At 35.3% G+C, this 288,358-nt stretch overlaps 2 protein-coding genes and 1 pseudogene across 10 annotated transcripts in view; 2 read left to right on the forward strand and 1 right to left on the reverse strand.

Annotated features, from left to right (window-relative positions):
* LOC126753252 (uncharacterized) overlaps nt 1–15,299 on the forward strand; it is a 479,664-nt gene extending 464,365 nt beyond the window's left edge. For 3 of the 4 annotated variants that reach the window (XM_050464522.1, XM_050464521.1, XM_050464520.1), the window contains exons 5-7: nt 13,215–13,477; nt 13,541–13,673; nt 13,756–15,299. In XM_050464522.1, the coding sequence (XP_050320479.1) occupies nt 13,215–13,477; nt 13,541–13,673; nt 13,756–13,871 (512 nt within the window). In that variant the 3' untranslated portion in view covers nt 13,872–15,299. The remainder of the gene's footprint in view (nt 1–13,214; nt 13,478–13,540; nt 13,674–13,755) is intronic. The other variant, XM_050464523.1, reaches the window with a different exon arrangement.
* Nucleotides 15,300–83,148: 67,849 nt separating this feature from the next.
* On the reverse strand, nt 83,149–212,733 carry LOC126753249 (transcriptional regulator ovo). 6 transcript variants are annotated; one of them, XM_050464513.1, is made up of 7 exons: nt 212,411–212,733; nt 212,045–212,090; nt 191,875–192,007; nt 94,883–95,091; nt 90,174–90,309; nt 88,883–89,148; nt 83,149–87,624 (listed from the first exon to the last, which is right to left on the reverse strand). In XM_050464513.1, the coding sequence occupies exons 3-7, from the start codon at nt 191,918–191,920 to the stop codon at nt 86,716–86,718; spliced, it is 1,566 nt and encodes a 521-aa protein (XP_050320470.1). In that variant the 5' UTR covers nt 191,921–192,007; nt 212,045–212,090; nt 212,411–212,733; the 3' UTR covers nt 83,149–86,715. The 6 variants fall into 6 exon arrangements, with proteins under 6 accessions (XP_050320470.1, XP_050320472.1, XP_050320475.1 ...); XM_050464515.1 differs by having other exon boundaries at nt 212,041–212,090; XM_050464518.1 differs by having other exon boundaries at nt 83,149–87,425; nt 87,489–87,624; nt 212,045–212,732.
* On the forward strand, nt 116,770–117,916 carry LOC126753256 (fibrinogen C domain-containing protein 1-like; annotated as a pseudogene).
* Nucleotides 212,734–288,358: the final 75,625 nt, after the last annotated feature.

The following is a 288,358-nucleotide window of genomic DNA, read 5'->3' on the forward strand; positions in this document are numbered from 1 at the left end:
TTTAATTGATTACGATAACTTTCCTCCGGTCGGTACCTAAGTTTTAAACACTGCTTTACCTTCGCCCAGTTGCTGTTGTATGTCAGTTGTTGGATGCATCTTTCTGCATCGCCACTTAGTTTTTAATTTACTGCCTTACTCGTATACCTTTATCGTCAATAAGAATGAGCTGTTGCGACTGCTGGTTAAGTAGGTGCTGCTGGCAGTGAGTTTGAAACTCTCTTGTTGTCATTGTCTTTTTTATAATATTTTCAACTGAAAATTGATGCTAAACATGTTATTAATGTTAGCCGACCAATTTTTACCAAACCATTTTTTTGGGCAAACTCCGCTGAACATTATATTATTTTTCTAAAATCACTTTTGTCAACTGTTTTATTGATATTATATTGAGAATTTGCCCATGTTTCAGGGTTGCTTTTTTCCAATTTTGAACATTATTTTTTTAAACGCCAACTATAACCAAATAGTTTTGAGAGTTTTTTTTATGGATTACAACTATCATTAATTTTGTTACAAAAAAATGCAATTAATCTTGTTTAACGCTGCCGTTTCAATGCTATTACTTAAACTTCATCGTCAAAAGAATGAGCTGTTGCGACTGCTGGTTGACTGCGCTGCTCTTGAAACGGCTGCAACTTGAAATAGATTAATCACCTCCTCCTAATTATGATTTGGGCAAACTCCGCTGAATCCATTATGTTCTGGTTTCTATGGAATCACTTTTGTCAACTGTTTACAAGTTAACTTTGCCCATGTTTAACTTTTTTTTCCAATTTTGGACATTATTTTCTTGAACGCACTATACAAATAGTTTCACTAACTTTTTTATTCACTACAACTATCATAATTTTGTTACAAAAAAAATTATTTAATTTTGCTATAAATTGCGCTTTGTCTTAACAATTCTTTGTAAATAGAGCTTGATTTGACTATTAATTTCTTTTTAGTTAAATTAGTATTGAAATACCAGAATCTTAAGAACAACTCAGCTGAATTTTTGAACCCAAATTCTATTTTTATACAACAAAATTGTCTTGCCGTTACATACTCAAAAAGTTTGGTGCTTTCTATGAGTAGAGGGAGTTATTAGAGAATGTTGATATAGCCAACGAAACAGTAAATTTATTGAAGAAAACTTTCAGTGAGCATTACTTAGCTTCATGAGCTTTTGGCGTGAAACCTAAAATCTTCTTATTTAGAAACGCTAGTGAAGTTATGTGAAAACGCAGATACACCCAAGCAAATGGCCCCGATTTCTGCTAAAAGTGGTCGAGAATTGGACTTCTTGACTTGAATACATTTTCAAGAGAGTTTGAAGTAAAATAAGAAAACACGTTAACTTCAGTTCTCCAGGAACTACAAGTATAATATATAGGCTTTACCAATGAAAGGAACTTAATAATGATTGTTCTGTATGTATGACATGTCGACGACTTAGGCAAATGCTCAGCTCATGTAGAAACCGACGTGTGCAAAATTTCAGATTAATGTGTCAAAAAGGGTGGGACTAGTCCGGATAGACGGATAAGGCTAAATCGACTCAGCTCGTATGCTGATAATTTATATACATACTATATCACAGGATCTCCGACGTCTCACTCTGGGTGTAACAAATTTTGTACTTTGTTCAAGATATAAGCACCTAAGTTCATTTCCAATCAAATAAATTAAAAATTTCTTTTACATTAATCAGACTATTTAGCATTTGAGAAACAAGAATTTACTGTTCAGATTGAAGATCATGATGAGTACACTGATAATGTTATTTACCTAATTTTATTCAATTATTGACATTTTTAGTCCGATAATAGTATCTACCTCTCATAAAACAATATTCTAACTGCTAGCATTATCATTATTATAATTATGTATTATTATTATACTTCTTCATACTCCATTGGAAGTATAGCTTTTAAGATGCTGCAGGAAATTTTCATTATTTGCTATGAAAATTGAATACTAAAATGTTCATTTCAATCAAAAGGGTAATACTGCTGGATTCCAAAAGTTTTACAATCATTAATTATTAATTTTGCACCACCAGCTAGAAGCAAGTAACACAAAATTTGCCAAAAAAAACTCGTTGACTTACCTAACTCTTGGTTGTTTGTCGTTTCAAGCTACTTTACTGCTGCAATTGACGACTTTTGTTTCGGATAATTTTTGCCTTTGCATATTTTATGCTACAGCCTTTGCCTCCTGCATTCCCAAATAAAGAACTTTATCCTTTCGGTGAGTATATGCACGTCTACGTATGAAAGTATAAAGTGGTTTAATATCCTCGAGGCCAATCATAAAAAAGAGTAGGTTGTCTTATTTATTCACAAGTATGGGCGAGCAACCTTTGCTGGGTATATGTAAAATTCATTGTTTTGCTATTTCCATATTTTTCTAAGATAGAAAAACAAAAACTTTTTGCTTGTAATTTGTTTTTGTAAGTAAAAAAGCTGTTCCTATATTTTAGGTATTTGTCCGACTGATTTGCATATTTGTCCAATTTTCATAAGATACAAATACATAATAAAAGTGAAGGAAAAGGGTTTTGGTTTTTAATGGAATGCCACATAGAAATGATGGATATGTCCCCCAGCTCTGTCTTCGGCTTCTTCATAAATTGCTAGTCCTTTCTTCGATTGATTTTGCATGTCTAATATAAATAGCCTAAAGCTACAAATATATATGCATGATGTACTTGAAAATAAATACCTTTTACTCAACCGCCTGTCACTTGTATCCGAAAATGAGTATGTGTGCATTTGTTATTGAACCGTTATAATTCGAGGAATTTACTTGCTTCTGAGTATACTCTGCATTGCATGCTTTTAGGCGTAAAATTTGAAGTGAGTGAAAAGAATAATTTTACTTTTTATGAAAATTTCGCGGAAAGTTTCGGAAATGTAAGAAATTTTCAATTTAACTTTCTTATATTTGACAAATTTGTATGCTAATAAATATCTAATTTATTGGAAACATATAAATAATACAACTCGTTGTGTACATTCGTCAAACTTTTCATTCCAAATAATATAGAATAACCCTGCGGCATTTGCAGAAACATGTTATACCAAAAGTTTAAGTTAAAGTACTTAACTTTATTATATTAAGCTTTCGTCATATCTAGTGCCCAGTTTTACGTTTGAAAACAAAATAAACTCTTGATGGCATACTTCACCATTTCAGATCACTCTCTATTAAGGGCTGTTACTACTACAATTCGTCTTCAAATCTTTGGCGAATATATTTATATATTTTTCGGCGAGCCTTGCCAAACACTGAGAGGCTGACATATCTATTTATTAACTTTTAAACCATAATAATATCCGCTAAAGGGTAGTTCAATGTCACCACCAATAATATAACTGCACCATATCAAGCGACAAGCATGAAAACATATGTACATATTTATACTAGTAGTACTCTTATTCTCGAAAACAGTACTTTTTATTAATTTCGACCGAATCTAAAGTATCTCTTGTAGGACAGACAGTATTAACGTTTGTCTGTTGTTCTCACCGAGGATTAAGAGCTTCTTATCTTCCCATTTTGCCTTACAATATTTCAAACAATGTCATAAGTTAATCAATTGTAGGCTTCCTATCATTATAGTTCAGTTTGAAAGAACTTAGCAAGTTTACTCGTAACTTTCTTATGTTATTCACAAAGTTTATAACATCCAGAAGGAAACATCGAAGATTCTTTAATATATATATGTACATATAAATGATCGGCATGATGAGCTGAGTCAATTTAGCCATGTCGGTCCGTCAACCCGTCTATCTGTATATATGTTTTGATTTTCGCTTTAATTCCTCTAAACTCATATATTAATTTATTCTTCGAGTCGTTCTCCTCAAAGCTTAATGTCTTCAATTGACTCAAAACGGTTTCCCCGCAGCGGTCGTTTGAGTCTGCTGATTAGCCAGAAATTCCACTTAGCTAAATCAGGAGGGAATGCGGAGGTTATGGCACGATACTGGTTGAAAAATTTGGCGATAAACTTACGAAGAATCAATGCAGTATGCGACATTATCGTGGAGCAAAAACCAAAAGTTGTCGGCTGTATTTCTGGAAAAATCGTTGATTATCTTCGCTCAAATGACGCATAACACTCAAATAGTAGTCCTTGCTGACAGTTTGGCCGGTCGGAAAGACTTTGGAGTGCAACACACCTCGATAATCGATGAAAACTTTCTACATTTTTTTATTACAAACATTTTTAAGACTTTAACACTGTTTGATATCACTACATCTTCAGTTTTAAAAACTAACGAGCAGTTTAATTTGAATAACTTAAAAACAAATAATTATTAAATTCTTATAAATATGGTATATAGTTAATTCCTTTAAATTTTTGCTTCCAATTATTTTTTTCAAAATAATCGACTAGAGAGACATGTATCTGAGAGAAGATTTCTTGCCTCCTCGTTCATATGTGCATTAAGCCTTTTTTAGAGGGCATCTGCCTGACTTCTTATTTCTTCGGTGACTGTATTTACCCTTAGGTCTCGATTAATACCACCATTTTTGTAGTATCAAGGAGCATTTAAAATACCTCTTAGCACCTTGTTTTGAAAACCTTGTATGCTAATACTGCAGTCATTGTCATATACCCATATTTGCGCACCATATGACCTTTCCGGCTTGACTATTTGTTTATAAAGAAGTAATTTGTTGTGTATGGACAGGTTTGACCATCAATTAGCCATTTCATTTTCGACAATTTCAGATTAAGTTCAATCCCTCTTATTATAATTAGCTCTATCCAACGTAATCTAGCATCGAGTGTGATGCCAAGATATTTGGCTGTATTTGCATATGGTGTGCAGACATCTAAAATATTTATAGGTTGATAAGTGATGTTTTTGTTTGTAAAATTTACATGAACCGATTTGCCACCGTTTAGTTTTGTTCTCCATTTTTTAGTCCAACTTATTACAGAGTTGATTGCATGTTGCAGGTTTGGCGTAGTTTTTATACCCTGAACAGGATATACTAAGTTTATCACGAAGTTTGTATTACCCAGAAGGAAGCGTCGGAGACCCTATAAAGTATATAATGGGTTGTCAAAAAAGTCTTGCGGTATTTTCGCTAGTTGGCGCTGAAAGCGCGTAGTTCTAGTTTTATTCGTAGCATCGGGTCATGCTATACCTTTTTGGAAAGCGCATTTCACGCGCTAACACGTGTTTGATTGATTGTCGTTTCTTTTAAGTCGTTCGTGAGTTATAGCGTCGCAAACATAGAGCAAAATAAAGAGAAAATACGGCATATTTTACAATACTACTACGATAAAGGCAAAAATGCATCTCAAGCCGCCAAAAAAATTTGTGCAGTTTATGGACCCGATACAGTTTCCATTTCCACCGCACAGCGATGGTTTCAACGTTTTCGTTCTGGTGTAAAGGTCGTCGAGCATTGCGAAAAAATCGCTGAATTGGTCGAAAGAAACCGGCTTAGTAGCAGCCGTAGCATCGGTCAAGAGCTGGGAATGAGTCATCTAAAATTCATTTCAATTTCAATAAAAAAAAAAAAAAAAATTCAATAAAAATACCGCAAGACTTTTTTGACAACCCATTATATAAATGATCAGTACATATGTTGATCTGAGTCGATTTAGCAATGTCCGTCTGTTTGTCCGTCTGTATATATATGAACTAGTGCCTCACTTTTTAAGATATCGGATATCGTTTTGAAATTTTGCAAACGTCATTTTCTCTTCAAGAAGCTGCTCACTTGCCGGAACTGCCGAAATCAGACCACTATAACATATAGCCGCCATACAAACTGAACGATCGGAATCAAGTTCTTGTATGGAAAACTTTTGCATTTGACAATGTATCTTCACGAAGTTTAATGAAGATTATTTTCTAAGGCAACAGTGTAATCTCCGAAAAATTGTTCAGATCGGTTAACTATAGCATATAGCTGCCATACAAACTACAGGATCGGAATCAAATGCTTGCATGGGAAACTTCCTCATTTGACGATATATCTTCACGAAATTTGGTATGAGTTATTGTTCATAGAAATAAGGTAATATCGGAAGAAATTGTTCAGATCGGCTCACTATAGCATATAGCTGTCATACAAACCGAACGATCGGAATCAAGTTCTTGTATGGAAAACTTTCGCATTTGACGTGGTATCTTCACGAAATTTGACATGGATTACTGTTTAAGGTGTTAACATAATCTCCGAAAAAATTTTTCAGATCGGATTACTATAGCACATAGCTTCCATACAAACTGAACACATAGTTACTAAAAGAAATGCACCTGTGAATGGTATATTAGCTTCGGTGCAGCCGAAGTTAACGTTTTTTCTTGTTTTTTCGACGCATAGTATTGCGGTGTCATCAGCAATAGTGGCAGTCATACTGTTTGGCGCTAACGGTAAGTCACTTGTATGCAGAATTTATAAAAGTGGACCTAAGGTACTTCCCTGAGGAACTCCTGCTTCAATTTCTTTTAGCTTGGAGAACTCATTTTCTTGTTTTACACGGAAATATGTCACGGTGATGTAAGATTCTAGTAGAGCACAATACTCAATCCGAAGACATCATTTTAGTTTTTGCATGAGACTTTCGTGCCACACCTTGTCGAACGCTTGTGCAACCCTCCTCCAGGAATTTTTCCATTTCGGATATAATTCCATGAATGTGTTCTGTTGTTAAAAGCTTGTTTCTAAAACTGAACTGATGTGATGGGATTAACTGCATTTCGTCGATTATAGATTTTACTCTTAGATAAATTAGCTTTCCAAAAAGTTTTGAGATTTGTGGAAGTAGTGGTCTATACGACGAGACTACATGAGGATCCTTTCCTGGCTGAGGAACCATAACAACTTCAGCAACTTTTCAATGGCTTGGAAAATGTGTTAGACGGATTGCTGTAGTGAAAAGATAACTAAGCTTTAGTAAACATTTGTATGGTAACTGCTTCAACACTTCAGCTGTTATTAGATCGAATTCATCTGCTTTCTTAACTTTACGCTTTTTATTTCACTTTTAAGTTCACAAATGTTAATTGCTGGGGTTGTTGCATGATCCTGTTGAATACTACTGAAGAACGCGATTTCACTATTCTCGTTTGGATGAAAGGTTTCAGCAAGATGTTTTGCAAATGCATTAGCTTTATCACGGTTTGTTGGACGTTTCAGATAATTTGTACTTTTCCAGAATGAGTAATCATCTTTTTTTTCAGTGGATAGTTAAGATAAACATTTATTAATTGACTCATTCTTAGCATGAGCAACTACTCGTTTTAATTCCGTTGTTGCCTTATTAAGGTTGGGTTTGTAAAGTGGTGAGCATCTTTATTGCCTTTTTCGTCGTAACTTTATTTTCTTCATTAGTATAATTTTTATTTCTTTAGGGTAATTTGAACCTATAATTTTCCGCTTTATCTCCGGAGGATTATACCAAGCTGCTTGATGAATTTCTTTCATAAATGTGTCAGCTTCTAATTCTAAGTGTTCAATTGTGATGATTTTCGGATATTTTATTTTAATATGAAGTATTTGTTTGAAAGAAGTCCAGTCCGTATTTTTATTGTATAGCTTCAAACTAAGATCTCTTTTAATAACTGTTTCACTTTGCGTTAAATATTATGGGGAGTGATCAGAGCTTTCGAGATATCATCCTGGTTATAAAGAAGCCTATTACATCTACAAAAAAATGCACACCCCTATTCTTGAGCTGCCTGAATTAAGTCCCGCCCTTTAGCTGTCGTTAGGCGCGATCCCCAGTAAGCATCCTTCGCATTAAAGTCGCCCCTATAATACAATTGTGTGGGTGCATATTGAAAAGTTCTTTATATTCTTCAATGATGTTTTTTATCCTAGCGGGCAATATATTGCAGTTATTGACAAGGGTTGGTTCATTGCTTTTAATGTAATAGTTGTGGTTTGAATATTGTGCGTACTGATTTTTCTATCCCCATAATGTTTTATACTGTATTTAATAATAATAGGAGGAGGATGGAGTCATGTGTAGAAGTTCACGCAAGTGAGGAAAGTTCTCTGATCGCCATTCACTTGGGAGTGGCCAGAAGCGATTCTTTTACACATGGCTCAAGCAGCTCACTACTTCCGGTCTTTGACCAAGTATCCTCTGGGTAGCCTAAGAACATCCGTTCGAAGGCGAGCTAAAGTGAGAAGGCGAAACATCCCCTACATAGGGTTGTGCGCTGGGTTTGGGACCCGCCACTTAAAAAGCTCACCCCAATGAAAAACCAACAGCAGCCTCGGATGAGAGACCCCCCTTTTGATGACGACCATGGCAAACGAAATAAGGACTACGAATTAAAGGCATGCACCTGGAATGTCCGGTCCCTTAATTGGGAAGGTGCCGCTGCCCAGCTGGTTGATGTCCTCGTAAAAACAAAGGCTGACATCACCGCCGTCCAAGAAATGCGATGGACGGGACAAGGACAGAGACGAGTAGGTCCTTGTGACACTTACTACAGTGGCCATATAAAGGAGCGCAAGTTTGGTGTTGGATTCGCCGTCGCCGAGTACTATCATTCACTGCGGTGAATGAACGTCTAGCCACAATCCGCATCAAAGCGAGGTTTTTCAACATATCGCTGATCTGCGCCCACGCCCCGACGGAAGAGCAGAACGATGTGACCAAAGATGCCTTCTATGAGTGCTTGGAGCGCGCTTATGAAGGCTGCCCCCGCCACGATGTCAAAATCGTGCTTGGCGACCTTAACGCCAGGGTGGGCAAAGAAGGTATCTTTGGCACTACGGTCGGTAAATTCAGCCTCCACTAGGAAACATCCCCAAATGGGTTGAGGCTGATTGACTTCGCCGGGTCCTGAAATATGGTTATCTGTAGTACTAGATTCCAGCATAAAAAGATTCATCAAGCTAGCTGGCTGTCTCCGGATCGAAAAACTACCAACCAGATCGATCATGTTGTGATAGACGGAAGACACGTCTCCAGTGTGTGAGCGTGCGCTCCGAGGTTCTAACATCGACTCGGACAACTATCTTGTTGCAGCTAAGATTCGCACCCGCCTCTGTGCAACAAAAAACGCGCGCCACCAAACACAAGGAAGGTTCGACGACGAGAAGCTGCAATCACAACAGACAGCCGAACGATTTTCTACTCGGCTTGCACTCCTGCTCTCTGAGAGCACTCGTCAACAACTCGGTATAAGGGAACTCTGGGGCGGCATTTCAAACTCCTTACGTACAGCTGCAACCGAAACCATTGGTCTTCGGAAAGTGCAAAAGAACAGCTGGTACGACGAGGAGGCCGGCCGAGCTATTCAAACACGGCGGCGAAGAACTGATAAGGAGCATGCATCAGCTTCTTTGTAAAATATGGTCGGACGAAAGCATGCCCAACGATTGGAATTTAAGTGTGCTATGGTATTTGGTATCCCCGCAAAACTGATACGGCTGTGTAAGCTGACGTTGAGCAACACCAAAAGCTTCGTCAGAATCGGGAAGGAGCCATTCGATACCAAACGAGGTTACAGACAAGGCGATTCCCTATCGTGTGACTTTTTCAACCTGCTTCTTTAGAAAATAGTTCGAGCTGCAGAACGTAATAGAGAAGGTACCATCTTTTATAAGAGTGTACAGCTGCTGGCGTATGCCGATGATATTGATATCATCGGCCTTAACACCCGCGCCGTTAGTTCTGCTTTCTCCAGACTGGACAAGGAAGCAAAACAAATGGGTCTGGCAGTGAACGAGGGCAAAACGAAATATCTCCTGTCATCAAACAAACAGTCGTCTCACTCGCGACTTGGCTCTCACGTCACTATTGACAGTCATAACTTTGAAGTCGTAGATAATTTCGTCTATCTTGGAACCAGCGTAAACACCACCAACAACGTCAGCCTAGAAATCCAACGCAGGATAACTCTTGCCAACAGGTGCTATTTCGGACTGAGTAGGCAATTGAAAAGCAAAGTCCTCTCTCGACACACAAAAACCAAACTCTATAAGTCACTCATAATTCCCGTCCTGCTATATGCTGCAGAGGCTTGGACGATGTCAACAACTGATGAGTCGACGTTGCGAGTTTTCGAGAGAAAAGTTCTGCGAAAGATTTATCGTCCTTTGCGCGTTGGCCACGGCGACTATCGCATTCGATGGAACGATGAGCTGTACGAGATATATGACGACATTGACATAGTCCAGCGAATTAAAAGACAGCGGCTACGCTGGCTAGGTCATGTTGTCCGAATGGACGGAAACACTCCAGCTCTGAAAGTATTCGACGCAGTACCCGCCGGGGGAAGCAGAGGAAGAGGAAGACCTCCACTCCGTTGGAAGGACCAGGTGAAGAAGGACCTGGCTTCGCTTGGAATATCCAATTGGCGCCACGTAGCGAAAAGAAGAAACGACTGGCGCGCTGTTGTTAACTCGGCTATAATCGCGTAAGCGGTGTCTACGCCAATTAAGAAGAAGAATAATAATAATAACAATAACAGGACATACATCTATTTTCCCTTTTTCTAAGATAAGTTCAAGCTCTTATTGGTGCTTTGATAGTCCATTTGCATTCCATGTCATAACTCGGAGACTACTTTCAACATAACCTTGATTTTTAAAGTGATTTTTTTCGGTTTCGGCTTACTTTCGACTAATTGATCGTCTGTTTTCGGATCATAGGCATATATCGAAAACTAATCGCCAATAATTAAACGTTTCTTAATATCCTGGTAGTCCGAAAGCATTATTTAACAGATGTTAACGGTACGCTGTGATTTTTCTTAAACCCAAATGATCTTTTCGATATTCCAACGATGCCAATAGGATTTCTGGTCTTTAATCGACGATTCTACTGGTAACCAAAAATCTACAGATTTCTTCTATCATCTATTGTTTTTTTGCCATAAGGATTTTTATTTAAAAAAAGCAGCGATAGATATATAATTTTTATATTATTTTAGTAACCAAAGAGTACCTTAAAATGTTACGTCGATGTTTTTCGGCGATATTTTGTTTTCGGAGTATTCCTTAACAATGTCCAGCAGTAATCGGCAAGAAAACTGGCACTCCACTTGTCTTGGGACCGTTTCTCCATAGCAGAAATGTCTTGATGGAACCGCTCCCCATGTTCGTCACTTTCGGCCCCTTAATTTTCGGTGCAAAAATTTCGGATGGGAGTTCAGAAAGTGAATTTTAGGGGCATGTTGCAACCGTTTTTTTTATAGACAGTAAGTAGTTCAGTCACAAGATCTTTGTATTTGTCAGCTTATAGTTTCCAAGAAAATTTTTAACAACGATTTTAAAGGAATTCCAGTTTCATTGAGCATTTCCTCAATTGTTTTTATCTTTCATTAGTTCTCTTATTTGCGGACCCACAAATATGCCCTCCTTAATTTTTGCTTCACTGACTCTTAGAAATTTTTGTTTCAGATACAAGAACCCTCTTCCATTTCTGTTCATTGCCTTAACTAAATTCTTCATTAAACCCAATTTAAGATGCAAAGGTTTTGGGATCAACTAGAGGTTCACTAGTAACGCAGAATCGGTCTAAACCGGATAAATTCCTAATCGTATGAAAATATGAGACGATGCAATTTATGAAATTTTATGTATTGTAAAATCTAAAGCCGCAGGTTACAGAATATCTGTGGGTGATAGAAAAATTCTGTTTTCAGATTTGCCTTCAGGGTATCAAACTGCATTAGAAACATCTAAGAATTTTCAATGCACAAATTATGTGTCTATCAGTGTTCTCAATCACCAATTCAATTATTTTATTGACGTGTTGATCATCAGTGAATATTGAAGGACGTCCTGTATGTGCATTCTCGAATGCTCCTCTCTGAATAATTTGTACTAATCAAAACCAAGAAATTTGTTTCTGCACACAAAATTTTCTGGAACTTCTTTGTTAAATAATTTCACTCATCATAAAAATCGCCGAATGCACTTTATGTACTTCAGAAGAAAAGCATACACTAAACACCAATGATTATTTTGATATGACATTTGGCACAGCTTTCACTGACAGTAATACCAACTTAGAAAAAAAATAGCTCGACAAATGGGTTTTCTCGCGAAATTTAAATTAAAAAGCTTTAGTGCAGTCTATTTTATTTTTTGTAATATTCATCATATACATACGTATTATCAAAACAAACAAGAAAAAACGTTAACTTCGGTTGCATCGAAGCTAAATACCCTTCACAGGTGCATTTCTGTTAGTAACTATGTGTTCAGTACGTATTGCAGCTATATGCTATAGTTAACCGATCTGAACAATTTCTTAGAAATTACATTGTTGCCTTAAAAAATAATATATACCAAATTTCGTGAATATATCTTGTCAAATGTGAAAGTTGTGGATACAAGAACTTGAATCCGATCGTTCAGTTTGTATGGTAGCTATATGTTATAGTGGTCCGATATCGGCCGTTCAGACAAATGAGCAGCTTCTTGAAGAGAAAATGACGTTTGCAAAATTTCAAAACGATATCTTAAAAACTGAGGGATTAGTTCGTATATATACAGACAGACAGACGGACATACTGATCATTTATATATATACTTTATAGGGTCTCCGACGATTCCTTCTGGGTGTTACAAACTTCGTGACAAACTTAATATGTATACCCTGTTCAGGGTATAAAAATACATAATTAGTATACTCGTGTATGAAAATAAGTTAGCCCATTATTTAGTTCAAAAGATTATAATAATTTTATTGTTTTATATCCATAACTGATTTTATGAAATAATTTATTTGTTATTGTTACTGCTGTTGAAATTTTTGAATATTTAAATTTTAAAAACAAATGCATACCACCGCGGAGTACAATCGCTAGCAAATTATTTTTGGTCGACTGTGATATTGTTTGTTAATTTTTTCGATGTGGGGCAGTATAATTATCATACGAATGCCTTAATTATTCGCATTATTTTTCATCGATACATATTTTAATATAACTTTATCCAAAAATTCAGGTACTCATGCATAGTACGTATTTCAGTAAGACTGCTACGATCATTTATAAAAGATCTTATAGCCTTATAGTTACTTTATATTAATTTACATCCTTGTAGGGTTTTCAAACACTTTATTTAAAATTAGTTCAATGCAGGAAATCTCGCCAATTTGATATGACATGACCTCAGAAGTAGAATACTGCCCAGAAAAGTAAAATATATAAATTGTGAAAATATAAAAAATAATTCTAATGAATTCTAATTAATGCTTTTATATGAATTTGCTATAATTGCAGTGACACCCAACCATGGTCCAAAGGTCACCGGTGGTCGCCTGAGCTACCAAATAGGGGATGTTATTCGCATGAACTGCACCTCAGGACCATCCAAACCAGTCTGTCATCTCAGCTGGTTCATCAATGGTGAACCGGCAAATCGATCATATCTCAAACAATATGAAAAATATGTGGTCGGTCGTGAGGGGCTCGAAATGGCGCGGCTGGGTTTGGAATTTCGTGTGAAGGGTATCCATTTTCAAGATGGCGAAATAAAAATGAAAGTACGTATAGATAACTAAAGCAAAACGTATCATTGAGTAGTAATGTTTATTGTTATATCTTAGTGCGTGGCCAAAATCTCCTCCCTGTACTGGCAAAGCAATGAGGCAAGTGTGCAAAGTGATCGGCAGCATCGTGCACCGGCGCTAGAATCACGCGAAACAATTGCAGCCAAATCGCGTGCACATGGTAACTTCGGTGACTAGTTATTAACTCTAAACCTGTTATAAATTTTGCTATAACTTTTTCGATATTCAAACTAACATTCTGAATGTTGCAGGTTCCTCCTCGGCAAAGCCACGTTCCCACACCACATTGCAACAATTACATCTAGCAACACTACTGAGCTTATTAACGGCATTTTGTACTTCAAGCTACAGCATATCTCTAAGATAACTAATTTAAATTAATTTCTTACTACACTGTGTAGGTGACAGTAACACCTGGAAAGATATAACAACGTTGTCTTTAATAACAACGGTAAAAATAAATTAAAAAGGACACATATCCTATGCCAAATTAAAAATCCTGCATTTAGTTGTTAGACTTAGAATTATGCATAAACTGAACAAGAAATGAAAATCTTATTTGTAAATAAACAGAAACTTAAACTTAAAGAAAATTTATATATAATTAATTTAGTAATTAGTTTATGAATAGAAAATTATTTAAATAATTTTTCAAAAATAATGAAAACATTTGTTAAAGATAGATTTACGATATTTGTATACAAAAGAGAGTGTATACATTTTTTCTCATAAAAAACTTGGAAACTTATATGTAAGTACAATATATCAACTAATGTAAGGTAAAAGCACAGACCTTTACTAACAGAAACACACAGTATTGAGAGACATGAACAATTTGAAATCAAATAAAAACCAACAAAGAATCAGAATTCTACATTTTAAGTCCAATTGATAGTTCTAAACCTCAGTAGATTACTTAAGAGCAAAATAATTCAAATGTGTACGGGAAAAGAGTATACTATAAATATGTATAATATACGTATATATATTTATGTATGTGTGTGTAAGTTCAGCTAAACTGCAAAAGAAACTGGAAACAACCTTGTTGCGAAATTATAAAAAAAATTACATTTCCGGTTTTTATTAACTTAGTACTATATGTACTTATGGCAAGTGCTTAAGTTTATAGAAGTATAATACACTCTCAATCAAATCAGTTATAGGTTATCAAAATCACGCTCTAATAGAATATGTACATGGTTTTCATAGAGGTCAATTGTAAATTTGTATTAACCAAATTTGTGTTTCAATTATTTCATTATTTATACTTGATGAAAATTTGGTTGTTACTAAACGAGCAGTTCGTTTCATGAAAGTCTCAAAAATTATGAAATCCTAATAAGAGGGCGCTGATCACCATCAGAGTGTTGGGGAAGAATATGGAACGATCTAAATGGCGTTCTCTAGATCTAATAGGCACTGAGAAGTGAATTACTTTTTATGAAATTGGGTTGAACCCTGTTCAGTTATAGTCGTGGTGGATTGTGTATTTGAAAAGTTGTAAGAAATGCCAAATAATCAGAAAAAATTAACGGGTGACCACAAAATTCGATTCTGATATTAGATAAAGAAATGTAGTCTACTTGGTAAATAGCAGCTAAAATATTTCTAATTTTTTCTTAAAAAACAAGAGAATAGTGATGTTTTGGAGCGTAAGAAGGCATCAGGTCGTCCTCGAAAGTCAACTGAGAGAAACGAAAAGTTACTGCGACCGCATTAAAAATGCACTTTCTAAACCAAGTGGATCTAAGTGGCGAAACCACACGCCGACGGCTTAGAAATTTGGGTTTGTATGGAAGACGATCTGTTAAAAAGCCGCTATGGCGTTCTGAGCCTAAAAGTACCAAAATTGGGATCAAAATGATTGGCAACTGTTTAGATGGTCTGAGGAAAACAAATTTAATTTGCTAAGCTCACAAAATTTGCTTTACGTGAGCCGTTCAGGTAGTTAGCGGTTCTAGGATAATTATGTAGTAAATAATATTAAGTTTCATCAAAGACAAATTATTTGGGGTTGCTTTTCATACCATGTTTTGGGACTCTTTCACCTTGTTGATGGAATAATTAACGCAAAATATGCGACAGCGGCTAACAATCTTTTAGTACCCATAATTGAAGAGCATTATCATTAAACGGAACGCCTTATCTTCCAGCATCACTCTGGAAGGGGCTATACAACATTGGTGTATACATATGATCCTATTCAAATCGAAGTTTTATTTTTGGTTGTCTAATACATTTAACGATCTATGCATTCAACGCTTGGATAATCCTGGAAACTCTATTTGGCACTTATAGCATATAATAAAGTTTGAAGTTGCTAAATAGAAGCCAACAAATAACATACAATTGATAAAGATTTTAGACCTGGTTTGGTATGGCACCGTTCTAAAGAAATCAATGTAGGTCATAGTGAATTCCATGCTTCCAAACATCAAGGCAGTTATTGAGGCTAAAACATGAACGATTCGTTTTTAATAGAGCCTATTGTGAATTCTATATTTCTATCGCCAGTGATGCAAATAATTTAGTCGCTTTAAATTAACTTCATATTGCTTTCTTTTACTTAATCAGGACTATCATGGAATGCACACTTTTCTAATTTTGTTTAATTAATTGGTTATTCCTTATAAAAGCCATTTTGGCCATTTTTTTTTTTTTTGTGGATAACTAATTAACGCTATACGGTCAAGCAAATAAAAATGGGAATTTATAAATTAGTTGCTCATGTGATCTTATCTCAATTATATTTGGTGATGCGTAAGGCACTATGGGAGTATACCGAATTCGGAAGTCACAGCGACCAAAATTCTGAATTTTATTTTTCTGAGTTTGTTTTAGAAGAAAACCAGGCAGATTCGCAATATTTATTCGCCTGCTGCATTTTTTTACAACTGTGTACTATTTTTAGATTTCCTCGTTGACTGGTTACCGAATTAGTCCCCTTTTTTGTTTATACTATATTAGTCCGTAGTAGTACTTAGAAATTTTCTTCTGATAAGTAAGCGTTGCTTTAGAAAATAAGCCAGACGTATTTTTGAGACTCTTTGAATGAAGAAAGGTTTCCATGATTAAACTTGATTTTCGAAAAGTGACTTGGTGTGAAAAGATCGTGTGCAAAATTTTAGATCGATTTCTCAGAATAACTTGGATAAGTGACTCAGCTCAGCATGCTGATAATTTATAAACGTATCGATTTTATAAGGTCTCCGACATTTTCTTGTAGGTTTTACGAACTTCATGGCAAACTTAATATTAGAGTATATTTAAAGATATACAAGTATATTAAAAGAATATAGTAAAGATTTAAAAGAGCCAAGTTTCCCTTCGTATTTCTGAATATATTTCTAATGTTTTGACTATTTAGATTTACTAAGTTAATTAAACCATTATTTAATATATATTTTGCAAAAGATACACACCATAAATGATATGTTTTATGGGAGTAGGAATTATAACCCCTTGGCAGTATTATTAAGCATATATAATTGCACCTAATTGGGAGACTAGACTGTGCTCTTTTACAATATATTTATTCACTCAAGTTCATATTCTCCTGAGTTGTATTTGCAATCACAATTTTGACTGCACTAGCTGTCTAATAATTAGAATATCTATATAAACTGCGCATTCACAATAGGAAACGTGACCTAAAATTTATAAAAGAAAACTGGGAAGTTTTAAAAATATCGAAAAAACTTGTTTAATGACGTATCCGCGTAGTTAACTTTGTTCTAGCTTTTGCATGTACATTATTTTTTAAAAGCTACGGCTAATGGCTACATGCCGCATGAATAAAAATAATGAAATGTAGGGGGGCTAAAATACATCGTGTCAACAGACGAATAAATGAGATTTTATTCCCCTTAATTTGACAAAACTTAACAACTTACAATTGTGCAAAAATTATTTCCAGCTAGGTCGCTGAACTTTGCTAACGGGCGGTTCTGCTAATATTTTCCAGTTACTTAAATAATTGGCTAAGCGTGCTGGCGGTGATTAGCTTGTTACAAAGATAAGCAAACTAGACGAATTAATTTCAAATGGAGTCTTGCAAAAAACTGCAACAATTATAACAAACAAATTTGTACATACTACAGATATATGTATACTTACATATGTATGTACGTATAAAATATACATAAGTATATGAACACGTGGATTCGAATGAATGTGATTCAAAGGTGTCCCACAAAATGTTCGTACTTTTGGGTCACGCAACCTTTTTCGCTCGAGTTCAAATGAAATTGAAAGCAAATTTGCCCACAAACACCAATGACTCACAACCGAATTACAGTTATTATGTATAAATATTAACTTTTAAATATTACTCATACATGCAAACAATTACATGAGTCACGTGAATTACACGTGGACAATTTATGAGTGGCAAAGACATTTTTCACTGCGAAATACTCAAGAACAATTGTGTCATATTTCCTCGCATATATCCATATACACGAGTAATTCACATATTGCATGCAACTGCGAAAATTTCGCTCTGTTCGTGGCATCCGTTGTACCTTTTTGTTGTTGCTATCGAAAAAATTAGCATAAATCGCCAGCGAAATACGTGGGTCTTACGTCGGTATGAGAAAGCGGCTTGTTGTGCACTTATTTGCAGCTAATTTGCATACAAAGCGTGGCTTAAGCTGCACGAACTGCTGAAAACGCTATGCGCAACATGCAATGGGGCAAGTAAGGTAGACTGGATACGAGTGCATCTGAACCAGAGATCAACTTACTAGTCAAACTGACGAATATCGGGTTTAAAGTAATTTTAAATTCTATATAAGAACTTGACTTGATCGTAAAGTTTGTATGGCAGCTATATGCTTTAGTGGTTCGATATCGACGATTCCGACACATGAGTAGCTTCTTGAAGGACGTAATGAAAGAATAGTTCGCGTACATTGTGACAAAAAGCACCCGGACATTGTAATTAAATTCCCCGGCTAAATGTTATTTCAAAAAAGTGTGTTTTGCTAATCATTGCGAAAGTTGGGAACGGCTTACGGTGATTCAGTTTTATCAAAAACACAAACCTACGAGTGTTACAAAGCCTTCAAAGATGGACGAGAGATCGTTGAAAACAATCTTCATTCTGGACGACTTTTGACCTAAAACAATTAAAAACAAGAATTTACAACTAGTTGGCAATAATTTAGCGGCAGTCAAAGATTTTGAAAGCTCCTAAGCCAGTAATTATTATTTATTTACGGCCACACTATGTAAAAGTCCTTTTCGTAATTGACTTCTGGAAAAAGAACTGGGAGCACTTTTCCAAACAACTTTTCTGATGTTCACCAATAGAGTTGATAAAGCGCTAATCCACACCGAGTCTATGGATTGACTTAATTCATGACGGGTAACTGTATCGACATTATATAAGTTCAGATACTATTTCGGAATGTGTACGAAAGTTTTTACTGACCACTAGAACTACTTTGAACAGCTTTCCTTTTTTATATAACACATTTGTGTTAGAAAAGAGATGATACATATTACTTTTTCCGGTTTGAATCAAAAATAATTCATATTTCCCTGAGAATCCTTTCCAATCTCATCATTGTCTTTTTACTGTTTCTATGTAAGAAATTTGGCTCCGGTATAAAACAAGAATTCAAGTTCCGCACGTGCGTTTTATGTTTTCATTTGATTGTATTGCTTTTTAATTTTATTTTATTTCTTTTAAGAGAGACCGTCCGATCGAGGAAACTTTTAATGCAGTTTTGCTGAGTTTATATGCAGTACGCAATACCTAAAGGGTCAACGAGATGCTATAGTACATCCATTGTAAGAAAATTCGGTTGGTCCTGAAATGTCTAGCTAATACAAAGAGATTAAAATGCATATGTTTAAAGAGGTCAATGTTTTAAAATAAATAAATTTGTAAATATGACAATTCCGTAAACGGTTAAAACTTTTAGTATGCCATACGTATAGATATTTAAGAAAAAAGTGCATGGAAATGCATGTAAGCTATGTGCTTTAGGGATATGTACACTCAAACTCATAAATATGCATATGTGTGTATGCCATAAGACAGAGCGACAGAGCTAATCGATGTACCACATGATGGCAAGTATCAAAAAAGTCAACATTTCATGGTATACAGTGAAAGGCAAGGAAAAGTGTGTTAATTAATTTATACAAAAGTTTTATTTAGCAGTTTAGGACATTTTTTTCATCCATACCAACACAGACACGCAAATATCATTTTACACATACCTACACGAACGTGAAAGTTTTTAACACAAAATACTAAAAAGGCTATATGTAAATGTTTTTTACTCAGATTTGTTTATATATACTTGATTATTAGACAAGAAGAATTGATTAAAATAAAATCAGTATTTGAAACTATTCAACAATTTTTGATTTAACTACAAGAGCTGGATGACGTACAAGTATGTAAAAGGTTAAGCATGGAACACATTTTTTTGCTCTTTACAGGACACGTCATGGAAACGAAACTTCAACATATCAATCGACAAGAAAATTAGTGCCAAACGACGAGCAAACCAGTTCAAAAATAAATTAATCGCGATCAAGGCGCACTATAATCCAATATCTGGAATTACAAGTACTGATCTTGAGTTGTGCAACTTTCTCTCTTAGCGGTCATAGTACCCTTTTATCGATGCTTTCATGAGTAGCCCACTGTACTCATTTGTTAAAGGTTTCAACTTCTTCTTTTGGTTTGATTTCCTCCGTTACCTCTGAAAGAAGTCTTCGCATGATTCGTACTCTTGTTCAATGTCGACATTTGCATTTCGAGCTTGATTGCATTTTGATCTATCGGGACGAGTAATGTTTGGTGACATAAGCCTTGCGAAAATTTTCCCATCTTTTGCTGCCAGTTCAGCTTCATATGTTGGGTAGTCGAAAAAGTCTTTTCGTATTTGTGTCATACCATATAGTATTAGAAAGGCTTCTATTAAAAAAAATAAATAAATTCGGGGAAGTTGAAAATAGGTTACAGCTGTTCAAAAATGAGTGAAAATAATGAAGAAATTCGCTATGTTTTGAAATTTTTGTATACAAAAGGGGAGAATTCCACGCAAGCCACCAATGAAATTTCTGAAGTTTACAGAGACGATGTTGTATCAGTTTGTGTGGCACAACAATGATTCGCTGGTTTTCGTTCTGGAAATTTCGATGTGAAAGATGCATCTCGCACTGGTCGATCTAAGTTGAAAAAGTCGATGAAAAGATTGACTAAGACTGTCACAAAAGCAGTCATAATATCGCTAAGGCACTTAACATTCATCACCAAACAGTTTTGAATCATTTAAGAAAGTCTGGCTACAAAAAGAAGCTCGATGTTTGGGTAACACATGAATTGTGTGATAAAAATTCAATGGATCGAATTAACATATCCGATTCTTTGCTCAAACGAATTGAAATCGAACCATTTCTGAAGCGAATGGTAACAGAAGACGAAAAGTGAAGCTCAACAAATGGATTGACGCCTCGAAAGGTTATGCTGAGTTTTTGGTGGTATTAGAAAGGCATCAAATAATATGATCTGCTCCAGGATTGTCAAACGATTAATTTCACATTTTAGTGTCAATAACTGATGAGATTAACCCACTTTGAGACAGATATTGTGGATATTCTCAGCTAAATTCTTATTATTTTAGCGCACCATGTATGTCGTATTAAAATAAAAGGAACCAAACAACAATAGTTTTAAAAGTTTTACAAATACCCTCAATATTTTTACTGTACCTGATCAGGTACAGAGGCACCAAATGAGTTAGCCAGCAACCGAAAAAAATGGCCAGAACCGATCAATAGAAAGGGCATCGTCTTCCATCAGGACATGCAAAACTCCCTTAATGAAGTAAAGTTGGCTTCAAGAGAAGCCTGTGAAAGTTTCTTGGTGCAGTATTTCGTCGAGAAAAAATAAAAAATTTTACAGGAGAATAACTTATATTGACTGAACTTTGCACCTGTAGTGGCGTGGCCCCGTCCTCTAATAAGTTTAATGTACATATGTAAATATTAAGCTACTAAAGCTACAACAAGCGTAATAAATCAATAACTAATTACTTCAGAGACATTAAATTTTACCTCTCAGACGATCTTGGGAGAGATTTATGGCAGCTGGTGTGAAATATATGTAAAATTGCTGAGATTCCGATTCTCTGGTTGACCTTTTAAATCTTTATTTCCCCCATCATCGCTGGATGCAATTGCATGAAATATTCAAGCCCATTGAATTTGTGGAGGGAAAACTTCTTCAGCCTGCTGAACGGCAGTGAAAGTGTAACATTTGGCTATGGCGAATCCGATTCTCCAATCGATAACAATGGAAGATGTTCCATTGCCTGGCTATGATGAGGTCTGAATAGTAATTACCCGCCTGAAGAACAACAGACCAGCATAGGCCGATAGATTACCGGCCGAACCTAACCCAATCCACATAAAGAGGACATTACAATATGCGCTAATTACCGTGGGATATACCTCCTTAATATCGTTTATAAGATTTTATTGAGCGTAACGCATGAAAAACTGAAGTCCACTGTTAACAAACTTATTGAACCTTATCGGTATGACTTAAGGCCTGAAAAAAAAATTATAGACTAGATTTTCATCATGCGCCAATTCCAGGAAGAGACCCGTAAAAGAAAGATCGGCACGCACCACCTCTTCATAAAATTTTAAGCCACCTTCGATAGGACAAAAAGGAACTGCTTCTGCGGCTTTGTTTGAATTTGGTATTCCCGTAAAGATAATACGACTGTGTAAGCTGACGTTGGGCAACATCAAAAGCTCAGACCTCTCCCAGCAGTTCGATACCACGCAATATTGTTGGAGAAAATAATACGAGCTGCAGAACTAAAGCCAAAGCTAAACTAAAGAAGCTACAATCTTCCATAACCGCGCTACACTGGATAAAGAAGCGAAGCGTATGAGTCTGGTTGTAAACGAGTAATTCCTGTCATCAAACAAACAGCCATCGCATTCGCGACTTGGCTCGCACGTCACAGTTGACAGTTCAAAACTTTGAAGTCGTGGATAATTTCGTGTATCTTCTAATCAGCATCAAGACGAACAGCAATATCAGCAATGGAAGAGGAAGACCTCCACTCCGTTGGAGAGAACAGGTGAAGAAGGACCTGACTGCACTTGGCATCTCGAATTGGCGCAAATAACGAAATATACATAAATATAATTAAGTGCTTTAGTTTTGTTGATGAAAATATAAATATTACCAAAAAATTTGTATGTGTCAAAATATCTTTTGTAATATAAAACGATTTAGCTTAATAATAATCAAGCACCAATAAATGCATGGGGAAAAAACTTTGCGCAAATAGTGTCTCTGGCGTCTGCATCATCTGAAAGAAGTTCCTGGTCTTTGATTCATGCAATTTACAAATATTCGGTTACACCCGAGATTAGACTTTCTTACTTACTTTTATTTCAAGATTATCAGAAAGTATACTTTATATTATTTATTTTATAAGAATACTTAGTCTGAAGTAGAAAGGATAAACATACACTACCACACTATATAATTATATACATATACATATATTATATGCGCAATTGGTCATAATATTATGATATCTAGACACAACAAAGTTGGAAATCCATCAAAACACCTATACACCGCAATTCTGATATTTACAGGCGGTGCTTTAAGATTCTACAGAGATGATTTCGAAACTAACATCTTTGAGATTCCATTATGTACGATTTTACATTTAACAGACCAAACGCGACCTGCAGATAAACACTAAACGTCATTCATATTGGAGCTATCGTGACCATCATTGATTTCCACTCAGTGATGTATGGTAGGTATATATGTATATACATAGAAAACAAAAGCTCTAGTTTTTTGGCGCAACCATAGTTAGTTCGTTTTAAAAAAAAGGACTAAGCTAACTTTTACTTAGGCAGAACAAACTCCGATATACGTCACTTTAGTCCTGCATGCAAACAGTGACACTATCCACCCCTTTTTTATGCCCTACGAAACTAACTTATTTAATAACCTTCATCATACTCCAGCTGTTTAAACATAATTGTATTTGGATAACATATGTATGTATGTATATGTATTTTAACGCATTATGCATTTATGGTATTTCCGTTATCTTATATATTAGGTTGACATTTTATATAATATCTGACATATCAACCGATATCTGTATATAGCGATATAAGGTTTTGTATGTATAAATGATATAGGGTTATATCTGTATATATACATGATTTTGATGAAGATGTGAGTTGAAATCGGGGTATCTGTCTGCAGAACCTCCATTTTGACCACTTGTACTGAACGCAGTATAAATTATTGGCAGAAAAAATGCTCACCACAGTACCGCTGCACGGTTTATAATAAATTTACGAAAAATTAACACAAATCCTTCCAAATGTTATTACGGCAATACGGGAGTGGCTAAAGTGCCCTGGAGACGATCAAATAATTTCGTCAAACACTTTAAGTGTGTTGGTGTCGTCGGCTCTCGTCGGCTACACGTACGCTACACGGACCTGTTGTCGGCTCTGTTTGTTGTAAATCAAAAATTTTTGATATTTCTATTTGACGGACGATAATTTGAACGTCTCCACTCATGTTTGACAAGCATGAGCTCATTTGCAATGAAGATTTCAAGCTGAGAGGACATGAAATGAAGCGAATTGGAATTGAATTGACAAAGAAAAATGAAGTGAATTGAAATAAGTTTGAAATTTTAAAATAAATAAAGTAAAATCAAACAAAATATAATAAAATTAAATAAATAAATAAAATAAAATCAAATAAATAAAGTAAAATCAAATAAAATATAATAAAATTCAATAAATAAATAAAATAAAATATAATAAAATAAATAAATAAAATAACAAAAACACATGCCAATAACAGATAATCATCCGACGCTGACATGATGACCGTTCGCCACGACCGCAAAACTAAGCTGATGTTTGACGTGTTAATTTGAACGTTTGCGGGCAAAACACGATTAAACATCACTAATACATATGCACTGTTTGACGCAATTATTTGATCGTCTCCAAGGCACTTAACACTTACTGTGCCCGTGCCTAGTGTAAAGCTCTACAATATGTCAAAAAAGATGACAGGCTTGGCAACGTTATCAGGTGTAAATAAAATGGCCAAACCCTTGACAATACAAAGGTTGAGTGTAATTTTCCAAATTATGGCAAGAAAATATTTAAATAATTAATTTTTTCATAGTACTACAGATTATAATACGTTTTTAATAATTATGGCCCCTATTACAGTTTTCAACCGAATCGAATTTTGGTTGAAGTTTTGAAATTCGGTATTCTCAATACCAATTCAATCCGTCAAAAAAATGTCGGCTGAAGTGTTGTCGAATATCTACAATTTGTGGTAATGGGAAGTATAAAAATTTCAACTACTACCAAGCAAGAACACGGAAAATGGGTAATAAAAATTATAATTATTTAACTATTTTGATCAGTTATTTTGTATAAATCTTTTTGAGTGTTGATACATATGTGAAACATTTCTAGAGCTTCCGAAAATAGATAAGGCGACCCATAATTTGTAAACAGTAAAAAAGGAAATTAAGGAAGCGTGGGAAGTGCTTCCAATATAAAGAGTTGCCACAATTTTTGAAACGTTTTGGTTGTCTTCAATATTTTGTGGTTTTTAATATTCAAAACTTTCTTTACAACGATAAATATCGTAGTTTCCGTCAGCTTAAAGTTAAAATTACTTAAAATGCATTACTGATATCTACCCAGGGGCGGATCGCCGCACCATATAACGGATATATTGGGTAGCCGAAAAAGTCTTTTCGTATTTCTAATCAAACTACAACTTATTTTTTTAAAGAAACAAATATGTGCCATTTTGATCGACCACTTTTTGCCATTTTTCCGCTAGAGACATCTGTGTAAAACTTTTCATCCGTGTAAGTCAAAATTTCGAAATTTCCAGAAGGGAAGTGAGCGAACTATTGTTGTGCTGCACGAACTAATACAGCATCGTCTAAGTAAACTTCACAAATTTTATTGGTAACTTGCGTTGCATTTTTCCCTTTTTTATACATACAGAAATTTCAAAATATAGCGATATTCTTATCATTTTGAACAGCAGTAATTGTTTTTCAACTTCCTTCAATTTAATTTTTGTTTTGTTAAATCAAGCTTAAAATCCCTCCTTTCCAAAAATATATAGTGTGACACAATGTGATTGGTACCATTGGAGATATACGACTGCAACAACATCTATTGACGAAATACGAAAAGACCTTCGACTATAAATGAACCACAAGCATTACATTTCACAACCCAAATTTTAAGGAAGACATTAATAGGATCAGCCGTAAAAATTGGACAATGGTGTTATACCGCTTGGAATCCTTAACCTCAGAAATTACTTAAGCGATTTCAACTAAGTTTGGTGTGCGACATTATTCTAAGACTCATATGTTACAAAGAGAAGTCGGAATACAACCACGCCTTGCTTGCATATAAAAAATTATAAATTCAATCTGTTCTTTTAACTTTACCGAATATAAATCAACCTCCAATTGAATGGTGAGAATTAAACTTGAGCAAATACTTCTTTTGTAGCATACGACGTACATATATAATCTCCAAAAATAGTCAGATTCGGGAAATAGGTTTTCAAGTCCCCAAACACTGAACATGTGGAACTCAGTATCTATAGCTTATTTTATTTTTTATTCTCTAAAACTCTGAGTGCTATTTTGTCATTTCAGGATAATCCTCTCTTGGTAATAGTGTGCCTTTGAGTCCAAACCTGGTAAAATCGGGTCAATAGTCCCCATATGCTTAAAATAAAAATATTTGAACTTCCGATTTACTTTATATCGGTCAACCTATAAAACCGCTTTTGCGCTTGCCACTTAGACCTTGCCTACTAATTTCTACATATATTATATTTCTTCAACTGGAGTACCGCCACGGAAATACCTTAAGGTGCACAACGACAACCAGAGGTTCGCATTACAAGCAATTATATACTTATATACATATGTATGTATATATAACTCATACACTGACCGATATTTATAGCATTAGGATTGGTCTTTATTAGTGTAGACACCGCTTACGTGATTATAGCCGAGTTAACAACAGCGCGCCAGCCGTTTCTTCTTTTCGCTACGTGGCGCCAATTGGATATTCCAGTCGAAACCAGGTTCTTCTCCACTTGGTCCTTCCAGGGAGTGGAGGTCTCCCTCTTCCTCTGCTTCCCCCGGCGGGTACTGCGTCGAAAACTTTCAGAGCTGGAGTGTTTTCATCCATCCGGGCAACATGAACTAGCCAGCGAGCCGCTATCTTTTATTTCGCTGAACCATGTCAATGTCGTCGTATATCTCATACAACTCATCGTTCCATCGAATGCGATATTCGCCGTGGCCTACGCCCAAAGGACCATAAAACTTTCGCAGAACTTTTCTCTTGAAAACTCGCAACGTCGATTCATCAGTTGTTGTCATCGGCCAGGCCTCTGCACCATATAGCAGGACAGGAATTATGAGTGACTTATAGAGTTTGGCTTTTGTTCGTCGAGAGAGGACTTTGCTTCTCAATTGCCTACTCAGTCTGAAGTAACACCTGTTGGCAAGAGTTACCCTGCGTTGGATTTCTAGGCTGACATTGTTGGTGGTGTTTACCTGGGTTCAGATAGACGAAATTATCTATCAATGTTATGATTGTCAACAGTGACGACGATTGTTTCTTTGATGAAAGGAGATATTTCGTCTCGTCTTGCCCTCGTTCACTGCCAGACCCATTTTGTGTGCTTCCTTGTCCAGCCTGGAGAAAGCAGAACTAACGGCGCGGGTGTTGAGGCCGATGATATCAATATCATCGGCATACGACAGCAGCTGTACACTCTTATAAAAGATTTTACCTGCTCGACTAAGTTCTGCAGCTCGAACTATTTCTCCAGCAGCAGATTGAAGAAGTCGCACGATAGGGATTCGCCTTGTCTGAAACCTCGTTTGGTATCGTTTGGTATCGAGCGGAGAGGTCCCGATCCTAACGGAGCTTTTCGTGTTGCTCAGCGTCAGTTTACACAGCCGTATTAGTTTTGCGGGGGGACACCAAATTCAGACATCGCGGCATAAAGGCAGCTCCTTTTCGTGCTGTCGAAAGCTGCTTTGAAATCGACGAAGAGGTGGTTTGTGTCGATTCTTCTTTCACGGGTCTTTTCCAAGATTTGGCGTATGGTGAATACCTGATCGGTTGTTGATTTGCCAGGTCTAAAGCCACACTGATAAGGTCCGATCAGTTTGTTGACGGTGGGCTTTAATCTTTTTATCCCAAGGCAGTTGGCGCAGATTGAGGGGTCTCCCTTTTTGTGGATTGGGTATAGCACACTTAAATTCCAATCGTTTGGCATGCTTTCATTCGACCATATTTTAGAAAGAAGCTGATGCATGCTCATTATCAGTTCTTCGCCACCGTGTTTGAATAGCTTGGCCGGCAATCCATCGGCCCCTGCCCCTTTGTTGTTGTGCAGACGTGTAGTTACTATTCGAGCTTCTTCGTGGTCGGGCAATGAAACGTCTGCTCCATCGTCATCGATTGGGGAATCGGGTTCTCCTTCTCCTGGCGTTGTACTTTCACTGCCATTCAGCAGGCTGGAGAAGTGTTCCCTCCTGACTAGATCACCTTTGCGGGTTCTACAAAGAGTATGCTCCGGTCTTGGAACCTTCTGTAAGCCGCCGCATCTTTTCGTAAAATTTTCGAGCATTACCCTTGTCGGTCAACTTATCGAGCTCTTCATACTCACGCATTTCGGCCTCTATCTTCTTCTGTCTACAAATGCGTCTCGCTTCCCTCTTCAACTCTCGGTATCTATCCCATCCCGCACGTGTAGTGGTCGATCGTAACGTTGCGAGGTAGGCAGCCTGTTTTTTCTCCGCTGCGACACGGCACTCCTCGTCGTACCAGCTGTTCTTTTGCACTTTCCGAAAACCTATGGTTTCGGTTGCAGCTGTACGTACCGAGTTTGAAATGCCGTCCCACAGTTCCTATATACCGAGTTGTCGACGAGTGCTCTCAGAGAGCAGGAGTGCAAGCCGAGTAGTAAATCGTTCGGCTGCCTGTTGTGATTGCAGCTTCTCGACGTCGAACCTTCCTTGTGTTTGTTGTTGCGTTCTTTGCTGCACAGAGGCGGGTGCGAATCTTGGCTGCAACAAGATAGTGGTCCGAGTCGATGTTAGGACTTCGGAACGTACGCACGTATAGAACACTGGAGACGTGTCTTCCGTCTATCACAACATGATCGATCTGGTTGATGGCTTTACGAGCCGGAGACAGCCAGGTAGCTTGATAATTTTTTTTATGCTGGAATCTAGTACTACAGATAACCATATTTCAGGACCCGGCGAAGTCCATCAGCCTCAACCCATTTGGGGATGTTTCCTAGTGGAGGCTGAATTTTCCGACCGCAGTGTCAAAGATACCTTCTTTGTCCATCCTGGCGTTAAAGTCGCCAAGCACGATTTTCACATCGTGTCTAGGGCAGCTCTCATATGTGCGCTCCAAGCGCTCTTTGACATCGTCCTTCTCTTCCAACTATGTTGAAGAACTTTGATGCGGATTGTGGCTAGACGTTCATTCACCGTAGTGAATGGTAGTACTCGGCGACGGAGTCTCTTTCCCACCACGAATTCCACACCAAACTTGTGCTCCTTTATATGGCACTGTAGTAAATGCCATAAGGACCTACTCGTCTCTGTCCTAGTCCCGTCCATCGCATTTCTTGGACGGCGGTGATGTCAGCCTTTATTTTCACGAGGACATCAACCAGCTGGGCAGCGACACCTTCCCAATTAAAAGACCGGACATTCCCGGTGCATGCCATTATTTCGTAGTCCTTATTTCGTTTTCCATGGTCGTCATCAAAAGGGGGGTCTCTCATCCGAGGCTTGTTGCTTCCTTTCATTGGAGGTGTTTTTTTACGTGGCGGGTCCCAAACCCAGCGCTCAACCCTGCGGAGGGGATGTTTTTCCTTCTCACGTTAGCTCGCCTCAAACGGATGTTCTTAAGCTACCCAGAGAATACTTGGTCACAGACCGGAAGTCGTGAGCTGCTTGAGTCATTTCAGGCCACTCCCAAGTGAATGGGGATCAGAGAACTTTTCTCTCCTGCGTGAACTTCTACACATGTCTCCTTCCTCCACTTCTACACATGACTCCTTCCTTCTATTATTTTGCTCACAGTAGTATAATTGACACATTGACCAATATATTCGGTAAATGTCAACTTTAGGTACTGGGGTCCAAATATTCGGTACCAAGGGCTTGAACAGGTTTTGTTGGATTTTGACAATTTTTGGCCATATTCATGCAAAATTCATCACGTTACATTTGCTGTTTCTTGATTTGTATAGCGGTAAAGAATCAAATGAAATTTAAAATTGCGTTACATAGGAAGTAGGCGTGCTTGTATAGTATACCAATTTCGCCCATTTTTACACTGTGACATGGAAATGTTAAAGTTATGTTACATACTAACTATTGGGTTGAAATCGGTCGAGCAAGTCCCGAGATATGTGATTTTACCTAAAAGAGAGCAGTGTTAAGCCCATTGTCCAAATTCGTCCCCAGCTCTTATAATGTAGTCTAATACCGTCTCGGTGATAATTGGTGATTAATGTGTTTGCAGTTTTTGGTTATTGATTTATTGCTATTTTAGTAATTTTAACAGTACCGTTATATGGGGACAGAGTGAGATATTGAGCCGATTACGCCCAGCTACGAACTTGTTCTAAATTTTTTGCCAATGAACATATGCATATATGTATGTACAGATACCAACTTTAATTACGATATATAAATTGCACTTAAGTTACAGCTTGTGCAGATGAACGGACGGATGGGCAGACAGTCTGTCAATCTCGATGGGTTTTAGGTGATACAGACAACCGTTAGGTGAACGAAACTATTATACTCTTATGCAACAAGAAGCGCGAATAATAATTATATGTCCCTATGTATTTGTACACAACATAAACATTTTGCAACGAATTACTATTTCCGCCACCATTAAAAGCGCAGCTGTCATCATTCGTTTTCTTTACGAGAATAAGCTACCAGGATGTTTTAAGCGTATCAGTTAGCTCATTTGCCGGATATCCGTTTAGTTTTTCTCCAATTGTTTGTTTATGTCATATTTTTTCTGCGCTGTTGTTCTCCTTCGTTACGCAGTCGCACGCTTCCGCCCGAGCGACTAATTTGAATTCCAGTCGCCAGGAAGCTGTTGCAATGTGCGTTCGTCTTTAATTTCGCATTAAATACATAGCAAACTCGAAAAAAAACACAAATATATTTGCAAGTACATAAATGCAAATAAACGAATTAGAAAGTGGATAACAAGCAGGGAGTGAGGCGAGAAAAGAAACGCAACACCAAAATTGCCTGATTACAACTAAAACAACAGTTGGTGTGTACCAAGGGCAACAACAAACAATACAAAAGTTTTATAGAAGACACAACCATTCTCTAACAACACTTTTGAAAATGAAATCGAAAAATTTGCTTAATGTTGGAAAGCTCAAAAGGAAGAAGCAACAGTAGCAACATATTTTCAATGTACTTCCTACCGACCCTACTAACTGAACCATTTCTATTACGGAGTACTATGTAGTGAACGCGTTCATTCTCTCTGGTGCGAATTGTCCACATGCTGGAGCGGAAGTAGAGAAATTGTAGTAGCCAGCAGCACCCGTTCCCTGGACAAATGCGCATTGCAAATTGAGACAACAACGACTTTTTAATGCTTTCTCGTCGTCTTTAAATTGCCGGTGACATTTTGAGGCTGTGGCTGTTATTGGATTAGGGAAATTGCTCTGAAGCGGACAGCATTCACTCGACTTTTGGACTTTTGTGTTGCTCGTACCGTTGTCAATGTGTCGCTTTCTTGTTGTTGTAGTTTTTGCTGCTTTTTCTGTTGTCATCAGGACTTTTGGCATTGGTGCGTGAAATTATTTAGAAAATGTCAACTTTACTTTTCACTTGCATTAGTGTTCCTTCTTCTTTATTCTGTCACTTCCTTCTTTAATTGAGTAATTGTATTTATTTGAGCGACTTGGAATTGCTTGTTGGTAAATTAGTTAAAGGTCAAATGTGTGTAAAGTATGTAGGGTACACTTGAGTGGTAAATTTCAGCAAAAAGCTGTATTCTAAGCTAATTAGTTAAGCAAAGAACTGTAATCGAAGTTATATCACTACTTGAAAGCTATATACCTATAATTCAGTACACAGAAGTCTTAAGCCTAACATGCAAATGTCCAAAGAATAGCCATAACTCTACAATATACATGAAGATTACGAAATTTACGCAGCTTTTTGTCCATAGTGAGAGAACGCTGAAGGTCCAAAACCAAGGACAAAGGATGCAATATTCGTTAAAGGCTTGTTGTCATCTTTCTTTCTAAGTTTTGTAGAATCTTGTTGTTCAGCGTTTTCACCTTAGAAGGACCAGTGATATACCAGAACTTTGAAGTCGCTGAGCTGGAGTGTTGTCTCACGATACAAAGCTATCATGTTTTTTCAGTATTGTTTGGCATTTGGCATAGAAAGACTTGCGCCTGAACAACGTTTGCAAATTCACGTTTTGTAAAGAATGTGTTTCGCTCAAATTATGGCCAACATAATCGGCCTACTGAGCGTACTATTCGCAACTCCATCGCCCATCTTGAGCCGCAGCTGAGAGTGTACTCCAAGACCGTGGAGAGTGATTCGGTGCCGCTCGCAGCAACTCGAACTGACATATGGAATGACTTGGCGAATTTTACGTCGAGATCTTAAATTGAAGCGTACAAAATACAGCGTGTGCCAGATCTGAAGTCGCTCGATGTTCCCAACCGACATCGCTTCGGTTTATGTGCTCTTAGAAAATTCCAAAAAGATCAATCGGTATTTAGACAAGCAAAATTGCCGCATTTGGGATGAAGAGCAAACTGAAGAGATTCAAGTGCCGCAATTTCATCCAGAAAGAGCAACCGTTTGGTATGGTTTGTGGGCCGGTGGAATCATCGGTCAATATTCATTCAAAAATGATGCCGGTGCGAAGATAACCGTCAATGGTGACAGTTATCGCGCCACAATAACTGACTATTTGATGTCTAAAATTGAAGCTCGTGATCTTCACGGCATTTGGTTGGAACAAGTCGGCGCCACTTCGCATCAATCAATGGATTTATTGAGAGAACACTTCGGTAAGCAGATAATTTCAAGTTTTGGGCCGGTCCATTGGCTACCATGATCGTGTTATATTTTCTTGTGGGGATAAGTAGAGTTTGATGTATATGCGGACAATCCCGCTTCGATTCAGGCCTTGGAGCAAAACATCACGCCAGTCATTTGCCAGTTACCCGTCGAAATGCTTGAATGAGTCTTCGAAAATTGGACTCAAGAGAGGGATCATCAGAGATGTAACCGCGGTCATCATATGAAATAGATTATCTTCAAAAAATAAATACCAAATACCCCATTAATTTTGAAGCTTCTGTGCTTCTTCTCTAAAATTTTAGGGAATGAATGTCTGATATACTTAAAGTTTTGCCATTTTTATACTCCCCCAAAGTCTTGCTACAAAAGATAACAGTTTTTTCAACTAACAGTTGTTTTTATTACCTAAAATTAATTGAGATGTATACGAAGTTACTTAAATACAAATTATCAGGATGAACGAGTTGAATTCTGACTGACTGTTTTTGCCATTTTAATACAACCACACCTTCCTTCGATATAAGAAAATTTTATTTTCCATCAAATGAATGAATTACAGTATAGAAACCAAGCACCAATGAAATTATAGGAAAGCCAGTAAGGAAGGGCTAAGTTCGGGTGCAACCGAGCATTTTATACTTACATTTTAAAATTGAGCTATATAGGAAGTAGGCGAGGTTGATGACCGATTGTACATTTTGTGACATAAGAATGCCACGAACAAAATTGTATCGAAATCGGTTAGTCGGTTCCCGAGATATGGGATTTCACCAAAAAAATGGGCGCTGCGTGTTTTCACTCTTGCTCTCATAAAGATCTCTCATATCATCTCGGTGAAAATATTTAATGCCTGTGGCGGATTTAGTTATTGATTTATCGCGCTTTCAGTATGTTTAAATGTGTTCAGTCCCCTTACAACTTTACCTGAACCCAAAACACCCTAATATAAATCAATTTAATTACCACATCTTGGAACAAATCACAAAACACCATGGTCGACGACTCCACACTCGTACGCAACCCAACTCCCCATTCGTGTACACCAACCCAACAAACAAAACGAATGGGGAACAGGATAGCGAACACAATCGTTTTATATAATTTCGCTAATACTCTGTGCCGCGTCAACACCTACGTTACTTCACTTCGATCGACATCAATCCTGCACGCTACACTCAGTTCTTAATACTTAATCATCCGGATACTATCTCGTTTGCTCGCCGTGGATTTCCATCGTACATCCGCACGCGAGTACATTCACAGTTAATCAAAGCAGATTTTAACAGTACCGTTATATGGGGAGAGATCGGGGTTATATCCGATTTCATTCATTTTCACACTGTTAATAAAGCTTCCTATAAGATTTGCAGTCACCAATGTTGTATCTTAAACGGTTTAGGATATATGTAGATTAAACTTGTTAGAGAGCTGAGCCAAGCCAAGGTGAACAAAACTATAATACCCTGTAGCAACTGGTTGCAAGAGTATTAAAACTTAATACTTATGTGATAGTTCCCTTAAGATATTAAAACTAACGTCTCAAAAAAATTGAAACAGAAAAATAACTTATTAGGCCCCCAGATAGAATAAATTAAGATACAAGAATGAAATTTAGAAAACATCTTTTCTTTGCAATAAAGTAATCTTGTAATTGGATTCCAAAGCTCTGAGATACATAATAATTTTCAAAGTTCCGGTTTATCTTGTACCATACACAGGGTTTTCCAATGAGAGTGATACGATATCTTAAAAAAACACACTAATTGTTAAATTAAATTTTTTTGATTTATTGTGAAATATATATCGCTACAACTAACTTCTGAATATAACATCACTCGAGGGGCGTCCACGAATTCTTATGCAGAGACGAATTTGGCGAATCCAATTTTCGAGTACCTTTTCCACGTTCTGGCTCTTCAGCAACTCTTGCCTGAATAAATATATATTCATAGAAATATTTTCATTAATTCGAGCTGTTCTATGTCTTATTGGCACTTGAACATTATCTTAAGAAAATGTACGCTAGAGATTTTCTACAATTCGACAAATAGCGAGCACAGGTGGAGTATTGTTACGACTATCAATGGCTAAAGCTCACGAAAAGTTGCAATCGACGTAGTTCTTTCGTATACCTCCCCATGATGATATTGTAAACATTTTTAAATACGATAAAAAACATGTAAGGAAGCGCTAAGTTTGGATAAGACCGAACATCTTATGCTATTGCAACTTGCAAGTATTAAAGCGATGTAATACTTTCAGAGGTATGGTGTCATGTGTAGAAGTTCACGCAAGTAAGGAAAGTTCTCTGACCGCCATTCATTTGGAAGGGGCCAGAAATGATACTTTTACAAATGACTCAAGCTCACGACTTTCGGACTTTGACCAAGTATCCTCTGGGGAGCCTAAAAACACCCGTTGATATCCCAATAAAAAATAACAACCAGCCTCGGAGGAGAGACCCCCTTTTGATGACGACCATGGCAAACGAAATATGGACTAAGATTTGAAGGCATACACTTGGAACATCCCGTCTCTTAACTGGGAAGGTTCCGCTACCCAGCTGGTTGATGTCCTCGTCAGAGTCAAGAAATGCGATTAGGTTCTTGTGGCATTTACTACAGTGGCCATACAAAGGAGCGCAAGTTTGGTGTGGGATTCGTGGGGGGAGAGTGACTCCTTTTCCGAGTACTATCATTCACTCCGGTGGATGAACGTCTAGCCACAATCCGCATCAAAGCGAAGTTCTTCAACATATCTATGAGCGCTTGAAGCGCACATATGAGAGCTGCCCTAGACACGATGTGAAAATCGTGCTTGGCGACTTTAACGCCAGGATGGACAAAGAAGGTATCTTTGACACTGCGGTCGGAAAATTCAGCCTCCACTAGGAAACATCCCCAAAAGGGTTGAAGCTGATTGACTTCGCCGGGTCCTGAAATATGGTTATCTGTAGTACTAGATTCCAGCATAAGAAAATTCATCAAGCCGCCTGGTTGTCTCTGGATCGAAAAATCACCAAACAGATCGATGATGTTGTGATAGACGGAAGACACGTCTCCAGTGTTTTAGAAGTGCGTGAGCTTCGAGGTCCTAACATCGACTCGGGCCACCACCTTGTTGCAGACAGAAAAAGAAAGAGGCGGAAAAACGTGAGTATGAAGAGCTTGACAGGCTGGCCGACAAGGGAAATGCTCGGAAATTCTACGAAAAGATGCGGCGGCTGACTGAAGGTTTCAAAACCGGAGCATACTCTTGTAGAACCCCCAAAAGAGATCTAGTCACCGATGCCCAGGGTATACTTAAATTATGGAGGGAACACTTCTCCAGCCTGCTGAATGGCAGTGAACGTACAACGCCAGGAGAAGGCGAACCTGATTTCCCAATCGACGACGATGGAGCAGACGTTCCATTGCCCGACCATGAAGAAGTTCGAATAGCAATTACCCGCCTGAAGAAAAACAAAGCGCCGGGGGTCGATGGATTGCCGGCCGAGCTATTCAAACTCGGCGGTGAAGAAATGATAAGGAGAATGCATCAGCTTCTTTGTAAAATATGGTCAGACGAAAGCATGTCCAACGATTGGAATTTAATTGTGCTATGCCCAATCCACAAAAAGGGAGACCCCTCAATCTGCGCCAACTACCGTGGGATAGGCCTCCTCAACATCGCGTATTAGGTTCTATCGAGCGTATTGTGTGAAAGAGTAAAGCCCACCGTCAACAAACTGATTGGACCTTATCAGTGTGGCTTCAGAAATGGAAAATCAACAACCGACCAGATATTCACCATGCGCCAAATCTTGGAAAAGACCCGTGAAAGGAGAATCGACACACACCACCTCTTTGTCGATTTCAAAGCTGCTTTCGACAGCACGAAAAGGAGCTGCCTTTATGCCGCGATGTCTGAATTTGGTATCCCCGCAAAACTAATACGGCTGTGTAAACTGACCTTGAGTAACACCAAAAGGTCCGTCATGATCGGGAAGGACCTCTCCGAGCCGTTTAATACCAAACGACTCCCTATCGTGCGACTTCTTCAACCTGCTGCTGGAGAAACTAATTCGAGCTGCAGAGCTTAATCGAACAGGTAAAATCTTTTATATGAGTGTACAACTGCAGGCGTATGATGATGATAATGATATCATCGGTCTCAACACCCGCGCCGTTAGTTTTGCTCTATCCAGTCTGGACAAGGAAGCAAAGCAAATGGTCTGGTAGTGAACGAGGGCAAGACGAAATATCTCCTGTCATCAAACAAACGATCGTCGCACTCGCGACTTGGCTCTCACGTTGAAGTTGTAGATAGTTTCGTATATTTAGGAACCAGCATAAACACCTTCCACAATGCCAGCCAACAGGTGCTACTTCGGACTGAGTAGGCAATTGAGAAGTAAAGTCATTAGAGAGTCTGTTAACATAAATAAAGTTTGTATATACATATATACGTAATACTCGTATATAGGAGCAGGAGAACTTTGGTGAGTTGTTTTACATATTTTGGGAACAAAACTAGAACCGAGATTTCAAATAAGGATGATTTGGTCTCTAAGAGTCGTTTCGGTCATTTGTAATCTCCTATCGACGTTGTGAAAATGACTGAAATCGGTTGATAAGCCTACTTTCCACACAAAACAATTTGAAATTCCATTTTAAACTTCCATCTAATGACCCCAAGTATAAGTCTATAAATTTTCGCAGACCCTGGGTACCGAATATGTATACCTCAAAGCCTATAATTGGCAATAATTTTGACCGAAAATATGGGTCAATGTGTGAGATATGTACATATGTAATTGGAGAGAATTTTTTCCTGATAATGGTATCTTTGTGTATTAAAAATATACCTAATAAAAGGTGCACCGCTTACGCGATTATAGCCGAGTTAACAACAGCGCGCCAGTCGTTTCTTCTTTTCGCTACGTGGCGCCAATTGAATATTCCAAGCGAAGCCAGGTGCTTTTCCGCTTGGTCCTTCCAACGGAGTGGAGGTCTTCCTCTTCCTCTGCTTCTCCCGGCGGGTACTGCGTCGAATACTTTCAAAGCTGGAGTGTTTTCGTCCATTTGGACAACATGACCTAGCCAGCGTAGCCGCTGTCTTTTAGTTCGCTGAACTATGTCAATGTTGTCGTATATCTCATACATCTCATCGTTCCATCGAATGCGATATTCGCCGTGGCCAACGCACAAAGGACCATCCATATTTCGTAGAACTTTTCTCTCGAAAACTCGCAACGTCGACTCATCAGTTGTTGTCGTCGTCCAAGCCTCTGCACCATATAGCAGGACGCAAATTATGAGTGACTTATAGAGTTATTAAGTATTTAAATTTTCCTTTTTCTGTTCAATCTATACTTCAAAGTATATCTTATTTGAGTTAAGTAGTTTGATTTTAATAACAATATCTCGGATATAAATCAAAATACTAAAGTAATAAGGCTTAGTTTGTCTACGACCTATAACGTAAGGAAGCTAGTAAGTTCTTCCGAACTTTTTATCGAAAATATCGTTCAAACTGTAAATATATGTATTATGCAAATTCGGAGAGAACCCTTTTCTAATAATAATAAACTTGTGTGTCAAAAATAGGTTTAATAAGATCAATAATTCTCTTAGTCCTCATATCTACATATGTATATAAATAACAAGTAAGGAAGGGCTAAGTTCGGGTGTCACCGAACATTTTATACTCTCGCATGATAAAGTGATAATCGTGATTTCATTATACGTCATTTACATATTTTTCAAATACCGTATTTTTGTAAAGTTTTATTCCGCTGTCATCATTGGTTCCTAATGTACTATATATTATACAGAGAAGGCAACAGATGGAATTCAAAATAGCGTTATATTGGAAGAAGGCGTGGTTGTGAACCGATTTCACCTATATTTCGTACGTGTCATCAGGGTGTTAAGAAAATATTATATACCGAATTTCATTGAAATCGGTCTAGTAGTTCCTGAGGTATGGTTTTTGGTCCATAAGTGGGCGAGGCCACGCCCATTTTCAATTTTTAAAAAAAGCCTGGGTGCAGCTTCCTTCTGCAATTTCTTCCGTAAAATTTAGTGTTTCTGACGTTTTTTGTTAGTCCGTTAACGCACTTTTAGTGATTTTCAACATAACCTTTGTATGGGAGGTGGGCGTGGTTATTATCCGATTTCTTCCATTTTTGAACTGTATATGGAAATGCCTGAAGAAAACGACTCTGTAGAGTTTGGTTGACATAGCTATAGTAGTTTTCGAGATACGTATAAAAAACTTAGTAGGGGGCGGGGCCACGCCCAGTTTTCGAAAAACATTACGTCCAAATATGCCCCTCCCAAATGCGATCCCTTGTGCCAAATTTCACTTTAATATCTTTATTTATGGCTTAGTTATGACACTTTATATTTTTTCGGTTTCCGCCATTTTGTGGGCGTGGCAGTGGGCCGATTTTGCCCATCTTCGAACTTAACCTTCTTATGGAGCCAAGGAATACGTGTACCAAGTTTCATCATGATATCTCAATTTTTACTCAAGTTACAGCTTGCACGGACGGACGGACGGACAGACGGACGGACAGACAGACATCCGGATTTCGACTCTACTCGTCACCCTAATCACTTTGGTATATATGTATAACCCTATATCTGACTCTTTTAGTTTTAGGACTTACAAACAATAGCTGCGATGTTTGACGGTCTTTATCTTGAAGCAACCTATGGTATATATGGTGCTGTTAGATGCCGAACGTATTCTGTTGGGTACGCACACATTCTTCTTTGGATGCGGATGGTGATTACACCAGATCAAATTGATGAAATCATTTCAGCGGAAAAATTATTACTGATTCAGAGATAGATCCAGAATTATACGAAGTGGTGAAAACCAATATGGTTCATGGACTTTGGGAACCTTACAATCCCACTTTGGTTTGTATGTCTGACAATAAATGCACGAAACGCTACTCATGTGCTTTTCTTTCGGAAACGGAAATGGGAAATGATGGATATTCACTGTATCGGCGTCGCTCACCAGACGACAATGGCAGAACATTTAGCATTCAGTTTAGAGGCGTGAATATCAAAGTTAACAACGCATCGAAGTTGACTACACATGAATCGTACCATATTCGCCACTTTTGTCTAATTCACATTCAAAACTCATGTCAATGTTGAATATTATAGATTGGTGAAATCGATCAAATACGTTTGCAAGTACGTCACCAAAGAAAGCAACATAGCGGTTATTGGCCTTGAACAATATGAGATCAGCAGTATCAAATGGGTCGATATGTGAACCGCAATAAAGCGCTCTGTGTATGCCAGCAGTTGCGTTTGCTGGAACATGCTAATCACTGGAAACAGACGAAGGACAATGCAATAGTTACTTCGCATTCCACTGAAGTTCGCATAGTTTTCGCGAAGATCATTTCGACATATCAGCCTTTAAATTCGCGTTAATTATGGGATACGAAAAAATGACATTGCCGATGACATTTTGCATTGTATTCGCTAAGAATTGGAAATGGGCAAATTTCGGTTGATACTTCCAGTGGTTTGATATCAATTTCACATCCCTTTTGTCAATTCACTTCAACGGGAGATGAACTCATCACGAATGTTTATCCGCACATTGGCAAAATTATCGTAACTGCGATTGCTTGAATGCACGCGCAATTTTAGTTGCCAAAAATACCGATGTTAATGACTTAAACTGGACGATTCAAAGTCCAATTCCGGGAGGTTTGCGCTCATATAAATCAATCGGTCGTCTTGACAAGAAAGACGAAACCGTAAATTATCCAGTGGAATTTCCAAATTCTTTGGAGAGCCTTGGTATGCCCCAGCATCATTTGTGTCTCAAAGTTGGATCTGTCATTATTATGTTTCACAATCTTCATGCGCCGAAACTGTGTAATGGAACCCGACTAATTATGACGCAGTTATCGAATACAAGGGACAGCCATTTCATTTCAAACGTATTCAATTTCCAGGGAAAATTGCCCTTGCGTTGACAATCAACAGGACACAAGGAAATCGGGAAATGCTATGTTTTTCACACGGCCAGATATATGTGGTGTGTTGACGAGTTGGAAACCCATCTTCTTTGTATCGGGTGATTTTTTAAGAGCTTGATAACTTTTTTTTAAAAAAAACGCATAAAATTTGCAAAATCTCATCGGTTCTTTATTTGAAACGTTAGATTGGTTCATGACATTTACTTTTTGAAGATAATTTCATTTAAATGTTGACCGCGGCTGCGTCTTAGGTGGTCCATTCGGAAAGTCCAATTTTGGGCAACTTTTTCGAGCATTTCGGCCGGAATAGCCCGAATTTCTTCGGAAATGTTGTCTTCCAAAGCTGGAATAGTTGCTGGCTTATTTCTGTAGACTTTAGACTTGACGTAGCCCCACAAAAAATAGTCTAAAGGCGTTAAATCGCATGATCTTGGTGGCCAACTTACGGGTCCATTTCTTGAGATGAATTGTTCTCCGAAGTTTTCCCTCAAAATGGCCATAGAATCGCGAGCTGTGTGGCATGTAGCGCCATCTTGTTGAAACCACATGTCAACCAAGTTCAGTTCTTCCATTTTTGGCAACAAAAAGTTTGTTAGCATCGAACGATAGCGATCGCCATTCACCGTAACGTTGCGTCCAACAGCATCTTTGAAAAAATACGGTCCAATGATTCCACCAGCGTACAAACCACACCAAACAGTGCATTTTCGGGATGCATGGGCAGTTGGCAGATATATTTACGCACCAGAACAGAAATCAAAAAAATTATGTTTATTAAGCTGCGCTACATTAAAAAAATGTAGAAAAATCGAAAATAAATCATTTTCGACACAATACAATTTCAACTTTTTTTCATTTCAAAGCATATAATTTCACGCAGGACAACGGCTGCGGGGTCAGCTAGTATCTAATAAAAATGTTTTCGATCTTCTGGTTGACTTTATACCTCAGATATCGACGTGAGTTAACTTAATAAAATTGACTGTTAATTTCTATTAACAGTGCATTTTTCTGCTCAAAAGGGGTAAAAACCTGCACAGGACTCCGTATAACTAATATCAATATTTTCAAACATCTTCTTGGTATGTGAGTAAACTTAATAAAACTCATGAGGCCTTTTTTCTGTTGATAGTATAGTATCTATAAAATTGATTCAATCCTTGACCTATCTCCCATATGCCCAATATGACATTTTCAAACCTTCGGTTTTCTTTATATAGTATTTATTGGACAATATGTAACACATATTAGTCAAATTATCTGAACTATATAATTTTGTACTTGTAACTCAAAGTCACTTTCGTCGCGGATTGTCGCTTATGTATGATGGAAATAACATATACCTTTTAAATTTTGGATCCCCGTGGATCCGCCCCTGATTATTACTCATACACTAACAAACATTTTCGGCCTAAAGTTTGTTAGAAATAAGAAAAAAAGGTAGCTTCGGCTACTCCGAAGCTAATATACCCTTCAAAGGTGCATTTCTTTTAGTAACTATGTGTTCACTTTGTATGGAAGCTTTATGCTATAGTAATCCGATTGAACAATTTTTTCGGAGATTATATTATTACCTTAAGCAGTAATCCACGTCAAATTTCATGAAGATATCACGATGCGAAAGTTTTCCATACAAGCCCTTGATTCCGATCGTTTGGTTTGTATCGCAGCTATATGCTATAGTGAGCCGATCTAACAATTTCTTCCGATATTACATTATTTCTATGAACAATAACTCATACCAAATTTCGTGAAGATGTATAGTCAAATGAGGAAGTTTGCCATGCAAGCATTTGATTCCGATCGTTCAGTTTGTATGGCAGCTATATGTTATAGTGGTCCGATATCGGCAGTTCCGACAAACGAGCAGCTTATTGAAGAGGAAATGACGTTTGCAAAATTTCAAAACGATATCTTGAAAACTGAGGGACTAGATCGTATACATATATACAGACAGACAGACGGACATGGCTAAATTGACTCAGCTCAACATACTGATCATTTAAATACAAATATACTTCATAGGGTCTCCGACGTTTCCTTCTGGGTGTTGCAAACTTAATATACCCTGTTCAGGGTGTAAAAATCATAATGTGTAGTATATTAAAATTTGAGTAATTCGGGGACCAATTTCAAATAATTTCAGCATTAAACTATAGTAATTGTATTTCAAAATTGTTTAAAACTGTGATTTCAAGTACACCTGATATGTCGAAAATAAGTGCCCAGACCTTTTCTACAAGTTGTAAGGATATGAAATCTTCGGTTTCACTCGAACTTAGCACTTCCTTACTTGTTTTTCTTATTTTTGTGAAAAGCTGATCAAAACAATTTTGTGTTTTCATTTTCTCCTTTCGCCAAACCACTTTTTCATAAGTCACAGTGAATATAAATTTAACTGCTCTTTAGCTGTCGAAAATCGAAAAGCGTTTCATGTTCATGTTTTTCCTTTCAACTGCATTCGTCTCTCTTCATGCACAGTATTTACTTTGGCGTCAGTTGCGAAAAGTCTTCAGTTGCATTCAGTTCATTAAATATGCTGCGGTTGCCGAGTTTATCTTTTCAATATTTAATAAGCTTAAATATTGTCGATAGATGCAACATGTCAGTGAAATTATATTTACCCAACCCTTGCCAGTCACGGATTGCCCTCACAAATATGTGCGTTAATGCACATGTATGTGTGTAAACCGTTATATATGTGTATATATTTATATTTTATTCCAAACATATGTATACTTGTATATATGCACATATGTATGTATTTCTGCGAATGCTCAATAAATTGAAATATTGAGGCATTCAATCCCGAAATAAATTGAAACGTTCTAGATTTTCAATATGAGTAAAAGCAAGGTCGATCGAACTCATGAGAACCCCTATTAAAATCCTCTTTATAAATTAATTATAACTGGTTAGTTAAAAATCATGATATCGATGAGTTTTGCACTGAAAACTAATCAATTAACGAATAATAACCACATTCCTGTTAACTTAAGCGGTTTGTTACCTATGCAGCTTTCCCTACTTTAAACTCTAGACACCAATTTTGGGAAAGGCTTTAAGAACGACCATTTAAATTATGAACTGAAAACTACCTTGTCCTTTTTAAAGTAGGCCACTTACTTTCGATTTTTCAACAAACTTTTCCTATTTGAGAGCTGTTTGACCAAACTTTTACATTCACTTCTAAAGTGTCATTATTTAAAATTCCCAAAGGCCTGAAATTATAATCTTGTAAGAGAGAATTTCCACATCGTTCGACAAATTTTTCTTTATTTAATCAAGCAAAAAACAATTTCCAAATTATAATCAATACTTTTTCCAGGTAAACTTTATACTTAGTTCATGCCAATCCCGAGTTTTGAGATCCCGACCAAATGACGTTAAGTCTCCAAAACCAAATCCGGCACAAAAAGATAAGGAAAGTACATGTTTCTGCGCTCATGTGTATGTTGGACTTTATATTAAAGTTTTTATATTAACACACCGCACAGATAATGCAGGGAAATATAAATATTTCGTTTTCGATGCAAATGATGATTTTCTCTTTTTCAGGGTGACATGTGCACAAACATGTATGCCCTCCAGAAAGCTCTACTATAAAAATTTAAAATTGCAATAAGTCATTCCTGCAGGTAAAGTAGTTTTACCGACTTTATATTAAATTATGGAGAGGAAGATGCATGCGAAAGGGGTTGATGCACTTTTTGCGTAATATAAAATAGTAAAGAAAATAAATCCAAATGACTACCGAAAAATAAACTAATAACAAGAATTTATTAAATCGTTATACATTAATATATAACTCCTTTCAAATAAGAATGTTGTGTTAAGGGAAATATGAATATATGAGGTGCAGCTGGAATTCTCGAAGAACTTATATGGGTGTCAGGTGCACATATGGAGATTGCAAAATATTTTTTACTCAGAAAAATACATACATAGACAACCAATCTCCCTTCCTTTAATTTCATTCAATTCAAGAACGTAACGCACATCCCAAAGAGACTTTTAAGGGCATAAACATCATATAATACAAAATGATTTCGGACCTGCTGATAATGAAGTTCGTCTAGATAATTTAGTCTGCGGTATTTTTATTGAATTTTTTTTTTACTGAAATTGAAATGAATTTTTGATGACTCATGCCCAGCTCTTGACCGATGCTACGGCTGCTACTATGCCGGTCTCTTTCGACCAAATCAGCGATTTTATCGCAATTTTCGACGACAGGCCTTCCGGAGCGTGGCGCATCTTCCACCACCTTTACACCAGAACGAAAACGTTGAAACCATCGTTGTGCGGTGGAAATGGACACTGTATCGGGTCCATAAACTGCACAAATTTTATTGGCGGCTTGAGATGCATTTTTGCCTTTATCGTAGTAGTACTCTAAAATATGCCGTATTTTCTCTTTATTTTGCTCCATGTTTGCGACGCTATAACTCACGAACGACTTAAAAGAAACGACAATCAATCAAACACGTGTTAGCGCGTGAAATGCGCTTTCCAAAAAGGTATAGCATGACCCGATGCGACAAATAAAACTAGAACTACGCGCTTTCAACGCCAACTAGCGAAAAAACCGCAAGACTTTTTTGACAACCATTATATCGAGGAAACTTCGAAATCTCTATATAATAGAGACATTAACATAACATTTTGATAACATTTTTATAAACTTGCAGCATGATGGTACCTAATGGTCGTTTGTATCACCTAAAACTATTCTGATTGGATATAAGCTTACATATAGATACAAGGTGCTTTCCAAATTAAACAGGACTTTAAAAGAACAGAACAAATGGTTTTTTCGGCAAAATCAATTTATTTTATTCAAAATAGTATCTTTCTGCTTCAATACAGATTTTTGCTGGGTCCAAAAGCATGTCGAACGAGTGCTTTAGCCGGTATGGCCACCAGTATGCCGGTGCAAGCCTTTTCCTTTCATTGCTCTTTGTTCGAAGCTCATTTTCGCACCGATAACGGAAACATACTGACACTTAAAACGCAATAACTTCACTTCCAATCTATGAAATGTCATGAAATTCTCACTGGACAGTCGAAAAAGATAGCAGATTTTAACGTACAAGTCGAACTTGGGGCGCCACCTGGGGGCGCCAGATTCAAAAAGTCCTGTTTACTTTGAAACACAACTTGTAAATGATCATGATGACCTTACAAGGGATTGCAGTAACAGGAGGCAGCCGTAAGCTAAAATTTTGAAAAATGGCCCAGCTCTCTAATTGGTTTAATGCACATATCTCCTAAACCGCACAAATATATGAAGAACTTCTAACGACTTTGAAAAATGGGTGAAATCGGATGATAACCCCGCTCACTCCCCATATAACGGACCTTTTAAAAGCCTCTGAAAGGGCTGTATATCGATAAATTACTAATTATTATCGGGTGATTTTTTAAGAGCTTGATAACTTTTTTTAAAAAAAAAACGCATAAAATTTGCAAAATCTCATCGGTTCTTTATTTGAAACGTTAGATTGGTTCATGACATTTACTTTTTGAAGATAATTTCATTTAAATGTTGACCGCGGCTGCGTCTTAGGTGGTCCATTCGGAAAGTCCAATTTTGGGCAACTTTTTCGAGCATTTCGGCCGGAATAGCCCGAATTTCTTCGGAAATGTTGTCTTCCAAAGCTGGAATAGTTGCTGGCTTATTTCTGTAGACTTTAGACTTGACGTAGCCCCACAAAAAATAGTCTAAAGGCGTTAAATCGCATGATCTTGGTGGCCAACTTACGGGTCCATTTCTTGAGATGAATTGTTCTCCGAAGTTTTCCCTCAAAATGGCCATAGAATCGCGAGCTGTGTGGCATGTAGCGCCATCTTGTTGAAACCACATGAGTCAACATTTAAATGAAATTATCTTCAAAAAGTAAATGTCATGAACCAATCTAACGTTTCAAATAAAGAACCGATGAGATTTTGCAAATTTTATGCGTTTTTTTAAAAAAAGTTATCAAGCTCTTAAAAAATCACCCGATATAAATAATTAATATAAATACGCCAGAGACTATAAATTTTACCACCGAGATGGTATAATAGGGAATTAATGAAGCCAAGTGAAAATTAAACGATGGGCGTGGCAGCGACCTCATTTAGAAGAAAACATATATCTCGAGACCCGTTTGACCGATTTTAACCAAATTCTTCCAAATTCCTCAGAAATTTCCATGTTGCAGTTTGAAAATGGGAGAATTAGAGCTACAGCCACGCCCATATAACGCTACTTCCCATACATCACAATTTTAAATTCAATATAAATCATGAAGCAATATTTATAACGAGATACAATTTTGCATAAATAGTACGTTTGAAGTATGTAGACCACCTTATGGCCAAAAGTTATCAAAACCCAAAAAAAAACTGCTCAAGCGCTAGGTACCGAATATCTGGACACCAACACCGAAAATTATCGCCTGAAGAACAACAAAGCGGCAGGGGCCGATAGATTTCCGGCCTAGCTATTCAAATACGGCGACGAAGAACTGACAAGATGCACGCAGCAGCGTCTTTGCACGATATGGTCGAATTAAAGTAAAAAGAGGGGGATCCCACAATCTGTGCCAATTACTGTGGGATAAGCCTCCTTAAGATAATAATATAAGGTCTTATCAGAGCGGTTTTAGTCCTGAAAAACATACTACTTAATTTGGTACCACCGCAAATCTTATATGGCTGTTTAAGATGAGCTAACGTTTAGCAACACCAAAAGCTTCGCCAGGATCGAGGAGCACTTCGAGCCATTCGATATCAAACGAGGTCTCCGTCAAGGAGACTCACTATCATGTGACTTCTTCGATCTATTGCAGAAAAAATTAATACGAACGGCAGATGTAAATAGATAAAGTACAAGCTTCTATCGGGTGATTTTTTTGAGGTTAGGATTTTCATGCATTAGTATTTGACAGATCACGTGGGATTTCAGACATGGTGTCAAAGAGAAAGATGCGCAGTATGCTTTGACATTTCATCATGAATAGACTTACTAACGAGCAACGCTTGCAAATCATTGAATTTTATTACCAAAATCAGTGTTCGGTTCGAAATGTGTTTCGCGCTTTACGTCCGATTTATTTTTGTTCAGCGATGAGGCTCATTTCTGGTTGAATGGCTACGTAAATAAGCAAAATTGCCGCATTTGGGGTGAAGAGCAACCAGAAGCCGTTCAAGAACTGCCCATGCATCCCGAAAATTGCACTGTTTGGTGTGGTTTGTACGCTGGTGGAATCATTGGACCGTATTTTTTCAAAGATGCTGTTGGACGCAACGTTACGGTGAATGGCGATCGCTATCGTTCGATGCTAACAAACTTTTTGTTGCCAAAAATGGAAGAACTGAACTTGGTTGACATGTGGTTTCAACAAGATGGCGCTACATGCCACACAGCTCGCGATTCTATGGCCATTTTGAGGGAAAACTTCGGAGAACAATTCATCTCAAGAAATGGACCCGTAAGTTGGCCACCAAGATCATGCGATTTAACGCCTTTAGACTATTTTTTGTGGGGCTACGTCAAGTCTAAAGTCTACAGAAATAAGCCAGCAACTATTCCAGCTTTGGAAGACAACATTTCCGAAGAAATTCGGGCTATTCCGGCCGAAATGCTCGAAAAAGTTGCCCAAAATTGGACTTTCCGAATGGACCACCTAAGACGCAGCCGCGGTCAACATTTAAATGAAATTATCTTCAAAAAGTAAATGTCATGAACCAGTCTAACGTTTCAAATAAAGAACCGATGAGATTTTGCAAATTTTATGCGTTTTTTTTTAAAAAAAAGTTATCAAGCTCTTAAAAAATCACCCGATATAAGCGAAACCTCTACAAATACCTTAACATTCCCGTCCGGCTGTATGGTGATCAGTCGACTTTAAGATTATTCGAGAGAAAGATTTTGCATAGATTTATGGTTCTTTGTGTACAGGCAATGACGAATTTCGCATTGGGTGGAACGATGAGCTGTACGAGATAAAGGACGAAATTGACATAGGGTAGCGAATCAAGTGACAGGGTTTACGCTAGCTTGGTCATGTTGTCCAGATGAGAGAGAACACTCCTGCTTTGAAGGTTATCGATTCAATACCCGCCGGTGGAAGCAGAGGAAGAGGAAGGCCTCCATCCGTTGTAGAGATCAAATGCAGAAGGATCTTGCTGCACTTGCTATCTCGATTTGGCGCCAGATAACTAAAACAAGAAACGACTGTGGCGCTGTTGTTAATTCGGCTATAATCTAGTAAGCGGTGTTTACACCAGTAAAGAAGAAGAAGATTTCTCAATTGGTCAATGTGTCAGATTTATAATTGATTTCAGAAAATCAGTATGTCTGTGTGCTACAAATGGGTTGAACCGGGTTAATACTATCCTTAGCCACCATATACCTAATTTTCTATAAAGGTACATATTTGTGCCTAGAATGAATAACATTGTGTGAAAACTCACCCTAGACCCCATATTACTTACAAGTCTTATGTACCTGAAGGTACTTCCTGGCTTTAATCCAAGTTGCAAGAGTATAAAATGTTCAGTTACACGCTTTCTTGTTATATTTATATATTTTATATCGATAATGTTCATCAAATCAGAGTGTAACTGTGCTCTAAATTCCATTTACTATTGGAATTTACGTGACTCAATTCGAACAATTATGAATAATTTGTAAGTTGATAAAATATGTACAACCAACTACAAAATCCGTATATTTCATATAAATGAAGAATTTTTAGCATACTCTAAATTGAAATGATGAACACTACTTAAATTCATTACGAAGGCTGCTTAATCGAATTCATATGGATTTAATTGACAATTAGTGATTTAATTTGGCAAAGACGTGCCAAAATTTGCATCGCCATGAATTTGATGAGTCTATTTCGCGGTTCGCTTTGACACAATCAACTCCATTGTTTTGCATGCTCACATCAGTGTAAATCCCATAAGTTCCCAAGCAGCTATGCCACTTCGGCAGAGCTGCATGTGCGCTAACGAGGAGCGAGATTAATCGCAAATACATACTTGGATACATATGTACAGCGAGAAGTACATGTGTATATTTGTACCGTTGTTGTGATGAAACGTGACCCAGCTGCACTATTATCAAATCTACACTACTGCACTTCAGACAGCAAAAATAACCTTAGTGGGCATATACAGTTTTCGGTTTATCCACTATGTCATCCAAAGGCATGTGGCGGGGCACAACTGCAGTTAAGTATTTGCAACATGTCAGCAGTATCATAAACAATTGTTTTTCAGTTTTGTGAACGATTTTCGACTTTTGCCAATGACAGTCTTCAGAGCCGAACTGGAACATCCTCGTCGTCAGATTAATTGAAATGCTTGAATGTCGAACTTTCATTCTTCTCAATTAAGCAGATCTTAAGAAATTTAGTAAATAAAAAGGCCAGGGATTGAAGTAATTTTATACTGTGATTACAGTTGTATTAGTTTATTTGTTTCAGATCGTTAGTGTTTAAAAAATTCAATCGATAAATTTCTAAGTACCAGGCTTTATATATCATACAACAAAAATACCTAATCTTTATAGGACACTAGTGGATCCGTCGATATAAAAAGCCAAGGCATTGTGCTTGAGGTTTAATTTTGAATATGTTCATACAAACACTTCATTGCAAAAAATAATGAATTTAAAGCTGCTGCTGTACTAAGTAAACATCAACAAATTGTGGCCGGTCCAATGTGCGTGGTAAATGGAGATGTCCGCTTAATATAGTGTCCATTTATTAAAACCTTCACTGTATTTTTTATTTATGAATTGTTTTTACCATCCTATCTTCTAAGTTGGTTCGAACTGGACACAGGTTGCTAAATTTTGCTAAAATCGGTTCAGTAGTTCAGGAGTTCTTCGCGGACAAACAAAGTGGCACGAAATTTTTACATATAAATATTAAACTAAAATAATAAAAATTTAAATGCAATAATAAATTAAATAATATTTAAAGTTTATATAATATGTTGCATCATAGTACCAGCAATTTCGACTGCCAACCTCAACACATATACACATATAGATATTCGTATATTTTCGCTATATTTGGAGCATGATAAATAGTGCAAACGCTGCGGCGCATAAAATTCGAGTTGAGTATCTCTGACACTGCATAGGTCCTCACACGTTATATGTATGCGCAGTATGCTAGCGCCTAAAAGGCCACAATGAAAGGCAGGAGGGAGTCATATACATACGATTGACACAGTTCACAAGCGTGCGAAATTCTAAACTTGGCAATGGATGCATTGTACACAACAACAGCGTAGACAAGCGATGTTGTTCAAGCAACTACATATGCTTAGATTAATATGCTTATAGCCCTGACCAAGAGGCGTGGGCGTTGACAGCGATGGCATAAGAAAGTCAAAATCAACGAGGGAATGGGCAAGAGTGCAGCGCTGTCCAAATTAAGTCCAATAAACAAGCAAGTTGAACTTTTTGTATACTTTAAAATATCGGGTAAATTTATTTAAACAATTGTTCTCCAACGTATTTAATCTCCAATTACCTTGGTATTTTATGATAATACTAAACTGGCCTAGGAGGGAACAGTGCTTGGAGATACAAAATTAGTTTTCTGAAAGGTCAAATTCTTTGAATGAATACGGAATCTAGCATTATGTATCAGTATAAACCATGCAGATTAGTCTCGTGTTTTATAGCCTACACCCATTACATTTCCCACATTTGCTACTAACAGACACGAGTCCACGATTTTATATTAGCTGAGAAATTTTTAAGCTTGAGAACGCAGAAGTTGGCGCTTGAAACCAGCAATGTTTAATCCTTAAAGGTTTAAACAATGGCGTCGACAAAACTTCGAACATTTGAAGCAGGAGCAAAGCTTTTCGAAGAAAGCGAAGACTGTTCTATTGGTCACTGAAATTAAATACTTCGTTTCTAGGAATCAAAAGGTATAATCCACATTGCTAAAACGAAATAGGCAAAATGCTTACAGAGCATTATTTTGCCTAATGATATAGACCAATTTGTTGTCGAATTGCAGAAAACCAGCGTAATTTGAAGAAGAAAAAAGACTCTTCTATCTTGAACACTTGACGGCTTTCATATTCATCGTCGCCCGAGCAAATTGGTCGTATAAGGGTATGAGTTGCCGCTTCATCCACCGTGTTCTTAGGAGTTGGCGCTGTGCAACTTTTTTTTGACTTAAAAAAGTCAAACGGTTAGAAAGTGAGCGCCATTCTCTGCATTCCAGCAAATCCAGTGCAAGAATTTGCCTGAATTTTAATTTTATTATGCACCTATTGGACCAGCGACCTAAGATACTACTATGGGCAAAAAGTAGTAAGACCTTTTAGTTTAAACTTCTGCCAAAACCCAATCGTCGAAATATATTTTTTCAAGGTTGGTATGACTGTCATTGACATCTGTGCCAAATGTCACATCAAAATAATCATTAGTATTTAGTATACGCTTGTCGTACCTGAAGTACTTAAAGTACATTTGGCGATTTTTACGAGGAGAGAAATTATTCAACAAAGAAGGTCCATAAAATTCTGTCTGTGGAAACAAATATATTGTCGCAAGTCCAGGACCGCCGTCGCAACCAACTGATGATCAACACGCCAATGAAATAAAGGAAGCGGTGCTTGTGAATCGCCGATTATCAGATATTTTACTCGAATAGTTTGAATATCTGAGAGAGCTGTCAAAACCATTTTGAAAGATAAAACCTTTAGAAACCTTTTTTCCAGAAACAAAATCTATATACATACATATAAGTATATAAGAAACTCGTGTTGGTTATACCATTTATAACTAAACAACGGCTGAACCGATTGAAAATTGGTGGGAATATAGCTTAGTCCTTACCCTGGGACATACAATCGTGGCCGCAAATCTTACCACTCAAAATTTTCATGTGTTGTGCATATTTGACAACACATTGTAGCAGTATTTTTTGCGATATAGAAATTTTTTATTTAGAAATAAGTTAATGACATGTAATTTATCAAAAATACTAAAAATAAAAAACAAATCACATTCAACTATAGACAAAATCATTTGAAAGTTAGTGAGCTTTACAAAACGAGCTCGAAATGTAAGAAACTACGTGCGATGAAAAAATTACATATTTTATTTTTTTTAATTTAATTTCATTGACACTATATTTGAAATTAATGTTTAATTTTCTTTCTTGTTATTGAAACACGATGTTTTGTCGTGGTATTACTATAAAAACAATAATATCGGCCGCTTTTGTATAAGCACAGAAAACCTAGTTTGTGGTTTACTCATTAAACGTAATAAATTAAAAACGATTATTATAATTAGATAATATAATTTAGTTTACTTATGCTTACTAAAAACATATAAAAATCAAATTGAAAAAAATTCCGAACTAACGAAAAATACCGAAAAAAAGTCAGTACAATATTCTGAAGATATTTTGCATTACATTCATATTCTCTACATCTATATCTATAGGGCTTTACTCTTGATCGAAGACATGTGTTATGTCATGCGCAATTGTTTATTTGTCAGGTTGCTCTTGACTATCGGTAATAGTTGAGTACCTGTTGATGAACCGAGCGAATTGACTTAATTTCCCCGATAATTTCTGTAACTTTGTTTCATCGAAAGACGAACAAATATCATTACTAACTACAAAGGTAATAAATTGTTGAGTGAGCGAGCAATTTTAACGACAAAGAATAGAGATGTAGAGAACTTAACCTACGAGTTCTGAATGAGGGCATCGGATCAATGCATGAATTCAAATCTATTGGTTAAGTAATCAATGAAGATGAAGCCACTAACTAATCAATTGAATAATTAAACTGCTTGAATAAGACTGGCTTGCCAACGCACAATTTACGCCTAATGGCTTGCTCCATAGTAATAATTCTTCGAAACATAAACCAAATAAAACTATGTAACGGTACGCGTTTGGTGGTAAGTAACTTGATGAACGATGTGATTTGTGTTGCAATACTCAAAGGAAAATTCGAAGGTGAGGAAGTTTTGATTCGGAGTATACCGATGATTCCAACCGCTATGCTGTTATAGAACTGTAATTTGGCACAGGGGACTGCAGTAAAAAGGGGCACCAGGGGGCTTAAAACTTTGAAAAAGTGAGCACGATTCCCTTCCCTAAGAGGTTTTTTGTACATATCTCTTAAATCATTCATGCTAAAATAACAGAGTTTGCTAAAAAAAATGCCTATGAGAATTCTTGCTGACAGTCTAAAACCCTGAAATTTTAATTAAACTCCCACGGTAAATGGTATTTCAAAAAAATGTATTTTGCTAAGTTGGTAGGACAGTCCTGAATTACTATGCCACACATGAACGCGATCTATCAACCAGTTTGTTTACAACAGCCGCTTAAGACGTAACAACTCAGTAGTGCGTTGCGATTTTTACAATGGATAAAAATATTGCACAAATAATTTGTCTACAATTTTGTATTTCTATCAAAATTTCGTGTGAGGAAACGCTCGAAAGTTGATTCAGTTTTATCACCTTCAAAGAAGGTTGATAGATCGCTGAAGACATGCCTCGTTCTGAAGGTCGCCCGACTTCTTGAACTGATGAAAATATTAAAGGGTGAAAGAACAATCGTAAGGCAAGTGTTAGAGAGTTAACAAGAGAGCTCGACATCTCTTGCATATTCCTTCGGCTCATTTTGGTAGATATTTTGGATATGAAACGCATTCTTGCTCGACTCGTCCTTATTAAGTAGACTTTTTTCAAAAAGAGTACCCTAAAAAGGTTTCTTTGAACAAACTTAATCATGAGAATTCCGATCCGACAGTCATGGAGAACAATATAACTGCCGATGAGGCATGGTTTTATGAGTCTGACATGCACTCAAGTCAACAATCATCGGAATGGAACCCGTTTTCAGTCGGTCGAAGAGATAAAACAAAATTCGCTGAAGAAAAAATACTTACGAAAAGTGTTGCTTCAACTGGAAAAATCGTTGGCATAAGAGTATTAATCTAGTGGGCACTAGTTTGAAAGTGGCAAACTAAATAATCGTGAATAATTATATATTTGCGTTTCTAATTTCCGGGTACTTTTTTGTCACCATGTATATTGAAATTGGAAGAGAATCCTTTTATGATAATAGCATGTTTTAATTCCAAAAATGGAATTGAGTCAATACTTCCCTTAGCCGTCATATACCTAATATAAACATTTTTCAACTTCCGGGTGAAAACGTGAGAGCGTGAGAGGTGGTTCACAATATGGGTGTATCTTTCGGCTTAAAATCCGGCTGAGTTTACTCCATATAGATGATGATGGTATATAAGGTGCGTAGCATGAGTAATTTTATTATTATGTAGCATATTATTAGTAACTATGAGCATTAGCAAAACTAGATAAAATGGGATCGATACTACCCCCAACAAGTTTTATGCCGAAAACGTTCTTTAGTGTGTGTTATGTATCTCGAATTATTGCAATCTGCCCGTCCCTTTCTTTCCCACCGATATACTGCAAAAAATCTGGTTGGTCAAAATTTGTAATATTTTAGACAAGTTTTCTTTCAAATTATATGGTTTGGTGCCGAACTAGAATGGAATTGGCCTAAACCTTGGTCAAAACTTCATATACCTTATTTAATAAATTCCGAGCTTCTGGTTGACGTTTTCCAAATTAACTCAATATAATAAGGTCGATTTAAGATCTCGTTTCACAAGTATCTCATTTAATGATCTTTTGAATTTTAGCCAACGTGAACTAAAATATAACAATAAAACATCGACGTTTATGACCATTAATATATACTTATAATTCAAGGAATCTTTTCAAGCATCTGAAGGTATTTTCCAAGCTTTGATTCCTGTAAGTTGCAAGAATAAAAAAGGTTCGGTTACATCCGAATTTAGTACTACCTTGGTCAATTTTTTTTTTTTATCTAGTTTTGATAAAATTTGTTGTTAGTTGAATTTTACTCTCACTAGATTGGAGGCATCACGCGATGCACGATTTGCAAACGTTGATTCGGGTCGGTCTGATCATTATGAAATTAGAAACCAAACTGAGTAGTAATCTAAAAACACCTATAACTCTTAAAAAAGTATTGCCTTATTAAAAACTTACCATGTATAAAAAATCTTCCGTTATAATTTGGTAGTCAGTTCTTTTGCTCTTTTTGAAAGGAAATTCATAAATGGAAAATCGTATGATACAAGAACAAAACTAATACAAATTTGTGACTAGTACCAGAAGCTATGTAATTGTACTAGCTAATAACTTAACAGATTTTATTGAAATACTATACTTTCTCTCTCTTTGTTGAAGGTCGAGGCCTATTTAATTAACATTGGTTATAAAAATTTTACCTGAACTTCTAAACCATTTTGGTTTCATCCTACCTCTTCAATTATCTACTACCAAGTATTCATTTACATTTTCATCCCACTCCACCCCTTCAAATTGTGCAATAGCCAAATCCACAAAGTATTTTGAGCATTAAACCTCATGCTTAACTTTTCAACGAAATTTTCTAATAGTGAGTGCAATGCAATTAACTGTCAGTCCGTAAGTTCATCCACCATAATACCGTTTAGTGCAACAAAATATTCATGAACATTTTACTAATTGCTCGAACCGTAGTGTACTCGTATAACAGTTGGTCATCCTGGAAAAAAGTTTGTTAATACAAAATGGAAACAAGGTTTGGTAAAGTTTCGTAATTTTGCATCAGAGTTACAACATTAAATTAGTTGGAAGACAGAAAAGCGCAGCGTTGAAATTATGACCAGAATTTAAGGAGAAAGAGGTTAGCTTTAAATGTTTTGGGTGTGCTTCCGGAATATGGAATATTGAATGCTGACATATTGTAGAATAAAATAATTAAAATAAAAAAAGTATATGCTGAAATATAAACATTAAAAGGTATTTATATCTAATACCAAACCGCTTACCGAAAATCGTCTAAACATAAAACCTGCTAAAATTGTTCCGGTTTCGGTACGGGATCATTTCAACACAATATTTCAATTAAAACACATAAGTATGTATTTATATTTGCATTCATTTATATTATATATCATATGTATTCAAAGGATATAAGGCTGTTAACCAACCATTGAATACCAACAAATTTCTAACAATTAACCCCCTAGCAATATATAAACAGATACATCAAATGTCATTACGCTCGCATAAGATATCTTCTTATCGCAAAAATTGAAAATGTATAAAATGAAATTGTGGTTATGAAAGTTAAAAGTACACATACATCCGCTTATAGCGCAATTCAGCATTTCAATGTTTGCCTGCATTGCTGCGGGCCTTCGATAGGGTACTCCATTTCATGCAATTAATTAAAATCATAATTTACTTTACCTATATTGTCATTACTGAAAAATACATACTCGGGCAAAATTTGTACTAAAATTTGTGCGTTGATATGTTCAATATTATACGCATGTAGATGCATATGTAGAAGGTAAATGTGATATCGTGGAAATAAGTTACTCGTACAATGAATACAGACTAACGAAAATCGCATGAATTTTGTAGAGATTTCAAAATTTTTGGAAAATAATATATAAATAATTTTTATAGCCATGTTGAACCTTGAAATTATTTTAAATTCGACTAACCACGAAATGTACCAGATCATAATTAGAAATCATCTGAAATCCAACCGGACAGAACATCGATTATTTTGTTAGATTTGTTCCATAATATTTATTGATTTTTTGGTATATTTTTTGATCTGTCTAACTATCTTACAGAGGTTTTTATTAGAATTCCGATCTGTCCGCCTACCTGTGTGAATGCGTTTAATTTAAATATCGGATAGATTTGACCTCTTGGGTTTACCGACTAAAAATGTATGTCACAAATCATTATTGTTATTTTGTTTTGCGCCAGTGCGAAACAATCATAAAGGCAATCAATCGAAAACTTACAGTGTTTGTGTAAATAAGTGGAAAAAATTTAGCAAATGTAAAGTTAATTTTTTTATTTTCAGATATTTTTTGTTTTTTACTTTTTTTGTAGAATTTTTTTACAAGAATGCCGCGCGGAAACCAATTGACAGATGAAGAAAGAGGAGAAATCAGAGCATACCATGATGAAGGATTATCTCATCGCAAATCAAAAAATCTGGAAATGTCGTAAACAATTTTATTAAATTGAGTAATTGCTATAGAAAAAATAAACGATCAGGAGGGCTCTACTTATTGGTGAAAAGAGTAAACGAGAGATTAAACGCATTGCTGCCAGTGAAAAGCTAAGTTCGAAAGAGATTATTGAAAAACTGGACTTACCAGTAGGTCAACGGCGTGTTCACCAAATTTTGAAACGAGATTTAAATTTCGTCTATGAAACAAAAAGTTTCGAAATTTGCACTTTTGCCAAGGCAAAAAATAGCAAGACTCCTATTCGAGGGGAAATACAGATTTTGGGATGAAGAATGGAAAAATGTTATTTTTTCAGACGAAAAAAAGTCCAATATAAATGAACGGATGGAAATGATAAATACTGGAGATCCAAAACCCTTCCAAGGAAACTCGAAAAGACGAAACTTTGGAAATGGGTCTGTTTTTACCACTCCAATATGGACTCAGACTATTATTTGCAACTGTTGAATCAAGTTCGCAGAATACTTTGTAGATCCTGTGTTCATCTTTTAGCAGGATAACGCTGCGATTCATCGGTCGAAGAAGACTAAAGAGTTTTTGGAATCCAAAGGAATTAACACTCTCGACTGGCCAGCTCTGAGCACAGATCTGAATCCAGTGAGGAACCTTTGGTTTTTTAAAATAACAGAAAATCGTTAATAAGAACATTGCCTTTATATATAATTTATCTAATAATGAGATATAATATCAACTATACGCTTAAACCTATAAAAGGGGTGTATAACGTAATGCCGACAATCAAAATCTCGAAATTTAGAAACCCGACACTCAAAATACCGACAAATCAAAACACCGACAAATCAAAATACCGGCAAATCAAAATACCGACAAATCAAAACACCGACAAATCACAATACCGACGAATTAAGAAAAGGTGGCGTTGTACGTTCGAGGCCCTGCGGCCTTCGGCCTCCGGCCACGAACACGCTCAGGATCATAACCCTTAGTTGGCAGAATTCTCTTTCTGTGCTTCGATAGAAATAAGGGCGGATAAGATAAAACATTTTTCACATGTCGGCATTTTGGTTTGTCGGTGTTTTGATTTGTCGGTGTTTTGATTTGGCTGCATATTTAAATTTTGTCGGTTTTTTGATGTGTCGGCATTTTGAATTTCGTTATTTTGAGTGTATCCCCTATAAAAGTTAATATTTTAAGAAAGAGTTCCAATATCATTATCATACTTCAAAAAGGGTGAAGGATGAATCGAAAGATGCTCGTTAGTCGGAGCAACATTAAAAAAAATAAAACTAAATTTTTAATTATTAATTTTTTTTTATATGTATAAAACCTTAAGCAATCTGATATTTCCGATTAATTGAAAATTGTTTGATTCGACAAAATTTAATAAATATTCTATCGCTACAACACTCCCACTGTACATACACATATACACATGCAGTTATAGTTCACCACACTTCACAATGTATACGAGTATATGCAGATACGACAATTCTGGCCATATTATGAATTATCGTCAATGTTTTGTTTTAATTTTCAGGAGGCCTACATATTATCTACTTGTACATGTGTCCATTTAAAATCTGCTGCATAACATGTACATATGTATCAGCATAAAACTGCGAATATTCACGTTTATACTTGTATTTACTGGTGGTACTATATTTACATATATGTGTTTCGAAACATTTTTTAAGTATATTATTAAATTGAATTAATATTTTTTAAATTCGTATTTCTATATTTATTTCCAATATATGTATATTAGAGTGATTCAAAAAAAAAAAATTTTTTCGTTTCGTACTGAAAATTATGAGTTTCATCATTCATAATAATTTTTTTTCATTGAGTTATAAAATTCATAAGAAATAAAAAATTTTCCCAAAAATAATCAAATTTCAACCGTTAATATCTTTTAAACGGTTGGGTTTACGAAAAAATCACAGTAGACCTTTTTTGTATAGCATTCAATTTCCTACAAAATCCAAGGAACAAGATATTTTTTCAAGGAGTTGGAAGCGAGATATAATTTTTTCAATCTGATAATAAGAAAAAATAGAAAACTGTATGTAGGAGGACCTTCCCGTTACAATTAAAAACTCATGTTTGGAGAGGCTTTCTTAGAGGTGTCTAGGAACCTATTTTTCCAAGTACGAAACGAAAAAAAAAATTTTTTTTGAATCACTCTAATGTATATGTATGTATAATTGATTTAGAAACGATTTTTAAAAATATAATGGCATATTTGAATATCAGAATTTTTATAAAAAGCTCGTTAAAGTTAAAAATGTTTTCTTTGTACAAATATGATAGTTCCAGCAGTTAATATTGAAATTGGTATGTGTCTAAATTTGGTTGCCTAAATATTTGTAGGAAACCCTTTTAAGACATAATTCATTTTCGATCAAAAAAGATTGCGTAGCGTATATCGATTTCTTTTTACCTTGTGAACATAAAATGCAACGGGTGATCCGAGTAGAGATACTTTTTTCAATAGCCCTTTTTTGACGTCAGAGTCGGGTTATGCTGTCATGTTACTTTTGTTCAACGTTTATAAATTGCTCAAATTTATTAAGAAAATTCACGTTCTGTAAATGCTCGAACGAGTCATTGAAAATTGGACTCAATGGATGGACCATCTGAGACCTAGCCACGGCCAACATTTGAAAGAGATAATCTTCAAAAAATAAATGCCAAAGAATGTTCTTTCGAATGATAATAAACATTCCTCTTTAAATTTGGGGATTCTGTTTTTTTATCTTTAGGTAAGTGGGGAACTTCGAAACGGATCACCCTTTACAGCGATGGTGCTAAATGGTGCTCAACTACTAAACATTTTTTCACTAAATCCGGAAACATGGCATAAGTACACGCTTATCGACGTGTGATACTGTTTCGAAAATAGATTTCGAAAGTTCATATTAAATATGCATGTTTGTATTATAAGAGTTTAAAACCATGTACTTTCAACGCAATTCTAAAACATAGTCGGTTAAAAATATTTGCAGAATTTATTTCGCGTATGTTGAATTGTATATGCAGTTAATAGTTTTTTGTATATAATTGGATTCATATTTTTAGTATTACGTGGCATTACTTTTGCTAAAAATTCGGATATTTTTTATGTTTTCGACACCACCTGCTTATAAAATTTCACTTTCTTATTCAAAATAATTGTCGTTAAGGGCATGTTCAGGGATGTTTAAGGGGGTATTCTTGTCTAGGATTTTGAAAAAATCGATTTTTTTGCATATCTTGAAAGCTTAGACTTTCAAAATTATGACCTTAGAAGTAATTTTCAAAATTCGGTTGATTTTCGGAGATACAGCTGATTTTGTGACGTGGCGTCCGTGTTCACTAGAATTGTCTCCTAAACTTTAAACGCGTATTTCTCAAAACTGACTTTTTCGGAACGATACCCACGATTTCTCAGGATCTACTGGACAGATTTACTTGAAATTTTTATAGAGTCTTCTTTATAGGCTTGTCTATGGTTTGAACTAGCCCCATCCCTAAATTTTTATTTTTATTATTTTTAAAAAATCCGAAATAGTCAGAAAAAGTGATCCAAAAAAACTTTTTTTTCAGGCAGTCGCCATTTTGTGAAAAAAATGTTTCCCACTTTTCCGTAGTTCTGGTCATTGCGTTATTATTCTAGATTAAAAATTAGTTTTTTTTTGGTTTCAGATAACTAGGAGGGTTGAAATCATGGGAATGGTCAAGTGGACCACTTCGTCAGCTCATAATTTTTGATATTTTTTACTTTTTTTAGTATTTAAGTATTTAATTTTTTTCTAAAACTAACAAATAACTAAAAAAAATGAATAGTAAAAATGTTGATTGCCGTTTTTTACGACACTTTAAAAAGTACCTGAAATTCACGCTTCTAGACCAGAATACCCCCTTAATTTATTCAATTCCATCCAGGTAACATAATTTATTTGTTTCTTCAAAATAAGTTTCAGTATTGACGATTACTTTTTAATTGCTATTAAGTTTATTTTCAATGATTATTTACATGAGACCTCAGAACAAGAAAAAATGTTTAATCCGATGAATTCAAAGTCCGACTCGTAGAAATTCAAAATTATCTCTAATTATCAATCTTGAAAAATGGTGTTGTTATAATACTAACGCTATATAACAATAACTGGTGATGGTTAAATTAAAAACCAGTTTTCATGTCATATTTGTCAGGTGCCTTCCACATTTTAGATTTGGTTTATCATTGCAGTCCACACTAACGATTACCGATTGCAATCCAAAATACTGCTCTAAGTCGTATATTCTTTGAAGTGGTTGGTCAACTGTGAAGTTGTCCGACTTTCCCTTGAAGAGGAATTTTCATGAAGTATTTATAGTGACAACAATCTCGATCAACTAAACGTACGGTAAATTATAACACTATGTTCGGACCGACAACGAAAACATGTTTTCGTGGGAAAAACTGGTTTCCGCACGAAAACTTGTGTTTCGTCCATGTGAAATCTGTCAAACGAAAACACAGTTTTCAAAATACATTCCATTCATTATAATCAGTGCCTGCTCTAGTTTAATCGATGTTTTTGGATGACATATTTTGCCTGCCCTAAATTTGCAATTGATATTTGTTTACATTCCATATGAGCCATTCCACCAATTGGCGACATGGTTTTGTACCCGTGGTTCTACGATTTTGACTAAACTTTAGAATATCATAATATAGACCAAAAGAAGAATATCTGTTAACTTTTTGGTGGTCAAAGTTGCTCCATTGTTTTTTGGCGCGCAATTCAAATTGAGATCAAACAAAAAAATTACTATTTCATTTATTATTTAACGACCTCAAAATTGAGTGAAAAAATTTTGAAATTATCTGATTTTATTTAAAAAAATCTCAGCTTTCTGATAAAAATATTTTCAAAATCCAAAAAAAATTTCAATATTCCAAAAAAAAAAACATTTTTCTCCAAAAACCCGGTTTTTTGTGCTTTTCCCCCAACTGTTTTTCAAAATTGACTTTTCCATTCGATTCCTCGTTAAATTTTACATAAGAATCAGTGTTCAAAAGTATGGGACTCTGATCCCATGAACAGCAAAAAAAATGCAAAGTTGTCGCTATACAGCGCAGTCTGTTCGCTTAGAAGGTTGTGTGAAGGGGGTAAATAGTATGTAAATTGTATTCTTAGACTTGAATTAACGAAGAAATCAGTGTCTTCATTCATAAAAATATGCGCCGTATAGCGACAACTTTGCATGTTTTTTGCTGTTCATGGGATCAGAGTCCCATACTTTTGAACACTGATTCTTATGTAAAATTCAACGAGGAATCGAATGGGAAAGTCAATTTTGAAAAACAGTTGGGGGAAAAGCACAAAAAACCGGGTTTTTGAAAAAAAAAAATGTTTTTTTGAATATTGAGAATTTTTTTGGATTTTGAAAATATTTTTATCAGAAACCTGAGATTTTTATACTCTCGCAACAATGTTGCTAACATGAGTATTATAGTTTTGTTCACATAACGGTTGTTTGTAAGTCCTAAAACTAAAAGAGTCAGATATAGGGTTATATATACCAAAGTGATCAGGGCGACGAGTAGAGTCGAAATCCGGATGTCTGTCTGTCCGTCCGTCCGTCCGTGCAAGCTGTAACTTGAGTAAAAATTGAGATATCATGATGAAACTTGGTACACGTATTCCTTGGCTCCATAAGAAGGTTAAGTTCGAAGATGGGCAAAATCGGCCCACTGCCACGCCCACAAAATGGCGGAAACCGAAAACCTATAAAGTGTCATAACTAAGCCATAAATAAAGATATTAAAGTGAAATTTGGCACATAGGATCGCATTAGGGAGGGGCATATTTGGACGCAATTGTTTTGGAAAAGTGGGCGTGGCCCCGCCCCCTACTAAGTTTTTTGTACATATCTCGGAAACTACTACAGCTATGTCAACCAAACTCTATAGAGTCGTTTTATTCAGGTATTTCCATATACAGTTCAAAAATGGAAGAAATTGGATAATAACCACGCCCACCTCCCGTACAAAGGTTATGTTGAAAATCACTAAAAGTGCGTGAACCGACTAACAAAAAACGTCAGAAACACTAAATTTTACGGAAGAAGTGGCAGAAGGAAGCTGCACCCAGGCTTTTTTTAAAAATTGAAAATGGACGTGGCGCCGCCCACTTATGGACCAAGAGCCATATCTCAGGAGCTACTATACCGATTTCAATGAAATTCGGTATATAATATTTTCTTAACACCCTGATGACATGTACGAAATATGGGTGAAATCGGTTCGCAACCACGCCTTCTTCCAATATAAAGCTATTTTGAATTCCATCTGATGCCTTCTCTGTATAATACGAGTATAAACATTAGGAACCAATGATGATAGCGGAATAAAACTTTACAAAAATACGGTATTTGAAAAATATGTAAATGACGGATAATGAAATCTCGATTATCACTTTACCATGCGAGAGTATAAAATGTTCGGTGACACCCGAACTTAGCCCTTCCTTACTTGTTTTAAATAAAATTGGATAACAGTTAACACATATCCTTCTTTTGGTTTATATTATGATATTCTAAAGTTTAGTCAAAATCGGGGAACCACGGGTACAAAACCATGTCGCCAATTGATGGAATTAAGGGGATCCTCTGGCTCTTGCAAAACCTTGCACGGTGCAGAAATTGCAGAATTTGCGTCTTGGTGCAACGGCACAACAACAAACACAAGCAGAAAATTATTTGCAATGGCTATAAATATGTCAGACTAAAACCCACCTTTATTTTCGTGCCGTCATATATCACTAGATTCTGCAATGGGTGCTCTCTTGGCCTTGCATATTTCGGTATAGGATTTTTTCATTTTGTGTCATCGTGCAATCTTGCAAGAGCAAGAGAATGCCGCTATTGATAGTTGTCAGTAAAAACTCATCGAAAACACACATTGTCGGTCCGAACATAGTAAACCGTTTATTATACACTGAACAGGGTATATTAAGATTGTCACGAAGTTCGTAACACCCAGAAGGAAGTGTCGGAGACCCTATAAAGTATATATATATAAATGATCAGCATGTTGAGCTTAGTCGATTTAGCCATGTCCGTCTGTCCGTCTGTTTGTATACAAGTATATACTAACTAGTCCCTCAGTTTTTAAGACATCGTTTTGAAATTTTGCAAACGTCATTTTGTCTTCAAGAAGCTGCACATTTGTCGGATCTGGCGATATCGGACCACTATAACATATAGCTGCCATATAAACTGAACAATCGGAATCAAGTTCTTGTATGGAAAACTTTCACATTTGACAATGTGCTTCACAAAAGTTGCCACAGGTTATTTTCTAAGGCAAGAATGTAATTTCCGCAGACATTGTTCAGATCGGTTAATTACACTAAGCCACTCTTGTACTAACCGCGATTTATGTTTCGGGTCGTTATCTTGGTAAAATTTGAACGACTCTAAAATACCAAGTTTTTCTGCGCTACATTTTAAATTGGTTTTTAGGATATTAAGATACGACTCTTTGTTCATTATTCCATTAATAAAAACTAGTTTCCCGACCCCTTTTGCGCCCATACACCCCCACACCATAACGTGACCATTTCCATGCTTTACTGTGGGCCTCAAATTTTTCGGTTGCAGCTCTTCATTAGGTTTTCGCCAAACTTTTACACGTCCATCCGAACCAAAGACGTTGTATTTGCTCTCATCGGCAAATAAAACGTCATTCCACCAACTCTTTGGTTTAGAAATATATTCCTTGGCGAATTTTACACGTGCTTGTCGGTTTTTTGGTTGCACCAAAGGCTTTCGTCGCGCAATTCGACCATTAAAACCCTTAGCATTAAGAGTTCTTCTAATAGAAGACGACGAAACCTCTTTACCAAACTCTTCCGCAATCTCTGTGGCAATTTTTGGTGCACTTAAGAGGGGGTTTGCCTTTATTTTTCGTTCGATTGCCTTCTGCTCTCTCTCACTGAGCTTCTTAGGCTTACCCGGTTGTTTCAACAAATGTTCTCTTCCTTCATTTTTGTAACGCCGAACAATATCTCCCACTGTATTGACTTTCATATTGGTAATTTCTGCAATTTTTTTATAAGATTCTCCATTTTTATGATGAAAAATTACTAACTGGATTTGTTCCACACTAGAATTTTTTCCTTTGCATCCCATTGGAATTTTCTGTCTGAAATCAAACTATTTGAACCATTTCTAAATCAAAATTAATGTTTATTTATAATACCTTAAACAAATTTTTTCAGAAAATCACTTTTAGCTCACTTTTTACACACATAAACTCCAAGCGCGGGGAAAAACCGAATAATAATGGCGCGTCGTTTTCTAGTAAACTGTAAACATTACACGGTTGCTTTTTACAGAGTGATTCAAATACTCCAAAAATGTCATGAACAAGAAGTATGGTCATTGTTTGTTAATTGTTGAAAAAAAAAATTGACGCATTTAATACTTATATTTAAAAATGTGGAGGTATTAAGTTAAAGAAACTAAAACCGAATATTAATGACTCTGACTGTAGTTACTAAAAGAAATGCATCTGTGAAGGGTATATTAGCTTCGGTGCAGCCGATTTTAACGTTTTTTCTTGTTTTTTGATTACCACGTAATTGCCTTTTCAAACATCTACTGGAACTGATTTCGGTGATCTAATTGCCTGCATTCAACTACTTAAAAATGGCGTTACGCGAAGCCCGAATAACACTGGCCAAACATGTGTTTAAACGACTCAAATAAAACAAAGCCCTGCGCAAAAGTTGCCTCTGGGTACAAAGCTCACTTGCATGAATACTTATATCAGACTACGCTTACATACGTAATTACCTATTCATAATTAATTAAAAAGCAATATGGCGAATAATTTTAGTGCAGGCCAAACAATTTTCAGTCTCTATGACGCTTTGGCTTGCGCACTGCAGACTCATGAGTTATCCACATATACACCCAAGCCATATTATGCAGGTATCACATATGTGTATATAAATAAATATATACATACATATGAGTATTAACTAGCAAAGGCTTATTAAATTACCGTCAAAAGTCAGTGTAGCATAGCAACCACGGCAGAAAGAAAGAAAACTGCGTAATATGCGAAAATACCGCTATGTGTATAAATTTCAATTTATGTTTCACGGATTAACGGTAGTTTTACATAACCAGCGGGCTAATACACATATGATATTTTCTCGTCTGCCACTAAAATAATGGTGCTTTTTTTCAAAATTAAAAGGGCGCAAAGGGTACACATTTACAGCTGAGTTCACACATACATATAAACATTTTCGATAGTTTTCTGTGAATAATTTAAGGCTCACTTATATTTATATATTAATAATGTTCACATTTGTAGTTTAGGCAGTATATCACTTTGTTGTTTTAATACAGCAGTAACAAAACAAAGGGATCTTTCTTAACTCGGTTGTAAAAATGGAAAAAAATATTTCTATCTAGTGGAAATGCGATAATTGAAAAGAACAAATTCAATTGATGCCCAAGATGAGTTGTCTCCCATCATCGAAAAATTATTTTTCGACGAAATTGTGAATAAAGGTACAATACAATGAAGGTCATAGACTCAATTATTTTCGTAACTTTATTTTACTTCCCGTTACCGAAAATTATATTAAAATCATCCTCAAATGAGGTACATATACCTGACATTAACATAACAGAAGAGGCTAAATTTAATAAATTGAGTTGATGTGCAAAAGATCGGAATTGATTGAAATAACGAAATGAGATTAAGAACGAGGTCTTGACCAACTCCTTTCATGTATAGTAGCACTAAATCATTAATATAATAAGATTGGTTAGAATAAATAACTTTAAATATTTACAATAATTAAATTAAAAAACTTGTTTCTACACGGAAGTGCTGTTTACGGAGATCTCCTGGAAGTTGAAGTGCGGTGAGATGATTGAGTGGAGAGACTGTTTGTAACCGCTAAAAGTTTCTCAATAGTTGCAAGGAACTTAATATATTTTTTTCTTATTGGACTTTGACCAGCAAACGGGAATTTGAAAAAGTCATTTCCACATATAGCTTTATTTTTATCCAATACAAGAACCAAATTATATTAGGTTTCTTTATAGTTAATATTTGTTACCTGAACTAGATTAGCCTAAAAGTATACACCGAAACTGGTAAACGCTTAATCTGATAATTGCCACATATGTATGTATTTTTATACCCTGAACAGGGTATATTAAGTTTGCCACGAAGTTTGTAACACCCAGAAGGAAGCGTCGGAGACCCTATAAAGTATATATATAAATGATCACTATGTTGAGCTGAGTCGATTAAACCATTTCCGTCTGTCTGTCTGTCCGTCTGTTTGTATACAAGTCTCTCAGTCTTTAAGTTCTCTCAGTTTTTAAGACATCGCTTTGAAATTTTGCAAACGTCATTTTGTCTTCAAGAAACTGCTCATTTGTCGGAACTGCCGATATCGGACCACTATAACATATAGCTGTCATACAAACCGAACGATCGGAATCAAGGGCTTGTATGCAAAACTTCCGCATTTGACGTGGTATCTTAATGAAATTTGACATGGATTACTGCTTAAGGTAATAATATAATCTCTGAAAAAATTGTCAACCGAAAAAAAACTAGTTTCTGAAATATATGAGCTAGAATAAATATTGAAAGAATTAGAACAATTACAAAAAGTGAAAATCAAAAGCTTAAAGAACAAAGTAATCACCCTATTGTGCCTTATTATAGTCAATCACAATACGAAACTGATGACGAAGAATTAGTTCTGGAAACAGACTGGATTTGAAAGAAATACAAAAGTGATCATAAATGAAAATACTTTATCATCGAGTGGTGAACAACAGCTAAAAATGAAAAACCGAAGTATGAACCGCGGCCTCCACCTATTATGATTTCAAATATCTCTAATTATAAAGAACTAAATAACCTACATAATTAAAGACAATACCAAAAGTTCATTTGTATTAAAAATTAATTAAATAGCGACATTCATAAAGTAAACGTTACATCAAGTGATGACTATACAAGTAGATCGGTGACAAAAAAGTTGTCTGCGTTGGGAGCTTCTTGGTATTCCTTTAAAGGCAAACAAACGCGCCCAATAAAGGTTATGATTGAAAACCTCCATCATTCGTGTAGCATTAGTGATATTCTCGCTAATTTAAAAGAACAAGGTTTAAATGTTATAGTCGTAAATAAATTCAAGTGGAAAACTCGAGAACCTTTAAACATATTTTTAGCTACTTTTGATTCTATTGAAGAAATTAGGAAAATACATACATGAAATCAAGCACATTCTTCACACCGTTGCATAGTGTATCGTTTAATATAAGCTAAGGTGACAAAAATATTTTAGATAAAAATTTAATTATTTTGGACGTGTTGATTAATTATTTTAAGTTTCATTGAATAAATTAATATATTTTTTTAGATTTACAAATAGAAAACAAAAATTTGTGTAAAAAATATATATAATTATTTTTTTAAATTTCAGAACATACAATAACATTTACTTGAACGTATAAAATAGAGAAAATTACAATAAAAATAATAGGTGGGTTCGTAGAAAATCCCTTACTAATCATCGCGTTTTTCATTGGTTGCAATGCATAGAAATCTGTTTGTAAGTCCATTACATTTCAACTAATGAGAAATGCGTTGACTAATAAGGGATTTTTCTACGAACCTACCTATTAATAACAATAACATAAAAATAAAAATAACACACAACAACAAAATGCTTAATATACTATATTATTACTCATTAAATGACTCATCATCACTGTTAGATTCACCTGATATAGATAATTCATTTCGCCATTCATTAGTTTGGCAGTAGCATCACAGATATAACATTTTTGTGAAGAAAGTTTACCAGTCAAGCATTACATACTTTTCCGTCTGCCATTGTAAGTAAAAGATTATGTTTTACCGAAATTTGAGAACCGCGACTATCACAAAGTGTTGGAAGAAGTTGAGATACTTCTTACAAAATCTTGTTAGTTTCTGATGTAGAAAAATTAGTTGTTTCCTTTGAAAAAATCAGCTTAATTGGGCGACAATAGAGTGTGGACGAAAGTCGTGGATTTTTCCATATAATATTTTGGCTGGCATCGTCACTCAACCTCAATAGAACAATAGCAAAAACAAACAGATACTCATCAGTAGCATCGCAGCTCTCAAATTTCTGTTTATAAGCGCTATGGCCGGAGCTCCCGTCACATCCCCATTTGCTGATTAGTGTGAATGACGAATTAGAAGATATATTTTCTTTGAAAACTTCACTTTGCTCTTCAATTAAACGTTTAACGATTTTATCCAAAATGGCTTGAAGTTTAATTTCGACGCGCCTTTCTGCTACCAAGATATGCTGCAAGGGTAACACAAATTTTTAGACTTACGTAAACAAAAATATTATGGAAAAACTTAATGACCATTTTCGCGTCTGTTTATACGAGTAACTTGTGCATTTAGAATCCACATAATAAGCTAATGCCTCATCACTTGTCAATTGCCTGCCTTCGCATGTAATATTACCAGACTTCTTATTTTTGGTAGATTTCAAACTCCAAGCGATTTGTTACTTCAGGCTACGGTCAACTCGATGGCGCTCCCTCTTCAACCCTCCGTTTTTTCGTTTTAAAAGATGATTCCTCAAAAATTTTTTTAGTATACCTTGCGGTTGATTGCTTCCAGTTGATGAGGTAGGACAGGGGTTTTCCATTCGTAGGTGAAATTGTATATCTGCTCCTTCTAACCAACTGCGATTTTTGTTTAAAAAACATTCAATCATCATATTGGCTTCCATTTTTGATATATGTTAGAGCAAACTCGATCTGGAAAGAACAAAATAATTAAAAATTATTGGGGATCCATGTGATACTCGACCAAAGGTTATTGTATAGCTTAAGGTTACCGTTATACAATACTCAAAAACTAGCTTGGATACATGTGGATAAAAAAAGTTGCATACGTTAAAAACTTGAAAATACAAAGAATACAAAAATTTTTATATGAGTTTTCAAAAACGCAAGCCAAGTATTAAATTACATAAAATACACATACATACCTTCTAACGATACTGTTCCAGAATTTGAACATGCGTTCCATACCATTAGTAAGCCTCAGCCGAAATTGCGCCTTGAAAAATATCGCGGCTCTTTTCGCAAATCTCTCCAGTATCCCAAAGTCTTGCAAAACTGAGATGAGATTGGTTTGTTTGGTTTTAACTTATCGTATTGACGTCGTTATATTTGATAGCTGTCGATAAATTTCTCTTTCCAGCCGCTAATAATTTCTTTTCGATAAGTTTAAGTTGTTTGGCCATGAGTATAAAATGTTTTGTTGCACCCGAACTCAACCGATCCTTACTTGTTAATGGTACCTTTATATGGGGAGTGGGTGGGTTTATCAACCGACTTCATCCCTTTTCACGCTATCGGCAGAAGTTTTTATCGTAGTTGCGCTAGGCGAATTTGTTTGTTGTAGTTTTACTGGTTTAGGGGTTATTTACATTAAACTTGTTAGAGGCCGTAGTAACGCTCGATTTTTCGAATTTTTTTGCCCACAAGTGCCACAAGTTGTTAGTGCGAACCCCTCTAAAAGCTTTAGTTTTATATCTTAACTAGAAGACCCGTCCACGCTTTACAGGCTGGTACATAGATGGTACTACTTATACCTATATGATTTCTAGTCAGCCCTTATCTTTAAAAGATACGTATACAAATTTGGCAACTGAAGAACTATTAGTTAATGATGCTTTTTGTGTGAAGCAACTTGTATTAGTTTACAAAAAATGAACCAAAAAGCATTTCGTGCGTTAATAAAGCATTGCATTGGAGAAAAAATTCTGTTGAATTTAAGCTCTACTTCAGGGAAATCAACCGTTGAAAAGAGATTTGCTAAGTTGAAAAGAGGTGAAATGACACCAAAGACAATGAAGGCAATGAACGCCTTAAAGAGACGAAAGCTCTGTGCAAAGTGGGTGACGCGCAAGTTCATAATCTAACAAAAAAAATTAATTGCTGATTGTGAGGAGTGTTTAAGTGTTCTTTAATCGTAATAAAACCGAGTTCTTGCGTCGGTGTATGAATAGAAACATGGCTCCATCATTTTAATTTCTAGTAGAGTAGAATGCCCTGACGACGTAAATGGTAATGCCAATTTTTGTTGTGGTATTAAAAATATCTGACGGGTTCGTCCTAAAAAAAACTGCCTTCTTTAAGAGCAACAATCAGTATAACCCATGTACTATGTAAGAAGGCATGCATACGATAATTAGTGTTTGTTATTTTTTTTTTTTACTTATTTTTTTCTTTTTTTTTGAAGTAAAGAAATTTTCAAATGATTCTTACATGGATTTTGAACATGCTTCTGATTTCAAATCGATTAAGCCGTTCTTTTATATATACAAATATTATCTATTTATATTGGAGGATGGAGTCATGTGTAGAAGTTATTGCAAGTGAGGACAGTTCTCTGATTGTCATTCACTTGGAAGTGGCCAGAAACGATTCTTTTACATAAGGCTCAAGCAGCTCACGACTTCCGGTTTTTGAGCAAGTATCCTCTGGGTAGCCAGAAAACATCCCTTTGAAGGCGAGCTAAAGTGAGAAGGCGAAACATCCCCTCCACATGGTTGTGCGCTGGGATTGGAACCCGCCACGTCAAAAACACTACCAAGGAAAAATAACAAAAAGTCTCTGAAGAGAAACCCCCCCTTTGATGACGACCATGGCAGAGGAATTAAGGATAATGATTTAAAGACATGTATCTGGAATGTCCGGTCTCTTAATTAAAGCGCACCCATGAGAGCTGCTCCCGCTACGATGTCAAAATCGGGCTTGACGACTTTAACGGTAGAATGGGCAAGGAAGGTATCTTTGGCACAACAGTCAATAGATTCAGCATCCACGAGGAAACATCGCCAAATGGGTTGAGGCTGATCGACTTCGCCGGGCATAGAAAAATTTAGCAAGCTACCTGGTTGTCTCCGGATCGAAAAGCCACCAACCAGATCGAAGACACGTCTTCAGTGTTTAAGACGTACGTACGCTCCGAGGTCCTAGCATCGACTGGGACCGCTATCTTATTAAGAAAACACGCACGTCAACAAACACAAGGAAAGTTCGACGTCGAAAAGCCGCAATCACAACAAACAGCCGAACGATTTCCTACTCGGCTTGCACTCCTGCTCTCTGAGAGCACTTATCAGCAACTGGGTATAAGGGAACTGTGGAACAAGCTCCTTACGTACAGCTGCAAGCAAAACCATCGGTTTTCTGAAAATGCAAAAGCACAGCTATAAAGGGCCATATTAAGGTATTTAATAATAATGATTAATGCTGTATTGGTTAAAATCGCTTAGAAAATTAGCCATTATTTGTCATAAAAAGTAAATGACAAAAAAATGTTATTGTGGGATACCCATAGGAGATAGGCATATAGCATCCCGGAGTTTTCTGTAGACCTTTTCAATATACACAATACTTAGTACATTATTTTGATAAATCTCGTAGGGTTCAACCTGCGTTTGCAATGTAAGCGGAAAAAATTGCATTATTTACGACATCACATTAGAATCCTCAAAAATAAGAGCATTTCTACACAATTTAATGAATCTTAATATACATATAAACCTTCTTCTTCAATCACACTATCTATTAAAAAAAACGCATCAAAATCCGTTGCCTAATTTTGAAGATTTAAGCATACATAGGGATATAGGGACAGAGAAAGCGACTTTGTTTTATACATACTATGTTGTGATTTACCGCTTAGTTAAGACTCCAGGCGAAACCATTGGTTTTTGGAAAAGTAGTAAAAACAGCTGGTACGATGAGGACTGTCGTACCGCAGTGGCAAACAAAGCTAGTACGGTTTTGTCCAATACTTATATTTAGTGCTCAAGGGTAGAAACAGGTTTCAGCAATACATTCTATTATAAAAGATAGAGCACCCTGTACGTAGGTATGTTTTCAATATATTATTATATATATGATGATATATAAAATACTAAAAGCACCATTTATGATAAATAACATAATTTACTTTCAAAAGCACATACAGACATACTACATACATACATACGTACTATACATACTATGAATGTCATATCTTTGCATTACGGCTAGTGAACATATTTTACTAGGTGTGAATTCACATTTGTGAAATGCTCATTCACTCTCCGCAAAACAACTTTTGAAGACATCTAAAGCTGAAACTGTCAATTTGTTATTTTAATTGAATATCCTTGCAACATAAACTAACCACAATATACAGATAACTGAACATAAGCTTTTGTGCTAATGAGCGCTGTTGATTGAAACCCAGCAACACAACTGATGAAAACTTTTCTTAAGCTGCTCGCAGAAATGCGTCTAGCCCGAATTTCAAGATACTGGTCTGTAAATAAAAAATTTAAAAATCTATTAGGGAGTTTACAAGGTTGATTTTTTTTCGCAACACTGGTTTTGACAGCTCACCCACGATTCATGTCTTGTATCATTGTCAAGCATCTTCCAGTTTGTCTTTCGAACGAACAACGGTTGCAAATGATTAAATTTTATTTCAAATAAGCTTCTTTTATTTTATGTTCCGTTTCAAATACCTACTCAGGCGACTATTGATGTTATTGTGAACAAATTTTGGACTAAATTTACATTGTTGAACTTTAAATAAGCAATATGCCTACGTAATGTGAAAACTGAGGAAAATATCGCAGTTATATCGGCCAGTATAACTGATAACCGTGATCGATTGGCAGTCTGGAACCTTTGCGACACTTATCGCTGCTGGGAAGACCTTTAGATAAGTATATATTATATGAAATGATATGAGTGTCTGACACAATTTGTGTTCGTGGCTTGTTCCAGGGGCAGCAAACCATACCACCCTTCTAAAAGACATTGAGAAAACCGAACGGTTGACTATGAGAATAGCAAAATATCTGCTGATGCTGTTGAAATAACCAAATCATTACAACAGGGAATATAAAGCAACAACAATTTCATACTCGAGACAAAGCTGCTAGAATGGCATGTCACATAAACCCATAAGCAATGTGGTTCACATGAATTCTTATACATACGTAACGTATTATACCAGATACATATATTGGTGTGCGTGCGTGAGTTCATATGATTTCCTTTGGTCATTTATGTTCAACTACACATTAAAGCTTGCGGCATTGTCCAAACAGATGGTCAAGAATAACAGTACTACAACAATATACAACAATTGGTAATGTTTTCTGAAGCTGGCAAGCGCTGCTGCAGCTGAGGCTGACCAAGGGCAGCCTGTGCGTCGTCGTTCGGAATCTTCTCATGCTGGTGGTTTCGCAAGACTCGACACTGACACGCCGTGACATACTGCAAGGAGTTTGCAGTAATCGATGTTGTTGCTGCTATTTTTGTTGGTCAAATAAGATCACTTTGAAACAGTGAAGATACGTACAAAAACAAAATGAGCAAATAAATAATTGTTGTTTTTGCTATAGTACAAACACGCTTAAACACACAACAAGTTATGCTCAGACAAAAATTTTGGACAACGTATTCCTGTATGCACTTGTGTACTATACATACATATGTATGTATATACAACTGCGCCTACAAATTATAGCCACATTGATACACACGTATTGTTTTGGTGAAACATAAAGTTGTGTTTTTTATGTGAACATAAAAACAAAACAGCTCAAATACAAAACACGACCAATAAGAGCCAAACAAGAAAATTACGAATTTCAACCGAAAATACATGTGTACATAATAAAACTGTGCGCTCAAATAAGAGAAACAAATAAAATTTATTTATTATTGAATGGTATAAATGACCGTATGCAATGTTAAGCAAATAAACAAATATAATCGTATTTGCAATTTTTAAAGATGTACAGTCAGTATGAAAACTGTACAGAAATAGGAATGAATCTAGCGAGTAACTCAATACTATTGTCATTTAAAAAATAAGGAGAGACAGACTTCAACATGCTCGGCCTTATGTTAGCATGCTTACCCTTTATGTGATTTGGGACTTTTTATACTTATGTGGCTTCGCTCGTTAAAAGACAAACTAACCATGTACCAATGCAGAATAGGTGATAGAAATTCATAGTACGTTGAAACCCTTTGGAAACTGAAAATAATTCGGATCTGATATGAGGTCGGGAAAAGGATAAATCCATCTCGATTTCCGTTCAAAATATGAATCCTCTAGAAAATATTCTACGGCAAAAGTGAAGGTAATGAGGCTATCTACACCTTTTGTGTTTACACCTTTTTACATAACTTCAAAATTTACTTTTATAACTTACAAAAATCAAAGTCAGTGAAATCCCTGTAAATCGTCTACGAGAGAATCGAAATCCAAGCAATTTTATATAGTACATACATACATATACTACATATATACCTGTAAAGCTCATACACTGACCGACAAATTCGACATAAGGTTTGCTAGAAAAACGGAAATTATTATATAGAGTATATCGGAGTTATGGTAGTATCGTCCCGATTTTATCTGTTAACTATTATCATGCCACAAACAGACAAACTGCTCCCAGGGTTTCATTAAGAAATCCCAGAAACAATCACCAATCATATGTTCGAAAATCCAATTGTATATATTTGAGGCACAAAGTTACACTGTTATGAGTAAAACATGCTTTGTAATAACTCAATCATTTCGCAATATATGCGGCAAAAAGTCACCTGAAGTTCGAAATTATTATATTTGTTATATGGGGCTCAGGAAAGTATTGACCCAATTAAATCCATTTGTGATAAACAGAATTACTGTCAGGAAGGAATTTTAATTGCATTTCACATATTGTCCGCTATTTTCGGTCAAAAGTCAACTACAGATACTGGGGTCCACATATTCGGTTTTGGTTGGATTTGGACAATTTACGATCATGAGGTGGCATGTGATATCTGATTTCACTAAAAAGTAGGCTGTACCACATCCAAATTTTTCCATCGGCTCCCTTGAAGCCTTCTCATACTATCTAGAAGGTAATATTTATTGATTTATTGCGCTTTTAGTAGTTTTGAACAGTATCGTTATATGGGGAGTGAGCTTTAATAGTTAAGAAGATATGTATATTAAAAATAGTAGAGGGCGGGGCCACACTTTTTCAAAAATTTTAGTTCACAGCCTCTTTCCACTGCGATACACTGTGCCAAATTACAGTTTTCTATCTTAATTTAGTGCTTAGTTGTGGCACTTTATAGGTTCTCGGTTAACTCGTACTTTTTTCGTACTCAAAAAATATTTACGTTTCTCCTATGGTTTCACGAAGTGTTATAATCAAAATATATTTATTTCTATAAGTTTATTTGACTCTAAAAAGAAGTTATAGAAATTATATTTTCGCGCGTTGAATTTCGGTAGTCATTGTAAGCCGCAATTCAAGAATAACTATAATAGAAAATATTCACACCAAATTCAGCAACACTTGTCTCCATGTGTTTTTTTGTTATAAATGATAGGAAAAAGAGATTTCAGAAATGAAATGATTTTATTTTGCAGCCTGTACGTGACATGAAAATTATTTCTGTACTTGAAAATCGTGACTGCACTTGAGCATGAACACTTCTACACATAAATCGTTCTACACACTTTCATAGTGCCACAGATAAAGCTGGAAATGCATACGGTAGTGCAACTTAGTTTTCAATATTCATTACAAATACCTATTTAAAGATAAAATACATAAAATGTTTTGGGTGAAGCAATTTTAGATAACTGGGGATATTATTCGATCATTTAGAAAAAAATAAGAATATATGTAGATTTGTTCACATTTTGGTAATCGATATTAGAAGACATGGAAGTTTTAAATGAAAAATTGGCACATATCAATAGTAAAGGGTGTTTCGACATGTGCTTTTAAGAAGCAATAAATCGCATATAATTTTATGTTATGAGCAAGAATTTAGCTTTATTTAAAAATATAAGGGTTCGCCATTATGTTTGAAAATTATTTTGAGCACGTGACCGCTTGCTCGAATAAACTAATAAACAACAAGTCAGAAAGAGCTAAGTTCGGGTGCAATCGAACATATTACTCGTATATTCTTGCAACTTGCAAAAATCAAAACCGGGGATATACTTTAAGGTGTAAAACCAATCATATAGAGTAAAGTCAGCCGGTTGTTCGAAAATCCTGATATTAGTTTAAAGTACATAGGGGCTAGGTCAAGTTTTCGCTCACATTTATCTATTTTATGCATAAAACATGCTCTCTTATTTTCTTTAGGATAACTCACATATTAGCCGATATATGCGATACAAAGTCACCCGGAAGTTCGAAAATCTTTATTTATATAGTATATGGAGGCTAAGAAAAATATTGGTCCGATCCTACACAATTTCAGTTATATATATATCACACATTTACCGATACCGACAGACACCAATGGAATTTAAAACTGGGCTATATAGGAAGAAGGTGTGGTTGTTGTCCGATTTCGTCCATTTTCACACTATGGCATAAGAATGTAAAAAGATTGCCACGTACTGTATTTTTTCGAAATCGATTACACCCATCCACAAACTCAAGATGCTAGTGTATAAAAATAGCTCAGCAGTGAAAAATCACAGGATCTTGCAAGACGCCAAAAGTTTTCTTCAATAAATTGATTGTCTCGTTGGTTGTGTGGAATGTAGTTCCATCTTGTTGGAGCCAAAGGTCGTCTACATCAACATTCTCCATTTCTGGCACGAAAAAGTCATTAATCAACTCTATAGCGGTCCCCGTTGACTGCTTTTATTCATTTGCATTCAGTGTGGATATGGATATAGCTTTTCCCTGCCCGTAGTCTCAACAATGGCCTGCGCATTACCATCACCCAAATGCGACAATTTTATTTACTAACCTACCCATTCAACCAAAAGTTACCATCATCGCTTTTATTTAATAATTTAAATTATAAATACATTATATAGAAACAGTAATAAATATCTTTAATTTCATAACAAACTACAAATCTGCAGTCTTCTTAATTCTTTTGATTATATGATTTCCACCGATTTTTTATAATCAAGATATATTATTAACAATTTTATGATATTGATGCAATATTGAGTAAAACAATATTATTTTTATTATTATATTGCCCTTTACTATTTAAGGTTGGGCTTTGGTCATGCTTAGCAGAATAAGTTTTCATCTTCACAACAATTTGCTCAAAGTATCATAAATAGATGTATGTATGTTTAATAGGAAAGAATAAGGTTTCATTATAAGTAAGTATGCATCTGATTGAAGGAAATTTCACTTGAAATAAAAAAGAGGCGAAACGGAGAAGAGGATATACATAGATTTGAAATATACATACATATACATAATACTTAACGGGTGATTCTGTACTGTGATACTGTCTCAAGTCTCTAAATTTGAGATTTTGTGTTAGAGACAATTTTTGAGACTTGAGACGATTTTGCTATTCTGTAAGTGACAGTCACAAAATCTATTACATTTCATTATTCAGAGATGTTTTTAAACTTGAATGAAAATAAATATGTCAATAACAAATATTAAATTTTTTATAACGTAGTCAAAAAACATAATTATCAATAAAAGTAAAAATATATGTTGACTTTATTTCATAATATTTACGAAATTTATGTAAAATTGATTTATTTTTAACCTTTTCGTGTTTGAGTTGCTTACAAAATAAAAAATAACTACAATCGATTAATATCTGTGATGATCTCTATTCAGTATATTCAAAATGGCAGACAAGAGTTCTTTTTGGTTTTGTGACCTGCTAATTACCAGGTCTCAAGTTTGAGTCAATATTTTGAGACTAACGATAGAGACTGTTTAGTGAATAGCAACTAGTAACAAACTGAGATTTTACCTCAAAATGTCTTAAATAGAGACTAGAGACTGGTTACAGAATCCCGCTATTAATAGGTTAAAGTCGCTGATACTTTTGCAATGTTCAACAGGGTCAATTATGTGAGGCAATTAAAATGATTGAACAAAATCTTTATTGCTTCTGATAATTCTCAATTATTATTTCAAAGTTGTATGAAAAGTGATTTTATTCTCTATGTGAAAAATATGCAGCGGATATTACTTCCGATATTACATTGAAAATCCTAAAAAAAAAAAGATTTCCAAAGAAGTTTGCTGCACATTTTCTTATATGGATGTGCAATTAAGAGTAAGTGAAGATGATTTTGATATTTGGGAAAAACCTAAAGGCTTAAAACACTAACTGTGATTTCTATATTCACCGAAATTATCTGAAAGAGTTGGAGGTAAGTCTCTCGAATATTAAATAATCGAATTGAGAAGGAAAAACTCTAACTGGAATTAAAATTTTGAATAATGCTATAAAGAGTGGATTGTAGAAACTAATACTGCACTACAGTGGTCCGGAAAAGGAATTATTTGAATACAGATTAAATAAGGTGAATGAAAAGCCAATTAAGAAGAAGAAGAATGAAAAGCTTGTTGACTTCCACTGAAGTCTAAAGTACCTTGCTGTCTAGGCTATATCGGCTAAGACTTGTAATGTAAATTTTTGAAATTATACACAAATTGATGTACATATATGTATAAGATGTGCTACTTAATGTTTAATTAATTATACAAATACCTTATTTAGTAACACAATTGCTTAATTAACCTCACATAAAACTTACGGAAAGCCTCCGTGTGATAATGTATTGCGGAAATACAAAAACAAATGAATAATCCAATTAAGGCTTGTGGTACATAAAAGACAGCTAGTTGCTGAGCTCTACCAGCGGCATAAGACTTTGGAACTATATTTACACAATTATATACATATTTCTTTATCTGTTCGCATATAACTACTAAGTTCGGCCAGAAGTGACAAGTGTGATTTATGCGATATTTGAAGTCTTGCTAAGCCAGCACACGAGTCAAGAATAACGACCGTCTTTTATATGCAAAAGTTTGTATTTGCGAATGTGCAGCTGTAATATGCCAGTTGAACTGCCAAGCGCTACTTCTTAAGATACTCAGCTGACCAGCTTAGCACCTAACTACTGCTACTTAAATGCACACACACACTACGCTCCTGATTGTAACCACATTGCCACCTTGAACTTGTGTTTCAGCGTTGCTTCTTGATTGCACCGCGTGTCTCTTGGTGAGTGAGAATGTGTGTGTGGGCATGTGTTTTTGTTTTAAGCCAAACCAAACCAACCGTCCATTAGTGGCGTGTGTCATTATGTAACTGTGCGCATACAAACGTAAATATATGTACATATATCTAATTTGTGTGCAGTTTTGCTAGCCGTTTTTCTACTTGATCCCATTTAAAGTATTAAGACTAATAAATTTCTGTCATTGTGCTGTCGCATAGAGAAATTTGTTAGGATTTCGACGGTCATGTTTCTCAGGTATTCACCAAAGTGATAGTAGATTGCTACTTTGGGGAATTACATAGCTATGGTGGACGATTAATAAAATAGGATTATGTTCTACCACACACTATTTACCTGTATCGCAGTCGGTTTATGCCTTTATATCTGTGAAATTATTTTTTACTCACGTATATACATGCATACATACGATAAATTTATATCCATACAGATGAATTAAGCTTCCCGTAGAATTAGGGATGGCCAGAGGAATGTCAAGCCAATTAGAGTGATAACGTAAGCTTATAGATTTGTCACAAAATCTATGACATTAATAAAGTATTCGACGTTCTATCACCTTTACATATTAATACATATTTATGTGAATAAAGCTGTAGTGACGTTCAGTCGAAGGCAATGCGTTTTGGTATATTTCAGAAGATGTTATGTAACACTACTCGTCTCTATCTAGCAAGTGGAATCTTCACTGTATATTGTATTATTTCATACAACAAAACTTTCAATAAGATTTGTTCTTTAGACTGATAAAATCTGTATTATCTGATACGGCAAGGAGGGAAGTGATCTGCTATTGATAAGCTGAAAATTAGTCTTTAACGGGTTGGGTTGAAAAGTGTATGAAGTTGCGAGGTGTCTTTCTACATTTAAAAGAAATATACAGTATCTATTCAACATTCGGCATTAAAAAAATTAAACGAACAATTTTTTATACAAAAAACATTTGTGCTATAGGTCCCACTTAATTCAGATATCTTGCTTAATGCCCGTGGTATAGACTTTATCATTTGTTAGGATTTCGACGGTCATGGCTAACAGTAGTCAGTGTGTTCATGGCTGTTAGAGTAAAATGTGAAATTATGGCTTATATTTATATTTTGCCAAGCCAAATAATAGCTTTTCCGAAATAAGTTGAGATGTTTTACATTCTGAGTAATAACGGCGATGTAAAATCAACTAAAAGGCTGAGCTTCTTTTATTGTGTTTCGAAGCTCTCATTTCATTAACCGTTATGTATAACTTAACTAACTGTTATTAAAACGGAAAATAGGGTTCCACGGAGTGACGAAGGAAAGTGCACAGATCGATGCAGCTTCACACTGTGAAATTTCAAAATTTAAGCTTTATTGACATAGGACATACATATATAGTACATACAATATGGTACTGTATAAGTGCAGAAAATTTATTTATATATAGGAATGAAATCGTAAAGGGTTTCTATGTTATTTTTAGTCAATAAACACGACACGAAGTAGTAGTACTGTGGCAAGTATCAGTTGTTTGTGGTACTATATCTACCTTGGGGTTATTGTTTTATGTAAACTGTAAATCATTGACCACTGCATCGGCTTGATAAACACATTTTTATTCTCTGTTCTGTTTATTGTTCTCTGTGCAGTCGTTAGATTGTCTTTTACCATAACCGGAGTGTAAAAACAAATAATATTTCTCCACGGCAGCATGCACTTCGGATTTTATTCGATGGATAAAAATGTTCGGGGGATTTTTGTTGAAATATTGTTTTAATAACTTTTAGATATTTTTATAGGGCTGAAATTAAGAAGGCAGTTTCGTTGAAACTCTCCAAAAAAGATTAAAGATTGATTGCGATTGAATGGAGATTTCGAGAGATAGGTTCTGCGGAAGAATTATGGAGCGACTGGCGCATTGTTGTAGCTATAACCGCGTATGCGGTGTCTATGCCAATAAAGAAGAAGAAGAGACTTTCGACCTGGAGTTGCTTTTAACATACCGGAGCATTGAATAGGTTTAGTATGTTATTTTTAATCATGTTGTACATTTACTCATCAAGTTTTCGCTTTCTTTTTAATTGTTGTTGCCTTAAAAACATCCAATTCGACTTACCATTGTCTATCAGTTTGTTCTAAATAAATAAAAGTCGCGTCGGTCATCGTCAAACAAATATTTATTATTATAATTTATGTATATTTGACTTAATAATTCTTTTGTTTTCACACCATTTCCTGCCCATACATTGAATTACAGTAGTCATAATGACAAATATTTACAATATATCAATTACCGCACTTAACTAAATACATATAATACATTTTAAATAGTTTTTATTATTGATTTTGTTAGTTTTTGAATTCGTTATTATTACTTTATATAGTTATGGCATTTTTAATTTAATTTGTTAAATTTGCAAGTAAATACACAATATTTATTTTACAGTTACGAATGCTTAGTTAGTTAATTATATTCAAAACACATTTCATGTATATGCTTGTTGTTGTTGTTTTTTTGTTTTTAATATTTAGTTTAGCGCTTAATTGAGCTCGGACATATTAGTTAAACTTTTCAAAGATATCTGAAATTTTGATTTTTTTCCTTATTCCTCTGACATGTATTGGCTTATAAATAGAAAATTTGGACTGTACGAGTACTTAGCATTAATTTTTGGTTAGATTGGCGCACATTTGGAGTTTGATTTCATTTTGATTTTTTTTTTTTTTGTTTTCTTAATTAAAACGCCCCTGCGGAGCTGGTTACACATTTTTATATTGCCACACCTCAACTACGTACGTATTTACAACAGTCAACCTTCTACTAACTAAATGTTTATGTATGACGTAAATACATGTACGTACATATATATCATGTTTGTATGTATATTAGTCTGTATGTGATTTAAAATTTTTTAAGTATTAAATTTAAGTAAAGTTACAAAACATATATTTACAGTTGAAATGCGTTAAATGCAACATTTTATTTTTCCTTTAACCAAAAGACCACACGTTATTACTGTTACCAATAACAATAATAAATAAATGCAATAAATTTACAAAGTGAACTGTCTTAGACGCTCGCCATAATTGAGCAATACAGCTGATTTGATTGACTGCGTGAAGAAGTTGCAAATTATTACCGTTTGTTGATTTAATTTTAATATTTTCTGCCTGTTATATACTAGTATATTTCTTAAATGCTGCATTTACAAGTGTATGTATGTGGGTGTTGGCTTGTGTGTAATATTACTTATCACTGTTGATTTGGCAAATGTCCTGGAATGTTTTATTGTTATAAAGAAATCTTCCTTATTAAATTATGAAAGTAGTTTTTTACTCGACTCAAATAATTGCATAGAATACACAGCGCACCTACGAAGTTCAATCTTTAATCATAACTTCACAAATACATAAGAAAATTTGAAAAATAAACTCTTTATCCAAAAATATTTATATTATTCACTACATTGTTACGTGGCAAAAAATGTTCATTATCGTAATTATACTCACTATCAGCATATTTATATTAGTAAAAACTTTGGCAATTCATAAAATGTTCGATATGTTTGTGTTGAAGTTTAAGACTTTCTTTCATTAGTCAACAGTAATGGAGTTTGATTTTGATTTTTAACGCTAGTACTAAATTGTAATCAATTTCTTATTAGCTATGCATATATGGTACACATATACTAAGTATATGCTTTTGTATGTAAAATTACATACTGTCATATATGTATAATAATATACATATGTATAATATATACTTGTATGTAGTTAAATGTGTGTATATATTTACAAAAATGTCGTTTTTTAAATTTCAAAGAATTTGACGACGTGCAACTGAAATGTCATCGTTCTTGAGTAGTAAATTTACTGAGCGCCATACACATTTTTAGAAATTTCCGTGTTATTCTGCTAAGTTTGGTAGAATAATATACAGAATCATTCAAAGAAGGTATTGTAGATAAAATCATTTAGAATTAAGAGGAAACTAAAAGACTTTCAAGTAATTTCATATTTTCTTCTTTTATTTGCTTTTATTCGCTTCTATTTGTTTCGGAGGCAAGTGGCACAACTACACATAAGATAGTATTCTGTTGGTTCTTAACGGATAACAATCGAAATTGTTAAGCAATTACAAACAAAATTGGTCAAACATGTTTGAGTTACGTAGAGAGATTATAGGTTATAACATGGAAGAAAAATGGAGCTACTGTGTTTCTAGTATTTTTCTTCTATGTCATAGTTCACAATTGTTAGAATAGTTACAGATTCCTTTTTTACTCTATTTTATTAAACTCAAAACTCAGCGTGAATAGTTCAAGAGAGTTTATTGAAGATTTTATTAATTGCTGGAGGAGGAAATTGCATGTTACGAACTTGTGCAAATACAATACAGAGTATCTCATAAAGTATAGGAACTATTTTGTTGCCAATAAAATTTAAAGGACCTTCTCCGAGATTCTAAATAATTCACACGGTAATACCGAATTGCACGAATTTTGCTTTCAATGACTTTTTGGTGGCTTTCGGCCGAACGTTATTGGTCACTGGAAGCAAATTCAGCGACAAAAAGCAACTTCCGTGAATATTAGGCCAATTTTGAAAAATTGGAAAATCACTATAAACTTCGATAAACACTCGTCGGTTGCCACTATGGTATGTTGTGTAATAAAATCATAATCAGTTTTTGGACTGGCTGATACTAGCAAACACACAAATAAGATATGTTTTCAGAAGATTGTTGCGAATGTTAGCTGCTCGCTAATTTTTACGTTTACTCGAAATAAGTGAAGATAGGGAAATTATTAATAAACTCAGTCAAATCGAATTCAGCACTACTCTCAAGGGTCGGAGATATTTTCCTTGTGTAACTTTGTAATAAACTTTTAATTTTCGAATGAACACTTACAAATTCCCTCAATTGGCTCCGTCCACATTTCGTTGCACCTCACCGCCTCTTAACAAATATAACAATTCTATTTTTGTTTAATTTTTATTTTTTGCTAACTAATTACATTTAACAGTAATTTGTATGTTATGTATGTAAATGTTCATTGTTCATTTAGACTAGACATTGAGTCTAATTCTAGCTTTATGGTAATTGAATTACAACTAGTTTAAATGTTTTCCATTCATTTTAAATAAATTTAATAAAAATTCAGTAGTTGCTTTTCATTTATATTCACATATACATACTTATAAGCATTTGCGCTTTTTCCAACTGATTTCGAATTGATCTTACACGTTTGCAAACACACACCAACATTTAAATCACATTCACTCACACACACCGGTACACCTATACTATAAACTCACAAGCGTGCACTTTTGATTTGTATTCTCCATATTATACATAATTTTAATTTTGGTCATTTCACATTTTTCAAAAAATTTTGCTTTAAATAATTAATTTGTTGGATTTTCATTTACTGCATTTTATTTACGCAAATTGGTTTCAAAGGAAGTTTTCAATTTTTTTTTGCCGTAATTGTAATTTGAAATCCAAAGCGTCATCGGCAGCAGTTTCCATTCGACTGCTGTCCTTCGAATTTATTGAAATTAAATTTACACTTTTCATTTTTGTCCTTCTTTCGCTTGTTCTTGTATTTGGCCAATAGCTCAGTTGCATGGCTCGTTACCCTGCAGCATTGCGACGCGACAGTCCAGTTATGGTAGAGAAGCCTTTTTTTCGCTTACACTTCTTTCACCGCTGCGCAGCGCAGTTACCTCACAGCCAGCAATCGTTTAATTGGCAATGCGGCGGCGACAGCTGTGACAACATCGGCGGAATCCACTGCATCCGCGTCGCAATGAGCAGCGGCGAAAGTGGCATATGTCGCCGCGGCGGATGTTGTTGTCATCGCTGTCAATGCCGGCAGCATTTCCGCACATAAATTAACAAATTCCAATTCGTACGCGCTTTTGCATTTCCGTGCCACGCCTTCATTGTTCTCATTAACATGCCAATGCTGTCGGCACACTTGATTCTCCGCTGGTTGTTGTTGCCAGTGTTGGCTATGTTGTTGTTGCTGCTGCTGGCGCTGGCTTTGGAACAGTGGTATTATAGCTTGGTATTCTGTGCTCATCAACTGATTGATTTCGCCGGCAACAATTCGTTTTACAAGCTGTTGCTGCTGCTGCTGCCATTGCATTAATTGCTTCTCCGTCTTTCGTTGTTGTTGTTCATGTCGCTCTTGCTGCGTTGTTACTTGTTCATTTTGCTGTTCCGCGCAGTTTTCGATGTCTTTTCGTTTTTGTTGTTGTTGTTGCTGTTGCATACAATTGTCGTGCAGGCGCAGCGTTGGCTGCTTGGTGAACAACTGCTGCCACATGTGCAACTGTTCGAGGCAGCCGCTGGCAACGGCCGTCGCCACCAGCAGCAACAGCAACAAACTGGGCGCATGCGCCACTAGATGTGAGTCCGTTTTGCTGGCTGCATTTGGTTGAATGAAAAACGATAAGATTTTGGTAACAAATATTTCCCGGAGTGACATACCTTGCACTGGATCGGCGCGCGAATTGCTGGCGTAAACGGTTTCGCGCGACTCTAAGACGGGCGCTTTTTGCGGGCGATCGCCCTCGACGGACTCTTCGTTGCTGCGCCAATACAAAGTGGACAGCGATGCAACGCACTAAAATGAAAAGCGCAAAAAAAACAATGTTAAAATTTTTTCACATATACTGTTTATGGAGGTATTTATATACTTAGATGTTTTTATTGTAGGAAAATTGGGTCGTATTTATAAGATAAATTGAGGGTGGTAAAACGACTAATAAAACCTGTTTCTTTCCACGATCAATAAAGTAATATTTCTTAAAATACCAGAAAACCAAGTTAATCTTGAGTGCACCGAAGAAAGACCACCTAAAAAAGTTTCCATATAAGAACTTGATTCTGATTGTTCCTACATTTCGCGATAAGTAGAGAACGTGTGCAAAATTTCAGATCAATAGCTCAAAAACCTGAGATTATAATCTACGTATACACAACCGAGTAGACGGATATGGATAAGTCAACTCAGCCCGTGACACTGATCTTGTAAGGAGTGATCCATTTTGAGGTTCCCTACTTTTTTTGCAGAAACTCTCCACGAGTTTTGTGTACACTTTCAGCTATGGCTACTATATTTTCATCACTGCGTGCTGAGCGTGGTCTATTCGGCCGAATATTATTCAATAATGAATGCAGGGTCTCAAGATGGGGGATGGTGTTTCGAATAGTATGCTCAGTAAGCCGATTATTTTGACTGTAAACGAGAATTTTTGTAATAAAATAAAGTTGAACGATTTACAAATGTTATTGAGGCGAAAGTATTTCCATTATGAGACGGCTATTGAAAAAAATATACATCTATATTTTATAGAGTCTCAACGTTTTCTTCTGGGCGTTACAATCTTAAAAAATAAAAGACTTGATTATTTCTTTGTAACAAAATCGTTACTACTCAAAAGCAACTCTTTTATATCAGTTTATGAGGTATTAATCACGTTTGTCGAAATCGTCGATATCGAACCACTATAGAATATATCGCAGCCACACAAACTGATCGATGAAAACCAAATCAAAACTTATTCGACTATATATCTTTAAGAAGTTAACCATAGAGTACTGTTCAAAGCACAAATTTTTCAGATCTAGTAAAATATTTTCAGTTTGTAGAAAAACACTGGCCGCTAGATTTACTTCAGTTGTTAAGGGTATTTGTTATAGCTACGGTGCAGCTAGCGTTGTCAAGTTTTCCTACTTTGTTTCATTTGCCGATAATTAAATGTTACTCTGCTATACGCAGCGAAGACGAATTCAACAAATTATTGCTCATCAAGGTCGGTAGTTTCGGTCATGTACTATAACAATCTAGCCTCTAACATTTATTTAAAAAATGTACCAACCTTTAGTTTCATATCGCTGTTTCGAAAATGATGCTGTTCAACTCGAAACTGCAAGCCTAAGATGGAAGTTTCCAAGCCTTCACGTCCAGATATAACTGAGGGATATTTTCTCAAAGTACGCGGTTCAACTGGTTCACCATTAACGAACCATGACAGATCAACGGCTGGCTTTGAGCGGCCAACTGTACAGTTTACGCGCACCCAGTCGCCGACTTGGTAGCGTGGACGGCCACCAGTAATTTTCGGTGGGCCCTGATCAGGTAGAGCTTAAAATAAAATAAGTGAAATATATCATAACAATTAAAATATTAAATGTGATTTGTAAATTAAGATTTGGACTTGATTATTATCAAAGTTTTCTTGGAATAAAAATTTGGAGTTATTATTAACGGCGCTTAAATATTTTGATACCTGTTCATGAAGTTTCGAAACCTTCAAATTCCTTCAATATACTGCACTTTCCCCATGTAAATAAAAATAACAGAACTATTGTCCCTTCGTGACCATTAATTTGAGACCAATAAGGCAATTCCATAAAACATTGACAGTATTATATAGAAATATATATGTGTACATGAATGCCTTAATAATAATAACGTCTTTGAATTATCATTTTCTATTTCCACTCGATTCGACGCAATGTGAATTTGCACAAACACTTACCTCATCACCCGCTTTTGCTCCGTTTTCAACGCGTAGAAAAACTGCAGGTGGAATTGAAAAACTAAAAAATTGCACGGAAAATTGGTGAATGAGCAGAGTAAAAATAAATTGGCTCACCACCAGACGAATTGAGTTACAGCCAAGCAATTGGTAAAACCACAGACGGACAAAAACGCGCTGGCGGAATAGTGGAAGAAAAAATTAAAGCATATTTTCAAAGCTACACGAATCATTTGCGTTTTGCGCGCTAAACTATAAATTGGTGTGAAAAGCTGCACAATTTGAGCAAATAACTGTTAATTACGCTAGATTAACGAATAAATTGGCTAGTGATTTAAAAAGGTTGTGCAACTAAAATATATCAGGACAAATTGGGCCATGATAAAAACATTTTTATGAATTACGAGAAATGTGATAATATCGAATGGCTACGACGGCTTTTATACTTGATATTATTTAACAAAACAATATTCTGATTACCCGTGAAATACAAAGGTTAACCTACTTTAAATTATTGTGAATATCCTAAATCATCAGAATCTTAACCATCCCATTTGCCGTTAAATGTTTTATATAAATTATTGTAAATATTTACTTAAATATATTTTTCAAATCAATTTGTACTTACAGACCACAACCATATCGCCATGTTCAGTGACTGTCTGAAAAGAAGGCGCTTCACCGGAAACTTCACAGCGGAAGCGACCCGCCGACTGTAGGTTGACATTGTGCAGCGTAACTATGGCATCGCTGGAGTTGTGAATCTGGAAAATGCAAGTAATTTCCATTGAAAATCATATAAACATATTTAGGCAGCAAAAATAAAAAAAAGTACCGTAAATACATAAAAAGCAGTCAATATAAAGTTGCCAAAAATATATCCATATAAAAATTTCTTGTTTGCGCTACCACACGACACGGGGCGTATGAGTAACTTTTGTTGGGAAGCTAATGTAAATTTAGTTCCAAATTGCCCGCATGTAAAATTTAGCCTGCTGACTAAACTTTGCTACTAAATTGACAGTCAAAACGTGCTTTTTATATAAACATGTCAGTCTACACAGTTGTGGGCATGAAAATGTAATGATGAAATTATATGATTTCTTAAAGGTTCTTTTTCTAAAACTTTGGTTTTTTACATTGTTTTTGAGTGGTAGAAGTACATTATACTCGTATGTCCCAGAGTGAAGTTATCGCATGGAACGCTATCAATTCTGGTAAGAAATATTATTAGTTACATACAAATATATGTAGGAAGGGAACACAGGAGCGGACAGAAATACTAATAATTACATCCCAGACGTATTGACCGAACTTGACGAAACTAATGAAACGAGCCCTAACACGTACAACAACAGATGACAACGATGCAGCTGAAGTTGATCAGCGCCGCGAGCAAGTCGCAATTTTAAGAAAAATTAAATGTTAAATAAAAATCATTTAAACTAAAACTTTGTAAATGTGAATTAAAATAAAATAAAGACAAAGTGTATTGTATATAAACAAACATTGCCTGCATATATTACACATATTTGATAAATATAAAATACCAAAAAAAAACTATAGCTAACTTATTAATTGGCTTGTTTTAGCTCAGAAAGATAGAACAGGTTGCAGCCTACATTGATTACGGTGGCATTGAAAATAAAGGATGAATTGCAATCTTAGGGGAAGAAAATCGAGTTGTTGGTATTGACTGTAGACTGTAGTCTTTAGAGTTTGCAGTTAATGCGTGGAAATGAAGAGGACGTAAACATGATTTCAGTTCCTTAGGAATATACCGATGCTTCTTAAAACTCTGTTGTAGAAAGTGTAGTGGATATCAAATGAAACTTCTGGAAAAAATTAATTGCGATATTATTTGGACAAAAATGTAATTTTCTTAAGACAATAAGAGAGGAAAATATAAGCAGTTTGTTTAAAAAAAAAATAGAAATACAAATCTTTCCAGGAGTGGCTAACTTTTATCATTTAAATGTACTAAACTGCAGTCTTTTTTCTTCATAAAGTACAAAAATAAAGCAAAATCGATAGACTTTTCAATAAGATCATGCTGCCAAGTTAATTTGTAACTTTCTCTATCTCCTTTTCTTGTCTAAAGTTTATGAAATAACCAGTGACTTGCAATCTTTCATTATTGAAGAATTGAAAAGTTTAAATGCATTGCAGCTTGTATACATTATAAATGTGACACCGTATGTCTACTTCTACCTGTGACAAAGAGATTGATTTCAAGACTGAATGAAGAATAGATTAATAGGGGTTAGGGCTACTGTCTGACTTTAAGCATTTATGGACACAATTTTACAGAGGCTAAATTTTACATGCGGTCAATTTGGAACTAAATTCCCAACTAAAGTTACTCATACTCGTACACCTCGTGTCGTGTGGCTACCACAAACAAGAAATTTTTAAATGGTATTTTCAGAGTATCATATTTCGAGAAATTCTCTGCAGAGTAAAATATGTTGATACGATTTACTGGAATATGGGAAAAATACTGAAGTACGGTGATATTTTGCTAATTTTCAAACAAAGATTGGCACATGTATATACAGGTATGTACATATATGTATATTTTTTTACCAGAGGACATCTAATTTACAGAGCTATAAATGAATTGCTCATCGCAATATTTTATAAATGGCGGCAAGTGCAATATAAGTATACAATTGCAGATTATTTTACTTAAATCCAAATTGTTTTAATTTAGCAAACAAACTATTACGGCAACTTAAGGAAAAATCTTGCTGTATTTCTATTATTTCTCTGAACTTTGTATTAATTATTCAAATCAGATCTTGCTTCGTTCAATATATTGTTTGTCAAAGGTTTGGGGAGTGGAAGAAATTGACACTGCATTTACTAGAGAATCTACTACCTAGTTATGAAATAGTATTCGTACTTATTAAAAGCCTATCAGGTAATACTTTAAGGAGTGGCATTTACAAAATTCAGTTAGAAACTCTTATGGTAATATTACCGGCTTCGAAATGTTGTTTGAAGAGGGCGTGGATTTTGAAGGATGGATAGTCACTCAATGCTCCCAACTCTGCTCACTGAATTTTTGTGGAAATTAGTATATCTATAAGGAGGGTTTTGTTGATTTAAAGGGAAGCTATTGGATCGGTTTGGAAAAACTATACGCGCTCACTAGTAGCTGTGAACAGGAGTTGAATATTTAAACAAGAACTCAAAATGACACAGAATAATGTGCAAAATATGCAGAATTATACACATTTTGCCTATCAGGGTTTGCGTTGGCCTATCTTTTAATTTTTCAGCCATGAAAATGAATTGTACGGAGATAATAATGCCGGAGCCTTTGACTACACTTGGATAAGGATGAATCGTCATCGTTTGCGCAAATGATGATGCGGCCATCCCCTACTTACATAGACGGTGATGTTGAGAAATTCAAATCGATGTGTTTAACCGATATTCATATTAGTTATATATGAATTTGCTTTTATTATTTACTGAATAATGGTTATAAATTTCTGAATATTGTAAGTTTTTCAATTTTTATACACATTTTGCAGGAAGTATAGTAGTATAATTAATAATGAATGAAACATTATGGAGATATTTCTTGGAATAGTGTAGTTAGAACATTTTGAAAAAGTGTGTGCAGCCTAGACTACTAAAAAATTAAAAGTTATGTTTCCCAAAATTTTAAAGCTCTATCTTCTAAACTCAAGATCCCGCAAAGTGAATTCTTCGCAAAATAGCTTAACAAAATGTTTTATAAGATCTGTTTGCCAGACTGACGTACTTAACGATATTCCAGCCTCTATTTAATAGAGTTATCAAAATTTTTGTAAAATCTCCTGAATTTTATGTACAATTTAATATTATTGTAGTTTCTTATTTTTGTCCTGTACTCGTATATTCGAATTTTACTTTGAGTGAATAAAGTCACGACTTTAGATTATTTCCACGACTGTATGTGTATTGGGACTTATCAGGTTGTGCGTGTCTACTGAGAAAAGTTTTATTATGTTTACATAGTCTTTTGTATGCTGATCTATTAGAGCGTGATTTAGTTATTTTGTATCTACTCCTGCTACTCCGCAGCGTTTATGTATTTATATTTCCTGAAACGAACGTTGCAACAACTCGACACGTTCACTTTGAAGTCCATGCACCGCAATCAGAAAATTTATTACTAATTTACTTGAAAGTGAAGTCGGCTAAGAAACTCCGACCGAAATGCGCTGAACTTTAACCACAACAGTTGCAGCTGTGAACTACTAGCCTTACGTGTATGTATGTTGTGCATACATTGGCAGGCATGTAGCAGGTATGCAATGTACATTTTTATAACGGAGTTTGGCAAACATTTTTCTATGTCTATTTCTTGGAAGCATGTACGCAAATATTACAGAACTACTTGGAGCGCCAGTGTACTTTTTGCCAAATGTGCTGTGTATAGAAGCAGACTAACAACCGCATTTACCTTACATGCCGAGTTGTTGCAGGTTAGTTCGTGGAATTGTGTGTGCAACTTTTCATGGCAAGCGCATGTTTGCTTACCCACTCTCCTTGCTCTCTTTACAGGAGTTGTGCTGCAGTTTATCTAAAGTCACTGCCGCATGAAACAGCTTCTCGTCCATACTTTTCGTTTTAGTGCAACAAGGCTACTACTAAAAGCGACCACCAATTGGCTGCCAAATTACGCTCTTTACACTTTTTTATCTCTTTGGCACTCACGTTTGCGCTTCGCTTTTACCGAAATTTATCGCTTTCAGTTGGCTGTATACGTACACGCACAAAAAGCGCAAAGTTTCTCCTACACCCCATTGACTTGGAAGCGAGTATGGACGGCGTACGCTGTGCTGCATTATGTTCACCTCAGACGCGTTCACGGATCCTTTACCAACAAAAATGCAAAGTAATACAAGCAGAAAGCAAAACTTATTTGCGTGCACTTTCGCTTTTTCTGCTACGCACGCGCCCACAAACATACACACGGCACACTACCAAGGCAGCTGACATACTCGGCTGTCTTTAGGAATGCAGAATGCAGGTGCAATGCAAACATGACTGAAATTTATACACAAAAGTTTTGCATACAATCGATGATCGTGCAATCGCTGTTAGACATGTCGCCTGCTACAATGCCCCGCACTCTAACACACCTGCACACCCACGCAGAGCTGAAGGCTTGGTAACGCGTGAATTTATGATTTTGTGTGAGTGAGTTTAAATTTCGGCGAAAAGTTGTGTGCTGCTTTTGTGCTGCACTTAACTCTCCACACATACAATAAATGCATATGGGTGCACGCACGTACGCGCCTGTAAGTGCCGTTACGACTGCAGCTATTTTTCACTCACCTCAACTGCTACACCCGGCAGCAGAAACGTTTGTGCTGGTGGCATGTCTCGTGGCACGTATCGATAGAATTCGTTGCCGTCCTTGTACCACTTCACCGAGTACAGCGACTCACCGTCCAAATCATAGAGGCATTCCAGTTGTGCTGATGAACCCTTAACCACGTAATTTGGTATTCGCACTTCGACCAGCCGCAAACTTTGTGTGTAATCTGCAAATGAAACGAGCGCCGAGAAGATGGCAGCAAAGAGAAGAAAAGATGGAAAAGTGTGAGTAAAGTGAGTATGCAGAAATTGGTGAGATAATTTCAGACAGAATTTCGTAATAATAAGTAAAGTAAAGATTTAATTATCACGTAGTCGCAGTCATTTGTGGATTCAGTATAAAACAATAAGTGTATAATTAATGGAATTAAAATTTTTGGTTGACAAAAAGGTCTTTAATTAAACTTAAAAAATTAACTCAAAGTGATCAGTAAAATTTTACCTTCCAAAATATTTGGCAGAATTGTAATTAAAAATTGCAATATTCTCAGACTATAGGATTAAGCTATGTATTTGTACCCAAGTGTTCGATAAAGTTTATAAGAATAACAAAATGAAACAGAATATATTAAGGCAATACGATATCAGATGTTCTGAGAATTTAAGCCACTAAAGTAAACTATATGGACAAAAGATTTCGAAACCAGCTTAAAAATCAGACAATACTCATGCTTCCAAAATTGCTTTAATCAGAACCGTAACGAACTTAAAAACTTATTATTCAACATTTCTTCGATTTAAAGCGTTCAAATTTTAAGCAGCTATTCTAGCCTATAACTTTCTACCGTTGCTTTAATAGTTCTCTAATTACCTACCTTTTTTAATGAATTCATGTTTTTCGATCGCGACGTTCTATCGACCTTTTCGTTTATCCCTAGCTTTTAAGGAGATTTAAGGGGTCATCTGTTGGCATTATTCAGCATCTACTTTTTTAATTCTCTAAAACTATTTTCGAATACAGAGTTTGGATTTACTGGTTGGCATATTTATATTTGATTTTGGTCAGATGGTTGCTGTGTAGCAACAACGTTTTATAAAAACCGTATTACAAGTCAAATTTCGCTCCTATTTTACTGTTATAATCTGTTGCTACATATTATTATACTAGCAGTTTTTTTCATTTAACGGTTGTTGTACCACCTAAAACTATTCGAGATAGATATAGAGTTATATATATATGATCAAGATAACGAGAGAAGTTTAAGTCCGGGTGACTGTCTGTCTGTCCGTCCGTCTTTGCAAGCTGTAACTTGAGTAAAAATTGAGATATCTTGATGAAAAAAATTAAGAGTTCGTAAATGGGCGCAATCAAATAAATTTTACCTTCGAGATTTTATAAAAGGGCTTTATTGGAGTCGGTGTGAAAGTTGGACGTTGGGTGGGTACCGCTCATTTTTTGGTGAAACCCCATATCTCAAGATCCGACTGACCGATTTCGACAAAATTTTGTACGTTGCATCACTTTTATATTATTATGTCACAGCATGAAAATGGGTAAAATCGGACGACAACCATGCCTACGTCCCACATAGCACAATTTTAAATCCCACTTGATTCTTTAGCTTTCCAGTACACAAATATTTTAGTGTATGCCAACTTATGACCTAAAATTTTTCAAATCCAAGAAAAACTGTTCAAGCCGCTAGGTACCCAATATTTGAACCCTAGTACCTAAATTTGACTTTTGATTGAAAATATCGGTCAATGTGTGAGATATATAATTTATATTTAGGGATAATCCTTCACTATCATTAGTTTGTCTGTGTGTCAAACATGGGTGGAATCGGTCTAATACTTCTCTTAGCCCTCATATAAGTACCAAATATAAAGATTTTCGAACTTCATGGATTTTAGTTTTTCTAACAAACCGTATGTGTCTGGCAGTGTATGTTGACGTTTTTCACCTTACAGTTTTTCCCTGACTCTGATTCTTGGATGTTGCAAAAGTATAAAATATTCCGAACTTAGCCCTGCCTTAATTGTTTTTCATTACGTGTTTCGTTAATATAAATGAATGTTGGCTTTAGACGGACACAGACTAAACGAACCAAAAGTCGACAATTTTTTTCAAATTAATTCACCTTAGTGCCCAATGGACAGGTCCATCTATTGATGGTTTCAAGTACTCTGTGTTGTACCGTATTACTTAACACTTGGAAGAATCGAATTGGAGTATGGAACAAAAAAGTGGGAAAGTAAACAAAGCATGCTTCTAGTAGTCACCATTGGCGTTTGCGGTAAAATTGGCTACTTATTCACATTTAAGAATGTATGGAACAATTATATCTTCAGCATACAAACCTTAACAGGCTTTGATTTTTTCTAGGTGCAAGAGAACCTGTATTGTTCTCAGTGAACAGTTTAAATACGGCGTATTATTTATGTATACGATTAGTCAGAAATATGCCTATTCGCTTGAAATGATAAGATGGCAAAAATAAAAAAAAAATGTGCTAGTTTTTTTCACAATGTTCAGTTTTGCAAGGTAATTTCCCATGCTATACTAACATAAATATCAAACATATGACTTTGACAGCTGGTTTGCATGCTAATCCACTAAGAATGTCTGTACCTTTAACTGCATTAAATAAAATCATGAGTTTACCTGCAATTATATTACAAACCTGCACACCATACTTATTGCTTATGCACATGAACTATCTTTTTTGGTAATAAACCAAATAAAATAAATTATATTTTCCCTGTGCATTACAGCAAATTAGTACAACTGCATCTAAAGTAAATAAGCAATTGCAACTGATACAGATCAAAATGCTATTACTTGCACACACATGTGGGAAATATGTAAATGTTGCACGCATCATTTAATAAATAAACACTAAATTTGTCGGGCATTGATTTAAGGTAAACGCGTAATTGCGACAATATATTTTACCTCCTATCTGCCATATTTATTGAATATAACTGTACATCATCGATGGGTAAACAACAATATGCAAATAAATGCTGGATATTTACATAACTTCGCTGCAAATGTAAAAACCGATTGAATTGGAGATAAAACAATTTTGTAATCAATATACAAGTTTATAGTTGATTTTAAATAAAGCAAATCAAAAAAGTTTATTTCAATTTTATGTTTTTATTATAACAACGGCAATTAGGAAACAGTTTTTAAGCTATTATTAAGTGAACAATTTGATTTTGGATTACCAAATTTTCGTGAGGTACAATGTAGCAAAATAGATGAAAAGTACACTTTAATATCTGAGAACATACATGTCCATATTGGACTAACTAATAAAACTTGGGCAATTTGAAGAAAAAGCTTATACCATAGATTTACTAGAGGAAGCTAGAAAACCAAAATTTTCTATCCACATTGGTATATTCCATTTTCCTAATCGAATCGTTTCCTTTTTGCATATTTTGTAATATTTATTGACGCAAGTTTATTTTATTATAACAGTACTAACTAAAAACAATTATAACGTTATTAATTTAAGAAAAGTAAAAGTTGTCTACTGTGTATACGAATATTAAATAAATTTATTGCATTGGTTAGTAGTTCAATTAGCAGTTATGCTAAAGTAAATGTTGAACTTTTTGACTTATGTTAACGAACTTATATCATAAATTAGGTGACTTTTATTTACCAATCCAGTGATCGAATACGAGAGATGAGCTCCAATTCAAATTGGAAAATGTTCATAGAACAGATAAAAGAATGTCAAGTGACATTGATGAAGTCCATCTTTGATGCAAGGAAAAGATATTTGCAATATAATAAAAAATAAAAATAATTTAAGCATATGGCAACTATATAATTTCATTAACCAATATCAATTGTGAGGTATCTGTATATCTAAAATTCAAAATTTTAATTGACACTTGCTTTAAATGTGTATTTATAATGACTAAAAATATTTTATAGGTATATTGCATTTGTACATATTGAGAACTCTCACTTACATATATGTGAGAGGATTATAACACCTACTAAATATTTCTTCTATATTAGGAGAGTGTGGACGAGTTTTGCTTGCAACCATTGAATGATTTGGATATTATTAGTTTTCAAACCATTTTTGTACTCTGAGAAATAATTTATAATGTTTTATTAACTGATATTTCCATAAAATAACCTACTATTAAAATCATTTAGAGTTACTTTGAGGAAAAACATAATAGAGTTTATCCGGAAAAAACAAGATATTAGTATTATATACGTGGCAGTATTACTCCGAGTAAAGAAAAGTTGTATAAATATAGTACATGTATATATAATACACCTTGGTTTGCTGAAAGAGGTGATCGAAACTCGAGTAACACCTAATCACAAGCAACCGAAATTAAGTCATTATTTGCCTCATTGTACTCAGAAGCATGGCATAAGTTCATGACAGTAGTAAATCGGATTGAATAACTTTTTAGGAAAGAAGTATAATATTTTTTAGGTTAAAAATCTAAGCTAAAGCAATTAATTATTACAAAAATTAAATAAAATTGCAAATGTAAGCACTGTAACTATATTCTTAAGTGTTCACTCTTTTAATTCAATTAGTATTGTATTATATCTGATTTTAATTTCATTCAATGGTAAAATTAGAAATAATTCTACGTTCAATTAATGGTTTAAGTATGCTTTCATAAAGAGTAAATATTTATTTTGCATTTCAAATATTTTCTGTAATCATCCTTTATTTTCATAATTTACACAATACACATGCAAATGCACATATCGACATCTAACCAGTATTAGTGCTTATTGAGAAATTCGATCGAATTCCGTTTTATACTGTTATCAATTGTACGGATATAATGCTTTCAAGTAATGAAAGATAAGAAGAGATAATTGCTTTCATTTGCTACAAGAAACTAGTTATTCATAATTTGACGCTAATCAAGAATATATTAATTTAGAGCTAATTCAATTGAATTCACTCAAAGACTAATTGACATTCATAGAATTAGCTTTGAATAGATTTGCGGTATGTATGTATATACTTTTTGATATTCCATTTATAGATGTAACGATAAAATAAAGGTACATTTTATATAATAACCACATCAATACATTCATTCAATTATTGTGATGAAAAAAGAGTTGATACCTTTACTTTAGGGAAAATTTCCCAACTATTACCTATAGAAATTAAATAAAAGTACATTAAAGGTCACAGGAGTGATTCATTATGAATTTGGACAGAGATAAATATTTTTCGTTTTCTCACTACCAGCATCCTCCATGGATATTAGAAATTTTTTGTGAGATTTGAAGAATTGTTTTCCCGCTAAGGCAAGTAACTAGTGATTATGTACATATGTATATGTATATAACTATTTTTTTGACATTCAGAATATCATACTGACTTTTAACTTTTTCAAAGCCTACGTCAAAATTAATATAATACAACGATTTACAATTAGGTACTCACTAGAGCTCATTTTTTCAATTCTAAACTTTTAGTTATCGCCAGCGTTTTTTGCCCAAAGGTAGTTAGTTATTATATAAATATGTCTCCATTTCTCGCTTACGTCACTTTTTTATATGGAGACCTAACGGCTATCAAAATATTCAACTATTATTTGAATTGTGAAGTTTGAAAATGGCAACGAGTTGGAGTTGTGATATCTTTCTCATCGGTTCCTTCCAACAGATTACATACTCTCTATGTCGAAAATATTTTTTTTTCATATGAATTGAAAGCAGATTTGTCCGTAGTCTATGAATGCCAGTACGTGCTATTGGAATTACCTTGACATTAACAAAAACGTCACAATTCTTATGGAAAAACCAAGGCCAATGAACTAACAACGATATAAAATTAGCTCTCATTTTTTCTGTATAGAATTACTCAATTTTTCTCACAAACAATAAAAGTAGCTCTTAAACAGCACCAAAGTTTCTTACACTTTTGCACTTCTATTCTCAATCTCCTTGATTAAGTAGGAAAGAATTCGCTAACACCTACAAATCAATATGACACGTGGCAAACAAAAGCGACAAAACAAACGACAAGAAAAATGTGTGTAAGCCTAATATTATTCGTGAGATCTTAACTGACATCCGTAGCACAGAACTGACTATATTTAGTAACTGCCTACGAGTTCTTTATTCTTTTTGTTCTTCCATTAAATACATTTGTAGGCTAACTTTAACGTAACGTCATCGTTAGGAGGCGGACAATCATTATGCTGTTGCAGTTGTAATGAATATTAAAGAAAACCCATCAACGTTTTGCCGGAAATTTCCAGAAAAGGCGGAAGTGAAAGCGCCAGCGCAATATGCGTAAGAAATTTTATAGGTTATGTCAGTACTCTATAAGTACTTTACGAGTCGAATAAATCAAAGAAGAAATCAATAGTGTGGGTAATATCTAGGTGTTAAGAGGCGGCTGAAAATAATACGATCATGTAGGATCAATCAGCAATTATTATAAAGAAAGGACCTAGTAATTGAACTACATCTGGTATTGCAAAGAACCAAAACTGGTGTATGCGTGGCTTATTGGTAGATTAATCTAACCTAATCTATTATATAAAAAGATATGATTTGTTATTTGTACCATAGCATCTCAATTTGAGAATAAATATGAATATTAAGTCTGTAACTTAAACTATGTGACTCTCGATGCCCTAACCTTATACACTTATAACTAATGTATGTATTTTGATGATATCACGTTTAACTATGTTTTTTAGCAAATTTGATAAATAGGCAAGAGTGCCCAGATCATAAATATTTCCCAGGTGGGAATCAGCTTTAAATTTAACCCCCCAATGGTTACAGCTTCTATTACTTACATTATTTATAAGCTGTAATATCTGATAAATAATTTTTGATTAGCAGTTGAAATACTTGTTGCTAAGTTAAAAATGTATCAAAAATTGTTTCTCGTATTCCAGGGCTTGTTTCAATTCGTGTCACATACGCTGTTCCCAGCTGCAGAGAGACAAAGCTAATAGTTGCGATTATTCACATGACAAACATTTTTAACACACTTTTCTGTTTACTAGAATAGACAAAACTTTCTTTTCGAAATAAAACCCTGCAAATGGAAAATAAAAGCTTAAAGCTGGATACACTCGTATATCGTGATGGACATGTGAAATAGAACAAGCCGTTGAAATATGCACGAACACCCACTAAATCTACGTTTTCCAGCCAAGCACGAATAAATATAAATACGAGTATAATATACACTCTGAGCGGTGAGTGGTAAGTGTCGCCAGTGAGTCAAAGGGGTTATGTACTCACTTATTCCACGATAATAGAAAACCAATATATTAGTGTGCAATGGATATTAGTGTACCATATATTAGAGTTCTCGTTCGTTGTGGGGATAAATGTTGATGTGCTTACCGTGAAAGCTACACATTTTCTATCATTATAGAATAAAGCTCTTACTGAAAGCATAAATAACCCAGTACAGTATGTATGCAGTAAGTTTGTATGTTTAGCTCACTCGGATATAATAAACTATCTGACCAGTTGTGAGATCATTAGTTTACATAGTTCGGGACATGTGAAAAAATAATTTAAATTGTATATGAGTATATATCTGATTATATATCGAAATCCCGTATCATATAGATCGGAACAAGTGATGAATCTCTGAATAAATATTACATAGGCACATATAGAGTTCCTAATAAGAATTTATATAGACTCTACACACATATGCAAATGAAATTGAAATTGTTACTGTCGAGATATTTGTTTGAAGTCCTATGAACATGTGAATATCTTCAATTGCGCTTCACTTCTCGAAACGTTTCTAACCTTTGTAACTTTTTGTATACGAGTAATGAGAATTGCAATTTCCTCACAGAGCTGTGGCCACTACTGTCTTCATTCTCTCTATAGCAATTCTTGAGTCTTCACGTATGGTTTATCGCTGATTTTACTGCTTGGTTAAGTAACAAAGTAATACATTTATATGCTTGTGTTGATGTTGCTCCATGTGGTTGCATTATCAGTGAGAACGTATTACGTAAAGAGTTCACGCTTAGTGTAAATGTAACATATTTCTGCCTCAAGCGCAGCATTTGGGGAATAGAGCGAGCACACACGTACACAAACGCGCATACATACACACTAATACAAATGTGCATCCATTATTATGCTTGCCGGCGCTCCATTTGTATTTATATTTACATATGTACATACATATATACATAAATGTACATATATACATGTGTGTGTGTACCGACGGCGGATGACCTGTGGCAATTTGCTCTGAGATAACAATAAAATGCAAAAGATATTAGCAATGGCAGTGGCAATGCCACCAATGGCCATGCAGCGTACACAAGGCGCTACAATAAACACACGTCCGCACATATTTATACAAATATATATTCTCAACTCTGCTCCTGCTTGTTAGTCTGTGCGTTAAGCATACATATAGGCGAATATGCAAGTAACTAAGTGTTTTTGCGGCCTTGCGGTCCTGTGGCCACTGAGTAACAACATGTGGGAAAAATAAAAATTAATTTATTATCAGTGGGACGCATAAAGTTGAAAGATTTGTGGTTCAATTATATGATATTGCAAGTAAAGCGCAGGATACGAAAAGCGCTCAAAGTGTGCTCCCTTCGCATAACGGCATTAGTAGTCGCGCTATGTCGGTTGAATGTGTTAAATATATGTGCGCATAAACACACTTATGGGTACTAATCTGCCCTCATTTGTTGTTACTATACTATGCTACTCTGTGCAAAGATGTATGGCAAAGTGTGTGCACGAAGAGAAGCTTTAGAAGTGACGCTTTGTTTTATTAAAGATGAAACTCTTTTGTACATAGTTAATATTTATATGAGAATAAGTGGTACAAGATATTCATAAACACTTTGTGAAAGCTTACATGTAACCAATCTCTTATAACGAAATACCGTACAAAATAATGACATCGTTCATGTACCTTTATACGGATCGGTTCAGATCTTCTTCTATTATTTTTTTATATCAATCTCAAGGCGTAATTCAAACAGATTTCGGAATGTAAAAAAATTATAGCCAAAATTATTCAATTCGTACTGCATTATTGCTATTGTTATCTCTTTTTTGCTTGGATGAATCTGCTCCATTTCTCGTATCCATAGCTAATTTTCGGGTATGCTATGATATATTTGGGTAGTGATTTTTGTTCTTCCAATGTTTAATAATACTATAGTGCTTCAAAGAAATGTCTTTCACTCTAAGTAGCAATATATTTCCGGCATTTTTTGCTTGCACTGATTACAATTATATTTCGTACATCACTTCTTTATTTTTTAAAAATAAATTCCACTAACTAATAATTTTTATTAGATTAACATTCAGTCTATACATATATGTACATATTTTTTTACTTCATTTAGCTTGATTAATTAACGTTACTTTAAGGTAGATCTACCGATTACAGCGATGTTAAAACTCAAAATCCCAAGATCAAGGACTTGCGTTGCATCCGAAAGCAGTTCGAAACTCAAATTAATCAATTTCGCTCTTGCTTCCATAAAACATAAGCATTCTTCTTTAAATGGTGTTGGCTTTGAACGATTTCGCCCTTTAAGTGTTCCATTAACTGCATACTACATAAACATATATGTATAACAATCACTGTGGAAGGGTAGTAATTATACATAGTTGTAAATTAAGACATTATAATCTTGAATTTTTCCATACTTTGGGATCCATTTCTCATGGATTACCGAAGAGTGGATCCGTAACGAAATGATGGCGATATGTTTCATCCACTTTTGCATATTAATACGAATATACATATTGGTTCTATTATTATTAAAAATCTGAAAAAGCTATTCGGGATCATCAATTCTATGTAGTAGCTGGTCTTTGTAGATCCCCCGAGCAATATGTACAATAATTTTTTGATATCTGTATAGTTTCAGCTCTGGAACAACCAATTTTTATGGCCCTAAAAATTAATTTTTTGCATATTTTGTTTATACTTTTGATTATATTCGTTTGCAGCATGTGATTGTAGGCGTTTACTGTGTTCAAAAGGCATGTTCGAAGTTGTCACACTGAGTCCGAACCACATCCATGAAGCTATTTTGGTTACAAGGATCATGTTTTTCACATAATAATCGACATATTTTTCCATCAAAATTCAAAATATTGCGACTTGACTGAATCAAAAAGCGATATTTAATTATCGTCTATCTATTTCGAAATACATACGTGCTTTCGGTATATGTTTGAACGTCCAAGTATTTAGAATAATATTTACATTAAATACTTTTGGTGATGTAAAGTAAAAAACTTACACTTCCTTCGTAATGTAAAAACGGAAAATAATTTATCAATTGTCATGAGGTAGACGGCATTTATAATCGTTGAAAAGTATCTAAAAAAAGTATCATAAAAATGAACATTTATACGTAGCACGTGATAACTTTGTGTTGACAAACAGTACGACAAGCCATTCGACAAACATAATTAAGTGACCTACGCTGCAAGAAAAAAAGGAATGGAGACAATTGAAAACGGAAGAAGTGAAAGACACTCGATAATCATTCAACGGAAGGTCGTACAAATACACATACATACATATATCAGCACACAAACTACACATAATTTCTGTTTGGCAATGAATTGAAAACAATTAATAATCAACAGAAAACAGCAGGAAATGAGCAAGTATTGCTTACAGCAACATGCAGTTAGTACAAAAGCAAAAAAAGCGGCAGCTATGAAATCATTGACAAACGATATAAAGTGAAGCGTGCTTGAGGACAGATAATCTATGCCGGTCTTGTGGCGTCTGTAGGTAGGTCCACGATGTCAGACAAATGAGCGTTGGAAATACGACAAATTACCGTAAACCCACAAATACTTAGCAATCCAGCGCGGTAGGCAAACAGGCGATGAGCAGAGGCGGAGATTTGGAGTGAAGAAAGCGTTTGCTTTCGGCTGCAATCGATTTCGAACGCTTATAGCCGGTAAAGCCCGGCTGTAAGTTTATTGTTTGTTTATTGAAAAATAATTGCGCATCATGGTAGCGACATCCGACATCCGCAACAACAACAACCGTATAAAATGAATGTATGGAATTTCTTCAGGCGACTGGAGCGACGGACATTGAACCAACAGCAGCGGGGCCGATGAATCCCAGCGATAACCCGCAGGTAACCTCTTGTGCGCCACTCAAAGGGACCAAGTCGAGCGCACAAGCACAACGCTCCATGCATATTTGGCTTATCTTTTGGAGTTTAACATCGTTCATCGGTTTCTTTTTTTTTTGGTTTTGGTCTGCTCATTTTTCATTGAATTTTGCGTTTTGGCTTCTGATACACTAAACAGATAGCTCTATAGAAATGTGTGTGTATATAGGCTGACGTGTTGCTGTTGTTACTGTCATCAACAGCATCATTGTTGTTGTTATTACATTACTTATCTGTTGCTGTTCTTTTGGCAGCCTTTTGCTGCTGGCTCTTCGCTGCTGTTGTTTTCCGTTTATGGACAAATGGTTTTAGCATATCGTCTAAATCAATCTGTTAACAATACTTATGGGGATTTTGCTCAATTTTCACACTTCCAACTCCGAATAGATGAGCTGAAAGTACAACAAATAACAACTTTACTTAACCACGAATCCTGCATAACAATGCGGCAGCAACAAGCAGCTGCATAGCACAAACCAATGTTGATTGCTGGTTGTTGGGCAAATGCGTGTCCAAACGCCGGAATCAACGCCCACTGCTGTGCGGTTGTAGTGAAATTTCGGTATGCTTGCGAGCTTTTAGCTACTCATTGCTCATGCCTTTGATCCCGCTCGGCGGCCTTTGCCGTGGCCTTTGTAGCTTATCTGTGAGGTTATAAATTTTATTGAACTTCAAAGTGTAAACCAAAAAGCATTGCTGAAAGCTGAAACTCTTGTCTAGTGGGTTTTGCGCCTTTTATGGGATTTCATTAAACATATCCGCATAGAATTTGATCGCAATGGTTGAATGGATAATCAATTTTCAATAAAGCCGACAGACAATGAAATATTTGAGTTAAACTGGTAAGCTCATAGACGTTGCGGTTGTAGCAATGAAACCATGAGGTTTTGTGAAAAATCAAAGATATGTTAGTAATATTAAAATTGGCCTCCAAAAAATGTGTGGAGAGATGAAGGAGTCATGCAGAGCTAATTATGAATAGAATACTTCAATTTATGCTACTGGAATTCATTTCAACCCGATGTACTTCAAAAGGGTTTGTGTGACTATAAGAGGAATATAACACGGAGTTTCGGTATGAAGATCACAACATTTTTATACTTCGCTTTCTTCCACCAACAAATAGTGATCTGTTATCTCCTGAGAACTTTTAGGCATTTCGAAATTATCACAAGCGCCTTTCGCTCTACTATAAAATGCATTTTCGGCGTAGTCTCACCTTTCTACAATCACTCTCTACACAACGAAATAATTATCGTCGTTTTGGAACACCTTGGGTAAGTTCATTTTATTATGTGTTTTGAATCACTCAAAAATAGAGACACTGCTAAGAATAATTGTTTACCTACATTGGTATTCCCCGAGGCAACAATGACATTAGAGGAATATAAGACAATCCGTATTTCTAAGCAACCCACCATTGTATAATGCTAGTTAGATGTCCAAAGGCTTCATATCGTTCCCATAATAAAAAAAGTTAGATGTGTTGGGTTGGGTAAAAGTATATGGCCGTAGTACAAACTTTTCCTAAAAATTTCGAAGTTCAACCGATTCTAAGCAAGATTTATAAGGAGGGAAATTTTAAATTTGAAAGCCATTTAGAATTAGTTTTTTTTTTTTTAACTTTCACACCTTTGAGTAATTGTGTTTTTATTTGCTGTTTAATGGCACTATTAATATTATAATTAATAAATTTCCATATAAAAAAGTTAGCCTTCAATTACCAAGAAATCTGTAGAGAAATCTGTGTAGAACTATAGAATTCTACAGTTTTCACGCAATAAATGATTCTGTCTAAACATTACACTAATTTCCAATTAAACTAGTTTATGTACCAACTAAAAAGTTTTGCAGTTGCCCTGTGTGACACCAAAAAAGCTCGTATTTCAACTCACTCAGTTCACAATATTTAAATACAAATGTGCAATAAAAAGAGGAAAACTAAGTTTGACTGCGTCCAGCTAATAATTACAGTCACAAATCAACCTTTATTATCTGGCCAAAGTTAGTGCCACCCCATATTTACAATGGTGTGTTTAACATTTCGCACCGAACGCAATAGTAATCAGAAAAACTAATGCACGCTCAGGTAACATATATTATACGTGCACGGATAAGTATTGAGTTACCGCTACACTTTGCTGTTACCTTTTAAATGTAATTGAAGCTAAACAAGTGTGAGTGAACGCACTATAACGGTGGAGCAGCGCGTGGGTGGTGAAAGTGCAAAGTTTCATTTGGCAAAGCGTCCTTCGACAAAGTGAAAGTTGTATGCAACCGAAGAAAATTAATTAACAAACAAATGTGAGAAGCGTCGAAAAAGGAAGCCAAACCAGCAAAAATGGGGAGGAAAATAAATTACAAAAGCGTGAGCTGCATACCCATATTACCTTCATTACAGTCAAGTTGCAGGCGTGTAACGACAGCCGGTGTAGGTGGGTAAGGTGTTAGAGAAAAGCACAGAAGACACGAAAGTAACGCACTGTGACTGAATGTGACTTTAAGAAGAGTCGGAAGGTTCAACAAACCGAATGCAGATACCGGTATTGTATTTCACAAAATATTGCACTATCAATTGATTATTTGGGTTAATCAAAATTGAAAAGTAATGATTACTATAGCTGCTCGAACATTGGAAAACCCATGCTTTGTCTTTAAAAAACTAATTTGTCAAAACCCGATGGAACGAGCTACCTGGGTGCAAAACTACAAAAGTCATGTTCAAAATGGTAGATAGGAAGTACACAAAATTCCTATTGGCACTCGATAGAAGAGACTGAAGGAACAAGATGGTGGCCGCACATGCCCGCAGAATGGGGCTGACAGGTCGAGAAGACTACAGGTAATGTCTAGAGTTGGGCTCCAGGGAAACAATAGAGCAACTCTTATGCACTTGTCCCGCATTGGCAAAACTACGCTGGGTCTTGGGTCCTCACGGTATGATACACCGGAGGAGGTATCGATAGTGAGGCCTCCGATTTTATTAAAATTCGCGTCAAGCGTAGACATCCTAAATAATGACTACTCCTCTTAGACCTAGCAACTAAACTCCATCTAATAGCGCAAAGAACCAAACTGGTCTATGCGTGGCTTATTGGCCTACCAGAGTGGATTCCATCCAAGAAAATAATGTTGCATCATGGACTATCTTGAGACGGTGTTTACCATCAACAACGTTCTATGCCTTTTTAAATATACTCTCTTCGTTGTTGAAATCAGATGCTTCAGCATCGTTTTCCAACTTCAAAATTCGTTGCCTTAGTCTCCAATTAGGCCATGTACCAAACCGTAACGGTATCTTCCAGCAATTGAAAAGATTTGTGGAAGTTTATCATTTCTTAAACGTAAAAATTCAAGCTCCTGAAGTGTTAGAGTTTTTACAATGAAGCGATTATTTTAGAGCTCATATTATTGATATTTCAGGTTTATTAAATATTTCTTCTAATACTATTTCTACCTCTTGCCTAAATAAAGAAATATAAAATACAAAAGAAGACATGAACTTTCCTTTCTAAAGTATAATTTCTGTATTGACTGAAATAAATAACAACACAAATAAATGCATAATTACGAAATAATAACATATTTTATAAAATACTTATTATGTATGCAGCGGTTTTTTTAATACGTTTATTCCTGAATGTATAACTGTATTCATATTTATAAGTTGTCAAATTTTTACTTAGCTCGGGAGCTGGATAAAATTCTCACATTCGGAATCACCACGAAAGATATCAAAGTTTCACAATTATCTGTCAAAATTTTCATTTCTCTACCGCCCAGCCCTATTCATTGAGTCAGTCAAATTTGAGCTCATGATAAAGCAAGTAATCGGTACGTTCTAGAGGAAACTGGAGAAATGAATACCTTCTCCAAATATATACTGTAAACTAACCTCGGACTGTTGCCTCATAACTTCCGAAGAAGTTGACATCTTAATGTTCGCAATAACTGACCGCTATAAAATGCTTAATTAACCTTCATATCAGAGTTATTTCAACACAGCATCTAATATATCCACTTAATTCCTCGTAACAAAAGGTATGTACACTTTAAAGCAGTTAACAGAGTACTAAAAGAGCAGTTTATGAACACTTACCACTGAAATATCACACACACATCCAGCAGATGCGGCAAAGCGCCAACCAGTGGGAGTAAACTTGCAACTTGTGAAGAGTTATAAAGTGTAAGCCAAACACACAGTTATACAAAATACAGAAAAAGGATGCACAAAGCAATCAGCCGTGCTATGCCAAGTGTCCGCACACAAAGCAATACGAAAATTAAGTATGATGAAAGATAGTCTCGTATAATTTCCGTAGGGTCCAATTACAGTTGAACTTTTATGAGGTGGAATGCACTTACACCTTAGCTACGGCATGCGAAATACAATGAATTCTCTTCGAAGTAACTAAAGGAGTGCATACCAATACAATATATACCGTACAATAAGATAGATGAAACACCACTGTGGCAAGCGTGCGAAGTGCGGCAAAATGAGGTGACCGGTGCAACACTCCCACGTGATTGAAGTTTCAAATTTATTTAAAGCAAATTTGTACTGTTGTAATGAAAGCAGCAGCAGCGCAGAGATCAGTAGATCAGATGAAGGGGCGGACAGGGAGTGTGGGAATGCTAATGAATGCTGATATTATTTACGCAAGTCGAAATACTCGTGAAAAGTTGCATACCAAACTGACATTTGAACTCGGAGCTCGCACTAGAAGTCAGAAGGCATGCAGAAGCCACTTGCTGGACGCCAGACAAAATGGATATCGATTACACAAGGCATTTGCCACGCCATGACAGGCAATATGCAAGAGTTTAATAAATGTAAATATGCAGGAGCAGATGGAGTAAGTATAGGGTAGCTATAAATTAGTAAATATGAACGCGTATTGTTTCCGAAATTTCCGTTTTAATGGAAAAGTTTCGAACGACTGCTTAAATTCGATTATACGCGCCCAATTGCTGCAGCTACACGGTAAGCTAAGGGTTTAACGGATAGTGGGTAAGGAAAATAAAATAAATCACTTTTGCAGACTTGAGTTTCCCGTACGCTACCTTGAAAGTGTGCGATTATGCTCGCAGTTGAAATTGGCGCTAACAAAAAAGAAAGCGCAAATCATGCTGCCGAAACGGGCTTATATTGTTGCAGTAGCATGAAACTTTGCGCATTTCGCTTTTGAGTAATTTTAACTTTTTTCTTGCCTGTTGTTCAACAAACAGATGAAAATATCATCAGTAACAACAGCAACAGAGGCAGAGATAGCAATGAGCAAAGTAAGTAGAGTGTGTGTGCACACATAAAATAGAGGAAAAATTGCGCATAAATTTCACACACAGACTCACATGTGTACAAAAAAAAATTAAAACAACAAAAAATGGAATAAGGAAACTCAACCACTTTTCTTATCAAACGCGCCAACAAAATTATACCCAAAGGATAAACAAAGCGACACAATAAGCAAGGCATTCGACATGGCAGTGGGCGTTAGAAGGGCGACAAAAAGGACAGGCAAATGCAGAGCACTAAATATATACGGCACATAGCGCCAACACATAGATAAAAGGCATATCTAGTTATCTGCGGGGGCGTGCAGATACTGCAGGTGAGCGCCGCTGCTGCTCAACGCGCTGTCGCGGAGGGTGAAAATCCATTTGCGGCCGATGTTGTGAGCAAAGTGAAAAACAACAAAAACCAAAATCATAAGCAGAAACAGCTATATATTACACAACAAACAGAAACATAACAACAAAAGTCATTCACATCTTGCGCACATACACATATATGCATGTACATATAAATGTATGTGTGAATGTTTGTCTTTATTTGTTAACCGTAGGTGAGCCATTAAGTGTACGCTTTCCTCTTAATAAGTGCGCAACAACAAAAAATTACTTCTAACAATGTCTACGGCTACGCCTTGGCTTAAATTTAACTTTTCATTTGCGTGTCCGTAGTAAGGTTGGGAACGGAGAGAATTTTCGTGTATAAGCACACACATACATAGAGAGGTGCGTACCTGATTTGTCACTCCCACCTAGCCACGCAGTTTCCATGGTTATTCAGCATATCTTTCGATATTAAAATTTAACGTCTAATTAGCGGCTAAATTTATGCTGCTAATTTTTTAAAGCAAACAAGTGGGAGTTATAACATTCAAAATATTAAATTACCCATTGCACTTGAGTTAGTGTCTCGTTAAGAAGTTTCATTTACACGGAATTTGACTTGAATGAAAATGGACTGCTCTTCATACATAACTTCTTCACTTCCGTTTTGTTTGAAAATGGAGGCTTTTCTTGTGAAATTACTTTTAAAATTAATATGTTTCTTTTTGGCGGATTTGTAACCATAAAAGTTGGATTAAATGGTTAACCAGAAATGGTAATGATCTCACTTTGTTTAGCGATGAGATTTTGCTCCACGAAGCACTTTTTTGGCGTTTTAAAAGCATATTTGTTAAAAACATTTTGTGAAAGATGCTTTCAGCTGTTTACAAAAGCTATTTTAGAGCTTTTTATGAAAGTCACGTTGGATCTTTGCGAGAAAAAGACATTCGAGTTTTTTGTGAAAGCTACTTTGGAGCTTTTAAGCAAGCTACTACAGTTTTTAGCGTAAGCTAATTTGTAGCATTTCAAAGAAGTTATTTTATGAATGGTAGGTCCTGGTGATAAACGGAATATTAAACAAGAATATTCCAAAGGTTTGTATCTGCATATATCCTTATTTACGTTTTTATTTAAAGAAGTAAAATAAAAACTACATCACCAGAAACGCTTTATGCATATAGTTGTTGTTAAGTGTGCTTAATATGCAGGAATATTAATTTGTTTTGAGTTTAATATTAGTTTTTGAAATATATAGTAAACTCTTAAAGGGTATAATATGTAGTTTATGCAGAAGAAATTTTGTAATCTTCTAATATTCTGATGTCACGGCAAAAAAGAGGCAAAAATGCCGTTCTGGGTTTTTTTCCTGCCACCAAGTTCTATATGGACAAAGCTGATCTATATAAACTACGTTCGCAAACCAAAGCGATAAAAATGTTGTTCCTAGATTAACGCAACTCTTTCCTATATTCAACTGTAGTTTGATCTCCATATGTCAATTAGTGTGTGATTGGCAGCTGTTTGTATACGACCCGAAACTCCACAATGATTTCAATAGTTTCTCAAAGCAGGTCTGTCAAAATCATCATCCAAAATTCAAAGATTTTCTGTCCACAAACCCACTCGTCTTCGACGAATTGCTTCACGTAAGTGTCTAAAACGGCCAAGAAATATTCTTTTTTCACGGTTTGATTCAACTTAGATCTTAAGTTAGTATCTACATCTTAACTTCTTGGTCCTCATATTTTTGTTTCTCTTGGCAGTTTGTCTTTCTAAAATCGTATGTCTCTAACAATGCTATACTTGAAATTCAATATAGAATCACCCCTGCGAACAATGGCTGCGGTATATGTTTATTTCCAATATACGGTAAATTGAAGAAACGTTGACCACATGATGAAGAAAATGTTGATATATTCGCATGAAACATTCTGAACACGATTTAGGCAAAATGCGTATATCAGCTGATGTTAGAGTACAGGGAAGATGAGCTTTAATGTTCAAAAACTCAGGCAGAATTTTTAGCGTCGTTTGATTTTATAGTTTTCTGGCAATAACCACGGCAATTTTATTAAAAGAGGTAAAAATTTTAATTACTAAATTTCAAAAAAATTTTATAATATTCTCATCGTAAATGTACGTCGAAAATTGTGATACGACCAAATCGGTCTAGAACTCTATCTAAACTCTATATCCAGAGCAGTGACTACGGATTTTATGTTAGAATCTTTCACTTACACCCATAATATTAAATTTAACCTCTTTGGTTGAGCTTGTTTCAAATATTTCTCGTTTGAATAAATGAGTTAGATTCTTGGACATAATGCAAAATGCAGTAATGAAACGACGTAAGTACATCACGAACAGTATAATTTAAAAATATACTAAATAGGTATGATTGTTATCTATTTACGGCTTCGTGAAATAATCATTCTTGAATTCTTACGCAACATTTTTATAGGCTCGCAACATGTAGCTGTAGTATAATTGTGTATAATCGAGTTACATATGTACAGTTATCCACAAAAAAATAGGAGTGACCACATGGGAAAAACGAATTGTTAATTTTCATTAACAAAAATGTTTTTTTTTTCAAAATTTTTGCATAATGTAATTTGCTAAAGATCTATTAATATTTCCATATTTCATCTATTTCAATTAAAAATAAACAAAATTTTATATTGCAGTATTTTTCAAGTAAACTAAAAAACTAGTTCCACAAAAAAATAGAAGTATTTTATGTAATACGAGACCGTTCTATAATTTTAATAATAGGTTGTCAAAAAAGTCTTACGGTATTTTCGCAAGATAGCGCTGAAAGCGTGTAGTTCTAGTTTTATTCGTGCTATACCTTTTTGGAAAGCTCATTTCACGCGCTAACATGTGTTTGATTGATTGTCGTTTCTTTTAAGTCTGAGTTATAGCGTCGCAAACATGGAGCAAAATAAAGAGAAAATACGGCATATTTTACAGTACTACTACGATAAAGGCAAAAATGCATCTCAAGCCGCCAATAAAATTTGTGCAGTTTATGGACCCGATACAGTTTCCATTTCCACCGCACAACGATGGTTTCAACGTTTTCGTTCTGGTGTAGAGGTGGTCGAAGATGACACTCCGGAAGGCCTGTCGTCGAAAATTGCGATAAAATCGCTGAATTGGTCGAAAGAGACCGGCGTAGTAGCAGCCGTAGCATCGGCCAAGAGCTGGGCATGAGTCAATAAAAAACTAGTTCCACAAAAAAATAGAAGTATTTTATGTAATACGAGACCGTTCTATACGTTTAAGAATAGGTTCTCAAAAAAGACTTACGGTATTTTCGCAAGATAGCGCTGAAAGCGTGTAGTTCTAGTTTTATTCGTGCTATACCTTTTTGGAAAGCTCATTTCACGCGCTAACATGTGTTTGATTGATTGTCGTTTCTTTTAAGTCTGAGTTATAGCGTCGCAAACATGGAGCAAAATAAAGAGAAAATAATATTTTACAGTACTACTACGATATAGGCAAAAATGCATCTCAAGCCGCCAATAAAATTTGTGCAGTTTTTGGACCCGATACAGTTTCCATTTCCACCGCACAACGATGGTTTCAACGTTTTCGTTCTGGTGTAGAGGTGGTCGAAGATGACACTCCGGAAGGCCTGTCGTCGAAAATTGCGATAAAATCGCTGAATTGGTCGAAAGAGACCGGCGTTAGCAGCCGTAGCATCGGTCAAGAGCTGGGCATGAGTCATCAAAAATTCATTTCGATTTCAATAAATAAAAAAAAATTAATAAAAATACCGCAAGACTTTTTTGACAACCCATTATATAATGCTTCCAAAGTTTCACAAAATATTACAATAATTAATATTTCGATGAATAACCTCTATTTTTTAACACAGCATCACATCTCCGAGGCATGGAGTCCATGAGATCCTGGCAACGTTTTATTGGTATTCCTTTCCAAGCCTCTTTCACTACTTGCCATAAATATCTCGAATTGGTTAGTTTCTTTTCAGCTACTTTCTTCTTTATATCTGTCCACAGGTTTTCAAAGGAGTTGAGGTCAGGAGACTGAGCAGGTCACCACATAACCTCAACTTCGTTGGCTCTAAACCATTTTTTTGCTCACTTGCTAGTATGTTTAGGGTCATTATCCAGTTGATATACCCATATCAATGACGTATTCCAAGAGGATTGTGTCAACTATACCTCATATTATATTTTGACATATGCCCTTTGGTCCATGATGCCTTCAATTGAGTGAATTGGACCAACACCACAATGTGAAAAACGACCGCGTACCATGATTTGGCGTCGTTATGTATAACGGTTTTTGTGGTAATCCGGGGATTATAGGGGGACGTCGAATAAAGTTCCTAGAGCCTGTACTAGCAAACAGCTAAACTTTGGATTCGTCTGACCACAATATGTTTCGCCATTTGGACGTGGGTCAGGAGCCATGTTCTTTTGCAAATGGTATGCGGGCTCCCTTGTGGACTTCAGGCAAATAATTTGTTCTGCTCCATATTCCTACGAACAGTTTCAGTATTAACTGACAAATTTAATTCGTCATGGATGCTCCTGGCTGAAGCAAGGGGATTAATTTTGCAGTAGCGTACTATATTGCGATCGTCTGCAGTGGATTTTTTGCGCTTTCGTCTACGAGTTTCATTTTTATTTCTATAATTTATGGCATTTGCTATCATTTGAGGAGAGCATTTTACGATTTCTTGGATCCCTTTATAAATTTTTCCTAGTTTTCTCAATTTGTTATAGTTTTCCGTTTTTCCTCTGTACAGTGATTTCCTCTACCCACTGGAGAAAACCCCAATGATTAAATAAAATAATAACTAATTTAAATTGCTGCTAGAATATGGAGCTATACTTACTATTCTAATTTTGGGAATATTTTTTATGTTATGGACTATTTTGAGAACGAAAGATCTAACACTCCTATTATTTTGTGGAAAGCAATAACAAGTGTCTCCGAGAACTAAGCCCTTCCTTATTTATTATTAATAGCTGCAACTACATCCACGCATTAATTATTTAGATTATTTCAATTGAATCAATACTTCAGGAATTGTCAGTTTTAAGTGTGCATCCACACCGTTCGCGCAGCTCGTGGAAAAATGTTTCGCTCTGTTATCATAATTTGGCTGCATTATATATTAATTTTTCCAATCAGATTTTGTTTTAGTCAGTGTAATAAGACAAGCAAAGTATGCGAATGCAATTGCAAATGTGTTGTGCAAATTGAAGCTGTTAATGATGACATTGTGGAAAATGTGAAGAGTGAAAATAAAATCGGCATTAAAAATTCCGAAATCGAAAAGCAGTTTCTCCCTAATCGGTAAACGTATTTTCTCTTAACAATGTTAATTTTGCTATAAGCTCTTTACTTGTATTATGGTGTTGATACTCTTCATTTATCAAGTTGCTATCGATATATTTGGAATAGTACTCGTACTTAGTAACGTTTTTTCAGCATATTCAAAAAATTAATATTACAGACCTGGAGATATTTTGTGAAGAGGACGTGGATTTTGGGGCTCAGTCGATTTTTATAGAGATTGGCATGGCTATAAGGAGGGATTTGGTGACTTAACGGGAAACTATTGGATTGGTTTGAAAAATCTACACGCACTCACTAGCAGCTGTCAGCAAGAGTTGTATATTCAAATGAGAAGTCATAATGGTTCAGACTACTATGCAAGATATTCACAATTTCTTATTGCTGCTGAGTCAGAGGACTATGCTTTAAAAATATTGGATGATTACAGTGGCACCGCTGGTGATTCCTTAACTATGCATTTAGGAAAGAAGTTTTCAACGTATGATCGAGATAATGATGATGCTGATGATCAAGGAAATTGTGCGTTGCACTTTAAGGGAGCTTGGTGGTTTGGAAATTGCTATGATAGGTAAACAAATCTTGATTATTGGCATTTCTGGTGATACATCTTTTATTTTTTAGTCACTTAAATGGGGTCTACGGGTCTGCTAGAGATGGTGTGAATTCGAATAGTATAAAGTTTGAGGAATCTTTATTATTTGCACAAATGATGATACGACCAAATCATAACTGCCTTAGACGGCGGCTGATGTTGAGCAATTTGAATAGATATGTCTAAAATGATCATTAATTTTGACTAATTATATTATTATATTATGTTTATATAAATATTGTAACTAATAATATTCTTATTCACTGAGTCATGGAAATTAAAATTCAAATATATACTTATATTCAAATGCATCACTAACCATACTAAACTTCGCAACACGATGAAGAGAGTTTAATAGTTTTTATACTTTGCAGTATATTGTGTTAAAATTTATCCAAATACGTAGTCGAAAAAAATCAGGATCGTGGAACGAGTTGTTCGTCGTTCCGGCAGTGTTTGCAAGTCATGTCCATAGTTAAGATTAAGAGATCTGCATAACACTTAATGCAGGTGACAACGCTCAGTTATAGGTAATATAGCATAGCTCAGAAATTGCTCGACTAATCTAAAAACCGAAGTTGGTATTTAGGATAACCCTGATTTTCTTATGTTCATCGCACTACAAACATGACTACTTTAAGCCTAACACAATAATAAATTGCATCAGATTCTTTGAATTATGCTATATATGTATATACTAAATAACAATCACATTATTGTTATATAACCTTGAACAAACAGTGCCATTAAGAGAAAGCGCTGGGGTCAGCTCATATAATATTCATATTATGTATACCTCATGGCAGGCTTTATGTCCTGCCTCTAATAAAATTATTTCTGGATATCTAGTTGATTTTTTATCATATATACAATGAATTCAATTTAGTAAGGTTGGTTAAGTTTACATGGCGAACATTTTTGTTAGCATAATGTCGTTTGTCGTAGAAAATTTGGTCGATTTTTAAATGAACATCTCGGATTTAAGCAAGTTTTAACAATGGAATATTACTTTGTTGCTGTTATATTAAAATACTAAATAGCTTTTAATTCATAATTTCGTTTGGTTTTTTTTTGTAAACTATTAGTTTTTTTGTTGATTTTTTGTTAGTTTTTTTTTTTTTTTTGCTTTCTATAACAATTATTGTGGGTCTAACATTATGAGTTCTAATAAAGTTTACAAATATTTTCCAAAACCATTGTACTACTCTTAATCTGCCTCTTGAACTGCGAGCTTCACCATTTCTATAGACATTTTTCCCAACGCATTCACATTCATATGTGCTTTAAGCTTACAGGTGCACACGCTGTCGCCGCAGCAGAAATGCATGGAATGAAAAAAGCATGAAATGAGTACACGCCGTGTTTTGCTTCCTACGTCTTTCCCCATTTTTGTGTGTGTGTTTTCACTTAGAATTACAATTGTAGTTCTGTGCGCTATCTCATGCAATACACTTACAATACAAGAAAAATAAATTGCATTTTCTGCACCGGCGGCTTTTTGCCTATAAACACAATAACGGAGAGTGCACCAAAGCACACAAACACATACATACATAAGTACATTGAGTTGTGGACACACACACGGCGTAAAACAAGAAAACGCCTGCAAACATGGATGCTTTTTGTCGAGATCTGCCTGACACGAAGATGAATGGAACATTTTTAATGTGTCCAACTACGTGTGTTTGGGTGTGTATGCTAGGAATGTACATAAATATATGATTCGATATGAATATTAAAAAAACAAGTAAGGAAGGGCTAAGTTCGGGTGTCACCGAACATTTTATACTCTCCCACGATAAAGTGATAATCGAGATTTCATTATCAGTCATTTACATAGTTTTCAAATACCGTATTTGTGTAAAGTTTTATTCCGCTATCATCATTGGTTCCTAATGTATATGTTATACAGAGAAGGCATCAGATGGAATTCAAAATAGCGTTATATTGGAAGAAGGCGTGGTTGTGAACCGATTTCACCCATATTTCGTACATGTCTTCAGGGTGTTAAGAAAATATTACATACCGAATTTCATTGAAATCGGTTGAGTAGTTCCCGAGATATGGTTTTTGGTCCATAAGTGGGCGACGCCATGCCCATTTTCAATTTAAAAAAAAAAGCCTGGGTGCAGCTTCCTTCTGCCATTTCTTTCGTAAAATTTAATGTTTCTGACGTTTTTTGTTAGTCGGTTAACGCATTTTTAGTGATTTTCAACATAACCTTTGTATGGGAGGTGGGCGAGGTTATTATCCGATTTCTTCCATTTTTGAACTGTATATGGAAATGCTTGAAGAAAACGACTGTGTAGAGTTTGGTTGACATAGCTATAGTAGTTTCCGAGATATGTACAAAAAACTTAGTAGGGGGCGGGGCCACGCCCACTTTTCCAAAAAAATTGCGTCCAAACATGCCCCTCCCTAATGCGATCCTTTGTGCCAAATTTCACTTTAATATCTTTATTTATGGCTTAGTTATGACACTTTATAGGTTTTCGGTTTCCGCCATTTTGTGGGCGTGGCAGTTGGCCGATTTTGCCCATCTTCGAACTTAACCTTCTTATGGAGCCAAGGAATTCGTGTACCAAGTTTCATCATGATATCTCAATTTTTACTCAAGTTACAGCTTACACGGACGGACGGACGGACAGACAGACATCCGGATTTCAACTCTACTCGTCACCCTGATCACTTTGGTATATATAACCCTATATCTGACTCTTTTAGTTTTAGGACTTACAAACAACCGTTATGTGAACAAAACTATAATACTCTCCTTAGCAACTTTGTTGCGAGAATATAAAAATTGCATTTGAGATGAGCCACCTTATGTCTAAAAATTGCGCAAATCGAACCAAGGCTGTTCAAACCCCTAGGTACTAAATATGTGAACTCGGTGCTTATAGTTGACTTTTTACCAAAAATATCGGTCACTCTGTGAGATATGTAATTAAAATTCAGGGAAAATCCTTCCTGATAGTAGTATGTCTGTTTGTCAAAAATAGGTTGAATCGAGTCAATACTTCCTTGAGACCCCATATAACTAAAATAATAACATTGATTACATAATAGCTACCGAAGACTATGCAACAGTACTTTTCCAATGCAAATAATTTTCATAAACAACCTTTACAGCCAACAGATAGAAAAGGTGCATTCCAAAAGTTGTCATTATGGATTTTGGTCCAAGTGGCAACCTTAGTTATGTGAATATAATTGGTAAAGTCACTTGTTTTGCATATTCTAGATTGTGGTACACTAAGTTCAAGCACCGTTAAATTCAACCGAAGATAAAGCTTAATTTTGACTAAAGTAATGGGTTCATAAACTAGTTTACATTACCAAGTATATACATACATAAACTAAAGTAAACATATTTCAAGGCAAAATAATTCAACAAGGTGTAATTAAATCGAGGGAAAGTGGAAAAAGAAAGAATATAGAATTAGAAAAAAGGAGTGGAGAGAGAAAGAAACGAAAGTGCATTATCCGAAAATTGAAATGCGGTACCGTAATGAATGAATAAGCAGCAATATCTATTGAGTATCTAGAAGATTTATTAAATATTCAAAAGAGCGGTAAAGTATGTTCATATTATTGTGTACCTATTGATTATAATTAAGGCATCTTCCTTATAATATATAATACAAGCATATATTAAGGAAGGAATTAGTCGTTAACAGAGTCCATTGGGCTTGGTCAATTATAACTAAAATTTACTATATCTGCAATAAAATCCGCCAGAATGTAGACCATATATCAGAGAAACGGGCTGGCAATCAAATATTTAATAACAAGCTGAAGGCGGTAAATGAAATATCATAAAAGTCCAGCAACTAAGGACATATCTTGTAGATATTCATAAGCTACATTTGTAGCTTAAGTAAATATAATTTCGACAAAGCACATCGTGATTATTCAATTTCGAACTTATAAATACATATGCCTCTCATTTCCTATAAAAATCAAAATTTTGGTAAATGAATTATAATTATTTATGTACACAAATCAGTGGTAATCAAATGTCAAATAAAACAAGAAAAAACGTTAACTTCGGTAGCACCGAAGCTAATATACCCTTCACAGATGCATTTCTTTTAATAACTATGTGTTCAGTTTGTATGGAAGCTATAGAAATCCGATCTGAAAATTTTTTTCGGAGATTCTATTATTACCTTAAGCAGTAATCCATGTCAAATTTCGTGAAGACACCACGTCAAATGCGAAAGATTTCAAGCCCTTGATTCCGATCGTTAGATCTATATGGCAACTATAGCTATAGTAAGCCGATCTGAACAATTTTTTCCGATGTTACATTATTTCTACGAACAATAACTTATACCAAATTTCGCGAAAATATATCGTGAAATGAGGAAGTCTCTCATACAAACTCCTGATTCCGATCGTTCAGTTTGTATGGCAGCTATATGTTATATTTAACCGATCTAAACAATTTCTTCGAAGATTACATTGTTTCTATGAGCAATAACTCATACCAAATTTCGTGACAGACAGACGGTCGGACAGACAGACGGACGGACAGACAGACAGACGGACATGGCTAAATCGACTCAGCTCAATGTACTGATCATTTATATATATATACTTTATAGAGTTTCCGACGCTTCCTTCTGGGTGTTACAATCTTCGTGACAAACTTAATATACCCTGTTCAGGGTATAATGAGAAACTTGTCTACAAATGTAGTTAGGTAAACGGTGTAAAATGAAAAATAATTATTTTATTTTATCCCAATTTAATATTTGTGGACACAAAGGCTAAAATATTTCATATTTTATATTTGTGTACAGATATATATATACAAACATGAAAGTAAATTGTAATATATAAAAGTATGTATGTAGATATGTTGAGTATTGACGGTGCATGTCGCAATATTTGCCTGTCAAACAAAGAGTGCGCACATAACAACATTGACATGCAACCATGAATTTGTGCATAAAGTTTGAACTTTATGCGTCTGCTAAGCATAAATAAACTGTCATTTTGTCTGGAAATTGCCTATGCAAAGCAGCACATGTCAGGCGCATTTACACATACAACATATGTGTAAGTACACTTACGACATGACAAAGCAATACCTAGGAAGTAGTAGCAACAGCGTTGCCACATCTAAATTAATTGTACGGTTAACGTTCTCCCAAAAACCACGTATGTTGCCATGAAACGAAATACTTTATAAGTCCAATAACTTTCATCAAAACCTATTTTTTCGAATTTTCAGTAGAATAAGAAGGGACATTTTAGAATTAATGGATATAAGCTCTAGTAAATAAAATTGAACCCATATTAAACAACGTCTAAAAAACGGATTTTTGTTGTATTATATAAGCTAATTAAATTAGATCCCTTTGAACTTTGAAGCTTTTGATCACTTTCTCTCCTTTCGTACAGGCTCGATAACGATCAGATGTTATACTATTTCCTTGTGTTTTCATTTGTATTTTTCTTAATGATTAAAATTCATTAGCTGATTAATTTTTTTATTAAACATCGCCAAATTTACAGTGTGGACAACAACCCACCGAGTTGCATTCGAGTTTCAACTCGATTTGTATTCGATTAAGAATTAATGTATTAAATCAGATGTTTCTTTTGTATAATAAATCGATCTAAATTTGGGCTTTAATCGAACAAACTTCAGTTAATTGATCAATAAACTATTGTACAAAAAGACTATAGACAAACTAGTGATATATGTATATGTAAGCCTGGAATATTCACTTGATAACATCAACTAATAATAAATAGTTAAATCGCACAATCTAAATAGTATATGACCAATTGTCGAGTCCATTTCTTGATAATTATCATTTCATTTGGATTTAACTCTATTCTTTTTTTTAAATATTAATTGAGAACTTGAATACATTTTGACAGCCAAGACAGGATATCCCTTCAGGAAATTTCGAAGCATTGTTATGTTTACAAATCTAATTTATACAGGATTTCTTCAAATAAATTCATCATTTTTTTCTAATTGATAATATAAGTGGGTGAGGGTGAACGGTATTTCATTCAATAAATATAAAAATTTTTTTCTAACTAACATGTAATTAAATATCCAGAAATTTATATGCTCTGTAATGTTGGGGACAGGTAATTGGGTTTTGGTTGCTAGTTGCAAAAAATAATCATAGTTATCGAATTATCTTAAACTAATACATTATCCTCAGCGGAAATGTAACTATTAAAATTAGTTTTTAAAATAAAGTTTTTAGAGTAACTAATACTAAAGTATAATATAAAATATTGTCAGCAAAAAAAACAAAATGTTCTAAAAAAATTAAACAACATCTATGGTTAAAACCAACCTATGTGGCAACGCTGTGTAGCAATTGCGTTGTAGGCGCAGAATATATCTAATGCTTCATACATACATTGTTTTTAATTAGTGAAATGTATCTGATGTGAAAGTTAAATGAAAACGTTGTGACACGATAAACAGATATGAGCAAACAAGTTAATTACAAAAGACAATGTCGATTGTGTAAAGAAAGGTAAACGCTCATACATTTACATACATAAATATATGCATGCACTTTCGAATATATTTTGTTGCACTGTGCACATTATTTACAACTTCATTGAATTTACCTAATCGCCATTGCAGGAATTTGGCTAATTTAAAGATCAATAAATATTTGTTTATTATTAAGTATACTATTTCTTAATTGACAATATAAACGTTAAAGAACTTTGTTCTTGTTCACAGTTTATAATTTGTTTACGAATTGCGATTGCGATAGCAGTTCGATTCTGTGAAATTGCGATTTTATAGTTCTACGATTTAATAGGTTACTTGTGTTCGCAATAGTAGAATAGCCAATTAGCAGAAAAATAGCTGCTTTTTTCAAGGTAAACTATATAAGTGTATGCGATTTTCCGTAAAAAGCGGTTTTAATTTTTAAGTGTAACGTTCTCATGATTTTTAATAATGTCAGTAAATTTGTCAAGGTTTTTTTTTTTGAAGTCTTGCAGATGTAATAAGTAGTGCACAGAATATATACTATACGAAATGTAATATTTGCAAATCAACAATTCCACACAAAACATCGTTAACAAATTTGAAGAAACATGTCCAATATATAATACAGTGGAATTACCAACCTAACTTTTTTTACTGCCGGTGGACGATGAAGAGGCCAAAATGCCAATATTCTTAAATGCAAATGTTAAAAATAAGAACCCCTACCGATAGTTAAAAAATGGATTTAGTCGGATGTTAACCGATTATTTCCCAAGGGTAAAAATAAATGCATATTTTATGGTTTTATTGTTTCTTACGTTTAAAAATACATAAAAAAAAAGAAAATTATTAAAAAAAAAAATATTGGTTAATTATTTTTCATTCCGTGAAATGTTGCACCTACGCAACGTTGGGATTACTGAACTTATATTATACAAGCAAGTCATAAAAATACATTTAAAATATTTCACTTACGCTAATACTATAGCGATTAGCGTGAGTGAAATATTTTAAAACAATCAGCATGAAGATGTATTTGACATTTTTTACACATATAAATTGTTGTACTTTTACACTGTCTGCATCTTCTTCGACGTTTATTTTCGTGCTCTTCTATGACATGACCAATATTATCGAAGCGAATATTGGAAGGTAATGCGTTTTTGGATGGTCTTCCTAAATTTCTAATTGAATTACCCAAAAAGTGAGAATTATCTGTAAGTTGGGCTTCTTCGGTTTTCATCAAACTAACAGCAACGTAAGATTTAAATTCTAATTGAGTCATAGATCGCTCATTTGCCAGATTGTAAATCTTCCACGAGTTTACTAAAACACTATCTATCAAATTGATGAACAGTGGCCACCACCACTTTTTCCCTCTTACTCGAATCCTATAATTGGCAATTCCATTATCATGCAGATCGACGCCTCCCATATTTTTATTATAATCTGCTATAACCTGGGGCTGTGGCACATTCACCATTTTTTTATTTTTCTATCGTAACGTTTTGCTGTAACCAATGGTTCGATTTTTGCGTTGTTAGTAGCCACATTCACCACAGAATTGTCATTCCATCGAACTAATAATACTTCATGTTTTTGGTCAAAGCTGAAATCAAATGATCCTCTCTCTTTTTTCTGAAGAGTTTTCGTATTTATCATGGTTTTATTCATTGTTCTATTTTCTCGAATAGTACCAGTGGCAAAATAGCCTTTCTCTTTCAGAATGCAAAATAATTTGTGCGAAGAAAAGAAATTATCAAAAAAAATGCGATGTTTGCGAGGATCTTCAATGACAGACAATAAGTCCAGAACAGTTTTTTCTCCTAGACCTAAATCGTATGTCGTTACTATCCTTTCCGCCATATGGAATAAACCGATACAGATAACCATTTGAACTACACAAGCACCATATCTTGAAACAAAATCTTACAGGCTTTCCTTTGATGAACATCTTGCAACTATGACGTCCAAAATACGGCAACATTTCTTCGTCAATTGACAAGTTGTGTGAGAATATCCCAAACTGCATATTCTTTTGATTCATTACATCGAAAATAGGACGCAATTTAGCGAATTTATCATTTTTATCCAGATCCGCATTATCACATAGATGAATGTTTTCCTTTATAGAGTAAAATTTGTTCCGACTCATACAATTTCTTACAATTGATACATTTTTGTCTTCATCTTTTGACCAGTACAATTTCGTTGCTGGTAAAGAATGATAGCCAGACAATAATAATATACCAAAAAATCTTTTGAGTTCTGCTACCGTGAGGATAAATAAATGACGGTTATGGTCACGAGCATATTTTTCCGAGAAACATACAATCTGTTCCCAAATTTCATCACTAAAAAATAGTGAAAATACTTCAAAAGGTGTTTTTCCACCTACACGTTCTTCAATATTTTGTGTCATTACTGTTTCATCACTTGTAGGACAATTCATATAGGTCGGATGTTCTTTTTCCAGTCTGGAACACATTTTGGGGACTTCTTTGACAGTCTTGGCTTCTTCGATGTTGAAGGACCGAGCTCACCTTGCGTGTTTTCAGGCTCTAAGGGTAAATCGGTGTGTATTTCATATGTTCCAGCGATATCAGTGGACACAATATTGTCAAAATCACCTAGCGCGTCATCATCTAGGCCTTCCTCGTCTGTAAGATTGTCAACCGTCGCGTCGGGGGATGTACACGGCATCGATTTAAATGGCATCTTGTATTCTTCCTCTTCTAAGAACTAGAATTTCTAAGAAATAGTAATCGCTGCCAAGCCATAAATTTCGCCTTATTATTTACTGATTTGTATACACTCACTTAAAGTTTTTTAGAAATTACTAAGTGATACTATTAGCATAGTTTTGACAGCCTCTAGTTATATCAATAAAAATGAAAAAGAATATATTTAGCTGCACCGAAATGTGTACTTTATTTATACTCTTAAGACTAACTTATTACATGGTTCTTACTTCTATTTATACTAACTAATATGTTTACAATTACTAGTATAGTTTGTTAAGATACAGATTATATTATTTGTTTAGGTTTGTTTATATATATATTGCTTGCTTAGATACAATTGCTTTGTTCTAAGATAAGGTTTGAATATCTCAAATACTGTTTGTTTAAAGGATTATTTGAAGTGACAAAAAATTAAACTAACTCAAGGTTGTTTCTATTTTTTACTGAAACAAAAGGTTGTTTTGATGTTTGTTACTATAAAAATACATTCCTTTGTCCCCTCTGTTAAAATGGAATGTCCTCATTTCAAAACATCTAGATGTCGGCTTATAATAATTAATTATTTTATGTGTTTGATTAATTTTTTGAGTTTACCTTTTTATATTATATTATATAGTAAATAATTATTTTTGCATGTTTCATGTAATGCTTTCTTTTCTCATATAATTTAGTTTTTAATTAGCGTCAATGTTCTAAAATGCAACAACCAGTGTCCTTGCCTTGTTTTCGGTGCCTTTTTTTGGAATTATTGGCTGTGTTTGTGAAAAATTTTCACTTTTCGTATGTGTGAAAAAAGTTTATAATTAATATCAATATTATATACTTAATTATTTTTTCGTTTTTCACATGATGTCTTCTTTTAGTTCGTTTTGAATTAGCTTTAATTTTCCAGAACTCAACAACCATTTTCCTTTTTGGCTTGCCTTGTTTCCGGTGCCTTTTTTGGGTAATTGGTGTTGCTTATGGAAATTTTCACTTTTCGATTGAGTTTATAATTACCATCAATGCAGTTACTTGTGCTTGGAGTTGGACCATCTTTGCTTCTTCCTAACTGATAATTAACTGCCCAATGTTTCAGGATTTTTCAGGACTCAACGTTATCCGCTTTTTCAGAGTCTATTGCGAATCTTGGTGAAAGTATTATCCATTATTTCAGGGCCTATACTTTTTTACCTTGTTCCACTTTTTCAGGAATTGTCGCTGTCCGCTCTTCCAGGGCCTGTTGTGAATCTTGCTGAATTCGCCGCTGTCCGTTTTTTCGGGATCTGCTTTTGATTCGTTCTGGAAGTATTGTCCGCTGTTACAGGACTTCTACTTATATCCATTGCCATTTGTTTCTGCACTTTTTTCAGGCATTTAGTGCTGGAAGTCCCACTTCCTGTGGAATTTTTTGATTTATTCCTTTCGGAATAAAATCTGGCTTTTGGTATAGCAAATAAATTTGCCATCCCGGTTGAGCCCCCAGTTAATTTTTACCATAAGTAAAAATGAGTCAAAAGAATATATTTTGAGCTGCACCGAAATGTGTAATTTATACTCTTAAGACTAACTTATTACATGGTTCTTACTTCTATTTATACTAACTAATATGTTTACTTATTACTAGTTGATAGTTTGTTAAGATACAGATTATATTATTTGTTTAGGTTTGTTTATATATACATATATTGCTTGCTTAGATACAATTGCTTTGTTCTAAGATAAGGTTGTGGTATTCAAACTCAATGTTGTTTTGATACTTGTTTGTTTAGGATTATTTGTTGTAGTGACAGTGCACTTCAATTGTTCTAACTCAAGGTTGTTTCTGCATTCTGTTTACTGAAACAAAAGGTTGTTTTGATGTTTGTTACTATTATAAGGAATACATTCCTTAACTCTCTCGAACCAAAGAGTCTCGTATCAAGTTGTCTATGTTATTAGCTCAACGTTCTAGAACCAACTGAATAATAAAAACAAAACAGAACTACTCCTTGAATAGCGAGAACCCATTATTGACAATACATTTCTAACACGAATGGCATGCTGAGTAACAATAACAACAGACTATTGTTATTCCCAAGGTTGCGTAAACGCAACGTTTCCTAGAAATGTAAGATAAACAACACGTGTAGGTAGTTTTGTCCACCAAAAGGGTTTATATCACAAAGAAGATATTGTTAAAGCTTTGTACAGTGTAAAAAGTAAAGGTTTATTTAAATTAATATTTTTTATGATTGGATGAATATATCGATCCCGAGATGACTCAATTAGCAGTTTTTGAATGATAAAAATAAAATGCATTTGTATTTGAAAAGCCATAAAAAAAATTGTTGTCTATCTGTTAGTTCTTCTTTTTGAGACTGGCTTACATTTCATAGATTTATTTCCTTTTTTTAGAAATAAAAAAAAAACAAATTCGAAATGTTGCGCTTGCGCAACGATGGGTAAAGATAGGTTAACCTCGCTCCATCCCCATATAACGGCACTACTACTATCAATAACTACATACACCAGATACATTAAGTTTTACCATCTCCGGTATGGGACATATTTATTAGAGCTGGGGTCAAAGTTGGACAATGTGTGGGCCATTGCCCACTTTTATGTAAAATCACATATCTCGTTACCCGCTCGACGAATTTAAACCAATAAATTCTTTTAAAATTCCTATGTCACAGTGCGAAAATAGGCGCAATCGAATAATAACTACGCCTACTTCTCATACAACACAATTTTAAATTCCATTTGATCCAAATCGGAGCGAATCAGTTCAAGGAATATGTGTACCCTAGTAGCTGTAGTTTTCTTTTGACCGCCAATATCGTTGATCGAGATATATAATTATAATATAGATATTCCTTTCTTGATAATAGTTTTGAGAAAGTCTAAAAAATTGGTATAATCATTGGTATGGGAGATATATGTTATAGTTATATCAATGTAAATGATCAACAGAATATCAAAATGCACCTACGTATTAAGTTTCGTTTGAATATCTCAAAAACTGTTGAACGAATTTTTATAACCCTAAAAAACTTCGCTAAAGAATCGGTTTTAGATCCATAGTCTGTTGGGCAAAGTTGTTCAGAATGATCCGTGGAACATTTCCCGCATACGAAATTTTTCCGGTTTTTGGCTCCTTGTAAATCAACCTGCCCTACAATACCCAAACTACAATAATTTCCTTTATTTTAGAGTTTATCTAAATCCGATTATTCTTGGTTAACGAGAAAAAAATTAATAACAAAGAGTACGCTTAAATTTCGTAGGAATAACAACAGTATTATGTTTTGTAATTACTGCTACCATAACAGAAAAATTTTTCCGGTTTATCAAAGCAGTTACATAACTTGTAATTTTCTTACTAACACTCGTTGTACATAAGAAGAGAAGTGATGAGTGCAAAATATCTGTGATGCACTCATATAATTGTTGTTATATAATACGCTTGAAAAATAATATTGGATATCAGACAATATTAAAGCACACGTTTTATTGTTCAGATTTCTTCTTCAGAACTTGTCTTATTAAATGCTTTTATTGTCTGCCGAGAACAAACTAATAAATTAAAAGTATGAATCGATTTCAAATGCAGACCAAAATACATATTTTGCTTGTTGCTTTGGTGTTTGCTGGCAAGCGACCCAATAGAACATATTTACTGGAATCTTCTGTTAGGATACAAATGCACATAAGTAACTAACGGGCACATATTGTATCAGCGGCATAAATATTAAGTTATTAAAAATTCAATTCAACGTGCTCATCGACTTTGAAATGCAATCTAAAATGGAAAGGAAGAAGTGAAAAGAAATTATTCACACATTTTCCTGCATTTCTTGCCAGTCATAAAATATGACTCCCGCTGCTCAGGCCGCTGCTGCTACATGCCAAAAGCATGCGACGTTCTGCAAATACGCAGGTCTTGAGCACCAGATAGCGATAGAGATAAGAGCACCACACACAAACTTACACACGCAGATTTTCTCCCTATCCATACATAAATTCCACTATACAAACCTCTGCTTTATTGCAGGCTCGTTGAAAAATTGCTATCCTCGCGGCAGATTTATATCGCATCGGTAGCAGCGAATGCTACGAAAATCACCAAGAGGGGTGTGAGGTGGGTTGCGGTGCGCAGCAGGCGGCAGCTATGGCTCATAACCTTCAGACGCGTGCATGCCGCTGGATTTTTTTATCTGACAGACAGCGGCAGTGAACCGCTGCGCAGCTGTCTAACGCGACGTAAAGTGGCAACGAGTAGCTGCTGTTCTTTGCCACTTTTTTCCACACATTTCTGCTTTACACTTTTTCCTCATTGTGGAGTCTGTGTCGAAATTTATTTGAGTGTTTGCCTGCATGTGTATGCGCCCGCTTTTGACTCCATTTTCCAGTGCTCACACGCTGCCTGCCTGTACGCCTGCTTGCTGACAGGTGCCGTCCATCTTGGCGCATTTTAAATATTGACAGCTATTTGCCAATTGCATAAGCAGCTGTTGCTGTGACTGTCATTTTTCAATTTTCGCATATACATCGCTGCGTACATACATACATACGTACAATTACTACGTATACAATATGTTCGGGTTTATCCTCATATATATTTTCGAGTATACCGCTTCTTATTTCGTACATAACAGTACCAGTAAATTTTCTTCTTGCTTCTTTATCCGCTTTTAAGCGCAAAATTAAGTCCATTACAAAAAATATATCCTTTTGCAGATAATTTTCGGCAGTGACTGTATGTGTGTGTATGTATAGTACGTTCATGTATTTTTTTGAAGTTTAAAGTTCCTGATATTACTCGGTGTGCAGTTGTAGCCTCGTTTTGGGTTAACGCGCGTCTTTTATGTGTCATAAACTTTTCATCTACTGCTGGTATTTCAACTTTCATCAACATACTGACGTACATAGTCAGCAGTATGTAATCTATGTATCAGGAAGAGCTCTGCGTGTCTATAGTGCACGTACTGACCACTTTAAAATTCATATACAGGGTGCATAATTTTGTGAAACTTTACGAAAAATTCAATAAAATTGGACTTTTATTTTTTTAGAGTACGAACTGAATATAATTTATTATAACTTAAATAAAAAATATTAACTTCAAACATAATAAAATTTTTATGTATAAGTACATAATATTAAAAATTTCGAATAATTTCTTTGAAAAATGCCGAAGATAGCAGCGACCCCATATATCAGGTCACAATCATACTTAGTCTTTAGGATACAGAGGTTAAGAGGTTGAAATTTGATTTTGTTCTACATCTTTCTTCTATATAAACCTAAATACTTTCAAAACAATAGAAAATATAAGCTTGTCGTTTTATATTGCTAATAGGAGATCAGGTGCAAATCGTAGCCAAAATAGTCCCTTGCTGGTCATACATCGGGACAAAAAACACCAGGAAACTGTAATTAAACTCCCCGGGTAAATAATATTTAAAAAGAATGTACGTTGCTAAGTCGGTAGGACTGTCCTTAATTAATATGCTAAATATGAGCGCGATCTGTCAACCAGTTTGTTTACAGCAGCTGCTTAAGTCCGTATACCTCAGTAGTGCGTTGCGATGGATAAAAATATCGAACAATCTGTCTGTCAATAGAAGAAATAAAAAAATTCGCTGTAGGAGCTGAAGGCCATCCCAAATGTGCTTATGAAAAGTGATTCGAGGACTGAAAAATTCGTTGGCATAAGTCTATCACATCTTTTGGCGATTACTTTGAAGGCGATAACACAATATTGATGAATAATTGAATATTATTTTGCGATTTATTTACAATTTCCGGTTTCTTTTTTGTCACAATGTATAACAGCTTTTTGCTCTATGTTGATCAATAATGAAATATTCGATATTTTTGATTATTACGTACATACGTTGTAAAGAAAGTTCCACGATATGCGCATTGAGCTAAAGGAATTTGAATAATATTTCCAATCTAAATTTTCATCCTGTTTGATCGCTTTGTTTCGGTTTAAACCGATTCATGGTTATAATTATTCTGAATTGAGATTCTCAAAACATATGTAAGCAACTCAATCGATTTGTATACTCATGTTTATATACAGACATACAAATTGAAGAACCCTATATATACATACACAAATATAGTTCCACTTAGTATGTATGTCCGTAATTTAAACAGCAGCCGGCATCAACACTTTTAACTTTGCTTTCTGCCCTTCGACCGCTTAGTGCCACTGTTCGAGTATATGAAAAACGTAGAGAGAACAGTTGTGCCTCAACGGGTTTTATTGGCTGTTAGACACGAGTGTCTTCAAGTTGCCCATAAATTGCACATTTGAAATGTTTACTGCGCTTTTAGACCAAGACTTTATTTCCAAGCAAGTCTTCAGCTTCATTTATGCTTAAGCAAAAAGTTATGTAAGTGCAATAACATATATTTCCTTAGCGTACATATGCTGCTATATACATACATACATACATATATACATACATACTATATGTATGCATGTACATGCCGAGAAGCACACTGCAGCATCCGTTTTGGACCAAGTTAAAATAAGTAAATATTGCAAACTTTTCCAGTATCTCTTCCAACTCGTTTATCTCAATCTCACTCTCATATGTACATATGTATATGTAAGAATTTACATGGATGTACATATAAGTGCAGATAACAGCTTTTTTTATTACACAAAATATGATGAAGTTTTTTATTCGCCGTATTTGATACGTTGTGGGCGTTTGCTAAGGCTAACAAAGCCGTGTCTATGTAAATTGGAAAAGGTTATATTGAAAATAAAATATCCATAAATTTAGTATCCATAAAAATAAGTTGAGTGAAGTTGATAGCCTTAAAGGTTTTACGACAACGCTGTTCTATATACGAGTACATACATATATGCGTGTGCGTTTATGTGAGCGCGCATAAATTTAAGCAGTCTGCAATGTATGAGTTATATGCCTGACGATCGAGTATTCTTGTCGGATTTTAATTTTCAATATTTTTTTTTTAATACCTTTAGAATCCAATTTTTGATGTTGCGGTTTGAAATACGCCTGCCGGTTGTTGGTAAATATTTTTAACGATTTTTTTCTTCTGATGAACTCAGTCTTCTACAAGTTTAAATAAGTTTTGCGAATACAAAGTAGCTTAGTTGAAACACAGTATTTTATGTTAATAATGTGTTTCGATTCGCCATTTTTGTTGTGAGCAAAAGCGACAAAAAAGTTAGCTAAATAAATTTGATAATATGAAAATATGTGCTACAGTGGTGTACTTGCTTTTTTAAATACAACCAAGAATTTTGAGATTTTGTTTAAAATAATATAAACGAATTTTGCAACTGTGAAGGTCTCAAATTACCGATTACTGTCTTAAATAAGTATAGATTAATTTTAAATTGCATAAAAATCAGTAAGCAAGGGCTAAGTTCAAGTGTAACTGATCATTTTACACTATTGCAACTTCCAAAGAGCAAAGCTGAGAAAATATTTTCAGTCCTCGGGAAATACTTTCAACATTCATTATTCGACGAAATGGTGAATGGATTACAATTAAATTTCGTGTTTTATTAGACTACATTATAAGTAACTCACTCAGTTTTATTGTTAAATATTATTTTAATTCGCGTCAATAAAATTTCATAAAATCATCCTAAAACAAGTAAGGAAGGGCTAAATTCGGGTGTCACGAACATTTTATACTCTCGCATGATAAAGTGATAATAATTTCATTATTTTTCATTTTGCATATTTAATTAGCTTAAATCAATTTGTGTAAAGTTATTGAATTGTATTTTCATTTTCCTAACGTATATATTATACAGAGAAGGCATCAGATGGAATTCAAAATAGCGTTATATTAGAAGAAGGCGTGGTTGTAAACCGATTTCACCCATATTTTGTTCATGTCATCAGCGTGTTAAGAAAATATTACATACCGAATTTCATTGAAATCGGTCTAGTAGTTCCCGAGATATGGTTTTTGGTCCATAAGTGGGCGACGCCACTCCCATTTTCAATTTTTAAAAAAAGCCTGGATGCAGCTTCCTTCTGCCATTTCTTCCGTAAAATTTAATGTTTCTGACGTTTTTTGTTAGTCGGTTAACGCACTTTTAGTGATTTTGAACATAACCTTTGTATGGGAGGTGGGCGTGGTTATTATCCGATTTCTTCTATTTTTGAACTGTATATGGAAATGCCTGAAAGAAATGACACTATAGAGTTTGGTTGACATAGCTATAGTAGTTTTCGAGATATGTACAAAAAACTTGGTAGGGGGCGGGGCCACGCCCACTTTTCCAAAAAAATTACGTCCAAATATGCCCCTCTCTAAGCGATCCTTTGTGCCAAATTTCCCTTTAATATCTTTATTTATTGCTTAGTTATGACACTTTATAGATTTTCGGTTTTCGCCCTTTTGTGGGCGTGGCAGTGAGCCGATTTTGCCCATCTTCGAACTTAACCTTCTTATGGAGCCAAGAAATACGTGTACGAAGTTTCATCATGATATCTCAATTTTTACTCAAGTTACAGCTTGCACGGACGGACGGACGGACGGACGGACGGACATGACATGTACGAAATATGCTTGAAATCGGTTCACAACCACGCCTTCTTCCAATATAACGCTATTTTGAATTCCATCAACCGTTATGCCTTTTCTGTATAATACGTTGTATATAATGAGATATAGGAACAATGAATATAAAGCAAGGAAGAATAAATTTGTAACACAAATATTTGATATATTGAATTAATGTAGAAAATATCAACCAGAGGATTGGAATTCATTCTTGAAAAAACTTATTCACTCAATTTCATTAAAAAATCACATATTTTTACGAACCTAAAAGGTTTAAAGTCAGGTTGAAATCACTATATAGGGTATTATGTGAGCTTGTTGCTGTAATTACATCTCAGGTATAAGCGAGAACTTATTTTGAAACAGTTTTTAAATAAATATCTCACAAACTGACCCGCATATTCGGCATACGGTACGGTAGAATAGGGAAAATCATCATATGTATTATACTAAAATTTCATATATTTTACATATTACAATTACATATATATCTTATATATTACAAAAATATATAAAATATAATACTTACAGCTTTAAAATATTTTATTAGGTATATGGAAATAGCGGTGGTACAGTATTGACACTATTACTACTTATTGCTTCGTTAAGGTACCTCACATACCATCACCATTGTAAAGGGCGTTAAGTCAACAGGATGTGTGAAAATGCCATGCATAAAGACACACAATTATTAGAAAAACACGACCACTCAATTATTTTAAAATAACTCGCGAATTGTCCAATATGTGCTGCTTAAAGTTTACAGATTTTCTATTAGGTATGTGGGGGGTACGGGAAGTACTCACATGATTGCAGCCATTTTCGATATACAGACACTCTATTATCAGGAACAAACTGTCTCACAATTTCCATAACATGTACTATATACCTCACACATTGATCAATATCCACTTCCGTTTTCGACAATATTTTAAAGGCAGTTTTTGTTCAAAGTTTATCCTTTAACTATCCCTTAGTTAAAGAATCGGGTGGTTTTTAAATTTATGTTCTATGGGGAGTTAACGTGGTAACTGTATTACATGAATATCATAATATTTTTATGCACCGAATTTGGTTGAAATTAGTAAATTAGTTCCGGACATATACATTTTCACCTAAGTTGGGCGATGCCACGTCCATTTTGCAAATTTGACTCAGGCTCTTATCTCTTTTTACCATTATGGATGTAAAATTTAATGTTTCGCACGCATTGAGTTAATTGATTTATTGATCTTTAAATAATTGTTAACACACGTCCAACAAGTGCCTCTTGCTAGTGCACACCGTTGTGTCAAATTACAGATATACCTTAATTAGATGAACAGTTATGGCATTTTACAGATGTTAGATTAATGGCATTTTGTGGCGTTGCAGTGTACTGATTACGCCCATCTACTTAATGGGCCTCACCTTTTTGCCAAGGAACACGTGAACTATGTACCATAAGATATCTTATTTTTTTCTCAAGTTATCGCTTGCGATATTGTCTCATCATTATTCTTTATCTATTTCTATTAGTTTTAGATGTTACAAGCAACCGTTAGGTAAGAAAAGCAATCAGACTATGTAGCAACATGTTGCAAGATTTTTATTGATTTTAATAACTTAGAATAACGTTTGAACTAAACTTCATTTCTTATCGAAGGCGAGCAGCATGGCGAATCAAAATATCGGTGTGATTTATTGTCTTTATTTCAAATTCAAATTATGTAATTTAGGCTTGCTATAGGCGAAATTAGGAAGAGTCCTCAGCAAAATGTATTCATAGTTGTACCAACTTGGTCCAAACATTCACCAGAAATCGTTTACATTATTAAAGGAGGATTTTGAACACTGACTCTCATTTTTCGGAAAAATAAATTTTCATGTGATACTAAGTAATTAATCTCAATACTTCCGTCGGTATTGTCAAATACCTACATTAGGAAGAGTTTAATAAGACATATCTGAGAGTTAAATATATTTAGTATCAATACCTCTATACACGTCGAAGTGCCGGATTTGTCAAAAATGAGTTTGAATTCTGTATAGAGCACTCAGACACATGATAGAAACCGAACAATGTTCTTTTATGAAGCTTAAATTGCTATAATCGCTAACTTGAATGGAAATAAAGGGTAAGATTTAAAACTTGCACAATTATCTCTTTGACAACAATCTCCCTCATGCATATCACATTGATTCAATTTATCGTAGTTTTCCAGAATATGAAATTATTTTAAAATAATACCTGCTGAATATAAATAGCTATGCATTAATATGTGAAACTGTATATACAGCAAATATATGTAGAAAATATTTAAATTAAGTGGATTCAACTTCTAGTTGCACAACATATAGTTTGCACGAAATGCACTATTAAGCAATTCTGTCATAACTCATACTGCAGATAAGACTTTTATAAAAAATCGAAATCTCAACTTCAAGCACATATAAATGCAAATGAATGCGTACATATGTATTTATGGAAAAATGTCATCTGGAAAAAGTAACAAGAACAATAAATGCCACCGCTTTTATATGGCAATTAAGCAAATTTAGTGGAAATTCAACTAAACATTTCTTTTTTTTGCAGTTAACTGTAGCACAAAAATTTTAAATATTATTTATGCACAAATTTAAGGGTATTAAAATTCCACAAATTTAATAGCTCATATGTAAAGACATTTTTTGTGCAAAAGAGTTAGTTTGGTGCTTACCATATCTGTGATAACAAAAGCCACGAATTGTTGCAATTACCTGGAAATAAAAAAAAAAATTTTAGAATCAGAAACACACAACAACCACAAAATTTAATATCGGCATTTACAGACATTTATATTTATACAACGACAATAGAACATATAAAAAAATTTAACGAATTGGTTTTTAAACGAGCGTAATTAGGCTTTATTCAATACCAAATACAGTACAATCAAATTACACAAAGCCCTAATGAACTCCTTTAATTCCATGAATTCGTGGCACTGCCTTCAGTTGTCACCTCTATTAATCACTTTTAAAGGTCACGATCTACATTATATTTGTCTCATAAGCGCTCTTCTGCTACAATTCTATTCAATAGCATCACTGTAGCGTACGCTCAATCGCGAAACCCCGTAGAAATCGTATTGTCTTAATTCCAGTCTAGCCCACTAAATCCAACTACGAAGTAATATGCAGGGATTATCAGATTTTTCTTCTAACCTCTTTTCGTAAGCTAAGCAGTTTATGCTTAAGAACAGCCGCACTTGACGCTTGATAAGGTTTTACAAGGACGTAACAGTTAAGAATGAAGCATTAAGTCATTGACTAAGTATAAATCCAGCTATAATGAATGGAAAGCTAAAATAGACTTGGATGTCCAGATTTGCTTTATATAAAGTTCAAATTCTTCACAATTATTACCCTGTGAGTCTATAATGAGCTCTTAACTAAACTATTTGTGTTATACAAGGGTCTATGAACTCACAACTGAGACGACGCCAGATTAACGTACGTCAGCATCACTTTTTACACAAACAACGCTTTATGTGCATCCGCACTCTGAAACTGTGAAATGTACGATTTTAGCCAAACATAACGGTTACACTCCAGCACTTTCCATTTACGAAAATATCCAGATAGTCCATAAAGACATTCATTGCTTTCCACAAACCAAACGCAGCATGCAATAAACAGCGGCAAAAAAGTTCAAATTAATAAAGAAAGACGAGTTTCACGGAACGCCAAATAGGAAAAGCAGTTCCGAACAAATCAATTGAGCACCGAAAACACAACACTGACATAAGGAAATGTGTGACAACAACTAGTGAAAGGAAAAGCGCGCGAGCTTAACCCAGCACCCGGGAGATTTTAGCTGCGAGTACACAAAAAAAGGAGAAGAACCAAAAGTTGAACAGTGCAATATATAATGGGAGTAAAGCAGAAAATAAACCCTGCGAAGTTAAGTCCCTGGCTGGACGCAGTAAAGCTGCGATGGCTGTCTTGCACATAAAACTAAAATTGTGGTTTTGTGCGCTCCAAAGGACAAGCAATGTGCCGCGAAGGAAGACCAATAAAGCGCAACATCAACAAAAACTGCGCACAGTTATATATGAGAAATTTCGAAAAAAAGCGTCAGAAAGAATACGAAACACAATAAAGCACCCAGCCATCCCCAGTGCTGCATACCGCATTGGCAAATGACATGTCGAACTTTTCTCTCTGACAACACGCAGCGTGTCGTGTTGCTGCTGCACGCTGAAAAAGTAGGAAAATAAGCAGCAGCAAGTAAGAATAATGACAAGATATGCTGCAGCAATGCAATCGCAGCGCAGACTTATCTACTAGACAAATATCAATGGCTGCGAAAAAGTTCCTGAGATGCGAAAAAAACTTGTTGGTGGGGGATATATTTCTTCTGCCTTCTGAAAATTGTACGTATTACTTGTGTACACGAGTATCTTCTACCATTTCAATTAGTTGCGAGTGCGCGTGCAGGATAAGTGTCATTCGGCAGCAGCAGCGGCAGCAGCAACAGCAGCGGTGCCAGCAATTTAACGCTGACCAACTGTACGCCCCCAAGCGCCCTTCGCTCATAGATCGCACAGAGATCGACAAATATTTTGCTAGTGGCGTATTACTTGTGCGCTGTCAGCTTTCATTTTATTATTTGCAGAAATGTCGGCGCGTACAAGTTGGCTTTGTTGCGTGTGGATTTTGTCTGCTCGTGCGTGCAAATAAAGATGACACATTGTGTGCCAATAGTGCCACAATAACTGGCGGCAACAGCAACTATAGTCACAGCATAAAAAAGCAAAAAAAAAAAAACAAGTAAATAAACCGCACGTAATGCCACCAACACTGCTAGCTATAGTACAACAATAATAATCCAGCAATCGATGTGTAGTTTAAAGCGATTAGGCGTCTGTCCAAAACTTCAAAAAGTGTCCTACGCAGCCATGCTCACACGAGGGTAGCCAATAATTATTTAGCCTCCAAAAGAAAAGCGAAAATTTTGACATTTAGCTCACTTTATTCTTTTGACTATGTGGTTTTCCGAATTCTTTAATGCATATGAAAAATGTGTGTAGGTCTCATCATTCGAAGCAAATTTCAGCTCACCAAAACCAATAGAAGACGTACTGACCGTCACCAACTCTGGTGAATACTTTCAATCGCCAAATGGGACGTCTCTTGGTACGATTCCGCGTCATCCATCCATCAGCTTACTGCCTTGCGTTGGGACAACTTCACTTGATAAAGCCCACGTTTCGACTGTTCTTTGGTCCCTGGTTTCATATTTTATGTCGATAGCTTCTCATTTTCCACATTTTTTGATTGAGATGCCTACCTCGCGTTCAATTGAAAGTCTGCCAATACGAGATTGTCGACTTTTTTACACCTTGAAGAGTCTCATTATAAAAATCAATACTTGGCGTGAGAAACTTGTTCCCTACCAAATCCAAAAAACAAATCTTTTTTTTTAATTTTTCTAAAATTCGTGGACATGATCTCTTCTGAATGCGGTCAAAACATAACCACCGGAGCAGCGGACCGCACTCGTAAATGCAGAATGATTCCCACTATACTAAGCGGAATGCACAACAAAGTTTGATTTTAAAGAAAATATACTTAGGTATAACACATACGTCTTCACATAAGTATGTACACAATTATATGGTCTTAGCTCACCCGTGCGGTCCAGCGATTCGTTACCAGTTGCGCCGGTTACCGCTTGGCTGATTGTTTGGTTGATCGGAGAAGCGTAAGACATTTTCAATTACCGTGGCTGTCTTGACTCACTGCCATCGTCCAATGGTGCCGCCCATAGCGCCTCTTATCTTACGTTGCTCGCACCCCTTTCGTCCTATCCATCTCACACATCTCCTTCCAGTAATTTTATTGTTCACATGCTTCGATTCTTATGTCATTTTCTTATTTTTATTGCTGTTGCGCCCCAGCAACTGCTCCTGTACTGGCTTCTTCTGTTCCAAAACTTCGTTTTTCATACGGCACTTACTAGATAAAATCGCTTTCGCGACTCCCTTGCCAGCAGCCTGTCTCGCTGTCCTGCGCTTCACTTCACTCACTGTGGCGCGCACTTCACTTGGCTTGCGCTCCGCATTTTTTGTCGGGACGTGCGTGTACGTCAATTAGTGGCATTTTAACGATTAAGAAAAACTGCAACACTTTAAATATTGCATTGCTGTAAATTCTCGCGTTCTTTTCTATGGGTCTCCTTGCACTTTCCTGTATAACATCGAATTTTATGGTTTCTGTAAATGATTATCGCTCCGATGTCAATTGTTTAAATTGAAATGTCAATAACCCCCAGCGTGCGATATTCCATTTAAGCGACTTTATTTTTATTGCAAGCGATAACAACCGCACGTTTGTAAAGAGTGTGAATTTTTCAGAGAAATCTTTTATTGGCACATAAAACTATAAAGATAGTTGCCGCTTTCGGGGTGAAAAGGAAGTGAAGTTATATTTTAAACGGTAAAAAATAAAGTTAAACTGATGTTGTTCATTAAACGCCAAGAAACACTAATGTGGGCCGTATAAATAATCCGGCCTTTCGTTTACGTTGACCCTTTTGTGGTGTGGAAGCAATATAATGAATACTACTTGCATAGATCACTGGAGTGTCTAGTTTTACCTACAATATGGTAAGTCAAATACTTATTTTCGCACCTGTTTCGAATTTACTATATACTTACTTCATATAAATACATACAATTTAGGTATTTTATAATAGCGTGTTTTCTTATTCTGAGCACCTTTTCCGAAGCTATTGATATTATAGGGTACTTTGTTGGAATTTACAAATATTACAGACTTTCTGGTGTTCCCAAATGAGCTTCACCTAAGCACCATTCAACAATTCGATGGTTGGGAGGAAATATCTAATTTGTTTTATTATTGCTGACCAAATCTTTTAGTAGGAGCACTGAAAGCTGAGAACTATATCATTAAATTATTTTCAAAAATAATATTCTAACATCTCTCTATTTTTTCGTGCAGGCTTTGCATTTTGTAAAATCCGCTATATGAAATTTCTGGGACGCGATCTCATGAATTTTAACCCAGCCGCCCTGAGTTATAAATGGTGGATCTAATCCGACTTTGTTTTGTTAATAAATAAAGCTTTTTACACACCCTTGTTGCAACAGATTTGGAGACATTATATGCGTTGGTTCTCCACCAATAGACTTTATTAGTGACTTTTCCAAATAAAATATGTCTGAATAGTATGAATATTAACATAATATTAGTACTTAAGGTTTTACTGCTAATAAATTACTAAAATTTCTGCTGTAAACAAACATTTATCTCCACAGAACAGTGCAAATACCGTTAAAATTGAGCACTACTCCCTGCATTTTTCAATTCAATATATGTATGTATGTATGTATATGTTAAATATAATTCACTATTAATTTCTAATTTCATGAATAAGTAACTACTTAATTATCTACGCTTTATCAATACGCAATTAGTAAGCATAAAATTATTATTACCCGAAAAATAAATGCTCTTCCAAAACATCCGCACCCGCATACTATACAAAGGTCAACAACACGACGGGGTGCCAACGTGCGCATAGTGCCCCCCGTGTTTGTCAATAAATTCTCTTTCGCCACTAATACGACAGTTGGCCAATTGTCCGGCTGGCAGCCGCACTAATACTAATAATGCTGTGTCGTGGTCAAGCGTGACGAATGCACGCGGTGATAGGGTGCGGAGACAATTAGAGAGCCAAATGAAATGTGTTTATGAAATACGCATAAAAAAGGATCGAGGTCAATTTTAGTTGTATGCAATGTATGTACGTACATATGTAGTGGTTGTTGTGTGTCTATGCATTTTATTAAATAACTTACATGCATACAAGTAAAATTATTTTTAAGTAGATTACTGGCTGTGTTCCAGCAAATATCGAACACACTGCCGGCCTACCAATCAGGCGATCTGTGCGTGTGCTACAGTGTCTGGTGTTAGTAATGGTCAATTGGAGTGTGAGATAAAGTCATTCAATGAGTGAGTCTTACCACTGATACAATCACCCCTCTTGTCAATAAACGCATAGAACAAAAGTTTTAAGATAATACGAAATGACGATATAACGAACAGCTGTTATTTGGAATGTGTAGAAATAAACAGTGGTTGGGTAGATTTATGGCACTAACGTCTGGCATGGACTGGTGTTTTCGGGGGTAGAAAAAGGTTTTCGTATATTTATGGGTTACTTTTATGTTGATATTATTTTTATTTTCAAAGTGAAGTGGTGGTGGTGCGAAAGAATTGTCAATTTATTGGTGGGTTAACTAGTGGCATCATTTTGAAACACAATAAGTTGATTTTCGAAGAAAAAAAGAAATAGTAATAATAATTTTGATATCATTATGTGAGAGTTTCTGTTTTCAATATGTTGAAAAAGTTAAAAATTACTAACCAAGTACATTATACCTTGTTGATCAGAATTTTACTCAGTTCGACTTATTTACTTCAAAGCAATTCTGGCAGCAAAAATATGTATATTCTTCTTCTTCTTAATTGGCGTAGACACCGCTTACGCGATTATAGCCGAGTTAACAACAGCGCGCCAGTCGTTTCTCCTTTTCGCTACGTGGCGCCAATTGGATATTCCAAGCGAAGCCAGGTCCTTCTCCACTTGGTCCTTCCAACGGAGTGGACGTCTTCCTCTTCCTCTGCTTCCCCCGGCGGGTACAGCGTCGAATACTTTCAGAGCTGGAGTGTTTTCGTCCATTCGGACAACATGACCTAGCCAGCGTAGCCGCTGTCTTTTAATTCGGTGAACTATGCCAATGTCGTCGTATATCTCGTACAGCTCATCGTTCCATCGAATGCAATATTCGCCGTGGCCAACGCGCAAAGGACCATAAATCTTTCGCAGAACTTTTCTCTCGAAAACTCGCAACGTCGACTCATCAGTTGTTGACAACGTCCAAGCCTCTGCACCATATAGCAGGACGGGAATTATGAGCGACTTATAGAATTTGGCTTTTGTTCGTCGAGAGAGGACTTTACTTTTCAATTGCCTACTCAGTCCGAAGTAGCACCTGTTGGCAAGAGCAATCCTGCCAACAGGATTGAGTGCCAAGTGACAAGTGCCGTGAGTGCCAAGTCGCGAGTGCGACGACTGTTTGTTTGATGACAGGAGATATTTCGTCTTGCCCTCGTTCACTGCCAGACCTATTTGTTTTGCTTCCTTGTCTAGTCTGGAGAAAGCAGAACTAACGGCGCGGGTGTTAAGGCCGATGATATCAATGGAGGATGGGGTCATGATCTCTGATCGCCATTCACTTGGGAGTGGCCAGAAACGATTCTTTTACATATGCTCACGACTTCCGGTCTTTGACCAAGTATCCTCTGGGTAGCCTAAGAACATCCGTTCGAAGGCGAGCTAAAGTGAGAAGGCGAAACATCCCCTGCATAGGGTTGTGCGCTGGGTTTGGGACCCGCCACGTAAAAAGCCTATCCCAATGAAAAGCGACAAAGAGCCTCGGATGAGAAACCCCTCTTTTGGTGACGACCATGGCAAACGAAATATGTATATTACAGTGTCAAATATACTATTGCTTTGTAGTTGTTCTAACTATAATTTTTAAAACTTTAATTGTTTTAAACCTTTTTCAAGGAATCCTCTAGACTTCTTATAGATTACTATCGATAATTAAAAACATGCTTGAAAGATCTTTTGGAAATTGGCAACATTAAAAGTCTTCGAAGGCGCATTTAAAAAAATTAAATTTTAATTTAATGAAGTTCGTAAATAATTTATTTATTTCGTTATCATTTTGAATTATACGATTTGATCTCTTTATATACATACATATGAAAAAACAAGTTATTCATTGACACATAATCAGCTATTCGTTCGGCAATCGAGAGTATCAATTCGACCCAACTATGTATATTGGCAGTTCACACAAACTTGGCTACTAATACATACATATACTTTCGTTTTTCTTATTGATAAAGAAACTCTTCCGTATCATATAATATATTTTAAACACCGTAGCTTAAAGCATCGTGCTTGGATTTACTCTTTTGTAAAACATAATATTATTTATATAAATAATAAAAGAGTAAATCCAAGGACGAAGAATCCAAGTTTTTAGATAATAAAATTAATAAATAAACACATTTTGTTTAAAAACAAAATTTTTATTGCAATTTTTGACGTACGTTTAAAATTTTCGTCAATCACGATGGTAAATTGGTTTGAAAACTGTAAACCAAAGCTAGGCAGTATTGAAGAAAACAGAATTGGGTCAAAGCACGTCCAGTGATCCAGCTTGTTAAAGTTATTGAATTTAGAGGACGATAAAATTGTAAAATTACTTTCTCATAAGCAACTGGAGATAAATCGGTGCAATTTTGTGAAGTCAAAGAAAAATGTTTGTGCTATATTAAACATATTTTTTCATGGTCCGTTTGTTTAAATATTTTAAATCTTTTATATAAATTTTTGTTAAATAATTGAAATTTTTTCTTCACGCTAAAAAAACACTGAAAAGTATGTGAAAGAACGCGGAAAATATCACTTTTAATAATTTGCCAAAAAAATTGTACAAATTTTATATATAACAAGAAAAAACGTTAACTTCGACTGCACCGAAGCAAATATACCTTTCACAGGTGTATTTCTTTTAGTAACTATGTGTTCAGTTTAGTTGGAAGCTATATGCTACAGTAATCCGATCTGAAAAATTTTTTCGGAGATTACATTGTTGCCTTAAAAAATAATCCATACCAAATTTTGTGAATATATCTTGCCAAATGCAAAACTTATGCTATAGTAAGCTGATCTGAACAATTTTTTCGGAGATTACGTTGTTGCCCTAGAAAATAACCTGTGCCAGCTCTTGTGAAGATACATTGTCAAATGCAGAAGTTTTCCGTACAAGAACTTGATTCCGATCGTTCAGTTTATATGGCAGCTATGTTATAGTGGTTCGATATCGACAGTTCTGACAAATGAGCAGCTTCTTAAAGAGGAAATGACGTTTGCAAAATTTCAAAACGATATCTTAAAAACTGAGGGACTAGTTCGTATATATACAGACAGACGGACAGACAGACAGACGGACATGGCAAAATCGACTCAGCTCAACATACTGATCATTTATATATAAACTTTATACGGTCTCCGACGCTTCCTTCTGGGGGTTACAAACTTCGTGACAAACTTAATATACCCTGTTCAGGGTATAATATCGCAGTTCAAATACAAGTTCCACGTTGACACTTGATCACGTACTGGAAATAGTTGTTCGTTCCAAATCTTTAGCACGCTTCATACTTATATTATATGCTTCTCTTTATTTTTTCCAACTACTAACCTGCAAGCTATTCCAAATAACAACTTTAGCAACATTTTGTTGCTAATGCCTTTTATCAGCAAACACTTTTTCGTGCCACTTACAATAAAAATCACTACAGCTTCGGTAATTTCTTTATCTCAACACCTATTACAGATAGCCATCAGCACACCCTTTACTTGTTAATTACATGCGCATTCACACACAAGCACTTTCCAGCCCGACTATGCCAATGTAGCATATATGCACAGCTGCCAAAAGCAGGCCATAATCCTTAACACTTTAATTTTCTACGCAAACGGGGCAAAAAGGGCCCCTGGCGAGTGTGCCACCATTACAAATCCATAGCTGCAAACTCACAAGTAAATTACAAGCTGTCTTTGTTTATTTATAACAAGGCACATCCCTTTTATGTCCACAACTGTATGCGTATGTGTATGTGACCCTGTGTCTGTGCGTGTGTGCGTGATCGTTTGTTGGAGCACATTAAATTGAAAAGTAATTTTCCAGCGCATAGCCACTGTCAATGTCAGTCCTCTGCCTCTGCGAGTAGTTTAAGGCATGAAGCCGTTATATACACACATACATACACGTACATATGTAGTTATTTAATAGTGCAGGTGTGTGGGTATGAGCTCTCAAGCACGAAAAAATTTTCATGTGCGTCTGACTTCACACACACACAAATGAAGGACCCATCTCACCCAACGAAAAAAAAACCACAAACGCCGGCTACCAACAACACTGCGCCACAGCAATTCGGCATTCAGTTTGAGTTCACCACCTCACCACACAACCAATGTGGGTGCCTTGTACGCACGTGTAGCTGCAGGTCGGTGTTATCGGCAGCAATTATGTTGTCATGCACATTTATTGTTGCCGGATTTACGATGTACCCAACTATTGACATTTGCTTTTTAGTGCTTTTCTTTTAGTTGTATTTTCATTCACATTTATATACTTTTTATTTTCATTAAATTTTTTGTTGAGAGCAGCAGACGACAGACACTTTTAGTGCTTCACTTATTTATAAACAAGTTCTTACGTACGCATAAAGTGGCGCACATAGCATAACATAGCATAAGCTACATACATATAAACATTTACGACATGATTTTGTGCATTTGTACAAATACTGGAAAACTACAAATACTAACGGTATATTTGCATGAATTTAAATATATTTCTGGGCTTGTGTGCACTTGAAAAAAATTAGTAGTTCGTAAAGGTACATACAGATATACATTTCTACATATGGTTACGATTATTTCATTTAATACAATTTTTCCGAACTCATATTTCATAGTTATGCGTATTTATTTACTTGGTATTGCACACAAATAAATCACTTTGAAGTATGTGCTTAAGAGTTCTCTCGGTCCGGCCAACTTTTTTAATGCCATATTTTATGTGGGATCGCAAATGGGTGGTGTATATGACATCTGCTATGCGTTCGAATTAACCCTGTTAATAATCTCTGACTCAAAACATACATACTATAGCATATGAGATTCGTTAAACACTGAGATTCAAATTATATAGTGGAGTATGAGTTAAGGAAAGCTTCCACAAATTACCAATAACAAAATTTATTGCTTTGAAGCAAAGCTTCTGTGAAAAATGTTTAAAGAAAATTAAGAAAATTGTCATGAACGAATATGAAACAACTCTTAGAATCTGTCATATTCATAACCATATCCTCATATCTAAAATAAACCGTCATCGATTCTTCATTTCTGTGCTTATAGCAAGCTTATGACGTATCTAAATACTCTAGAAAGTACATGCAGAAACAATAAAAAAATAGTGAGTTGAGTTAATAAAAAGCAAACATTTTTCTTGTATTCTAGTATAAGTTTTCTAGCACTTAGACCAGTTTTATTGTTGCGAAAGTTCAAATTACTGTCAAAGTGAACTTATAAAAGTTTAAATCTTTCAATGCTGGTCGAAGATAAATTGTTAATATTTATTTATAAGTATATCTTAGTAAATAAAGTATTCAATTCTAACATATACCGACTAGATTCAGTAGAGGCGTTCCTAGCTAACGAACGAGCGGCTGATCAGTTGTCTCCGATCACCTGGAGAATCAGGACAAACATTTTCGCGCGACGTGTGTCTGTGAGTGGAGCAAGCCAATTCAGCGTTTGTTAGAGCAGAGGTACGCGATTAAATTCTGTGTGAAACTCGGTAAAACTGTGACAGAGACGTTTGATATGATCAAGCAGGCTTACTCAGATGTTGCTTCAGCAAGAAGTGGTGTATTTCGGCACAAGGCCTTTTGGGAGGGCCTGTTGGGAGGGGGGGGAAGAATGAGCAAATCCAAAATGAAAACGATGCTCATTGTTTTTTTGACATCAAAGGCATCGTGCACCATGAATTTGTTCCTCCTGGTCAAACCGTCAACGCCAAGTTTTACGTGGAAGTCCTCAAGGGACTCAAACGAAGGGTTAATCGGATCCAACAAAACAACGCAGCCGATTGGAATTTGCACCACAACAATGACCCGGCTCTCACCGCCTTCCTTGTGAACAGCTATCTAACCAAGACCGGCTACCCAACACTTCCGCAGCCGCCCTACAGCCCACATGTAGCCCCCCTATACTGTTTTTTTGTTTCCTTGCATGCAAAAGCCGATGAAAGGTAAGCATTTTGAGACGACAGAGGGGATCTAAGCAGTATGCACCTCGGCTCTCAAGGCTATTCCAGAGAATGTCTTCCGTGACGCCTTCAATGCTTGAATGCTTCAATAAATTGGTTCAATAAATTTAAATCGACTCAGTGTTAGAAAGTCAGAGCTAACAAAGAGGCCTGATTTTCTTCTTTAACATTTCCATGACCCTAGTTTTCATATAGCAGACGACTACATCTTCTCTATGGAGTGAACGAATGAGTATTTAATTTTTCTAAAACACTAATTTTATTTAAATAAAGTAGATCCTTACACTGTTTTTTTATACCCGCTTAAGGTAACATATACCCTAAATTATAACCAATATATTTAGACTTCATACGAAACCGATTATCCACCGAAAACGTATATATAGTATTCCTTCATTAAAAAGAGGGAGGATCTGAAGAGAAATATAAATCTGTGAGTTCAAAAACTCTTTCAAGAAATTTGAAAGTTATGAATCTTTTCCAGTAAACAACTTTTTACCATTTCTAAATACTAATAAAAGAAATCTGAAGACATACATAAATTCAGTAAATAATTTCAAACCTTTCTTGTAGACGAAAGTTAACTACATTTTCGAAAAAATCTATCTATGATTTTGTCTCTTGTTGTCAAAATTTATTTGAATGACTTGATAATTTGAAACTAAGGTCTTACCAGTTTACAGCGAATCGTTTCTTATCCCTCCATATACTTATATACAAGTATGTATATAATAATAAACAAAGATTTTTGGTCTTATGATACTCAAAGTGAACATCTGAGGACTAATTTATTCGCGTTTATGCTAATATTTTTGAACTTCATTTCAGTAAATTATTATTTATTTTTTCGCAAATATGTTCAGTTCATTTTAGTAATAATAATTAGCGATAGTTTCATGCTATGTTGATTTTATACCATTCATTCGCTCATTTGACTACCATTTTATACTAGAGCGTTTGGAAAAATATTAAATTTTATACCGACTCAAAACTTCTAACCAAAATATTTTGCCGAACGCTAGAGCAACAAAATCGTGCCTACAAGTATTTAGGTTTTACACATTTCCGCATGTATACAAAATTTTATCAGCTCATTTCCTCGTCAATAAACGCATTTTAGCGTATGAAAGTTGAACCTTTTCACTGCAATATTCACTCGCTCCTAGCTAAGCTATTTTTACGACACAAAATATTCATTTTTATTTTCGAATATTGCCAAACGTTTACAATTACAATGTGGTCGGTGTAAATGTTGTTTGTTTTCGCAGAGTTGTTGCTTTGCCATATTCCGCTAAGCCAACATTCCTAGCATTCAATAACTGCAGCTAAAATGAAAACCAAACAGCACACAACAAACAACAAACACAAAGGAGAAGGCAAAATGAAAACTGCTGTTAAAATTCACAAATATTGATTGACTGACTGCCACTTTGACATCGTGTGTATGTGTGTGCGTTGGCATGAGCCAATACTGTGAGAAGCTAGCAATTTTAGAAAGCGTTTCTACGCTAAAACTGCAATTTGACACGATGCGGATACAACAAATATTTGAGTTATTCCAATTGCTGCATGCCACATGACAAATGTGTATGTGTCTGTACCATAAGTATGTAAATACGCATGTGAGGATGTATACTATATAACAATTATTACAATTTCTTATTCCAATTTGAAACCTTGCATTTAGCAAGCGGATACATGCTAAGTTAACCTAACTTTACTTGCTTAGCACATTGGTCCTTATTAGCTTTTCAAAAGATTCGAGTGGGATAAGAGATGTATTCAACATACAAATAACATACTACAAGGTGCGTTCCAAAGTAAGCAGGACTTAAAGAGAAACAGAACAAATGTTTTTTTGGCAAAATCTATGTATTTATTTTATTCAAAATAGTCTCCTTCTGCTTCAATACACCTTTCTGCACGGTCCAAAAGCATGTCGTTGAGTGTTTTAGCACGTTGGCCGGTATGGCCACCAGTACGCCGGTGCAAGCCTTTTTAATGGCCTTTACGTCTGCATAACGCTTTCCTTTCGTGGGCAAATGCATTTTTCCGAGAAGAAAGAAGTCGCACGGTGCCATATCAGGTGAATAAGGGAAGTCGTCACAAGCGTCGATCGATGAGACGGCGCATTATCGTGCAACAAACGCCAACTTTCATCTTCACGATATTCGGGCCGAATACGTCGAATACGATAACACAAACATACTGACACTTGAAACGCAATAACTTCACTTCCAATCAATGAAATGTCATGAGATTCTCACTGGACAATCAATAAAGATAGCAGATTCTAACGCACCATTCAAAAAGTCCTGTGAACTTTGGAAACCACCTTGTACAGAACAATTATACTAGAGATAAGAGTCCAATATATTGCATTGGATTTCAAAACTATGGATAACCAGATGTTTAAAACTGAACAGTCATGAAAAAAGTGTCTTGATGGTTTCACCCCGTCTTTCTTTCTAAGGCTTTCTAAATACAAGTATATCTTCTCGTGGCCGTTTTCGAAAATCGACAGTGACAGAAACATGGTCAGGAGAAATTTTATATCCCACAAATTACCCGACTTATTTGTATTAAATGCAGTCCATAACATTATCAATGACGTAGTATTATTATAGAATTTAAAATTAGTTGATATCGCCATTTAAACGGCGAACGATAAAAGAACGATAACTCAAGGTTACATGATGCAAAACAAAACTAATTAAGCACCTAAATCGTTTCACGAAATTTTAATGCACTGCCCACAATAGCAACTATAATTTATGGCCACTCACTTCGTGTCAGCAAACGCAAGCGCAGTGACAAGCGGACAATGGCGCTTTACGCGAATCCTAGATGTAAGTGAGCATATAAAGGCTTTCCGCACGAGTGGCGAGTAGCTCCAATACGTCCGATCCGATTCAACGACTAGTTATAACATTATTACACATCCAAAAGCGTACACTTCAATGCACATGGAGAGTGTGCGAAACATCATCAGACAGGCAGTGTATCATAGGCAGACACGCAAGCAAATACACGTTTCAACTATACAAAAAGGATTAAATAGTCAATAGCAGTACGTGGTAAAGGAAAACAAGCATGCTACACCTACCTTAGCTCACACATACATATATACATGAATACGTATTTTAGGTATTGGCAGCCATGCCAACAAAGTCAACAAGCAAACCAATATATTTATGTCCTCACCCAGACTTACGGCATGTAAGCAGTAAACGAAATGCGGTACTTTAGAAGATCTCTCAACAGGAATTACTGATTTCCTACTAGTTGCAGCCATTTTAAGGAAGCTTTAGATAGAGCTATTATATGTAAACGAAGTTTTCTCTAGAAAGTTCTGTACCGTGCTATAAGCTTTCGTTTGAACTTATAGAACCTGATCCTGCATTAAAAGTGGTTTTACAACATAGCTTACCATTAACCTATAAATCTCGATAAGTAGAAGGCTATCTGTTGTCAATATAAATAAAAACTAGATTCCTTTATTCATACACTCCGAATAAATTGCCGAAGTTAGGCCCTCTCTCGGTTAACCTGACCCCCTAAGTACATCATAAAATCTGCTTGATCTTTAATTTTTATTTGAGAGGTCCAACTGATAAACCCTGTTTATTTACAAGGATGAACTTTAAATTGCTGGGCATAAGAGCATCTACATGTTCGCATTTACATACACCTACATCCATACGTATGTACATGTTACCCTGCAACATATTCAACCCGTACAAGCGAACATCATACAATGCGCCAACTGGCGGCTTGTCAACTGGACGAGTGATAAAGCATTTTCCGACATTATTTCGGATAAGGACTTTGGTCAACATAACCGTACATATGCAACAACACATCTTTTTACAATACACCGGTAGCTGGGCGCCACTGTAAGTCATACACATACATATGTATATGTGTAAGGATTTTTGATTGAAACTTGTACACACACACACCCACTCTTAAGCTCGCACATTCGAAATAAACCCATGAGTGTGTGTATGTGTGTTCAAAAACACGCTCTAAGCTTACAGTGGCATTATATTGATGCATTGATCCCGCTTTGACATGTTTCACATTTCACTTAACAACCTCAATATATGTACCAATAAATGTTCACACAAAAAATTGAACAAAGGCTTTACACTTAAACATATATACATATCTATTTGCTGGTGCTGAACATAAGTTAAAATGAATGAAGGTGTTTCGCCATTGTATAAATATTAATCTACTTTAATGTGTATAGTATATCGGACAATATATACATGTTTGTGCGTGTGTGTGTGGAACGTCTACACTGCACTTAACACACGAGTGACTCGAGTAAATCATACGTGACATAATCACTTTACACGAACACACACTCACGCCTATATACATAAGAACCTTTATTCATTGTTGTTTGTTGTAGCGACTTTATTATTTATTCGGCGAGATTTTTTTCTCATTTTACACTCGGTTAACTTTCTAATTTTGATTCCTGTGAAAGCATATACAACATAGGTAATAGCCGAAAAGTGTCTACGCTGACCGTTACATTATTTTAGGATCAAATATTTGGTAAATTATGCATAAAACCTGAAAATTGTAGGCACATGTTTTTATTATTTGTATACGGACAATGTTATTTTATAAACAAAGGGAATACTATATGATTTCAATGGTTCTTTAGAGCTTCGCATTGTTAAGTTGGGCTTTGTGGGTGTGATATCAAAATCGTTTACAAGTATAGACAAACACAATTTCCGATTTGACTACCACGCAATACGTTGTACCCAGCAGTAAAAAAATTTAAACATTTAAAACTTATTTTTCTCATTGTAACAGTTAGTTAGTTAGTCTGTGGTACGAGATATGTGTATACATACATTTGTGTTCATGTGTCTTTTAATTTGTCGTACTTATAATTAGGAGAGGATGTTCCAATTCGAAGCATAACCTCTCGTCGTTCACTGTGCAAACATTTTTTGGGAAGAATTACGGTTTTGGAGGTGTCTCAATCGGAGTAGAAAAAGTGCTTCGAAAATTGGTTTGAGCGCATGCAAAAGTGTATAAATCTTGATGGAGAATATTTTGAAAAATAATAAAACCATTTTCGTTGATAAATATTCCTATTTTCATTATTAGGCCAGAAATATATATAGCAGCCCTCGTACATAGTTCATCCTGCCATATCCATAATTACAATTTCCGCACTCGGTATTTTCGAGAAAAATTTGGTGTCAACTCTATGCACGAAATGCCCGTCTATTTACCAAAATTTTTAATTTTTTAGCATTATAAAAACATTTAGAAAAATTCATTACGTCTTTCAGAAAATTAATTCACCAAGCAATATTTTTGAACACTTCCAATTATGTGTGGTAATGGCAGTACAAACTTGTCTTGTCTGCAAAAGGTATAAAGGAACACATATAAATACTTACTAAGCTGAATATCAAATTAAGGGAATGGAAGTTATACAAGGCGTATTCCAAAGTAAAGAGGACTTAAAAAAACACAACAACTGGTTCTTTCGGCAAAATCAATTTATTTTATTCAAAAAAGTCTCCTTCTGCTTCAATACAGCTTTTTCCACGGTCCAAAAGCATGTCGAACGAGTGTTCTAGCTCGTTGGCCGGTATGGCCGCCAGTATACCGATGCAAGCCTTTTGAATGGCCTCTACGTTTGCATAACGCTTTCCTTTCATGGGCAAATGCATTTTTCCGAAAAGGAAGAAGTCGCACGGTGCCGTTATGTACAGTTAGGAAATACGTCTGATGTCAAAAACAGTTCAGCTGATCAGAGTGCTTTCGCACAGATCTGTCGCTGACCGCTTCCTTACTTCCTGAAAAGGCAAAAAATCGAACTCATAAAACTCACCAGAATTATATTATAAAGTAATAAGAGCCACCTTTGGCCTCCAAAGAATATCTCAAAAATATTTTTTTTGTTATAATCATAACGGGATAAAATATGATGCACCCTGTATTTTGAAGCGTTTTCTAGCTATTCAACCCATATGAAATCTAAGATCTTTCAAAGAAGTTTTACAAAAGTCTACGGTGGTGTAATAATTCTTACAGTTAACAATCTTATAACTCCTGCTTCCTTCTCGGATTTATAGAAAATAATAATAATCACAACCTTCGCTTGTCTAACCGACCTGACAAATTCGACATAATAGGATGTTACCGAGTCATAATAGGTAAGAGAGCTTTTTAGGGATCGATTTCTAAACCTACCCCGCTATAGGAATAAAAACTAAAGGTTGTCCGTATAAACCGCAACTATCATTTATTATATTACAGTAAAACCTGTAAGGTTGGACACCCTTATAACTTGGACACTCGCTCAAATTGGACAAAAAGTTCTGTACCAAAATAATATAGTACAAAATATCCATATATTCACTGCTTAATTTGGACACTGTCTATCTTGGAAGTTGGACAAAATTTGTCTCAATTTTTAAACAGCAAGCATTAAAATCCCTTTATATCTTGGACAATACATTTAATATGTATGCATATTTGTATGCTATTTACTTATGTATTATACCTATATATAATACACACAAATCTACATATTTGTACTTCGGCATCAATGAAATTTTTCAAACGTTGTAATGCCGTTAGTTTTACGAAATTATGTATGCATCAAATTTCATGGATTAGCTATGACACAATTATGCATATTTGATCAGTTGTTGCAATCATGTCAAAAAGAAAACACCCAGTGGAGTTATCTCTGAAAATTAAGAGTGAGATATTGATAGAATAGATAAATAGATAAAAGCCTATCTGTAAGGAAATTGTAAGAAAAATATGGAGTTTCCAAATCAACAATCGCTAATATTAAAAATAAAAAGGAGCATATTATAAAAGAATTAGACAGCAAAAAATAAATGAGGGAGTGAAATCGTTTTTTGAAAAATGCAGGTCTAAGAATATTCGGATCAGTGGCCCAAGAATTTAAGAAAAGGCTAAGCTATTGGCTTCTAAGTTACAAATAGAGAACTTTAGAGCAAGCAATGGGTGGTTAGAATCTTTCCGCTTGAGACATAACATTCAATTTAAAGCTTTAAGTGGTGAAGTGGTTAAAGCTGCCTCAGATTGGAAAGAAAAACTACCAAAACTTTTAAAAAATTATTTACCTGAGAATCAGTTTAATGGGGATGAAACAAAACCTTTATTGCAAAAGACGCAGTTTGTAAAGGAGAGCGTATTGTTTTGCTGCAGCAGTACAGGAGAAAAGTTAATGCCATTGGTTATAGGTAACGCTGCGAAGCCGCGAGCTTTTCACCTAAATAAAATCGACACTCAAAATTTTTTTGTGCAATGGGTTCACAATAAAAAGGCTTAGATGACAAGTGTAATTTTCCAGCGTTGGCTTAGTTCTATCAATGACCAAATGAAGAAGCAAAATAGAAAAATTATTTTGTTCATTGACAACGCTACAAGCCACAGTTTAATAAATGAATATTCAAATGTGTTTGTAAAATTTCTTCCATCAAACCTAACGGCAGAAATACAACCTCTCGACCAAGGAATTATTCAAAATGTAAAAACAAAATATCAAAAATGATGCATTCTCTGATAACACACCTTAACGAATGCAACAATGCAAGTGAATTGTCGAAAAGAATTTCTGTTTTGGAAGCTATTCGATGGTTGGTTTCTTCCTGGGACGAATTAGACCCTCTTGTGATAAGAAAATGCTTTCAACATGCTGGATTTCCTTGCCAAGATTTACTGGAATGTCCACCGCAAAAAAATCTGAATTATGGAAGTTTGATAAATCACAACTATCCTGAACAAATTCGAAATGAATTAGTATTGCCCATAGATGTGGAAAATATGGAAAAATCGATAGATATACAATGAACAGGTGGGTGATTCCCATGAAACTATTTTTAAAAACGTGGTAGAGGATTTAAAACACATCTCTCAACGAACTGCTTCAAGTGAAAGTGAAGATGAGTGCACTGAAAACTACGGATATAATCTTCCCACTGCAAAAGAAGCTTTATCAAACATGAACGAAGTCATTCTTTAAGTATCAGCACATCAATCAACTTTGCTGCCGGAGTTTTTAAAGTTAAAAACGAAATTGGAACAAAATATAAGATTACCAAAATTAAAACAAACTGAAATAGATGCATATTTTTCTAAAACATAAGTTGTACATACAGTGGGGAGCAAAAATGATTCCACGATCAACATTTTCATGTTTGAGCGCGCATAAAAAATAACCGAATGAAATAAATGACAAAAACTTTTTTTTCTTGAATATCTAGTTTATTTGTAACAATTAGGCATAAGTAGCAAAATAGTAACAGAGGCAATGGCCTAGTTATAATTCAAAAACAGAAAAAAAACGGCATGTACTCAGTTTTGCACCATCCGTGGAAAAATAAAAGAAATGCATTATTAATATTTTGTTAGTCATCGACTAGCTAAGAAAGCGATCGGACGTGTTGATTTTAGAAAACGCTCTTTCGTGCACATCTCAATAAATTCGTGTCTACTCGTGTTATTTCTTTCTGTTATAAAAAAAAAAAAACAGAAAACAAAACACATAAAATAAAAAAGAAAAAACACACCAACAAAAAAATGGCTCCTGGGCCGCCGGATAAATCTTCCAACAGATTTGCCTTGCTATCAGAGGATGTCAACACTCCAAAAAGATCACGGATTGACTTGCAAGCCAAAAATTTTCCAAAGTTACCAACTATAAACAAAACAGTGAAAAATTCCAAATATTTAGTGATCTCTCCAACCGATACTGACAAAAGACTTATTAAACTTAGCCCATTTGCAATCAAAAAAGGACTTGAATCTATTTCTAAAGAAATCGATTCCATTTCGAAACTTAGAGATGGAAGCATCTTAATCCTTGCAAACAATGCTAAATCCACTGAAAAAATTTTAAAATCAAAAGACCTGTGTGGTATGTGTGCAATATCAGTGAAACTGTATGCTAGTTTAAACTCAGTAAAAGGTGTCGTTTTCGACAAAAATCTTGCCGAAGTGGACGAAAAAGAACTTATTAATGAGCTAAGCTCCCAAGGAGTAACAAGTGTATACAAGTTCACCAAACTAGCCAAAGAAAAAACAATTCATACTGGCCTCATTGTCTTAACTTTCGACAGATTTCAACTACCTAGTGAACTAGATGTAGCATGGTACAAACGAAAAATTAAACCATACATACCTAACCCCATGAGATGTAAAAACTGTCAAATACTTGGTCATACCCAAAAATGGTGTAAAAATAACCCATCTTGCCCCGTTTGTAACCTACCGCCCCATAGTGATACAATATGCTGCCGCATAACATGTGCAAATTGTTCTGGCGAGCACACCTCATCTGACAAAACATGTCCAAAATACCAACAAATTAAAGAAATGTTAACTATAAAAACATTAGAAAACATCAGCATGGGCGAGGCGCGCCGAAAATATAAAGAACAACACCCTTGCAAGTGGGCACAACTGTATTTTCGCAAATAATTAACCACTCTCATCACAAACACACAAACCAAGCAGAAACCGAAGACATATCATCAATAAACATTCAAAAACAACCCAGTACAACAAATGCATCGGCACTTCCTCATTTTGGACATCAATAGCCAATGAACAAAACACACAACACATTCATGTCAAAATCTTCAGCAATAACAACAATATCACCAATCTTCTCAAGAGCAATTGATTGATTCTCGTCACACTGATTGACTAACTTGCAGTTTCTCCAACAACTTCAAGTGCGTGTCGAACAACCACACTTAGTCAGGGAAACAATACTATTTTCTTTATGTGGAGACAGCTTCTTAATTTTTCAAGAACAAGTTAGAGACTAATTTCCAAATTCAATAAATTGACTACAAACTTGTAGAAAAGAGTGATTCTCTGAATTATGACAACGAATAATGAATACCTACAAAAATACATATACCGGTAAATCTGCAGGTCAATTGCTGATAAGAAAGTAAGAACAGCAAAAATATGTGCGAATAACGGATGGTGCAAAACTGAGTACATGCCGTTTTTTCTTGTTTTTGAATTATAACTATGCCATTGCCTCTGTTACTATTTTGCTATTTACGCCTAATTGTTACAAATAAACTAGATATTCAAGAAAAAAAGTTTTGGTCATTTACTTAATTCGTTTATTTTTTATGAGCGCTCAAACATGAAAATGTTGATCGTGGAATCACTTTTGCTCCCCACTTTATATCCGTATTCTAAAAAGTGTTAATTTTTGTTTTTCTATTACACACTTATATGTGACCTGGTCTACGAAAAGGGGGCTAACGTGCGAAAACTAGTTTTCTGGGAAAAGCTGTTAAAAATAATCGTCAGTTTCTCGTTATCTCATTAATTGTTCTCCTTTTTTTTGACACCTAAGCCCCTTTTCGTAGACCAGCTCACATACATATATTGAATTCAATATACGTTTTTTAAACTAGTTTTTAAAATAAAGTCAATAAAATAAGAAAATAATCATTTCTTTATAACATGGGCACTCGCGTAAGTTGGACAAAAAGTCAACTTAGACAGGTTTTACTGTATATTTTTTTTCGACCGAAGTTGCTTCTTCTTTTGATCCGGTTATACCTTCCTGACAGTATTTGTTTTGGCACATGCCACCAATTTGAAAACAGTGTATATCGCTTTCTACCCTCTCTTCATAGATACTTGCAGATGTGATATCTGATTCACAAATTTACATATCTATTTGTACAAATTGTTCTCAATATTTTCCCTATATTCTCACTGATTATCAGCAATTTAAATTAATTTACCAGTTCAGTTAAATTTTTAATATACATTGAGCAGTGGGAATTAATTTTGAGCATCGGAAATACCGTGATATCTTTAAATCACTTCAAATTGTTGAAAGAATTGAAATATTTTTCTTAGTTATTTTTCATTGTTTGTTTAATGTTTTCTCTCTTTCTCTCTCTGTCACTTTTGCACACTAACAAATTCCACTTAAATGTAATGGGGTCATGCATAGTCGCTACAGCAGTTGAAATTAAAATGATTCTTGCTTTTAAATAATTTATTCCGCTGCTACTCTAACCCCATACCTATCTGCATGTATGTATATACATTTGTATATAGTGGTGTGTATAAAGGCGTATTGGAGTAAGCGTTTGTTGGACGAGTTTACAAGAGCATATTTAATGCACTTTGCCAAAGTGTAAGTATGTAGGCACATATATGTATTTGTATATGCACTCTTATATATATAAATATATAGATACTGTGCTAAAAAAGTATATACTTGGTATCGAGCCGGAATGGGTATGCATGTGAGTGCGAGTATCATTCAAAGCATGAAATATTGACATAGTTACCGCATAATGCAGCCGTCCGCCATATCACTGAAAGGCAAAGAAAAAACACAATAAAAATTATTTCATTTCACCTTCGATAAATACCAGTGGCGCTTAGTGTATGGAGAAATACAATGCGGGATTTAGTCTCATATGTGCAAATGCATACATATGTACATACATCAGTATACGGAGGCATATATGTGGAAAATATAAAGCTTTCCATGCGTGCGGTTATGTACTAAGTACATACTTGTAGTATACAGGAATGAAGCAGACGAGAAGGTTAGTTTTAGCATAAAAATTACATAATGCATTATATTATATTTGTGTACACATATGGACTCGTGTGTATGTATTTGGATACATGAGGGCTTCTCTCCATTACACTCGCCCTTTCAAAGGTATGTGATTAAAGTGTAAACTCACTAATAAATCGATTATAATATAAAACAAGAAAAAATGTTAACTTCGGCTGCACCGAAGCTAATATACCCTTCACAGGTGCATTTCTCTTAGTAACTGTGTGTTCAGTTTGTATGGAAGCTATATGATATAGTAATCCGATCTGAACGATTTTTTCGGAGATTATCACAATGCGTCTAATGCGACAAGCCCTTGATTCCGACCGTTCGGTTTGTATGGCAGCTATATGCCATAGTGAGGCGATCTGAACAATTTCTTTAGATGTTACATTGTTTCTATGAGCAATAACTCATACCAAATTTCGTGAAGATATATCGTCAAATGTGAAAGTTTTCCATATCAGAACTTGATTCCGATCATTCAGTTTGTATGGCAGCTATATGCTATAGTTAACCGATCTGACCAATTTCTTCGGAGATTACACTGTTGCCTAAGAAAATAATCGATACCAAATTTAGTGAATATATTTTGTGAAATGTGAAAGTTTTCCATACAAGAACTTGATTCCGATCGTTCCGTTTGTATGGCAGCTATATGTTATGGTGGTCCGATATCGGCGGTTCCGACAAAGGAGCAGCTTCTTGAAAAGAAAATGACGTTTGCAAAATTTGAGAGCCATATCTTAATAACTGAGGGTCTAGTTCGTATATATAAAGACAGACGGACAGACAGACAGACGGACATGGCAAAATCGACTCAGCTCAACATACTGATCATTATATATATCCGTCGGAGACCCTTCGTTCTGGGTGTTACAAACTTCCTGGCAAACTTAATATATGTATATATATGTACTTAAATAAAGTCGCCCCAATAAAGTCTAAATACCCCCTGAAAAGAAGTTCTGAGCCATCTAAGCATAATAAAACAAACAAAATACGTATTAAATGAACTCTAAACAAGAGCAAAAAGATGCTTTGATCTTTTTTTTATTTCATATTTTTTTAGAATATTTTATAAAATCCTTTTTATTTTTAGTGTATTTACATATATATAAAAGAGCAAACTCTTGCTATTAATAATCACTGAAATATTATTTTTCACCAGAGTCAATTATCTCAATAACCGGAAAATTATATGCACAATTACATTTTGTAAAATTTTTCGTTATAAAATTTACTGCGGCAAATAAATTTGATAATTAAGTTCAGTAAAAGTTCAAAACATTTTTCATAACTTTCATATACATATGTAAGTATGTGTATGTGGCTTCTCTTCATAAAATTTGTGAATTGAATAAACAATTTTTTTGTTTTGAAAAGTAAATATCTTATAAATTCTTTAAAAGACGCATACTAAGATTTGTAAAAATATGCCGCTATTAAAAGTGACGTTGTTATCTGTTATCGCAATGCGTGTGCCACTAAAGACTTCAAATTTGAAAACGGAAAACGATTATTTTGAAATCAGTTTATTAGGGTATAATTAAATTAAACGCATTTCACAATATTTACTAAATTATTACCACTTAACAATGCCAATGAAATCGAATGAAGTTATTTTGTGATAAGAATTGTATTAAGAAATATTTGTGCATCTAACGCTGTTCAATATTTTGTTGATCTGCTTCTTAACTTTGTTCCATATTTTGTTTAACTTTTACGGTAAGCATCTACATTTAAGCTTGCTACTTCCAAATAGGTTTTTAAGCCGGCATCTCCTGCTAAAGGAAGGAGGAAACAAAAATAATCTTTGTTTCGATCTACATATAATATATGATCTTTATGATTGCAGCCCTTTTCTAGAACATATTTATAGTTGAATTTAAATATTAGTATTATCATGGTCATTTGACTGATTTTTAGTTAAATCTTTGAATAAAATAATGAAAATTTATGTGGGAAGTGATTTTAACACCGTACAGCATTTTATTAATTTTCATTTTAAATATTGCAGTTTAAATGGTTAGATTTGTAACATTTTAAGTATTTTTCATTTCGATTAGTTCACAGTCCTCGGCTTTTTTATCGGTGCTCGATTAGCGTCTCCTTGATTTCGACTAATCTATCAGTAGGGGGATTTTACTGGTACATAGGCTTATGTGTTCCCTAACAACTGCATACTAATTTAGAATCTTATCTCTTTTTTATAATGCTTTTGTTTTAAAATAATATTTTTGTTTTTCAGCTCAGTTGAAACAATATTATTTTCTTATAAATTTGAAATAGAATTTGCTTTACACCGGATATCTTTTATAAATAAAGAGAAAGATTTCGATCAAGTCTTAACTCTCCCTCAATCATAGGATAATATAACAAGTTTGCTATTAACTTATTAAATTTACGACGACCTCTGCAGTTATATGGTTGTTTTAAATTTAGTACAGTTCTTAGATTTGAAATATGAGCCGTTTAAAAAGTTAGTTATTTTGCTTTGACCGTCTGGTGTGAATAAGACTAATTGATTTTTAATCCCAGAGGTTTCAATGCTTTAAATTTCCATTTCAGGGGTTTCCACTAAGACTACAGTTCAAGTAGTACATAGGAGAATTATCCTAACAAATGAAAATGTAAGGAAAAGTTGTTAAAACGTCTGCTAAAACCAGTAAAATTATAAAAATAATTATCAAATTACCTATTTTTTATCAATAAATATATGTTACAGAGCCTGGGCTTTTCATTTAATGTTATACTTAAATAACATGATTATTTGAAATTCCATTGCATGCTTAAGCTTCTAAGCGACTGAGCTTTTCAGAATGACGGAACTTAATTGGAAAATAAACTCGTTTTATAAATTTTCCTTTTTCTTGAATTCATTGAACTTTCTTAGGCGGACATTTCGTATGCCATAAAACACAAAGCAGCAAAAAGCTCTAGCCAACAACGCACACTATCAACTAAATTAAAAGCGGATGGCAGCCCTTCTATTATGCCATGCCTACAAAAGGATGAACCGGCAGTGCGAGAGGCTAAAGAAAGACGGTATGTAGGTATGTGTACTATATGTTGAGTGTCGGGTCGACGGCTAACGACAACTAAATTTGGTTGTTGGCCTGCTTAAAAGTGCATAAAATGTTGAATATGCTCTTAAAAAATGCAAATGACTTTATGCCCGCGCATTAATGACACTTTAAATGTCTTTTGATCCATTTCATAAATTTTCTTTTCTCATTTCGAACTTTCCACTTTTAGTCTACTTCATTTTCATTTTGGTACTGCAAGTGGGCCTTTAACTTTTTGTCCATATATTTGTGTGCCATTCTTTGCACTTACCAGAAGGGCCAACGGAATGGCATTAGGTCGTCAATTGTGTGGCATGAGAAGCGAAGATTGTGCAACGCCGGTGCTATCACTCGGCTACATACACACTCACATCCACACAAACATGCTTACATATGTAGGCATATTCGTCCGCTCCACGGTGGACGCTTGCGGCCCCTCACCTCTTTCGCTGTCATGCAACCGAATTGGGTTAAACTTTGTGTGGGCGTATGGGCTTCGCCCAAAAATACCATGTAGCTCTGCGACTGTCTAGTATTTAGTCAGTTGGTGCGTGTGTCACTGCAGTTGGCTGTAATTTGTTGCGGCAGCTAAAGGCCAACTGCGTGTCTTATTCAATTTCGCTGGCATTTTGGCGCAGCGCAGCATAAACTATTTAGTAATTTGCCTACACCACTAGAGAAGGGTGGCGGGAGGGACATGTCAAATTAATTAAAATCGTAAAAATGTCAACTTTCAGCGACGACCATGCGTGATAAATTTTATTTAAAAGTTGAGTTAAGAAGGTGCGCATTTTATGAGTCCTATGGGTGCATAAATAAATACAGATATGTAGATATGGCAACACCTAACTGAATTCGGTATTTAAACTAATAAATGAGAAGGAATTAAATTTTCATTAACAAATGAGTTTATAAACACTTATTATGCGATTATGTAGGTGTTAAATTAAGTAAAAGTAAAATTTTAAGTTTTTAGGTATACGTGGACAGTCCCATAATGCTCAGTCCACTATGATTGCGCTACTATTGCAAGAGAACTACATTGTTGTAAAATTTTCTACCGAGTGGGACTTGTAGTTTTGTTTTGATCGCATGTGAAAGCAAACGTGTTGGAGGCTTTTAGGAATGTGGAAAAAAAAGAAATATCGCTCGGTGATTTAAATATTTCTTTTGAAATCGCGCAGATTCTGTACTTGGTAGCTTTGGCTTGGTTCAACGAGGTTCAACGTGAGCACAAAAGATCGCGTTAATCATATCGTGCATGAAATATTAGACAAGAGAAACTTGTCGGTGCGTTGGGTGTGACACCATTTCCTTGCAGTAGGTGACGTTTTGTGACCGTCATCGGTACCCACCAACAACCAAGAAACAGTCGAAATATTGGACTTCAACGGTGAACCTGCTAGGAGCACTGTTCTATCGACTGGAAGGGCCGCTATTTTAAGTAATTGACAAACAACTTAATATAAGGAACCACTGGGTCAGGGATATCGAGCTAACAGATGGTTACGTTAACAACTAAATCGCATTTTTTCCAAAGTTTTAGTTTTTTTAGGTTAAATAGTTATTAGATCACCCTCTTACATACACATATTCATATGTACATATATAAACACTTAGAAATTCTTTGTAACGCACAAAGCGATTCTCACAAATCATTTGTTGTTTTTCGATTCTCTTTCAGTTTTTTTAAAATTTGCTCCTCACGTCCCATACACCACAGAAGTCGTCGGAGTTTAATAGCATTCAATGTGATTCAAATTCGACGCATCGCCGAAAATAACAAACAATTGTAACTTAATACGCTGTCGATGTCAAATGTCAAATCTTTACAGCTGTCATAAGTCATTTGCTATGCTGTCGCTCAACTCATATTGTCGCGCCCGCTCCATCTACAGCCTGTCGACGATAAAAGTATCGTTATCGGCGCTAAAGACAAAGCGAAGACAGCGAATGCGAGCAAACAAGTGTCGAGCACAAAAAAGAACACAATGACAGAGATTGTAACGAAATAGAATAATATAATATACTTTGGCGCGCACAAAGCTGGCTGACAAGTCACACATTGCGCGACATTAAATGTGTGTAGGTGTGTGTGTGCGTGTGTGGTGGATGCACTTCTAGTTGATTAAAATGGGGAAAGTGGATGCGTGCAGTCACCCATAGAACCTGACACAAGTTAATGTGCACAAATCTGTTTGTTTGTATGGCAAATCATGTACTTTTAACACAATTTAAAACACTAAAGTCATGCGTATACATAACTACACATGTTTACATGCACGAAATACATATATGCGTATGGGAATACTCATGTATTGCCACATTGCTTTATGGGTTTTCATGTTGATATGCTTTGGATTATAGTTATTTTGGCATTTTATGAAGTATTTACTTGTACGATCGTAAAATCGAAATCACAATAAACTTTTTGACATTTTCTGACCATATTTCACAGGTTTTACGATCGTCGACAAATCAAGTGATTTAGACTTTAAATTCAATTTGTAGCAACAAGTGCAGATGAAAACGAGTTTTAGGTAGTTTTAAGTACTCTCTAAACATTTTATTGCTCTTACACTTTTGTACAGAGAACGAATTGGTTTTGCTACAAATGGTGTGTTGATTAAATATTTTCAATTAGTCGTGCTGTAGATTACACAATATATATTGGGCTAAAGGAGTTTCTTAATTTAATTTGTTTTCTAATATTAAAATATATTTTGTTCGACAGATTAAGTAATTTTTAATATGGTCGCCTGAATGCAGTGAAGCGCTGATGAAGAAGCTTCAGGCATGCCAGAACACTACACTTCTGGACTATAACGGGATGCCTCTTCATATCTCCGATAGAACATCTACACAGCGTGAGCTGTATGCTCTCTGTTAAGAAGTTTAGTGAACTCCTCTCCTAGCAGTTTCTGCTGAAGTGTTTTGTAGAAACCATGTCTGCGGTCGCCTGCTTAAGGGGCTATACCAGAGTGACACTTTCAAAAAAAAAAATTTTGTTTTTGCTTTTTTCGATAGCTTATATATTCAAAAATATCCTGTGAAATCGGCGAGGTCGTATTTTAAATAGTTTTTGAATGGCAGCGTTCTAAATAGCGACCGCTCAGAGGTGCAAACATATATAAGTGAAACTTTAAACGCGTTTTTCTCGAAACGACATTTTTCAAATTTGCTGACATTATAACTCAACGAGAAATTAACCGATCGACTTCAAATTAAAACTGGATATAGTTGAATACATTTGCTATACAATAGACTACGATCTTTTTGATTGGCTGAAAATTGTCAATTTGGCATTAAAAAAACGACAATTTTTTTCGTAAAAAAACGATTTTTTTTTTCAAAATGGCGCCATTTTCTTAATTTTTGATATTTTTCAAAGATCGTAGTCCATTGTATAGAAAATATATTTAAGTTTAATAAACATTTTGAATTTTTTTGTTTCAGCTACTCAATCGACCGGAATCATGCCAGCAGTTGAGGCACTTTTTTTTTGGCACTTCCGCAGACAGCACATTACTCCGTTATTTTTCAATATTTTTGTAAATTTTTTTTTTAATATAGCTAAAAATATACTTTATTACGTCCATAGAACGTCGAAACATTCAATCTAGTACTTTCTTTTAAAAAAATTCACGAAAATCGCCTAATTTTTCATGCGTCACACTGGTATAGCCCCTTAAAGCGAAGCTGCCTCCTAGGAACATGAACTTCGAACGCAACTAACTTCAGACATGCACTGACCGCCATTCACAATGGAGACTCCGTCTCGGTGAATGGAATACTTGGAGTCAAAGCAGGACCCAGAATAAGGTAGCAGGCTAAACTCCCACTGATCCAGAATCGATCCCGACATACCAAATATATGTCCAGCATGCAACGAGTCCCCGTTTGACACTAACCACCTCTTTGCATGCCCAGCTAACCCTACACAACTGACAACAGCAATTCTTATTAGAAAAACAAGCGATCAATTTCTTTAAAATAACTAGCACATTTCCGAGTTCGAAAACCTTAATGTTAGGTGTAAGGGATTCAACTCATTTTTTCCGTAAGGGGAAACATTGCTACATCAAGGGAACATTTTCCCCAAAATCAGTAATATGTCTCACAGATTGATCGACATCAGAAAAAAATACCGCCATGCTTACTGGGGTCCACGATATGTGGAGGCTTGAATAGTTTGGTTCAATTCAGACAATTTTTTGGACGCAAAATTAAATGCCTGAAAACACTATTTGTGCAAGTTTTATCCCGACCCTTTGACTGGTACTTGATTTGTGTTTTGGAAAGCGGAAGAAATTGTATATCTTCACAGCATTAAGTTGTTGATTTATTGCGCCCTTAATAGTTTTTAAATGAATCGTTATATAGGGAGGGTGTGGGGCTACAATTCATTCAGAGTTTTTTTTAAGGATTTCTCCTAAGCGAATTCAGTTGTTGTAGCTTTAGTAGTTTAGGTGCTATGTGAATTAAACTTTGATACGGCAAGTGCCTGTACCAACTTGCAGTTCTATAATTTTATTAACTGCTTAGTTGAATTTTATACGTTTAATTAACCAAAATTTTGTGGGCGAGGCTGTGGTCCGATAACGACCACATACAAACTCCTCCTTACTTGTTTGCCGAGCAATAAGTGTACGCAATTCCAACACGATATCTCAATTTTTACTTTTGCATGGACAGATAGACGGACAGACACTCACCCAGATTTCAACTCGTCTCGTCATCTTGATTAACTATATATATTAGGGTGCTTCAAAAAAAATTTTTTTATTTCATCTCTAATATTAGTGATTGACAAACAAAACATCCTCCCTCAAGCCAGGCGCTGTAACTTAACTCTAAGAAGTAGCTATTTTTTTTTTAGGTTCTCATACATTTATCGTAGGAATTTTCGTTTTTTCATTCAAACTAAAATTTCATCAACTAATTTTCGTCTCTCAAAAATAACCATCACATATTCGGAAAGTTCGCTTTTCAAACTTTAAAAAATTCTGTGACAAAGTTTGATTTTCTCAATTAGGGGATTAAAAATAATGATTTGAAATTTGAAATTTTTTCAATAAAAATAAAAAAGTTTCTGAGAATAATAATTTATTGTGTGTGTGAGTTCTAAAATTCTGGCTGAAATAGACTTGGATTTACAACTATACAACTGAACTGTAATTTACCAATTTAGTATCACCTCGTAAGTAATTTGGGTGAAAATTATTACACTACGATAATGTCCTGCGAAACCAATGACGCTCACACATTGCGTCAATACACTTATCGGTAAATAATTAAAAACAAGAATTTTGATTCCAGACATTTTTAACCAAAACATTCTTTTATCTGAATTGCACTCACTTGTTTTTAACTATTTAATCCTCGTAGTAGAGGAGCAATTTCATTTAAAATTAAATCTCAGCGTAATTGTCATGAAGCCGGTTAAAAAATGACACTACATAACAGAAAATCTGCGAAAACAAGCAGGGAACATCATGGTGCGTATCCAATTGACTGACACACAATTTTCTCCCCGAAAACATCAACACATTTGCAACCACATAGAAGTTCCCGTCGCCAGGCGAAAAATATATTTGTGAGAGCGCGGAAATTTATGAGTTTTCTTGAAAAATAAATCGCTGCACCCTCCGCCTTGGTTTTTTTCTCAACATAAATATTACGGATGATCACAAATGATTGTTGTTTTGTCTTCTGGTGCACAAGTGGATGCCGCAAGCGAGGTATCCGAAAGATTTAAATAATTGAAATGGCGACGGGTAACATAAGTCAAAAGAGGCAAAATGAAGGCATAGCAACGAAAAAACAGCAGAATCAACAAAGAATGGAAAACACGCGGGAATACATCGGAATGCAAAAAAATAAAAAAATAAAATAGCACACTTTTTTAGTGGAGAGTGTCACACCCGCTAAGCAGCGTAACCCTTTCGGTCCAGCCAAGTCCGCACACAGCCCACAAGTGCTGTCTCGCGGAAGAGGTCGCCACGTTGGACGCCGCTGCCGACGCGCACGCCTAAGCTAGCCAACATTTTTCATAGCCGACAGTGACGCTAATTTATTTTACGCTCGGTTTGTTGCTCTTGTTTCCTACGCTTTATTACATTTTAATTCTCCCTCTTAAATTTTTATGGCAATTTTACTTTGCTTTCATTGAGCATATTTTTTCCAAGCATCTTTTGTTGTTGTTGTACAACTTGCGCATAATCCTAAAAAAACTACGCTGCCAGCCGACATCCTATTCAATCTCTTTGGTATTTTCGTCTCTGTGCAATGCAATATAGCGCTGCCCCTCACATAACTCCCCGGCGCCCTAAGTTGAATAGAAATTTTTGAATATTCGCGAAGTTAGCTGAAGGGCATCAACTATTCACAGGCAGCGCGTCGGCGGCAGCAACAAAAAGATTGGCGTTGGCATCATTTTTATTGCATTTCATTTAATAGATTTTACATTCGTTGTTTTTTTATTTTTTCGCGTTTTTTGATTTTTCAAATTTTTGCGGTTGACTTTTGTACAGCATTTTGTTGATCTCTGTTGACTCCTTTTTATTGCGTTTGCTTTTTCGGATTTTCACAAGGTATTTAGTTTTATAATGGTTGTTAAATGAACGCTTCACTCACTAAACACAAACATATCACATGTGTCTGTATGTGTGCATGCCTGATCGGCTGTGCTTGTAAAATATTTATTTTTTGGGTTGCAGCCATTTTGTGTACGATATAGTACGATTTCATTTTATTTTCAACGAAAATCGTTAAAAGTTTAACTGGAAAATGCCATGTAGAAATCGAAAATTGTTTTCTACCACACTGTTTGTGTTTGTAGTATTTGGAAAAATCGTTATTTTTAGAGTTCAATAATATTACTTGATTTTTGGTTTAGGTCATACTATATATACCTATGTATATATATCGTATATATGTATGTTTAAAGCCGTAACATTACTGGAATAACTTCTGGGCTTAAGTTATTATTGATTGTTGAAAACCCATGTCGATCACTTGGCCTAGATACAAAAGTCATACCTTCATTAATTTCATTTGAAAGTTCATTTGTATATACAAGGTCTGTCGCAAAAGAAACAGGACTGTTAAAAAAACAACAAAAAAAATAATATTTTTCAAAAGTTATATTTTTTTATTCAGAATAGTTCCTTGTGCTTCGATACAGCGTTTAGCCCGGTCAATTAGCATTTCAAATGACTGTTTAAGGTCATTTTTCGGAATGCTCTTGAGAATATCGGTCGTCGCCTTTTGGATAGCTGAAATGTCCTGAAACCAGTGTCCTTTCATGGGCAAATGAAGTTTTCCAAATAGGTAAAAATCACAGGGTGCCAGATCAGGTGAGTCGACCGATGACACGGCGGATTATCGTGCAACAGGCGTCAGGACCCTGCCTCACGGTATTGTGGTCGCTTCATAACACCAAGGTAAAACACAGCATTAATCGTTTGGCCAGGTGGGACGAACTCTCGGTATACAATACCCTCGGAATCGTAAAAACAATTCAGCATTGTCTTTATTTTTGACTTCTAAAGACGACTTTTTTCGGTGATAGCTCGTCTGGATGGACCTTCTTGTAATCGCTTAAACCACTCATGCACATTACTACGGGATAGGCACTGATCACCATAAACTTTTTTCATTATTTGAAATGTATCAGTAAACGTTTTCCCAAGTTTAAAAGTAAAAAATTTAATAGTTGCTTTTTGCATTTTACGACCGATGACCAAAAGCTGTTGTCACTTTTTGATCGATAACATCGATTGTAGTTAATTGGATAAAAATTTTTACGAAATATCAACAAGAGATCAAACTTTTTATTTCATATACCCACCAATAGGTGGCGCCACCAGAAACAGTTATATTTAAAAAGTTCTGTTTCTTTTGCGACCGACCTTGAACTTTCATATACTACTGTGATCAAATTGAATTTTTAATTTATACTTCGCGCGCTTTTCGAATCGGTAAATTTTTATTCTGTAAGTTGGTACTACTGTTTGGGACATATATGCTAAATCACATTCACGTCAAAATATTCATGAGTATTTGCGTCGTTTTGTGAGGCTCTAGAGTGAATTCTTCAATTTTTACTGTGTCTGAATTTATTGAACAAATAAGTTCGATAATGCACCATCTCATACTGCATTGGTTATTCGTTATCATTTCGCCACATTCGCCAAGACGGAGGATTTTTCGAAGTGCTATGATGACTGGAAAATTCGTTGGCATAAGTGTATTGCAGCGGGAGGGGATTACTTTGAAGGAGATAGAATGGACAAAATTCAACTTTTAAGTAGTACATATGTAGTAGTTTTAGAAAAATTTTATTATAATAGTGGAAAGAAACCCTAGACAATAAATAAATCTGGGTTCAATCTGGAGTTTACAATTAGCAATATACCTTCCTTTTTCTACGACCATAGGGCAAATTTTTAACAATTATTTGTCATGTCAACCATATACATCTGTAATACCGGACTAAAGTCAGTAAAAACCAGAGAAAACGTTAGCTGCATAGAAGTTATTATACCGTTCAGATGTGTATATCTTATAGCAATTTTATGAAGGACAAAATCTCAATGAAAAACGCTTTGTCAGTTTATTGTAGACACGTTGTTTGATATAAGTAACTTTCACAGCTCAATTGAGATAACTTAATAAGGAAACAAGATCTTTTGGGCAAGAACTTTATCTGCATTCTTATAGTTTAGTTGGAATGGTGCTACGTATTACAGTGTGCCATTCTTTGGAGATTATAGCGTTCTTTTAAACAAACAAGAAAAATACCCTTCGCAGGTGCATTTCTTTTAGTAACTATGTGTTCAGTTTTTATGGAAGCTATATGCTATAGTAATCTGATCTGAACAATTTTTTCGGAGATTACATTGTTGCCTTAGAAAATAATCTAGACCAAATTTGGTGAAGATACATTGTCAAAGGTGAGAGTTTTCCATACAAGAACTTGATTAAATTCTTCGGAGATTACATTGTTGCCTTAGAAAATAATCTATACCAAATTTGGTGAAAATACATCGTCAAATGTGAAAGTTTTCCATACAAGAACTTGATTCCGATCGTTCAGTCTATATGGCAGCTATATGTTATAGTGGTCGGATATCGGCCGTTCCGACAAATGAGCAGCTTCTTGAAGAGAAAATGACGTTTGCAAAATTTCAAAACGATATCTTAAAAACTGAGAGACTAGTTCGTATATATACAGACGGACGGACGGACAGACAGACAGACGGACATGGTTAAATCGACTCAGCTCAACATACTGATCATTTATGTATATACTTTATAGGGTCTCCGACGCTTCTTTCTGGGTGTTACAAACATCTTGACAAACTTAATATACCCTGTTCAGGGTATAAATATCGTAAAGATATCTTGTTATGCATATAATTTAAAGCCTTCGGCTTCTGTTTCTGTTTGTCTTTCTGTTTTTTTTTTTTTTTAATTTTTGAGAGCAGCGCCCGCAGATATCTAGTACAAATTTCACTAAAATCTTCTAACCTTTTCTGATACCCTTCATAATGAAAGATCCAAAGTCACTTGATTAGCGACCATCACACCAATGCCCAATGTTTTTTAGTTCCGTTTGTATTACAACTTTCTGCAAAATGCGATTTATGAAGTCATCTGCCACCTGGAGGAACTGCCGATGAAGAAATAGCGAAGTTCTTAGAGATCAAAAAGCAGTTACGAACTAATGAAACAAATAATAATGGTTTATTCCAAGATCGGCTGGCAAAGCGAAAGAAAAAATTCCGTTATGTGCCCAGCCCGTTAATAAAGTGCTTTATCAAAAATGCTTACAAAAACACTCAAAATTTCAAATAAATTTCAACAAATTTAAAATACTTCATAAATAAAGCATCAATTACTTATAAAAAATATTATTTACCCTCCATCATTTCACTTAATTTCATTGTTTCCGCAACACATATTTCACCTTGAACACTGGACCGTTAATAAATTTTAAAAATACATTTTTGACATTAGGGAGACATCTTTATTAAGTTTCATATGAACACACTATTTACTCATCCAGTGCGAGATGTAATGTTCAATGAAAATAACGGCATGACAACGCTAGCTTAAGTGTATCAATTGATATTCTCTACCGCCTACAAATGCTCAGATAATTTATGGCCATAAATCCATTTACATGCAAAATTCACACATTTCAAATATGATCTTTGCCCTGGCCGTTAACAGTGGGAAGAGGGGTGACCACATATCCACACGCACACATATGCATATGAGCAAATGTGTGGCATTAACCGAATGTGGCATGCCACACCGCACCACGGCGCTTGCAACAGGGCAGGCACAGTCAGCACCAGGCGGACACATGTGTTCGATTGCCTGAATGAGCAATAATCGAAATGATTCAACGAGATTTATAGCTGCGCAACAACAACGACAGCAACATCACACTGATAAAAGACTAAAACACACAAAAGCACATCGACCGCCCAACGCCATAAGGAATGGGGGCACTCCTGGAGCAAAGCAGCAAGAAAGCGAGCGGTGTTGAATTGAGATTTGCTGAAGTAGCTTGATGCTGTGAGTTAGATAAATATTATTTATACGTGCACAAACACTATTAAGTATACATATACAAATAGACACGCACACAAAGGCTGGACATGACTTCATTGAAATCACCAATAAATTTAGGTGAATGTGCATGTTGAAAGGAAATATTGCTAACAGTGTGTTTGTTTGTGCCTTTGTACCATATAAACATATTCAATTTGATACACAAAATATGTTTTATTTACTGACAATTACTCCCAAAGCAGCTTAATTGATTACGACATTCACATACTAATTCATTAGAACTCACAGTTAAGTTCAGAAAAATTTGAGATTATACACAGATATGAAATAATTTGTGTCATAATTAGCTCTAAAGGTTTAACTGTTTAAATCATTTTAAATTTCTTTGATTCATGTGATATTGGAATTGTTCGCGAAACTTTGAAAATGGATTAGATTAAACAAGGGAACCCCCCGTAAAGAAAGCATAAAAATGGTTCATTCTAAAGTAGGCACTAATAACTAAAAATAACTAATATATTTCTATTTTCAGAGATATTTGTTTCCAGCTGAAATTGATGTACCATATTTTGTGAACATTCTATATTAGTACGGTCCCAGCAGGAGCGGATGTATGGTGTTCCTCTATAATCAAACATCTATGAATGTATAATAATAATTGAAAATTAATTATTTTTTCTTCAACAAACAGCCATCTTTCTATAAAGCCATTGAAGTCACCCGCTTCCAGTTATTTGTAAATATGAAATATTTGTAAATATGAACAAAATGAGTAAACTCTCATGACGATAACTAATGTATTTAAAATTTAGATGATCTCCGTTTTAGAAGCTTCTTGTTCATTTTTACACCGCAAACAGTGTATGTTAAGTTTTCCAAGAAGATTGTAATGTCCGTCTGTCTGTATATACGCGAACTAATTCCTCAGTTTTTGAGATATCAATCTGAAATTTTGGCATACTTTGTTTTCTTTGTTGGTATCGCCGATATCGGACCACTAAAAAAAATACAAACGGAACTATCGGAATCAAATTCTTTTAAGAAACCATTTGGGTTTGTGAAGCTTTAGTGCAACCGAACTTAACATTTTGTTTTGTTCTTTTATCAAACTTTGAGTTTTAATCATTCCGATGGCTCTTTTAAAAATAACTCTGAGCAACCGCTGGAAGCATCATGCTATTTTGGCAAAAATGATGCGTGCTCTTTTTAATTACAACAGTCAGATGGATAATAGTATGTACGGATACATTTGAACGATGAACGCAATATGTTCACATTGTGTTGCGGCTAAATGCCCACGTTAAATGCTCGGAGTGTGTTGTGCTAATGCCAAAGTGAGATTAGTTAAGTTTCCTTAATTTTTGGGACATCTCAAACGTCGGAGCATTGTTGATAAAAATCGTGGATTGGATCAACGTTGTGCAATTGTTTTGAATACAAGACGAGAAATTATTCGTGAGAGGTTTCCATCAGCATAACGAATTAGTTCAAGTTCACCGGTATGTACACAGGGCTCAACGGACCAAAATCGCATTGCTATCCTCAATTTTAATCTATACGTAATCTAAAGGCAAGTGTACACAAAAACACTTCTAACAAACATACTTTTTAGGATCCAGTCTGATACATGTGCCACAAAAATTTGTGGCACAATAACCTTTTGGGCCAAACATTTATTTTAGTCATAAAATTTTCGTTGCTAGCAACAAATTATCAGGCTCAATGTTAAAAATGCTATGTCTGAAAATTGTATGTCTGTTCACAACTTCAAAATTCATTACAACAAGCTCAAAGCAATCATTGCAGCTTGCTGATTTAAAATGCTGTTTTTATTATGTCAATGTGAGCATAAAATGCGCACCTTTTCGCTTTTTCCATTTAATTCCAAAGTTTTGGTATTTCTTTTTGCATGTTTTTTGCGCACAAACCAAAAGTCAAGCAAAGCACTTTTATGCGCCACTTCATGCCAGGCGCTGAAATTACAAAGCGAGTGGCGTTCATAAGTAGTCAGGCAAATCAAACCATCACCAAACCACCAAGGAAATACGGCATGTACTTGCACCAGCATAAACCAACATCACAGCCATACAAGCGAGTACGGTTCTAACCCACCTAACAGACTTTCGCGGCATTTCTTTGCGCTGAACTTTCTCATTGACTCGGCGCTTAAAGTATCGAATCCAGGCGTTTGACACTAAGTTTTACGATGGCCATAAGCGACGCCAGCGACAAGCGCTACTTCGCAGCGAAACCGCTTGCTTCTTGCAGCGGCAGCAACAGCAGCCACTTGTTGTGCCACCCACAACAATCTGTGCCATTTTTGCAGCGTAACGCGCCGTGGAATGCGCAGAGAATCCAATTGCTGCTAACACCGATTGGTAATGGAAAAACTTTGCGTAAAAGAAATTCAATGTTGTACCGGTGCTTTGAATTAGGCACACGAACTCACATACAGCCATCTGCACTTATATCGTAGATGTGTGCGTTGTAGTGTTGCGGGAGGGGCTGCCACGTGGAAATACAATATACCCGTACAATGGCATTCGCATGCCGCATCGCTATTTCAAATAGTTTAACACACTTGCTTGAGCAATAAAAAAACGACAGCAGCAACAATAGCAACAACGAAATAACGCAAAGAAAAACAAATTTTGCAAAGTTTTTGTTTCGCAATTGTTATTGTTTCACTTTTCTTCCCACCATCGGCTTTTCTCAGTGCCTTTTATGCATAGTGCTGGGAAAATTGAAATTGTTGAATATCAATTTAGCTTCGTAAAAGGAACTAAAAAATGTAATTTTATAGTAGGGAAAAATGGAATGAATGAATTGCTTTGCGTCTTTCGCTACAAGTTTAAACTGATTTTTACTTTATTACCCGCAGTATTTTTCATGAAGTTCTTAAAGGGCGTTTCTTTAAGCTTTTTCGCACAGTAAAGCTTTCAGAAAAGAAGAGGTAGATTTTTAGAATTTTAAGAATAGTCCTAGTCCTACACAGTTTTGTCTTTTCAAAACCGAAATCTCGATAGTCTTACTGCTTTTTATTTTAAGCAAGAAATTGAATGTGACTTTCCTTGTCCTTCATGTTTAATGATGCCTCTGAAGCGGGCTCTACCCAGAACTCAAATCTTGATAATAATTCTTGATGTTCGATTTAATACCTTCTGCAAAAATATTGTCTGTTTATTTTAATCTAAGTTGATATTATCAAAATTAGCCAAAGATATAGGATTATAGCATGCGGAGAATAATCAGAGAATGAACTTCTGAAATTTACGGGGAAAAGTCTTCAACCAAACTCAGGCATAGTATGCACACTATAATAGCACTTTTATATAATTCTCAAATTTGTTTTAGAACATCTTGTGTGGACAAAGTAGAATTGCTGCAAATTGCAATCCTGATGAGCTTGACAGGAAGGCTTTCTCGTAACAATTTTTTTCAGACAAGGTGCGAATTAGAGTCTCTGTATTCTATTGCGATCTTGACGAAGGGACTTGCTCTAAAACCAACACTTGCACGGTGTGGAGATACTTGTGGTCGTAAGTAGAAAGCAAGAACTCCATTAACCTGCTTGCTCTTAGTAAGGTCAATCCAAATTGTAAGAATTTTGAAGCGGAAGTTGGCCAATATGCATTTGTCAATGAGGTTTGAAGTTTTAACGGCCGTCAATACTCATAGTTTTGTGGAGCAAGACGAGATAGAAACATATCAACTATTTCTCCACGACTGACCCGTGGAATCAGGCGTCTTTTTCAATCAACCTGTCGAATTAATTGGAATGGAAAATCCCCGTCTCATCAATCTTAAGATACGCTCGAATTATTTGGTCGATACCCGAGGGTCCCTGATACCACTGTTAAGAGTAGCGAAGCCGTCGTTGGCCTCACTTAACACTATATTTTCCTTCCCATATCTAACAATAACATAAGATAATAAAAACAAAATACTTAAAGTTTCATACGATTGTTTTCAGAGGTATAAAAAGTAGGAAGCAGCGTGCAAAAAGCACAATCCGCAATGTGCAAGACACATGATTCATGCCAGGCCTGTTTTCTGGTTATTGGATTTCATCGATGCGAATTACCCGCCAGGCGCCCAATAACAGCACAGCTGGTGGTTGGGGGCGTCTACGGCAACGCGACACAGCACGTCTCAAGGTCCATTTCGGAAGTGTTAATTACAGCGCTTAAGCACGAAGTGGCAATAAGGAAAATTATCTGAATTATGGGTGGGTCAGAGACAAGTGGAAATAATAAGATGGAAAGTAATACAACCACATATACAGTTGCATATGATAAAGTGTTGTAAGAGGTACATTGGAATATAATATACATTTATATAGTATTTATGGTGTTTATTGTCACTATTTTATTTTCACTAAATCGCTTCACTGATTTATTTCGCCGTATTTGTACCCCAATTCGGGTTAATACCATTGCTTTCTGACATTCCAACGGCAGATATTTTATTCGTTAACCTCATTTCCGAAATCCCTGGGCGAATTTTACTTAAAAATATTTGAGCTGTCTCATTGATTACCTTGGATTGCAAGGGTACTCGGCAAGCAAATTGCAATTCTACTACGGCGGCGGCGGCGGCGGCGTCGGTGCAATGTTTCCCTCAATTAATAGTGCGCTCTGTGCAAAAAACCAAAGACTGGAAAATCGCATCGCAATTAAAGTTTTCACTTACAATAAATGTCAGGCGGCAGCGGTTGACGCCGCGGATCACCAAGACGCAACGTGATGCCTACGTACGTACGCGGCTTAACACTACGCGCAGAAATGCAACGCGACGCGACGTAACGTCAACGCACGCAATTGAGCATCAACATTGTGGCACCGCTACCGTTGTCGATGACGACGCGGCGTCCCTCGCCTCACTGCCGTCGCCTAAATGCCACATCGAACGTACAACGTACAATGGCAAATCCCTTAGCGTGAAATGCAAAGCCATCGCGTTGTGTTGTATGGCGTGGTGTGGCGCTGTGTGTGTGGCGGTATAGTCTCCTGAAACGCGCGTCAAATGACAAGTCGGCTGCTCGCCTGACACTTTGTTAACAAGACGGAAAACAAGCGACAACGCAATAGGGAACCCAATAACAAGGAAAAGGCGGCAAGCGTAATATATGAAGTAACTAAGCGCATCTGCCAGCCAGGAAAGCTCGATGATGCGTAGGGGTTCCAGTGGATATAAGCGCATGCATTCATGCGACGTCGCCGTTCGGGTTAGAGTAAGACTTACACGTATATGTAAGTAGTTGAGTGCACGCACGTATGCCGTCGCCGCAGTAATATTTGCACTGCGTCGCGTGGTTGCATGCTACGCGTAACATGTGAGACATTGAAAAATACCCAACTGTCCGCCAAGTGAATGCAATTTTTTTGCGCAAGGAGCGTGTGACGCGGCGACGCGCAAGCAATAATCCTAGTGGTGAGACATAAAAATATATGAAGCTGTCTAACATATTTCAGCTTTTGTTTTTCTACTGTTTACTACAACTCTGCAGTTTCTTTAGACACTCAGACCAGTTCATCGTAATGCACAGACCCTTACAAAGAACTGTCCAAATCATTCAGCATCTAAATAAATGAAACGCAAAATAGGGTCGTCAAAGTCACCACTTTTCTCAAGAATACCCCTTGTCTAATGCTAAATGTGCTTTTGTTGTGTTTTGTTTTTGCACTTCCATGCTATTCCGCTGGCGGCAATGACATTGACTAATCAGCTGACAAACACTGTGCCATACACCCATACCCAGAGATGCTTCATTTTGCCATTATTATTTGCTCTTTCCTCGCCTGAAAGGGATCCGCACTTTGGCTATTGTGTTCAATTAAATTAATGTCAATTATCATTAAATTATACTAAATGAATCTTAATGCAAATTTGCTTGTCTTCACTGTTACTTTAAGAAAATTAGCTTTAAATTTGTTTGGAGAATTTTATTACGGCATAGAATATTATAAATTGATTCAGGACTGTTTTCACTTTCAAGGTTATTCTAAACAATGATGTCATAACGAATGTAAAGTTTGATCGAGTACTTTTCAGCGGCCGTGATTTACTTGGACATTGCTTTCACACAGTATATCTTGTCATAAAGATATTCCACATTGAACAAAACGCATTTATTTATACTTACAAACTGCGCCGGTCGCAATGCAAGGGTGAAATAAAACTTCCCAGCTTCTGTTTTTAAAACAGTTTTGACAATCCCTCACTTCAATTTGATGAGTTGTGGTTAGTAGCGTTTCTGCCATTACATATGTAGTCGGCTTTGCCGTTGAATTGGCTCGATAACCAGGTTTCACATATGATGTCTTGCGTTTAGTGTTAAGTAATGGATTCATTTTGCATCAAAAACGAATATTTTTATTCATTCAGGCAGCAATCCTTACAGTAAGTAAAATCATCTTTCAATATCTCTGGGCCTTAATTCCTGTGGCACCTATTATCCCCTCTTTTGAATGCATCGAATGACTTTTAATCGGTTTGAAATTGCTGCTTAAATGACTGCCAGATATTCTGCGAACTGTTCTTGTGTTTGACAATAATCTTCTATCTGAGCCTTTCTTCATGTTAAAGTCATAAAGAGGATTCCACATAAAAACACTTTCAAACACAAAGCTCGACATATTTGAAAAAGACGCACAAGGACAACGGTTTTCCAGCGCATGTTCGAAGTAATGGAACAAAGGAATAATAATTACGCTATCTGTTACCAAACCACACGAATATACATAGTTATATAAAAACTATGTAACTTCGATGCCTTGAATGGCACACTTCAGAAAGAATTTATGTAATAACGAATAAAAACCCTACACTCAATTTATGTACAAGTATATACAAGCAAACCATTAAAGCTATAATAGACTTACTCTGGGTTGTTTATAATAAAATAAAAGGATCATATTATAAAAAAATAAACAGAATATTTACAGTATGGAGCTAAATTGTTTAACGGGGTTCGACGATTGATTACAGTGATTACAATTACGAGTATAGGGAATAAGTGATACTGCGAAGAATTATAATCAAATTATGACCTTTAAAAACAACTAATATGCAGTCGTAAATATGCTTTCTGTGTGTTTAGTATGTTATAGTTTAGTATATTGTTCAAGAAGTTCCATTAAATTTGTGTTCGGAGTCAAATTTCTGGTGCCGAAACGTTCAGAACGTTGGAAAAGGCCAGTGTATTTGATTGGTACAATTTATTCAAAGAGGGTCCAGAACACGTTGATGATGAACCGAAATGTAAAAGATCATTTCGGATTAAGAAAAGTGACGATTAGTTCCAAAACCACCTTTTTTTTAAAGCGCTAACGTCTGTGAAACTTCTGGCATTCAGCAAACTCAAACGAACGCTCCGTGGGAACCATTTAAGTAAATTGAAAATATTATACACCCAACGTTCCTCAGAAATCCGTGTAAAACAAGAAAAAACGTTAACTTCGGTTGCACCGAAGCTAAATACCCTTCACAGGTGCATTTCTGTTAGTAACTATGTGTTAAGTTTGAATGGAAGCCATATGCTATAGTTAACCGATCTGATCAATTTCTTCGGAGATTATATTGTTGCTTAAGAAAATAATATGTACCGAATTTCGTGAATATATCTTGTCAAATGTGAAAGTTTTCCATTCAAGAACTTGATTCCGATCGTTCAGTTAGTATGGCAGCTATATGCTATAGTTAACCGATCTAAACAATTTCTTCGGAGATTATATTTTTGCCTTAGAAAATAATCTGTACCAAATTTGGTGAAGATACATTGCCAAATGTGAAAGTTTTCCATACAAGAACTTGATTCCGATTGTTCAGTTTGTATGGCAGCTATATGTTATAGTGGCCGATATCGGCCGTTCCGACAAATGAGCAGCTTCTTGAAGAGAAAATGACGTTTGCAAAATTTCAAAACGATATCTTAAAAACTGAGGGACTAGTTCGTATATATACAGACAGACAGACGGACGGACATGGCTAAATCGACTCAGTTCGACATTCTGATCATTTATATATATACTTTTACAGTTTCTCCGACGCTTCCTTCTGGGTGTTACAAACTTCGTGACAAACTTAATATACCCTGTTCAGGGTATAAAAAGAGACGTTTTCTATAGCAAAATGGGGGAAACGTTCCATGTCATCTGAAAACCATGTAAGATGAAATAAAGAACTATATATTCTTCGAAAAATCGTGTAAAAAATGTTGAAAACTATAAAATTTCAGATATGCATACAAATTGTATGTTCATATGGCATTTTATTGAGCATTAAAACTTAAAATACATAATTCATACTGGTGAAAAATTGGTAGATTAAGCAAAAAATAAAAGAAATCTGTTAATCCAGAATTAAAAACAGAAAAATTAGAATAGAAATAAATACAATTATTTTTATAGATTCATACTTATTCGTCGCTACTTGATAACAAGCGCAATTGTTTGCGACGAACTGGACTAAAGTCGGTATCATCGCTGGAGATATCCATTTCAGCAATGTAAATATCATGCCAACAAAATGTGTAGGTAAGAGTTATCGAATAAGGGGATTTCCCAGTTATTACTATGTATGTTCATTCCAGCAATGGTGCTAAGTGTGGTAAAAACAAACATAGTTAAAAGACAGTGATTTTAAAACCATACTAGATTAAACATTTTTCATAAATTGTTTTTTTCCATCGTGTAAAAAAAGAGTTGGGTGTACGTGAATCGTTACACGTATTGAATATGGGAAATTGATTTTAACAACTGTATCGAAGATTGGCAAAAACGCTGGCACAAGTGTATTGGTGCCAAGGGGATTTTTTTGAATTGGGCGATAGGGGTTTTGAAAATTTTAAAATTATGAACAAAGTCTTACTATTTTTTGCTCATAGTAGTATGTCTTAAATAGTTGTTTCAAATTATTTAGAGAACTTTGAATATTTTTAATCTTTTTGAGTTGTTGATCTCTGATCGTTTTCTGTATTTGACGATATGCAACTCTCTTATCTACTATCACCTAGAGTATTACGCAGGAACTGGCATTGACCAATAGACGTACATGCGGTAAGGTTAAAAATATTTTCGTACGCAAATTGTCAAAGTTGGATGGATCTTAAAATTGTGGTTGAAACTTAAAATTGTGGTTGAGATATATTCGAAACTGATATTAACCGTCTCGAAAAATTTGTAATCTACGCATAGCGCTTTGTCAAATTATGATGGTCTTTATGATCATAATATGAGAGTTTTAGGTACCACAATGAACCAGCGTTCAAAGTTCTCCCAGTGATATTCCTGCTGGCGATTTTAGCACGATCGGTCTTTAATCTTAACCTAACATAATTTACCTATTTTCAATATGGCACTTGCATGAGCTTTAATAAATATAAGAACAGCTATCAAATCCATATGTATATTTTAACCTTTATATTGAACCTTTAGTTAATTTAGAATAATTTAAGCCTCTTTGACCTAGTGCTGAATCGAGAGTTAGGCGGCAGTCCACTATAATTACTTACCGATTTAAATACGTAATTATTCCACACAAATAAAAACTGAATTATAATGTGCATATAATCTTTTTAAAACACATTTAAAACAACGGGCTTTCTAGAAACACGTGAGCTTCGGGTAAAAAGTTGTAATTTTTTTTTACTTAGAAACCTTAGTATCAAGAAATAATTGCTCAAACCTAATTAAAATCAATTTAGTATTTATAATTAAATCTCTCTAAACCTTGCATACATAATGGTATTAAAACTGGATTGAACTTAATGAATACTCATATTAAAATTTTAAAAACACATTGCTATCTACAGATGAATGTACATATATATACATATAGAATGAGATACTTATGTATGTATGCGTATTATATGGTGTGTATATAATTACTAAATATGCCTGAACACAAAGTTGTATTCTTTGCGTAAGTATATTAACATAAACATGCGGAAAGAATTACGAAGAATCTGATTGAATATTCAAAAGTACATACAAGCATGCAAGGGTGTGAGTATTAACTCAAACATGTCTCTATATGTAAATGCTTTCCAGTGCAGGCTTAAACACACACGTACGCTCACACATGAGCAGGCATATTGAAAGAGGCAACAAAGTTGATGACTACCAGCAATTTATTTGTCGTGTCGTAAATCGAAATGAATTTTTATGTCACATTATCGTATTAAAATCGCATTAAGTCCATATAACCTATTTTACACATGCACATACAAAGTGAAGGTAAACGAGGAGATACACACAAACACATAATAGGATATATGCATTCATGTGTGCAGCCAGTCCGAAAAGGTGAGCTCCACGTCCGGCCGGCGCTGTCAGTTGGCGAGCGCTCGCAGCTTGCAAGTTAGTAGCGCGCCATAATGCACAATATCTTATTATGCCTACGCGATTGTTTCTTGGTGTTTTCGATTTTTATTTTGCTTGACTTTTGCGTTCAGTCTTCGCCTCAATTCATTTCGTATGCCGATCAGCCACGAAGGCACGGGAATGCCGCTACAACGCCTCATGGCCAACATGCAGCGCTCTTGCAGCAGCCCGTTTTTTCGAGACTCAGAATTCATATTTACGTACATACATATGTATGTGTATATATAAGTGTGTGTGGTTGCATGTGTGCAAGTGCAGCAACTCGCTGTATTAACCATTTGTCCACATCTCGGGCAACATAATAGAATTTTATGCGCTCTCATATTGGGATCGAGGGACATTGAACGCTGCAATATGTTGCGCAGACGAAAATCGTAGAGCAGTAGCTTTTTATAGTTAGTATTCGTATAGTTAATGCATGCAAGGCGCTGCTGCACGGCAACCCAGCAGGCACTAGATGATGTAGTAACGGTAAGTTTTGCTAAGAGCGCATATAGACTTTCAATGGATAGGAGTAAGCTTATAACAAAAATTTTTAAGACAAAAATAATACTTAATATATATTTAATTACATTTTTTATACTCTCGCAACAAAGTTGCTAAAGAGAGTATTATCGTATAGTTTTGTTCACATAACGGTTGTTTGTAAGTCCTAAAACTAAAAGAGTCAGATATAGGGTTATATATACCAAAGTGATCAGAGTGACGAGTAGAGTTGAAATCCGGATGTCTGTCTGTCCATCCGTCCGTCTGTCCGTCCGTCCGTGCAAGCTGTAACTTGAGTAAAAATTGAGATATCATGATGAAACTTGGTACATGTATTTCTTGGCTCCATAAGAAGGTAAAGTTCGAAGATGGGCAAAATCGGCACACTGCCACGCCCACAAAATGGCGAAAACCGAAAACCTGTAAAGTGTCATAACTAAGCCATAAATAAAGATATTAAAGTGAAATTTGGCACAAAGGATCGCATTAGGGAGGGGCATATTTGGACGCAATTTTTTTGGAAAAGTGGGCGTGGCCCCGCCCCCTACCAAGTTTTTTGTACATATCTCGGAAACTACTATAGCTATGTCAACTAAACTCTACAGAGTCGTTTCCTTCAGGCATTTCCATATACAGTTCAAAAATGGAAGAAATCGGATAATAACCACGCCCACCTCCCATACAAAGGTTATGTTGAAAATCACTAAAAGTACGTTAACCGACTAACAAAAAAAATGGGCGTGGCGTCGCCCACTTATGGACCAAAAACCTTATCTCAGGAACTAATTTTACAGCAAAAAAAAAAAATATGTAAATGACGGATAATGAAATCTCGTCGTCGAGACACCCGAACTTAGCCCTTTCTTACTTGTTTATAAATGAAGAGTAATATATTTTAAAAATGAAAATATAATTTAAGTATTTTAAGTTTTTTTATTCAATAAAACCTTATCAGATACTAACCACCGAGTACCTCTAAGAATGCTTACCGGTTAACTCGCCACCAAAGTTCCACAGCTTCGCGGCTTGTGGGTGCATACGTGCGAACACGAGCACATCGTAAAAATGTTAATGTGCAGTTTGTTTGTTTTATCGGTCGCTACATATTTGGACCAGCCAAACTATGGTATATCCACTTTTAGTCTTCTTTAAGTGAACAAGAGCCAATCTTCACACGCATATTTCCTTATCAAATTCATACTTAATGTTTGCTAGACTTTTATGCAGCCGTTTTTCTTAATTTTCAGACGAAGTTGTGGGTGGAAGACATAAAGCCAACATAACGGCACTTACTTGCATACGTTGGAAAACAAAAAAAAGCGAACTCTTAAATTCGAACATAATAAAATTTTAAAGACAAATGACTAATATTGAGGATTTTTTTAAAATAGCTACACACCGCCTTAAAATCGAGTTTGAGTTCCAATATTACATTTTAATTTGCCTAGGAGAGTGTTATGAGCAAACTATAGTTTAAAACAATACTAGCAGATACAATGTTCGTATGAAATTATTCGGATACCAATACTATTGACTCTGCTATGTTCAAACTTTTACTAAACCGTGAAAAATATCGCACTGAAATGACTATTCCTACTAACGTTTCCCGCAGGATGGACACTCAAAGCCGAGCCGAACGTAAATTCGCATATTGCTTAAATATGAAAATGCGCTTGGCTCAGTTTTAAGCGTCTACTTTGCGGACACCCTTGGATCAGCTTGGTCACATCTTCGTATAAAATATGTACATTATACATTCGGAGATGCTATCAACTACTATTGTGAGGAAGAGAAGCTATATGTACATATGTATATATTTGTGTATAAAAACGAATTACTTAATTTCCAGAATCAATTTATTATTAATACTTATATACATACATATATTTAACATTTTAATTTCTAATTCTAGTGAAGTTCTCTGTCCTGGGGTATATGATAGATTTTTCTATCAATTTTTACTTTCTGAATACTTAAACACCCAGTAGGACATTCATATTCATAAGTATGTAAGTACACATATAAGTCTACACGTATAACTGTAAACAAAAAACGGGATATTTTCGCATATTATGGCGGTTTAGCATTCAGCTTTTCGTTTTGCCGATTCAATTTACACTTCATAGAACATTTAAAAGTGTACGTTCACCCGCTTTCAACAATATAATACATACATACTTATGTATGTATGTACAAGTGCATATAAACTGCATTAATTCTATTATTATTTTAGCCAGAGCAAACTTCATTTCGCAAACAGAAAATCATAATTTGTTTACCTGCGGAACATGCTGTGTGTGTTTTTCAGCTTTTTGTTTCATTTTACTTTATGTAGCTGCTTTATTTATTTATTTGCACAGAAATTAAACAAACATACCGCATACGCGAATACATGAAAGAATTATTAGATTGCGGCAGTCAGCCAAACCGCAACAACAATTCTGTATACATTATAGCATTAACACAATAATGAATATCTCACTATGGCAGCGCTATATATACACCTTTCAAACTCCATATACATATGTATATGTACATATGTAAGTATATGTGTTCGCTTGAACTGCATTCCGATAAATAAGTAAATAAATAAATGTGGCATGTGCCACAATGGTTTGATATACTAAGTATATATAGCACCCTGCTTATAACTGGACTTTTACGTAAATACACCTGACCGTGTAAGTTTATTAAATATGGGAGCATATCTTTTGAAAGTTCGTAATCACTCTCAGGAACTAAAATTTGCAGAATATGAAAATATTTTGAAGAAAGCAACAGACTGGATAGTGTGCAAGAGTAGTTTGGGAAGGATGAAATATATTTATAAGCACTTGCAGATTAGGTAGGTTCAATCACATCGTTTCATTGGGAGAACGTCACTATAAATTAATATTTTCTAATTAGGAATCCAACTACAGCATTTTAATCTTCAAAAACTACTAAATTAAATTAGAGGAACAATTCAAGAAACACAACATTTTGAGTGATTCAAATTTGGTACTCTAGAAAAAAAATTTTTAAGGAGGAATTTAATCGATTAATTATAAGTAATACTAGTAAGTAAGCCAATTATCTCAGTGGACGTTCAAACGAGTTTAGAACTAACGAAAACACGAAAAATCCAAAAAATTGTTTTTAAATGATGACAAAATTAATGTTTTGTTTAATAATTCTTTATTTATTGATTACACTTGTTGAAATTCAAACAATTCGTATTGAAACTAGACCAGCTCAAGATTGTGGTAGTACGTTGTGTTTTAGAGGGCTGGTAGATATCTTCTTTTAAAATAGGTTAAAGTACAGAATTGTAGTAAGGCATTAGTTCGCATTTCATATTTAATTCTGCTGTTCTCTATTTATTTTTTACCATGGGAATACCAAGATCTTTGTGAATATTTTCATTACGATTTCACCATGGCGATACATCTCTTTTAAACCATACTTCCAAATACATATTATCGCGTTCTTTAACAGAACTACAATTTTTTTTAAAAGCTAGTTTAATTTCCTTTATTTTATGTTGCCTATTTTTTTTTCATTTCAATGTGTCTTTTTCCAAGTAAGGCTTCTCTTTAAGTAAATGAATTTAATCACTGAAAGCTTTTTGGTCTTTTTGATCATTTACATTCGCCAACTAAAATAGCTACCCATTCTTCGACAAAAGCTAAGTGCTCTTTTAGTACTTTTGACGCTCTGATGGAGCATTTAGTATTATGCCATACTAGGACTGTGTCATTCGCAAAAGTGGATATCAATATATTTTTAGCTGTAGGAATACTTTCTGTACATAAAACATATAGAGTAGGGCCTAGCGCTCTAACATTAAACTTCCTTTTTTTAAATAAGATTTCGCCATTCGAAAGGCCATAAAAGGCTCTCATGCCACACCTTATCGAATGAATGAGCATCAAGGAATATTGCTTAAAAGAACTCTGCTCAAATGCCTTTGTGACTTCGTTAGTAATTCTATTTACTTGTTCTACAATGCTGCATAAGCATTTTTGAAGTAATATTGTCGTGTTCTGACGACTTTTTTGATTCAAACTATTTTATGATGTTGTAATTTCAAAAATTGGACTCCTGATAGATAGGCGGTTTCCGGCAACATTTCAAGCTTAAAATCGTTTTTGGGGTAGCTAGGCTGAAGTGCCTTTCCTAGGTGGTTTGCAAAGCAAATTGCCTTTTCATCTTCACTCCGAACACAATTACTACTCACGTCTCTTGTGGGCTTGTTGAAATCTACTGGTGGCTTAATGCGTCCAAAGTAAGTTTTTCTAATTTGTTGAGTTTGGTCACAGTGTCGTTATATAATTTTCAGTGTTGATATTTTTTAAAGATATTGCTATGGCTTGTAAGTAGATTGCAGCACGCGGTTCTAACCAACACTGATATTTCACCATGTACCTTTTCCTGATTGGAAGGGTTAAATCCCAGTATATAGAAATTCGGTTTGTTTGTTGTTATATAAGATATGTTATGATAGCATTACATAAATATTTTTTTTTGACTGTTATGATCTTGAATTTATGTTGTTTTCCATTTCATAGATTTACTTGTAAAAATTAAGGTGAATATAATGAACACCCTAAAGAAAACAAAGAAACGTGACAAATGTGGCTGTGTCTAAATAAATAAAGAATTGCTGATTTTGACCAATATATGGAGAAGTTAAATCATAATAAACCCAACTGTATGAGACAATGGATGGAACCGATCCCCACTGTATTATTTTTGTCTTGACCAGTCCACTGAGGTTTCATAGATCTCAATGGAAGGTTAGGTGGTAATGAATTTTATGGTATGAAGAAAAAACAAACCTTTAAGTCAAAATTATAATATATGCGACCAAACTATATTTGGATATGGTTTTGAAATATTTGGCTGGATATGTACTTGCTTATGCAATCTAAGAAGTTATTTTTCAACATTGCAGGATACAAAAAATTATTGTAGTTATTATGAAATATATGGAGCTCGGCTTTGATTTAAATAAATAGAATACAAACCTTCGTTTCTATCCCTACATATGTTTTGACCTTTTTTGTAATATATCGGTTTTTTTACTTAACGATACTGAAAATCATAAAAGTGAAAAAATCCTTCAAATTATCCCTTTTTAGGCAGCGTAATCTAATATAGGTAGATCAACCCTAAACGAGACGAAACGTTATGTGTTAGATGTGTACGCATAGTTTTGCTACTGTTTTTTTAGATCATCCCAGAATTATTAAGGCGTTACAATATTAGATTTGGTTAATACAATAGTTGGTGGTTCTTCCGTTAAATAAACAATTCTTTTTATACTCTCGCAACAATGTTGCTAAGTAGTATTATAGTTTTGTTCACATAACGGTTGTTTGTAAGTCCTAAAACTAAAAGAGTCAGATATAGGGTTATATATACCAAAGTGATAAGGGTGACGAGTAGAGTCGAAATCCGGATGTCTGTCTGTCCGTCCGTCCGTCCGTGCAAGCTGTAACTTGAGTAAAAATTGAGATATCATGATGAAACTTGGTACACGTATTCCTTGGCTCCATACTGCCACGCCCACAAAATGGCGGAAACCGAAAACCTATAAAGTGTCATAACTAAGCCATAAATAAAGATATTAAAGTGAAATTTGGCACAAAGGATCGCATTAGGGAGGGGCATATTTGGACGTAATTTTTTTGGAAAAGTGGGCGTGGCCCCGCCCCCTACTAAGTTTTTTGTACATATCTCGGAAACTACTATAGCTATGTCAACCAAGCTCTACAGAGTCGTTTTCTTCAGGCATTTCCATATACAGTTCAAAAATGAAAGAAATCGGATAATAACCACGCCCACCTCCCATACAAAGGTTATCTTGAAAATCATTAAAAGTGCGTTAACCGACTAACGAAAAACGTCAGAATCACTAAAACGGAAGAAATTGCAGCAAATTATCCAGGCTTTTTAGGTAGCGTAATCGCCCAATATAGGTAAAAACCATATCTCAACTACTAAATTTCGAAATTCGATATACGTTAACACCCTGTGTTAGATATGTGAAATCGGTTCACAACCACGCCTTCTTCCAATATAACGCTATTTTGAATTCCATCTGATGCCTTCTCTGTATATTATATAGTACATTAGGAACCAATGATGACAATATTAGAAAATTTGAAAAATATGTAAATAGTTAATGAAATCTCGTTATCACTTTATCCGTTAAATAAAAACTTAACTTTTTTCTAAAATTGGTTACTATGTTAAGCCGGAAGCGGCAACTTTTTTCCTATTTATTTAATTATAATGTATACTCATTTTAAATTGAAATTAATACGCTAATAAATAATTTAGTAACTGTTTGGTAAATATTTGTATATGTGTTTTACCTACCTTGAAAGATGAGGAATATCAATGCAATTTCCAGCCAGTGCCACATTGTGAGTGCTTTTTTGTAGAACTTACGAAAATATTCAGTGCAGTGCTGAAATCGCCACAATTAAGAACTCAGGCAATTTTGTTGTAACTGTAAAAATAATGACAGTAAATAAATTATTCAGTAACAAAAACATTTTCATACATTCTACTGTCAAAAATGAGACCACAATAAAGCCCCGAAACCATTAACTGTATTTAAATGTACACTTTAACAAAATCCACAGGGATTCCCACTTAACAGCCGACCATTTGACACACCTCATCGCTAACCACAAACAAAAGTCACAAGTCGGGTAAAGTGTTGTGCCACGACACACCTCTTCCTTTCGCACCTTGTCGCATTTAACAGCGATCCTAAACAAATTCATTGGCCTATAAACTGCTGTGCCGCATACACCTTCATTTGCCACCTATAACACAAACATAGTTAGTAAGTTACCAAACAAGCCGGCACACGCACATGCTGTGGCGCTTAAAGTTTGCCGCAGACAAAGTAGTAAAATAGTAGTTAGTCGTATCGCAGTTACGTTTTATGCCATTAGGCTGACCGCGCTTGGTTGGTTGCTGATGATACATCTGAATGTATTAAAGTGTGTGCATGTGTTTATGTGGCGCTAATATCTCTGCCTGCCGGCTGACTAGCATGCTGGTCGCTGGTCAGCAAATACTCATTGAGCGGGAAGGCGGTGGCGCGGCTGAGGTGTAGTGCGTTGAGGTGTTGGGCACTGAGGAGGTATGCGCCACCACACACAATGCGGCTGCGTGCCCGTTCAATTACTTAATTGCCATTTCGGGCACTCGCACACAAGTGCACTCCACATATACAAACAACAAAAGCCGCAGCGCGCATACCTATCATGTGTATGAATGTTAATGTATGCATACTTATATATAAGTATACATAATAAATGGTTGTATGGAAGTGTGTGTGCTTTGTAACGCGTTGCTACGCCCACTTTCATCATAACCGCCGGTTGTTTGGTTGCAAACGGTACCGGCTTTTAGCAAATTTGTTCATGTGAATCGCTAATATTCTACCCATATGTAGGTGTATGTATGTATGCTTGTGTGTGCATTGCTATGTTAATACCACCTTGTGCTGTGTGCGTTGGACGCCTGTTTATTCTACGTTCGCCTTTGTAGTGTCCCTAAGTTGCTGCTTGTAGCTGAGTATCTTGATTAGTGGCACGCCGATCGCTTCAAGTGGCAATTTGTACACGAAATACCTTTTGGCGCTGGCTTACTTACTCCTTCCGCGATTGTCGGCACGCCTGTTGTTTGCTCCCGCATATACACCTATACGTACATATGTATATGTAGGTTTGGTTGGAGTGCTCGTGGCATTCGCATTAAATGTCCCGAGCAAACACATACTATTTTGTGTATTATAGTTGTTTACACATATGTACATATGTACCAGTAACTGGTTTACATATTTGTAAATTGGCAAATGTTTACTTAGTCGCGTGCTAAGTTCTTGTATTAGCGACTAAGTGAAGAAATATTACAACTTTATATGTGTTCTTTATCATTTCAATATCTCCATTTGTCAAACCTTTGGGCACACACACGCGCATTTGAAAGAAAGATGACAGCTTAACTTGATTCACTACCTAATAGCCGAATAAAAGACGAGGGCCGTGCTGATTACATTATTTTTGACATGGGATTGATAGCCGTCATCGATTCGCCATGTCTATGCTCCTCAATGTGTTTTGTAAAAAATTTGACATATAGAAGTACCAACAAAGTTAGCGAGTTGAATTTGACATAAAAGAGTATAAACATTAGAGCAGGTCGGGTTTTTTTTTTCAATGAATATTCTGAACAACTTCGCAGCCGGTTTCGAGCCAACGATTTTTTAAGTGAAGTTTAGTTTCAAAATTTCTTCAGATTTTTTTCTCAAATGATCTTTTTAATTAGAATGCTTAGCGCTTGCAAGTTTGTAGAATAGTCATCTAATATATACATCAAAATGACAGCATATCTCCAGTTCAGTGCTCTCAATCTCTCGATCTACTAGTATAATATCTTCTATTCGCCAAGCACCAGAGAGTCGAAAAATATATCAACAAAGCCGAAGATACCACTAATGAAGTGAGAAAACCATTGAATGAGTGTAGTATACCTAGCAAACTTAGTAAACAAAGTAAAGGAATGTTCCATATTTAGGGATTCTTCAGAGTGAATCAATAGTCTCAACACACAAGATTTAGTACGAATTTGAATGTTTGAATTTTTTCTGCTCGCTATTATTTAAACGCGAAAGGAATCACTAAGTGACCTAATGGAACTCACGTAAATAAACAATGGTACACTACACTGCGTGTCACAACCGATATTCTGAAAGATGCATTTCCCAAGCGCCTAATCTCCCGTTTTGGCGATTTGCACTAGCCAGCAAGATCGCCTGATTTCACCGCTCCAGACTTCTTTTTGTGGGGCTTTTTGAAGTCGCGGGTTTATGTCTACAAGCCTCAGACTCTTGCAGCTCTTAAAGACAATATCCGTCAGGAATGTGAGGACCTATCGCCGGAAGTTCTAGCCAAAGTGATAGAAAATTCCATAAAAATGGCTCAAATGACAATCAACTGTGGCGGCGGCCGTTTACATGATATCATATTCTCGACTTGAGAGTAAAAAAATCAAAAAGACCAAATAAAAATAATCTACAAGCAGAATCAAAGTTTTTCATTTTCCAAAAACATCGGTAGGTCACTTGGCTTGTGAGATATTAGAGAGAAAATTTAAAACAGCGCTCTGTCGCCAGCTTGTATACTTGTAATACCGGCACTACGATCAGGGTTAATACTTTATAGAATATATGTAATTCGATGATTAAGAAAATATGTGTAGCAAAGGTGAAACCATAATGATTTATGATTCATAAGCTTTTAAGGCAAAGTGGATTTAAATTTTAAAAAAGATTTTTTAGTAAACCCTCAAACATATTTAAGTATTTATTACCTTTTTGATATGGTAACCTATTTTCTGGGCATTAAGAATGCAAAAACCAATGCTTTCAGCTACAGCTCAAAAAAGATCAAAGAAACTTTGTACACCAACCCAAGTTACCCAGATTTCGGATTCGACATACTTTTGCCATTTCAATGTGTTATCCAATTATTAAAACCATTATTGCAAACAAAGCTCACAGGGCTTTTGAAGCAGTGCACAGAAGTCGTGAAAAGAAGAAGAAACTAAAAAGAACCGAAAAAAATAAACAAAGAACTATAGCAGACTGTGCTGAACCCAACGGCCGTCTAACGAACGAACGCACTTGGATGACCCACCGGTGGGGCTGTGGCGACAAGCGCGACTGCGACGGCGACGGCCACCCTTCGTACTCGTATGGTTGCAGCGGCACCGCAGCAGATGTGTGGCTTCCACGAGCTGTCCGATTGACCGTACTGTAGCTTACAATTGGCACATGTCTTCAATATGTGTATGTGTGTATGTGTATTCTTGCATTCGCACTCCTATATGTTTTATCATTGTTTTTCTTGCTTTGTTTTAGCTCAAATGCTTCAAAAGTTTTTCACTTCCTTATTTATTTCTTAGCTGAATTCAAAAACATATTTATTTACACAACCTTATATATTTATTTTTTATATTTTATGTGTGTGTGTAAAATTGTATTTATTTGTGAGAGCATACATACATACATATGTGTGTTGTACATGTTGCGCTCCTTCTTCAATTGTGAGATATAACAGTTGCTGTTAATGGCCTTTGCAAACTAATGCGCCACATTTTACTCCACTTGGAAATTACATTTGCCCACTCAAAAGAAAAGAAAATAAGAAGGATACGTCAAGAATAAAAGTGTAAAGAAGGCATATAGAACATAACTTTTGCCTTCGAAATGTAAAGTAAACAGCAAGTAGTATTTTCATTTCCAGCACTTCGTGACAATTTCTGCAAGTTTTCGTTTTTTTATTTGGTGCATATACAGATACACATATATCATAGATATGTATGTATGTACATATGAACACACATACATGTATGTCTACATATGCAAGTACATTTACACGTATGTGTGTGTCATTCTTTTACTTTTGGTTAAGGATAACTGGCAACGGGAAGTAACTAATGTGAAAATAGATTTGTTGGGGAAAAGTAAAAAGCTGCGGGTGTTTAGGAAAGTTTTCTGCAGCGGCCTTACTTCGCCGCTCAAAACAATTCACTTAACAGCAATCAAAGCGGATAGCGGTCGGAAAAGGTTTGTTTATGTCACATAAACACTTGGAAGCCCACTTATTTACGTGCTTGGGATCCTGCTGACTGTTGAAATTGGTTACTTTTATACTATTGCAACATGTTGCTACAGAGTGTAATAGCTTTGTTCACCTAATGGTTGCTTGTATCACCTACCAATAATCGAGATAGATATAATATATATAAATTTATGAAACTTAGTACACATATTCTCTGACGGAAAATTAAGGACGAGACCCCTGCCACGACCACAAGACGTCATTAATCGAACAGGTAAAAAGTGCCATAACTAAGCTGTAATGTACCAGTGGTTTTAAAATATTGCAAAAGTTTGCATGGTCCGGCCTCTTATAACCTAAAAGAACATATCTTTTAAACCAATAAAGCTTTTTCTTCTTCTTTATTGGTTATAGCGCGCAGAGGTCCTTCCCGATCCTGACGGAGGTGCTGGTATTGAACAGCGTCGCTTTTCATAGCCGCATTAATTTTGCAGGGATATCAAATTCAGACCTATAAAGCTATATTACCCATATTTGCACAGAACATATATTTTCAACTCTTCTTATCCACTATTCTTAAAACGGTATTGTTAAATACTACTAAAAGTATAATAAATTAATAAATAAATGCGTCAGAGACATTAAATTGGAATTGGTCTAAGCCTCATATCCCTATTTTAAAGAATTTCGACCCTTGGTTGACTTTTTCCACATTAACTCAATATATTACATTTAGTTAATATCATACATATATCTTAGTTGAAAATGTTTTTAATATAATTTTAGCTTACGCGAACTAAAGTATAGCAATAAAAAAGTAGAAGATAATTTCTTCAATACAAGTCAGAATATTCCAAATTTTATAGTAACGTATTCACGATTTCTTGTAATAATAAGTATTGAACTCTTTCGCAACATTTTTTAATGTCGAATTTGGCCAAGGCCTGAAGCAATTTACAAGTGTATGAAATAGGAAGAATCAGGTTGTCTCACGTTGCCGTAAATACTAATGTACTAAATGACTAGCAATGAAAAATTGTTTCCGATTCCACAATTTGTTTTTGTAAACAAAATTATAAGAGTCTTATAAAACCAAATCAATGGCAATCTTTATAATACATATATATTATATAATAATAATGCGTTAATACTAAGATGTGCATATCATCCATAATTTGTTGCGCGAGAAGCTCGGAAAGATTTTAGGAAAATGAAAAGTGAATATAGAGAATTGTGTCACTTTTTTTAAGTTTTATAAGAGCATAGGAATATTTTAGTAGCAATAAAATAATAATTGAATTTTAAAATTTTTCCTTTGCGTGTTTTTATCCGTCGCCGAATCCTAAGCATGAATATTTTTGAGTTTCTGGCGAATAATGTAAAACTTTACTTAAATTTAGTTTATTTTAACTTAAACTTATTTTCGTTTAACTTTACTAAATAACTTAACGTTTTTCTTACATAAAGTCATTGTTTATTTCTATCTCTAGTCCAATATGACCAAATATGAGAATGAATTCCTGTATTCCTGTCGAAAAATAACATTTGATGGTGAACTTTGGAACTAAATATCGAGATTGATGTAATTCAAACCATAAAGCAAAAAATTATACGGATCTTTACTTTTACTACAAGACGCGTTTTTTCATACAATTGTCCGTGTGTCCGTCTGCTTGTCAGTGAAACAATACAGCATTAGACGATTTTACGACTATTAAACAAAGAAGTTTCATTAAATTTTGTGTCTAAAATCAAATGCATCCGATGATAATTGTTTATCGCGTTCACGTGTTTTTGATTGGTATAAATTATTTAAAGAGGGTTGACAACACGTTGACGACGAACCACGTCCGGGACGGCCACCAGCATCAATTGATGATCAACACATCTATAACATAAAGGAATGGTTGCTTGAGAACCGATTATTAATAGTCAGAGATCTTGCTGGCATCATTGGAGTATCGGAAGGATCAGTGAAAACCATTTTGAAAGATCAGTTGGGACTAAGAAAAAATAACTTTTTTTGGAAAACAGCGTCCCATTAATCTTAGTGAAACAATACTTTTCGACTACCAGGATGTCATGAAACTGAGTATTTTTTGCAAAATTTTTAACTAATATCGTGTCGGAATCTTTGTATTTGCCTGATTTAGTTCCGTGTGGCTTCTGACTATTCAGCAAACTCAAACAATCGCTACGGAGAAAACAATTTGGGTTAATTGAACGCATAAACGTGAATCGCTATTCGCATTAAAGGCTATTCTGGAAATTGACTTTAATAACTGTTTCGAGGATTGGAATAAACGTTGGCATTGGTGTGTTAGGGCCAAATTTGATTACGTTGGGGGGAACGTCATAGATTTTGAAGAATAAGTTAAGAAGCAATGTGCGTTACAGGATTTGATCTTTGCAAGTTGCAAAAGAATAAAATGTTCGATTACACCCGAACTGAGCACTTTCTTACTTGTTTTTTAATTAATACTGCTTAGTAAATATAATAAAAGTAGTATTATAGATAATTAAAGCCAAGAAGAAGACTTCACGAGTTTCGGATCTCAGCACAACTTAAATAATAGGCGTCGGTAAAGCAATCCTCAATTTCTACCATAATGATTCTTAAATTGTGACATTTTAAAGAATTTTACTCCATGTAATTAACCGAACTCTATATCTCTAGAACCAATGGAAGACATTATCACAAGCTTGACAAAAATATTGTACAAAAGAAGATGTCAAAACATATAATTTTAATACTGTATTGAGCCTGCTTCAGAAAATTTCAAAGATATCAATGAGCATTCTACAGGAACAAGTCATTTGCGTTCTTGATCCATCACTTACCTAATTTTTTTCGGCAAGAACTTAGCAAGTTGACAAACTATGCTTACCCAAGCCCTGTTTATACTTATTTATATACTCAAGAAGTCAGAGCGAAGGAGAAACAGGCATAAACTTTCCATGACCAAAACAAGAAACACTTGCCAGGTAAACATTAACATCTTATCTGCACCTGCATCTGTCGAACAATATTACTTTTTTAACTTCCCAATCAGAGAGATTTGACCGTCGATAAAATAAGATTAGGGTAAACTGTCTTTTTGTGACTAGTCTATAGCAATAATGTTAAACCACGTAACCGTTCGCATTTTTACAGGTTGCTATTATCTAGAGAATACTGTATAACCACTTGCATTTTTTTAATATCCTGCTCACACAGAATTATTTTCGTTTGCATTTTTGATATCGAATTAGCATGTTTAGTTTGAATTTCCAATTTCGCTAATAAGAATAGTTTTGAAATTTTGACTGCTTTCTCGCACACACGTCAGTAATCAAAAGCCCACATGCGTCCTTGTGTTTCTGCAGCGCTAGCGCTATAGCGTTTTCAATGCATTTGCTCACTGTTTTAATAATAATTTTGTTTCGCTTGCCGGATGATGCAGTTAAAGTTTGTAACTTTAAATATATGACAGGAATATAAATAATGCATATGTGTGCATTTCCACATATACATATGTATTTGTATAACCTGTGGTAAAATCAGCTAGTTAAAAACTAATTTTCAACGAGTAACTAGTAGAAACCGTAAACTAAATTTTATTTCATATAACTTATATGAAAAGCTGTTATATTTGACAAAAGGCTACAATATCCGAAAACATTATCATAAACGGAATGATGGGAATCAAGTGATTGTATGGAAAACTCTTTTATTTGGCGAGATATTTCACGAAGTTTAACGAGTTTTCTTGTTTTGATCCAGCTTTCCAAAACTGCTTTCCGGTCTAGTTGTTAACTGGTTTTCACCGTTTACATACATATGTATGTATGTACATATGTTGTAACAATAACAACACTGCTTTTGCAACTGTTTCACATGGTGGTATCTCGTATGTGTGTTTTGTTTTCTTTAACGCGCACAGCGTCATCGTTTCAAATGTTTTTCGGGCGACACGGCGGCAGTGGCAGCGTGTCACATCGTTTGCCTGCGGCGTAATCTGCGCTGACATCAAAAGGATTTTCACTCGCTAGCTTGATGATGCGCATTTTCATTTTCCTCCGGCACTAGTTGGAAGCTGTAAAATGTGAGCACTTCGATGCTGGAAGTTCCTTGCGCAGCATTGCTCTCGGTAATGTGCTTCCACACACGTTATTAGATACATACATATGTACGTATTTCCTTGTGTATGGTGTTATTTTATATTTGACTACCGTTGCATGTTTCTTGTTTTTACTTGCTGCTGCCTGCGGTATTTCGCCGAAAATGAAATATCAATATTTTACTAGGCTGATAGAGCAGCTTGTCAAACAAATTACAAAATAATAAGGCTCCTTGCCACAAATCCAAATATAAATCAAAATATTTCTCAACAACAGCGTGGAAATTTGCTTGAAGTGTAAGTGTTAATTGTTAATTAAATTTTATTTGAAATTATTTCAACTCAAGAAACAACAGTAGTTCCCTCAATTAAAATAAATTTTACATGAATTCTTATTTCGAACAATTAAGCGCTCAATATTTTGACATATCTATCATTGTATGTTCAAGGCAATGGCGCCAAAGCTATTATGAAAGCACGAAGAGTGTGAATATGCTATTAACTCTCTGCTCAATATCACAACATGCATACATTTGCGCACAAAAGACGAGTGTAAGAGTCATGATTGACATTTTGCAGGCCCACACGCGCCGCATGCTGTCAGTCACATTCAGAAGTTTTTATTATAAAACTGCCGATTCACGAGTTTTCAATTGCTCTTAGTGCATCATAGAAAGCAATTATAGCTGCGATATTGTCAGCACAAGTGGATTAAAATTTGTTTTTATTAAACATGATCGGCCTAATTGAGCAATATTGTTTTAGTGAGCGCCTTGCTAGATATGTTTCTATTTTTTTTTAACTTTTATAAACCACTACAACTTATCATAGGGTAATACGCATTATCGATAAATTTAAAAAAGAGCTAGCAAAAGTTAAAATTACCGCTATCAGGTACAGTTATTGGATACAACTTTTAGTAATAATTTTTTTTTTTTTACATTACATTGTGCCAAAAAATCCAGGAAGCTGTAAATAAAACGCAAAACATTTTATTGTTCATCAATACGGCTTCAAAGCAATCCCCACCGATTTTTTCAGTCCTCGGAACACTTTTCATAAGCACTTTTTGGTATGGCCTTCAGCTCTTTCTGGGAATTTCGAATCGATTGAAAACGGTTCCACGGATCGGCAATTTCAGTTTGGGGGACAAGAAAAAGTCCCACGGAGCTAAGTCTGGCAAATACGGTGGTTGATCGATGGTATTCATTCTCACGCAAACGTCTCAATACTGCCAAATGGAACTCTTTATTGACCGTCTGTCCCTCTGGAACAAATTTATGATACAGCAAACCACGAATGTCAAATAAACGATGAGCATCACTTGGCTTTTTGAACGTCTTTCGCGGTTTTTTTTTTGTTTCGTTTTTTTCCCCTCCATTCCGATGATTGTAGACTTGCTTGCATATTAAAATCAAAAGCCCATGCCTCATCTGTAGTTATAATGCTTTTCATGAATGTGGAATAGGAATTCGTACGATCAAGCATGTTCAAAGAAACTTTTTTACGGTCTGCGTTTTGAAAAACATTCTGCGGGACGAGTCGAGCTGAAACGCTTTTCATACCCAAAAAATTCACCAAAATCATTCGAACGAACTCACGAGAGAAGCCGATCTCTCTTGCAATTTCTCTAACTCTTGCCTGACGATTTTCAAGCACCATATCCTTCACTTTTTAAATATTTTCATCAGTTGAAGACGTCGAAGGTTGTACATAACTAGTCATGTCTTCAACGATTTTCGACCACTCGTAGACTTGTGTTTTTGATGAAACTGTATCAGCGTAAGCCTTTTCCAACATTCGCAACAATTCCGCACACGAAATATATCGATATAAAATTATGTACCACGTTGTACCCACAAATAAAATCTCTTCCATGGGGCAAAACTTTCTTAATAAAAATTAGAGAATAAATAGTCCATTTACTTTAAGCTAGCAATTGTTTTTAGATTACAACATTTGGTCTGAACTGGGGAGTCAAAAATTTGTGTAACATTCTCCGAAGCGACGCATCAAATATTTCAAACATTTTTAAGTAAGCTCCATTAATGAAAAAAGCAAGTATCATAGCGTGAGGGTTAACCAACGAAATTTGGTATAAAAGAACATATTAGAGACGATATCATACGCCGAGGATTGTGTTGAAAATGGAAATATTCATTTCGGGAAAGAACCGTAAATTCTGTACGGTAAATTGAAGTATGAGATTGGAAACAGCATTTAGCAACCAAAATTCTACTATCATGTTCAGCGATTTATTTGTCACTTTTGTGAACGTTCGAACCACTTAACGACTTGTAAAACGCTTATAATCTCGTTAGGAGGTGGTTCTGAGGCTATCGAGTTTCTCGACACCAGTCATACTAAGAATCACTAGGTTCGATATTGGAGACGCTGTTTCTTTTATAAAAACCAACAGCCGAAAATATACAAACAGCTTGGAATAATAATAGGATGGACCAAAATTGAATAAAACGCATGAGAATAATAACGGTATATTAAATATTATTCCACTTTGTCTATCTTACTTCATTTAAGTCCAAATTACCAAATTCTCATTTTTTAATTATTTAGTTGGACGCTGTTATTCTTTTGATTAACCAATATTTGGGGCTAAATTCGGATTTTCGAGACCTATTATTTTATCAAAAGTGCACATCTATTATTCTAGCCATAAGTGTATATATATGCCCGAACTTAATAACAATTGTAATTAAAAACATGGCAATAATAGTTGACTCGTTAAAAAATATTTATATTCATCAAACAATAAAAAATTCATTATGCCAATTAAATAATCATTCACCATTTATGAAAAAGTAAAACGATTCCTCTCAAAATAAGAGCAATAAATATCAATTAAAACCCAAACAAGTTTTTTCTCTAACCACTACAACAATGTAAAGATTTTTAAATAATAATAAAGTACAATAAATAAAAAACGATTATAGCTTTCATATCGACAAAAAATAACATCGATCAAGATTTAATCAGCAAAAACAGTAAATATTATATTAAATACTATAAAAATCACCATTAGAGAATTTCGAGAATAACAGAGCTTTGTTTGTTCTTAAAATATAAAAATATTCAACTTTGGAAATACCTAGTACATATAAATATTACCACATTACATAAAATAAGTGCATGAAAGAACTCACACTGTTTTGTGGGCGAACAAGTGTGCCTAATCCAATAACAAACAACAGACACTCGAGTGATTGCCACAAGTACACAAAATTGTATGGCTTTCCAAGGCAAATAAAATCAATCAACCCAATGTGTGTTGAGTGGCTAAAAGATTTTGCCGAAAAATGAGAGCAATTAAACAATGTGTTAGGAAAATACACACTGATTTGAGGGTGGCAACGATTTTTCTAATAAAATTTTTAAACTAAAACACTTTTAAACCAGAGAATGTAAGAGCCAACATTCATCATAATAACTAAAAGTGAAAACCACAAGTGCATTTATGATATTGGAAAACTGAACGAGTGTGAATGTGCACATAAAGCTTACTACATGTACCGACTTACGTGCGAGTAGATATGTATTATATGGTAAATGCATATGTTGGGCTGAATAGTTCAGTGCAGACACCCTCACCGCATTATGACAGTGTTGGAAGAAAAATATTGGATTTACACTTTGCCGCAGAGCAAATAATTAACAACGCGTCTTCCCCACAATAAACTTCGCACTCTAAGATATGAGGACGCTTACATATAGCGATTAGTGTTCCATATATGTATATAAGTATGTATTGTACGTATGTACTCCTAGCCGACTTGGGGGAAGTAAGCGCTTCTAATGTTGCACAGCGAGAATTTAATCCATTTCCTTATCCGATTGATAAAGTGTCAATGGTATGAGAAAAGTGTTGGCTGCACAAGTCCTTACTTACGGTACTTTTCACGATAATGCTTGCTCCCCTCTTTTTCTGCTGCACTTACACTTATGCAGAAGAGTAGTCACATATACATAACTACAACCAAAGACAAGTACATGTGCGTCGATATTAATATACTGCGAACCGTTAAGTGATTTATTCGTTAGAAGTCAGTATGCTACCACTTTGGTATATTGTTGCCTCTAAGTCAACACACATAAATAATATATGTGTGTACATATTGCATAGAAATTTATAAATATGCTTAGATGATGCATTTATTTTCATATATCATACCCAGTATTCCACAATCCTTTTAACTAGTTATCTTAAAATCAATGGAATTACAACGGCAGACATTGCTACAAACATTAAGTAATTATCAGAAAAAATTTTGTATACATTTTTTTAATCATTTTTTTCCATAATTTCTAGTGGACATCTCGACTTTATCTTGCAATATATTCATAGTCCTGCCATTTTCATTCCACTCCTGAAGCACTTTTTGAATAGAAAACACACTTGATGGTTTGATTATGCCAAATAAAGAGATTTATATCGAAAGTTTTGTGTTATGTTGCAACAAATATTTCCACCTCGAAATATTTCAGTGAAGAGGGATTAGATTTTCTCTTTTTCTAATATTTTCTTTAGCACCTATTTGCCTTTACTTCATTCCAGAGTCCTATCATCTTAAACACGCTTCTAAAAACTTTTTTAAATTGAAAAGCACTTGACACTAACCCATCACCAAAAATTTACATTGAAAGCTCTTCTATTTAGTTCATTTAATAACACTCAGTTTAAGATTAGATAAGTTTTATTAGTATTAGTTTTAGAGCTTTCTATTTATCAGTTTCAAACTGAAAACTTATAGGTTTAGTCATTTTCGTCCTTTATTCGACGATTCCCAAGAATAAGTTATACAATATTTATCCGTAGAGCCAAAATCAGTAAGTTTAGTTTTGAAGAAAAAGGTTTTAAAAATCGTGAAAGTGCTGTGCTAAATGCTGAACAAAGTTTCTGAATTCGTCCCAAAATATCAAAATTATTTTTTATTAAAAATTGCTTTTTCTGCTCTCTTTAATTGAGTAGAATCAGAATATGTAAAATAAAAACGTTTTTTTCCAAAGAGTCAAGATCAAACAAAGCCCGGGACGGTGTCTGTTTATTTTTGCTCAGTATTGTTTGGCATATCATCATGAAAATATCACGAAAATTCACGTTCTGTAAAGAAAGTATTTCGCGCACTTCGCTCAACTTATGGTCAACATAATCGGCATACTGAACGTACTATTCGAAATACCATCACCCATCTTAAGACCCAGTATTAATTATTGAATAATGTTCGACCAAATAGACCACGTCCAGCACTTCTTCTTCTTTATTTGCCAATTCGTATTCGAATATTGGTGATCATATAACATTTAATAATATGTACAATGTTAATAAGCTTAATATTAATATAATAATGTATGGTTTACATGTTAAATATATACTATATATTGTATATTGAAAAAAAAAAATAAAAAATAAAAAATATCACAGATTTTGAATTATCGCAGCATATTTCTCTCTATCTCTCGCCACATCTATAAGGTTGCCAATGTTCTGGATTCCTGTCCATTGTCGACAGTTTCGAAGCCACGAAAGTTGTTTACGGCCAATACCCCGTTTTCCTTCAATTTTTCCTTGGATAATTATTTGTAGGATCTCATACTTAGAGTGCCTCATAATATGTCCTAGGTAGGCTGCTTTTTTTTGTTTTATGGTCCTTAACAACTCTCTATTGCGGTTCACTCTTCTCAAAACTTCACTGTTTGCTGTCCAGCACACAGTGAAGAAAATATAGCAGGCGAACTTAAGAGTGTACACGGAGACCATGAAGAGTTCATTCGGCACCGTTCGCAGCAACTCGGACTGACGTATGGAACGACTTGGATCATTTTACGCCGAGATCTTTAATTGAAAGCGTACAAAAATACAGCTTCTGCAAGCACTGAACCCGCTTGACCTTCCCAAGCGATACCACTTCGCTCTATGAGCTCTTGAAAAGTTCGAAGAAGATCATACGTTTTCGGGCCAAATTTTGTTCAACGATGAGTCCCATTTCAAATAACTATTTGATGGCCAAAATTGAAGCTCGTGATATCGGCGACATTTGATTTCAACAAGAGGGCGCTACTTCCCACACATAGGATGGACAATCTGAGAAGTAGCCGCGGCCAACATTTGACCTTATTTACCTTATATATTATACGTATTACCATTCAAGAAAAATTTCTAGACATCTGTAGTCGTCAATTCGCACCAAAACTTATGAATATATTTAAGGTTAATGAATTCAACCTACTGGGGTTAAAGACGTTTATTACAAATCACAGAGATTCCGGAAATCGGGCCCAAGGTTTGATTTGGTTTTACTTATTATCCTCCATGAACTTGTATTTGTTCGACGGGAGCAGTTTACTCACATATTAGCTAGAATCTTGCCAATTTGCTGATATTTATCTATATGTATGTAGGATGATTATAAAAATGTCACGGCTTTCATACTCTCATTATGAACATAAGTCCACTAAAAAACATAAAAATTTCTTCGTGTTTACTGGGTGAAACACTCACATGTGCAACGAGCAAGCATTGAGAGTTTCAAAGCTCCTATGACCAAGAATAGTTGTGATGGCGAACGGGTGGCATGCACAGAAATCAGCTTGTTGGACAGAGATATAACAGAAATACCGAGAAACTTAGAACAACGTGGATGTGGGAGCACATACAATATACAAACACATGTATGACATGCTTAATTGTCATTGATTTGCTGGTCCCGAGAGCACGCAAATATGCAGCGGCAGCAGCATCCGACGACAGCACAGGGCCAACTGCACACGCTTGAGGGCAGCAATTTCCGCAAAATTCATTATTATTATCAGCATCATTGGCAGCCAGTCAGCAGTGCAACACCAAATCACGCTACAGCCAATGCTGAGATTGCGTTTGGAATTTTCATTAGTCAGTGGGTGAGGTGCAAATGACTAAACCACTACACCAACCATGCCGAAGTGTGTGTCTTAAATAGAAATACACTCGCACCGAATGCATGACTGACTATTCAAATTACTTCTTTGTGGCCGTGGCTGCTAGTTGTTTTGTTTGCCTTTATTGTGCTTTGGCGAAGTGCATATTAACAGCCAAGGGTATTTAAAACGACCACTTTCCCGGCATCACTCGCTTCACACTCAATAGCGCGCACTAAGCGCTCACACACACACACACTTAAGTTGTAGTTGTGTAGGGTGGCTGTGCGATTTGTCGAGCGCTCGTGGAATTCCTCAAAGTGGGAAATATTCTTAAGATTGCGCTGGTGAGTCCCCGTTCAGGCAAATTGCGGTGCGCACCATAAAAATCAATCAGCGCGCACACTTAATAGCTGAATAGGCGACGATATGCATATGTACATATGTACAGTTATATGCATATACAATATGCGCTAAGTGCGGATGAGCTGCCGTGAATTTGACAGTTACGTGCGCGCTTCGCGGGCGACGTGGCCGCCGGTCTGGCAGCGCGTTGCTGGCATTTTCATTAAGCAAAAGCCGAAAAGGCATTGGTGTTGTTGGATGTGCGGGGGCGCGACGGTATGTTGCCTTCGTGTAGGATTTTCTAAAAGCGACAAATTGTTGTCATTGTCTGTTTTTTGACTTTCCATTTCAATGGAAGCATGTTTTCTTTTTGTTGTAGGTCCCTTCTTCGGTATAGCATCAAAAAAAAAAAAAACAGAAAAGAAAAGGAAAACACAAAAATAATTGAAGCACTGCATGTGCTAAGCATTTACGCATACATTGCATATGCATGCATAGTTTTTTCAGAGCGATCGTGCTTAAAAATTCAGCGTTTTTCACACAGGCCTCTACGCGTCCCAAGCGCGGCGGCATGGCTTGACGTGCGCTCGGATTTTTTCCATTTCGAAATTCCAGTTTGACTGGCGGTTTTTCGATTTCCCCTTTTGCAATGATTTCGTTTTTTGCAGAACGGTGTATTGTAGTCAAATGCATGCGCAGAAAAATTCTACAGCGGTATGCAAAGCAACACCCACACAGGCGCATACATACAAACGCGCGTAAATAAAAACTCGCTTATATGCAAATTGTCAGTAGGTTTGAGCCATACGGAGCTACATTTGCTATTGGTAGTTGATGTGTTGGCGTGTGTGTGTGTGTGTGTGTGTGAGCCGATTGTGAAAAATGCGCGAAAATTTACATTTAGCCCTGTTGCTGCCGTTGCTGTCATTACTCTGTTTTCGCATTTCACGTTGCATTAGTTATTGTTGTTGTTGGTGTTCCGATTTTCACGCCATCTCGGCTGATTGTTGTAAATGTGTGTGCGTTTGTTGTTGTATTCGACAAAGCGCCGTTGGCTTACTTTTCCTGCTTTATTATTATTGCTGACAGCATTTTTGTTTTTGTTGCTGCTTTTTATTATTGAAAATCACTTCTCAACTTCTCAACCACTTTGTGGGTGCTTAAACTGCCGACAGTCCCACTGACACTTTGATGGATGCATTTTCGATTTTTTCACTTCGCACTGGCATTTTTCATGCTTTAAAAATTAAAAATAAATTTTTGAAAAAAAATAATTCCACTCAGCTCTGCTGTGTCGATATTTCATTTTCTTTCCGAAAATATCCATTGATCGCTGTGACGTTTCCTTGACTACCAACACATGTACACATACACTCTTTTAGTTCCTGCGATTGGATGCCACACATACACACATAGTACAAACAGAGATATATTCACTCGTAACTTGGAGAATTTAGTAGCAGTGTGTTTAGTAAGAAAGTATCATTAAATCAAATCTAAAATAACAAATCGCCGAAAACTGAAAGCTACAAATCGCTGATCGACAGGCACATTCTTCATGGGGATTATTGACCACAGTCGCATTTGGGTATTTACCAGCCCAGATGGTGTGGCAAAATAGATAAAATTGTCTATGCAGCGCAGGCTAAATGTTTATACAGTGTTCGCTTCGTTTGTTCATTATTTTTTTGGGGAGGATTTTTCTATTTCAATTCAGTTATAAACTCCTTATAAATTTCGTAAGATTTTCTTGTAAATTTAATTTGCATAATTTGCGATCTCACTCACAATATACTATTATTTGTATTTCAAATACAGCAGTGTTCGGATAAGCTTACTGTATATTCCACAATAAGTAACAGATTCCCACAATCATAATTGAATATTTCAAAATTTATTTATTTGTGTTGGTTCAATAAGTTAAGATAATGGGAAATAGCAGTCTTCGATTCGCTTTTTTACGCTTAACAGCAAAGTTATGGAGTTGAATTCGTATTAGACAGTATGCGGATACCTCTTCAAAGATTAAAAAATAATAATAATAAAGAGTTACTGAATTTTTCCACGAAAGATAGGATCGCAACATGTTAGCATAGGATTGCACCGCAGTAGAAAAAACGATATTGTTTGTTCCATTCGCTTCTCTCCAACGTTCGGCTAGTCGAAGACAGTTTATATCTCTCAGAGACGATAAATCCAGCAACATAAAATTATTTACACATCACATTACACATCTATCTTAAAGTTTTGGTTTGATCAACGATCGTTTAAAATAATTTTCAATATATTGATTTTATAATTTCGCTTTTTTCTTGTTTATAAATATTTCTATTACATACATTAAAGAAACTTAGCACTATAAGTTTCAGGATCATTTTGCAGCTAAGATTTTTCTATGAAAGTTATAAATCAATTAAATATTTCAGAAAGATTCGAAGAAGAAAGAAAGCAATATCTAACATATTGAAAAAAGAAACAATATTTGTAAATAAGGCAGAAAAATACTTGTTTTAAAGAAGTTAATTGTCTTATTTGCATTTATAACAGACAATTGATAAAACAATAAGTCTGAAATATATAAAAATTTAACAAGCAGTTTACAATTTACCAACCCCTGTCGCAATAATATTAACCAAGTATCTCAAAAAATAAAGATCTATCTCCTTTGATTCTATATATTCTTAGTCGTAGTAAGTTGAAAACAGAGAGGAAACTAACAACTTTTATGAGGTACAAAGTTTTAGAAAACTTCGTTTTCAAAGGCATTATTTTCAAAATAATTTTGTCCATTTCATCTCCTTCAAAGTAATCTCCTCCCGCTGCAATACACTTACGCCAACGAATTTTCCAGTCATTATAGCACTTGGAAAAATCCTCCGTCGTGATGGCCATGATAGCTTCTTCGATTCAGATTTTATATCCTCAATTGAATCTTAATGGTGTCCTCTGAGTGGTCATGTGAATTTGTTGAATAGCCAGAAGTTACACGAAGGTAAATCAGGCGAATGCGCTGGTTGCGGCACGATATTAGTTGAAAATGTGGCGAAATGACCACGAATAACCAATGCAGTATGAGATGGTGCATTATTGCACTTCTTTGTTCAATCAATTCGGACATAGTAAAAATCAAAGGATTCTCTTTTAAAGCCTCACAAAACGACGCGTATCTCAAATACGAATGAATGTTTTGACGTGAAATTTAACACAGATGTCACTAACAGTACTACCAATTTACACAAAAAATTTACCGATTCGAAAAACAAAATCAAAAATTTACCTTTCAATTTGATCACAGCAGTATGTCCGAGGTCAGATAAGATACTAATGAACTAAAGCCTAGAATCTGGATACTAAAATTATAAAAAACAGAATACAGTTGCACTTTGTCGAATCTTGTAGGTTTTATTGTAGAGAGATCGAACTTAAATATGTATATGAAAAGTTGCAGGATAAAATGACACTGACTTATTCAGCAGATTTTCGGTTTACTTTTTCAGATAACTTATGCCTACTGTAGGTCTTTACGCGTTAATCTCGAGGTGGATTACGGTCGTTTAAAAGTACTGCCATCTTATGATCATTTAATTTAAAATACTTACGGTTACTCTTAAGAACTCCAAAGCTTAACGCTGAGATGACTTAACATTATATGCGGTATTAATGTAGTATAAATATCCTAACATGAAGCTAACTCTTTTTCAAAACAATTTCCCAGTTAACACTCAGAGATAATATTCAACGTTTAATTTATGTATGTACATACATATGTATATGATAAAAAGATCGCGCGTGTTAAAATCAGAAAGAAAACTGCTATCTTCGCATTCATGAAATTTGAGGATCGAAATCATGTATACTATAGTACTTATGAATATTTATGTATTTATATCTAATAAGAAATGATCGCGTAATACACCAGGCAAATAAAAAATTTCAGAATTAAAAATTTTGAAATTCATAAATTCAGAATTTAATGGTTATAAACCGCATCTTATATTCAGCATTCAATATTTTTATTTTATATATTTTACATATTAATTTAATTTATTTTGAGGATGGAATAATATGTTGGAGCACTATTTTCTGAACTAAAATTATTACGATCGCGACTCATCTCTTAAAAGACACCTTTGAATATTGCCTGCTTAGATAATATGGCATCATACATTTATCTGAAAAACATAATATCCAATAATATTTCCTTTGAGTTTGACGTTGATCGCATAGATTAAAACAGCTTTAGAAAAGTTACAGTTTCCCCAGAAAAGTATTATTTTTTTTTTAATTTCGTATTTATTTTTTATTACTTACTGTTGAAGATCACGCGCACTTTTTAAAAAAATTGTTTCAGAGTTACAACCATTTAAGAACTTGGAAAGTTTGGCTGAGGACTCAAACGAAAGCAGAAAATTTGGTTAGTAGGTACAAAGCAGGTTTCACTGTGACTTATGTTATGAAATAGGATCGAAAATAAGTTAAATTACTGACATATCGTCTGCGGGTTATATTGAATGTGTGAATGTTTACATATACTTTTATGTATGTACCTACTTTGATAGCATTCCAAGAGGACAATAAAGTGGTTGGTGTCGTGACACTGAAAAATCAAGAAACGATCACTTTTTCAATTAACTGTTATTAACACTACTAAAATGCACACATTTACTGTTGATTTTAAATTGAAAAGAACAAACGGCAATAATTGTTTACGTTTGTTTCCTTTTATGTTGTTTCCGTTTTTGGCAGTAAAAATCACTTTAACGGTTTATGCTGTTAGCAAAGCACTCAAAACATTCCAATTGAAGCCAAAATTGGGTCGGAGATTTGTAGGTACATGTGTAGTTTGGAATCTCATTAAAATTTTGCTTTTTTAACTAAACCATACACTTAATCCCCTTTAAAGGTGTTATGTTTTACCGTTATTTTTTGTATTTCCAAAAATATTTCCTTTCAATTTATACGGCTCCGTTAACCAGTGTAACCGTTAATTATAGCCAAAGCTCAATGTGGCAATGGTTGCGAACAGCACTTTCGATTTCAAATTGGCAAACTGTCAATCAACGGCGATTAACTATGGTTCATGCCAAACCCGACAACGCACAAATACACTTGTAAATTTTTTTTATAGCTGCTTTTTACACAGTTATTTGAATTTGAAAGATTTGAATTACTCTCTGACAGTGAATATCCGTATGTAACGAACCTTCTTAGCGCGCGCGTCTGTAATGACTGAATTTCCTCGGCAGCACAGCAAGTCGAGCCAAGTGTCCGACATGGGCCACCAATAAACAGAGCACCGGAGCAGTAAAGAGCAAAGGCAATGCATACAGCGTCGACGATGACGATGACGACGGCGGTGACGTTGTCGGTGGTTCTGGCGTTGGCGTTGGTGGTGGTGCTAGCGGTGGTGGCGTCAGAGTGTTGTTGGTAGTCAGTGGCTGCGGCAACAGCATAATTTGTTCGTCGGTTGGCAAGGGAACGCGTGCCATTGAGTCGAACAGTCAGCGAGCAAAAGCAGCTGGCTGCCACACACGTACATATGTGTGCTGTTGTTGTTGTTGTCGCTTGGTTCTTGCTGTCATCGTGTAGGGCAAGCGGACAAAGTAAACATCTAATATGTGTGTAGCTAGGTAGTAGGTAGCGTTTGTCTCTTGCACCCCCGGCCTTTGTATTGGAGCATAAATTGAGAGCGCCGTGAGCGTACTGCGTGTCAGCTATAATTTTGTTTTCAATTGAGTTGCACAGTAAATGCATTACAGCTGCCTTTTGTTATTGCTGTGCCATTGTTGTGTTCCAAATTTCATTGCTGATAAGAGTACATAAAAAGTCACAGAGAGGTTTGACAAGCCGGCTAAATTTGATAACAGCTGCGCTGGCGCTCAGAGTGCAAGCGCTCTATGTGCACGGAAGAGAGAATAGGCAAGCAAATGAGGCTTGCCAGAAGTGAGCAGCATTTATTTAGCAGCGGAGCAAATGTGGAGCAGTGCGTGAAAGAGCGGCGAACAAGGCTAAAGTGGGCCAAAAGCTAACATTTTTCTGGGTCAGACGCTGTTAGAAACTACAGTCATTACTCTAGAATGAAATTTTATCATGAAAGCAGCTGTAAATGCTGGGCGCACTGCTAATGCGCTGTTGTTGAATTCGCCGCATGTAAGCGTCGCGCTCTTACAGCTGCGAACTCTGTCAACGGTTACATTTCTTGCAATAACTGTTATACAGATAATAAATAATGTTAACCTGGCATTACTCAGATCCTTTACGAAGAGCAACCGTATGTTATATGTTCTCTGCATTAAATACTCTCACGTTTAAACATCCCCAACCCCAGAGGGAGGATGTGTCGTTGTGTGAAACTCTCTGAACGACAGGTGCTAATGCTAAAGAAACCTTGCAGTAGTTCAATTAAATAGGTACGCGTGGCATTAACACCTGTTACGATGTCTTGTTTAAATTGGATGAGGCCTCTTGAGGTTATCGCTAAGCAGCCAATTTTACGTTGTTTTTAGAGAGTTAAAAAAAATATTCTAGATTTTACTCCATCATAACGATTATTGTGTATTTTTTAGCCCAATACTCGTGGGTATCTATATAAATTTAAATAAAAGACCAAAATTCCAATTTTTTACCCAGTTTTTTTCACTTATTTACTATTTCTTTTTGTTTTGTTTGAAGTCGAGCAGCAGCATCGAACAATTCAAGTGATATTGGCGAGTTGAGTTAGCGCAAATGATCTGACAACTTCATTGACAAAATAACCATGAAGGTATGATGAACCTCCTGAAATATCGGTGGTTAAGAAACTATCTGAAACTATTTGAAAATTTGTTTGAAAACGTAAGGATTTTAATCATTGACGAATTACATTCGTAAAAGCTATACTTCAAAAACTTTACAGTTAACCAGAGTACATAGAAATCGTTAAGTTGTGATTACATTGTCGTTAATCATATCTTTGTATCAACCACTGTTGGCCAAAATGTTTAACATCGACTAAATTTAAATTTGTTAGTTTCAGTGATTCCCGTCAAATAGATTAATTACGTGCTACGGAGATATTCTACTTATGTTCTATAAGAATATCGATCCGAAAAGGCCCTTTGGGTCTTATATATATTATAGTAATCACCTGTGAAGAAATAATTTTATTTCGCAAATTTTTACTAAACTTACTAAAAAAATAAACTTACTTAAATATTAGTATTTTATACAGCCGAAATTTTTTTCCAGTTTGTCATCCATTCAACTGCTGTCTTGTACTGTAAAAAAACATTGACCGATATTTTCGGTCTAAAGTCAACTTTAACTTCTTAGGGGCTTTAACAATTTAATTTCTGGAAATAGGGTGGCATACTTCAAAGGCACTATTCGCGCAAAGTTTTATATCGTTTTAATAAGTACGCCCTCTTTTAAGCCCTCTCATACCATCTGGACGGAAAAGTTTAATGCCTCTGGCGTGTTTAGTTACTGATTTATATGATATTACATTAAATTAGAGGGCGAGGCCACGCCCCTTTTTCAAAATCTTTAGCCAATTATTACTGGAATCTGCTGTGCCAAATTACAGTTCTTTATCTTAATTTGGTGCGTAGTGCGGACGGACGGATCGTTATAATGATCATTTATAAATATATTATATAACCTTATATTTATCTACATACTATACATCCATTAGGTGAACAAATCTATTATACTCTATAGCAACAGGTTGGAAGAGTATAGCAACGTTAGTGCTGTAAAATTTTGATTTTTGAATTTTGTGTTCAATTTCAAAATAGTTTCCAAATCTTCTTGCTTTCGAATATACCAATAATTGCAAACATGTAAAAAATTTGATAAATAAATAAATTACAATTATTGCAAATATTAAATTCTTACTTACCTTTATAATTATTATAGAAAATATCTCCTTTTATTTGAGAGCGATTAGTTTCTCTACTTTTTCTCTAATAGTTCTGCAAAGAGATTAGTGGAAGCCACTAGTTACTTTCATTCTAGTCAATAGCGAACAAGTGTTTGATGAGAAGGTCTCCATATTTTAATTTAATGTAAATTTAATCCTAGTTTAGGTAAAGCTCGTTTCGACACGAAGTCGAGTCGACTGATCATTTTAGCTCAAAAGAGATGCTTAATGTCGCAACTGTAACATCTTTTACTAATGTTTGGCATATACATAAATTAATCTTAAGCGAGAAAACGTGATAACGCCTTGATGGAGTTCAATGAGAAATTACTAGGGCAGTGACTGCAGTCACAAAAAAATTAACCATTTTGCTCAATACCTAAAATATATTTTTATGCATAAATAAGTCAAATAATTTTCTTAGTGTCAACTTTCTACGCTACGTCATACAAATTTTATGTACGAAAATTTTTCATAATTATAACTTTTAATAAGCACCTTATGCTTATGAATCTCTTTGACTTAGATCAACTTTTGAACTTATAAAATAACTGTAAACATGACAACATTTATCCCTCGGTGGTAAACAATACTTTTGTTTGTTTAAGTGACAGATATCAACAACTCGGCTGAGATAAGCACAAAAAATCGCACATCTTAGATAATTTTTATTTATTTTGACACGCCTTGTTAAAATACGCTGCAGTAGTCCACAAATATTGTAAAATTTGTATAGCCTTGCCTCACTTCTCCTTGTTATCAATCTTCAGCTTATTAAGGATAAGATTACGTATGTACAACTGAAGAGAGGCACACAAAAGCATGCGCTGCGTGATTTCGTGGCGCGAGTAAACAATGAAAGACGAGAAATGGCAGCCAGCATTCAACGTCAACAATAGCTAAATGAAAAGACGGCAACTGAGAGAACTACAGATACACACGCACGCACGCGTTAGTAGACAAGTACTTACACAGTCTTACAAGCATTCCGCTTGCAAGTGTCAAGGATTGAATTTTACGACAGACACTCGAAAATGATAAGAATGCCTTTTACTTAATTTATATGTATGAAAGAGAGGCTCACATATTTGTTGTTGCAAACAAAGTGTGGGCGTTCGACAAATAAATTTGACTAATCTGTTGAAAAACGTCGGTTTCCAATAACACTTCAAAACATTCTTCAACTTAAGTCTCTGTGTAAGTATTTTAATGGAATATGTAATTGTAGAACATCATTTTCACAGCGTCCACGGGATTCTTTGAACTATCGGTATTTGAGTAGGTCAAACCGAGGGTATAAATGGACATGTGGTGATGAAGAAATGTCAGACAAATGGCGCCAAAATGTCCAAATAGTAGTCTCGTTTCAATAAAGGATCAAATTTGTTTACGACAAACAAACCACACACAGAACTCGCTTGATGATGCCCATCTGAGAATTTATATTTACTTGATATTTGCAGCTCCTGGTCAACGCATTGTGTACAAATGTGGTGAACTGTTGTCTTAATATTTTTGGTGTTATAAAGAAAGATGTTTTTACTTCCAAACTGAACTGAAATCTCTATGCACGGATGCACAGCTAAATTCATACTAGGGCAATTCAGAATCTTGTGAATCTGAGTTTGCGAAATTATGCAATTGCAAATATTTACCATCAACAATGAACGTCCATTTTGTGGTTTCTGTGCAACCCTTGCAAAGACCATTTATTCACAGCTGATCGGTGAAGAAAAACATTTTTATGTAAACAAAATTTTCGCACAAATTGGAAAATATGCCGAAAAAAAGTTTTAGGGAAAAATTAACTGACGTTTTATTTGATGAAGCTGCTGAAGAAATTATAGACATTGAAGGTAAGAATTATTTTTATGCGGCACGTAGCACAAATTTCAAATTTCTTGATTTTTAATTTACAAAGTTTATTTTTATTTTATTTTTTCTCTTTGTTTACAATGTTTTTATTTTTGACAGCAGCTGATAATTTGCCAACCAGTTTTGCAAATAATACAATGGCGTTTTAGTGTTGCTTATTTGCAAGGCTGTAGCAGGTGCATCGCTATACATTTGTTAGTGTAAAAGCAAAAATATGCTCGCTAATTTGCAATTGCAAAGATGCAAGACCATTTGCACCAGATTCTGAATTGCCCAACTACATAAGTATGTTAAAATTTTTTCGTTTTTTGGAATATCAGTGCTTTTTTTTTATCAAATTAATCTTATCTAATCAGACATACAGCTGAATGCAGAGTAACTCCTTGGGTAGTGGAATTATGTAGTGCATGTTTCTTGCAAAATATTCAGTCATGCAAAAATACTATGTATTGACAGGATAACAAGAATAATGATTTAATAGTGCAATTCAGTAAACAGTCTCTACTCACATTTTGAAGTAAAGTGTCAATTTTTGACAAGTTACTATTCACAACACAAGTCACAAAATATTGTCTCATAGTTAGCGGCTCGCAAAACTAAAAAAAAAATCTTGCTTGCCATTTTGAATATATAGTACTGAATAGAAATCGTCATAGATATTAACCGATTGTCATTTTTTTATATTTTTAAGCAACTAAAACACGTAAATGCATCTCTAATGAAAATGAAATGTAAGAGCTGATTAGACCTGTTCGTTTTCATTGACGAGATTTTTGTGACTGTCACGTACTGAATTGCAAAATCGTCTCAAGCCATTGAAATTGTAATTAATTTAAAATCTCAAATTTACAGACTTGTGACTGTATCACAGTATAGATATCCGGTATAAGACTATTTTTTTTAGATCTGCTTCCGGAATTTTACTAGTTACTCAATCTAGTTATCTGTTCAAAAAACGGATTTAGGTTCAAAGTATATTTAACTATAAAATGCATGTACAATTATGCAATATTATCAATGACAGCTTCAATAAAATAATACAGCATAAAATAGAATATATTCAATTTTGAGTTACCAAATGTGTATCTCTACAATAATTTACTACATATGATGTTCTACATGGGTTGAAAAGTCCTTGGTTTAACTTTGATCTCCTTGTCCAATTTTTCAGTTATAGTGTTTATTGGTTGTTTTACAACGTTCGAAATATTGTAGGAATGTGATTTCATGTGAATCCCACACCGTGGCCACAAGAGTAATGTTGAAAAGTTGTCCGGCTTTTAAGGAGAAACTCATTATTATTGTGTCTGATCAATACAAGATGATCCTATGCAAAAATATTTCCTCCGTAAAATTTTCATGTTCATTAATGTTATTGTATACATGTTATGGCTTTCTTGAGTGGTTGTATTATTTGTCGTGGTTGAGTTACTACGAAATTTAGCAAATGGTTGCAATTCGCAATGGTCTTCTATTTTATCCAGCGAAAGTTTTTTATGGTATTTTAGTGAGAGCGTTATTACTATAAATAATAAATGTTTAATTATCATCAAAACCCTATCACAATCGTTTTTGGCAAACGAAGAAAACATGTCAACGGAAGAAACATTGTTCGTGCTAAAATATTTACTACTAAATTCACTCCGTTTTGTAGTTGTGAAGTTAAAGTTCTTTTAATTTTCAAATAGTAAATGCGTTGCGATATAGAAGGTGAAATAAGTGCGACAGCTAATTAGAAACGGTTTTTTTAAGTATTAGAATTCCTTCTGGTGCTAATTTTTATTAGCAATATTATTCATTTCTGGTAAGGATGTGTTTCAAAGTTGTGGTTTAAAATATATTAAAATGTATTATTCAAGTTTTTTAATGAGGAAAAGCTGCCGCTGTACAGCTACCCTTAGCAGCTACATTTTTAAACTTCGTCGGTCTGGAAAGATGTGCAAAGAAATTTGGATTAAGGTCAAATGCTCAAAAACATGGTTTTGAATGTCCTTAAGCATATACAGCATTTTACAACTATTTTCAATATTGCACGCAAAGAAAAAACCCGAAAAACTTCAACAGAAATGTACCGCAGACCTACTACTGTCTCCCGAGGAGACCCATAAAAAGAGTTCCCCGACATTCTACGTGAAATTCAAGACAAATACAATGTCCAAATATCCAAGAGAACAATTACCGGGAGTTTTATCGAATCTGATGTCGATGAAATTAGAACGGCATGGCAAGCTACACCATTGGTGCGCTGTCAGAGTCTTATAACGTAGATTCGGAATCGATGTGAAGCAATTTTAAAGTGAAAGAGATAACCAACAAAATACTAACTGAAAGTAAGCAAGTTTTTGTAATATCATTATTTTTTACTAATAAAATATTTTCGTTTCTAATTAGTTATCGCACTAAAATTTGTAAGTTGATTCCACATGTTTGTGGTAAAATCTTCTAAACAAAAACAAATTTTAAACACAATTTTTACAATTAGAGTTTAAGATTGACACAGGTTTCAATAAAATAAGTGAAAATACAGTAAATATACGTAATTTATTGGAAAATAACATCATTTACTTCAAGATAGGTGTCGTTTCTAATTAGCTGTCAACAGCTGTATGTAGTATATTCTCGTTGATCTCGTGTGGACGCCCACTAGGTTTTCCCTTCAATGGTGACAAAAAACTACGATCGCATATTGTAACTGAAACTGAGGCAATTGATAACTCAAAGGACAACATGGGTAATACTACTACCACGTTTTACTAGCAATATTGGGAATGGCGCTGGCGAAAAGTTTGCTGCGTTTGAACCCTCGGGGCAAGAAGCGCAACCCTGAGACCACTTCACACCCACATTTGATGGTCTTCGAAGAAGGTAAAGACTACCTACATTAACATAGGTAAACATTGATTCGATTTCAAATTTCAGAAAAATGCCCCATATGCATGGAAACCCTAAGTCTCTTCCATCATTTCTACGCAACGCCTCACTCCTCGGCTATCGCCACGGTTAAATTGGTCGAATTTGGCTACGAACTGCCTCCCCATTCACCTTATTAGTGAGACTTCGTTTTGTTTCCAAAGTCACTTGCCGGACAGAAATTTCAGCGAAGAGTAAAATACTCCGACACAGCCGCTTCCGAAAAATTTGAGTAAAAAGTTTGTCTTCTATCAAAAGTATTTTTGAGACGGGTTAAACAGGTTGGATCATCACAGCGTCTAATTTATGGGATTAAAAATATATAGTATATTATATTATATTATATATATTATTATATGACCCAAAATGAAACCGCCAAATCGATTTAATATATAAAAAAGCTGAGTCGAAAAATTAGTATATTTAAATTTATGCTGGTATTGCTCCAACATGTGAAAACCTAAGCGTTTAAAGTAAAATGTTTGGGACCTCTGAAATTTATGAAACTTTTTTTTAATTAGTTTCAAATTTAAGGTGTTGAGAACAACATTCGACTCTTACTAATATTTGCGTAGAGAGAAGTAATTAATGGGTGTGTCATTTAGGTGCTTAAGCATTTGATAAAAGTTTGTGTTGCTACAGAAAAGAAACGCGCCTCTAGCGGTACCGTGGTCAATACATATACTAAGTTGTGCTCGTGTGTTATAGAGCGACTTGAAAATAAATAATTGAATTTTAACCCTCTCATTTAATTTATCTCACTTAACCTGATTATTCATGCCATCATATGCATGTGCAAAGAATTTTTGAATGTAAACCATTTTCAAGTATTTTAGTTTGCTAAACAAACTTCGTACTTACTGTGCGCAGTCTTTTCGCTGCCGGAAGAAAGCACTTTTCTAACATAAAAACCAATGAACGCAAACAAGGCTAAACTTTGCCTTTTTTGTATTTAGTCGCCGTTTTTTCCTATGCCGCAGCTTGACTGTATGTAAGGAAGTAAGTACTCCACACGGCCAGCCACATTAGCCCAGTTGCCTGTCGTCCATGACGCGGTGGCTACCCGATAGCGATGTGCTGTCGCGCCGTCGTCGGTCACAGACAGTTTGCCTGCTCATTTTTGTTAAATGATATTATGAGCATTTTTATGCATTCTTTCCTTCCTTCCTATGCACTTTCAATCGCGTACCGCAGCAGAAGGCGTGCGTCCGTACCAGTGGCACTTTTTACTAGTTATTTTATATTTTTTTTATTTGTGTTGTAGTTTTTGTCTCTCCACCATTTGCGGTAATTCGTTGTTTTTTTGGCTCCGCCACTGCCTGTGCTGCCTGTTGTGTCATGTGAGCTCGACACCCGCTGTTTGGCGCAGGCTCCGAAGTAGCCAGAAAGCCATCTGCTCGTCGACGATTAATGATAAATTAGCTGTGGCTTTAATATTTTTTGTCTTTTGAGTTTTTTTTTGGCTTTTGTGTGCGCAGTTGAGTTGAGTTGAATTTTATTTTATTTTCCCATTTTTCTTGAAACATTCTTATTGAAATATTGGTTAAGGCGCTAACGCGCTGCTTTTTCTGTTCCTTCTCCGAGAAACTTACAAAACTGCTACCCGTTACGGCGCAGAGGCTGTCAAATTCAACGAGAACGACATCGTTAAAGTCAATATCTTTCTGGGTTTATTATTTGTGTGGCGCGCATGTGCAGCAGTTGCCTCACTTATTAATGTTCGCGTTTTAACACGCTTTTAATGCATGGAGTTTGCACGTCGGGTTAATTAACGGCCTTTAAATTTTACTACTTGCAGTCTTGGCTTTTTAATGACTTCATTTAAAGTCGTTTACGAAATTCTTATTGCAATAAATAGTTACAAATTTCATTGGACTGAGGTGTTGCTCAAAGGCGTTACGCTTTCGTCGTTTGTTTGCTTATACTTACATATGTATAGACGTATGTGTGTACATGGGTGGCTCATTCTATAGCATGCATATCGGTTTCATTCTCTCATGACCACAAATTCATTCACCAAAAATAACAACTCGCCATTTATTGAAGTTTAACTATGTTACTGAAATTTCTTGTTACTCTACAGTGTTTTGTTTCGCGATTAAGAATGAATAAAATTTTTTTATAAGAAATCAATTAAGAAATATTATTAAAAGGTATTGTATACGCATTAATACATATATAATTATAAATAAAATATATATTATATTACAGGATTATGTCAGCTTAGTAATAAAACTAAGTTTCAAAAATTTACATAAGAAGCTATGTTTTTTACGCAAAATACATTAAGTACAAATCAAATTTTTTTTTGCATATTATATGTACATACATACATATATCGAGTTTGCACATATGTATTTCAAACTTGTATCCAAAAATTGTATTTTGATTCGCCCAATAGTTTCGTAGATATGAGCGTATCCTTTTTTCGAAAAACTGTTTTCAGAGTCTATGAGAAGAATTTTTCTGAAACGGCTGAACCAATCTACTTGAAATTTGCACACGACCTTCTAATAAATTTGATCAAGAAATATGATTTGTAATTTAGGTTTGTTAAACCACTCTGAAGTGCAATTTTTTTCACAAAACATAATTTTGTTTTTGGAAGCCGTCAAAAATCAAAGTTTTGTCTAATCAATTTTTCCAAAATTAATCGCCGATTATTAAAGCACATGATATTTATTTATTACATAAAATGCTTATTTCTGACTGGCTAGTGGATAATCTGTTGGAAGCGAAGAAGGTAATTTTGTCTTCGAAAAATATGTATTAAACTACGATTAACAAACGAACGTTGCTTTCATGGAGTTGAGCTTCTATAAAAGTTTTGTAAATAGGTTGAAAGAATTTCGAATCTGAAATATAATATAGTCGCGTGATTATTTTCCAAACATATAAATATCTCCCTCTGTGAGTATCTAACTAGCACTTCAACATATTCCAAGCCGGTACCAAATATCAAGAGGTTACTCTATATGCATCACATGATAACAATAGAAAGACAGTTTATTCTGACCTTTTTAGATTTTAAAACACACTAGTTTGAAATATATTTGGGTAATAACAATGCAAGGGTGCCCAGAAGTGGGCGTTTGTTGAAAAACTCCAGAAAAAAGAAAAACAGAGACAAATATAAAACAAATTAAGGTCTCATGATATTGTACCGAACTTAATAATCATATTTCGTTATCAGCTCAAAAACTCTGAGCGCTTGCCAATTGTGTCACTGTCCGATATTCGTGTAACCCACTGAACAGTAAACAACAATAGACAAAAAAGTTCACTCTACCTTTATTCACCCACTCGCAACTGGAACATTTGCATGTATGCACATGTACTGCAAGGAAAGTGCCTGAATAGGCAAAATTGAAATTGTTTCATTCACGTAAAGCTGACCGGTAAAGGTTCCTATACTTGGTATACCGTTACGAGGTAAAGTTAGTTACGATTTGCTTCATTAGGTGCAAGCAAAGCAGCCAAGAGTTGAGCAAAGAATTTCACCAACATTCAGTGGCTGGCGTGTGAACTGGAAGTAACTAGAACCGCATGTAGAAACACGTATAAGTGTGGTATATAGCATGTATAAATGGGTATGTACCCGGTAGTCGAAGAAGCTAGTTGAAATTACTTTGTAACTAGTATGCACCATAGATGTAGCTTGACTGCCGAATGTATATTTTATAAGCTTTTCTATACAAGCAGCAAATATTTTTATTGTGTGAGTTCCTATGAGTTGCTCATTGCCATGTTTCGGTTAGACATTCATTTGTATACTATTTTCGGACTAGTTAAATTTCTTTTGTTTTTAGTTAAAAAATTGGAAATAAAAGAAAATAAATAATTACCAACATAGTAGTCACTGAAATGTAATGACACGAGTTTAATTAAATAACAAGTAAGGAAGGGCTAAGTTCGGGTGTCACCGAACATTTTATACTCTCGCATGATAAAGTGATAATCGAGATTTCATTATACGTCATTTACATATTTTTCAAATACCGTATTTTGGTAAAGTTTTATTCCGCTATCACCATTGGTTCCTAATGTACTATATATTATACAGAGAAGGCATCAGATGGAATTCAAAATAGCGTTATATTGGAAGAAGGCGTGGTTGTGAACCGATTTCACCTATATTTCGTACATGTCATCAGGGTGTTAAGAAAATATTATATACCGAATTTCATTGAAATCGGTATAGTAGTTCCTGAGATACGGTTTTTGGTCCATAAGTGGGCGAGGCTACGCCCACTTTCAATTTTTCAAAAAAGCCTGGGTGCAGCTTCCTTCTGCAATTTCTTCCGTAAAATTTAGTGTTTCTGACGTTTTTTGTTAGTCCGTTAACGCACTTTTAGTGATTTTCAACATAACCTTTGTATGGGAGGTGGGCGTGGTTATTATCCGATTTCTTCCATTTTTGAACTGTATATGGAAATGCCTGAAGGAAACGACTCTATAGAGTTTGGTTGACATAGCTATAGCAGTTTCCGAGATATGTACAAAAAACTTAGTAGGGGGCGGGGCCACGCCCATTTTTCCAAAAAATGGCGTCCAAATATGCCCCTCCCTAATGCGATCCTTTCTGCCAAATTTCACTTTAATATCTGTATTTATGGCTTAGTTATGACACTTTATAGGTTTTCTGTTTCCGCCATTTTGTGGGCGTGGCAGTTGGCCGATTTTGCCCATCTTCGAACTTAACCTTCTTATGGAGCCAAGGAATACGTGTTCCGAGTTTCATCATGATATCTCAATTTTTACTCAAGTTACAGCTTGCACGGACGGACGGACAGACGGACGGACGGACAGACAGACAACCGGATTTCGACTCTACTCGTCGCGTTGATCACTTTGGTATATATAACCCTATATCTGACTCTTTTAGTTTTAGGACTTACAAACAACCGTTATGTGAACAAAACTATAATGCTCTCCTTAGCAACATTGTTGCGAGAGTATAACAAAACTATAATACTCTCCTTAAAACATTGTTGCGAGAGTATAAAAAGATATAGTAATAAGAGAAAATAAGCTTTTACGAACTGTTTTATGAAATACATACAATTAAAATTATTGAAAGCCAAAGATTTTCGAACTTTGAAAAATTATCTGAAAACCAAATAAGATCATTTAAATTGGCCGGTTTTGTGTATATTTGTTGGTTTTGTAACTAATTCAATTTCAATCAATTTAGAAATCAAATTCTGGATGATAACTAGTTTTTTTCAAATTCGAATTTACGAAACCGCTCAGCAGGTTGCTATGTGGCAGCTGAAAAGAAAAATAAACAATTTCAACGCTTCCACCGCTTATTGGGCTGTCTTAAAATTTGTAAAATAGGGGTGTGCCAACTTGTCAGTCGCTCAATTTTTATCTTTCGGGAATGCCGGCTATAGGTATAAGAATAATTTATAATATAAATCAATTACTGAGGCGGACGGTTGCCAGGGGTAGATTTGATGATAATTAATTTAATATGATATGAGAGTGGAGTTTTTTATTTCAATTGAGCGGCATTGTTGCTCATATCGCAGTTTTTATTACTTTTCAATTGTTTGTGGCATTAAACATTACAAAAAGGCTACAAAAGCAATAAAGCAAATAATCTTTGACTTTCCCTTTTCATGCTAACATCCGTCTTACGTAATTGCAAACACGCCATATACGCACAAGCGCACGTACATGTACATACATACACAAAACTGAACAAGTAACACTTAAATATATACAGATATAGAGCGCTGCAGTTGGCCACATAGTCTCCTCCTTACCTACATACATAAGCAAGTAAGTCCTTTGCAGGAATCGCATTATTTTATTGCCTGTCCGCTTTTATTCTTCACGTAGTTTTTCCACTTATTGCCAACATTTGTCTGTTTCTAGTGATCGTTGCCAGAAACTTGTTTGGCTTTTCGCCATCAGAAGGCCAAATAAAAAATGTCAGTAAAACTACAAAAAATAGCAAATAAATACAACAAGAACATAACGCCTGACCTGAACTCAGCAAGACAAGAGGATATTGGCCAAGTCCGATAACGCTGTTGCACAAGTATTGGCTGCTGTCACACCACTAACAATACCACTGCTCCTTTTTTGCTCCTGTTGCACATTGGTTGTGTCAATTTGCATTTCACCAAGCATCGATTTCATTGCAATTGAATAGTTTTTCGTTATTTACGTGTGTGTGCACACAAGCATATTTACAAAGTGCCTACAAACATTTAAACAACTAGCACATAGTTTTATATAATAGTTCATAGTTATTTATTTGCATGCAATCATCAAATATTTCACATTATATGGTATATATATATATCTATAAGTGTATAAACGCGTTACTGTAGTTATACATGGTGCTCCTTTTCTTTTATTCACCATAAAAACATTACATTTATTAAGGGTCTGTACGACTCCACGAAAAAGCATTAGTATATTATTTTAAATTACGATCTACCCACAAAGTTTATTCTAGGCCAAATAAACATATAGACCATAAATCCTTAAAGGGTTAGGCTAGACAGGAGAACTTTGAACATTTTTTCTGGGAGAAGCAAAAAACGAATCCAACTTTTCTTCTTCTGATTTAAACATGAAGTGAGATGCAAATAGTGACTACCTGACCACTCTGCAGACTCATATTCCATAAGGGAATGGTCGGACGACGAAGGTTCTGGTGCTATCGGAAATAAATTTTATAAACGGTGACTTAATCTAAGTCTTTTTAATAATACCTGTTAGTAGCGTAAGTACTTTTTTAGTTTCAAGCTAATCATTCGCAAAATAATTATGGACTTATAAAAAACATATTAAATTTTTGCCCCAAAAATATTTCATAAAAAAAATTGACTTTAAGAGCAGAAAAATTATTTACTTTTGATTTAGAAACAGTATTACAGTGATTTTGTGGACATACTATAACAAATAGTGAGGCTTTTAAGTACCTTACAATTGAGTACCTTAGAATTGAACTTCTCTTTTAATATCGCAAGCATGTCTAGAATTATTGGCATCTGAGCAGTGAAATACACTTATAAGATAAAAATATTTATATATATAGTAATATACTTTTTATAGTCATTAGTTAGTCGTTATATGTTTCAGATAGATTAGGTCAGCTTCCATATTGGCATTGCCAACTGTATCTGTTAGACCCCGACTACCATTCTACATTGTTTTACTAAACGTCTTCGATGCGCTACTTTTCTGCTCGCTAATTTTGGACCAAAGTTAGCGAATTGAATTCGATAATAGAAAATATCATTAAAGTGCCAAAACTTTTTCCAATGCTACAAAGTTTTTGTTTCAGATTTTAGACTGTTTTTAACATTGTGAATGGTTCAAACAATAAATTACAGTCACAAAGGGTTATACAAAACATTTTTTTACTAATTTATGAATTTAATAATTGAAATATTCTTTATACAAATTTTAGACATGAATGTTATTCAAAAATATGGGGTTAATACAGTATTATTTGGGAAGGAAAGAACGATTACTTCACGCAGGAAATACATTATAATTACACATGCGTCAGATGAAATATTAGCGTAAGATATATATGTATACAGTTTGTTCGATTCGACAACAACTACTAAGAAATTATTAAAAAATAAATAAAAAGCATTTATAGCAAAACAATATGGCATACCCAGTATTTTATAGTAAATTCTATATACTTATGTGTGAACAAATAAAAGTTGTTACAAGCAAAGATTTAGTGTTTGGTCATATTAAACAATCGATTTATGTTAATGTGACAATAATATCCGTTATTTTGTCAGAACCATTTTATTACAATAGATATATTTTTATTCCATTCATTATATTGTTTATATATTATGCATACCATACAGGATTAAATAGGCCATTATGTATACACATATCTATGTAAGTAACTAACTTTAAAAAAGAGTATCTTCTTCTCACACATAATGATAGTGTCATGTATCCATTTCCACCAATTTTTAAAGAATCTCCAATAGAATTAAATTGGGCAATAATCCGTGTTAATTTTCGTGGAGACACTTTGTCAAATAAAAAGAAATAAGTTAAGATTTTGATCCAGATATATCTCATAGTGCTCCGACGTCGGGAGTAGTGAGATACATATATCATTTATTTGTGTACATATTTATTTATGTTTATCCTTTGAGCACCAAGACGACTGCACGGCAGCGAAATTTTTTTGTTCGCGAATGTCGTCTTGAAGCAAGCTTCTTAAACATTTTGAAGACGGCAGCGACATATCAAAAAACTGATGAATATCACAGCTATTTTATGCTTCTGTTGATAAAATAAATAAAGTAACGACAGACTTAAATAACAGATGCTGCCTGCCGCTTGTCGATCCATGCATTAAGGTTTCAAAAATTATTTTACCGTATTCTGCAATTATCTTCGACTATAAGTGCTGAAAACATAGATCGCGACACGACATGGCAGCACCACAGTAATCTGCAAATGACGTCGTGAATCCTTCTACATGAACATTTGTAAGAAGGCAGTGACATAACAATGGCCGACATGTACACAAGACAACCTTTCACTTACATGAAATTTTAATATTATGTTCAAAGTGAAATTTTTTATGCAAAGAATAAGTAAATAGGTAAATTTATTTGTTTTAAATTATCAATTATTATTACAAATGATAAAACAGAGCTATTTTATGCTTTTATTTGTAAAATAACGTCAGGTTTCTTAGAGCTTTGAATAATTTTACATTTTACATATGTATTAGTGGCACCACTTCTCTCTACTGTCAACTCTAATGTCGTTCTATTGTCGTCGGCAAATTTAAGAATATTTTAAAGGTAGCGAGAGCGACAAATGACGGCCTGCAGTCGTGTAGTCGTGCAGCTATCTAAATTACTGTGTACTTAATAACGTGTGTATTTTAATATTTGACAGATGTCGCTTGCAGTCTGTCGCGTTCTATGTGTTCAGCACTTCATTCTATAAAACAGCTTTTGAACGTTTTGGCGTACTGGAATCCAGTAACTTGGTCATTATTGATATTTTTTATTAGGACAAAGTTGATCTAGAGCTTCAGAATATGATTAAGGACTGAAAGTGGAAGAGACATGCTGGAAACATTAAGAGTAAATTAAGGACTGTGCAAAGTGCGCGAATATAGAGATTCTATGGAAACTACTGCACCTAGAATTATAGTTTTTGAGGAAAATTAAAATATTGAATTGCTTTGCTCCTTTGCAGTCATGCGTGTTTTACTATAGATATCGTAGTTTGCTGCAGCCCAAACTTAAAATCATTTGCATTCTTAATAACTGCCCTCAAGTGGCTTTATATGGTCAGTTGTTATCAACAAACCCATGCCTACATTTTGGGCATTACAAATACATTGTAAATTGATAAGAGTCGCACTTGAAAACTTCACATAAAAAATACTGGCTCTTTAGGACAATATCCCACTGAAGCACAAGTGGCTAATTTATATGGTAATATTTAGGCCGATCTAGACGTATAGTATTCAAATACGCGGAAAGTAGCGACTTCAAATTTATAAGTAATTCAAGATTTTCATAAATGGCCTCCACCGGGATCTTAAATTGTTCACTATAAAGGAAAAAATCGAAGAATTAGCAACCGTACCCTTTTCCGTTTGAAGCATCATAAAAATATATTTGCGATTCAACTCCTGAACAATGGTTTACAACGTATAAGATTAAAAAGATACCACTCCCTACACCTTCCCTTTCGATTCAATTAAGGGGCTATACCAGTGTAACCCATGAAAAATTAGGCGATTTTCGTGAATTTTTTGTAAAGAGGAACGATCGGAATCTAGTGCTGGTATGGAAAACCTTTGCATTTGACAAGATGTATTCACGAAATTTAGTATAGATTATTTTTTAAGGCAACAATGTATTCTCCGAAGAAATTGCTCAGATCGGCTCACTATAGCATATAGCTGCCATACAAACCGAACGATCGGAATCAAGGGCTTGTATGGAAAACTTTCGCATTTGACGCATTTTGATAATCTCCGAAAAAATTGTTCAGATCGGATTACTGTAGTATATAGCTTCAGTAATCCATACAAGCTGAACACATATAACTATAAGAAATGCACCTGTAAATGGTATATTAGCTTCGGTGCAGCCGAAGTTAACGTTTCTTGTTTTTACAAAGATCTTGAAAAATAACGGAGTTATGTGCTGTCTTCGAAGGTGCCAAAAAAAAGCTCCCTAAACTGCTGACATGATTCTGACCGAATGAGTAGCTGAAACAAAAATACTCAAAAAGGTTACTTAAGTAGGTCGTAGGTCATTAGATAGTAAACATATTCAAGAATACTCAGATTCACTTTGAAGTCGATCAATAAATTTTTCGTTGAGTTATGATGTCAGCAATTTTGAAAAACGTCGTTTCGAATTTCAACTCTCTGCGAAACACTTGCGATCGCTTTTTAGAACGCTGCCATTTAAAAACTATTCACAATACAACCTTGCCGACTTCACAGGATATTTTTGAAAATATAAACTCTTAGTGTACAAATATTTTTTTTATTTAATTTAAATTTAATTATTTTTTTCATTTATTGTCATACTGTTCTAATTCATCGTTTTCGTATTTTTATGGAATTTAGTTATTGTTTTTATAATAAAACATTTTTTTAAATTTACAAAACAAAAAAAGTTTGTCGTAACCTTCCTAGTTCTGATTTAATAAAAACAATTTGCTTCCTCATTTAAAAAAAAATAATAACTTATAAATTTGCAATAAACATTATTTAAACCCATTTAATTATCAATAAAACTTTGATTTACTTACTATAAGAAAGTTCGAATTGATTTGAGTGGTCCCGAAGTCCAGGTTCATGTGTAAATGAACTTTTTATACTCTTGCAACATGCATGGATCAAGCCGGGTAAGTGTAAAAAGAGCTTGGTTTTCAAAATGTTGCGAGAGAATTTAGCATTCATTGTTCGACAAAATCGTGAACGGTGTAAAATCAAATTTGGTACTTTATTAATTTATATTACAGACCACTGACTCAATTAGTTTCATAACTATATTTGACTTTCCATCAGCGAAATTTATATTACAATCATCTGACATAAATAAAAATGGCATATTTGACATAAATTCAATCGAAGGCGCTGAATTTATAATATCGAGATGATGAACAAAACCTCATTCAAAGGATCGGAATTTATTACATTAGGGATATAAGATTGGGATCAAGGTCTTAACCACATTAAGCGCTAAGCCGCAACATTTTTAAGAAAACTTGCCAACTTAATACCACACATTTTGACCACCCTAAACGGTTTAAGGGATCGTCTCAGTGTAAAATTTTCGAAAAAAATATTTTTCTTGTTGCATCAAATTATTATGGTCGCTACAGCGATTCTTGAAGAAAGGGAACAGAGGAACGCAGCGACTCCAATCTTTCAACGCGTTTTTCTCAGAATGGTGTTTTTCGAAACAGTTTCCGTTCTCAAAGGAAGAGTTTTGAAGAAATCTTGTTACTATTTGAAGAAAACATTTTTAACGTCATACTCTATCGCGTTATGAAAGCTTTTTTTGTTGTTTTTTAAATCTTCCTATTTTTGCAAACCGCCCCCATTATGCCAAATTTCAAAAACAAAAAAAAACAACAAAAGCTTCGTACATATTTTTTTTACGTATAAATAAATAAAACAAAAAATCATTTTGTATTGGTCAAGAATTTATTTATTTATTAAAAAAAACCGGACCTATTGTTTATTTCAACATTAAAAAAAATGCAAAAAATCAAGGTCACACTCAGATGATAGGGTATATTGGGGCAGAAAGTTTGTCCAATCAAAATTTTGACATTACTCGATTTTTTCCATTTTAGGGACAAAAATACAACGTTATTAAAAAATTAATAGGTACATTTAATTAACATAACAAAAATATTGGCTGATATATGTATGCAGTAATCGCCGTAAGTTCAAAAATATATCTGTTAGATATATAGGGGCTAAGGAAATTATACCATACATTTCTGAAATATTTCTGTGACATTTATGCAACAAAACTAGATTTATTTTTTTATAAGAAAAAAAGCTTGCTCTTATTTTTTGTGATAAAAAAATGCTTTGTTAAAAATTTAACGATTAAATTAGATTTCATAACTTTAGTGCAATTTTTGTGTTACAATGAACTTGTAGTTTACTATTTATTCTTTAAAAGTTATAATATTTCTCACATTGATTCAATTATCTAAGGGTATAATTGGAATTGCTGCAAGTGAGCAAGGGATATTTGTGATAACTCCTTTAATGCTCACACTTTCTAAGCTGAAAATGGCACAATATCTTCCAATATACTACAATTCGGCCGAAAATGCAATTGCCACAGATGCACATGCATATAGTGTATATATATACGAGTATATATATATGGTAGATATGTACATATGAGTATTAACCTTGCACATGAGGAAAGCAAGTGGAGCTATCAATTGAATCACGTTCTAAAATACCAACTGCATTTTATATACAAATAAAAAATATATACAATATAACCGTGCATATATGTGTACATCTGTGTGTAATATTTGTTGCTTGATTTTGCGCATCTTCAGGAGAATCGCCTTGTTGCTTTGTATGTTTTTTGTGGTATCAACTTTTGCAATGACTATTTCATTTCTGGTGCTACAGTTCCGTACAGAATTTTAAAATGCTTACCCAAATCCACACACTCACACAAATGTGGGAAATCGTAGCAGGATAGTTATAAATGCATAGACACACTGGGCGCACATAGCCGATACACTCGTATGCATAATGCATTACTGAATTGTTGTAGTTTCCATAGTTGTATACAAGTAATAGCATCTTCCAAAATGTGATTTCGTGCCAGAGATTGCCAGCATATACCACACGGTTTAGTCAGAACTCACACTTATATAAGTATGTACATATGTATATTAGGCTGTGTCAAAGTTAAGCAACTTTTAGTTTTAAAGAAAAAAACAGGCTAAAAAATTTCAGTAAAGTAAAAAAAGTACCCTCTTAAATTTGAACTCGTAATATTAATATCAAGAGTCTAAATTTTTATTTTCCATATAAATGACATGGAAAAAATATGCTAAAACTGTAACATTATTTTAAAAAATTAAAGTTCTATAAAAAGATCTGACATACATAATCACTCAGTGAACGGCTTTAAAAATATTTAAACTTCAAATTCCAAATGAATGAAATTACGACTAAATATATATACATATATATTGACTTCTTTAGAATGTTAAATTTTCTGCCAGAATATTGTTATAGCTCGGCTTTATACGTAATACTCAGAAATCAGACTACAAAAAGAATAAACAACATATTTTTCGCATGCCATTAATTTGCAAACTGGAAATTTACAAACAGGCACCTTTTACTGTTAAAATTAAGAGTTAAAATTTTACAAGACCAAGTTTTGACTTTCTTGAAAGTTTTAGCCTTTTTTGTAGGGAAATAAAAGTTATCTGAGACTAATGTGTAAACATACATACATTTGCATTTCTACAGTTAAGTGAGGAGGGGCGATACAGAAAATTGTCTGCTGCCGAAGATGTCCTGCTGCCACGCTGAGCATTTTTAGGATTACACTGCCATTTAACACATATGATACTATGATATATTGGGTATAAGTATGTGATGGCACTTTCACTATGTACTGTGTAGTTTATATAAACGAATGTATGAGTTAGAGCATTCAGAAATGGAAAACCGATTTAAATACTATAACGTTATTTGTGTAATTCATGGCATTGGCATGATTAAACAAGTAAAAAATATGGTTTACAAGAAACCTAGTTTATTTTATTTCTGTAATACAACTATATAATATATATGTATATATTTATATATTAAACTTTCATTAGTTGGTTTGTAAGGGACTTCCGTTTAGTAGAGGTTCCCAACGAAGAGATTTTTTATATTGCGCAAAATAATATTTGCTGGTAAAGCAAATAAAAGGAGGGCTTAGGATCGACACGATTTTTACATATTCTCAAGCTTTAAATGTATAATATCCTCGCCGCGTGTCCTAGTAAGAGAGATAGATTCTATAATCTATGCATTCTTTGCCTTGTCTAACTCTTATATATATTCTTAGATCCTCACTTATGATTTCAATAGACTGTATGATGTGGGGCGATTTTCGACAATGTAATGACGGAAGAACAAGCATAATACGGTTTAGACTAAATGACTAAAGTTAGTTGGTTTAACATACGTGGCTTCGTGTCGTGAAGCACTAAACGCAGACTAGTTCTTTCAGATTCCATTCTTAACTGTAACTACTTCTGTGTGAAACCAACAGTTTTAATTATCTGAGTTTTATCTTGTCTCCCTCACTCTTTCTATTTTTACTAATATAATAACTTAAAAACGCAGGCGAGGATTGTAATTATCAAATTAAAAACGACTAGGACAGTAAAATGAGATGGCTTCCATCGAGCAAAACTGCTCTAACAAACAGAAATTAAGTTTAACAAAAATTTGCGGGTTCAAATTAAGACAGTAGAAATCTAAGAAACTCTGACTTTAGATAAAACCAAACTTTTTTTCACATATGTCAGAAATTCTTCGGCACTGGATAATGCTATATAATGTTACATAACTCAATGGAAGCTCGTATAAGAAGTATTTAAAAATAAATCAGCACTTTTTATATATACATACATACGTATGCAAAAAAAGTCACGGTAAAAACATGCTTTTCGATTTATTCGTTATTTTTTGCATTAATTAGCACAAATATATTTACTTAGGCGTGTTTTTGTTAGCAATATTAACACACGTTCATTGAATTATAATAATGGAAAATATTGACTTTCGACTAAAAATACTTCACAAGTATTTAGTATCTTGATGGCGAAAAAAATAAAATAATATATTGTAATATTTTTTGTCACAAAAAGCTCAAGCCGGAAGATATTTGCTTAGTAAATTATTAATTTGTGCATTTTAATTACAAAATAACTCAACCAAATTATGCGACGTACTTATGGTTACATGTGTAGATATGTATGTACATATCAGTATGTATTACATTGTACATAAAAATATATATGTATACATATGTCTGTAAATACTTGTGTTTGTATTATATAAAAATGAGATGTGCTGTGGAAAAATAAATAAAAATTTAATATTATAGTATAAATAACCTGTATACAATTCACCCCACCTTATAGAAAATTATAGGGAGGTCAATCCAGATTTGGCATATGAAAAACGATACGATAATACTATAGTATAGAAAAAATTTAACAATATCATAGAATTTTCATTTGTTTGTTCAAATAGGCTAGTATTTTAATATTGTACACAATAACATGTATGCCCAATAAAATTTCTTGGGCAGGTATGGAAAGGCCTTTACATGGCTCAACATACCATTTTGCATTCACAGTTTGTTCAATAAACACTGCATTAAAGTTCATACCATGTTCATATTAGCTATATATAAGATGTGATTATAATCAATACTAAAGCAAGAATATGATAATAATCGCTAAATAAATTTTTCAAAAGTGTGCCATTTACAATAATTTTAATATGTTGACCCTTTTCCCAACACATACGAAAAAATAACTTTACAAAACGCTCCCTAACCTGTTTATGGATATTAAAATGGTATAGAGGTATTTATTTTAATACAGTAGTGCAACAACCTATCTATATACTACTGTGATGAAATTGAAAGGTGAATTTTCAATTTATACTTCGCGTGTTTTTCGAATCTGTAATTTTTTTTCTGTAAATTGGTAGTATTGTAGGTGATATCTGTGTAAAATTTCACGTCAAAATATTCATTAGTATTTGAGATACACGTCGTTTTGTGAGGCTCTAAAAGTGAATTCTTCGAGTTTTACTATGTCTGAATTTATTGAACAAAGAAGTGCAATAATGCACCATCTCATACTGCATTGGTTATTCGTGGTCATTTCGCCACATTTTCAACTAATATCGTGCCGCAACCAACGCATTCGCCTGATTTACCTTCGTGTAACTTCTGGCTATTCAGCAAATTCACATGACCACTCAAAGACACCGTTTAGACTCAATTGAGGATGTAGAAGCTGAATCGAAGAAGCTATCATGGCCATTACGACGGAGGATTTTTCCAAGTGCTATGATAACTGGAAAATTCGTTGGCATAAGTGTATTGCAGCGGGAGGGAATTACTTTGAAGGAGATGAAATGGACAAACTTCACTTTTCAATTTGATCACAGTACGAGTAGTAAGCAGGATAGTTTACAACGCCGATTCAGGAATTGCTTTTTCAAATGTATTTTTATATAATATGAAGTACTTACAATCGATACAATTAACTTCTGATTACAACACCATTAAAATGGCCTCCACGACTTCGGTTGGTTTTCGATTACTTTTCCCACTAAATCAAATTATATGCCATGAATAGCACATTCAATATAGGCTCGTAAAGCTAAAGATTATCCACGATCTAAACTGCTCTCCATTGACAGTAACGGTGTCACCAGCTTCATTTCGAAAGAAGGACGGGCCGATGACTTCAACACACCAAACCGTCAATTTAGGTGAATGTAATGGTTGTTAATGAGTAATTAGTCGATTTCCTTCGCACCAGGATCGACAGTTTTGACTCTTTACCGCATCACTCAGATGAAAGTGAGTCTCATCGAAGAAGATGAGTTTCTTAAAAATTACTTTATCCGTTTGAAGTTGTTTTAAGGCCAAATCAGCAAACTCACGACGTTTACGGTGTTCCAATGACATCACTTCTTGGGCGAGAACAATTTTATGTGGACACAAGCCCAACTGCGTTCTTAAAATCCACCAGGTTATCGTTTGAGTAAGTCGCAATCCTTGAGAATGGCTTGGTATTGGTATCGACAAAATGCGTTCGAGCGGTTTTTTGTCTTATTTCCTTTTGAACACTTGATGCAAAGAAAAGGTGGACGATTATGGCAGAAGCGCACGAAAAATGGTAATTGGAAAAGGATTATTTTGATAATAAAACTAAATATTTTGTTAGTAGAACTAGCGTATTCCGCTCCGCCCTTCCTTAGTTGCCGTCCGTAGTGAACAAAATTTGTCAAAAGTTGAGCCCGTAGTAGTAACGTAGAATTCAGCTGTTCTCTTTTGTTTTCATTTGAACAATGTTGCCATTGCTCGATTGCTCAACAAACATCTAAATTTTAAATTATAATTTTTCATAATATAAAATATCAAAACTGAAATGAAACTATTAAAAATAGTGTATATATTATAAATAATAGCATTCGACTCTGATTTTGAGTTAGTTTAAGAAAATTTCAAATATATTGAAGACAATTTTTATAATTTCTACAGTATATCGAGACTGACAACTCTGCGTTGTAAGAGAGCAATCAGCTGACTAGTTTCAATACGAAAAATCCAATTCGTGGGTTGTTCTACGGTAAAGTACGGTAAAGCGTCTACCGTCCGCTGACTAATCATTACATAGTACTCTCATAAGATAGGTCGTATCAGCTGATTCGGGCTGCGGTTTTGCGGTGTTCGCTAGTTGAGCTATAGGTCCCTATTGGAAAGCCCGATACATAAGTAGCTGCTGCGAATACTTTATATTTAATAAGTAAGGAAGGGTAACCGAACATTCCATTCTTTTGAAACCTGCCAGAATCAAAAATACCTTCAGACGCATAAGGCAGATATCGGGTGATTAGGTCCTGAGATATGGCTTTTCAACGAAATGTGGTTGGTGCCAAACCCATAATACAATTTTGACCCCGGTTCGTATTTGAATATTGTACTTTAGTGGGGCTTAGGAAAAATTTACTATATTAAACCTCTTAGATGGCCTTGGTAGACATTTTTAGCCCACATTAAATACAGTTATATACCTAAATTTATTGGTCAGTTATGTTATTTCGATCCGATTACGCCCACTCGTCCTCACTCAAGTTACCGCTTGCACAGGCGGACAAACGGACGGAAAGAAAGACAGTCAATCGAATTTCAAACTCGTCTCATCATCCTGATCATTGATATATATAACTCTATATTTATCTCGATTATTTTGAGGTGATACAAACAATCGCTAGGTGAACAAATTATATACATACTTGTATATAGCAAGACACATTTTCACAAACCTGAATGGTTTAAATATATGTGGAAAGACGGTAATCATTTTTGGGGCATATTGGTGGCAGAGAAAAGGCTGGCTGATTGCATTACTTTTGACACTACTTGGGTATACTCGACAGAATATTTTCAAGCAATTTTATCAATAATGGGATTTGGGGGTAGTACGAGTATTTATGTATTTTTGACAATACTATATACAACTAACATGCCGTAGACTAATAAAATACTTCCCGGGTTTCATTATATTACCTCATATGGAGCAAAGTCGGCTATATGTTCAAAAATCCTTCTTCTTCTTAATCCTTATATTAGTTAAATAAGGCTTCGCCCAATTTTATCCATTTTAGACAAAAAGATAAAGTGCTACGAGTAGCTCACGATTTCTCGTTTTCATTGATCTAACTCACAAATTGGCCGATATACATATGCGCTTAAAATGACCCGAAAGTCAAAAAATCTTTATATTAGGTATATGTGAGCTAATGGAAATATTGACCCGATTCAACCCATTTTTGATACACAGAAAATGAAAATGATTCTCTCTGAATTTCAATTATATATCTCACGCATTGACCGATATTTTCGGTAAAAAAGTGCTGGATTCCACATTCGATACTTAAGGGCTTGAATAGTTTTGGTTTGATGTAAACAATTTTTGGTAATAAAGTGACATACTATATGTACAGTGATCTTTGAAAATTGCGTCTTGGAGGCCGGTTTTGAATAGCCAAATCTGACAATAAGTGCTCAATCGGTTTAAGATCTGGGCACTGTGGGGGCGTTCTTAAAACTTTTGGAATGTTTTACAATATCCATAGCTTTGTATTGTGAGATGTCTGTTTCGGGTCGTTGTCCTGTTGAAATGTTCAACGACCAGAAAGTTCAAATTTTAAAATAATAAATTTTAGCACTTAAATATATTTTAATATTTGAATGTATGGTATTTCCGGTGATCCATTTTATCTGTTTGCACACATACAGTGTGGGCATTGATTTTTGCAAGTTGCAATGTTCGGTTGCATCGATTTTAGTTCTTCCTTACTTATTCTACTATTGAAATATTATTTTTGGATAAATTTAATATTAAACTAATTATAGTAGTGCGACCACACCTTTAGAGCAACGAAAATTTATTATGGAATGATAACTACGACGTAAACACAGCCTATGTTAAGTGTATAATTCATCAATTCCTGGGCATGAAATGAGCGCAATTTTCATTAAATACTTACTCACAGTTGGAGCGCGACCATAGCACTAAATCATTATTTCTGATTATCCTTTAAACATGTTCACCAATAAAATTATCCATTTATGCGGATAAATTTATGTACACGCACAATCAAACTCATTTGCTTTTGTACTACATAGGCATATGTATAAGGTACATTATCTATAAAAAGTATGTATGTAATCGTTGCATAGGACATAACTGTGAAATTATTTATACAAATGTTTCGCATGGAGTCATTCATTAAAAAAAGAGAAAACAAACGAAGTACAACTGCATTAAAATTTAAAAAATATTTCCTGATAACATTTTGTATTTATGAGGTAATTAAGTAATGATTAAAAGCGTATTATCAAGGTAATAATTTTTTCGTATTGTGGTATTGTTATTCTTTATTTTGTATTTTTTCACAAGCAATATCGGCAATATTTTGTAATACATATGTATTTAAATTCAATTTATGAGTATTATGAGTATATATAGGTATAGTATATATTATATTGCAGGACCCGTCCACGTTGTACTGTGGCTGTTACGTAGGTAGTACTACTAATATCATCTATATGATTTCTATTAATTAGATTATGACTATTAGTTAAGGAGATATAGAATTTTTCGTGAACCAACTTGTGTTAGATAGATAGATATTGTTAGTGAGGTATTGCATCGCGACCTAGGGTCTATTGTGCCCTCTCCTATATCACATATATTCACCAAGTTCCAGCAGCCTGAATAGTTCCAGAAGCTTGCTGGGCGCTACTGAGGTGACGTGATCCCTGTCAATTTATATGGAAGCCGGGACCCTAAGTCTTCTTCTGCAAATTGCTGTAAAACCCAGAATTAGGTGTGCTGGTGTTTCCTGTTCCAAGTCGCAGAACCGGCATTTAGCGCAGGAGACTATGCTCATGTTGGACAAGCACTTCCTGAGCCTGCAGTACCCTGTGTAGAGCGCGACGAGGAGGAGGAATTTGTCACGGGGGAGGTTAATTAGTTCTTTGAACACCTTCTGCCGTATGAACTTGTATGATTCATCGTCTATTGTATAGTTGAGATTCCACCCTGACCTTTCAACGCTGCTCGCTACCACCTTCCACGCCGAGGTACTTAAGCCCTCATTTTGGTTCTTTACTAAACCAAGCGCGAAGTCGTATGTCTTATCTGCACTCCGGGGAAAGAATGCCGTCATGTTGTGCAGTGGTGGTATGTCTTCACTTCTCTTCACGCACAAGACCGGACCCTTCCACCCTCCAGCTTTGGAGTGATCTCCGCTAGCCAGGTGGCCGACTTCTCGTCTAGACAGTCGACCAGTAGTACATATACCTCCATTGAAATAAATGCCGTTGAAGGAGCCGGTGGATCCATCTCCCATGAAGAGCACATTTACTAGGCAGTCTTGAAGAGCCGTCTGCTCTTCAGACCTCAGGACCTCCACCGGGTAGTTGTTTTCTCTGACCCTCTTTGACCTTGGTTGCGTTGGCTCGGCGACGCCTCAGATTTCTACGTCTGGTTGTAGACACTGCGTTAGCACCTGCGCGTTGTGCATTGTTAAAATAAGGGTTGCTGACCCTGCTCTTACTCAGAGACGGCTTCTCTGCTGCCTCTGGTGTCATGCCGTCCTGTAAGTATCTCAAGTACCACTTGAGAGTGGCACCACTCATGCCCGCTCTACATGGGTCCTCACGACCTCCTGGGCGTCCTGCTTCTGGGGTGCGTGGAATGTTTCCTCGCTGTCTCTTCTTCCTCTTCCGTTCGCCCCTCGACTCAAGGGCACTTCATCGTCATCGCGCACATGCTCCTCGAAGAGTGCACGTTCTTCCGGCGAAAGAGCGTCCAGGAAGCTGGAATTGCGTTTAGCCCCTGGGCCCCTCTTACCTGCGTTACTCGTGCTACAGCTATTTGCTGTTTTTGTTTTGGTTGTCGTTGTTGTCGACGTGGTTGTTGCTGTTGTTGTTTGTATTTTGTTTTTATTCATCTGTCTCGTACGACCATTCGGCCCATATAGGTGGGCCTACTGGTCTATTCTTTTATTGGGGAAATACATAGGCCCGCCACGCCAGAGCCCCTTGACGCGGTAAAGCCACCGTTACTTCCCAAGGCGGCCCGGTGTTGCGAAGGCTCCGTTCGAATAAAGCTGAATTAACCTCCTGGCTGCAAATCATCAAATGGGCACGGGAGTCGCATAACACCCTGGATAAGGAGGTGGTAGCTCTTGGTCGCCACACACATGCAGCTTCCGTCAACCTAGTGGACTGCATATTATGAAACGGTTCTCAAGCGTGGAAAGACAAAAAATCAGCTGGCAAGGTTATGGCAACAGTCTTTTAGGATGCCAGGTTTAATTCATTGCACTTTGTATTTGGTTGTAGTTCTATTCTACTATTCCCAATAGTTAGCAATTTTATTATTTTTTTGGAAGGATTAGTTTGAAATTGTACGTATGTATATACTTAATCATTTCCGTTTAAGTATAGGACTGCTCTGTGCAATACTTCTGCAATACTTCTGTGTATCTCAAATTATAGTAGACCTTTATTTCAACACTTCAGTTATTTCGCTATATTTCTATGCTAGATGTCGCGTTTGGTTTGTTATGAATGCATTCGCGTTCTTCGCCCATAATCTAGCAAAGTATCCGCAATGCCTTGACAACGAAAATGTCTATGCCATTTTTTGTTGTGATATTAAATATATCTGACGGGTTCATCCTAAAAAAACTGCCTGGTTCAGGAGCAAAATCAGTATAATTCGAATAATAAGCATGTATGGATATGCAAATTTTTATACTCTCGCAACAATGTTGCTAACGAGAGTATTATAGTTTTGTTCACATAACGGTTGTTTGTAAGTCCTAAAACTAAAAGAGTCAGATATAGGGTTATATATACCAAAGTGATCAGGGCGACGAGTAGAGTCGAAATCCGGATGTCTGTCTGACCGTCTGTCCGTCTGTCCGTCCGTCCGTCTGTCCGTCCGTCCGTGCAAGCTGTAACTTGAGTAAAAATTGAGATATCATGATGAAACTTTGTACACGTATTCCTTGGCTCCATAAGAAGGTTAAGTTCGAAGATGGGCAAAATCGGCCAACTGCCACGCCCACAAAATGGCGGAAACCGAAAACTTATAAAGTGTCATAACTAAGCCATAAATAAAGATATTAAAGTGAAATTTGGCACAAAGGATCGCATTTGGGAAGGGCATATTTGGACGCAATTGTTTTGGAAAAGTAGGCGTGGCCCCGCCCCCTACTAAGTTTTTTGTACATATCTCGGAAACTACTATAGCTATGTCAACCAAAGTCTACAGAGTCATTTTCTTCAAATATTTCCATATACAGTTCAAAAATGGAAGAAATCGGATAATAACCACGCCCACCTCCCATACAAAGGTTATGTTCAAAATCACTAAAAGTGCGTTAATCGACTAACAAAAAACGTCAGAAACACTAAATTAGGAAATTTGTTCAAAATTCATGTAAGAATGATTTAAAAATTTCCGTAATTCAAAAATAGAAAGTAATAAGTAACAAGTAAGGAAGGGCTAAGTTCGGGTGTCACCGAACATTTTATACTCTCGCATGGTAAAGTGATAATCGAGATTTCATAATACGTCATTTACATATTTTTCAAATACCGTATTTTTGTAAGGTTTTATTCCGCTATCATCATTGGTTCCTAATGTTTATACTCGTATTATACAGAGAAGGCATCAGATGGAATTCAAAATAGCTTTATATTGGAAGAAGGCGTGAACCGATTTCACCCATATTTCGTACATGTCATCAGGGTGTTAAAAAATATTATATACCGAATTTCATTGAAATCGGTCTAGTAGCTCCTGAGATATGGTTTTTGGTCCATAAGTGGGCGGCGCCACGCCCATTTGCAATTTTTAAAAAAAGCCTGGGTGCAGCTTCCTTCTGCCATTTCTTCCGTAAAATTTAGTATTTCTGACGTTTTTTGTTAGTCGGTTAACGCACTTTTAGTGATTTTGAACATAACATTTGTATGGGAGGTGGGCGTGGTTATTATCCGATTTCTTCCATTTTTGAACTGTATATGGAAATATTTGAAGAAAATGACTCTGTAGACTTTGGTTGACATAGCTATAGTAGTTTCCGAGATACATATGTACAAAAAACTTAGTAGGGGGCGGGGCCACGCCTACTTTTCCAAAACAATTGCGTCCAAATATGCCCCTCCCAAATGCGATCCTTTGTGCCAAATTTCACTTTAATATCTTTATTTATGGCTTAGTTATGACACTTTATAAGTTTTCGGTTTCCGCCATTTTGTGGGCGTGGCAGTTGGCCGATTTTGCCCATCTTCGAACTTAACCTTCTTATGGAGCCAAGGAATACGTGTACCAAGTTTCATCATGATATCTCAATTTTTACTCAAGTTACAGCTTGCACGGGCGGACGGACAGACGGACGGACGGACGGACAGACGGACAGACGGACAGACGGTCAGACAGACATCCGGATTTCGACTCTACTCGTCGCCCTGATCACTTTGGTATATATAACCCTATATCTGACTCTTTTAGTTTTAGGACTTACAAGCAACCGTTATGTGAACAAAACTATAATACTCTCGTTAGCAACATTGTTGCGAGAGTATAAAAAGGCGTCGCGTTGAAGTGTGTTAAGCGATGCTTTCCGACTCCCATGGTGTCATGAAACGCATTATAACTGGCGATGAGACTTGGATCTATGCTTACGACCCCGAAACAACCGATAAATCGAGCGAATATCGTGCCAAAAGAGAGCCGAGACCAAAAAAATCGCGCCAAAGTCGCTCAAAAATCAAGATCATGTTGACTGTTTTCTTCGGTTATCGTGGTGTTGTGCATTATGAATTCCTTCCAATCGGTATATAAAGAACCTCACTCTTTATTGTTTTTATTATTGTTATTTTTGTTTCGGTTGCACCGAAGCTAAATACCCTTCACAGGTGCATTTCTGTTAGTAACTATGTGTTCAGTTTGTATGGAAGATATATGCTATATGTAACCGATCAGAAAAATTTTTTTGGAGATTACGTTGTTGCTTTAGAAAATAATCTATACCAAATTTCGTTAATATATCTTGTCAAATGCACCTTCTTATAAAATCATTTTTTAGCAATCGTACGTTCTATGTCCAGGAACAAGATACATTTTCTGAGCTTTATTCGATTGACGCTTGAGTCCCCCAAGGGAGCGTCTTGGGCCCCGTATTACATACAATATTTACAGCTGACCTACCGATCGCTAATGGCTTAGAGGTAGTAACTTATGCTGATGATATGATGATGATGCCTCACTTCACTTACAAGAACAATTTAATATTGTCGAAAAATGGCTAAAGAATTGGAAGATGGAAGTAAATACACAGAAATCCGTTCAAATAACGTTTACGTTAAGGACTGAGAAATGTCCCCCCGTAACATTACATGCTCCATAATACCTGAAAGTGAAACTGTGGAATACCTTGGTCTTTATTTGGACAGACGTCTCACTTGGAAGATACACATAAAACAAAAAACGAAGCAGCTCAAATTTAAAACTAAAACAAGAAAAAACGTTAACTTCGGCTGTACCGAAGCTAATATACCCTTCACAGGTGCATTTCTTTTAGTAACTATGTGTTCAGTTTGTATGGAAACTATATGCTCTAGTAATCCGATCTGAACAATTTTTTCGGAGATTACATTGTTGCCTTAGAAAATAATCTATACCAAGTTTGGTGAAGATGCATTGTCAAATGTGAAAGTTTTCCATACAAGAACTTGATTCCGATCGTTCAGTTTGTATGGTAGCTATATGCTATAGTTAAACGATCTGACCAATTTCTTCGGAGATTACATTGTTGTCTTGGAAAATAATTTATACCAAATTTGGTCAAATGTGAAAGTTGTCCATACAAGCATTTGATTCCGATCGTTCAGTTTGTATAGCAGCTATATGCTATAGTTAACCGATCTGAACAATTTCTCCGGAGATTACATTGTTGCCTTAGAAAATAATATATACCAAATTTAGGGAATATAACGTGTCAAATGTGAAAGTTTTCCATACAAGAACTTGATTCCGATCGTTCAGTTTATATGGCAGCTATATGTTACGGTGGTCCGATATCGGCCGTTCCGACAAATGAGCAGCTTCTTGAAGAGAAAATGACGTTTGCAAAATTTCAAAACGATATCTTAAAAACTGAGGGACTAGTTCGTATATATATAGACGGACGGACGGACAGACAGACAGACGGACATGGTTAAATCGACTCAGCTCAATATACTGATCATTTATATATATACTTTATAGGGTCTCCAACGCTTCTTTATGGGTGTTATAAACATCGTGAAAACTTAATATACCCTGTTTAGGGTATAAAAATGTACGGGCTTTTAGGTCGGCGATCACAACTTAGCCTTGAAAATAAAGTACGACTTTAAAAGTCAATCCTTAAGCCAGTGTGGACGTATGAAATGCATTATGGGGTACGGCGAGTATATCCAACATTGAAATCCTCCAAAGATATCAATCGAAAACTTTAAGAAGCATTGTAAGTGCTCCTTGGTATGTAAGCAACTTCGAAATCAACAAAGACTTAAATATATCTTTTGTTGAAGACGAAATCAGCAAATCTTGTCGAAAGTATTTAGATAGATTGTCTAATCATGAAAACTTACTGGCAATTAATTTACTAGACAACAATATGAATGTTAGACGCTTAAAACGAACTCACATTTTGTTTCTTCCAAATAGATTTTAAGTAGTTTTAAGAAGTTTAAGCAAATAAAATTATTTAAGAATATATTGATGAGCAATCAATCCTGTCACTATCAATGTATTTAAAAAATTTGTTGATTGTCAATTGATAGATTGCAAATAAATATATATTAAAACAAAAAAAAAAATGCTTGCATGGGAAACTTCCTCATTTAACGATATATCTTCACGAATTTTGGTATGAGTTATTGTTTATAGAAATAATCTAACATCGAAAGAAATTGTTCAGATCGGCTCACTATAGCAAATATGTAGCTTCCATACAAACTGGACACATAGTTACTCAAAGAAATGCACCTGTGAAGGGTATATTAGCTTCGATGCAGCCGAAGTTAACGTTTTTTCTTGTTTTTAGAAGAGTTCTTCACCAGTAAAAGTTCATTCTCACGAAACCTAGTCTTCGAAAGAACTCCAAAATCCAAAATAAAGGGTTGTAGAACCATATTCAACCATGACCTAACCGTAAAAAAGCTCTCAGAAGGGCTCCACCGTATGAGGTGCTCCAGTTCGCCGAGCTCGAGCGTTATCCCATTCCGTTACCGTGTCACAAATAAGGTGCTTGACGTTCGATTAAACTCTAAAACCGCTGTTGCAACTGCTTCCAGCAAGACGTTATTGAAAGAACACTTAATATCTTAGAAAGTCCCAACAGGCAGTTCCTTAAACTTAACAGCTCCCTCAACCTATTACGCGATAGTATGTATGCAGTGCAGTATCCATTGACTCACCTTTACAATAAACGAAATGCGGCCCTTATCAGCTACTCAAAAGTAAGAAATGGGAGATGCTGACGTGCATAAAGTCCTTGGCTTAACAGTCTTCGGGATGAACGTATGTAACACCAATCAAGGAACATCTTAAGTGTATCTTCACTGCTCAAGGCGCACTTTTCATTTACAACCTTAAAATAACCAATGATGATTAGGTTCTTTTTGAATATATGTCTGAACCTAGAGTACTCATGCCAGCCCTCTACTTTTCTTAACTTACTTAATGAGGTTAACAGCTTAAGATGTACGAAATTCAAATGTTAAAATTTAAAGAATATTTTTTTTTCAAGTGTCTTCATAAAAAATACATATTTTCATTAATGCTGTATTAGCTATAATCAACTTGGTCAAAATTCTCCCTGGTTTGAACCTAACATAATTTTAATTTGAGACTCCACTGAATTGATTCGAAATATTATTTCTATAATAAAATTTGTCGGGGCATTCATACATATATGTACGTGATATGTTTCGCTGTATTCCATGCAAATAGCCATTTTGTATTGTTGTTTTATTCCTTTCATCAAACTCCTCGGAGAATATATGTATGTATGTATTTATATTTAAAAGAATTAATTTTCAGACTGAAAAATAATTTCTAAATTCGTTTTTAATGGTTATGAAAATTATTTGTAGACATCGACATGTCGGCATGCTATTTTTTAATTGTTTCCACACGCAAATTCTTGCTCGTCCACATTTTGCCTTTTCGTGTATATGTACCCTTTATGGCCATGAGCCATTGTGTTCGTAACGTGTCAATTTTTTAATGAATATTTAATAGACCTGTTTAATTTCATTAAATTTTTATATATATTAATTACGTATTTCTTTTTTACTTTTATTTTTTTACTTTTACTGCAACAAAAAATAACAGCGGCGTTAAAAATATTTAATAACGCATCGCTGTCATTCTCAATAACCTTTTGTGAAATGCGCTGTTTTGTTTAATGGTTCGAAATACACATCACATTTAAAAATAAACTTTTAATTGGAACTCTACATGAAAATATAATAAACATACATATGTATGTATAATATATACAAATGTTTGTATGTATACATACTATAATTTGTATGAACTCTGGTTTTGGCCATTGCAGACTTGTGGCAGTCTTTCTGTTCATCAAAGAGAAAATTGCAAGGAATCAGCCAGGCTGAGTAAGATACTATCCAAAGAACATAGCAATGTTACATATTTAAAGACAGAAAGTGGTGCTTGGACCTCTTCTGCTGTAGAATCACTTGAGATGAAAACGCACTTCCCAGATAATCAGCAATCTTCGGCGATAGATGCTCAATCAGAGCAAGCTGCAAGTATATTAGATCAATCCGGTCTCATTGTCAAAAAATACCATTTGAAGAGGCGGATCCACAATGCTGCAGTAGCTAAAGTAACCTATGGTTCTAAGGCCTGCATCTAGTTATAAAATATCCAAAGATGGTGGTGTTCAATGGCATAGGCTAACATCCTAGAGAGGCTAACGGATAGTAGTAAATGTACTATTATAGAATAGTCATTACATCTCAAGCGATATACAATGTCTGTTTTCTAAACATAGAAGGAGCCTTTAACAACATGAAGATAACCACCATTGTTGAGTTTCAGAAACAGGGCGCCATAGCATCACAGGATTCAGTGACACGAACAAGCAGAGGGACTCCTCCTAAGTAAGCTTATATAGCGTATTACGCGTGTAAAATGATACTTAGCAGATGCTGGGCTCTAAAACCAAGTATAACCCCGTCATTAGACCAATGCTTACTAAAGAATATTCCATCAGGAAGTTAAATGGAATTCAGAGAGCAGCGTGTGCAGGTGTACCGGCTTCCATGTTATGTCCGAATGAGGCGCTAAATATGTTTATACATAATTTGGGTTTCCGGTCATAGGCACATTTTCGGCAACGATGAGTTGGCTAAATCAGGAGCCTCTCAAGGCAGAGACAATACCGTGTCCGCAAGGGGGAATGCATTACGCAATTTGAACAAAGAGCGCAGAGTAAATATAGATCTAAATCCAAATGCAGGTTAATGAAACAGATACGACCGAACTATACCAAAACAAAAACCAAAGACTTATTATATAGGTACAGAAAAAGTGTATACAGACATAACGGGACACGTGTCATTTGGATACACGCGTTAAAAACACAATAGCATGTGCAGTAGCTGCAAACTCGAATGAAGCAAGGAAACGATTCTTCACTTCCTCAGTGAGTTCCTATCTTTATCACAAATCAGAAATCGAAGTTTGGGACAGATACCAAATCTAAAATTTCTATTAGCAAAAAACAGAAAAAGTAATTTTATTGAGGGCACCAAATGGTTTGAATATTCCAATGAAACGTGATATCGAGATAAGGACTTAGGATACTGTATCAAAATGACGCTTTTAGAGCTAATTAAGTCCGGAGGAGGAGTACTTACTTTCCAACCAAACAAGATTGAAAAGGTAATGACTTTATGGGTCTTTAAAGTTTTATGTGACACGATGTGACAGTATTCCTATTAACCATACGTTTTCGAAAGCATTGGACGGATTTAATGGATTAGACAATCATTATACTTACGATTTTCCGATCAATGAATACAATGAATGAGTACTTACTTTCAAAATTCTTGATGCAATGCGCTGTGATCATTTAAGAATTTGGGAAAGAACATTTGATTAATTGAGACAGTCAAACAGTCTTTTCAAGACCGTTTTCAGTCACTTTCCACTAGAGCTGTCGAAAACTCTGCTTTTCAACATGATACTACGTATACAAAGTGTTAAAAGGTAAAAAATAAATTAGATAGACCATACGAGCGAATAAGCCTAAGTTTACCAAAAGTTCTTGCGCAAGTTCTGCAGTATATGTTGCATGACAAAGTCGGTAATTAGTCGTATTAGATTTCGGCTTCAATCACAACTGAAAAGCGACGGACACTTTTTTCTTTACCTGTAAGGAAAGCGATTAACTTTTGCAAACGTCCTTTTCTGTTCAAAAAGGTCATTTATCGGACCCACCGATATCGGACGACTATAAGATATAGCTACTATACAAACAGAAGAACAAAAATCAAGTAGAACTGGTCGATCAAATTTAAATTACATATCTTTTTACCTCATTTATACTATACCAACTACATCAATGAGGGGTGTTATAGCTCGGTGCAGCCGATTTTCGATAGTCGATATTATTATTACTTTGGCTATTTGAAATACCGAGTGATAGTCGTCGGTCAGCGAAATTATCAAGAAACTTGGAAAACTTGTAGATTGGAACTTAATTAGGAAAATTTATTTAAAAGAATCAATATTTGAATGTTATGCTAGTATTACTTTACAATATCAAAGGAAATTTTCACATTCAAATTGGATATAAGTATTAATACAATGTCATAATTTACATATTCTCTACTGAAAAGCACACCATATTCAAAAATTGTGGCGAGCTGCATGGTCGTATGAATTTCAAGCAGTCGAAATGCTCCGGCCAAGTAAATAATATCTCTTCAAAAGTAACTAAGCAAATTGCCGACATTTGTCAAAGCAGCAAAAGGAAAATCAGACAAAGGATATCAATTTAAAAGATAGTAACAGCCAACAAAAAAACCTCCCTCAATTCGCTAGTACTCAGTGATATCGAAAATTCGTAGTTTTCATTCCACTGTCAAATTTTTCTAAACTCTCATATTTAACAAAGAGTGCAGTACAGCTGCAGTTGCTGAATACGAGGTAGTACTTATATATGTATACAATGTATGACATACATACATTACAAATGTTACTTACCCGGGTTTTGTTTGTCTATTATTAAAACCGGAATCGTTTTCTCGCAAAATTAAATAGAAAATATTGCGATGGAAAACGTTTAATAGAAATTTTTTTCATATACATAGTACATCAACCTACATTTCATTGAATTTTAAAAGTTTGCGTCAAAGAAAAACTTTTCTCATGATGGTTTGCGTGTATGTTTTCATATCAGGGTGTTTGCGAGAAACAGTTGCTGTCGGCTATTGTCGATTAAAGTCGTAAGTGTAATTAAATAAAACACTTTGTATCCCTTCAAGAAGGGGGTGTGCCCAGTACTGTAATTACGCTTAAGAGGTGTTGCCAGTCCAAACATAGTACATCTACATATGTATATACATTATATCTTTTTGGCTTACTAAGAACTACTGGCGTACTAAGAATATTTTTCAATTTGTTGGATAGTGGAAAGAAATGCTTACATTGTATAACTGGTAATAGCAAAAATAGATAAAAACGGTTCGAGTAGTATTGATCTATTATCTCTCATATTCCTAATATAAGATTTTCAAACTTTATACCGTAATTATCGTCCAATAAGTAAGATATCTTACCAAAACTAATTGAAGGTATAATATTGGATATACTATAAATTTCGCACTGTAACAGGGAAATGTCAAAGTAATTGGTTGAACAGGTACGGTTATATGTAATTTCAACTAAATGTGGTCGACGCCTTTTGACACCTGCTCCTATGAAGCCCTCTTATGTATTTAGTTATTGATTTGTCACGATTTTACTTATTATCACGCTATCGCAAGAGGTGTCGAAATGATTCTAATTTGCAAATTTGAGTGTTATATTTGAATGGTTTGAGAGATATACATATTTATTAAACCTATCAGCGGGCGAGGCCACCAAATTACAGTTTTTCAATTTTATTTTCGCCTTAAGGCAATTTAAAGGTTTTCTATTAAAGACGCTTTGTTGGGTGGCAGTGCTCTGATTAACAATTCGTCCTCCCGATTTGACCAAGAAACAGTTTGCACAAATAGACGTACGGTGTCCACATTTCAACTCGTCTCATTATCCCGATAACTTATAATATATACATATACATACATATATAAACATACCATGTCTATCTCAATTTTGTTTAGGTGATGTAATCAACTTTTTGGAGAACAAAACTTAGAGTTTAAAATAAAACCTGTAAGAGGCATTTTTGATTAGCTTTATTTAGTTTCCAGATTACCGGATTTATTATCAATATTAGATAATATTTTATATCGCCAGACTGGCCTAACCCCTTAAAATGTTATGGAAACAGAGGCAGCAGAAAATCCATACCCAACAAAAACTGTTGCTGTCCGATCGAACTGTAGTTTGAGTATAACTTCTGCCGCTTCACAACTCCGTCTATGCAATTACAGTACGAATAATATTGGCGGCGTTGCGCAAATTGGCATTTCTCAATGTCACGCGGCTGTGAATGGACTTGAACAGCTGGGAAGGATGGCAACAAAACGGATTCATAAGTACTAGCTAACTAGTACAGCGCATACGGCATAGAGAACAAATAAAACGAGAGGAATGCAAACGAAATGCGGGTAATTACAAAACAAATTAAAAATTACACTCATTTATTCAACTTTGCACATTTGCTACAAATTGTTTCATTCGTTCAGTGCTTGTTGGCTACTTTGGCTGGTTCTTGTTTGCAGCATCAGCGAAAGTTTGCGCTAAAATTGCTAAATATGTATGTATATGTATACAATTACGCTTTCGTTCAAACATTTATATGTATGTGTATGCACGTATTAATTTGCAGTTATATTTGTATGTATGTGAGATGACATGTTTGCATTTTTCGCTGAAACTTGTATTGCCCTAAAGCCTTGGCATCAACACCATAAGTAATTAAAACATGCGTTGAGCATTAATTGGAAGCTCCCCAAAGGCGGGTATAAAATCAATTTTTTAAGCATATTAAGTTTGTAAATTTGTTTGTAGTTGCTTTGCAACGAATACAAAGGCGCTATAATTCGTCAGTGTTTAAAAACATTACTTGAGTAGATTGTCTGAATCAATTTAATTAATTTGAATTTGTTTTAAATTTCATATACGCAGAATGAGTGGGCAATGCCGAGGTTGAAAGAATTGTCGTAACCTTATGATATATAAAACAAGTAAGGAAGGGCTAAGTTCGGGTGTCACCGAACATTTTATACTCTCGCATGATAAAGTGATAATCGAGATTTCATTATACGTCATTTACATATTATTCAAATACCGTATTTTTGTAAAGTTTTATTCCGCTATCATCATTGGTTCTTAATGTATATATACTCGTATTATACAGAAAAGGCATCAGATGGAATTCAAAATAGCGTTATATTGGAAGAAGGCGTGGTTGTGAACCGATTTCACCCATATTTCGTACATGTCATCAGGGTGTTAAGAAAATATTATATACCGAGTTTCATTGAAATCGGTTGAGTAGTTCCTGAGATATGGCTTCTGGTTCATAAGTGGGCGGCGCCACGCCCATTTTCAATTTTTAAAAAAAGCCTGGGTGCAGATTCCTTCTGCCATTTCTTCCGTAAAATTTGGTGTTTCTGACGTTTTTTGTTAGTCGGTTAACGGACTTTTAGTGATTTTCAACATAACCTTTGTATGGGAGGTGGGTGTGGTTATTATCCGATTTATTCCATTTTTAAACCGTATATGGAAATTCCTGAAGGAAACGACTTTATAGAGTTCAGTTGACATAGCTGTAGTAGTTTCCGAAATATGTACAAAAAACTTAATAGAGGGCGGGGCCACGCCCACTTTTCCAAAGAAATTGCGTCCAAATATGCCCCTCCCTAATGCGATACTTTGTGCCAAATTTCACTTTAATATCATTATTTATAGTTTAGTTATGACACTTTATAGGTTTTCGGTTTTCGCCATTTTGTGGGCGTGGCAGTTGGCCGATTTTGCCCATCTTCGAACTTAACCTTCTTATGGAGTCAAGAAATACGTGTACCAAGTTTCATCATGATATCTCAATTTTTACTCAAGTTACAGTTTGCACGGACGGACGGACAGACGGTCGGACAGACGGACGGACGGACAGACAGACATCCGGATTTCGACTCTACTCGTCACCCTGATCACTTTGGTATATTAACCCTATATCTGACTCTTTTAGTTTTAGGACTTACAAACAACCGTTATGTGAACAAAACTATAATACTCCCCTTAGCAACATTGTTGCGAGAGTATAAAAAACTAGTGTTTTGATTTCCTAACAAATGAGGTTTATTCATTAGAGCTAAATTTAATTGAAGGATACTTTTACAAATACGAAAATCTACACAACCTTATTACAGATTATAAAACTGTGCTGTAGGGAAATAAGTGAAAGATAAAATTTCGGTTTAAAATACATCTGGTATTATTGGGTAGTCGAAAAAATCTTTTTGTATTTCTAATCAAATTTCAAATTATTTTTATATTTTTTATATTTATAACGAACTTTAATGAACTAAATATGTACCATTTTGGTCGACCACTTTTTGCCATTTTTTCGCTAAAGGCATTATTCTCTCAGTGTAAAACTTTTCTGGTTTCTCGGCGAAAAACTACGAATTTTCACAGGCTTCTCTTGAAGCCAACTTTACTCCATTAAGGGAGTTCTGTATTGACCGACACAAATGGTAGCGTGATGGTGCCAGGTCAGAACTATATGTTGGATGCATCAAAACTTCCCAGTTTTTGCCAGTCATCAAAGGTGTGTGTTGTCCTGATGGAAGACGAAGCCTTTTCTGTTGATCAGTTCTGGCCATTTTTTCGATTGCTTGCTTCACTCTTATCAGTTGTTGACAGTAAAATATAGAATCAATCATTCGACCAGGCAGGAGCAGCTCATATTGGATGGTGTCTTTCCAATCCCACCAATTACACAGCATGGCTTTGCGACCATTTGTTGAGCTTCACCACGCTTGGTCCATGATATTTTTCCCACATTAATGTCGTATTTGATCCACTTTTCGTCCTGTTACCATTCGCTTCAGAAATGGTTCGATTTCATTTCGTTTCAGCAAAGAATCGCAGATAGTATTATAATTCGGTACATTAAATTTTTCACAGACAATTCATGGTTTCGTTTTTTGAAACCAGCATTTTTTAAATGATTCGAAACCGTTTGATGATGAATGTCTTTTCCATAATTTCATCGAGCGAGATGCATCTTTCATATCGAAATTTCCCGAATGGAAGAGAGCGAACCATTGTTGTGCTACACGAACTGATATAGCATCGTCTCCGTATGTCCCCCATTTTCGCCGCTGATTCCGCCACTGATCCACACTAAACCAAAGTAAATTTGTGATAATCCTAGCAATATTGATGTTTCTGCAACTGCAGCCATATTTGCTATGTCAAGGGATGACAGAAGAGACATCTATTGTTACTATCTTTGCACTCTTAATTGTGAAAGTATTCGGCGCGATTTCGAAATAATAAAATGTTGACTCATGTGGTTTCAACAAGATGGCGCTATCTCTTAGAACAATTCATCTCAAGAAATGGACCCGTCCACGCCAATCATGCGATTTAACGCCTTTAGACTATTTTTTGTGGGGCTACGTCAAGTCTAAAGTCTACAGAAATAAAAACCATGTGCTTATGCGAAAAATGGCGTATCCCTTCGACTGTTTCGAACTTTATGTTGTTCTACTACTAAGGGTGCCAGTGGAGGAGACGCTTACAACGGAACCGAGCGCATTTTCTCATTTACTCTGTAAAAACTAATATTTAACTAGTCATGGACTGAAAGGCGACGATGAGGGGTTTCATTTTCCACATTTATGGTTTAAAGTTAAAAATATAGCAATTGACAGGCCTTCTAAAAAATTCAAAGCTTTCCTTGGAAACTGTTAGAGTTGCCTAAGCTAACTTTAGTGAAAATAATATTTTTCACTACGCCCATATTTCATATAGTTCAAAAATATGTACTTTTTATATACGATATATACTACTATGATAAAAAATAGAAGGACTTTTTTCATAATTTTCAAATTCTTAGTTTATTCTTCAAAACCTAAGTCGTACCCTTCAAAGTAAACCTCTTACACATCGCAAAAGTTGCTAAGGAGAGTATTATAGTTTTGTTCACATAACGATTGCTTGTAACTCCTAAAACTAAAAGAGTCAGATATAGGGTTATATATACCAAAGTGATCAGGGTGACGAGTAGAGTTGAAATCCGGATGTCTGTCTGTCCGTCTGTCCGTCCGTCCGTGCAAACTATAACTTGAGTAAAAATTGAGATATCATGATGAAACTTGGTACACGTATTTCCTGGCTCCATAGGAAGGTTAAGTTCGAAGATGGGCAAAATCGACCCACTGTCACGCCCACAAAATGGCGAAAACCGAAAACTTATAAAGTGTCATAACTAAGCCATAAATAAAGATATTAAAGTGAAATTTGGCAAAAAGGATCGCATTAAGGAGGGGCATATTTGGACGTAATTTATTTGGAAAAGTGGGCGTGGCCCCGCCCCTACTAAGTTTTTTGTACATATCTCGGAAACTACTATAGCTATGTCAACCAAACTCTATAGAGTCGTTTCCTTCAGGCATTTCCATATACAGTTCAAAAATGGAAGAAATCGGATAATAACCACGCCCACCTCCCATACAAAGGTTATGTTGAAAATCACTAAAAGTGCGTTAACCGACTAACAAAAAACCGTCAGAAACATTAAATTTTACGGAAGAAATGGCAGAAGGAAGCTGCACCCAGGCTTTTTTTAAAAATTGAAAATGGGTGTGGCATCTTCGAACTTATGGATCAAAACCCATATCTCAGGAACTACTAGACCGATTTCAATGAAATTCGGTATATAATATTTGCTTAACATGGGTGAAATCGGTTTATAACCACGCCTTCTTCCAATATAACGCTATTTTGAATTCCATCTGATGCCTTCTCTGTATAATATATACATTAGGAACCAATGATGATAGCGGAATAAAACTTTACACAAATACGGTATTTGAAAAATATGTAAATGACTGATAATGAAATCTCGATTATCACTTTATCATGCGAGAGTATAAAATGTTCGGTGACACCCGAACTTAGCCCTTCCTTACTTGTTTCCAATCTTTTCAAAGATTTGTTAAAGTAATTCTCCGCCTTCTTCAATTAACTCAAAACGGTTTCCCCGGAGAAGTCACACAGATCAGACGAGTACGGTGGTTGACGCACGATTGGCGAAAGCTCACGAAGAATGAATATAGTATGTTACGGTGTCTCATCTTGGAGCAAAAACCAAGAGTTTTCGATCCTATTTTGACAAATAGTTTCACGCAAACGACGCATAACACTACTTGTTGACAATTTGATCGGTATAAAAATAATTCGGAGTGCACCACACCTCGATATTCGAAGAAACCTGTCAACATAAGTTTGATATTTTACATGCTTTGACGTGGTTTTTTCGGCTTCGGCTCACCTTTGCCACGATATTCGGCCAATTGATCGTCTGTTTCCAAGTCCTTAGCATAGATCCAACATTCATCGCCAGTAATAATAAGTTTAACCACATTCTGATATTCAGAAAGCATTGTTTCACAGACTCTCAAACACCTATTCCTTTACTAAATTGTCATGTTGATCTTCAGCTGATGTCCTGCACGTGGTTCGTCTTCAACGCGACAAACAATCATAACCGAAGGCCTTTTCTAACATTCTGAATGTTTCGACAACAGTAATTGGATTCCGGTCACAGCTCGAATATTTATTTTAGGTACAAAGATACTCTGTTATGAGTAATACACACTCTCTTATTTTCATTGCAATAACTCACATATTGGCCCATGTATGCGGTACAAAGTCAACCGAAAGTCCGAAAATTTTTATATATTTAGTTTATGGAAGCTAAGGGAAGTATTGTTTCGATTAAAGCAATAATTGCCATACAGACATACCCTCTTATAACGGTAATAGGATTATATCGTAATTTCAGTTATTATATCACACATTGACCGATATTTTCGAACAAAAGTCAACTATAGGTACCGGGTCTAAATATTCGATATCTAGGGGTTTCAATAGTTTTTATTGAATTTGAACAATTTTTGGTCATAAGGTGGCACACAGTAATGACATCATTCGTGCAAAGTTTAATTCTGTTTTATAAATCGCTTCTTCATTTGTGTACAGGGAACTGAATGTATCAATTGGAATTTAAATTGTGCTATAAGGGAACTGTAGGTAGAAGTTCTTCTTCTTATAAGATTTGTACTCAACAAATTTGGTTATTAAAGCTTAAGTGTTTTAGGAGATATGTATGTTAAATTTGGTATATGTAGATGCGCCCACGCATGTTTTCGCTTAATGGCGCTTTGTGGGCGTGGCTGTGGCTCGATTTCGCTCATCCATGAACTCGAATTTTTTTTTGTGCTAAGGTGAGGTGTTTACGGACGGACGGACAGACAGACAGTCAACCTGATTTCAACTTTTCTCTTCAGCCTGATCATTTATATATATATATATACATATATATGTATAACCCTATATCTATCTCGCTTAGTTTCAGGTGATATGTATAACCGTTAAGTGAACAAAACTTTAATACTCTGTAGCAACTGGTTGCAAGAGTATAATAATATTTTTATTCGCCGTAAAAATCGCCGAACGCACTTTATGCACTTTAAAAAGCAGGCATTTACTACACACTAATTATATTTTTGATGCAACATTTGGCGCAGATGTCACTGACGGTCATACCAATATAGAAAAAAAATATTTTGAGGAATGGGTTTTCGCATGAAACGTAAATTAAAAAGTCTTACTAGATATGTTACCCTGTGCAAAAGATAAAAATTATATGTCATGCTACTGATCGACATTTTCCACTTTATTTCCTTCTATTATCTTGCAGTAGATAACTCAAGTAATATGGAGGCAAAAAATATCACTCTGATGTTGTCACAAAAGGATTTGGTCCACAGTTACCTCTTGTTCTACTTATCCAGTGAAATAATTTCTCTTTGATTTCAACATAAGCGAAATTTTTATATATCAGAAAATTTAAAGTACATCCAACAAGTCACTGGATCAATGACATTAACGCAAAATCGAGCATTGACCATGCACCAATGCACAATCTTCTGATTTTCTGAAACGAACATATTCACAGTTTATTTTGCGGTCAAAAGCCACAGATGGTTTGTACCTTAAATAGTAATTTGCTCGAGTGGAGACACACATTAAACAAATAACCAAACTTATCGTCAATTGCAATGCAAAATAACGTATAATCAAAAAAATCGATATTTGGTTTTTTATTGAGTACGATTCACAATATAGACTACACTATATTACATATTGCACAAATCTATTATAAGCTTCCACTATTTAATATAACTAAGTTATAACTACAATTCAAATTTTGCTCAATATAAGTAGTTTCTTCATACCCATGTAAAATTATGAAAAGTGATCTTAGGTTATTTTGCATTTTATGTTATGATATACTTATACATATAATATACATATGTACATATACTACATAACCGTGGTTATTATAGGTATTTGCAATTCTCATTTCGCCATATAATAAATGTCAACGACTCTTCAAACAGTTCGCAATTGTCTGCCTATCGCCCTGAACTTTAATTAGAACTGAACAATCAACCGAACTTGCTCCAACAGGCACAAGGATAACTCATTTAAGCGACATACACATGTCTGTGTATAAGTTTACATGTGTGGCAATGCAAAGTTAATTTCATGAAAGTTGTTGTGCACTAAGCAGCAAAAGCTTTACGCAAAGCCATACGCTTGCGGCATGCATTTATGAATCCTGCTAATTGCAGATAAGTTATAAAGTTATGTATTCATACGGAATGACGTCTTACTCAGCAATGAAACTCATAAATCATGGTAAATATTTCCTTTTCCTCAAAACCGCAACAAAGATAAGTAACATACATAGTTGCCTAATTATTTGTATGTTCAAATGTAATTACACCAAATTCGATACAACAATGCACATGCAAGCATACACTATTTATACGGTAGACATCTTTGCTGCAAACACTCATATAAGTACTGTCAGAACGCATTGCAGTCGATATACTTGTACACCAGCTTGAATGAATATTTCTTTATAAGCTGTATTACATAATAAGTTGACAGATTAGAACCTGATAATATCATAAGGATACACTGAGGGCGGCCGAATTACAGGTGCGCCCTGCCTCTCCCCATGTGACGGTTTCCTGTTTCCGAACAGAACAAAACGGTTGTTTCTGATAGTGGTAATCTTTTGATGGGCCTCCAACGATGCTACGTATTTAGTTTTGGCTGGAAATTTAGTCGCAAAATCTTCGTTCTTTTGGAAGTATTGTTAAATAGCCCAAAAAAAAAAGACTTTTGGTAAGTAATACATTTATTAAAGATTTTTCAAAGCTTATTTTACTTATTTTTCATACAACGCAGAATGTGAAGAGAGAAAATAGCTTTTTTGGTGTCCAGGTCAATTAAGCTGATTTTAACTATGTATATTTGGGGCGCTGAATTTAAATATTAAATCAGTTTTTCCCTAACAGCTCTAGTTTTTTATTCCCTGAACAGGGTACATTAAGTTTGTCACGAAGTTTGTAACACCCAGCAGGAAGCGTCGGAGACCCTATAAAGCCAATGTGGGAGTTTTTTTTTAATGAAATTGATAAAGCGTATCATTATTAATATTAATATACAGTGTGTCTTTGTGCCTAATCGTATAAAATCGAAAAAAACTCATATGTTTATATACTATTTATAAAATTGTTTGAAAATATGTTCCCTAGTTTTCCTACGCAATGTTCAAAATTAATGTCATCCGACTTCCATTTTCTGTCCGCTGTGAGTTTAATATAATTTTCGGTGACGGGAAATAATATATAGTAATTATGCTAAGCGTATGAACTTCAAAATGAATTAATATGATACCAAATTTGATTGTAATCTATTCACGATTGCGGCGAACAATGAAGTTTCTTGTGTGCTAAAATCACTAGCCCGATGTTATATTAAACTATTAGTCCATTTTTAACTGCAGTCAATACGCAGGCTTCTGATGGAAAAACTTTTCCTAACTCCCGATAGCTGGCAGCAGACATAATAATAATCCAATGATAACCCAACCAAAGCGAAGGGCGGAGTCCGAGCACGTATCCTAGATGAATAAGGCTAGTATTAAATAAGTAAGGAAAGGCTAAGTTCGGGTGCAACCGAACATTTTATACTCTTGCAAGTTGGTTGTTGAAGCTTTAGTGGCTTAGTAGATATATACATTAAGCTTATTAGAGGGCGGGGCCACTCCTACTTTTTCAAAATCTTTTTCTTACAGGTGTCCCTTGCTACTGCGATCCCCTGTGCCAAATTATAGTTTTATAACTTAATTTAATGCTAAGTTATGGCACTTTATAGATTTTCGGTTAATTGCGATTTGTGGGCTTCAAGTTACAGTTTGCACGGACGGACGGACAGATAGACAGTCGACCGATTTTCAACATTTCTCGTCATCCTGATCATTTATATTTATATAACCCTTAAATGTAGGGTTCGCTTAATTTTAGGTGATGCGTACAACCGTTAGGTGAACTGTAATATTCTATAGCAACTGGTTGCAAGAGTATAAGAATAGGAGAAGGTTTAAACGTCCGGATCTAAAATTTCTCATCTACAAAAACAAAAATTTCATGAGCGAAGACTAAAATTTCTTTAAAATAAATTTTTACTATATTATTTATGAAGAGAAAGCAGTATAGTAACTTTATTTTTTTATCAAATGGAATGGTGAAATATAAAAATTGTTTTTGAATGTACTATAATTCGTCAGAATAGATTTGGTAACTAGGGTTCCATATCAAAGAGGCATATTCCAATATAAGCCTAACCAAGGTGGTAAAAAGAGTTTTAGTATTATACAGATCTCTTAATTCTTTAGACCAGTGTTAACCAAAGATAAGAATCTCTTTTGCTTCCAAAATCATAGCATCATGCTCTAAAGTACCGCGCAAATCAACAAAGGTGAAAACTTGTTCTGGCAGAGGACATGAAACTAATTCAAATGTTTAGAACTTGCTGACTGGATGACCTAAACTCACTTTTATGGAAAGATATTATGAATGACCGTTTCCATATTCCAGGAAATAAATATACCTTGGAAGGAAAGAAATTAAATATTCTTGTCAAAGACAAGATAGTATGTATGGATCCGGCCCGATTTTTGCGGAGATATGAGGGTGTCATATTTGGCTCATCATTAAATAAAGTTTTAATTTACTTAAATGAAGTAAGACGTCTTCTTCGGAAGAAGTTGGAGGGTTAGTTGAAGTATTCGAACTGTGCACGCGCGAATAGGAAAAATTTTGAACAGAATTAGTACAGTAATTTTACTTGAAGAATATTGCAAACTGATTGTCCTATGACATAGGAGATATATACAAGTATTTCATTGAGGATGGAAGCATCTTAAACAGACCAGCCTAAGCTGAAGCTTTTTTCAATATTTTGCCTATCGATTAAAAAACACGTAAGTTATCCATTGGTTTCAATGTCAGAATCTGCAAGACCATAACTTGTAATGTTGAAGAAAGCCATGTTTCTTTTATTAAATTCAATTCAAATTGCAAGCACACTGAAATGCTAGAACCCACTACATATAAGCCATTTTTTTAGATAAATAATATAATGTAATAATGTATATAAGTGTATAAATTCTATTGTTGAAAGCTATGGTAATTGGAAGAAAAATGACAAAAACGAATTTCCCTTATTAATAAGTTCTTGTGAAAAAGATATTGATATCAAATTGTGTGAGTAATGTCCCAATTGATTTTGAGTGATCGTAAAATAAGATTGATCGACAAAGCTGACACTATTAATATTAATATTAGAAAAAAGTGTTCTACATATCTTTCATAAAAAATTGGTATGCAACAGCTCATAACAGTACAAAATGTGTTCTGAGTGATTATAAAATAGACCAGGGAGAATTGGTCTATTTGAAGTTTCTGCAATCACTGAACACTAAGTCCCCAGCTGCTTTCACATGTGTCAAGATAATGCGAAATCTGAAGAGAAGTCGACCAGACTGAAGTCTATTAATTTAATACATAGTACATTAGTTGTATCATTAAATAAGCAAAGCAGAATTACTTGGAAGATTTGATTATCAAAATTAAATTTCTAAGTCCTCTTTCTGTCTCCATTTCTCAAAAAAGATTGCAGCGTGAATAGCAATTATTTATACTATATATTTATGTGAATATGTACATATCTATATAAATAAGCGCATGAATGCAAATGCATTGGAATACGTGCTCGGGTCATTGTGAATTAAATGTAATAAGACAATCATTCCAATGAATCTTCTAACAAAACGAACAAATTCTCGCATTCCGTCCGCCGGTCCACTCATCCTCGTGGACAACAACAAGTGAAACAGGAAATGAGCACACAACACTTGACATGCATACACCCGAGCACTCGACTATAAAAAGGGATATCCTTAGAGAAAGAGAAAAAGGCACTTGTAGCGCTCGAGGAGTACAGATAGTGTGGGTGCTGCTGTCGCTGCCAGCTAGCCGAAGAAGTGAGTGTCCATGTGCCTAAGTGCCGGCATTACTGGCATAACGAGTAAGCAAAGAGTTATCGCGAGACACTACACTGGGCATGCCAGGGGCATGAATAGAGCATTCACATATATTCACGCTTCAGTGCGGGAAGATGGGTAAAGCGCGCCGTATTTGTGCAAAACAAAGAGCCAAAGGGACAACAGAAGCGTTTAACTGCTATGTGAGAAGTGGCAGTATTGCTTTGTTAGCTAGAGTTGGACCAGAGAGTTTTAGTCAAAAGGCCATCGGCAAGAAAGGATAAAGCACCCGAAATGGGCACATACTACATATTTCAGAGGAAATGGTCCGATTTCTTAAATAGTTTCCATGCATATATGTATGTATATTTGTACATAGTTTAAAAGATGGCTGTACGCACGAACAAACGAAGATTCATTAGCGAATATCAATTTCAGCTGCTGTGACAATTTAAAACCGGCGCTAAATTTATAAAAAAACACACAAAGCGACATGTGTTCGAGGTATTTACAGTTATTTAGGGATATTCATTGACTGCAACTATAAAAGCAATTTCGGTTTTCGGCTTGTTTGCAAAATCGGAGCAGTGGCTTTCGGATAACAAAAAACAAAAACAAAAGAAAAAAAACAAAAGCGCAAAACACTTTTATCTAAGCAAAAAGCGAAACATTGCTTGTCTAAAATGCCCACAGCGCTTCGCAGTGAAATTGCCGAAAATCCGTTGCTTTTGGCTGCAGTTGGTTGACAAAAAAGTTGTTGAAAATCAATTTGTGGCGTTTGTAGTGAACAGCTAGATAAACAAGCAGCGCAGCGCTTTTAGGGCTACAAATGGGTAAATGGAAATACATAAGCGAAATGGCAAAAAGTATTTAGAGCATAGGGCAATGATTAAGCCAAAGTTTTTGCAATCGATGTAGTTTAAGCTTTATATGTAAAAATGTATGTGCATTTGTCCCTCTGCGTATAAGCGATTGTGCAGAAATTCGAAATTCCAGCTAACATGGGACTAAATTTTACTAAATGAACTATGCGTTGGGCTTATGAACTTGCTGCCAATAAGGCAAGTCATCCATATGTTTCGAACATATGTTAGCACAGCAATGATTGTTGACTAAACTACGATAACGTTCAGATATTAATAAATCTGGTATAATTTTTTTCTTGATCACGGCATGTCACTAATGCAAATTATCATGCATGAATACCATATCCCAATTCGAATTGTCAAAACATACGCAATGAGAGCAAATAAAAAAAGAGAGCAGCGATGCCTATATCTGAAATGTCACACAGCATAGATGAAAAGCGGACATAACTGTTCAAGAATTCATATATTGAATATGTGGACCCCAGTACCCATAGCTGACTTTTTACCGCAATTTCGGTCAATGTGTAAGATATACAATGGAAATTCGGATAAAATCCCTTCCTAATAATATTATGGTTTTGCACATATTGTCCAATATGTGAGTTATCTTAATAAAATTGAGAGAGCGTGTTTTTTTAACAACTGTGTTTTTCATTGCGAGAATAATCGGAAAACTCGGGTAAAAACTGCAAATATACAACTGCACATAGTGGTAATGGTATGAGAGTAACCTTACTGAAACTCAGAGAGCATCGAATATGTCGGTCAGTGTATGAATTACATATTTATGAACTTGCTTGAAAATATGTTCTCGAGTTTACCAGAGTAGTTTCAAAAGTTTTTCCAATCAGCACAAGCCCTCTTTGTCTCTAATATACTTAATGTTTCTTAATGTGTGATATCTTAGTGAAATCAATTAGATAAACTTTCTTAAATATTATCTGGTTTGGCTCTTAATATATGAATGGATTAGGTTTAGACCTTGGTCCAAGCATTATATATCAATTTTGATATAAATCGAATCTTAACTTGTATGTTAAACCCTGTAACTCCGTTAGTTTGACTATAATTGACTCAAAATTTGTACACAAAATTGGTCGTTTAGAAAAAAAAAATAAAAAAAATGTAAAAAAAAACAAAAACTGCAAAAAAAATTTAAAACCAAAAACAAAAAAACATTTAAAAAAAGTTTGCCCACAAAAGTGAAATTAATGAAAATAAAGTCTAGAGCAACCGCCTGAAACTATGCACTATTGTTTTTAAAGAACGGACGTAAAGTTATACTCTTTTTATGTTGATTTCATTGCCCAAGGAGGAAGGAAAATAATTGAAAAATGTGAATGAAGATTTCATGTGAAATTGGATAGAAAGGTAAATAATGCGGCGTAAGAAAATACATAATTCGAAGAGGCAAATGAAATTGAAATTTAGGGCAAGTGAAAAAAATAAGAAACCACATACATACCCATTGAAACGTACCTACCTATTTACCTACGATGTCTGACTTTATACGCAATGCGCCCAAGGTATTCAATTACTGACAAGAATTTATGCGGATGTGTGAGACTCACCACACAAAAACCCTCCATGGCAAATACGAAAAAGTTTGCTGGTGGCAAATTAATGTGATGTTCAAAGTGCTCATGAATTCAAGGAAGTGATATACTTACATCTCTGCTAAGAATATATGCATGCAGCAGAAATTCATCTCGTATTGAATTTTCAGTTGTTATACCACTTTGCATAAGCAACAAAGTCATATTGTCAACGTTCTTTTTTTCCACGAAGGACGTTAATGAGATTATTAAGAACGATTTTTGTAGTCTTGCAACAGGTTCCTACAGAGTATAATAGATTTGTTCACCCAACGGTTGTATGAATCCCCAAAAACTAAGCGAGATAGATATAGGTTATATATATATATACTAGAGAATATATATTTCACCGCTTTACTGTGGCTGATACATAGATGGTACTGCTTATGCCATCTATATGATTTCTAGTCAGCACCTACATATCTTTAAAGGATACGTATACAAATTTGACAACTGAGGAACTATTAGTTAATGAAATATAGCATTTTGGGTGAAGCAACTTGTGTTAGTTTACTAAAAATTTATCAAAAAAATATTTCGCGTGTTAATAAAGCATTGTTTTTTTGGAGAAAAATACTGTCAATTTTGGGCTCTGCATTAAGAAAATCAACCGTTAAAAAGATATTTGCAAAGTTGGAAAGAGACGAAAGAGGCGAAAGATCATAATCCAAGAAAAACAACAATACTGAGGAGCTCTTTAATCGTAATAAGACCGAATTTTTGCGTCGGTGTGTGACCGTAAAAACATGGCTCCATCATTTCACACTGGAGTCCAATCGACAGTCAACCTAGTGGACTGCATATGATGAACCGGTCCGCAAGCGTGGAAAGACGAAAAAGTCGGCTGGCAAGGTTATGGCATCAGTCCTTTAGGATGCACGTGGTATAATAATTATCACCAGTTACTATCCATTGCCTGCGTATTTGGCTGCAGTTCTATTCTACCATTCCCAATATTTAACAATTTATTATTTTTAAGGGAGGATCAGTTTGAAATTGGACGCATATACTTCATCATTTCCGTTTGAGTATTGGACTGCTCTGTACAATGCTTCGAGGAATATTTCTGCATAGCTCGAATTATAATACAACTTTTTATCAGCACTGTAGTTATTCCGCTATTTTTTATTGTTTGTTATGAATGAATTCGCCATTCAATACCATTTTTTGTTGTGATGTTAAAAATATCTAACGGGTTCGTCCTAAAAAATGCTGCCTTGTTCATGAGCAACAATTAGTATAACCCATATACTAAGCAACCGGTTCCTACAGAGTATTATAGTTTTGCTCGCATAACGGTTGTACGTATCACATAAAACTAATACATGTATACATATAAATGGTCAGGATGACGAGATAAGTTGAAATCCGGTTGACTGTCCGTCTGTCTATCCGTCCGTGTAAGGTCTAACTTGAATAAAAATTGTGATATCTTGATGAAACTTACTTAACTTTGCATTAAATTAAGATATAAACTTTAATTTGGCACAGAGGATCGCAGTAGCAAGGGGCAGCTCTTAGCAAAATTTTTTGAATAAGTGGTCGTGGCCGCGCACTGTAACAAGTTTAATGTACATATGTATCTCTTAAACCACTACAATAACCAAATTTGCAGAGTACAAATCAAGAAGCCATTAATATAATGGCATGAAACTTTGAAAGAATAATGTCTTTAGTGTAGGCCACCTCATGACCTAAAAATTTTTTAAATCCAATAAAAATTGTTTAAGCCCCTACGTATCGAATAATTAGACCCCGGTACCTATAGTTGACTTTTGATTGAAAATACCGGTCAATGTGTGAGATATATAATTGAAATTGAGGGATAATACTCCTATTATAATGGTATGTCTGTGTGTCAAAAATAGGTTGAATCAGACCAATACTTCTCTTAGCCCCCATATACTTCATTTAAAGATTATCTCAATAAAAATAAAATACGGTGTTTTATTCATAACAGTGTATCTTTGTGCCTAAAAAATAATTTTTCGAAGGTTTTCAGTAGAAACCTATGATTGCTGATAACCTCTTTTGTTTATTGAAAATTATTCTTTGCAGTCTAACAATATTGTTGTAGCAGGACTATGGAATTTTGATGCTCCTGCAATTTTGATTCATATTTCTTCCTGTTGTCTTCTTTTTTTATTACTATAGGAATACAAAATCTTTGTAAACATTTTCGTTATAAATGTACCAGAACCTGTTATTGCTCTAACCATTTTTGACTTAAACCTCAGTGATTTTCAAAAAACGGTGGCCAACACATTTAAGCCAAATAGAATTGTGTTCGCCTTCTATAGAAAAGTTTTGATTGACAAAATCCTCTGCTTCGACTGCTTTTTGATTTATGTTGTATGGTGTTACAGTGAATGCACATTTCGTTTACGGATCTGATTGCGCTCAAAACGCTTCACACACACGATATCCTCCATAAAGAACACCTTGACCTGGTTCATTAATTACCCTTGAAACGGTAAATTCACCCCGCTACGTACATATGTAATGAAGATGTCAATAAAAAATTCAGGTCTTCTAGCCCTAATCGCACTCTATTTTGCCCTTTCTACTAAAGGATCACAGCATAAATTGGGTGACGTACAAACGTTTTGAAGAATTTGTGAGAGGACTGAAAGAATAATACTAATTCGTGATACAACCTTCGTACATATTACGGATACCTAGGATATATTAAAATAGCTACAACAACCAGATAAAACTAAAACTAAAAATCATCTATTCAAAAATGTATTTTCCTAGTTGCGTATTTTCGTTATTCCTAGCTTATAGCACTAGGCGCTCTTCCTGTTCATCAAATCAGTAATAATTTAATGTAGTTAGTTTAAAAATCCTTTTTTCCGTTTTTTCAAAGCTGACACTTTCACGGAAATTGGTTTATTTATGCATTTCTAGGCCACCTTCTACACAAGCACACCTCTTAACTCAATAAATCTCTATTCGTTCTTCGGTTGCACCATTTAATGCAAAATATTTCATAATATTTTATAATGGCTTCCTTACCTCTAAAACAATATATTGCTTACCATACATTAACAGCTAAAAAACAAAAAGCATTACAACAACATTTTACTGAAACGCCATTAACTCAAAAACCCAAAAAAGCAACAATAAACTAAAAATCCGAGTTTTTACCAAGTGAAAAACTAATATCAAATTGCATTTTCGACACTCTGCTACAGCGCTGTTTATACTTTTTTCGGTCTGTTTGCTTCCTACATTTCCTGAATACCCATATGGTTGAGTTAGTCGCCACTTTACCTCACGAACGCACCACAGCGGCTAAAGTCAATATTTATGCATATTTACTGCATTTTTCGCTAACATTCTGTTTACATTTCAATTTACTCGTATGTGTGTGCAGCATTGTGTTTGTTGCTGACCGAAAATTTGCTACGTTCAACGCTGACGCGACCCCTTCCAAATTCATTTGCGCAAACTTTGGCTTACTCTCTGGCTCGCGCACACGTAGTTAGCCTAATGGAGTTGCTATGGCCACTAGCCAAAACCATCGCCTTAGGGAAGAAACCTCAACAAGGGTTGACGGAAAATGTAAATAATTTTCATTTTTGTACACTCGCAACATATTGCACCAGAGATTTTTTCTTCCTTTATATTAAACTAGATAATTTAATATTAACGAAGGTTTGCAAAAAACATGATAATAGGCATGGAAGAGGATTTTCGCCCCGAATTTAGCCAAGTGTTTATTCCTCCTTCAATTCCTTATCCTTAATATGGAGACGCGATCTGAAACGTTTATTCGGGTATAGTAGTATTGGACTGTAATAATGCCAAATTTGGTGAACATACATTTACGGTAATATAAAAATTTTTTATTCCGAACTTAATTTTGATCGTTCAGTTTGTATGGCAGCTACATATTCTATATGCTATAGAAGTCCGATATTGACGGTTCGAACAAATGGTCATTTAGTTATGAAGAAAAGAACATGTACGATCGATATCTTAAATACCGAGGGACTAGTTTACATATTTGATTGGCTCTTAGACATCTCTTTCTGGGTCTTATAATCTTCATGGCAAACTTAATATACCTTGTCCAGGGTATTAAAAGTAAATATCTAACAAAATTAGTCAAACGTGTTAATGAAACTATGGACTACCAAAAATTAAAGCAATCTATTCAATCATAGATAAGAATGCTTAATATTCGGCCGCCACCGAACATTAACAAACCTTACTTGTTTTTAATATTTTGCAATTATGTTGAAATCGGAGCTAACGTAATTTCCCCGAAAATAATAAACACAGACATATACTTATAGATTTGTTTATGCATACAAACGGAATTTATACATATATGCCTTGCAGAGAAGCACCAAATTAGATAGAAAATGTATTAGACTACAACCATTCGAGCGAAATCTTAATAGTTACAAAGAATCAAATTTAATGAAAATTCAAAATAATGCTTATAATTTATTTGAACGGTATAATAGAATTAAATGCCAAAAAATCGGAGACTCAATTTTAGAATTTAATTGAATATTTGTATACTACTATATTTTATTCGTCTGCTTTAAAAAAAGTAAGAGACTGGCAGATTTTCAATCAAAATCTGGAAAAAATAGCAGTCGTTAGTCTTGAATTTCATACTAGTTACTATGTAATTGTAAGTTGTTTACAATTAATTGAAGTGACCAGATGGTACTTACTTGTATATCTATATATGGTAATCGAAACATTGATAATGCTTGCATAATAATATGGAGGTTTTAACCTATTCCTGTAAAATGAGTTTGATAGAAAAAGGATGTTACAGTAAGTCAATCCAAATTTAAATTTGATATTAGTTTTCGAGTCAATTATGTATATATGTATGTGAAAATTTGTTTATGTTTGGTATTCTTTTATTTATTAATTTATTAATTTACTATATATGTATTTATTAAATATTTCAATTCTCTTCTGTATAATTTGACTGTTCAACGTCTGTTTGCCATTTAATTTTGTCGATTTCTGTACTGTTCTGCTCGCGTCCCTTTCGTTTTATCAGTGCTTTCGTACTTATGTCAAGAGGGGTCGGGAGACCGTCGAAGACATGCCTCGTTCTGGACGGCCTTGAAGTGTGATCGATGACAACGTTGAAAAAGTGACAGACATGGGTCTACAAATATGACACACTTACTAAACAGCAATCATTCGAATGGCGGCCCAAAACCGAAAAAACCACGCCAAAGCCGATCGAAAGAGAAGGTAATGCTCATTGCTTTCTTCGATATTCGTGGTGTCGTCCACTATGAATACGTTCCAACTGATCAAACCGTCAACAAAGAGAATTTCTTGGTTTTATGAGGCGCTTACGAGACGCTATCCATCGTAAACGTTCGAGTCTGTTGGCCAACAATTCGTGGATTCTTAATCATGATAACACACTATCGCACAAAGCCATTATTGTGAAGGAATTTTTTACCAAACACTCAACAAATATCATTGAGCAAGCACTGTATTCACCTGATATAGCCTCCTGTGACTTTTTCTTATTCTGCACACTGAAATATCCACTTCGGGGAACAGGCTTCGATTCAATTGAAGACAACAAAACAAATTCGACGCGCCATCCTGGAGAGTGCCTATAAAAAATGTTTCGACGATTGGACGAAACGTTGGCACATGTGCATCGCTTCAAATGGTTGTTACTTTGAAGGCGATAAAATTAATTTAGATGATGATTGAAAAGTTTTTGTTTTATTTATAAATTCCCGATACCTTCTTTACATGGTGTAGGTTTTGGTATATCTGTACAACGGTGCAAGAAACACAAGGTGCGTTTCAAAGTAAGCAGGAAGAGGCTTTTTGAATCTAGCACCCCCTGGTGGTGCAATCTATATGTCCACTGGTGCGTTAGATCTGCTATCTTTATCGGTTGTCCAGTGTAATTTTCATGACATTTCATATATTGGAAGTGAAGTTATTGCGTTTTAAATGTCTGTATGTTTGTGTTATCGGTGCGAAAATGAGTTCGAACAAAGAGCCAACACTAAATTTTGTTTTAAAATTGGTAAAACTTTTACCGAAATGTTTCGATTGATGAAACAAGTTTATGGCAATGATTGCCTATCACGTAGCAGAGTGCACGAGTGGTTTCAACGTTTTCAAAGTGGTCGTGAGGACATAAATGACGATCAACATGTGAGCCAATCAAAATCTGTGATCACCAGAAATTCCATCGAAACTGTGCGTGAAATGGAATTTAACATCTCCAAAACATCGATTTATCGCATTTTGACCGAACATTTGAGCTTACGAAAAGTGGGTGCACGGTTTGTTCCGCACAAATTGATTGACGATCAAAAAATGCTCAGAATCCAACATTCGATGGACATCATAAAAAAACTTCTTCTACAATATTGTGACTGGTGACGAAACGTGATGTTTCCAATATGATCCCGAAACGAAACGCCAGAGTGCAGAATGGAAGGCACCGGACGAGCCGAAACCCAAAAAACCGCGCATGAAGAAGTTAAAAGTGAAGACAATGCTGATTTGCTTGTTACACTCGGCCAAAACGTTAATGCGGTATTCTACATTGGAGTTTTGAAGCATTTAGTGCGCCATATCGCGAAGATGAAAGCTGGCGTTTGTTGCACGATAATGCGCCGTCTCATCGATCGACGCTTGTGACCGATTATTTGACTAAAAATCACATATTTACCATTAACCACTCCCCATTCACCTGATGTGGCACCGTGCGACTTCTTCCTGTTCGGAAAAATGCATTTACCCATGAAAAGAAAGCGTAATGCAGACGTAGAGGTCATTCAAAAGGTTTGCATCGGCATACTGGCGGCCATGCCGACCAACAAGCTAAAACACTCGTTCGACATGCTTCTGGACCGTGCAAAAAGCTGTATTGAAGCAGAAGAAGAGTATTTTAAATAAAATAAATTGATTTTGCCGAAAAAACCATTTATTCTTTTTTTTTTGAAAGTCCTGTTTACTTTGGAACACACCTTGTACATATACAACTTAAGTCAACATTTAATTAAATGTCATCTCGAATTAAATAAACTTCTTTTACGTAAGTAATAGTGAAGTTATCGCAATAAACCTTAGTGTCAATATGACACAGTTTATCTAAACATATGATAAATCGATCCACAACTTATTTATCACTCTTATTTTGTATGTAGTCAATCTGGGCGGTATAATAGTGAAATTGAGTGAGCGATATCGGTAACAGTCAATAATGGGATTTACCAATAATTTATATAGGATATATCCTAGTTGATATTATAGCGCATGTGACGCATTTCAATAATATTAAAGGGGAGCCCTAAATTTAGCCATTTAATGTTGAAAATGTATGGGTATGGGTTATCTTACCCATTCGGTTCAATATCTACAGCTTGGTTCACCTTCAGTTATTGAAATTGAGTGGGTATGATTTCTTGAGCGTTTTTAGTGTATTATTTGACTGTCCCCATTAGCGCAGAAGAGAGATGAAAGGCGAAGACAAAGTATTTCAACTAGAGGAACTCTTCATATGCTAATGTATAAGCCCGCCGGCTTTTAAACTTTGGTTATATAATTGTGAAAGTGACCGATCCATTACTCCTTTATCTTCCTATTAATCTTTTAAGTGAATAATAATTATGTGATTCTAAGTTTTCATTGTGTGGTGAGGTTGCCTTTAATTGACAGTAGAAAGGCCTTTTTACTCTCTCTGCGAATTAACGCAACTAGTTTTTTTGCCGTTATGCTGTCAACCGTTATTCGACCGCACAAGTTTCCATGTGCTAGCCAACAAAAGTGATATTTGTTGCCGTAAAAACTTAACTTGAGCCAAAAGCTTTAGTAACACACATAAATAAAATCTACCAATGACTTTAAATACTTCAATAAACTAGGAAAGCGACGACACCCTTTTTGTGGTCATACCTAAATCACAATAGCAACTATCACCACACCCACAACCGCCACATGAAGTTTCGAACATTTAGCTAAGCGCTCTGCTATCGGTAACTGTACATGAATTTAACAAAAAACAATTCAGTTGTGCTAACTCTTTTAATTCATGCGCATCACTTCGTTCTGCTTAGTTCCCCGCTGCTGCGTCTGCGTTTGTGGTGAGCTCTGATTTTTGTGTTGGAAAGTTCTTCCATTCTTAACAACAATATCCAGCGAGAATAGCGCAACAATTTTCGCCAGTTCCGTTGTTTTGCCGTTATAGTTTCGTTTGTTTGTTTTGCGGACCGGACGAACGGGCGGATGGATGGACGGACGACAACTGCACGAACGGACTTTTGTTGCCAACAATCGGTAACCATTGCGGTTGCTGCCCCACCATTGTTTTTCTTTTTATTGCCACTATCTTGCATACATACCATACATATTTATGTATGTATTTCTATATCCATTTGCGACTTCGTTTTTTATGTTCTGCCTCTGTTGGACCAACTAAACATTTTCACGCCGTTTAGCACTGCATCTGCAGTTTGGCGTATTTGCTTGCCGCCAACAGCAACAGCAACTGTCATACACTAGACTAAGCATGGATTTCATGGCCATTTGCATGCAGTTTTATGGGCATTTTAACGCCTCGCCGCGGCGGGTGGCTTTCTCCAAAAGGTATGTACGTATATAGTGTTATAGTTGTTTGCATACGTATTTATGCATTTGTTCAGCTCAGTAAGTTTTTTGTCACTGTATTTACAATTTGTTCACCTTAACGACAATTTAATTGTAAGTTACGGCTTTATAGTGTACGATAGAGGAAAGTTGTATGATTTCATTAAAGAATGTTTAATCTTCGCCAAATTGCAATTGGTCTTATTTTAATAATTAAATTAATTTAAGAGAAAATTTATTCATAGTTGGCACTATCTTCTAATGTGCTGGGTGTTGCAACGTTTATCTCTGCAAATCTTCTTCTTTTATCCTGAGCGCGCTACTTATCTAAATCGTACCTCTTTATGTTTACATAGGTTGCCTTTAATATTTCGGAATCTGGAAACCCTAGTGTTGCAATCTGTCGATTCACAACTTTATCGTAAAGTTCAGAACGTTTTGACATACAAACAAAAATGAAAAAAATTGCGAACAATTTCGCGCGATTATTTTTTAAAACTTTCGAATGGATTATCTCAGAACAGTGCATCGATGAACTTAATTAAATTTTTGGCGATTAATCTCCATCAAAGACTAGTGTTTATCGATGTTATGGTGACTCCGATCCAGGTCGGGGATTACTCAAAGATTTATTTCATGAAGGTCTGTTAAACAAGAAAAAACGTTAACTTCGGCTGCACCGAAGCTAATATACCCTTCACAGGTGCATTTCTGTTAGTAACTATTTGTTCAGTTTATATGGAAGCCATATGCTGCAGCAATCCGAAAACTTTTTTCGGAGATTTTGTTATTACCTTAAGTATGTAGTAATTGATGTCAAATTTCGTGAAGATACCACGTCAAATGCGAAAGTTTTCCATACAAGCCCTTGATCCCGATCGTTCGGCAGCTATATGCTATAGTAAGCCGATCTGAACAATTTCTTGGGAGATTACATTGTTGCCCTAAAAAATAACCTGTGCCAACTTTTGTAAAGATACATTGTCTAATGTGAAAGCTTTCAAGAACTTAATTCCGATCATTCAGTTTGTATGGCAGCCATATGTTATAGTGGTCCGATATCGGCAGTTCCGAAAAATGAGCAGCTTCTTGAAGAGCAAATGACGTTTGCAAAATTTCAAAAGATATCTTACTAACTGAGGGTCTAGTTCGTATATATACAGACAGACGGACAGACAGACGGATATGGCTAAATCGACTCAGCTCAACATACTGATCATTTATATATATACTTTATAGGGTCTCCGATGTTTCCTTTTGGGTGTTACAAACGTCGTGACAAACTTAATATACCCTGTTCAGGGTATAAACATTTTTATACTCTCGCAACAATGTTGCTAAGGAGAGTATTATAGTTTTGTTCACATAACGGTTGTTTGTAAGTCCTAAAACTAAAAGAGTCAGATATAGGGTTATATATACCAAAGTGATCAGGGTGACGAGTAGAGTCGAAATCCGGATGTCTGTCTGTCCGTCCGTCTGTCCGTCCGTCTGTCCGTCCGTCCGTCCGTCCGTCCGTCTGTCCGTCCGTCCGTGCAAGCTGTAACTTGAGTAAAAATTGAGATATCTTGATGAAACTTGGTACACGTATTCCTTGGCTCCATAAGAAGGTTAAGTTCGAAGATGGGCAAAATCGGCCCACTGCCACGCCCACAAAATGGCGGAAACCGAAAACCTATAAAGTGTCATAACTAAGCCATAAACAAAGATATTAAAGTGAAATTTGAAACAAAGGATCGCATTAGGGAGGGGCATGTTTGGACGCAATTTTTTTGGAAAAGTGGGCGTGGCCCCGCCCCCTACTAAGTTTTTTGTACATATCTCGGAAACTACTATAGCTATGTCAACCAAACTCTACAGAGTCGTTTTCTTCAGGCATTTCCATATACAGTTCAAAAATGGAAGAAATCGGATAATAACCACGCCCACCTCCCATACAAAGGTTATGTTGAAAATCACTAAAAGTGCGTTAACCGACTAACAAAAACGTCAGAAACACTAAATTTTACGGAAGAAATTGCAGCAGGAAGCTGCATCCAGGCTTTTTTTAAAAATTGAAAATGGGCGTGGCCTCGCCCACTTATGGACCAAAAACCATATCTCAGGAACTACTAGACCGATTTCAATGAAATTCGGTATATAATATTTTCTTAACACCCTGATGACATGTACGAAATATAGGTGAAATCGGTTCACAACCACGCCTTCTTCCAATATAACGCTATTTTGAATTCCATCTGATGCCTTCTCTGTATAATATATACATACATTAGGAACCAATGATGATAGCGGAATAAAACTTTACAAAAATACGGTATTTGAAAAACATGTAAATGACGTATAATGAAATCTCGATTATCACTTTATCATGCGAGAGTATAAAATGTTCGGTGACACCCGAACTTAGCCCTTCCTTACTTGTTTCGCGTTGATATTGTTACAGATGATGAATCGGGGATTTACGCGTATGACCCCGAGAGTAAAGAGCAGTAGACTGCAAATGGTTCCCTGTTTTTTTTGAAAAACTGGGCATGTTGCAACCATACTACCAGAATAACGTAGAATAGTAAATTGTCAAAGCGATGCGGCGAGATTAAAAGTTTTATGTAAAGTTCTTCGTATATCTGTGGTGAACTTTTTTTAATGGTGGTGAAGTGAAGCGAGAATAACCATTGATCAAAACCTGAGATGTACAGGTATGTATACGAGGGCGATCCGTATTAAGCCTACAAAATAAAAACCTAAAACTTGCCAAAATGATTATTTATTTCTCAACATAGACTTCTTTTAACTTGATACACTTGACACGGTGATATTCGAACTAGTTTAACTCTTCGCCAAAATACGTTTTCTGCAGGTTCTGTCCAAAGTCGCATCGATAGTACGTATTTTGGCATATCCAAACTCAACTGAGCTGAACTCCTCCGATAGTGGGAAAATAGATAGAAATATGATATATGTATATTTAAAATCAGTGAAATCGGACAACAACCAAGCTAATGACTTTTCAAGCCACAAGTTACCGCATATGTTGACTTGAGTGTCACTTACTGATATTTTATTAAAAATATAGATAAATTTCCGAGATATACGTATGCAGAGAAAATCGTTTCCGGATAATAGTGTACCATGCTCTTCTTTCAGAATGGAGTAAAATCGGTTCAAAGATTCCCTTAGCCCCTATCATATATAAATCAATATGTAATTCGACAATACAATTCAGAACATCCCTTTCTAATAACAGTGTTTTCTGATGGCTGAATGAATGAATGAATAATCCCGAAGGAGCCCCTCCGTTTCTCGCATGAGGTTCAATGTATGAAACTCCTCCTCTGTGCATATCGAATCTGCGTATGAGAGACCAATCTCTTCCGACCTACTCGTGGGACAACAAATAGAAATTGAAAACAAACAAAAACAATATACACAAATAATTTGACGACCAACGCTACGACAGAGATAACGGCCAGGACAACTAAACTTAACTGAGACCCAAGAAGACACCCTCCTCGCCTCCAGTCAGAAGATGATTGAGCTCTTGGATGTACCAGCCACTGTAAGCCGGAGAACACAGCAGTGAATACAACGGATTCCAACCAAAGTACCTATAACAATAATATGGAACCCTCCATTCTATGAATATCAACGAAGGTGCACTGCCTGCTAAAGGGGAGGTCATACGAAAGAAAGAAAAAAGTCTCTACGTCGGGAGAGGAAAAGGCTGCCACATATCAATTAAAGAACAGAATTTAAAGCGCCAAAAACAGATTGTGGAGAAGCATGAAAGGAGATCTCGTGCTCGCAATTGGCCGCCCCTTTTGGAGGAGCCAGGCGAAAACTCTTGAGATGCATCAAGCTGAAGAATAAATCTGTGCCATATAAAATACAACTCCTTGCCATTTAAAGCGCCAAGTCCAGATGCCATTATGGTTCTAAGGATAGAAAGGATATATAAGGCCAGTATCCTACTATCTCACATCCCAAGAAACTGGAAAAGAGTCAAAGTGATATTCCTCCCTGAACCAAGCAGAAGAACACATGATAACACATAAGATTTCACACCTTTAAGCCTCACCTCCTTGGATTTGCACATAAGATCAATTTCTTGACATAGAAGGAGCTTTCAACAATGTAGAAATAAGCACGAGAGAATCAATTCTCTGACACATGGTGGAAAATTAATATTGAATAAAGAAGAAATAAAGCGTATTTGGCCTACTTGACTTGCGAAAGAATAATTAGCAGGTGCTGCAGCCTTAAATAGTTATGTGAATGAATACGGCCGAAATCAGGCTAATCTTAAGCATTGGTTTGCTGGCCAGAATTAAAAAAACACTTTAGCCACTTCCGGGTGAGGGTACCCTCTAAACGGGAATGGAGCAGAGGACTGCATAGTAAGGAAGGGGTATACTCCAATGTTCTGGTAATCTCTCTTTCCATCCGAATACCAAACTCAGCCAGCATCATATATAGAGAGGGCCTGTGGTGCTCTATTAAACAAATATGGGAGGATACAAAAAGCAACCTTAGCCAGGATAGCCAGGCCAGGCCACTGCTTGCCTTGTCGAAGCCATTCGTTAATTGCAGCGTAACTAGCAATCGCAGAAAGGCTTTAAGCTCACGAGAAGATCAATTCCATTAGTTCTCAATTTGTTTTCCCGGCCACAGGAACATTTTCGGTAATGAAAGATCTGACCAGTTGGCCAAACTGGAAGCCTCTTTAAAGAAACCGAAGCGGAGTTAATACCACGTGCGCTGGGAACGATTAAAAGAGAGCTTAATACTCATTTTGTAGAAATAGATCAATGCAGCAGAAACTCAATAACCAACTGCAAGATAATTAATCAGATATGGCTCAAGTATGATCAGACTAGAATCAAGGACTTTTTACACAATTCCGGGAATAGTAAGTTCAGACTTACAGCTACTATAACGGAACACTAGCCGTTTGGAAAAAGCGAGCTAAAAATGAGTGTGCCCTATAGAAATGCTTGCCGCGGCTGCAAGCTGGAAGGGAATAAGGAAACAGTTATCTACTTTCTCTGTGAATATCTCGCTATAACACAAACCATACGCGGAATATTTGGAACATCAAGCACCAAACCTTGAACGACTATCTACAAAATGCGTAGCCGACATAAGTAGTTTCATTGAGAGCACTAAATGGGCGTAAAAATTCAACGATATATGTAGGAAGATTATAGAGGTTCGACGATTGTGCATCAAAATAGCGCATTCAGCACTAATTGAACCCGAAAGGACACCAGTACTATCTAGGCTGACGTGTAATATTGGGTTTCCCATATTTTAATGTCCACAAATTACTCAGCTCCCATATAATTTCGTTAATATTGAGTACCTTCACGAAATTACTTACAATATATTCTCGAATTAACAAAATAATTCCAAAAGTTCCAAATGCATTATTCAGTCCAAACCTTTCCCTAACCGAAATACTTTAAGCCCTTGAAGGTGCTTCCCCGGCTTTTATTCTTGTAAAATACGAAAGACCGTCCTTAATTGTTTCAAAATGTTATTTTTTGGTAGTTTTATATGTAAATAGTAGTTTTCGTTTCTTAAATCCCCATCTCCATTACACATAATCGCTTGGCAATTGTTGAACGCAGTAGCTTCAGTGGCCACGCTTAGCAACAGATGTCCTTGTAATCCTAATGCATTCTTCATTACTCTGAACCTTGCTGCTTAATAATTCTTTTCACTTTGTATAGTTTTAAATATTACCGCAAGTACAAACAAAGCCACTTAGATTTTTATTCATATACTCTCTGGTTTAAAGCAAAAGCTGCATAACTCAAAATAACTGAAAACATCATTAAATTATTTGCTAAAGGTTTCAACTTCCAAGCATTGATTTCTCCGCTCTAATAGTCAAGAAAGACCTAAAAAGTTACACCCTTAATTTTGATAAGATTGTAAAATATCTTAAATTGCCAATTGTAAGTTAAGTGAATAGAAAAGCTATTTTACCTTTATCACTGTTTGTTAGACAAAAGCGCGAAGCACTTTACATTGCGTTATAATCTGGATTGCACATAAATTTTCCGTCCATTTTGCACGTACTGCAATAAGTGCTTCTTTGCATTTTGTTTATTTATGTGCTTCACTTTTTAGCTGAAGGACATGCATTCAGGATTAACCAAGAAAGGTGAAATAATAGTACATACGTATCTCTAGAGTAAAAATTAATTTGTTACTTATAGAAAGGAAGTATAGTTCGGACGCAATAATTTGTATTTATTGAAGGAGTGTGAAATATTAAAAAAAGCATCTAAAGTTTTTTGCACAAATAATCAATAACCCATATTAGGAGATTTTAGTAGAATAAAAAGATCAAATATATAAAAATAAATAAATAAATACACAAATATTTATGGTCTATTTAATCATACTGAACACCACTTAAACTCATTCTAAATGATCGAAATTTTTGACACCGGGAGCAGATGGTTTCAATTATGTCACAAATATAAATATGCATGCATATGTACCAATATACATTGTATATGTAATTTGTGTGCTAAGGGTTTGATCCAATTATTTTTAGATTGCCATATGCGCATTTTAGCAAATTTATGAAGCGTTGCGGGCCAACCAAACGACACATTTTATTGCACGTCATCAATCAGCTTGTCATTGAAGATGCAGAGTGTGCCTCCTTCTTTCAAACATTTTAAAATGAGAAGCAAATTTGTGTATATTGAGTTGAAATATCGAAAATTTTTTCAAAAATTGTTGTTCATTTTGTAGAAGAAGAATTGATAGACTTTTGTATTGAAATATATAAAAAAATATAGCTTACATCTTGAAGTATTCATAATTTTTCTTAAAAAGTCTTGAAAAATTAATATTTTTTGTGATTTAATTTAAGTACGAATATATGCAGAAAAGGTCTAACTGAGATCATTACAGCATGGTACAGGTTCCAATGACTAGTTCTTGTCCTTGTAGTTCCCCTGCACATGCTATATGCCCCCGCGATGCTATATGCCTATTTCTTATGGATATTCCACAATAACATTTTTATGTCATTTACTTTTTACGACAAATATTGGCTAATTTTCGAAGCGATTTTAACTAACACAGCATTAATTCTATAGATCTTTATATGATGATTTAAACGAATATTTTACATTACAGATTTAAAAATTACGGGACGTAGGGTCGGAGGCCGCGGTTCTCCCTAAAGCACTTTGAATTTAACAGCGATCGGATGCGTTTATTATCGGAGCTCTCTAGCGAGGAACATTTTAAACGAAAACGATGAAGTATATGCGTACAATTTCAAACTGATCCTTCCTCAAAAATAATACAATTGCTAAATATTTGGAATAGTAGAAAAGAACTGCCACCAAATACAACAGTGCAATAGATTGGTTCAGTAAGCAGTCGATGAATATTATAGCCCACTTTTTCGTCTTTCCACGCTTGAGAACAGATTCATCATGTGCAGTCCACTAAAATGACTGCGGACTGGACTCCAGTGTGAAATGATGGATCCATGTTTCTATTGTCACACACTGATGCAAAAATTTGGTTTTATTCCAATTAAAGAGCACTCAAACATTCCTCAGTATCAGCGATTCGTGGTTTTTGTTAGATTATGAATTTGCGAGACACCCACTTTGCATAGATCTTTCGCCTCTTTAGGGCGTAATTGTCCTTGGTGCTCATTTCGTCTCTTTCCAACTTAGCAAATCTCTTTTCAACGGTTGATTCCCCTGGTACAGAGCCCAAATTTGATTACAAATTTCATAGCGGTTTATACTTTTTTGTTTCTGCATATGTTTTCTTCACGTTATCATCTTTTTATAGGAGTAAACTTTTGTACTATGTAATATAATCAGAACTGTTCTATTGAGGAATTTTTGCTTGAAATTTAATATAATTGAAAATGATTAGACATTCAAATTAATAAAATTACTGTTTGATATCTAACTGCTTATGTTTTGCACAATGCTATACTCAGTTTCACACACATATGTATGTATATGTGTGTATAAGTATATACATACATATGTGCCCATTTAACCTGCATGCTGTAAACGCAAATAAACAAGTGTGATATTAGGCTTATATACATTTCTGCCTTCCAGGCATAAGCGACAACCTTAGCATTCTCCTCAGAATCTCTCTGCGCCCATTCCAACTTAGCGTAGCTTACACCACTACGTTACTTTATGGTATTCTTAATGAGTAAAATGCCAGCCAGTCATGAACTACTCACACCAGTACCACACATAAACATGACAACAACAAATTTCCAGCTTGTCGCAAGCATCGTTGAAAGACAAAATTAAGATAAATGCCAGTTGTTGAAATGTGCTAAGTAATTAGACGGAATTTTTAAAGTTGTCACTTTCATTGGGTGTCCAACCGCAGCACGCGATCCATCAACTGTTGCCGTCTAAGAGAGATGAAGTGAGTGCAGTGCTTGCATATGTAGTATGTGCGATTGCAGGTGCATAGAAAACTCGCACTGCAACTAACACATATATGACTATTAGAGGGGTTTAAAATGAAAGTCTGTACCATATTAATAAATGCTTTTACTTATAACATTTACTTTACTGCTTATTAAAATACTTATTTTTATCGTCACTATTGCTTGAGAGCAAAATATATATTATCAGATTTAACTGTAATTCATTCTCTTATCCCAATAAGATCTTTAAGCCTTTTGCTTTGTAGGCAGAATAATAAATTAAGAAAGCAAAGCGAACCCGCTCTAATACTCTTTGGTCTCTTTTTATTCAAGTAAAAAGCAGCCATTAGTATGAAATCTTAAGTGCAAATTTTAAGTGTTCTTGAAAAATTTTATTTTCTGTTAAGCAAGTTAAAACTGCAGTATTTACTGACTCATGACTTCGAGTGTCAAGGTTATGAAATACATACTTTGTACTTGTATTAAAGCAAGTGCTTAAAAGGGATATATTAGAAAAGTGATTCTGATTTGCAGCAACGAATATTTGTATACATACGCACTGATACCCAAGTTACACCAAATCTAGGTATGTACATATATCGCTCATAGTTCAACTTTTCTTATTAGACTAATCTTTACGAGTCGGACTGAGTCAGAGAATGCCCTTACAGCATATACATACATATATTTGGGGGCAAGCCACACGCGCATTTCGGGAAACGAAATAGACGATGAGATTGCCAAAAGTTCCATTCTCTTGCAGTTGCGTAGTTTAAGGGCCTCGATGAAGTATCAGAATTAGATATCAAGTCTCTATTTTACTTCGCAAACTGCACGACGTAAATTTCAGTTCGTATTAATCTGAACCGCCTTCTGGCATTATAAAAGACCTGTAGGTCTACGTATGGCATGACGGTCTGCTAGTGTATTCTCAACTGACTTTTACGATTGATTTTATCTTACATTAAATGTCTTTTTGTTTAGAAAACAAATACAATTCGAACTGTTCGACTAAACCGCCAGGGTGTCAACATGATCAAACTCATGCCTTCTGTGATAAAAATGCAGTATTTTTTCGATTAAACTAGCGAAGAGCGAGAACACTGGATTGAATTAACTTCTCTCTAATAGCTTAAATTATTTAAGAATACACCATGTCAAGAAAGTATCGGGAATTCTTCAGGACAGACAGGTACATTTTTACATGACTTTTACCTTTCTCCACACTGAAATATCCACTTCGGGGAACACGCTTCGACTCAATTGAAGACATCAAAACAAATTCGAGGCGAGAGCTGAAGGCCTTTCCGGAATGTGCCTATAAAAACGTTTTGACGATTGGAAGAAGCGTTGGCACATGTGCATCGCTTTAAATGGATGTTACTTTGAAAGCGATAAAATAAATTTGGATGATGATTGAAAAATTTTCGTTTTATTTATAAATTCCCGATACTTTCCTGACATGTTGTTTACTCAGAAAATAATATAATTTAATATAATATCAAATATGATGGTAATCCTTTCACCTTTTCGTCGAATAATAAATGTTGCATTCTTTCGCAACACTCCTTAATAAAATGTTTGGCCTACACTTGAAGAGGTTGCGAAAGTATAAAATATTCGGTTACACCCGAACTTAGTGGTCTTTGAATACCATTTCTTTTCCACTACGTTTTAGATCTATAACTGTAAAAATTTTCATAAAAATTATTTCAACTGTTTTAGTTTTACTAATGTGAATTGATTTATAGTATTTCATCAAATGTTCATAAACTAAGTACATGTTTAACTCACTCAGCTTGATGTCGACGGAGTATTCAACTGACATTAGAAGTTCGAACAAATGGAAACCAAATACAAAAACTAGCATGCATGCTTGCTTACAGACTTATGAGACGTACATATGCATAGAGACGACTAAGTGTAAGTGTATGCCGTTGTAGGCATCTTGCTCGCTTCTTAATCCCCGAGACACTTCGTTAAAATGGCTATAAAAACTGCCGGCAAAAAATTATCCCTTTTTAGTTTTTTGTCGCATCTTCACTGGGCTGTATTTTTTTCTTACTCGTTGACTTATTTTCGGTTGTGCCTACTTGAGTCAACCGAAGTCGTAAATCATTGCGGATGACTTTTAGCCCGCCGCTGCGCCAGAGGGAGCTACACTGAAGAGTGTTTAAGAGTCTGCATTGAAGTAAATGTGTGTCCATGTGTCTGTTGTTCTGTGTCACTGTAACTTGTGAGAGTGGAGAGTTTAAGTTGCTACGGTGCAAGTGTGCTTTTTCTATCTGCTGCCTTTTCCTTTCCATTCTGCAATTCACTTTCAACTAAACGCACCTTTGTGTGCGTTGGTGTGTGTGTGCCTTTACATATTTAGTGCAAACACTAAACTGTAGTGACTGTCATTATCAGCGTGGGCGTATACAAATGCATGTGTGTATGAGTGTGGTTCAGATGGGCCGCCGGCATTGTTCGCCATAGTGGAGGCGGGGGAGACGTTAAACGTGCATATACGAGTACATTATGTATGTTGCAGCAATGGTTTGTGTATCTTTGCAGCTCGTGTCACTTTTTTGTTGTTACAGTTGCTATTGCCATTGGAGCTTTTGCTGTTATTCTTATTGTTGTTATACGCTACCACTATTCGGCGCTGCCAAAGTGTTACTTTGATTGGGGTGAGCATAGCGAGGCGTCCAGATCAGCAGCAGCCCAGCAGCCACTCATTTTTGCTTTTGTCTGCATTTTGCTTTGCTTGCTGTGTATATGTGTGGGTCGCTGTTGTGATTATTTTGTTGTGGTTTTTACTTTAGTCGCTGATGTTTTTATTTTCAATTTCTTAATCCGTACGACACTCTCCGCCATTCACTTTTAATTTATTAGCCTTAAGCGTTTATCTTTGTTCTTTTCGTATACGTATGTATGTACATTCCTTTAAATGTTTGCATTAATATTTTTCAGTTTTTTTCTTTCTGCAGACTTTTATCAACAAAGCGCTCATGAATGATATTTAGCTGCTGTGGCGCTGCTAGAGTGCACTTGGCCACAGCTGAACCACTACAAGCAAATATATTATATAATTCCATTGAAGCTGGGCATTGGCTCCCTCACGGTATTTGCGAAAGTTCAGCGAATTTTGTTAAAATATTAAAAAGTTCATGAAGTTTACAAAATGATGCAAATGCAGGGAAGCGTTTTAATTACATATAAACGTAAATTAGTATGTCGTGTCTGAGGTGCAGTTAGTAATATCAATTTCGGCTAACAAAATTTCTTGAAAATATCTCGAGAAATGAAAAAGTTCTCTTGCAAGTATTAGATTCTGATCATTGAGTTGGTATGGCTGTTATAGGGTATGGTGGTCGATATGGGCAAATGCGCAGCTTCTTGTGGAGAAAAGAATGTGCAAGATCGTATCTCAAAAAGTGAAGGACTCGTTTGCGTATATACTGACGGATGGACAGACAGGCGGACATGGCTAAATCGACATCCGTTTGAAGGCGAGCTAAGGTAAGAAGGCGAACCATCCTCGCCAGGTTATGCGATGGGTTGTGGCCCGCTACCTAAAAAACGCCCCACTGAAAAGCAATACACAATCTTGGAAGAGAAATTCCCCTTTAATAACGGCCACTGCAAACGCTTTAAGGATTACGATTTAAGGGCATGTACCTGGTCCCTTAATTGGGCAAGTCAAGCGCCGCCCAGTTAGTTGATGGACAAGGACTCAGACAAGTAGGTCCTTGTGGCATTTACTGCAGTGGCCATATAAAGGAGCGAAAGTTCGATATGGGACCCGTTGTGGAAGTGAGACTCCGTCGCAGAGTCCTGGCATTTACACCAGCGCCTAGCGACTTTAACGGCAGGGTGAGGACAGTAACTATTTTTTGACAACGCTCGGGGAATTCAGCTTCCATAAGGAAACATTTCCAAATTTCGTGTTCGAATCTTGGCTGCAACAAGATATTAGTCCGAGTCGATGTTTGGACCTCGAAGCGTACACACAAGAACACTGGATACGTGTCTTCCGTCCATCACAAAATGATCGATCTGGTTGGTGGCTTTTCGATCCGGAGACAGCCAGGTAGCTTGATGTATTTTCTTATGCTGAAATCTAGTACTACAGATAACCATATTTCGGTCCCCGGCGAAGTCGATCAGATTTAAGACGAAGTATCTCCTGTCATCAAATAAAAAAAAAACAGTCGTCGCATTTGCGGCTAGGCTCCCACGTCACTGTTAACAGTCATAACTTCAAAGTCGTATATACATAATTTCGTCTCTCTTCGAACCAACATTAACACCAACAACAACGTCAGCCTCGAAATCAAATGCAGATTAAGTGCTAATTCAGACTAAGTAGGCAATTGAGAAGTAAAGTCCTCTCTCGATGAACAAAACTCAAACTCTATAAGTCACTCATTATTCCCGTCCTGCTATATGGTGCATACACATCATCTGACGAGTCAACGTTACGAGTTTTTGAGAGAAAGGTTCTGCGAAAGATTTATGATCCTCTACGTGTTGGCCACGGCGAATATTGCATTTGTGGGATGTCCACAATAATTTTAGATTTATCTACTTATATAAATAAAAAACCGGAAAACCTCTAAAACCAGCCTTTTTCTTTTCCCCATACAAACGTTACATACATACATACATACATACATACATATGTATATAAAAATGAATGTTTGTTTGTTAGTAACACTAAGAGAACGGTTGATGAAATTTTTAAAGGTTGTTTGTTGTGGATCGGGAAAGGTTTAGAAACAAATACCTTATACTTTTCATGAGGAGAAGTCGGAAAATTGGACAATTCCAAAAAGTAACATTTTTCATACACATTTTTTTCAATTTTTGTTTGTTTTGTTTTTCAATATTTTGATTTGTAAATTATTTGAATCGTTCAATTGTGGTCGCTTGCTTTTTTATTCCGGCTATCCAAAGGAAAAATTATTGAAAATTATTCAGTGAAAACTTTATGTGTGTTTCAGACGAAGTGATCAATTACTGATTGAAATTTGTTACGAAGCCACGAAGAAGTCGCGCTAATATTTGTCGGCGTTCTTTTTGCCATCAACGTATGTCTAATTCACATTCAAAACTCAAGTCAATGTTGAATATTGTAGATTGGTGAAATCGATCAAATACGTTTGCAAGTACGTCACCAAAGAAAGCAACATAGCGGTTATTGGCCTTGAACAATATGAGATCAGCAGTATCAAATGGGTCGATATGTGAACCGCAATAAAGCGCTTTGTAGGATGTTTACTTTTGCAATTCATGAAAGTTTTCCGACTGTTGTGCGTCTCGCGGTTCAACTTCATTTAATCATTGCGTATTGTGAATGGAACAGTGTGTGCAACTTTTTGAGAAGCATGTCAGCAGTTGCGTTTGCT

Source organism: Bactrocera neohumeralis, chromosome 3 (assembly GCF_024586455.1).
Source record: "Bactrocera neohumeralis isolate Rockhampton chromosome 3, APGP_CSIRO_Bneo_wtdbg2-racon-allhic-juicebox.fasta_v2, whole genome shotgun sequence".
In the NCBI taxonomy this organism is placed as follows: Eukaryota; Metazoa; Arthropoda; class Insecta; order Diptera; family Tephritidae; genus Bactrocera; species Bactrocera neohumeralis.

What these genes read in the sequence shown, in the direction of transcription:
- LOC126753249 (XM_050464514.1), bottom strand. Translation starts at nt 191,920, where the DNA reads ATGTGGCACTGGCTGGAAATTGCATTGATATTCCTCATCTTTCAAG. An exon ending in TGGCGATATGGTTGTGGTCT is followed by an intron (nt 89,149 to 90,173) that starts GTAAGTACAAAT and finishes TTTTATTTTAAG; the next exon opens with CTCTACCTGATCAGGGCCCA. An exon ending in ACAGCGATATGAAACTAAAG is followed by an intron (nt 87,625 to 88,882) that starts GTTGGTACATTT and finishes TTTTCATTTTAG; the next exon opens with TGCGTTGCATCGCTGTCCAC.